General features: G+C 42.3%; 1 protein-coding gene across 4 annotated transcripts; it reads right to left on the reverse strand.

Moving 5' to 3' along the window:
• Window positions 1-1,871: 1,871 nt before the first annotated feature.
• On the reverse strand, window positions 1,872-135,042 carry CAST (calpastatin). Of its 4 annotated transcripts, XM_063453676.1 has the most exons (41): window positions 134,954-135,042; window positions 113,988-114,088; window positions 97,426-97,491; window positions 78,775-78,864; window positions 45,698-45,742; window positions 44,553-44,594; window positions 44,351-44,395; window positions 42,813-42,857; window positions 41,426-41,476; window positions 40,515-40,625; window positions 36,096-36,206; window positions 35,645-35,710; window positions 31,552-31,647; window positions 30,695-30,778; window positions 30,574-30,609; window positions 27,065-27,157; window positions 26,615-26,671; window positions 24,298-24,396; window positions 23,957-24,040; window positions 22,613-22,666; window positions 20,170-20,265; window positions 19,320-19,394; window positions 18,618-18,719; window positions 16,867-16,947; window positions 16,620-16,664; window positions 15,980-16,069; window positions 15,460-15,537; window positions 15,114-15,197; window positions 14,399-14,521; window positions 12,425-12,508; window positions 10,341-10,388; window positions 8,628-8,708; window positions 7,721-7,813; window positions 6,986-7,087; window positions 5,483-5,578; window positions 5,304-5,348; window positions 5,067-5,162; window positions 4,120-4,191; window positions 3,058-3,129; window positions 2,846-2,909; window positions 1,872-2,721 (listed from the first exon to the last, which is right to left on the reverse strand). In XM_063453676.1, exons 2-40 carry the CDS (start codon window positions 114,036-114,038, stop codon window positions 2,853-2,855), a joined length of 2,946 nt encoding a protein of 981 aa, XP_063309746.1. In that variant the 5' UTR covers window positions 114,039-114,088; window positions 134,954-135,042; the 3' UTR covers window positions 1,872-2,721; window positions 2,846-2,852. The 4 variants fall into 4 exon arrangements, with proteins under 4 accessions (XP_063309746.1, XP_063309747.1, XP_063309748.1 ...); XM_063453677.1 differs by lacking the exon at window positions 134,954-135,042 and having other exon boundaries at window positions 113,988-114,181; XM_063453678.1 differs by lacking the exons at window positions 113,988-114,088; window positions 134,954-135,042 and adding an exon at window positions 113,215-113,333.
• Window positions 135,043-288,358: the final 153,316 nt, after the last annotated feature.

Here is a 288,358-nt window from a genome sequence, read left to right on the forward strand (position 1 = left end):
CAGTATGGCTCCCCAATATCTTATTTTCTTTCCTATTCTGTTTTTCTATGATGTCATTTTCCAACGTAATATGAAAAACATGCATAAAAGAGTTTGCATAAAAGAATGTGTGAATTCTCTGGGATTCATTTTAGAATCTCACAAGCTGCACATTTATTTCCAGCCTCTTCTGGGTGGAGCCCATTATGCAAGCTTTATTGAGATTTATGTAAATTCAACCAGTCATCCAATGAAAATGTGTTTTTGTATTGGGTTGTCCACAAGTACTTTTGATACCCCTAGTTTTGTGGGGATTGAGGAACAGAATACCACGGTTCAGTGTATCCCTTTTAAAGCAGCACTGTCACGCCATACTTATCTTTATCCAGTCGCTTCTCTTCCTCTTTCCTACTAGTTTTATTTATTCAATTTTTCATCTATTTCCAACTTAAAACGTAGAGACTACTTTGTCTTATGTATTTTTCCTACACTAGGAGGAGCTACAATGTCTATCAGGACAGCGGTCACCAGTGAAAGCATCAGGGAATTGGCTCGATCTATGGACGATCCAGCAGTCTTGCGGGGTCCTCTATATACCTCAATGCTGTACTCTCGTGTGTGCAGCAATGATGTCGACACCTGGTGCTGAAGCACTAGGAGCTGAAGAGGACTTGCAGGAGGAAGATGGTGGTGCCGCAAGGCTAGGTTCAGGTAAAACATACCCACCCCCTGACCACCAGATCCTCAGCAGCAATGTCACAGTTGGGGGTCTTTGTGAATTCTGGAAAGTCCCTACACCAAGCATGTCAAACTCGCAGCCCCCAAGGACAGTCTTTGTGGTCCGCCGAGCCGCAAGTACATGCTGGTGTTCTAGCAGAGTAGGCACCTGGTTTCCCCATATTGCAGGTGCCTACTCGGCTAACACTTACCCGGCCGGGGAGGAAGCAGGACGCTGGCGGCCAGCGAGGGAGTTCATTGTACCTGCTCCTCACTGCTCCCTTGCACGCACCGTCTGAAGTGAAGCCAGGCGCCGGAATATGACGTCATATTCCGGCACCACTAATCAACGCAAGGGAGCAGCGAGCAGGAAGGACCCCAGGGAGATGCCCCACATCAGCTCCATAAGGTAAGGAACTTTAAAATAAATAAATAATGTATGTGTGTCTGTCAGTGAGTATGTGTGTGTGTATGTGTGTCAGTGAGTGTGTGTGTGTCTCTGAGTGTGTCTGTGTGTAACGGTCAGTGAGTGTGTGTCTGTCAGTGAATATGTGTGTGTGTCAGCGGGAGGATCAGATTTGGCACAGGGTGGTAGAGGGGGGGTGCTGTGGTTTAGTAGGGAGGGCTGGGATTTAGTAGAGGGGGATGCGGGGTGGGGGGGAAGTCTACACTGTACTTTTTAAAATAAACCTACGTTTCTATGAAAATGTAAGTTTGTTTTTTTGTGGCCCACATAAACTTAAACCTTGTTTATGTGGCCCGATCCAGACTTTGAGTTTGACATGCTTGCCCTACACTGACAGTATCCTGAAATCTCATCTACAGGACTGGATGTGACCAATACCATGAAACAGTGACCTGTTAATAGAGCTAGAGGACTAGAGTAGTGTTATTTATTCAATACGGACTGGTCAGGACAAGTGTCCTTTTTGGAGATTCAATAACCATACCTACGCAGTTTCAAGGTTAGCAATAGAGGGTCTACCAAACTACAGAACCTCCAGGCAGGAAAGGGAAGCATTATATATCAGGTACTTTGCACATGTTACATGTGGTCCTGTCCCTGTGCATTATATTGCCCCCTTAGCAACAGGATCTGGCCAATAAGACTTATTCAAATTTATAAAAAATAAAATAAATATAAACCGTAAACACGAAAGAATTACACTGCAACGTAACATTCTGAAAAGATTTATTTTCAATAGTGTTCCAAAGTTTGCATTTCAAAGCCAAGTAGCCCTTTTATAATTTGAATAAACTTTGCGTCAGAACTGTGTTTTCGACACATCCAGTACTTTTGTTATAGGCCTTAATAGCTTTTAAATTCCTCATCCAACCTAGTCTCCCGTGTGAAAATAATCATAAGAATCAGTGCAACTCTATAGGATTAAACTTGCTTTAAATAAGCAATGTCATAGGCACGTCCAGCAGGAAACTACCAGATTGTATTCTTGTAGACAGTATATTAGGAAATATGGTTTGAGCAAAATTAGGGAACAGATCACTTAGCAAAAAAGGCACTGTTCATGTAAACATTTTGTATGGAGTCTGGTATACAAAGTTTCTATTGAATACTTAATGCTTAATATTTGCAGTGGACTCTCGCACGCATTCATTTCACCATTTATTCCCCGTACTCAGAAAGATAAATTGGATCCCAAGAAATGACCTCATCCCATAAAGTAAGCTTTACACAGATCTTAGAAAGCTTTCAGAGTTACACAATCATGACTATACAATGACAATGTGCAGCGATTCCAGACTTTATTCTCTCCTCGACATGACAAGTTCAAAGTGATATATATATATATATTTTAATTACAAATATAAAAGCTTTACCCTCTTATAGAACTGAAGAAAACCGAAAAAAACAAAAAGAAACAAAACACTTCCAAAAACGTGCCAGGGACTTTAGAATGGTGGCTATAGTGAGAGCCAAGTCATAGCCATGGGCTTGCGTTAGTTAGCCTTTGTTCTTCCCAAGCCATCCTTGAACAAGTGCAACGAAAAACTATATACATAGACCTAAAATAGAAACAGAGAAAGACTGAATGGAGAACGTAAACATACATCATCAGATTTAGTTTCTTCAACTTTGCGTGATGTAAGATTTTAAGGGACACCGTGTTCCTCAGAATGATCTCCTTACCAATCATCTAGCTTCTACTGGTCTTCTGGGTGCTAGGTTTCGCAGGGGAGGTCTCATTCGCAGACTACAAAAAGAAAGAAGCAATTCCTTTATAAATCTTATTTTATACACAAATAAAACACTTCTTGTTGTCTCCTGTGGCTACCTACAAATCAAGCAACTTAACATTTTCTACACACTTTCAATAAACACAACAAATGATTGTTTTTTACCTTTGGTGGGTCAGAAGCCTTTCCTGAAGACTGTGAAACGGTTGTGCTAGAAGAGCTCTTATCTGTCTTTTCCTAGAACAGCACAGCAATAAACAAATTAACAAATCCAACAAAATGCACAGTGAATATTTTCCACGAATATCAATATTAGTGATACCAGAATTGTTCTTTAGATTTCATTAGATCAGGATTTGCTGTGAAATTTAATTTATTTATTTTTCATGAATGAATCTACTTGTGGCTGATGTGTAAACCTATTTAGCTGTGAGGCAGCCCATAGGTATCGCAGTGCACCATTACTTCTGAAGTGATTTGCAGCCTCACGCTATGCAGGGTCATGGTGTACATTTCATATGAATAGGACAAAGGGTGACAGAAGAAGGAACATTCTTCCACCATAACCTAATCCATGAGAATCAGATGTGGTTATGGTGCTGGTCCATTAAAGCTAAACGTAAAATTGTTTTGCAGTCCGAGAGCTGTAATGAACATCTTTGCAGATACATGGTTTTCAATGGATTAGAAATGTGTGAAGAATTTCTAGTCAGCCTGCATTAGACAGACATTCACTATTTTACACCTACGTTGCATGGTTTCAATCTGTATCCAGACCTTATTATATGGGAATGAATTTAATGGTTTCTCACTTATGGCAGGAATGCTCTAGTTAATTTACCGACAATAGGAACATACAACTGGTTAAAATATACCACTGGGCTATCTGCAGTGATAATGTATCGCTAGTCATTCAAATTGTTCCAACATGTCTCCATGACAGCAGGGCCAGCCCTACAGATGTCCTAGTGGGTCCATTAGATCCAAGAAGGGTTTGGGGAAGAGGCGTTTTGACAGCCTGCATGGGGTTTTAATCCTTTGCCAGTGCTGTCCCCCCCATGTGATTCTGGTAGTATGGATAGAATCTCTCTGGTTGCTAGCGCATTGGGCACCAACTATACATAGGTTTCTAAACCTTATTGCCCAGGCCATATCATCTCCAGGATGAGAATGGACATTTGTGGATGTGCACGCTCTATAATATATCTAGAAGAAGTTTAGTGTTACCTTCACAGGATCCAGAGTCTTTCCTGAAGACTGGGAAACTGTTGAGCAAGAAGAGGTCTTCTCAGTCTTGTCCTAGAATTAAAACACATGTAGAATGTAAGGTTTTGTAATACAATAAATCAGTTACACTAGTACCATCAAAGTTCTTTATTTAAAGAATTCTTAGCCATATGAAGGGTTACAATATTCTTAAATCCAATATTGAAGAATTTTCAGAATGTGTGTTATAGCTCCACACCTGGCCTTTAACCAATGTCTGTTGGATATGCACAGGTCACCTGCAGGGTTCCCACAATCCCCTGTGCACGCCTCTCTTTTAATAAAAACCAACAACTGCCCGCTTGATGCATCTCATTCATTGATAATTTATGAAAAGAAGAATGAAAGCCTCTGGACGTTTAATCGGTCATTGGGTTCTATAATGACTAGCGAATAATAAGTGCGTGTCAAGTCAGATATGCACTGATGCTCATTAATTCTGTGATACAAAGTTACTGGAGGCAAGGAGCTGGCTGGAAAAACACTGCCAGATCCTGGTTTTATCCAAAATCAGAGTGAAGAAAGCAGATTTCAAAGAAAAAGGAAGAAAAAAAAAAGTGTCTTCAAAAATTTCAAAAATATTTTTAAACTTTTCACTGGGGAAAAAAAAAATACTTGATTCACTGTTTTTATACGAACTAACGATAGATCATTTTCCTTTGTGTAGAAAGTCCTAAAATTCTGAACTTTTATGAAAGATAAGAAAGATGAATATATAAAAATTTAAAACCCCAGCATTCCTTGCACGTACACTTCAAAGATGCGGCAGCCTTTCACGAAGTTCATCAGTAACATGGTGAAAAGTGCAAGACATTTAACAATATCTACATTTCAGGTATCAAAGTTCTTCCTCTCTACGCGTCAATGACAAGAAGGGTAAAAATTAAGATAAAAAAATAACGTATTACCTTTGAAGTCTGCTGAACCTTTTCTGTTGACTTGGTATCACAAGACGCAAAGCCACTTGAAAGAGCATCTATAGCCGAATCGTCATCTATCGACTTCTAAATCATACACGAGAAGACAAACTATTTCACAATGTAATCGCACCAGGAAAAGCACTGGATTTATGTTACAAAATACAAATCATCATAGATCATCACATATACACACGCCACTCTCACTCATATAGGTGAAATGAATACCTCAGACTTCATTTCTTCCTTGGAGGGGGGCTTTATAGGCTGTCCCTGTAATTGGAAGCAAGTTAAGATGTAAATATACAGATTAATATAGATTATAAGCATATATAGATAATAAACAGGTAGATTGTGCAGTTTAATCCTGTTAGTATAGTGGCAGACAGCTATCACTATATAGATACCTTCTCATCTTTACCATCCAGCAGATGTCGATATTCTGGAGGAATTGTGCTATCTCGGTCACCAAGCCTCTCAATGTGTTCAGACGTGGCCTTTTCCTGAAAAACAAAAACGAGAAAAATTGGGTCAAATGCTATGAACTGGAGACATCAGATATCTTAATATATAGACATTTGGAAGAACAAAAATATTATTTGCAATATTAAGTGACAGAGAGAATAGAAAAATATAAGGCCATAAAAAACATTTTTTCCTCAATTATATTTTACTGAACTTTTTAGTAACTTTAGTAATTTTAGTAACTTTTAGTAATTTTAAGTTATCGATGGGTATTAATGCAAATCATAAGTACCGCTTAAACAACTGATAAGAAAATGTGACTATCATCTATAAAAAATTGTACCCTACTCTGATATATAAAGGAAAACACTATCTGTGATCAGTATCCACAATATTTTGTGAGGTATAGAAAGACAATTAAAGAGCTTATTGATTATGTAATACAGTTTTATTGACAATTCTGCACCCATGGTGGAAAAGATCACAGATGTGAGTGAAGGAACACTAGTTTTCTACCCCTACCCTTACCTTTTGTGTCACTACACCCCACTCCCTCTAGCATATAAGCTCATTGAGCAGAACCCTCAATCCCTTTGTGTCCAACTAGTCTGGTTTCAATTACGTGTCTGTTAGTCCACCCATTGTACAGCGCTGCGGAATCTGTTATCGCTTTATAAATAATAATAATCTTAAGATACATCCTTTCACACCCACCACCTACAGCATGTGCTCCCCCATCTGTCACTCACAGCAATGGGCCTAGGTCTTTAATTAATGTTTAGAGCATCTCACTGGTCACAGTTTACCCCTTTGGTTTTGTTAACCATGTTTATTCCTCCAAATTCACATTTTACACATTTTGCCTTTTTCATTCTGTCCACTGCGGCCATTGGTCTAACTGCACCCAGGAGCCATGGGGAGCAAGGATGTTCTGCGTTTCCACCTTAAACGTTGACAGAGCAGCAAGTGGGAAATGCACGGGAAGCAATCCAGAAAGGACAAATCGGATAACTTGGATATTTGTGCACATTACTAACTTATCGCACACGGAGGGAATGTTTATTTCTTCCTGACCATATCTTGCTGCATTGTACACAGATAACAGCAATGCTCTAAAGACCTCTATGTCAAAGAAGGTGAAAAGTCCTCAATAATAAAAATAATGATCAATTAAATCGTGGACGGATTTTATGTTACTTCCTCTGTTATTCTGTTCTCTAGCGGACCCAAAGAGCAAACTGCTTGTAGCGGGAGGCAGCAGATGGCTCCGGAAAGATACACTATATCACACAGTTTGATCACTACAGGCTTTAACATGGTTAGAAATCAGAGTTCCACTTTTAAGATTCTAGAATGAGTGTAGTAAAATCAGTGTTCCCGAGGCTGTGTGTTTATAGAGTAAAAGTTGGAGATTACTATGCATGGTTGGTAGTTGCCTCACTCACCTTTACTTTATCCACTATAGGTTTGTTTTCATTGGGATCCGGTTCTCTAGAACCCAGGGTACCTGACAGCAGATCCAATGCATCATCTGAGATCGGTGTACCCTGCAATCGTAAATCCAGTTAAAGGCAGTCTAGCTTGAAATAACACATACATGTTAATCAGTGCAAATGTCTAGTTTCCACCTCTTCATCTTGAATTAGAGGCAACATTCAAGTAATACAGGTGGCATGGACTACAAATCCAATAATGCTAAGGGTCACAGTCTGCCTACGCAGCAAGAACATTATCATAAGTTCACAGCCTTAGAGGACAACGGTTTGCCCATTTCCGATCTATGACAGATTATAAACGGACTGATCACCCATTTTGTTAGTTGGAAATTCTGCAAAGCATCCCAGAGAAGTAACACTATAACTATCTTTAACACTTAGTGGTGACAATTTAAACTATAAAAAAATATATATATAAAAAGGAACATTCTAAACGATATTAATCTAAATGGCGATAATAATTAACAGAGGGGGTGGAATACAATATTGTACTCTCTGCAGAAGATCTAAGGGAGATTTTTAAAAAAGATGAAAATATAATTCACGTTTTATTTTTTCCATTTTTTGTTTTTATTTGTTTTTGAATTTCGCTGCACAAACGCACATGCGCACACACACACACACACAAACACAGAACTTAGTGTGTATAATATTAGATAAAAGATGCATTTTCCTAAGACTCACAGGTTCAGCCGGACGGGGAGCTCCAGCCTTCACAGCAGGTGCTTTTGCGCAGGACACAACTTCTCCAGATCCAGACATGCTTTTAGGTTCTTTCTATAAATAAAATAAAAGCCAATATATTCATTCTTAAGAATTATTACATACTCACACATGTTAATATGTATAAAAATATGTTATGGTAAAACAAGCATAAAGAAGGATCTTATAAAATATCAAGACTCTATAATCCTATGGTACTTAAAACAAAATAAATCTGAAAGCAAGCTATAGAAAAACCGTGCAGCTTGCATTGTCACACTGGCACTAGCGATGGCTGTGGGAAACGGGCATCTTCTTGCACAAAATGTTGTTTTACGTAGGACCTCCACATAATCCATGGACCTGCACAGTGACCACTCAGAGCAGGAGATCCTAATTCACCTTATGCTAGCCCCAGCCCAAGCCACATCAATACACATATACACTAAAACTCCATCCAAATACACACAGAATACATTCCTACCTACACGGTCACTGTGGAACTCTGAGTGAATAACAGAGTGCACAGTATGTGCATTTTTGAGGATTATTTTTACATAGAGCTCTGAAATTAAATAAACTTCAGTTCCCCTCCCACGATTCGCCCTCTGTAAATACACCCACACATATTCCCTCAGAAAAAAAACAAATAACTCCAAAGTGACTAATCCCAAACCTGATAATTACAGTTTACAATCCTAATTTAGAAAGCCTTTTTTCCAACTTTAGAATCATTTTGTTGTTTTTTTCCCCCGAGTCAGGCTATTTTTACTTTAATTGTAAAAGCGTTAAACATTCCAGAAGTGGAGGGGTAAATAAGGCAATGAAATGTATTTGCAATTCAAGCCTGGCCACAAACATTGTTACAGAGTGACTGAAGGAAACTCACCCCTGAACACTGTAAAGGTGCCGTTTGTGAGGTTTCAAAGCCTGCGCTGAAGGCATCCAACAATTCATCTTCGCTAAGCTCCTGCATGTTAGAAAGAAGAATTAGTCCGAATGTTAAGACTGAACGCCTGCACAGAGGAAGGGGCTAGAAATGAAGGGCTTTTTGTTGCTGTAGTTGAAATGTGACACCGCCATAAAAAATACAAGGATTGTGTTGGCCTAATTGAAATGGGATACTGTTGTAAAGAATACAAGTGAAACTCTATCATGTGCCCATCGCCAGACAGAGGACACAATAGGATTCTGCCTAGCAACACTATATAAACAACAGCACATAATCGCAGACTCTAGCAAAGCCAGGAAATATAGAAATACCCGTTTCATTTATATTCTCAATAAACAATTTACTGAATATGGAGGGATTTTATTGTAAAAGAGTTATTACAGTGAGGCAGTTCTGCTTGTGCAATTTGCTTAGAACTGAAACGAAAAATGAAGATTCTATTAATTGTTTAACTGGACAGTGCAATTCTGTTGCTAGTTCAGCAGAAATCCCAAAAGATATATATAAAAAAATAGAAATAATGGAATTGGGAAAACACTGCAAAAAATGCATGTTCCAATACTGTTATCGAAAGTGTGTCCTCTTTCTTCAGAAAAAGTAAATTCATCTATTTTTCAAATATCTTATTTATCAATGTTTCATTGGTACTACACTCCAATTTAAAAATAACAAAAAAAATATCTCCCAGTGATGTAAGTATGTGTACATTATGCATTTCGCAGTAACTATACAGTTGATGTGTACCATGATATCATATTGCACAGATATACTTATCCCCTTTTAAAATATCTAGAGAATTATCTCAGACTGCCCCATCTTCAGACACAATAACATGGAATTTACACATAAACACTGCCCAGTGCAAATTATTTCAGCCTGGAGGAAATGACAAAAGGTCAAGAGTGTTGGGCTGAAAATGGATCGATAAAACTAGAACTGGGAAATCACCATAACCACTACACAGAGCTGCGCTGCTTAGAGAGCGTTTGGGGCATGAAATAAAAGGTGCATTTTAAATTCTTAAACCAATGTCCAGACACACTGCTGGTTTATACTGTTGGAAGTCAGCACAGCACTGCCTTAGATTATAGATGAAAATCTTCAAATCATAATAAACATTAAGATTGTGATATGGAAAAATACCATCACTCCACTGATTTATGTAATATCTGCAATATAACGTCTGCATATTGTAATATAAATAAAATATCTACCTTACACAGAACTATTCTCAATTGTCAGAAGTTCCAGAATGCAGAGGAAAGGATTTCCAAATATTTTTTAATAGGCTTATTTGGCAATGGCCTGTGAGGTTAAATGCCGCATTCCGTGAATGTTGTAATTCTGTGCAATTATTAAAATAAAACTTTTTACGAGACATTTTATTTGCTTTATCTCACGAAGAAGTTAAATGTCAGTATATTTCAGAATGACAGCTCTATTTTGTGATAAAAGCCATAGGGATCCCTAGCCTGTGTGACTGTTGGCACAGATATAAAACCGGGCAGGTTTAAAGGGACACCCCAAGCACACTCCCATTAGATCTTGCCGGTGCCGCTGTGGTTCATGATTTCGGATTATTTTTTGGTGAAGGAGCAGGAGACAGGTAAACGCTCTTATTTATCACGGATAATGTAAATAAATCCTTACCTTGGGCTTATCTTCAGGTTTTGGTAAAATAGGTTTTCCATCTTTATCCTATAATATAAATTGCTGAATGTTGATAATCATTTAAATAATATTATATTTGTGAGAATCAGTCTGAGTTTTGTTCTAATTAATATCAACGGTTTATGCTCAATGAAGACATATCAAAGCCTACATTACACCTGGCGTTAAGGGATGGATCCCTGGTATGTCCTGCATAAGTAATGTGTTTCTGTTCCATTATCAAACATGGAAACTCTGCCCATGAACCAAGAAGCTCAGAGTAGAAGATCAATGTGAGAAGACTAGGGCCTATGTAGGTTCTTTAACACATTCACCATTTCTAGGGTTGCAGACAGTAATCATATAAAGGAACATTAGGCTTTATTCTGCATAATGTGTGATCATGTATGACACCTGGCTCAGTCCTAATCGAAGGAAACTGGGCATTGGAAAAAACAAAAACTCAAAGGTGTAATTAAAACCAACTTCTTTATTGTAATTGAAAGGTTACTTCAGGCTTGTTGCTAAACAATGCTAATCTTGATCCTATATGTAATCATCTAACAAGACACTTACTACACTATCACCTGTTTTTTTTCCTCAAGCTATACAAAAAGCCAAAAACGTACTAAGAATTCAGTGCAGGGCCAACCTGCCCGTGAGGCGATCCTCTCCTATTTTGTTGTCACCCCACATAATATCTTTCTAGCCCTATGTCCATTCAAATGCTTCTCCTAGAGAAGCATTGTTCAAACTAGGGCACATGCAAGGCAAGCACCACTGACCACCAATGAGCTAATGCAGGTAGGAGAAGCATTGAATGCAATGCTTCTAGAGAAGTAGTGAACGCTACACTGAGCATTCTTGAGCAGCGACAGGAGTTGAGTAACAGATCATCTCGCTGGTTAAGCCCACTCACCTCCCAATCCTGAAGTTGCTGAGGAGGGAAAGAACAGAGGGATGCAGAGAGGAAGGGATTAGTCTTTTAGCAGAGGAAGTAATGTGTGTGTATGTGAGACAGGTTGTATAGGGAGGTGCAGTGGGAGCAATGTGTGTAGGAGGGGCAGTGTGTGTTTGTGTGAAGGGTGTAGTGTGTGCATGGGAGTGCAGTGTATATATGGGATGCAGTGGGAACACTGTATGTATGGGGCCAGTGTGTGTATGAGGGTGTAGTGGGGTGCAGTTTGGGTAGTGTGTGTATGGGGGTATAGTAGGGGTAGTGTGTGTGTATAGGGGTGCAGTGGGGCAGTGTGTGTGTAGTTGGGGGAGGGGACTGATTAAAACAAATATGCTTTTTATCCCCCCTCCCTTCTTACCTTTTTCCAAGAAGGGGGGATATGAAGCATTATTTTTTTTTAATTTAAAAATAACAACACTTATTTGTTTTAATCAGGAATTGCTCTTATAAATAGTATCCCCCCTCTCCCTTCTTACCTTTGCCCAGGGAGGGGGGAATATCGATTTTAAAGCCCTGGTGGTCCACATGGTGAATCCCTGGTGGTTCTAGTGGGGAGTAAACTCTAGCCTGCTCCTCCTGGGCTAGAGTTCACTCTTGCGAGAACGGAGCATTACCATGGTAACCGCGGCAACGCTCCGTGCTCACGAGAGGAGACCGGGTGGATCTGCTAGCTACAGCTCCCGGGTTTCATCTCCCTCCCTCCCTCCCGTGCCGGCCGACCAGCAATGTGCCAGCGAACTGGTGAGGGAAAGCTCCGATCTCCCCTCTAGTCCATGAAGGCACACAGCAGGGCCGGCGATTGGATATCACCGGCCCTGCAGGGGGGAGCATCGCCCCCCCTGGATCCGCCACTGGTCAGCATTCACTACACACTGGCGACAGACATAATTTTGTATTTGTTTTTTTTTGCAAAGAAATAAAAATTAGGCAATCCAGAGCAGAGTTTCAGTCTGCCCATGTCACGTGTGCTGGAGGTGTAAATACACCCTGGCACAAAATCACAGGTTACTCTGTATAGAAAGCATTGCAAGCTAAAAAACGTACATACATATTCCTTGCTCAATAATTGAAAAGCAGAAGTGGTCATGGTAGTTGGAGTCACCCTTTAAAGGCATTTCTGGATTACCTTTACTTCCTTTAATCTGTAATCTGGAGGTATTGTTTCTTCGTCTTCACCTAGTTTGTCCTGTTTTTTCTGATCAGTTTTCTCCTGTAAGAACCAGAAATAAAAACTCTGATTAGGTTTTGTCTACACGTGTAAAACTGTATGTGTACACAGAAAGGCTCCAAATTGTTTTCAATATTTTGAGCATGGCCCTCTTCTTGCCGCTGCACATCCATACTGTCTACATTACATGGAGAGTCTGTGCAAAAAAGAGGTCATAGTCTTTCCCTACACATCATCTTATTCCCTCAATGAATATCAGCTTTCCTCTTGTGATGTTGCTAGAAGAAGCAAGTCAGTGATCCTTTGTGAGAAGTGTTACTTCTGCCTGTGTTAATTCTAGGAGACTCTGAATGGAAGCAATGGAAGGATATGCATTTTGAAACAGAGTCTCGAATGCAAAAATAACAGAAATCATTGCTCAAACAGGGTGTGCGCAATCCACTATTTGCAATCTATGTTGCATTAACTTTGTTCCACGGACAAATGTACATTTTTGTGCAAGATGTCCTGGCTGGTCTAAATTAAGAGTCCATATGTTTGTATTAAAATAAAAGACATAATATGTGGATACAGGAAAAAAAAAAGTATTTACCATAAGAACATTAGAAATCTATAGAATGATAGAGGAAGGTTTGGTAAGTATACAGTTGTCTCTTAAAAATCCAACCAATAAAGAAAGTATAAAATCATATTGTGAAGATCAAACCCAGACAACTCAACCTTGTCCGCAGGCAACACTCGTGCAAGAGAAGAGAAACATCCAACCAAAGAGAAAAAAAGGAAAAATGTCAAACATCTAACAATAAGAAAACTGGGAAAATAATGACATTGAGGAGATGTCATAATAAATAACAAGATCAAGAAGTTGGGTAGTTTATAAGTGTTTGGGAAGAACAGGGGTTAATATTTATTGTACTGGAGGGGTTAAAGTTTAGTTGTAGTGTAGAGTAGGGGTTAATATTTGTTGTATGTAGAGATAAGTGTTAGTGACAGTGTAGAGTAGGGGTTAATATTTGTTGTATGTAGAGATAAGTGTTAGTGACAGTGTAGAGTAGGGGTTAATATTTGTTGTATGTAGAGATAAGTGTTAGTGACAGTGTAGAGTAGGGGTTAATATTTGTTGTATGTAGAGATAAGTGTTAGTGACAGTGTAGAGTAGGGGTTAATATTTGTTGTATGTAGAGATAAGTGTTAGTGACAGTGTAGAGTGGGGGTTAATATTTATTGTATGTAGAGATAAGTTAGTGACAGTGTAGAGTAGGGGTTAATATTTGTTGTATGTAGAGATAAGTGTTAGTGACAGTGTAGAGTAGGGGTTAATATTTGTTGTATGTAGAGATAAGTGTTAGTGACAGTGTAGAGTAGGGGTTAATATTAATTGTATGTAGAGATAAGTGTTAGGGACAGTGTAGAGTAGGGGTTAGTATTTATTGTACTGGAGGGGTTGATGTTAAGTTGTAGTGTAGAGTAGGGATTCATGTGAATTGACAGTTTAGGCATTACATGTATATTCTAGTGTAGAAGTTAATGTAGAATGTTAGGTTAGTGGGTAGTTAAGGGGAGGACTTTACTTAGTGGGAGTTACAGTCCCAGGACACAGGGATTTCAACTACCACTGCTTAAAATGACAGAAGTGTAACTCCCACTAATCTTGGGTAAACTGGGACAAGCATGGAGGTGAATTTGAAGATATATCACAGATCAGAACAATAATGGCAGCCTGTGGTTTGCTTTAAAATGCAGACTTAAAGGAGCAAAACAAAAACTATGCCCGGAAAATAACTTCACTGTACAAAAAAAAAAAAAAAAAAAAAGACTCCTGATGTACACCTAATAAAACCGACTTCTTTTCAGAGAAAAAAAACAACAAAGTAAACCGTGACTATTTTTCAAGGTCTGCATTAGCCTGTCATGCTATAGTAACTGTCCCACCTTTACTGAATCAACAGCAGGCTTCTTGTCTTTATGGTCTTCTACTTGTCGGACCTCCAAAGTACCAGCCAGTGCATCCAGTGGATCGGCTTTAGGGGCAGAGCCTTTCAGTACCGGGGGTTTCTAGAACAGCAAGACACAGAGGCAGATTTACATAATTTGTTGGATTAAAACGTGACCCTTTTGTATATAAAAATAAATCAAATGAAACATAATTAAATCAACGGGATTATAAAATGGTATTTAAAAAAAGCTGCAATGTTTAAGATGATGTGTCCATTTATAAGATGTAGGTAAATTAAACCTAGCTGTTTTTCTTTAGAACGATGTTAGTACATATATAATGCAGAGTAACTACAGCTACTTCACAGACAGGAGACAATGTCTGCAGACATCCAATTAGTGCAAGTAAAACACCCCTCGTCCCCTCCCCTCCATAAAACGGGTAAATAATACATGAAAGGACAGCAGGTGGATCTTCACACACAATTGTGTAGAGAGTCAACTAAAAAGTGGGTTTTCGCAAATGGAAGATGTTCTTCACATTTTAAATGACATATAAAATACACAAATTTGGCACTGGAGTAAAACACCATCTCTCTTGTTTTTGTATGCACCTTATATTTTAAAGACATTTATTGAAGGGCAAAATAGTGACAAAATAAAATGACATTAAGCAGATGTTTGAGGACAGTAATCGCTGTGGGTAACTTACAGAGGAGACAGGAGCAGACTGAACTGCAGACGAACTGCTCGAGGAAACTACTACATCTGATTCAGGCTTTTTTGCAGAAGAATCCTTAATAAACACAAAGAAAACAAAAACATTTTTTTTATATATTTTCTGCTCTCTTAAGGAGTGTCTAACACAAATGTATCTAGTAGATAGTAATTAAACCCAGCTTAAGAGCATGGATACATGTTCTACAAGAAATATATATTTTTATTTAAATTGAGGGATTACAAAATGAAATATAAATTCTGCATTGCCACAATAAACAGCAGAAATTGGCATAAAGATTAAATTAGGGAAGAATCATTTGAGGGAAACGTCAACCTACTTTTGGTTTGATGGGGGGAGTTTGCAAGACAGCAGCGGGTTGGGGAGAAGCAATGTCCAATGTAGCCGCATCCTGAGGCTAAAAAAAATGATTTAATTTTTTTAAATGCTTTATCGTTAGTCATTTCTAATGCAAATTATTTTTAAGCAAATAATAAATCTGGGCCAGTCAAGTGTCACAAAACAGAACATAATCCAAAATTGAGCCCCTGTTGGATGGGACGTATTTTTAAAGATTGTTTTATACAAAAAAGGGGCTTTACCCATAGCCTACAACAGTGATTATGGTGCTTGGATTGTCCCTTTAATTAAACTTAAGAACATGTTACAATAAATTAAAATGTGTAATAAAATTATGTGCCACCAAGAGTATATCTTACACAGAAATTGCTAGATATATTTCTAGTTAAAATAGAGAAATTACAAAGCAATATATACATTCAGCATTACCACAGTTAAAAGGAGAAATTGGCGTAGAGATTAAATCAGGGCAAAATAATTTGAGGGAGACATCAACCTACTTTTGGTTTGATGGGGGGAGTTTGCAAGACAGCAGCGGGCTGGGGAGAAGCAAAGTCCAATGCAGCTGCAAGTTCATCGTCATCCATAGGCTGAAAAAAATGCTTCATCATTAGTCATTTACAGCGCATATTCATTTTAAACACATCCTACACCTAGCAATAGTCAGAGCCTGCAGAAAATATAACATTATCCAAAACCGAGTCCCCGTTGGATGGGACATATTTTTGGACATTGTTTTACACAAAAAAAGGTTTTCACTCATAACAGGGTAATGGTGCTCAGAGTGTCCCTTTAAATTAAAGCTATAGAACAGGGCACGCTTAATTAAATTTGTAATTAAAGTATTGGCCAGCAAGAGTAGATCTTAAACTGAAATTGATCAGACAACGCACCATCCAAAAAAAAACAACAACAACAAACAGGCAGTACAGACAAGTGCAGTAGCATCCAATCATTATTACAAGGGGAGACACACAGTGCTTCTACACATGATGTTGTGCAAACATGCAAGCTCAGTCATTCTTACATACAATTCTATGAGAAAGCAGTAACTTCAATGGCTGCATGGTTCAACCGAATGAAATTCTGGATAATATGGGATGTTTTATATATATATATATAGATAGTCAGAAATTGTACCTTTTCTTCAGGTGGCGGAGGTACCACGTTTCCATCTACTTTTCCCTAGATGATAAAGATACAATGGAGTTATGGATAAAGAATAATTCTGGGACAAAGTTCTAAAACTGGAACAATCAGCAGAAACATGTCATTAACTTTCATGGGGTCTGTCCAACTAGAGTTATGTGTAATTGTTCTTTATCAGTAATCCCCACGTTTTGAAGCCAATATTTGTATTATTTAATGACTCCATTGAGATCCTTACATCCAGTAAGTGTCTGTACTCGGGTGGAATTGTACTGTCTCGTTCACCCAGTCCCTCAATATACGTCGCGGTGCTGGTTTCCTGAAATGAGAAGAAAATTGGTCATTTCCAGTGTTTAGTGCATTATATGAAGGATATAGTACATATAGAATACAACGTTAAGATAATCATACTATGCTTAAAGAGACACTCCACTCCCCAAATAAAAAATCAATCAATCAATCAATGTTTCATAAAAATAACCCCAACATGCATTTAATTATGAATTTTTATTTGGGTTATTTGGAAAAACAGATTGCAAAAGCTGCTGATCTCTTGTCTGCAGTCTTTGCTGGCCCTCCCAGTACAGCTGGGGTGCCACGTTATCACCCATGATCTGAGCTGGTGTAGGTACAGCTGGGGTGCCACGTTATCACCCATGATCTGAGCTGGTGTAGGTACAGCTGGGGTGCCACGTTATCACCCATGATCTGAGCTGGTGTAGGTACAGCTGGGGTGCCACGTTATCACCCATGATCTGAGCTGGTGTAGGTACAGCTGGGGTGCCACGTTATCACCCATGATCTGAGCTGGTGTAGGTACAGCTGGGGTGCCACGTTATCACCCATGATCTGAGCTGGTGTAGGTACAGCTGGGGTGCCACGTTATCACCCATGATCTGAGCTGGTGTAGGTACAGCTGGGGTGCCACGTGATCACCCATGATCTGAGCTGGTGTAGGTACAGCTGGGGTGCCACGTTATCACCCATGATCTGAGCTGGTGTAGGTACAGCTGGGGTGCCACGTTATCACCCATGATCTGAGCTGGTGTAGGTACAGCTGGGGTGCCACGTTATCACCCATGATCTGAGCTGGTGTAGGTACAGCTGGGGTGCCACGTTATCACCCATGATCTGAGCTGGTGTAGGTACAGCTGGGGTGCCACGTGATCACCCATGATCTGAGCTGGTGTAGGTACAGCTGGGGTGCCACGTGATCACCCATGATCTGAGCTGGTGTAGGTACAGCTGGGGTGCCACGTTATCACCCATGATCTGAGCTGGTGTAGGTACAGCTGGGGTGCCACGTGATCACCCATGATCTGAGCTGGTGTAGGTTTTAGATGCATTCGCTAGAAAGTACAGTCATTTCAGACCATGTACTCTGCCTTGATATAATGTAATTAAACCACGGCATTGGATTGGTGTGGATATTACACAGCAAGTTAGGTGCCAGTCTAGATCGTAGTTTAACACATAACGTCATCTATCGGACTTCTCTACAGGAAGACATTTTATTTAAAGCAGTGTTAATCTCCTCTTTATTGTAAAGAAAGAGGCAAATCCACAGTATTCCACAGAAAATATACAATTGCAGGTTCTCAAACTATAAACTCTAAGCTTGTTGCCCTGGTTTTGGATCAGTCACACCGCTCCATTGGCCAGTGGACCAACTAAATATAGATCTATTCATCATCCGCATCACAGATTCGGCTACCAGAAATGTCAGCCTAGGGTAGATCCAGTGAGTACAATGGACAGCAGTAATCAGCAGCAGTCTGAGGTCTGAGTCTGTATAATAAGTGCAATAGGAAAGAAGCAGACCTATATAGTATTATTATCATTACTACACTTCTAATTGATTCCCAAGTAACAAATATTAAAAGTGCAAGAAGAGTACAGAGGTAGAATTGAATTTTAGAACAACTGAAATGGTTGTTATTATTAAAATAGAATTTCATTAAGAGTAACTGAAAATAAATGTAGATTTACCGTCACTTCTGGTCCAGTGAATATTGGAGATTCAGGCACAGCAAACTCAGGTCCGTCTAGTGTTCTCATTAGTTCGTCTAAAGCACTACTGTCTACATCGCCCTAGATTAATAAAATTAGAGCACATACAGATGACTTAAAGAGAATTATTTCAGCCGTACATCAAGCCTCTTTAATGACTGCACGTTCTGACACAAACTCCCTACATTGGCTAAAGTACTGTAACGAGGTAACTCACGTTTCCTTTTTGGCATTAGTCAGGCTACATGAGGAGAGGGGAACCCCAACCCATCTCAAACAAAATAAGTAAATAAGAATATTTGTTTAGTATAGACTGCATGAGCATCCAACACCCCAACGAGGCCCTCAAGATTCTATTTGAAATAAAACTTATGTTTAAAATGGATTTACACCAAAATGAAAACATATTGTGGTGCATGACAAAATAGCTACATGTCCGACTCCTGTACCATTCCCACTACGTCACCTTTCTTCACATCAGGAGCAGCATGTACACTAGTTCTCAATTCTATAATCAATAGCGTCTTTTCATTAATAAAAAATAAAACGCTATTTTTTCCAGCTCCGATAAGCTTTTACCTTTTTTACTCACTCACTGAACGCAAAATGATTACTCTTCATTGCAAGGAAAGCACATGTTTGGTAGTTGAATGTTTGACTGACATTTTAGCACATACATACCGAAGGTTTGGCAGCAGATTGAGAGGATGATGCAGATAAAGCAACAACTTGATCAGGCGTTTGTGGCTTGCCATCCTTAAAAAGAAATCGAGAAGTCCAATAAGGATGACAGAGCAAAGTATGGGGCAAATAATAATCGTATACATAGGCTCCACCTCAATCTACAGCTATATCATTTTACAGGAAATGCACGATTTCAGATACATTAAGGAAAACTAGAATTGTACAATGGATGTGAATGGTAGGCACCTTCCAAGGGTTGGAGACAAAGAAAAAAAAAAGCAAATGAACAATCAAAAAGTGTAATTTATGCCTACCACGACAGCACCCATAAACAATTCACTGTTTTTGTATATTTTTTAGGTGCAAAACATAAAAAAAAATCTAAACAAAGATAACACGTTCTCTTCTTAAATGGTGAGCGAATTAGAAGACAAGAAAATATGCACAGATAGAATTAACTCTAAAAAAATCTAGAAAGCAGAATGCTTCCACATATTGCAATTGTCAGATTTATTGCAAAAAAAAAAGACCAAAACATAAATAAAAAAAATAAAAAAAACTCCGGCCTGTGCAACTATGGTCGGCAGTGGAATTCTGTTGATTTCTGGTAGCCCAGTGTGTACATGCATACCTTGCCAACATATTCCGCATCGCTGTACAATAGTTAAACAAGACAAACATTTAATCGTAACATAAAACGTATGACATTCAGCAACATTAGGTGAAGAGGCCCAAATGAACTTAACATGTAAAGGGAAAAGTAAATCCACCAATTTTATAGTTGTATTTTGTTACAAAACGTACATAAGACATATAAAATATGAATGTAAAAAAATTATTCACATACTGTGAGTTTGGTAGAGCTTGATGGTGGCACAGTAGGGGATGATGAAAAATCAAAATCCTTTGAGAATTCATCTGCAAGTTCAGCATCAGTCAAGGACTGTAAGATACAATATGGCAATTTTATTTGTAAAACCAATTTATCAGGGACCATTTTACAGAGATTCATTCATTTATTTCCGCTACATCCTGGTGAACATGTAGGACAAATAGCATACACTAACACAATCACAATATAGAGATGTATTGATTAGTAGTGCCACATGATGGGCACTTATCAGCACCCTGTACCTTGGTGACAGTTTTGGTATTTGGACAGAACTATATTAGAATGCCATGTTTAGATTAAGGAGATACTCCCTTAGAACAATGAAAATAGTGTTGTTGGAGACATGGTTAATGTTGGTCTGGGCAATTAACCATCCTTTTATAGCAGTACACATAGAGAGGATTTAAGAGATTTTTCTTTTAAATACAAAATGTGTTTCCAGTAGTGGCTGGGGTAGGTAGGTACAGCTGATATTGCATAAGATATACAGAAACAGAGCTGAGAACCTACTGTAACCTTGCATATGTATTGCAGACTTAACAGTACTATTACAGTAAATTAGGGATACACATATCAGATTTACGCAGAGTTAACTTAAAGGGAACCTATAGTCCCGAGAAGAGAGAAGCATTGGGGACGAGTAGCGAATGGCCCACAAGTTCCAAGTTCAGTCAAATACGTCACATGGGAAATCATGGGTTCAATGCTTTCATAAAATCAGCTTTTGATGCCGAATGCCACATAGCCAAGTCAAACTGTCAATGCAGCAGAAGTGCCCTCTAGTGGCTGTCAGGAAGAGGTCAATTTAGCCCTGCAATGAAAACATTGCCAGCTCTCAAAAAAACAGCAATATTTGACATTGCAGGAGTAAAACATCAGGGCCATTGCACCCAAACCACTTAATAGACATGATTTGGTCTGGGGGCATATAGTAGTCATTTACTTTGGCCCCTCAGCTACTGCTGGACTGCAACTCCCATAGCTCTGTGCCTGTCTGAGGCTGGAGTGCAAATACTGTGGAGTATGAAAATGATAGCGGGATATTAAGTGCAGGGCTGATTTCTGTGTGCTTATTTTTGCTTTGTATTACGCCATCATCCTACAGTGTTGCCTCCACACTGTGTATTCTATTAAAGGAACACTATCGTGTTAGGAATATAACACTGTACTCCTGTAACACTACAGTGTCCCTCTGCCTTCACGGCCCTCCCCCGACAATGAGAGTGTTAAATAGCTTTAGAACACCTGATTCCTTCAACGTCAAGGCGATCCAGCAGCCTAATGCACATGGGTGCCAAGTGCTGCACATGCATTAGCCCTTAAGCATAGGAAAGAATTGACTCAATGATTTTATTTGGGGTTTTGCAAGACGCTGGACATCTTCATGCAAAGCCTGAGGACATCCAGAGTCATTTCACCTTGTTACACTCAATGAAACAGCAGGAAGCACCTCATGTCTTAGACAGCCACTAGAGGCAGTCTTAAAGGATCACTATAGTGTCAGGAAAACAAAGTGGGTTTCCTGACACTATAGTGCCCTGAGGGTGCCTCCACCCTCAGGGTCCCCCTCCGGTGGTGCTGAAGGGGTTAAAACCCCTTCAGCAGCTTACCTGATTCCAGCGCCTCTGCGCTGGTGACCTCTCCCCCCCGCGACGTCAGCTCCCTCTGCTTTCCTATGGACGCTCTGCGCGATGGAGGCATAATATGGCTCTGAAACTGCTATGTTTGCATCTGCAGGGTTAAAACCTGAGGGACATTGCACCCAGACCACTTCATTGAGCTGAAGTGGTTTGGGTGACTATAGTGTCCCTTTAACGTTTCTCTAAAGCTGTACAGTTAAGAGGGGCAGTGCACCCATACTACTTCAATTAGAGGAAGTTATCCGAGTGCCTTTAGTGTCCCTTTAAAAGTTAATGATGGTTTAGGGGTTTATAAAAATACCCCTCTCCGTCTCAGAGATTTTGCCTTTTAGCTGAAAACAGCAAGGTGAATTGCTAACGTAGGACTCACCTAAGAGACTTGCCTTGATGGGGCAGGTGTGCCTTAATACCAGATAATGGGCGTAATGGCTAGTGCAGTGGTACTTAAACCTCTGTTATTTAAATATGCTCAGGGATTTTGGACAGTGTGCAGGTAAGACTGCATTGTCACCTGACAGAACAGTTCGCTAGACAAGAGATGTTGGCTAGTTAAAAGATTTTGGTTCTGGAGAATATGTACAAATGAACTTGATAAGTGGCCAGAAATCACAAAGAAAATTCAAGAACATATATTAATAAAAAACACAAGTAGAAATGGCAAACAAGCCGAATCGGAAATTATTTGAAAATAGTGTGTGAAGTATCAAGGCAGCATCAATATCACAAACAGCAATAGATCCTCTGTGGCTTTACTGCACCTTGGGCTCGTCAGATGGTACTGGAGGTGGAACTTCTTTACCGTGGTCTTTTCCCTAAAAGATTAATTGCATGTTTCAGCAAAGCAAAATATTGTATACATTAAATGCCCTATAGAGGAGATTGTATTTAATTGTGCTACACATCATGTTTATGGATTGGATGACTTCTGGTTCAAATATTTGTATGGTTTTAAGATCATATACCATTCCCATGCTGCAAGTGGAAAATTAAAAGGCCCAGTAAGGAGACTCCAGCCTAGGTTTATGTCCCACGTGGTTAATTATCTGGGCCATGCGCTCTTTTCATCAGGTATGGGTCAGTGAAGCGACTACTAAGCACATCCTGGCAAGAATACTACAGCTACAGGAAATGGGAGACCATTTCGCATGGATAAACCTGTACTGGACAGATGATCAAGCCATTGAGCATGAGGGGAGGTGGAGTGAGAACCTGCTATTATCACTTTTTCACTCTCTGAAATATAAAATGATTAAATGTCAATCTTGAAGAAAAGGACAGTATTCCACTCTCTTTTCACTGGAAGATGTTTCATATTAAAGATCGGCACAGGGAAGATCTGGAGCCACGGATCCCAAATGCCAAAAAGAGCCAACAGCCATAAACGAGTAGAACTAACAGGAACATTAATTCCATGGGACTGGGAGAGCATTTATAGGTAAATTAAAAAGCCAGTAGCAAGGTAGAAATAAATTAGAGTCTAACCAAAATAGCGAGATTGTTTATTACCCTGACTGAAGCTGTGCTTAGAACATGCTCCTACATTAGGACGCATCATTGCGGGACAAAGAGGTGACCCAAAAAAGTGGGCAATGCCATGATGTGGGATGAGGACATGTCCACCCATATAGAGGGGTGTCAGCCTCTCCGCTGCAGCACTTTGAGGATGAGCTCAATGCCCTGTCATGCTACTCTTGGTGAAAACAATTTCCCGATATCCACAGGTGTTGGACGGATAGGAGCCCTAAAACAGGACTGTCCTGCAAGGTCCGGGACTTACGTGTCATGATATACTGAACCACCATTTTAGCAAATGGAAGCAAGGGTTAAATAATTAAAGGATATATATATTTATTTGCAAAACATAGAATTAAATAAAGAAATAGGTTTTGTTTTTAAAGAAAGATAGTCACCCTCAACATTTCTTCTGTGACTGAAGCATTTTAAGACTGTAATGTATCTACAAATAAAACCGCGTTTGTGATCATCATCCCCCCACCACCACCCCCCCCCCAAACTATTGTGTGTCAGTTTCCATTATTCCGGCAAATACACCCAACACTATTACAATATTACAAAATAAACACACGGAAGTGTACGCTTACATCCAACAGGTGCCTGTATTTTGGAGGGATAGTGCTCTCCTTTTTCCCAAGTTCTTCTAAGTATGATGACGTAATAGCAGTTTCCTGTTAAATATAACAAAATCCATGAGCTGTAAATTGGTTTAATCATCCCTGGTGGTGCTTGTATTTATAATTGCACATGTTGCATACTATGTCATAATGTGAAACATTTCATGACTAGAGAAAGGACTTGGCCAACTAACATACTTTGTTATAAAATTCAGTTTGTAGAACTATTCAATATGTATACATTCTAATTACACTATTATTACAGAATGTTTACATAGCCAAGAACAGTTTAGTAAAAAAAAAATGTGTACCGTTATTATCGGGCCAGTAAATTGTGGGGATTCTGGCACATTGACAGGCGGCCCTTCCAGGGTACCCAGTAATTCGTCTAATGCATCTTGAGGCACTGTCTGAAAGAAAAAACAAAACAAACCAAAACATTAAGTAACGCTTCATTATTACTGCAGCAATGTCTGCTAATCTACAAACCAGACCACACACCCAGGAAATGGAAACTAAAAAGGAACTGCGGCAGAGGTTAGTGGTGCAGCCTTCATTGAATTTTGATTTTTAAACCTTCTCTAAATCAGTAAAATAACCAGGAGTGGATTCTTGCAAGTCATTAGTGTAAACCCACAACTGATGCACAAAATGTCCTTGGCAAAGATGTATTTATAAATCAAAGAAAAAAGTGATGTATTTTTTATTAATACATGCTATAGTGGCCATGGACATTTACTCTATAAATATTCTAGATCTAAATGTCTGGGTCAATGGCATCAATCTGACACGTCATCGCCAACACGCAGGGCATAAACCAGGATCGCCAAAAAGGAAACTTCACAATCTCTCCATTCGGGGCTGCCCCGGCTTTTTCTCTTGTGGACACTGAGACCTGTACCCCCACACCCCTCTGGACCAGGGGGTTATCCCGGCCCCCACTGGCTTACTACCTGAAACATTGCTGTGGCAGCACCAGACAAGCACCTTATGCAGCACACCTCAACAAGATGGCGACTGTACTCACTACTGGAATCTCTGAGCCTGCGCAGCCTGAAGGGGACATTGAAAGTGCAGTGGATTGATTCCTGGAGAGGTTAGATAACCACTCTGAACACTTCTGGAAAGACCTGGAGGTACATGTGTCAATCTCAGCACCTCAAATCCAAGCGGAGAACCGGAGGGATGCAGACAGAGGGAGGAGTGGGCTCCCAACGAGCACTCCTTTCCCTACTCACATTTATCCATCTACCAGCGCGTCCAGGGTAAGGACCACTACAGGTGGGATCCCAGGGCAGTGACGGTAAACGGGAATGAAGATGCAGGTCTATGACCCAGCATGGCACAAGAGGGACTCCCCACATCACCCTTTGGGGCATCGCAAGGACCCCACGATAACCTGCCATGTGCTTCCCCGTCTTGGGCATAGGTTGATAGTCTGCTTACATTACAGGGCAGTTCCTCCACGTATATTCTGGAACTTAGCTGCATGTGGTTATAGCTATCAAGTTATCAGCCTAGCAACAACCCTTCCACATCAGTTACCTCTGTTTGTTGTACCTGCCATTTTGCATTGTTTTGCTATCGTACATAGCTAGACGCAGCCACACTACACTGACCCACACGTCCAATTAACGTTTTCCTAATGTTTCACGATATCTAGCCTAGACATGCCTGACATATGACAGCTTGTATTATATACTCATTACGTGTTCCTTGTTATAATACTTCACCACAATGCATGTAGCCTGCATATCCCAGAACAGAACATTTAGTTAACCTGCATTGTGTATGTTTCAATCTTATTTTTAACTATTTTTCTCACATACTTGTGTCTTATCAGCATGTTTCATAACCATTTACATGTCTGGATAGTTCACGCTGACTACATGATTTGTTTCTCTACATACTTCGGACATGTTTGACTTGCCTGTCCATTTGCTACTTGCCTAACCATGTGTGCAGTAATCATATATGCCCCGTATTTGTTCAAATATGTATCTTACAATCCTTGCTATTGCTGTTGGGGCATTTCAAGAATGTGTGTTAAATACTTGCACCATAAAAAAAAAAAAAAGGAAAACTTCAGAATAGAGTTGGTCCCTATTTTCTAAAGCACTTGTGGCTTCAGTCAACTTTCAGACTACAGTTTATTCTAGTATCAGAGTAAGTAAGCTACCAAATGGGGTCGCTTGATTTTTAGCTTCAATAGGTTATTCATTTGTCATAAGATTTCACATGAAACTGTAGTTCTGAGTAGTAATCTGCTGACTGTGTGGATACTGTGTGCCAAACAGGAATCGCTGCAGGATCCACAATAAAAAGATTAGCTTGAACCAAGTGTCACCCTGGTCCTTTTCCTACTATTCGAATAAAATGGAAAATAATTATGTTGAGCAGCTGTTAAACGCATAGTAAGGAATGAATTTGATCACACCACATGCCCTGGGATTCCTGCAGTATTATCGGATAGTGTGAGATGGTGGCAATCTCAGAGAGGTGAGAGTTGAACATACATATCTAGAAAAGCACGATGTGTAAAGTAGAAGAAAAGCTGCCAAAATTAACACCCCAGCCCAGTGTATGTAAGGATGGCTTTTGTGTCGCACTTTTAAAATAGGCTTTTACCTCTGTTCCCGGTTTTGAAGATACAGCTGCAGCAGATGTTGGCTTTATGGCAATACACTGTTAATCAAAGACATTTTTGGTAAATGTTTGGAGTTCTGACACAAAAGTAAGAATAAAGGAGCAGACGTATTCTAGAATGCTAAATTTACAAGTCTAGAACACAAACAGACTAAAGAAAATGCATACAATCTAATTGCTGAAGTTCTACACACAGCAATATTTCTAAATGGCACACTGGGAGAAATTTACGAAATGTCAAACAGATAAATTTCTCAAAGAGTGAAAAGTAAGGTAAACAACAAGGAAAACTACAATGGACCTGCTCATGACTATATGGATGGTACTACGATATAACCCTGCAGTCCTACGGTAACACCTCCGGTGTCGTCATATGAGGGGAACAGACAACACATCACATGACATTTGAAGAAAGCAAAAGTGTGATTATACCTCCTCTAACTTTGGTTTCTTTCCTTCTGGAGGAGCCGGGCAGCTGACAAAATCAGACGACAGGGCTTCAAGAAGTTCGTCATCACCAAAGCTCTTAGCACACAAAATAAACAAAACAAATATCAACAAACAGTCACACACAGAGCACATGCATGTCACAAAAGATAGCGCATGCAAACATCAGATAATAGAGCCACAAACTGAGCAGGAGATAGCTCGGTAGGCTACAGGAAAAAAAATATTTAACTGAACAGCAAGGAAGGCAGTAATTGTTCAACTTATGAACCAAAACAAAATCTAGAATTTGTGCTACAGGTCTGTTCCACCATAATTTAAAGGGACACTAAAAAGGCACCAGGGCCGAACGGAGAAAAACATTTGGTCCAGGCACATGCAATACATGGCTGTATTGCATGTGCAGTACACAAACAGCTTGCATGAAAATAACATTTCTCTTTTAAAGTTTCACAAAACATCACTGGAATTTGTCTTATAGCATACCATTGTTACAATGACTGTATGGAAAATAAAACAGCACTCATACAAAGTCGTTTTTTTTTTTTATTCTTTATTTTTCTACTCGACAGGAGTAACAGGTGTACAGTAACATTTTGCTTGCGCAGAAGCCAACATTGGTATTACAATAGAATACAGAACATGTTTCAGAAGAACCTTATGATACCTTTTCTTTACAACTTTGATGCTTGTCTCCCATCGAGGATTTTATATTTATCAGGCAATTCGGACATAACTATAGGAGTCCTATTGTAATATCTATCCATGTAGCTCTAGATCTCATTGTTCCTTCATTATTTTGACCATGCCTGAGGAGATTTAAGTAAAATTGAAAAAACAAAACAAAACAATAGTATAAGTAAGAGAGGTATCCTTCCAAAAAAGAGATCAGAACAGAAGAAAGCAGAATAGATAGTGAGAGAGAGAAGAGAGATAGATGGGGTGCAAGGTCCGGGAGGCGAGGAGCAAAGGCCGGGGGGCAGAGGGAGACCCAGTATGACGGCGGACGGCCAGGGACCCTTTGTGCAAACTGTTAGTTCACCTTTGGTTTTATCTGTCTTCGTTGGATCCCACTATACTATTATCCCATGGCTCCCAGAGTTTCAGAAACGTTGCTATCGTCCCCTTCACCCTCGCTGTCAGGTCCTCCATTATCCTGCAGTCTCGGATCCTGGATATCACTCCCGGAAACTCCGGACCTTCTGGCGAGAGCCATGCAGTTGCTATTGCTCGTCGCGCACTTAGAGTTATTTTATGGACCAGTTTCTGTTCTCTCTTGGTCCAACCGTCGAGAGACCTATTCAATAAATATATCCATGGATCTAGTACTAGGGGCTTGTTAAAGGTCTGTTTCAGTAAATCCTCAACTGCCTTCCAAAATTTTCGGGCATTCCCACCACATGTGGAGGTATGTTCCCCGGGCTCCACAACCCCTCCAACAGTCATCTGAGTCCAGTTTGTGCATTGTATACAGTTTTATGGGAGTGGTATACCATCTGAACATGGTTTTCCACGTCTGTTCTTGTAGCGTGACACAGATAGAAGCATTTTTATTCGCTTCCCAAATTTCTTGCCATTCCACTCCTAAAACTTCCCCCAGATCCGTCTCCCACTGGTCAGTGTAAGTCAACTGCCCCCATTCTTTCTTTTATGTGCCAAGGTGGGCACACATGAGTGTTATCATGCCCCTGGGGACCACTCCGTCTAGGCATAATTTCTCATAGAAAGTCAGCCTTTCCTGAGCTGCTGCCTTTATGTGTGGTTTCCCAGTGAAATCCCGGATCTGAAGATATCTAAAGATATCTAAAGATATCTAAAGATATCTAAAGAAATCCGTTGGGGTTAAGTGGATACCAATTGGATGAGGTTCCCATTGTGATACAATTGGTGGATCCGTTGTAGTCCTGTTCTTTCTAAGTTCCGAAAACCTCTAGGAGCCATTCCAGGTTGAAATTCACTGTTTCTAAGAATTGGAGTCAGGGGGAGGGGAAGGCTGCCAATCCATATTTGATTTTGTTCGCGTCCCATATTTGAAGTGAGTTTAGTATGGACGGGCAAGTCACTCGTATCATAGGTCTCGAGACCCACATAGTGAATTGGGGGACGTCCCATCCCACCATCATGGATTCTATTTCAACCCATCTTCTCTCCTCCGGTGGGGAGTGCCACATAGCCACCTGCGTCAGTTGGGCCGCAAGGTAATAGAAGAATAAGTTTGGCAGGCCCAATCCCCCTCTGTCTTTACATCTGTAGAGAACCTGTCTAGATATTCTGTGCCTCTTGTTCTGCCAAATGAAGTCTCCTATCGATCTTTGTAGCAGTGTCAATTGTGTTTTAGTAACGCGGATAGGCAATGCTTGGATTAAGAATAGGATACGTGGGAGGATATTCATTTTAACAGAGTTAATCCGTCCTATCCAAGAGATGGGTTTGTCAGTCCACTTTTCTAAGTCTCCTGTCAAGTCCTAATTAAGGGACTATAGTTAGCGGAGTACAGGCGTACAGGATCAGCTGTTAGATGAATACCCAAGTACTTCAAGGTGTTTCTTTCCATCCTAAGACAGTAGGTCTCCCGTATGCGACTTGTTTCAGCCTCTTGCAGGCAGATTGGCATAGCACTGGACTTTTGCATGTTAGCTTTATATCCAGATGCTTCTCCATATTCCTTTATCACTTCCTGCAGTGCCGCCATAGAGTCCATGGGGCTCGTAATGGTCAGGAGGACGTCATCTGCGTATCCCGAAATGGTGAACTCACGGTCTCCTACTCGTACTCCTCTAATTCCTGGATGTTGTCTTATCGCTTGCATCAAGGTTTCCAATGCTAGTACAAACAGGAGGGGAGAGAGTGGGCACCCCTGCCTGGTACAAATATATATAATTTTGATCCACATCTGATCAATTGGAGGTGTGCAATGGCTGCAAAAGGGTGTTCTTTTAACAGAGTCTGTCTTACAGTTTCTTAATGTTTCTGCACGGACCTCCTTTATCTAGAATACATGCACGGACCCTGTGCTGTGCTTTGAGAGTACAAATGCTAGTGAGACTATGCTAGAATCTTTTTTTTTTTTTTTTTACTGGTGAACACGAGTGAACACCCTGTCATAACCCTGTCAATGTAGGGTAAGGATAAATCTGACTGCCTTTCTGGGGTCAAGAAGGAATTTTTTTCCTAGCTTGTTGCAAAATTGGAAGTGCTTCAAACTGGGTTTTTTTGCCTTCTTTTGGATCAACAGCAAAAAAACATATGTGAGGAAGGCTGAACTTGATGGACGCAAGTCTCTTTTCAGCTATGTAACTATGTAACTATGTAACTGGACATTGTAAAAAGGCAATGGCATCTTTAAAATTACAATTAAATGTTTTTAAAGTAAAGTTTTTACGCAATTATGTTTTTCCTTTCCTATATGAAACACTGTCATTTTGATACAACCAGAACATTTAAAGTCAAACTAAAATGTAATATTGATTTAACTCATTAAATTCCAATTTTACCTCTTCCACCTGTTCGGCAGGTTTTTCTCCTTTACCCTGAAATAAACAATGGAATTTCTGGTTATTCCAATTCTACCGAATCTCAAAATAATAAGATATGCCTCCATAAATCAAAGCTTACATCTAGCAGTTTTCTATACTCCGGTGGGATTGTACTTTCCCTTTTTCCAAGTTCTTCTAAATATTCAGATATCGCAGGGTCTTCCTGTGATTTAAAAGACGTGATAAATTATATGCAGTAATATATAGTTTTCTAGATTTGTAAAAAGGTATTGAAAAAAATAAAATTAAAGAAACGGAAAAAAAAAGTCATAGTTCCTGGGTTTTACGGTCAGAACAAAACTGGAAACCAAAATAGCCTATAAGAGAATTCTCCCAATTTGACTATTCTAGTATAAGATTTGCAACTTTCAATTCTGCACTATTATTGGTTTAGTGAATGACCCCGTATATTCCTCAATTGCATGTACTCCGAACGCCGTGCTCGGCTTGCCAAGACATAACTCGACCAACACACCGCCAACAACACAGAAGCCGCTGAAACCACGATAAGTGGCTGCCTCCTAATACCTACCCCACCCAGCAGGCTACCTGCACTAAGGAAATGCACCACATAGCTGAAAATACCTACTGTACAACCTACAATGCATACTATGTACATCCGTAGTTTACAACAAAACTGTATACTTTACTGACTTGTCCAATGATGCTATGTGACCTGCTATGTATGCCATTGTATTGATGTTTAATGCTTATTATATGACAACTATAAAAACCTTGAATAATAAAAAAAATAAAAAATAAAAAACTGCCCCCAATAAAATTAGTTGATAGAAGGTAAAAAAAAATATATATATATATATATATATATGTTTTGCATGCAAATTACATCAGCAAGGTGTGAAGTCAAAAACAGTACTTTATTATTTAACACTGCTAGATCTCATGTTTAAAATTGATGTCAAATAACCTACTCACCTTTATCTCTGGACCAGTGAACTTCGGAGACTCTGGAAAAGGGTCAGGTCCACTCAAAGTGTTAACTAATTCATCCAAGGCATCATCAATATCAGACTAAGGAAAGAGAAAGATTATGAAAATCTTATGGTGGATAAACTTGATGGGTGCAATCTTTTAGTTTTTTTGTCAAAGCCAAGCAGTTTAACTCTTAATTCTTACACAAACATTTCCACATTCAGGAACGATCACCCGACAAAATGTTAAACTGCTGATCCAGGATTTATAAATTACTAGCCGATTTCATACCCTGCCTTTCCGCTCTTTAGGCACTGAGTGAAACGACTAGGCTGGCTACACGAAGCCTGGTTTAAAGGCTGTTATCGAGCATATTTCAGACACACCTGACAGGAATGCACAACACCATACCTCGGCATGTATTCACTCATATACTTCTATTTTCTTCCATTTATACACGATGTCCCGAGCAGAACTGACTTGAGAAACCTGACTTATTCAGTGTACGCTAAACATGAGTTAACGGGCTTTTAGGACCTGCGTGTCCAATCTAAATATTGCACTTCACTGCATCACACATAATGTTATTTACTTTACTCAATAAAAAGCTTTGAAACCTTACACAAACATTTCTATAGTGAAGGTGTTTTGTTGGTCATTTTTTGTATATTATATATTTTATTCTACTGAAAGGGCGAATAAATAAATTCAAAATGTTACAGGTCACACAGAAAAGAAGAGAATAATATGCTTTTGCAGTCAATCATTCTCAGACAGATCTATTCAGATATTGTGCAAACATGCAATTACAGCATGTTCCCACCTCCTCGCTAGGCGTCTTACTGCCATAGCAGTCTCTGCAAAGCCTGCCAAATATTAAAATAGTACTGCAGATACCCACACAACTGGAATTAAACGGACTACAGAATATACATACATACATACATACATACATACACACACACAACTGGAAATAAACCAACAGACTACAGAATATATGTATAGATACACACACACACACACACACACACACACAACTATAATTAAACGAACTACAGAATATAGCCCATAAAGTGGGCTACTGGAACAACTCATTCCTGGACATAGAGCTAGAACCTAGACCTGCATGAATGCTACTACAACTGTAGACCCAATGAGAGAGGCTACATGAAACGTATGTGGGAGCTATGGATGAATAACAGACCATCATCTACCCTAACACCAAAACAGCTGGTTAAACGTCTTTAAGAGACATCTACTGTCACAACTGGTCATAAATGGACTACAGGAGAAACCAACCATACACCATGAGGAAGAAATATCCACACCCACATTCTTACCTGCAGAGCATTGTCAATCTGAATCCATACCCAAGATGGCATAACAAAACTATAAAGGACATGCTCCTAGAAAAACTAGCAGTCGTTGAACAGTGGACAAGACTACCGAAGATCACTAGAAAACAACCACCAGACAGCAGTTAATAAAGCATTGTCCACAATCCCATCCTGCACCATCACAGAGACGAACAGGCTCATATATGTCACAGCATCAGTGGTCCTCCAGCTACTTGACTACAAGATCAGGCTCAAAGAGAAGCAATGCCCACCATGGAGACTACGACTGGAAGCCAAGATAAAGACAACACGGAAGGAAGGTTAGTAAGCTGGATCAACTTAACAGAGGTGGAAATATCAAAGATAGATCATGGCTGCTGCGGAAGTACAAGGATATGCCCATACCAGAGGCGCTGGAAACAACTAAGCAAAAACTCACAGCACTAACAACCAGACTGACCAGATGCACCAGAGAAGTAGTGGCTAAGATAATCAATGCCCTCTTTACCAAAGAACCATCCGTGTATGCACAGCTACAGGTTAACCACCACATCTCCTCGCAAGACCCACCCAGAGCTGAGACTGAACAGTACTGGAAGAATATCTGTGAGAAAGAAGCATCTCATAACACAGAGGCCCAGTGGCCACTAGACCTGAAAGCAGATCACTGCATGCTGTCAGAACAGGAACCATTCATCTTCACAGTCAAAGATATCGAACAGAGAGCAGGAAACATGAAAAGCTGGTCAGCCCCAAGACCTGACATGATCTACAACTACTGGATTAAGAAGTTAACAGCTCTGCATGAACGCCTAGCAGCACAAATGAACCAACTACTACCAACAGACCAAGCAGTCACAAGGGATTCTAAGATCAGACAGACCAATCTGTGCACGATCTGGATTGACTACAAGAAAGCCTATGACACAATGCCGCACACATGGATACTGGAATGCTTGGCTCTCTATAAGTTCAGCAAGACAATAAGAGCCTTCATCAAGGACTCGATGGGCAAGTGGAAAACAACTCTAGAAGCCAATTCCAGGACAATAACGCAAGTGAACATCAAATGTGGCATATACCAAGGTGATGCGGTATCCCTAATGCTGTTCTGCATAGGCCTCAACCCTCTTAGCCAGATTATCAAGAAGAGTGGATACGGATACAGGTTCAAGAGTGGAGCCACCATCAGCCACCTACTCTACATGGATGACATTAAGCTGTATGCCAAGAATGAGCGAGACATTGACTCACTGATCCACCTAACTAGGCTATACAGCAAGGACATCGGAATGTCATTCGGACTAGAGAAGTGCGGGCGGATGATCGCAAAAAAAAGAGGGAAGATGATCAGGACAGAAGGAATTTAAGTTCCAGAAGGCCAAATAGAAGATGTAGAGAACCGCTACAAGTATCTGGGGGTACCACAAACACATGGCAACTATGAGGAAGAGGCAAGGAATATAGCAACATCCAAGTACCTCCAAAGAGTCAGACAGGTCCTGAAGTCCCAGCTCAATGGCAAGAACAAGATCCAAGCCATTACCGGTCATCAGGTACCCAGCTGGATAATAACCTGGCCAAGAGAAGAACTGGTCACCATGGATATCAAGACCAGGAAACTACTCACTATGAATGGAGGATTCCACCAGAAATCCAGCACCCAGAGAATGTACACCAGCTGGAAGGATAGAGGTCGAGGCCTGATGAGTGTCAAGGCCAGTCCTGGATGAAGCACAGAGCATCCACAAGTACATCACGAAGATGGATCCCAAAGATGAACTGCTAATGGAATGCCTGATAATTCAACAGATAGAGGATGCAGAAAGAGAGGAGGTCCCTTGGAAAGACAAACCTCTCCATGGGGTGCACCACCGGCAGATAGTGGATGTGGCTCACATGACAAAATCCTACCAGTGGTTGGAAAAGGCAGGACTGAAAGACAGTCCTGAGGCACTCATCCTAGCAGCACAGGAACAGGCACTCCGCACCAGATCAATAGAAGCTGGAGTCTACCACACCAGGCAAGACCCAAGGTGCAGACTGTGCAAAGAGGCCACTGAGACCAGAGGTAGCTCTCTAATTAGGTGGTTTAGGCGGCCAACCAAAGGCCTCGCGCTGGCTGGGGCCTAGCGCCAGCCTAAACCACCTGTAGGCAGACTGTGTCGGGTCCTCGGTCAGTGAGGGGGGGTGACGCTGAGGGTGGTGAGAGGGGGTATAAATAATGCACAAATAATGCATTTGAGCATAAACCCCACCAACACAATGAATAGTTAGATTGTCTTTTTTTTTTTTTTACTTGGAAAAAAAAAAAAAACTTTACCAAAAAAAACAACTAACGGGGATTTGAAAAGTCGAACAGCTCTGATCACTATATTGTCAAGTGATATCAAGCTCTCCTCATCACATCAAAATGCAGCAATAAAGTTTCTCTCTTTTAAACCTTTTCTACAATGTGGTAGGAGTGGGGTGGCTGACATTTTGCAGCCCATTTGCAATGATTCAAATGCTCAGAATGGACCCTTGGCTGAGAAATGTGTTTGCCTCCAAGTTGCAAGTCATGTAGAAAAAAAGAAAAGTATTGTTCAACGCTTCATCGTTTGCTGTAAAAGACTTTCCTATGTCTGTGCTTTTCCTGCAATTGTACAATGTATTGGTTGTATTGCACACAAGACAAAGATGGCCTGACTCATGCTCATTATGTCAATTAATCCTGCAATCTATCATTTCTGCATCATAAAATGTCTCCAAGATCTTACCTTGGCAGGAGCAGCTGCAGCAGCAGAAACTTTATCAGCACTGACTGCTTTCTTCTCCTCTTTAACCTAAAAACAGGTTTAAAACATCAGAAAACATCACGGTAAAATAAACTGCTGATTCTCAGATGACTGCCTGCCCATAGCAACAAAACCTACTTCCCAATCTAACGCATGAAACGTGGAAGGGATTTACAGCATGCCACATATTGGGAGGATTTTACCAGATTTACAGAGCAGATACAATATTCCACATATTGCATCAGACATTCAGTGTCTTATTATTATTATGTATAAGATGCCAACAAACTCTGCAGCGCTGTACAATGGGTTAGGAATACATAAAATTTATAAAATAGGGAGAGCAGCAAGGACAGTAAGGACTGCCTATGTTGACATATTTCCAGCAGAGTCTTGAGTACATTAGGTTAAGATGCATTGTGGGGCTACTTACCTCATCCTTTTGTTTAACAGCTGCAGCAGATGCAGCTCCAACAGCAGCAGCCGCAACTACAGTCCCGGCAGCAGCTGTAGCCGCTACTTTACCAACAGTTCCTGACGAAACCTGCATCACAGAAAAAACACAAAAACATATCAATTCAATACTATCCTCTCCGTCGTCATTTCTTCTAATAGGGCACATTGAATAGTTTGCCTTTTGCTTTAAACGTTCTAAAGCCCACCTGTAAATTTGTGGCCCACAGTGCTAATGGTAAAATCATGGGAATCTGACCCTGAGCAGAACCAACGTGAAGTTGGCCCAGGAGGGGGATGCAAAAACTGCCCTACGCTTTGAGGGATTTGCAAGGCAAGTGACTACTCTGTCCAAATATGGTAGTTGAGAGTAAAAGTTTATGGGTGTCGAGTGGGCTTTGTACTTACTATGCACCTCTTGCACAGATGCCCTGAAGTGTGCCGGCAGTCTGGATGTGACGTCCCCTCTACAATCGGGAATCATTACAAGGCATGCATGGAAACTGCACAGTATGAGCACAGTAATCCCAGCAGCAAACACTGGACCCCAGAGAGAGGACCCACTCCAGCTCTCGCAGGCACAGGTAGGGAGTCTGGGTCAGTGGCGGATCCAAGGGGGGGGGGGCAACGGGGCAATTGCCCCCCCCGAGATTCTCCCCTGCCGGCTAATGCAGGGCTGACATTGCCCAAGTGCCAGCCCTGCATTGTGCCTGCAGACCGGGGAGGGAGATCAGTGATCTCCCTCCCCGGTCTGCAGGCACATTACTGACAGCCGACCGGCAGGGGAGGGAGAGAGGACCCGGGAGCTGTTACCAGCAGCTCCTCCGGGTCCTCCTCTCGCGAGATTTGGAGCGTTGCCGCGGTTACCACAGCAACGCTCCAAATCTCGCGAGAGTGAACTCTAGCCCTGGAGCGTGGGCTAGAGTTCACTCCTACCACTGGGACCACCAGGGAATCCCCACTGGGACCACCAGGGAAAGAAAGATGTCCCCCCTCCTCCCAGTAAAGGTAAGAAGGGAGGGGGGACATAAATTATATATTAATTTTAATTAAATGTAAAAAAAAAAACCACACACACATTAAAAAAAAAAAAAGCCCCCCCCCTATCCTTCTTCTACACACACATTGCCCCTGCCCCCCATACACACACACACATTGCCCCTGCCCCCCATACACACACACACACACATTGCCCCTGCCCCCCATACACACACACACACACACATTGCCCCTGCCCCCCATACACACACACACACACACACATTGCCCCTGCCCCCCATACACACACACACACATTGCCCCTGCCCCCCATACACACACACACACATTGGCCCTGCCCCCCATACACACACACACATTGCCCCTGCCCCCCATACACACACACACACACACACACATTGCCCCTGCCCCCCATACACACACACACACACATTGCCCCTGCCCCCCATACACACACACACACATTGCCCCTGCCCCCCATACACACACACACATTGCCCCTGCCCCCCATACACACACACACACACATTACCCCTACCCCCCATACACACACACACACACATTGCCCCTGCCCCCCATACACACACACACACACACACACACACACTGCCCCTGCCCCCCATACACACACACATTGCCCCTGCCCCCATACACACACACATTTCCCCTGCCCCCGATATACACACACATTGCCCCTGCCCCCCATACACACACATTGCCCCTGCCCCCCATACACACACATTGCCCCTGCCCCCCATACACACACATTGCCCCTGCCCCCCATACACACACATTGCCCCTGCCCCCATACACACACATTGCCCCTGCCCCCCATACACACACATTGCCCCTGCCCCCCATACACACACACACACACATTGCCCCTGCCCCCCATATACACACACATTGCCCCTGCCCCCCATATACACACACATTGCCCCTGCCCCCCATATACACACACATTGCCCCTGCCCCCCATACACACACATTGCCCCTGCCCCCATACACACACATTGCCCCTGCCCCCCATACACACACACACACACACACATTGCCTCTGCCCCCCATACACACACACACACACACACTGCCCCTGCCCCCATACACACACACACACACACACACATTGCCCCTGCCCCCATACACACACACACACATTGCCCCTGCCCCCATACACACACACACATTGCCCCTGCCCCCATACACACACACACATTGCCCCTGCCCCCCATATACACACACATTGCCCCTGCCCCCCATATACACACACATTGCCCCTGCCCCCCATATACACACACATTGCCCCTGCCCCCCATATACACACACATTGCCCCTGCCCCCCATATACACTCACATTGCCCCTGCCCCCCATACACACACATACACACACATTGCCCCTGCCCCCCATACACACACATACACACACATTGCCCCTGCCCCCCATACACACACACACATTGCCCCTGCCCCCATACACACACACACACACACACACATTGCCTCTGCCCCCCATACACACACACACACACACACACACACATTGCCCCTGCCCCCATACACACACACATTGCCCCTGCCCCCATACACACACACACACATTGCCCCTGCCTCCCATATACACACACATTGCCCCTGCCCCCCATATACACACACATTGCCCCTGCCCCCCATATACACACACATTGCCCCTGCCCCCCATATACACACACATTGCCCCTGCCCCCCATATACACACATTGCCCCTGCCCCCCATATACACACATTGCCCCTGCCCCCCATACACACACATTGCCCCTGCCCCCCATAAACACATTGCCCCCACATACACACACTGCCCCCACACACATACATTGCCCCACACACACACTGTAACTGTCACACACACATACTGACCCACACACACACTGCACCCCTGACATATACTGCCGCCCTCACGTACACACTGCAACCTTCACACACACACACTGCTAATACACTGTCCCCCTCACACACACACACACACACACACACACACTGCACCCCTCACACATTGCACCACTCACACATACCACTGCTCCTCTGCCCTACTACAGCCCCATTCCCCAGAGGACCTCAGGTAAGTTGTCAAACAGTTCTTAAACAGTTTGACTACTTACTCTGGGAGGGGGTCTTGGCATTATTGGCACTATAACCACTAAACTGAGCTGTAGTGGTTATTGTGTCTGGATTATTTATTTAAATAATCTACAAGTGCCCCTCCCGAGATCAGGCTCTGGATCCGCCACTGGTCTGGGTGGACCCCTTAAATAAATATCATGTGTCTATGGGAATGTGTTTGTATGGGTCAGTGATTGTGTGTGTGTGTGTGAGCTTGTGTATGTAAATTAACATGAGAATGTGTGTGTTTAATAACATAGCTCCCTGATTTGTTATCCTTAAATATGGCAATTCCACATAATACCAAATTAGGGAGCCATCTGTTATCTTTTTTTTTTTTTAGCTGTATAGATGAAGGCGGCTCTCCATCCATTTCCAGACATATCATACGGCCCTCATGCGGAACATCTAAGCTGACCCCTGCCAGAACGTAGGAGATAACAATGCTGCCATTATTCCACTGGCTGTTAAATACAACAGTAAGGAGTTTTGTTTTTGATTGATTGTTTAAAGTATTGTATTTAAGTAAAAAAACACATAACACCTTCAGCTAGTGTCATATTACGTGGTGAGGTGTAATCAATGGTTAAAGATAGGTGGCAATAACACCTGGAAAATAGCATACAGCTGTACAGCTCTTGGTGCACTAAAAATGCCCAGGAAGAAGACACACCAGGCACCGACCTGTTACATGTAATATGTAGGTTAGAATTTATACACAGTCATCCTGGGTGTTATTTGTTTTTGTTAATGAGCTTTAGTGGTTATTTATTTATTTATTTTTTTAAATGAAATTAGTTTCTATAAGCTCACCCTTCCAACTCCTTTGACTCAATCTGAAAAGTTTACCTTTAAATTTACTGCTGCACATATGACTGAGGTTGCGAAGAGTTGAAGAAATATGTAAATCCAACTACAACTCTCAGAAACACTTGCTGTGTACATAATGCATTGATAGAATCAGCAGTGCTTAGTGTCTGCCGAATCTGCAAAGCCTAAGGATTTACAGCCAGGGCAGGAACTGCAGGCCTTTTTATATCATTATTTTTAATGTATCGTTTTTGCTTATTTTAATTATCTTTATAGTTTGATGAAAATAATAGTCACCCTCAGTCTGGAGTAGCCCTTTATTAAGTTTAACTAGAGTGGAATCTGACAGCTGGTGGTAAGGTAAGACCTTTTCTAGTTAAATGCAGGTAAAAAGATAAACAACTGAGTTAAGAATAAATAAATTAAATCTAAAAGAATACATTGTGAACCTTACTTTGCTGCCTGTTTTTTCCTTCCCAGGATCTGGCTTTGAGTCTTGTTTGGAAGCTGGCTTTGTGATACTTTGCTTTGATGTTGCTGATGTAGTGGTGGTCGTACTTTTTGGCTACACAAAATAAAAATAATCATAGAACATAGTGCAATGTAAGTATTGAAAGTTAAAACGTAACCCCTTCGAAATAAACAGTTAGGCAAATCCTATCATCAATCACACAGGTTTTAAAAGGCAATTTAGCTCACCTTGGGTCACCTTGAAGGCTATAACTGAGCACCATCCTGAGGAATTCACAGATTGCTGAACAATGAAAAACAATCCTCAACTTAAATTGTGTTGAAAATCATTTAAGCTAGTGTGATGAAGATCCAATCCTCAAAACAATTATTCACTGATCCTCCAAATTTGTAAATGACAGAAAATGTTGGGATTGGCGAAGACGGTTTAGACACATGCCTGTTGGCAATAAGCTGCACAACCGTAGGATTTTAAATTTTTTATTGATTCCAAAAGAGGGGTCTGGTCTGGTGGTTTTTATCCATGTTAAGTACTAATCTGACCCAATGGACAGACAATGGGTCATCATATTGTGCTAAGTGCCACCAGAATCTTCATCATGCTCACCACATATCTGTAAAGAGTTTCACTTGTTCTCTCGCTATTGGCAAAAACTTACACTTTATACTGGAGACAAAACGTAAATAAAATAAATATATAAAATAAAGAATGCGCTGGACACTCCCGTTTGTGGTGCCAAGTAACTTTTAGGTTTGGCTAATAGATAAAAACCTGATAGATAGATATGTATTCTATTAGCCAAATGTAAAAGTTACTTGACACACCCATGAGATATATAAATACAAATAAAGCCAGGAAGGCCTGACCAGAAAGCATCTGCTGACTAATCTCACCTTTGTCGATTGCACGGGCTTGGCCGGTTCTGGTTTTGATGTTTGTCGAGCCTAAAAGGATAGATTAAAATAAATAAAGTTAACCTTTATAATATCCAATAAACAAATAATGACTAGTTTGTATATGATCCAAGTTACATGAAGCCTTAGTACTGTTTGTGAATAACCCTTCACTGCTCTCTAAGAGAACACACAGGGCCAGGGAAACTGGGAGGTTAGCTTTAATGTGGAAGCTGCTCAGGTGGTACCCCACTGGCTGCAATGAAGACACCATTCTGAAGTCCAACTCCAGGCACATACTTGACTTCAATAACCTTGAGATGACCAAAGGGCACCCCAAGCAACATAACTTGTTTTCCTTGCATTGGTAATTGTGCAAAGAGCCTCACTGTCATTATGTCCCAGCACATTGAGCTCTGTAACTGCAGTGCCCTCACTAAGAGTACTTCTCCCTGATTTTCCAAGCACATGTACAGTGTGTGTGCTCTATACAGGTCACTACTTGCTCTGCTAGATTCCTTTCCAGGAAGCTGCCAAGGAGCCCGAGCCATGAAAATATATGGGTAAGATCTATAGCCCAATCCATGAGCCTTGAGCTAATGGTACTCCCCAGGCAAACAGACTTCAGCTGCCGTCACAGTATTGATCTAGTACTAAACAGCCTGGAGTGTACGTAAGCTTGTTTAGTGATCTTTCTGCTATCCAAAGCCCATGAGAACATTCTTTATGTAAAACCGTGTTCATGGCATCCAAAATAAAAACATTTTTTTAAAAATGAATAGGATTGATATGCAGTTATTCTGCTGCCCTTTGTAAATATTCACCTTACATATATACTAAAAGAAGAACGGGGCATGTAAGCTGCTAAGTGAATGAAAATACAAACCTAGTTTGGTTTTCTTGCATTATATAGTAATGCACCAAGCTATTGCAATTAAAAAATAAAAATCAATTTCAAAATAAAAGTGGACTAACATTTGAAAGGACTTCTTTTCTTGCACACACTCAGAATTTGCAGCATCTGTAGTGAGCGCTCACAGCACAAGGAAGTGACCGAAACATTGCAGCCAATCCTGTATTTTTCAAAGAGAGTGTTGTACATATCCCAACTGCCTTTAGTTCCATTCATTTAATATATGAACTAAGTATTTTTGTAAAGCAACAGACGTTTTTATTGCATACTTTTGAGTCAATAGGAATATGCTGCTAAATGGGAGGGATAGGAAGATGTGGAGCAGAAATATGGAAAAAAAAAAAAACAGACAAACAGTGAACTAAAAGCTATAAACAGCACATAACTTGTATGCGTACATTAGACCTTAAATGGTCTAATTTACTAGTTTTACTAGGGGAACGGGTCTTTTTAATGGCATATATGGTAAGTTACCTTGGGATCTGATGGTTTTGCAGTCTTTTCTTCTGACGGCGGAGCCTATAAACAAAACAGATACAAATTAGATTTTGGGTCACTCCAATTCTATAACACTGAAAAATACAAAAGGTGTACTACCTAGGGTGCACCACTAAAAAAAGAGCCTCCAATAAAAATAGAACACGAGCATTATTGAACCATTATTGAGACGTAAAACACACAGTAAAAATGTAAAAACAATGTGAATGTGCAAAGTGACAAACAAAGTGTTTTAAAAAGTGGTTGTGTGAGGGTCAAATAAGGCCGTATAGAAGTAAAAAGGGAAATAAGTCGGTTGAGGTGTGCCGGAACCGACAACGTGGTAGGCCTGTTATAAAAGAGGGCCCACCCATGAGGTGTAATGAAAGTATAAATAGAGGGAGTGGAGGGTGGGGACATGCGAGTCGCTAAGAAAATGTACGGAACGGAGGAAGGTGAGTAGGGGGGTTTATATAGGTACTATGCCCCTCCCACAACTGCAGGCCAAGCCCTTTACATTTATAAGTAGGGGTAATCTGACTCGGCAGCGGCAGTTTGTTAGAGTGGGCACTAATAGATATCTGTGTGGATCCCCTTAAGTCAAATAGATGAATATATATAGGACTTGATGCATCTATAAAGTTTCTATATATACACAATTGTATCCTATTAAAGGGAATCTCCATTGCCAGGAAAACAATCCCTCTCCCTCCCACCCCCCAATACCCGGTTACTGAAGGGGTGAAAATCCCTTCAGTCACTTACCTCAGGCAGCGACATGTCCCACGTCGCTGCCTGCTCCTCCCCCGCCGCTCCACCTTCTTCCTCCGTCGGCCGGTGGGCGAGACTGATCCCGCCCACCGGCCGAGGAGTCCCAATGCGCATGCGTGGCAATGCCGCGCATGCGCATTGGCGCACCCCATAGGAAAGCATAGGTGCATTGGCGCACCCCATAGGAAAGCATTGAAAATGAATTTCAATGCTTCCCTATGGGGAATAGAGTGACGCTGGAGGTCCTCACACAGCATGAGGACGTCCAGCGACGCTCTAGCACAGATAATCTGTGCTATGCAGGAAGTGACCTCTAGTGGCTGTCTAGTAGACAGCCACTAGGGAAGGACTTAACCCTGCAAGGTAATTATTACAGTTTATAAAAAACTGCAATAATTACAGTTGCACGGTTAAGGGTAGTGGGAGTTGGCACCCAGACTCCAATGAGCAGAAGTGGTCTGGGTGCCTGGAGTGTCCCTTTAACTAGTAGAACAGTAGAAAGCAGCAAAAGATAACAATAGCGAAATAGAGCTCACAGGATATTCACATAGCCAATTTAACTTGAACACATTATATTAAACTAATAGCTACAAATGTACTTTAGAGAAGTAATCTGATTCTTGCAGTCACAGAATAGCATTAAGTACGGTACTTACATCTAAAGCAAGCCGTGAAATTAACACATTCTATCCACCATTTTTATTATTTAACAATGCATTGAGTTGATTAGGGTGATGGGCCCAATAAATGTCATCTTATGGTACCTTTGGATCTGCTGGTTTTGTGGCCTTTTCTTGTGATGACTGTGCCTGAAAAACAAATATCTCAGTAAACAGGACTGAAAATATAAAGCCAGACAGAACCCACTATGGCGTACACAACTGCATGTGCCTGTAGTGTCTGTTAAAGGGTCTAATGTAATACATTTACTAGAGGAACTATTCCTCTAAATGGCATGCAGCGTACATGATCTGATGGTCTTGTCGACTTTTCTTGGGAAGGTATAGCCTGCAAACAAACAGAAAAATATACATTGTAGGTACAGTGACATAAAATTGCACAATATAATTTGCCAAGTAGATTCATTCATGTTAGAAAGAATTGTCACTACTGCACATGCTCTCTCATTGAAAATCACTAAAGGGTGAACCTGAAAAAACATTGCATTGTAGCTTTACTGATGTGTTTTCGAGAACACAACAATTGACACTAACGCACAAGCTCTTTCCTAGAAAGCATTACAATAGAAGAGACCAGCGGTTCTCAAACAAGTCCTCAGGGCCCACCAACAGTCCAGGATTTATGCATTTCCCTGTTTTATTCCAATGGAGATACTAACAAAACCTGGACTGCTGGTGGGTCTTGAGGACTGGTTTGAGAACCACTGGAATAGACCACAGACGTTACCATGGCTTCCTACCTAGAATATTACATGTGTGAGAATATAACTGCAGCAATTTTGGCAAATCACTGCAGTGATAATGAATAGGGCCAGGTAGCTTCTAGCATCGTAAGATATAAAAGTCTTAGGTTGCTAAGTTCTCATAATAGAATTTAAACAGGTGTGAAAAAGGGGAGAATAAACATTTTCAAATGACCTATTAAGACCACCTCCTTATTAATTAGCACAAACACCAATAGAAGAATATAATAGGGAGATCAACCATTATTTTTTTATTTATGTTATTGTATTATTACAGAAAACATTCCCCTTAGGCTGTTCCTGCAAACAAACAGTTACAGATTTGAAAAATAACAAAAAGGATTAAAATCAATAAAATGCATTTCTCCAGATGTGAAAGTACTTGGTGACCAAGGTTCAACGTATATTTTAAAGAGAATTCCTGAATATGGTGCACATGTTATGGAATAAAGTGTGTGTCTGTATAACTACCTATGGGCTACAGTCTTCGTTCCTACACATTCTATTATTCGAGGACAGAATCCAGGAAGCCTCATTGATACTAGAACCTTGGCAGATACTTATTGTTGAAAGCATATAATATGTTTTTCCAGAGATACAGTATTATATATCATTTCTTCTGAAGTCTGGCAACATAACATATTAATGTATTATTGACAGTTTTAAGAACCAATGGTGCTGATGTTACCTTTTGATCTGCTGGTTTCATGGTCCTATCTTGTGATGGCTGTGCCTGCAGAGAACATAGAAATATTACATGTCGTTACAGATATACAGCTTGTAATGCAAGTCTCTCTCTGTTTGTCTTATTTATGCATTAACATACAATCTGTTGCGGGTCATCTCACAGGGGTCTATTCAATAATCATCAAACTGGAATACAACTGCAACATTTAGGATAAAAGTTTTGGAAACATTCTCCACCTCCGTTATACTGACAGTTTGCCCGTTTTAACCTCAATTTTGCAATTGTCTACAATTCAGTAATTAGCGAGTAATACAAGCACTACTAAAATGGTAAAGAAAAAAACAAAAAAACTACACGTCTGGTATCTAGTGATATTGCTGGGAGATATCTGTGGAGGTTTATTCAATAACCACAGAAATGTCTGGAATTAAGAACAGAACTACAGAACTGCTCAATTTTTCCCAAAATAACCACACTGTGACTCAAGGACTAGCTGGAGGTTTTTTTTCCAATTCAGTTTTTAACTATTAAGAGAATAAACCTACTCATGCAGTTGGAGAAGGGGAAACACAGAGACAAAGCAATCTAAATTTAGACAGTCTTGTTCCAAAACATGATCCCTGTAGGGCAATTCTACACCCCTCCGTCTGCACGATTACTGTATTTTTGTTTATTTGGTACCTGTGACGTGGGCAATGTTTATTTCCTTGCTGGGCGTTAACCGAAGCACAGGTCATTGTAAATAAGGCGTTTTAAAATTATTTTAAAAAAATGTACCCTCTTGTGAAGTTTTGGAAGTAATGCTTTAGTTGTGTTACACATTATGTTTAACCCGTTCAATACCCTGTGTTTTATGTAGACTTACACTAGAACAGAAATGTTGTTTTTGTCGAGCATACCATAAAAATATGCCAGAGGAACCAACTGGAGTCCCAGCAAGAAAACGGTCACACAATCATTAAATAAACAAAAAGTACATTAATGTGTCTGTAATTTATCTTCTTATGCACATATATTAAGACCCTCTTTTCTTCCCGTAAAAGCCACCAGTATAAAGAGCCCTTCAGTGAAACACAAGCAAGCGCACACACTTAACCATCGCACACACATAATCTGCCGACATATAATGGGGTCTCTTTATGGGACTGATTGAGGAAATCTCTGCAGATTCCATAGTGAAAGAGTTTGCCCTTATAACTTTTATATGGGACTGAGAAAACCCAGGAGAAAAACTCTCAAGACAGGTTAAATTCTGCAAATGAGAATGAAAAGTTATATGAAGTGGGCTTTATAGGTTAAAGAGTTGGACTGTATTATATTGGAGACACTAATGTGTAATGTCTATATGTATTATTAGGCTGTTATGGTGTTTTATTAATGATGGAGGGATTCTATTTTTTTTTTTGGTAGTATAGCATTAAGAAAGGACTGCTAAGTTTTACAATATAAATTCTTATTTATAGTAGATTTTATTAATTGCTACTGTATTTCTGCTTAGCTAACTGTATATCATTGTCCTTGTATGTACACTGCACAGTAATACAGTTGAATTTGAATATTGGGGGAAAAAAATATTCAACTGGCTTTCACAGAGAAGAGGGATTATTGTTTAAAATGCACTTTCCACCACAAATATACGAGTTAAAGTTGATTTAAGTTGCATTCTCAACCACTTTAACTGAACGCCTGTGTAGAATTGTGATCAATGAAAATATCATGCTGTCTATGCCGCAGCAAGACTTCCTAAATAGCAATAGTTAATTAAATGGATGTACTAGAGCTCAAGGCTTTATTAACAATATAACTAATCATTTTTATTTTGCATGAATTGTGAATTGTGTAAATTGGAGTGTACTACTTAAAGGAACACTATTGGGTCAGGAACACAAACCTGTATCTAGATCCCCTGCCTTCCCTCCCCCTTCCACAACTCTCCCCCTAAATATAGTAAAATCTTACTTTTATTCAAGTCTGCACCTGCTGGCTCTGCCTCTGATCTGCCTCTGATCTGCGTGCTTGGCTGACGTCACCAGAAGTGATTCTCTGAGCCAATCACAATGCTTTCCCATAGGATTGGTTGAGACGGTCAATGAGGAAGATCAGGGGCAGAGCCAGCACAAGTCAAACACAGCCCTGGCCAATCAGCATCTACTCCTAGAGATTAATTGAATCAATGCATCTCTATGAGGAAAGTTCAGCGTCGCCATTGCAGAGGGTGAAGACATTGAATGGAAGTGCTGCACATTATATAGCACTGCCCCAGGAAGCACCTCTAGTAGCCAGTGGCCAGTGGAGGTATCCTTAGGCTGTAATGTAAACACAGCATTTTTCTTGAAAAAAACATATTTACTGCAAAACGACTGAAGGGATTGATTATACTCACCAGAACAAATATAAGCTGTAGTTGTTCTGGTGACTATAGTGTCCCTTTAAGATACATGTGGTTTTACACTCTGAGCCACTCACAACTGATTGAAATGATGGCAAAAGTGCTCTCACGTCAGCCAATCAGCCAAGATTGCGAAACTTTCAATTACAGATTCAATAGGCAGAGGGTTACCTAGTTAGGGGTAGCTGCAGCTCCCATAAGATAAACCTGAATTCTTCAGTTGAAAAATCTTACCCCTTCAATCCAAACAACACAACACATGGGTAACAGAGCTATGTATCCACACTGCAAACTGTGAAATACAGGTTTACAACCAAAGGAATAACTTAAAAATAATCAAATCACTATATTTGTGTTTAACAAAAACACAATGAAAACCAGATTCAGCAAGTCATTTATTTGCCAAAAAAAAAAAATAACCGATACGTTTTCAGGTTTATTCACTAAAAGTGAGAACTTTCATGTTTATTCAAAGTTAATTACATATTTAAGGACAAATAGCTGAATTAGACAAATTATCAAAGCCCATTCTGTGTTCAGTTTGGCTGTGTGGGTGTTAGATTTAACATCCACTCTGATTTCCCAGCAATTCTCTGTCAAAGTGACAGATTGGCCATTTTAGTGTGCATTTTGCATTTAGTTTTTAATTTACTACTTAGTGAATAAACCCCCTTTGTACACAACAGGCAAACAGCTGACTGCGGTAAAGAAATTCTGGCAAACACACAGAGCGTTCTGGAAGAGGGAAAACCCTTATTTTCTGTGTGCCTTAGCTAGATTGTGGCCTCAATTAAGAAGTTTTTTTTTTTTTTTTTTTTTAAAGGGAATTAAAAAGGCATTAAGTTAAACTGATAAGGTGTAATAAATATTCAGCATGCATTTCAAAAAGGTTATAAAACAAAACCAAAACACACACAAACAAGTTTATTTCTTTCTTTCCAAGCTGTTCCATAAATTGTACAATAGTTCTGAAAAAAATGTGTATGAAATGTAAACTTTCTATACTTGTTCAGACATTCCCGCAAACCATTTATGGAAGGCAACCTGAGCGAGTTTGGGCATCGCAGGCACTTTAAATATCTGTGGTATGGGTTAACCCCTCCTCTTCCAAACAATAAAACAGTACAGACTTCCATCAGTGTGCAACCCTTACATAATTCTATTAAAGTGGAAAGGTGACAAAATCTGGGTCACAAATTATGCCCAAGGCCTGACAGGATACCTACAAAACTACAGCTGAAGAGGCTTATGGGAATCTCTTGGTCATACAATTGTGGATGAAATCCATGTTCTCCACCCGGTGTGCCATAGCAATAGCCGGTAAAGGGGCATGGGAGCTTTAAATGGTTACTCCAAACACCATGACCACATGAGTGATTTGAAGTAGTCCTGGTGCCTGGAGTCTGTACGTGCAGCATTTAACTCCTTTGCTGCCAGAGGTGTAACTCCAGCGGCAGAATTATTGGGATTTCATTAGCCGGCCCTGAACTTGAGTTACAGGCTGGATAATGTCTAACTTTCATTGCACAGCATTGCATTCATTGGCGGAGAGCTGTCAGAGATGCTTCCAGCCAATGAATGGCGACGGCCGTGGCTCTTCATCGAAGACCAGCAGGTACCCATGCACAGTACCTACGTGCTGCAATGCACCTACGAACCCCAAGTCTATTCTATAAGGGGAAGTGGATTGGCCCGTCAACCTATAGGCGACGCAGCGCCGAGGTAGATTTGGCGAGCAAATCGTTGCTAAATGGTGCGCTCCATTATCGGGGAACCGGGCCAGAGTACTCCTTACATAACCATTTCAGCAAGCTGTTGTGGTGATGGTGATTGGAGTAACCCTTTGAGAGTACAGATAGAAATGCATATCCAGCATGTTTTCCTGAACACATAAATACTGATTTGCAGCTCGATAGAAGAATAAAGATTGAGGAATGAATGAGTCATTGAGGAACCCTCTGTACATGAATGCTGCATACTGCAGGGCAGCATTCTTCATGTGCTGCTTTTAATATGTATATAGGATGTTTGTCCAGGAAAACATTGAGGAACTGGCAAACCTAATCGTGAGGAGAGTTCTAAACACATGCTGAGTGTGTTCAATAAAACAAGCACTGTATAGAAAGGAAATCAGCCTGGAACTGCAGAAATGTTTCCAATTCTGGTGTGTTGCCCTAAAATACACAATTTCCTGGTAAATTCTCATTAGATCCCACTTAAGTAAATATCACCCAACTATGGGATTTATTCACTGAAAAGCATTTAGGTAAAAACAGCAGAGATGAAGAAGACTTTTTCAGAATCAGCTATTTTGGTCTAAATATTGCAATTTGGTTTCTAACTATCTACATTCTACACACATATATATATATATATCTGTGAAACTGACAGGTTTATTTACTAAAGTGAGAATTCAAAGTGAATTTCAAATTTAAGGCCAAAATAGCCGAAATGGAAAATATATCTAAGTCAGCTATGCCTTCAGTTAGTCTACTCTGGCCTTAAATTTGAAATTAATTCACTTAAATGAGTTTAATTATTATTCCCTTATCAAGTGGAGCCTGCGCTGCAGAATTTGTTGGAGATATACAAGTAATTGGTATTCACAGCAACAATGAGAGTTACACCAAAAAAACTCATATTTACAAACAGCAACAAAAAGTAAGAGTAGATGAAAGGCTGGATTCAGACATTGCTGTGCTGGTTATTTCGCAAAACACAAAATATTACATGGTTGCCTAACAACAGGCACAGAAGCTGTGTGACTCATGGCTTTCACAGTGCATGGGAGGGGGCCTAGCAGTGCAGGCACACCCAGGCCTGACAGAGGCGCTCTGCTCTGCATGTTTGTTTTTTGGAAGTTTAAACATGTTCCACTCATCTGCCATCATGTAACACACAACCCCACCGTACACGGTGACGTTGACACAAGTACTTGATGCTGACACTATAACAGGGGGAGCTGCTCTCCTATAATTAAAAACAGTCAGTCTGTTTCGTATTTCTTTTTACATCACATATCCCCATTAGTCACCCTGCTCTGCGGCTGCTGCAATGCGATCATAGCCCTACCTTTAAGGGTAGGTGCTCGCTCACACACTCAATATGAATGATTTTCCTGTTGCTCTGTTGAGTAATGCTGAGTTATGATATAATCACGCTATGCTGTGTATGCACCCTTTATAACAAAACTGTTTGCTCTGCACTGTTACAGACACACTCTAAGCACCATAACCACGTAGACACTGTATTTGCTATGAAACCAGGAATCCCTTGGCATCACAAACACTACTTCTGGTCTTCTTTGATATTGCTGAGGCGATAGTTCCCTTTTCATTTTACTTAGATAATTTTTCCCCTACTAAGGATAAATTAATTTGCTTAGCGTACTTCCCAGTTCTCATATCGTAACATATAGTGACGTCACAACTGCATGCACAGTGCTTCAATGCACCTACGAACCCCAAGTCTATCCTATAAGGGGAAGTGGATTGGCCCGTCAACCTATAGGCGACGCAGCGCCGAGGTAGATTTGGCGTTGGGAAAAAGGCGAGTTATTCGATTTAATTCATTTTTTTATTTTCACACAAAGGTGGAATGACATAACAAGGGGCATCAGAACTGTAGCGTTAGGAGTACAGATATGTAAATACACTAATAGGGTTAAGCGATAAACATGGCATATTGAAATGGTGATTTACTGAAAAGGTGTTAATTGTTGGGACTAACTCATGAATTTAAAATTTTAGGCCAAATTAGCTCGACTGAAAACAACGATGAGTTGAGGAACATTCACTTCAGCAATTTTGATCTAGAATTAGAAATTCACTATAATTTGCAATTTAGCGAATAACCTTCTGAGTGAGACATTTTAAGAACCACTCCATAAAATTGTTAGCAGGATGCAGCGTATAAACACAGCAGCTTGTTTATTAAAGGGACACTATAGTCACCTGAACAACTTTAGCTTAATGAAGCAGTTTTGGTGTATAGAACATGCCCCTGCAGCCTCACTGCTCAATCCTCTGCCATTTAGGAGTTAAATCCCTTTGTTTATGAACCCTAGTCACACCTCCCTGCATGTGACTTGCACAGCCATCCATAAACAGAAACAAAGTGATTTAACTCTTAAATGACAGTGAATTGAGCAGTGAAATTGCAGGGGAATGATCTATACACTAAAACTGCTTTATTTAGCTAAAGTAATTTAGGTGACAATAGTGTTCCTTTAATGATGGAGGAGGTATGGCTGCAAGTTTGCTATTTTTATACAGAACGCTTATGCCAGCATGCCACAGGGCATCCTTTGGGGAGATCTCATTATCTGGGTGCCGCCATTTTGTTCCCGACTGCTCATGATGTCGGCTGTTTGTTTTTATATGGGATTCATTTTACTGGTGGATTGTGGGTAAATTAGATTTGTAACTAATAAGGAACCTTGATTTAAGCTCCACCCATTGCCAAATCTTGTTACATTGACCTACTTTTCCTTAAGTACTGTATAAATCTAGGACATTTATAGGGGTGAAATAAATAAATTCAGACACAGGGAGCTATATAGAAGTGTTTGCATTCTGCCACCGCAATCTATTATTCATTAGATTGAGTCTTCAAAGTGAAATCAAAGTCAATTTCAAATTTAAAGTCAAAACAGCAAAAATAAAAACATAGCGGACTTGGGAGAATTTACCCAATTCCACGAGTTTATCTAAAAAAAAATTGTCTCAAACATTAAGATGAGATAAAAGGCAACGGTACAAAGTCTCCACAATGCGACAAGTCAGAAATGCATTAAAACGGGTCATCAAAAAAAAATAACAGCAAATTTAAAACATCTTCCACTTGAAGGAAAGTATCATTTGTTACCATTTAGAACTTTGCTTCATTATCATCACCATCATTATTATTACAATTATTTATATAGTGCCAACTTATTCCACAGTGCAGTACAACAATACTAACAAACAAGTAGTTGCAACAAGACAAGTTGGACTGTGTGGAGGTGCTTCATGCAAAATACCTTTTAAACTACATGGCTATTCTAAACATACGAGCAGCACAGGAAAAAACTGGAAGAAGAATGGCTCGAATGTCTGAGCCGAGTTACTTTCATCAAGGCGCTGTCATACAATGGCACCCCACCAGGACGACCGCCCATTAAACTTCTGCCCTGTGAGGGCTATCCTGTCCACCACGCCATGTGTAAATGTTTACAAGCAGCAACAACTTAGCTGTTAAGTGGTATGCCACACAGGCTCACAGAACAGGACTAAAGAAGGGACTTCTGAATATATATATATATATAGATTTATTTTTTGCAGGGTACTTATGCATTCTGCCCGGCAGGGTTTGAAAATGGCATCCTGGTAGTATTTAAAATTGACCTGCTCCAAGAATGAAATCCGTTAAATAATCCTTGTGTGTAGCATCCAGACTCGGATTACCTAAATAACATCACACCAGAAGCACATGCATTTACACATTACACTAAATAATTATTTCATCCGGCAAAATTAATAAAAGTATGAAAACAATAAAATAAGATACATTTCTTGCATGGGTAAAAATTATGCTATGCCAATTTTAGCATTGAATTCATCTAATGAAGTCCATAGGGAAAACTCTTATTCACTTAATAGTGATTAGCATCTCCCTCGTCACAGAATCCGGCCCCAGGCATTGGAAAGAAGGTGCTAAATGCTATTCTCCCATTTACTAAATTAACTGAGACACTGAGGGCTGAAAGCGAGCAGTGCCCCATACTGAGATCCTCTGATATCCATCCTGGGATGTCACAGGTATGTAATCCCCTCGCAGCATAGTCTTTGTAAATGAACATGTCCCAAGGTATAGATTTGCTTTACTTTATGGTAAAAAACACATTCTTATCAAAATTAAACTGCTTGACAGATCTATTAGACCTCATTTTACCTTCATAAATAAACATCTTACAGACAAGATTTCACATGTTCTCTTATTGATGTAGTTCTGAAAGAACATTCAAGGACCATAACCACTACGATTAGACTTCTTAACTGGGGTCCGACAGGCGCTGTCCCTTGCCTCCATTAAGTGAGAAGATGACATTTAATTCCGCTCGCTCTCCCGACCCAAGGCCTTTAATGTATGGCTAGCTCATTGGCTCAGAGCATCAACCAGAGTCACAAAACAACAGGGGCTTCAGCCCAAAAGCAAACAACAATGACCTTACAAAACCTCAAGGCGACACACCTATACCTATACGCACACGCATACCAAAACAGCAACAATGTCATCAATATGCATCAGTCTGTACAATCAGTTGTTAAAAATAAAAACAAGTTTAGTGTGGTGTGTGTGTGAGTGTTATGAGAGTTGGTGTTTACAACTATACAATCACAATATTCCACAACAATAAAACCCAGAAAAAACACATTACTACAATTGTTAAATCTTGCTATATAAATTAAAATTTCCCATTATATTTAGCCAGTCTTAGCATTTCTCAGTTCAAGAAAAAAACACAATGACATATTTTAAAGGTGACTTCTCAAGTTGCCCTGGGCAGTGCCGTGGGATGATATTATATATCCATATATTCAGTAATGATATTAGTCTGCATTAATTACTATTTATTTTATATACACTCTCTCACAGACCATGCTGCTTCCTGAAGATGACTCCAAGCTCATTCCTTCCCTCTCCTTCCTTCTCCTCCCTGTAACTAGGCAACAGAGGACTGGACCACAGCCACTGGCTTGGAGTCAGAGCCATGCTGTCAATCACTCCAGCCCAGGCACTCTAACTCTGGCCAGATCTTGACAATAAGATGTCCAAAATCTTAACCCCTTAAGGACCAAGGCCCTTTTGCCAAGCGTTCATTCTATCACAATTTCCCCCTTTCCACATAAAGTGACACTATGGGCATGCAGACTACTTTATCTCATTGAAGTGGTGTAGGTGCGCTGTCCTAACCCTGGAAGGGGTTTCCATAGTTTCCATTGAACATTTGTATCCCTAATAAAGTGAATGACAGATTTTTGCATCATTAAATACACAGGGAGAGATTAATTATGGGGCACAAGGAGAATTATCCCAGGCCCACGTTGTGATCATTTCCCATCTTTTATGTTATTATTTTTAGTTTGCTAGGACCCTCTGTATGTGGGGCACACATAGTTCTACAGGTGGCCTGAACACCACTAACAGTCCTGATAATGGCTTTGGTTTTCAATAGGTGAAAAGAGCCTCACTGAATCAGCAGTAGTCGTGAGCTCTGGAAGGAATATTCTGAAATTTGAAATTTCCCCAGCGGCATTTACCTACCCCAGACCCTCAATGAGAACATATGGGGAATAGAATAGGAGAGAGAAAAGGAGAATATCCCTCAGCAAAGAGACGAAAAATAAATGTCTGTGTGGTTATTATGCCCTAGCCTAGAGCCATATCTGTTCCTTATCCACCCATGAAAATATATAAAAATAACATACAAAGAAATTAATCATATCGCCCCAGGGAAAGGAAGGTAGCCAGTCAGGGGCCTAAAGAAGGCTTAGCTGGAACTCTAGTACCTCACTACCCCCTGTTTTGTATGGGGTTTCTTTTTTTATTTTATTTTTATAAGAATTAAAAGTTAAGCTGTTTTTATTTAACTACACATCTTCAATTAAAGCCAACGCCTGCCATCCAAACAATGTTAATCAATAAGGAATGAATGCTGTGTGGATTAGCAAAATTCAGTTAAACTGACCAAATCTCAACCAAACGTGTGACTTTTCGATTTGATAAGGGTAAGCAAGGTTGAAATTCTGTTATTTCGACAGAACGAGTGCCTCTCATTCAGTAATATGCAGCGTCCGCTTTTCAATCAGTCATTCTCACAAGCAAATCTGGACAGGCTAAACTCCAATCTGTACTGTCTGTAAATCAGAGCCTGTATTACAAAATCTGGAAAATGGTCAATCTTGAGACCAATGTCTGAATTTTGCAGTCTAAATGCCCACAGATGGTCCCAGGTTATTTCTGCTGGACCAGGGGCATTCGGACTTGAATGAATTCCAATGTTTTGTCCCTCTGGGTGAGCCGTACGATTGTCAAACTGGTATGCTACTCATATGTCCCACCAGGTGGGACATACGATCGGAATGGTTTAACATACCTGCTAACCAGGGTTTTGCTTTTTTTTTTTTTTTTACTATTTTTCCAGAACACACAATAGTTCTTCATCCAGTCTGGCAGGGCTTCAAAATACTGCCTAGCAAAAAGTCACACTTCCCAAGTGTCCCTATTTAGCAGGGACAGTCCCTCTTTTGGACCCAAATCCATCCTGTCCCACTTTGCTTTCCTAATCACTAAAAAGTGCATGGACCATCAAAGACTTAAACTTAAAAGGGCACTTTAAGCACCATGACCAGTACAGCTCAATCTAAAGGTTATGCCTTAAAGACTTGGGCAGTTTGGCAAAAAGAGAATTCAGGCCCTTTAAAAAAATATATGTAATCATTTTTACTGTAAGTCCTATATGTTAACAGAACAGTTAATAGCAAAACAGAGGCAAAAATAGCTAAGTTGTGCCTACGGCTGAGTTTTTTTTCTTCCAAATAAGCTACATTAAACTCGTTTTTCCAATTTGGATTTAACTTAATTTAATTCTGAGTTTTGTAAGGGAATCCAGTAGAGTTAATAAGCAAATTGCTGATGCTGACTGAACAATATCCACTGCCCAACCTCACTCTGTGCTGGTAGAGGGGAAGTATACATTCACTCCAACAATTACAAGATAGTAAACAGCATGTATGTGCAGTAAATCACCAATGTAACTTTTCCTTTGAATGAAGGTGCTTCGCAAGTTAAGAGTAGTTTAATTTATGTATTTTATCAGTGAAACTACTTGTAGCTTGTTCTACGGTGTGCTTTACAGCTTTTAAAACAAACAATAATAATTATATATAATTTTAATAAAAATATATATCCCCCCCCCCCAAAAAAAAATAGAACTGAACTATATATTTAATAAATATTTACTTCGTAGAGATCTATAGACTGTAAGCTCTTTTGAGCAGGGTAAGTTTTCTTGGAATTGTCCTATTTATAGTTAAATCTCCCCCCTCATAAGTGCTACGGAGTCTGTTGGCGCTATATAAATGGTGATGATGATATTAATAATAATAATAATAATAATAATCTATTGGATACACTTCCTGGTCTCTGCATGTATGTTTGTAGATACCTGGGATTTGCAAGAAACAATGGTTCCCCCAGGCTGTGTCTAGAATTATAACACAATGAGCAGGGCTTGGCAGACTGGTAGCAATGGTGTATTTGAACCATTATCATAATTTCTTTATATATAGCCAATCAACTCAGTATCAGTGGCCTAGTGTCCCTTTACCCCCACTCCACATAGAATGTAGGCTGGTTAGAGCAGGGCCCTCAGCATCTTCTGTTCCTGAACATCTAACTTGTCTTCCTGCTAATATTTTTTGTTAGTCCACCTATTGTACAGAGCTCCAGAATTTGTTGGCGTTTTCTAAATAATAATAATTACAGGGTCCGATTATACTGCTCTTAAACATACAGTGTTAAAAGGAAAAGGCAGCGGAGACACCAAGGGGTTTAATCACTAAACCGTCAACTGTAGTGAAATTAAAGTAGCACTTATACAGTGGTTATGGTGCCTAAGGCTTGACTCCTAGCTAAATGTGGATGAAATGTATATGCTTAATGTGGAAATGAAACCTTTGCACTAGCAGTTCTACTGAGTGAGGTCTGGGGAGGCTTGACCTAGAACGAGGGCCTAATAGAACCATAAACGAATACAATGGCGTGGGCAGTTCATAGGTGACAAGGAAGATTTGACATTTAAATTATTAGAACATCTATTTTTTTCTAACATCACAAAGGCCTAAAATAAATGTCAGGAAACCTATAGATTTTGCACTAGACGCTTGAGATTTTTTCATGAATTAGTAACGGTCATGGAGGGTTAAAACTGCTAAACCAAGCGGCCGCAACAATCCGGAGCTCCGAGACAAAAGCGTAGAAAACAAGAAAATACCCTCACAAACTACCCATAAACTGCGACAGAGACCCCCAACACCCTCCCTAATACGATGGGACGCAAAACGAAAAAACCAAACATGGAAAAAAACAACCCGGGACTCACCATAGGAGACATGTGGAGACAGGCCCGAGGAGCAAGCGAACACAACATGGTGGCGCTCCATGGAGGCTGCTCTGATTTCTCAGACGACCTCTCAGGAGAAGATTACTTACCGGCCCCCAGGGCAGGAAAGCCCTCACATCCGACCAACGTCGATACAGACTCCACACCAGTGACAGTGTCGATCCTCAAACAAATACTCGCGGACCACCATAACGACCTCCATAAAGATATCACTGCACTGCGAGGCGATCTCAAAGGAGTGACAACCCGACTAAATACAATGGAGGGCCGCATGGAAACTAACGCAAGGGACATAGGAGAACTCAAACGCACCGTGCAAGAGCTGCAACTACAGCAACGCTCACATGAAAGCTGCATGGCCGAGCACGAAGACGCCAGACGGCGTAACAACCTGAAAGTCAGGGGACTCCCGGAAGATCTCTCTGAAGCAGAACTACCGACGGTTGTTCAACGCCTGCTCACACTGATTCTGCCACCAGCACAAGCAGACCGCATACACCCCGACTACCTGTTCAGAGTCCCCAAATCGCCAAAAGCACCTACCGGGGCCACCAGGGACATCATAATTGCGTTCCGAAACAGAACGGACAAAACGGCTGTACTGGACGCCCTGCAAGGCAAGACACCCCTACAATTTGATAACAGGGCGCTGAGCTTTTATGCCGACCTTTCCAGCGGCACCCTGGCTTGGAGACGTTCCCTCCAACCTCTAACCGCACTTCTCCGCCAACAAGGCCTCAGATACCGCTGGAGACCGGCCCACACCCTCACCATCCAGCAGGTATCGGTCACTCATCAGATACGGGACATTTGCGAGGCGGCACCGCTCCTGCAAGTACTGGGCCTACCTACGGACTCCCTCAAGCAAACAGGCCAGAAAAGCCCGACATCTCCGCGACACGATTGGGACCCGACTAGAACTGTCCCATTCGTGCCACAAGGACTCACACCCGACCCATACGTCGCTGTAACCACATGAACTAGGCCGGGGGCCATACCGTCCAACTAACAGGGCTCGGCAAGCTCTCTGGACTTAGAAATGGACTTTCCACTGTAACTACCAATATATAGTAGTCTGAATGTAAGTGACCCACAATTAGCACGACACTTGATGGCATATAGCATGACGACCCCCTGGACTACCACGCATGGCCCAAGGGATCCACATCCCTTATAATCCCAGTCCAGCCTGGCCCAATAGCACAAAATGTCGCACAATAGCGACTTAGAATTAGTTCTCTCACATATAGGAGGGCACTCACCTCCATTGCCAAAAATGTGTTGGTTTTTTTTTTTGTTGTTTTTTTGTTTTTTTTTGTTTTAGTAATAGTATACTTTACTTAGATGTCTTAAACTGTTATCCCTACTCCTCTACCCTCGGGCGACCCCCCACCAGGTCCTGCTGTCAGCAGAAAAAGGGGGCCCGGGGGTAGAGGTCTGTCAGTTTTCTGACGGGACTTACCGCTTATTGTATTGCATTATTGCATTTTATTTTACCTCTCACTTTACTTGATGTTTCTCTCTGCTTAGACCGTATTTAATTAATTTTACCTTTATGTTTGCTTAACTATTGCATACGGTAGCCCACTGTGTACTAGGGCCTAGATAGTCTGGATGTACAGGCACCCCACTCTTTTTAAATTCCGCAATGTATAGCCCGTATTTAGTGTAACACTACCAGTATATTATGTCACTTCTTGAATTTTTCGGACCACAACCTAGCCCACAACTTTCAGGCGGACAAGCACTCTCATGGAACCTCGTGGTCGCTGTTTAAGTTGTTTTCGCAGTTGATCTAAATCTAGCATGTCACACTATTAAGCACCTTCATCAAGCAAGTCATTGTATGCCTGTTTCATAGGGGTCAGTTCAATAGAACACCTAGAGCATACCTAAAACGACTAAAGCTAGCTAGCGACTGTATATATTTTTCATTGGTGTCTCCGGCCTCATGGCATTGTTTGGCCCGGTATGTTGGTAGACGATGGTTTATGCTTCACATAACCCTGCTTACACACCATGCCACAATATACGGCAACACAAGCCGCATTACAAACCTAACTTGTAAACATATAGCAGCTCTATTAGAAACTACTGAAATGTTCCAGGTGGTATGTAACCTTATATAAAGGGATAGCTGTATAACAACGACCAATTTAGCATTGTTAAGCTCCAGAACCCGATTGTTTTTATTGTTAACTACCTCCACTACTTCGACTTAGATATTATAAATGTTTAGTTAAGCTGGAAAAAAAAAACACAGAAAAATGTGCAAATGCATTTCTAATAGTCTACTAGACCAATTATAAATCTACCAAGCTTAGCGTGTTTAAACCAACCTATTACTGTTATAAAGCCTGATATCTCTATGTTTTTACACAAAATGTATATTGATGTATCAACGTTACATTAATTAAGCTGGATAACCGAGACATACATTATAACCCACCTGTTTGAATAACTCAATGTTATAAGCTTGTTTAAAAAATATAAAATGAGGCTGATAATTCTAGGAGATTCTGTAACTTTTTATGATGATATTAGCCTGTATAACCCCTGCAAGTCTCCCTCTCTTTATTCTGTACCACCATAACCCTATGCCTCAATAAAAGAAAGATTGACAAAAAAAAAAAAAAAAAAAACTGCTACACTCTGATCTGCAAGCAGCAATGATTCCGGTTATATTTTCTATTTAAGAAGAAAGTAATTTTTTCATTGAAATTGGTTTTGAATTTATTTATGTAAAGGAAGTGTCAGGTTAGGGAACCTTTTTTTGGTTAACACCCACATTTTGACATTAAATCAGGTGCATCATAGCATCTCCACCCTGTAATGTAACAGGCTAAATAAGGCCTCTTATACCTTCGTCATGTGAATTTCATAACGACACAACATGTTCAGAGGGCACTCCTACAGAGTAACGTGACGCCCACAGCTCCTGCTTTTGATAACAGGACTCTGGGCACTGACCCAGTATAACATCAAACTGATACAGAAGTGTTTTGAAAAACAAACGAGTGCTTCCCACGATACACGCTGGCCATCCTCGTCAGCCACATTTAATGATATGGAACATAAACTTCCGTGGAAGTATTGCTAAGTATTCCCTGCATATGTAAAGTAGTGACAAAACAAAAAAACTCACTTTAATTTCACTGTGGTTACTTTTCAAACTGAAAGACGCGATTAATACTATAGAACAGATAATTGTTCTATCTTCCATAAAGAACTTGTAATTATGGATGCTAGATGTGGTGAGATATTTTCTGGTGACTATGTAGAATATCATACATGCGCCATTAATGTGGTAGGGTATGTTATTATGGGTCGTGGAACATCATAGGTTGCCGTGGTGCCTGCGAACACCGTGGTTAGGCTGTGCAAGTCAAAATACAGGGAGCTTACTTAAGAAAGTGAAGTTATGGGGCCAAGATGCAAAAGTGGTGCAGTCACCATGGAAACAAGCAAAATATTTCTGCTGACTCTTTAAATAACCCCACCGCCTCCTCCACGACCAGTTAAGCATTTCTTTATTTCCCCTCTATGTTAAAGAAATTGAATAGTATATGTATGAAAACACAAACATTTGGTGAAAATGTGCCGTTATTATATACAAAGCAATGCCCTTTTTTTTTTTTTTTAAGTATAGGATTTATGTAAAATATGGAGTCTAAAATGCTGATTTTTAAAAATAATTTGTTATGGCTATGAACACCTTGGTAGCGCTTTAACGAGAAATATCAAGCAGAGATCATAGATGTGACGTCCGTTAGTTGTGCATAAGGTGACAATCCCATCGCTAAATTAAGACCTGCTGAAATCTTGAAATTCCGTCGCCAAGTAATGTGCCACCAATTTAGTTTTCCAACACAGAGTTAAAATATGATGCAGTTGCTAAAACATGATGCTTTTGCTCGATTGTTTGTTGAATTTTGTTATTCTGGTTTGTCGACCTGTTCGTTTTCATTTTTAAAGCAAACACGGGGGATGGTTCAGCGCTGAACAACTGAACAATAGAATAGAAGAGGCAGCACACCTAAACAAAGGGGATTCCCTCTAAAACCCTAAGAGGTAACTTAGCAGGTAAAACAGAGGACAGGTTGCGCCAAAGAGGACCAACAAAATAAGAGCTCTAAAAAGTCTCTAAAAACACAATGACAAATGGTCTTTAGTACAGTCCTAAGATGAACTTTTTGAAGATACTTTTTTACCTTCGGACTGTACTAAAGACTTTGTCATTGTGTTTTTAGATCTCTTATATTGTTGGTCCTCTTTGGTGCAACCTGTCCTCTGTTGTACTTGCTAGATTTCATTGTTGCTGTAATATTTGTTTTGCTAATTCAGCCATGATGCCAAACAACAACAAAAAAAAAAAAAATCAGGTGCACAAGGCACAAAGAGATGGATGATAGAGCAGGACCTAGGGGTTAAGGGGTTCAATACTGGACTGATGGAAAGGAGTTGGGGGAGTGATAATGGTTCACATGTTAGGGGGCTCAATACTGGTCTTGCCCCGGTTGCTGGTATCCCACGCTATGCCACTGGTAGGTGGTGCAGTCCAACAGCTAGAGAGCCATGTCTAGACTGCGCACCCCGACATATATCTATCTTGTACAACAAAACACATTAACGCAATGTCACAAGGAGCAGCGTTTGGAACTGTGCATGAATATTTAGTCAAAATATTGAGTGTATGTGTGTAAAACTAGCCACCATAAACAAAATTCCTATATCACTAGAAATCTTACACAAACGTCTAGTTCCCATTGCAACAATCTGTGCCGGCTGTAAAAATGATTTTGTAGCCTCTGAGAGAGGGGGAGACTGAATTGCTAGTTGACTATAGAAAGCTACAGCTTGGATTGCAATCAAAACATTAGGGTGGTCCACAGGATCTGCGCTGGAGTACTCCTTTAAGAAAATAAATTTAAGGGAGGAGTTTTAGCGAGGCAAAAACAGGTGCTATACTGGGGCAAATAAAAGGGTAATCACCAAAAGACTGTCCCACAATATTTAGCACTTTGCACCCAAAATAGTACCTACTCCGTCTTGATAAATCTTCCCTAAGGAGTGCCACAAAGTTGTTTTTTTCAACATATCTGTGCCCTGTTTTCGTAGCATGACAACGCATAAGAATTGATCTAGAGAAGCCTTGAGACTGATAAACTGGGAATACATTAAGTAATCATTCTAGTGAATGATCCAGCCATGTAGCTGTAGGAAGGATTATGTTTCTAACATTACAGTTTGTTATAAAAGTTGCTTCCATCAATTTAAACTAAAATATCAGCTGTAAATATAATCTTAAAACAAAACACAAAATAAACAACAAAAACACATTCACAATGTGTGTGAATGGTCAGGAATTTGTTAATTTCAACATTTTAGACCCCAAAAGCTGAATTTGAAAACTTTACAAAGTCAACTGTATATTCATTCCAGCTATTTTAGCCTTAAATATGAAATTCACTTGGAATACCGTGTACACATCAGTGAAAAGCCCTGATAATTTATTAAACAGACATCAACAAATGCGATTAGTGGGCATTGTCAGCCTTAAAGGGGAACATTCCCAACAAATCAACTACATAACTAAAAAATTGCTAAAGATTTTACTTTTTTTTTTTAAACAAAACTTTATTTTATTGTTTTTAACATCATATGCATATTTTTTAACATCATATGCATATCTGGCACAGACTGGCATATGATGCAAATAACCTTAAAATCGGCATGAAGCAGTACATTGAGGCCCTGGATGGGACCACAAGGAATACCCAGCATGCATCTGCTTGTACAGTACATTAGCAGTAGATGGTGGGCTCTATCAGCATCACAAGGAGTGTACACAGAAGTGCCTGTGAAGGTAAGTTATATATTTACCTCTCGTGCACTCCTGACCCCAGTAAATGCTGCAATCACTTTACCGGGCGAGGAGTTGAGGAACAGCGTCCGTCTCCGCTTAAGGCTGCACCATTACTACTTCTGCCTTTCGGCCATCACTACATGAAGGTCAGTTCCATTGCAAGTTTCACATAGTCCTCACAGAAAAAGAAGAGCTGCTAGCTGCTTAGCAGGTAAAGATACAAACACCCATGGTCCAAAAAATAGCTTCTTATAATACATCACTGCTCTATTTCTGAGCCCTTACTAAGTGGTAACTTCTACAGATATGAAGGATGACTGACATGCCATGAACCGTCTAACATTCTATTTACATTTCAACAGCAAATATTCAACAAGATCTATTTACTAAACAGTGAAATGAAATCCAAATAGCAACATTTTAGATTAAAATTATGTCTATAACTACCACTACAATTCGAGATTTAGTGATTTTACCCTGGTTATTCTTCTACAGCTCCATACGAAGTTCCTCTGCCATAACTTGTGTTACTTTTTAGCCCATTTGGTGAAAGTTACAGCTAATATATATTACAAAACGCCAAATTAAAAAGGTACAATACAATCTCTGTAAAGCTCACAACGCCACACCCTGTAAAACACCACAGACTTGCTGCTACTAACTTTATATTTCAGAATTTCCTTAAATATTAACAGTCACGGCTTAATGCAGATCGTTTGAATATCTGCCAACATTGGTTGCATGGGTTTTTTTAACCCATTCATAGCAAGGGTTACAAGTCCCATTATATCGAGACATACATAGTATATCATTGGTCATTAAGGGGTTATCCTATGACACCAAAAGACTGACCTTGGAAGGGTTAAACAGCTTACAAACTAGAAGTTTAAGGACACCTCTTCCCCCTGTTTCAGGTAGCTAATGTTCTGGATCACAGGAGAAGGCACAGGGTCAGCGTTGCTCAGTGTAAACACATAACTGCCACAGTTTGTGAACACATAGTGCCCCCATATACCCGTTTAATTATGGTAGAAATGCTATGAGGACATACCTTTTGGTTTTAAGAATAAACAGCCCTTGGCCCTGTGGTCTTGCAAATTCTCCTTCGCTACTAGCTAACCACAACATTAACGTCTTCCTCTGTGACTGTTTCAGCTTGTCAAACGCCTCTCTACTTGCTACGTAATTAAGCCTTCCCAAATCTTAGAGTCACACATGACATGACACAGCCATTCCAAATTGCATCTGTAACAAAGTAGATCTCCACCCAAGAGATTTAATAACCCCACCTCCCTTTACAATATGTGGATCCTGATTCATGCTGTTAACATTATATAAACATTTTATTGTCTTTTTTTTTTTCTATATCACTGTCACATACAGTATAGAAGTTGACGGTTAAATTCTAAAATTTGGGGATTATTCACTTAACAGTGATCTGTGCTGAGTGGACATACTGCCAAGTTAGTGAAGAAATAATTGTGTTATTGATCCATGCCTGCCACAAACTCGCAAATTCAGCTGCCAATTCACCACATTTTACGAAATAGCATTATTCACCAAAGTTCGAATGTAACTTAGCCAAAATAAGGTGTTTGGAAAAATCATTAACCTCTGATCTAGACAGCTCCCGATCAGATATTAATCTACAGCATTTTGTGGCCTTTCCGAATGTGGTAATTCTAAACCAAATTCCTCCTAAATATTAGGGTGTGTGAGGAAAGACATTTCTCAATTTTTTTCTCTCTCTTTTATCATTATTTGCCTACTGGATGCTGAACAGCCTGTGGCTAAATACTGTAGATATCACAAAGCTTAAAAACATATTTTGCAAAAGTGTCCAAGACTATATCAGACTGGAGAAAATTTGGCAGTTTTATTTTTTAATAAATTTCTGACTTCTATACTTCGGTCAAAAAAAAAAAAAGACTCGTCAGAGAATGACAGCAAACAGACACAAATTTGACGTGATTAAAGGAACACTATAGTCACCTAAATTACTTTAGCTAAATAAAGCAGTTTTAGTGTATAGATCATTCCCCTGCAATTTCACTGCCATTTAGGAGTTAAATCACTTTGTTTCTGTTTATGCAGCCCTAGCCACACCTCCCCTGGCTATGATTGACAGAGCCTGCATGAAAAAAAAAACTGGTTTCACTTTCAAACAGATGTAATTTACCTTAAATAATTGTATCTCAATCTCTAAATTGAACTTTAATCACATACAGGAGGCTCTTGCGGGGTCTAGCAAGCTATTAACATAGCAGGGGATAAGAAAATCTTAATCAAACAGAACTTGCAATAAAGAAAGCCTAAATAGGGCTCTCTTTACAGGAAGTGTTTATGGAAGGCTGTGCAAGTCACATGCAGGGAGGTGTGACTAGGGTTCATAAACAAAGGGATTTAACTCCTAAATGGCAGAGGATTGAGCAGTGAGGCTACAGGGGCATGTTCTATACACCAAAACTGCTTTATTAAGCTAAAGTTGTTCAGGTGACTATAGTGTCCCTTTAACTGATATACCCTGGAACTGCCTGCAGAAAATGTCCAAGTAAAATCTGGTGGGTTTCACTGAATTTTCCATTCTGGCGTTTATCTAGTGCAGTGGTTCCCAACCCAGTCCTCAAGTTCCCCCTAATAGTTCAGGGCTTAGGGATTACTCAGTTGTGTCTAAGTTTTTTTTAGAAAAGGGGAAAAAAAAATATTTTTAGACAACAGGGTAATAATCAGGGCCAGACTGGGAATAAAAAGCAGCCCTGGAAAAATGTTATACCAGCCCCATCATTAATTGTGCCAGCTGTGACAGATATACAGTTCCAATTATTTAACCAACAAGAAGGAGCACACTCACAGAACTTAAAATAAACAAAAGAGCTGTTTTATTCTAATCAGATGTGCAACATCTTACTTCAACATTTCATCCTTATAATTTTGAAAGGTCCAGTAATGGGAATGAAACATTGACTGAATGCTGCTGCACGTCTGATTTAAATTAAATCTTATTTTGTTTAGTCCTCATTCCTATGAGTGCACTCTTCGTTGTATGTAGTTTGATACCAGGGAATGAAAGACTGAGAGAAAGGCAGGGTGTTATCCACTAAACTAATATTTTTGTGAATGAAAATGTAAATTGCTAAATTTAGGCTACAATAGTCAAGCTGTCACTATACCCAAGTTAAAATTTTGTTTCAAATCCGCTATTTTGGTTTAAATTATGAAATTTAGATTTTCACTTTTTAAAATTATAAATATTAGTAATAACCCTTTGGCTAATGTCAAAAGTATGTGTGTGTGTGATTTATCTATGCAGAATACCTTCACAAATAACATAGATAAAGCAAAGCTATATTTCATTTTTTTAATTCAACATGTCATTAAAAAAAAAAAAAAAAAAAACATATATAAGCATAAACACCGATTTTTGATTAATGGATACTCACTGGCACGTACTGATGCCCACACACTCACATACACTGGCGCACAATGATCCACACTGACACTAACACAGTAATCCATACTGATACATACATTGATCCACACTGACACTCACACACAATAATCCATACTTTGATCCATACTGACACATACATTGATCCACACTGACACTCACACACAGTAATCCATACTGACACTCACATAATATCTACACACTCAAATATACACACACCCTAAGAATCCTGGAAATGAACATAAAATACCTGGGTGCCACAGCTCACTGAGCCCACCTTGCTCCTTGATCTGTGCTTGCTCGGCTCCTGGCTGAGAAGCAGCCTGCCTGCAGCTCTGTCTGGCCCCCTGCTCACTCCTCTCCCTGCAGCTCTGTCTGGCCCCCTGCTCACTCCTCTCCCTGCCTGCAGCTCTGTCTGGCCCCCTGCTCACTCCTCTCCCTGCCTGCAGCTCTGTCTGGCCCCCTGCTCACTCCTCTCCCTGCCTGCAGCTCTGTCTGGCCCCCTGCTCACTCCTCTCCCTGCCTACAGCTCTGTCTGACCCCCTGCTCACTCCTCTCCCTGCCTGCAGCTCTGCCTGGCCCCCTGCTCACTCCTCTCCCTGCCTGCAGCTCTGCCTGGCCCCCTGCTCACTCCTCTCCCTGCCTGCAGCTCTGCCTGGCCCCCTGCTCACTCCTCTCCCTGCCTGCAGCTCTGCCTGGCCCCCTGCTCACTCCTCTCCCTGCCTGCAGCTCTGTCTGGCCCCCTGCTCACTCCTCTCCCTGCCTGCAGCTCTGCCTGACCCCCTGCTCACTCCTCTCCCTGCCTGCAGCTCTGCCTGGCCCCCTGCTCACTCCTCTCCCTGCCTGCAGCTCTGTCTGGCCCCCTGCTCACTCCTCTCCCTGCCTGCAGCTCTGTCTGGCCCCCTGCTCACTCCTCTCCCTGCCTGCAGCTCTGTCTGGCCCCCTGCTCACTCCTCTCCCTGCCTGCAGCTCTGTCTGGCCCCCTGCTCATTCCTCTCCCTGCCTGCAGCTCTGTCTGGCCCCCTGCTCATTCCTCTCCCTGCCTGCAGCTCTGTCTGGCCCCCTGCTCACTCCTCTCCCTGCAGCTCTGCCTGGCCCCCTGCTCACTCCTCTCCCTGCCTTCAGCTCTGTCTGGCCCCCTGCTCACTCCTCTCCCTGCCTGCAGCTCTGTCTGGCCCCCTGCTCACTCCTCTCCCTGCCTGCAGCTCTGTCTGGCCCCCTGCTCACTCCTCTCCCTGCCTGCAGCTCTGCCTGGCCCCCTGCTCACTCCTCTCCCTGCCTGCAGCTCTGCCTGGCCCCCTGCTCACTCCTCTCCCTGCCTGCAGCTCTGCCTGGCCCCCTGCTCACTCCTCTCCCTGCCTGCAGCTCTGTCTGGCCCCCTGCTCACTCCTCTCCCTGCCTGCAGCTGTCTGGCCCCCTGCTCACTCCTCTCCCTGCCTGCAGCTCTGCCTGACCCCCTGCTCACTCCTCTCCCTGCCTGCAGCTCTGCCTGGCCCCCTGCTCACTCCTCTCCCTGCCTGCAGCTCTGTCTGGCCCCCTGCTCACTCCTCTCCCTGCCTGCAGCTCTGTCTGGCCCCCTGCTCACTCCTCTCCCTGCCTGCAGCTCTGTCTGGCCCCCTGCTCACTCCTCTCCCTGCCTGCAGCTCTGTCTGGCCCCCTGCTCACTCCTCTCCCTGCCTGCAGCTCTGTCTGGCCCCCTGCTCATTCCTCTCCCTGCCTGCAGCTCTGTCTGGCCCCCTGCTCATTCCTCTCCCTGCCTGCAGCTCTGTCTGGCCCCCTGCTCACTCCTCTCCCTGCAGCTCTGCCTGGCCCCCTGCTCACTCCTCTCCCTGCCTTCAGCTCTGTCTGGCCCCCTGCTCACTCCTCTCCCTGCCTGCAGCTCTGTCTGGCCCCCTGATCACTCCTCTCCCTGCCTTCAGCTCTGTCTGGCCCCCTGCTCACTCCTCTCCCTGCCTGCAGCTCTGTCTGGCCCCCTGCTCACTCCTCTCCCTGCCTGCAGCTCTGTCTGGCCCCCTGCTCACTCCTCTCCCTGCCTGCAGCTCTGCCTGGCCCCCTGCTCACTCCTCTCCCTGCCTGCAGCTCTGCCTGGCCCCCTGCTCACTCCTCTCCCTGCCTGCAGCTCTGTCTGGCCCCCTGCTCACTCCTCTCCCTGCCTGCAGCTCTGTCTGGCCCCCTGCTCACTCCTCTCCCTGCCTGCAGCTCTGTCTGGCCCCCTGCTCACTCCTCTCCCTGCCTGCAGCTCTGTCTGGCCCCCTGCTCACTCCTCTCCCTGCCTGCAGCTCTGTCTGGCCCCCTGCTCACTCCTCTCCCTGCCTGCCTGCAGCTCTGTCTGGCCCCTGCTCACTCCTCTCCCTGCCTGCAGCTCTGTCTGGCCCCCTGCTCACTCCTCTCCCTGCCTGCAGCTCTGCCTGGCCCCCTGCTCACTCCTCTCCCTGCCTGCAGCTCTGCCTGGCCCCCTGCTCACTCCTCTCCCTGCAGCTCTGTCTGGCCCCCTGCTCACTCCTCTCCCTGCCTGCACCTCTGTCTGGCCCCCTGCTCACTCCTCTCCCTGCCTGCACCTCTGTCTGGCCCCCTGCTCACTCCTCTCCCTGCCTGCACCTCTGTCTGGCCCCCTGCTCACTCCTCTCCCTGCCTGCACCTCTGTCTGGCCCCCTGCTCACTCCTCTCCCTGCCTGCAGCTCTGTCTAGCCCCCTGCTCACTCCTCTCCCTGCCTGCAGCTCTGTCTGGCCCCCTGCTCACTCCTCTCCCTGCCTGCAGCTCTGTCTGGCCCCCTGCTCACTCCTCTCCCTGCCTGCAGCTCTGTCTGGCCCCCTGCTCACTCCTCTCCCTGCCTGCCAGCACTTTACACACAGGAAGCAAAACGGCAGAGGACCCGCGTGGGCTGCCCTGCTCTGCCTGATTACCGGGTCACATGCTTCCTGTGTGTGAAGGCTTTCAGGCAGGCACGGGACTATCTCCCTCCTAATCCCTTAATTCTGGACTGGCAGGGGGTACTTGAGGACTGGGGTTGGGGTCCCCTGAATTAGACTCTGGAGTATTTACTAAACTGTGAATTGTTGGGTATTCAAAGTGAATTTCAGATTTTAGAATATAACCAATTAGGAAAGAAAGTGAAAACTCATTTTGGAGACCATTTACATGGCTTCACTCCGCTGAAGTTGTTCTAGTACCGGGGGTCCCCCAAGGCTGCAATCTAGGGCCTATTCACTAAACACTGAATTGTACTGAATTGAAAGCTCTATTGCAAAATGTATCCTAAAACCTCTGCACTGTGACTAAAATGGGATGGGAGAGGTTTTCTAAATTGGCTAATTTGGTCTCGAATTTCTCATTCAGTTTTCAATGTAGTATTTAGTGATTAATTGAATAAACCTTGTGCAATCCTTTATTTTTAATGATCACGTGCCATGAAATTGGGCCCTGCCCTAAAATAAATCTTGAACAACCAGTCCGTATACAAGTCATATAATACTTTTCTCCTTATTCACTAATTTCTTCATGGATCAACATATTGATTGGTTCTATGTAGCAGATATACAGATTTTGCTTAAAGTGAAACTACCCCCTTTCCTGCAAAGTGAGTATTTGATAAAGATAAAATCTCATATTGACTGTGCTGGAATTTCACTGAAATTCCAACCCAGTTGAAAGATATTCTGCATTTTATACTTCTAGACACTGGGCAGAGCTAGCGCTGTCAAGAAGTGTCAACGGTGCATGGAACTGGATGTCTAAGGAGGATCCCCCTGAATTGCAGGTTAGACCTTAAAGGGACTCTCCAGTGCCAGGAAAACAAACCATTTTCCTGGCACTGCAGGTCCCCTCTCCCTCCCACCCCCCATCCCATGTTAAAACCCCTTCAGTGACTTACCTGTATCCAGCGTCGATGTCCCTCTGCGCTGGTTCAGGGTCTGCCCACACTCCTCCCCCGCCGACGTCATCTGGCAGGGGAGACCTATTGAGCATGTACGGCCGCCAGCAGGGGGGAGACCTAATGCATGTGCAGCAATGCCGCCCATGCACATTGGACCTCCCCATAGGAAAGCATTGAAAAATGCTTTCCTACGGGGTTTCAGCGACGCTGGAGGTCCTCACATAGCGTGAGGACGTCCAGCGACAATATAGCACACTTTTCATGTGCTATAAACACGGAAGTGCCCTCTAGTGGCTGTCTAGCAGACAGCCACTAGAGTAGGAGTTAACCCTGCAAGGTAAATATTGCAGTTTATGAAAGCTGCAATAATTACACTTGCAGGGTTAAGGGTAGTGGGAATTGGCACCCAGACCACTCCAATGGGCAGAAGTGGTCTGGGTGCCTGGAGGGTCCCTCTAATGCTGTATTCTTGCACATGCGCACGATTACAGCAGTGACATCAGACCCCAACCAACCACCAGAGCATCAGTGACAGTTTTACCGTCAGAGATCATTGCAAATTCTGTAACGTCCCCAAACGGTGACAGTGCCACTTACAATGCCTTTATACCAAAAAAAAAAAAAAAAATCGAATTGTGATGGCCGTTCAGGTATACTGTATCTATTACATTATCACCAGGATCTTATAAGGATGGCTAGCCAAGTGTCATGTGAGTTGTGTCTAGTCATTGCAAAGCACTTCACAGTATCCTGGAGTTTAACAGCTAACTAGTTTAAAGGAACACAAACATCTAGCTCCCACATTGCCCTCCCTACATATAGTAAACTTTTACCTTCACTCCAGTCTGCTGCTGATTGCTCTGCCCCTGGTCTCCCTGCTTGGCATCAGGAAAGCATTGGATTGGCTGAGACTGTCAAGGAGGCAGATCTTGGGCAGAGCAAGCACAAGCCAAACACAGCTCTGGCCAATCTGCATCTCCTCATTGAGATGCACTGAATCAATGGATCTCTATGAGGAAAGTTCAGTGTCTCCATGCAGAGGGGGGAGACACTGAATGGCAGTCACAGTGTGCAGCCAGAAAGCCCTTCGCAGTCGTCTAAGGAGTGGCCAGTGGAGGTATCCCTAGGCTGTAAAGTAAACACCGCATTATCTCTGAAAAGTACTGCAAAAAGCCTGCAGGGAATGATTATACTCACCAGAACAAATACATTTAGCTGTAGTTGTTCTGGTGACTTTAGTGTCCCTTTAATAACTTCTCAGTGTATGCTACTGAAACATTTACTGGGGTAAACAGTGCTGGGGAGTAAAGTGCAATAACAAAAAAACATGCTCCCCACAATGGCACTTCAATTTTCTCATGTTCCCTGGAATCTAAACAAAAATTGTGTACAAACGTGGTCAGAGAGTAATTATCCTGTATGAATTGCAGGGTTTAACGCAAACTACTCACAATTTCTGTAAACTATAAGCACAGTCCATGAGTAACTCAATTCCATTTATAAACCTTTAACATTATACCAGCACAGCTAGCTTTGGTAGTTGCTATTTGCCTCTGTTGTGCTTTAATCCACCCCTCTCCTTTAAAGGGACACTCCAGGCACCCAGACCACTTCTGCCCATTGGAGTCTGGGTGCCAACTCCCACTACCCTTAACCCTGCAGGTGTAATTATTGCAGTTTTTTTTATAAACTGCAATAATTACCTTGCAGGGTTAACTCCTCCTCTAGTGGCTGTCTACTAGACAGCCACTAGAGGGCACGTCCTGGTCTATAGCACAGGTTTTCTGTGATATAGTGTCGCTGGACGTCCTCACGCTGTGTGAGGACCTCCAGCGTCACTAAAATCCCCATAGGAAAGCATTTCCTATGGGGAGGTATAATGCATTAGGTCTCATCCCGCCTGCGGCCGCGCAATCGGTCTCCCCCGCTGACGTCAGCAGGAGGAGCGTGGGTGGACCCTAAACCACGGCCGAGGGACATCAGCGGTGGTCTCAGGTAAGTCACTTAAGGGGTTTTCACCCCTTCAGCAACATGGGATGGGGGGTGGGAGGGAGAGGGGACCTGCAGTGCCAGGAAAACTATTTGTTTTCCTGGCACTGGAGTGTCCCTTTAACTAATCTGTCAAGAAAGTAGCTGGGGAGAGAGGGCTGCAGTGTCTATTCCACACCCCTTGCTGAAACCTTCAAGCTATATTGGCAGCCAGACAGCTCAGAACTATCTAAACAACAAGAGGGAGTGTTCTGCCTGTAGCTTATTTCAAAAATATGAACTGTAGATATAGATAGATAGATAGACACACCAAACTGATTTTGGCTTCCTGGTTTGCATGTGGTTTGGTGTGTTTATGGTAAATGTTTACAAGCTATTAAACCCATAACCCATTCAGATATAAATAAAGCATATACCATGGCATGGGGAAGACATATCTGACAACAAAGTATTTCCCCACCTTTGCACGGCATCCCCAGCTTTAAGGGAAACTCCTAACACCTAAAAACCTACCTATCGGTAGTTGCAGAACTGGTCTCTGTAGCTAATGAAGATCCACCCCTTTCTGCTCAGCACTTACTTCCTCCTTAGTGTTGGGCATTGTCCAATCAAATGCGTTCCACAGAGAAGCATTGGTCAAATCTCCAAAGCAAAGATGTATATTTTAACTTGCAACAGCCTTAGCCAGAATCTTGCTGAGCATGGTCGGAGTTGTAGTCCAGAAGGGACAGTCAATGTATTACACTCAACTTGATGGGACACAATAAGCCAACAGAGTGTTTTGGATTTTTTTCCCCTCTTACCTCTGCACCTAGGAACGGCAGAGGTAAAAAAAAAAAAAAAAAACAGAACATAGCAGTTAAATATTTAGAGCTATTCACTAAGGTGTGAATTGTTTAGAATTAAAAAGGTTCATGAAAATTCTATATTACAACTATAGCTAAACTGAACCTCCCCTCTCTCCTCCCTCCCCCTCCCCCCCATATAATTAAATGCAGCGGGAACAGGGTCTTTGCACAGTAACCACTTCTGTAAGCTAAAGTTGTTGTGTTGCTTATAGTGTCCATTTATAAATGAAATGCTCTGTTAGCCATTGAGGTGTGCACCCTCTTGTGGTATATTCAGCGATTACAATTTCCATGTTATTTTGTATTCTTTAAAGTCCATTTGTTCTTTAGATGTTTACTACTCTAAGCACCATAACTACTACAGCACACTTTAGTACCCTGGTGCCCCCTCTAAGCCCTGCACCGATGGGTCTAGCTCAGGCAGAGAGCTTTCTAAAGGAGACCGGAACAATTGGACACACATTGGTAAATGAACCCTGAGACAAAGCTTGTAGGAACAAGAAAATTACCCAATAAGCTGTGACTGCCTCAGTTTGCCTGCGCAACAACATAAAGTCATGGCAACTGGTCAGTATTCGTTTCTGTAGTAAAATGTAAAAATTCTAGCCAATGAAGAAAAAAAAATAAACTATTCAAGTTGTCTGTAACAACTATTGTGCAATGCAAAAATGTTCGCTCATCTGTAGAGAATTGTATTTCTTTGGTTAACAAGTAAGCCTGTGGCACTCACATAAAAGGATACCAAAGAGAAAGGTTACTTGCACACTATTCCAGATCACTCTGCACATTTACCTACCTGGAGGTTTTTAGTGCCACTCCTCCTGCCACCAAGCCAAAACCTCTTATGTGAGTCCTGCACTAACAATTCACCTACTGCTTTCAGCTAAAAGGTAAAATCTCTAATGAGATAGAGAGGGGTATTTTTCTAGACCCCTACACAAGTATTAACCTTTCATAGGGAACACATGGGGTGGGTGACAGCACTGTAACACGGCTGTGAAATATAAATGCAAACACAAACATACAAAATTAAAGCCTGTGCTCAAACTCCCACTACTCCTGGGCGGCAGCAATGACTATAGTACACATCAGCCCCAATACATACAATAAAACCACAGGAAAAAAAAGTTACTTGTGCACTATCCCAATTCGCTATGCATATTTAAATTAGTGGAGGTTTTTTTAGTATCACTGCAACTAAGAGGTTTTGGCTTCACGTGGCAGGTGAGGTTACATTTCAGTGGCTATCGGAGTGGTAATAATAAACCTTCAGTTATTGACATAAGATACGCAGTACTACTTCAGGTACACACGGCTCATGACCTAAAGCAAAATCTTTATCGGATGTACTCATTTTTGATTGCAGGAAAAGTGAGGAGAGTTCTGTATACATGCTAAATTCTAAATGTAGACTAATCAGCAGAAACGTCTTCCTTCAGCTCTGCACTGAAAGGGTTAAATGTTGAAAGAGCAATGTTTTACATTATAATATATTGAAAAATAATCTAAAGTAGAAGTTCATGTTGTATTAGCATACCAAATTTCAAAGTTATTCACGGATTGAGAGAGTCAGCTTTAGCAGCCCAACACAGCATTAGTGGTTATGGTGCTCAGTGTACCCAACAAATTCACGCACACTGCATCCACTACACACACACACACACACACACACACATTGCATCCACTATACACACACACACACACACACACACACACACACACATTGCATCCACTATACACACACACACACTGCATCCACTATACACACACACTTCCTTCCTTACACACACACACACACACACACACACACTTCTTCCCTTACCTACACACTGCATACACTCTACACACACAGTTCCACCCTTTCACATATACACATTGCATACACAAACACGCACACAATGCATCCAATATACACACAGGTCAGTTCCTCATTCAAACACATACACTGTATTCCCTACACACACTGAATTCCATATACACAAACACATACTACATTCCACACAAACAATAAAATGCATTGAATTGAATAGTTTTCTACGACAAGCATTAACAGTGTCCAGCAGCAAAAACATGCCTTTTAAAAAAAAAAAAGAGACATGTTTTGTGTACCAAAACCACCTAATTAAGATGGTGCTTAAAGTGCCCTTATAATGATTTTATCTCATGCTTGCCTAGATATATATATATTTTTTTGTAGGGATAAGACTTTAGATGTAAAAACAAAATCTGCTACCTTTTAGAACCAAATAGCTGTTAGGAAAAATCTAATTATTGAACATGTTTTGCTAGAGTAATTTTCACAGAATTATTTATTTTCACAGATTAATCATTCAACTACAGTCACAAAAGGGCTGTTCTTGGCCGATATACTCTCTTTTCTATTGATCGATAATATTTAGTTGCCCTTTGTGAACCTAGAAATTAACAAAATGTCCATAAATCTCTATTAACAGCTTTTAAGGCAAAGATCCTGCACAAAGTTCTGCTACAAACATCAGCTATTAGATATGTCCCAGCCCTCTGTGAAATGAACACAGAGCTCTCACAGCAAAGTGTAACATTCTACGGAATCTTATTAAAGCGGCACTGTCATGGCCGAACCTAGTTTGTTTTTTAACCCTCCTCCCGCCTCCACTACATCTAAGCCCCCCATATTACCAATTTTTAAATCTTCATTTTGTGCCAGGACCTAGGTCCTGGGAGCCGCCATCTTTGTGTGGGCAGATAAAGTCCCTGTGATACATGTCATCTGCCCACACTAGATAGCGCTGTGAAATTCCCGCCCATGCCCATTTAAACACTTGGGCATTCGCTATTGTCCGAAATTCGGACGGGAATTTTGTATATTCATTCATTCGTCAGATTTACGAAGGAATTAATAGAAACTTAAGACGAACAAACAAACACCATCTGTGTTAGTTTGTTTGTACAGTTTATTACAAGGAGGGAGCTACCAGCACGCCCGCCACTTCATAGCCCTTCATGTCTTCCCTCACTCCATGGGGGTCAATATGACCCACATATTAGCATAAGAAAGATTGAAATCTCCCAAATGCCCCTACTCGCTATGCTGTGAGTAGGGGCATTTCTACTAAACAGTAAGCAGCCTGTTGGTGTGGCATCTATTAACAAGCAGGTGGTCATAGGGTCCCCCCCCCCTAGCCCTCACCCATGCCTCGCGAGTGGGGGCTATGCAACTAAACGGGGGACATAAGGTGCCCCTTGGCCCCCACCCATGAGCGGCGGGTGGGGGCCCTAAAATACAATAGGGGGGACCAATTGTCCTCCCCCCGGCCACCACCCATGAGTGGCGGGTGGGGGCCCTAAAAGACAATAGGTCCCTCCCCCCCTATTGTCTTTTAGGGCCCCCACCTGCCGCTCATGGTTGGGGGCCGGGGGGGGGGAGGACAATAGGTTCCCTCCCCCATTTTCATTTAGGGCCTCTAGCCGACGCTTATGGGTGGAGGCCGGGGTGGACACTAATTAAGAGATGCCCCACCATGGGGCCATTTATTGGGGGGGTTGCTCACTGTTTACTAGACATGCCCCTACTCGTGATATAGCGAGTAGGGGCAGATTCATTACTTATACTAAGTAATCTTTACCTAGTATTGGTAAAGTTGGCTAAAAGACCAATCTTGGTCGTTTTCAGCCTTTTGATAGATAGCTCCCTGATACCGTGGAAGATGCAGCCGCAGCACGGATCGGAATTTCATTCATTCGAATTAAATTTCGAACCGACCTAAAAGTATTGAATGTCGTCCTAACATGAATGAACAAACTGTTCTCATTCTGTTAGGATGAAAATCGGTAGTTTCGCGAACAGTCTGTCTAAATGACAGGATGTTCAGGAAAAATTAAAGGGGGCTTCGCGAGATCATGGAGGAAAGGTGAGGAAATTGTGGGAAAATTTCTCTGACCACAGGAAATGGAGCACACTTCGCTGGTCATAACTGGTCAGGCGTAGGAAATATACACAAGACAAAATAATCCCTACTTTGTCTTATGTTTTAAAGAAAACTAGAGCAGACAGGAAGAAATGAAGAGCAGATCCTTTAGAGAGGAAGAGATTAGGGAAAGGTAAGTTTGGCATGACAGTGCCGCTTTAACAAAGTCCTTCACATTATGCATTCAGTAACAAGCGCTGTACAGCAACAGTTTCCGACATACTCCTCAAGTTAGGTTCCCAACTTACTCCTCAAGTTAGGTTCCCAACTTACTCCTCAAGTTAGGTTCCCAACTTACTCCTCAAGTTAGGTTCCCAACTTACTCCTCAAGTTAGGTTCCCAACTTACTCCTCAAGTTAGGTTCCCAACTTACTCCTCAAGTTAGGTTCCCAACTTACTCCTCATGGTCCAGGTTTTGTCAGTATCTCCATTGGACCAGAATTTGGTTATAAATAAATCCTGGACTGGTGAATCGCTTTGAGGACTAGGTGGGATCCACTATTATACAGGATGTTGATGGTGTGTTACCCTAACGTACAACGCATTTTACCTTGCTTGCTCCAGTTGCTCCTCTCGCCCCACTGGCCCCGCTTGGTTGGGCCCTCGCAGATTGACTGACACTAGAAGCGCTGGGCTTTTTCTGTAAAAAAATAAATGAATAATATTAATAATGTGGATCTAATGCTAAATGGCCGATGTATGGAGCTGAAAAGGGTAAAATGCACATTAAACTGCAATCAGATCTACAGTGCTTGCAGTAAAAGTGAATATATATAAATAATGTTTTTGGCAAATCAAGTTACCAAGATTACTAAATACACGTTAGTATATATATATTAACTAAATACACGTTAATCTGACAAACGTGTTTCATGCATTTATTACTTAAAAAAATGATATAGAAAACAGTGTGCTGCAAACAAGGTAGGAGAAGGTAGGTAGTAAGTAAGTCAACAAACATCAAACAAGTTTTGTGTTAAAATTAAATATTGCTATTATTTTGTTTATTTATAAAGCAACATATTCTACGTATAAAAGTAGTTCAGTTTTCATTAATATGAACATGAAGCCTATATGCATACACTACATGTGCGAGGAAAGATCAGAGGATATGTGCTTAAAAGGACCACTATAGGCACCCAGACCACTTCAGCTTAATGAAGTGGTCTGGGTGCCTGGTCCCTCTAGGGTTAACCCTTTTTTCTATAAACATAGCAGTTTCAGAGAAACTGCTATGTTTATATTTGGGTTAATCCAGCCTCTCACTGACAGCCGCTAGAGGCGCTTGCGTGCTTCTCACTGTAAAAAAAAAAATCACAGTGAGAAGACACCAGCATCCATAGGAAAGCATTGTAAATGATTTCCTAGGAGACTGGCTGAATGCGCGCGCAGATCTTGCCGCGCATGCGCATTCAGCCGAAGAGGAGGAGAGGAGGCGGAGAGGAGGAGGAGAGCTCCCCGCCCGGCGCTGGAGAAAGAGGTAAGTTTAACCCCTTCCTCTTCATCCAGCCCGGCGGGAGGGGAATCCTGAGGGTGGGGGCACCCTCAGGGCCCTATAGTGCCAGGAAAGTGAGTATGTTTTCCTGGCACTATAGTGGTCCTTTAAAGGGACACTATAGGCACCCAGGTCACTTATTCTCAATGTCCCCCAGTTTTAACCCTGCAAGTAGAAACACTGAATAAAGAAGACCATGTTTTCATTGCAGGGTTTATATGCCTCCAGTGCAGTGGTTCCCAACCCTGTCCTCAAGTATCCCCTAACAGTCCAGGATTTATGGATTACCCAGTTGTGTCTAAGGTGTTTTTAGAAAGTAAAAAAAAAAAAAAAAAAGACTCAACAGGGTAATCCCTAAATCCTGGACTGGTAGGGGGTACTTGAGGATTGGGTTGTGAACCTCTGCTTTAGTGGCTCACACTCGGACAGCTGAGCATTTCCTCTGTAGTTATACACTGCTATTTCAATTAGATGGTTTCATAGACACCATTTGATTGGCACAGGGCAGCATTTTGCTGCGCACGTGCACTAGCCTCGATGATCTCAGCCAAGTAGGCAGAAGGGCAGTGCGGAGACCAGCACTGTGAGTGGTAAAGGGTAAGTAAATGTACTCCCTACTGGTGAGGGCCGAGATCCTACCCACCAGGGCACTATAGGGTTAGGAATACACATTTGTATTCCTAATGCTATAGTGTTTTTTTTAAATATACTGAATCAGAAAAATATGTAAAATCTCACATTATAGGCCAAAGCAGTATTGAAACGTGATAGAAATCTTCAACTCGTTGGTTGTTCAAGCTTGATTTGAATTCCTTTGCCAATTCTCCATAGTTACATTAGTAAACATACCACATTCATGTTTGCTGGTAAAAGGAATATTTTAAAAATGTATAGACAGGCAATGAGTGATCTGTGACTTATCTCGAACCATATTCAATAACATTCCTAAAGGATTTACTACCCGTCTGCCACCCTGAAAGCGATATTACTGGTGCGACATCGCTTTGTTTTTCTTTTTTCAGTAATCTGTCCTGTTTTGACACAGTGTTTATCTTTCAGATGACAAATCCTTTGTCATATTATTGTTTTTAGCATAAGGTTTCAACATGACGTCACCGAACAAGCGTGAGCCTGCTGATCACGATCCCTGTATGTTACGGAATCGTTCCGATCACATCTGGCTAAAGCATGAGCTGACGCGAAAGAGGAAGGACGTGACACACTGCACAGATTTCATAATAAAAATATTTGTTACATTTAACCTACAGTACCAGTTGCTCGACAAACAGGACTGACATGCAATGATGTAAACAGATTTATAGCAATTACTCAGACCTAGGAATGCATATTTTTAGAAATATGTTTAACTCTCCCCAGTTCTTTTCAAGCAGAGATTTGGGGCTCTGTGGGTTAGATGGTGCCATCTACCTATCACTGCCACACAAAATTGTAAGGAATAATGTACATTATCCGAGCTGGTGGATATGTCTCCCTCAGACGATTGAGGCGTAGTCTTTATGGTGCCTAGAGTACCCTATTAAAGGAACACTATAGCATTAGAAATACACACATTTATTCCTAACACTAGAGTGTTATACTAGCAATTATGATTATTGATTAAAGATACCAGAAATAATTTTTAAAAACTGTTTAACCTTACTTAACCTTTATTTCCCTGGCATGCTGGTCTTGCTGTGGTGCCATTCCTCGGCAACTGAGATCATTGCTGGGGCGAGGGAAGCATTAAGGGATAAAATGCAGACATAGCCGTCTGCTTTCATACATTATCTTTTCTTCTTAGTTAAAGGGAAACCGAAGTGGTCTGGGTGCCTATAGTGTCCCTTTAAAGTACACTCTTATTTGGGTTAAAATAGGTGGCACACATTGTATCAGACTGCCCTCTAGTGGCAACCAAGAGTGTTCTGTAAGCAGGACAAAAAATAAGCATTTACAAAAAAACAGGCAACTAAAGTGACAGAAATTTAAAATAAATTCCAGATTTAGGGCCAAAATATCCAAACTCTAAAACAAAACTGACTTGGAGAATCTTTCCACTTTGCCTACATTGTCCTGGATTCAGAAATCCACTTTGAATTCCCAGCAATTCTCACTTCAGTGAAAAACCATGAGGGATATACAGATCGATGTTAACAGAACAGGCGGGAGCATTGCTTGGTAGATGTATGTGTAATGTACACATGCAGCATTAGAATATATGAATATGCATTGACGTTGTCGCAGGCTAATGCAATGTACGATAATATACTTAGGTGTTAGGTGTTTTTAAAAACAAATACATTTTGACAAACTTAAATGTTGCTCTTTGGTGAATGCCCCAGATCTTAGCAACCAAGAGGTGTGATAGATTTTCTGTATGCACAACCAACAGTTTTGGGGTATTGGTACCCAAAACGTATTGCAGCATCCCTGCTAATCCCAATGCAATAGATACACTTTTCACACACAAAAGGAAGAATATATTTTATTTTACTACCGTAAATGTAATAAGGAGCCTCCTACCTAGTGTACATATGAAGAATGGGATGTTGAGGTTAATGCAACACATTAAGCAATCTGAGTCCCTGTTAAAGAAGATTATGAATCATTGGTCTATATCCCAGCCTGCAGTCTACAGGACACAAGTTATTAACAGAGAGCACCATCTACAGAGCTAGAGAGATTCATAAAAAAAAAATACTTTGCTTTTTTTTTTTTTTTAAATGACTTATCTTAAACACTATATTGAGAATCTTGCTTATCTACACTATTCTAACAGAATAACAATATATTTATGCATTGCAATCTAATTAGGCATTAAAAAAACAACTTACAAATACTAAAAATAAAAAAGTTATTACATTTAAAGGAACACTATAGGGTCAGAAACACAAACGTATTCCTGACCCTATAGTGTTAAAACCACCATCTAGTCCCCTGGCCCCCTTGCCTCCCTAAATATAGTAACATCTTACTTGTATTCAAGTCTGCAGTTGCTTGTTCTGCCCCTATGCTCCTCTGACCTGCCTGCTGACATCATCAGAAGTGGTGGTCTGAGCCAATCACAATGCTTCCCCTTAGGATTGGCTTGAGACTGTTAAGGAGGCAGACCAGGGGAAAAGCCAGCACAAGTCAAACACAGCCCTGGCCAATCAGCATCTCCGCCTAGAGATGAATTGAATCAATTCACCTCGATGAGGAAAGTTCACTGTCTGCATGCAGAGGATGGAGACAATGAATGGCAGTGCTGCTCACTGTGCAGCACTGCCCCAGGCAGCACCTCCAGCAGCCATCTGAGGAGTGGCCAGTATAATGTAATGTAAACACTGCATTTTCTATAAAAAAAAAAAAAAGACAGTGTTTACAGCAAAAAGCCTAAAGAAAATGATTCTACTCATCAGAACAAATACAATAAGCTGTAGTTGTTCTGGTGACAACAGTGTCCCCATAAAGAGACATCGTAAGAATCCAGTACAGCTTAATTTTTATGATGATAATATCTCTACAGTCTGAAAAATGTGTGTTTGTGAGAAACAGCAATGCTTACATTTGTCAGTCAGTGTGCCTCTAGTGGCTATCATTTAACCAGTTAACCAGAGAGACACTACATGCACTTCCTAGTGAGCACAAAAAAATATATAAAAAAAAAAAATTCATGTTGGATGTCAAGACTACACTGAACGAAGTCGGGTCTCCTCATAGAGATGCATTGAGAACCCGATTTGTACAATCCTGCGCATGCACAATACACTCCTAAGTCCTTTTCTAAACAGAAGCTTTTGACTGCGAGAGATTACCCATCTGGATGATTTCACATGAAGGTGTAGCATAATCTGTGACACTTGTGGATGAAAGGGGAGTATACCTTTATTCTCTAAGTTCTACACGACCTGGGACACTAATAGTATCAGGGTTATGTATCTGTCAGGATCGGGTCAGGGATCCAACACGCAGAGTACAAAGAGTAGCTGATACGTATACCGGTCCTTAGAATGGCCGGACTAACGTAGAACTACAATAGAATGGTCAGAGACAAGCCGAGGTCGAGGATAACAGAGGACAGGTAAGCGAGAGACAAGCCGGGTCAAGGATAACAGAAAGGCAGGAGAGTAAACAACAAAGCCGGGTCAGAACCAAAAGACAAGTGAATCACAAAGCACTGTGTGACTAGGCGGACTAGAACCACGACAGGGCAATGAGTGAATGAGAGAACCACCGTTAAGTATCCTGGCTAGGGAGAGGGGACACGCCTCCGGCGAGTCCTGATTCGTCTCCCGAGATTTGAGTGGCAGGATGTTTCGGGTTAGCGTCATGACGTCTACCTCCGGTCCTTCTGTTATAAAAGGAAGTGACTCCCTCGCGGCCGGCGTTAGCAAGACCGAGTGAACCGCGGGAGACCGAGGAGACATGGCGTCCGGACGGATAACCTTCTAAGTCTCTACCTCTCTCAAAGGTAGAGACTCCAGGTACCCTGACAGTACCCCCCCCCTCAGATACGCCCACCGGGCGGAAGGAGCCGGGGCGAGATGGAAAGCGGGAGTGAAATGCCCTGCGAAGACGAGGAGCATGAACATCCTCTTGTGGTACCCAACTCCTCTCCTCAGGACCATATCCCTTCCAGTCAACTAAATACTGTACTCGTCCCCGGGAGACACGAGAATCAATAATGGAGTTAACCTCATACTCCTCCTGACCCTCCACCTGAACAGGGCGCGGAGGGGCGATTGTGGAGGAGAATCTGTTACAGATTAGAGGTTTCAACAATGACACGTGAAAGGAGTTCGGGATGCGTAAAGTAGCTGGAAGAGCTAGACGATATGCCACTGGGTTAATTCGAGTCAAGATCCTGTAGGGACCAATATAACGAGGAGCGAATTTCATGGAAGGAACTTTAAGACGAATATTCCTAGTGCTCAACCACACTCTATCGCCTGGAACAAAATTCGGAGCCGCCCTTCTACGTTTGTCAGCATGTTTCTTTACCAGTACAGAATTGTGTAGAAGAATCTGTCGAGTCTGATCCCACAACTTCCTCAAGTTGGCCACATGGACATCAACCGACGGCACTCCTTGGGAAGGAGAAACCGGGGGAAGAATGGATGGATGAAAGCCATAGTTCATGAAGAAGGGACTTGAATGCGTGGAGTCACAAACAAGATTGTTGTGCGCAAACTCTGCCCAAGGAATCAAACCGACCCAATCGTCCTGGTGTTCGGAAACAAAACAACGTAAGTATTGCTCAATCTTCTGGTTAGTTCGTTCAGCAGCTCCGTTAGACTGAGGATGATAGGCGGACGAAAAATTCAATTTGATGCCTAATTGAGAACAGAACGACCTCCAAAAACGTGAAACAAATTGGGAGCCTCTATCAGAAGTGATCTCAGAAGGAATCCCATGTAAACGAAAAATCTCTTTAGCAAAGACCTCCGCCAATTCAGGAGAAGTCGGGAGTTTAGGCAAAGGTACGAAATGTGCCATCTTAGTAAACCTATCGACTACGGTGAGGATAACAGTGTGTTTCTTAGAAACCGGCAGATCCACAATAAAGTCCATTGCCACACAGGACCAAGGTTTGTCAGGAATTTCCAGCGGTTGTAGAAGGCCACAAGGAAGCGTATGCGGTAGTTTGGTTTTAGTACAGACCACACAAACCCCGATAAAATCCTTAATATCCTTCCGTAACGACGGCCACCAGAAATCCTTGGAGATCAAAGAATACGTCTTGCGGACACCCGGATGACCAGCCACCTTACTCTCGTGAAGACACTGTAAGAGCTCCAATTGAAGTTCAGGAGGAACGAAAAGTCTGGAAACCGGAGTCAGTCTAGGTGCCAGATGCTGCAAGTTCCTTATCTGATCGAGTAGCGGGGAATGAACTTTGAGAGTAGTGTTAGCGATAATGTTACACTTGGGTACTATAGAGGACAAAACCGGCTCAGATACGGCAGCAGGTTCATATTGGCGAGATAAGGCGTCGGCTTTAGAATTCTTAGAACCTGGCCTATATGTGAGTACGTAGTTGAAGTGAGTGAGAAATATGGACCAACGAACCTGTCTAGATGATAGTCGTTTAGCCTCCCCAATATAGGATAAGTTTTTATGATCCGTCAAAATAGTAACAGGATGCAAAGTACCCTCCAATAAATGTCTCCACTCCTTCAAGGCCATTATAACCGCTAGTAGTTCCCTGTCACCAATGTCATATCTGCTTTCAGTACCGGACAATTTTTTGGAAAAGTATCCACAAGGATGTAATGGTTTATCTACACCCAACCTTTGGGACAGAACAGCACCTATACCTGTCTCAGAAGCGTCTACTTCGAGTAGGAAAGGTAGAGTAGTATCAGGGTGAACTAAAATTGGTGCGGAAGCAAACAGCTCTTTGAGTGTCTCAAAAGCCCGAAGAGCTTCAGTAGACCAATTCTTAGTCTCAGCCCCTTGTTTGGTCATGTTAGTGATGGGAGCAATGATAGAGGAGTATCCCTTAATGAAACGTCTGTAGTAATTAGAGAAACCAATGAATCTCTGGATAGCCTTGAGACCCTGAGGTAAAGGCCAGTCTAGTATGGATTGGAGCTTCTCCGGATCCATTTCAAACCCTTCCCCAGAAATCACATAACCAAGAAACGTAGTTTGGGATTGGTCAAAGCTGCATTTCTCTAGTTTGCAGTACAAGCCATGCTGAAGAAGTTTGTGTAAAACCCTCCTGACTTGCCTGTGGTGAGTCTCAATATCCCTGGAATGTATAAGAATATCATCAAGGTATACAATTACACAGTCATCTTGAAACTCCCTAAGAACCTCATTAATAAGGTCCTGAAATACTGCCGGAGCATTGCAGAGACCAAAAGGCATTACAGTATACTCATAGTGCCCATATCGAGTATTGAATGCAGTTTTCCACTCGTCACCGTCGTGGATTCTCACCAAATTATAAGCACCTCTAAGGTCTAACTTAGTGAAAATTTTAGAACTTTTTAATCGGTCAAAAAGCTCGGTGATCAAGGGAATCGGATAAACATTTCTGATGGTTATCTTGTTAAGACCTCGGTAGTCAATGCAAGGTCTTAAAGAACCATCCTTCTTTTTAACAAAAAAGAATCCAGCCCCAGCAGGAGAGGAGGATCTTCTAATGAACCCCTTGTCTAGGTTTTCACGAATATACTCTTCTAGAACTAAGTTTTCATTCGTGGACAAAGGATATACATGACCCCTGGGGGGCATGGTACCAGAAAGTAAATTAATTTTGCAATCAAAAGGCCTATGTGGTGGTAAGGTATCAGCCTTTCTTTTGTCAAATACTGCCTTTAAATCTTGATACAAGGGCGGTATCTGTACTTTGGTAGAGTCAGTAGCGTTATTAAGTGGGTTGACACTACAAAGAGGTGACACTTTCTTTAAACAACTCTCTTGACAATTCTGGCCCCAAGAAACTATTTCCCCTGATCTCCAATCTATAACGGGGTTATGTTTCTTAAGCCAGGAGTATCCCAGGACTATGGGAACAGAAGGGGATGAAATGAGTAGTAGGGATATTTCCTCCTTGTGTAGAATACCAATAGTTAAGTAAAGAGGTGTGGTCTCCCGGGAAATCACAGGCTCAACTAAAGGTCTACCATCAATGGCTTCAACAGCCAAGGGTGTCTTCCTTAACTGGGATGGGATAGTGTGTTTGGCGAGAAACTTTTGGTCGATAAAACTCTCAGCAGCGCCGGAGTCTATCAATGCCATAGTTTCTAAAGTTCCCTTCTCCCAAGTTAAAGAGACCGGTAATAGGAGTCTATGTTCTTTGTAGTTATGAGTAGAGGACAAAATCGAAACACCCAAGGTCTGTCCTCTAGAGAAACTTAGGTGCGAGCGTTTCCCGGACGGCTGGGACAGCTCAAACGTACATGACCTCTGAACCCACAATACATACACAGTCCCTCTCTTCTCCTGTACTGTCTCTCCTCCTCTGAGAGACGAGTAAGGCCTAACTGCATAGGTTCTGAAACCTGTGGATCTTTGGTTTCAGCAACTTGAAATGATGGTACTAGTCTAGAGAAAGATTTAGCGGTTCTATCTCGAGTATTCTGTCTCTCCCTTAGGCGTTCGTCAATACGGGAGATAAAGGAAATTAAGTCCTCCAGATTCTCGGGAAGTTCTCTTGTAGCTACCTCATCAAGTATTACATCAGATAATCCATTTAAGAATACGTCTATATAGGCCTGTTCATTCCATTTTACCTCTGCCGCCAAAGACCTGAACTCTAGTGCATAATCCACAAGTGTTTGGTTGTCTTGTCTAAGGCGCAACAGTAATCTGGCTGCATTGGCCTTCCTGCCAGGAGGGTCAAAAGTTCTTTTAAAAGCAGCTACAAAGGAATTATAGTTATAGACTAATGGATTATCATTCTCCCACAACGGATTCGCCCATCTCAGAGCTCTCTCAATGAGTAAGGTAATAATAAATCCCACCTTTGCCCTATCAGTAGGGTATGAACGGGGCTGTAGCTCGAAATGAATACTGATCTGGTTCAAAAAGCCACGACACCTCTCAGGGGAACCAGCATAACGTACAGGTGGGGTAACTCGGGAAGAAGCACCTACAGTAGCTACCTCTAACCCTGAACCCACAGAAGAAGCAGAAGTGTTACGCCTCTCCTCAGGTGGATTAGTAGGGCGAGACAGCAGCGCCTGTAGTGCCAGAGCCATCTGATCCATCCTATGATCCATGGCGTCAAACCTAGGATCAGGAGAACCAAGCTGACAATTTGTACCTGCAGGATCCATGGCCCTGTCGTAATGTCAGGATCGGGTCAGGGATCCAACACGCAGAGTACAAAGAGTAGCTGATACGTATACCGGTCCTTAGAATGGCCGGACTAACGTAGAACTACAATAGAATGGTCAGAGACAAGCCGAGGTCGAGGATAACAGAGGACAGGTAAGCGAGAGACAAGCCGGGTCAAGGATAACAGAAAGGCAGGAGAGTAAACAACAAAGCCGGGTCAGAACCAAAAGACAAGTGAATCACAAAGCACTGTGTGACTAGGCGGACTAGAACCACGACAGGGCAATGAGTGAATGAGAGAACCACCGTTAAGTATCCTGGCTAGGGAGAGGGGACACGCCTCCGGCGAGTCCTGATTCGTCTCCCGAGATTTGAGTGGCAGGATGTTTCGGGTTAGCGTCATGACGTCTACCTCCGGTCCTTCTGTTATAAAAGGAAGTGACTCCCTCGCGGCCGGCGTTAGCAAGACCGAGTGAACCGCGGGAGACCGAGGAGACATGGCGTCCGGACGGATAACCTTCTAAGTCTCTACCTCTCTCAAAGGTAGAGACTCCAGGTACCCTGACAGTATCAAAGTGAGAATACAAACTGAATTTCAACTTTGAAGAGACACCCGGATCCTTAAAGCACGTTCGTTTTCTGAAAGGCTTTATGTGTGAAGAATGTGCCTCTTTTTTTCAATTTACAAAAAGTGCATATTTGTTAAACACCCTAGCTTTCAATCAGACAACCGGTCTTATTACTTCCTGGATCAAGCATGTCAAACATGCGGCCCATGGCCGGACTGGCCTACTGGGATACCGGTTAATTTTCCCAGTACGCCGCCTGCCCTGGGGCTGCTTTGTGCATCATATGGGGTTGTATCCAGTGGAGGTGCTACAGTTCACAGAGAGGCTGGCTGCGTGCAGAGCATGCCAGCCACTCCCCCTTCCCTGCTGCTCGCAGTGCCAGAGGAGATCATGCAGGGCTGGACTGAAAGACGGCTTAAGATAGGATAAAAGGTGGTTACAGGAAGTAAGTAGTGTATTACATTAAGGAGGTAAGAAGGGGGGAAGGTAGTGCATTAAATTGGGGGGAGGGGGGCGGGGGCAGACCGCAGAGCTGAACGGCAGCAACCCTCAACAGCTCCTGCGACCAGCTTTGGCAAAAACGGCATAAAGCCACTAAAAAGGCAACAAAAACTAGAGCCACGGAGCGAAGGGGGAAGTCAGGGCAGACAAAATGATACCTCATAAGAGACACCCGACCCGATCTACAGCCGACGCACAGATGAGGGCTACTAGCATGGTGGGCGCGGGAGAGGCGGCCGCTCTCTTGCTGCCTAAAACAAAGGGAAAGAAGACACAGAGCCCTCATTCCCCCCCCCCTTTGGACCGGCGGGGGATATCCCGGTCCTCCCTCACACGAGCAGCCGAACAAACCATACCCAAGTGATGGGACCACGAAGTTCGGAGGCTACAAGCGGAGTACACAAAATGGCGGACGGCCTCCACACCACTACTCTGGCAAAGATCAGGAGAGAAACGGAGCTCCGATACGACCACTTATTCAGGGCGGTCTGGAAGAAGCTGGAAGCCCTACTGCAGTCCCCACGACCGGAACCCTCATCTGGCGGTAAGCAGCCACTCTCACAACAAACACCCACCAGAAGGGGTTCGACACACCAGCGCCCAACCGGAACCGCCATGCGACCAAACATAGCCTGCACACCACCCATCAAGCTAAAGGGACTCCTGGGATACGGCTTCACAGACGGCCCTCCCGAAAAGCAGCGACCCAGCGCGGAATCGAGAAGGGCAAAAGCCACCCAGGTAGCCCAAGCAGGTGGCGAATGGTAAAACCTTACCCAGCCGGGATCGCTACACCAACACCTCGAACCGGCAGCAGCCGGCGACCACTCCAACCCGCACAAATCTTAGCCGGAAAACTACACTACGCACCAGGTGCACCTGGCATGGAAGCATTCCTCTACTGCACACCCAGACCGCAGAGCACGAGACTAACCCACCGCCCCAAGTATGCAGACAAGACCTCCAGAACAGGCATCGGCTGAAACAGTCTGGACTGATTCAAGGCAAGGCACGCAGCCAGTGACCCGGCTCCGTACTCAAGCTGCCCAGTTATAATTTCCACGATGACCAATGTGTACCTATAGACTATTGACCTTAACAGTTTTTGTTTAATTACATGTATGATAGATTTGACACGCTATAGAACCCCTAAACACCTAACCTTCCCACACTTAACGTAACTCAACACACTAATAGCGGATGGCAAAGTAGTGCTAGCTATCTGGAAGGGCTTTCTCAGAAACATAACCCACCACTATACGCATGATTCCCAGCATAGCCCACAGCTCACAGTGTGTTGCCTTTCTGAGGCCTTTGCAGTTTGTTATAACACAATCTAACTACCAAGCTATGAGCCAAAGATAAAATTGTTTATTCTTACAATAGTTAACGCCTGATTATCAGCCTTTAAACAAAAAATGTGCAAGTTATATCAATGTCCCAAAGGTGATTGTATGCTTTGTAAACTCTCCTGCTTTTGGGGCGGGATGAGCATGTATGTAACTACGCACAATAAAAATAAAGAATTCAAAAAAAAAAATAATAATAAATTGGGGGGAGGCAGGTGGAGAAGTGTATTAGAGTGGTGGGAGTGGGGGCAGTGTATTAAATTGAGGGGAGGGAGGGGAGAGGGGCAGTGTATTAACTTGGGGGGCAGATTATTAGGGGCAGTGTATTAGAGTGGAAGGGGGGCTGCGGTAGGCTGTGTATTAGATTGGGGGGCATAGTAAGTAACTTGAAGTGAAACTTGACTTTGCATGAGAATGATACAAGTAATTTTAATTTGTGTTGGTCTAGGTCAAAATCTTTTTTTTTTTTTTTTTTTTGTGGCCCACATAAACTTAAACTTTGTTTATTTGGCCTGTGTTAGCCTTTGAGTTTGACATGCTTGTCCTGTATTGTTTAGCTCAGTGGAACTAAACTCAAGAAGCAGCAATTGCTCCGAGCACCTGCCTTGTAAAGTCTTCTCACTGAGCTGCATTGGGAAGTCTGTGATTGGACAGCCACGGAAAGTCTGGGCGGGGTTAGAAGGGGAGGGCTTGCAAAGGCTGCAGACAAGATATCTGCATCTATTGCAAGCGGTTTTTAGATATACCTCAAATGAAAAATGCATAATTAAATGCATGCATATTTTCATTGGGCTTATATCTACTAAACAGTAATTATTTTGTGGAGTGTCCCTTTAAGGCCAGAGTAGCTAACCTGCAAGCAGAGCCGACTTAAATATTTTTTTTTCCAATTCAGTTACTTTGACCTTAAATTTGAAATAACACTTGAATTTTCACTTCAGAGAATAACCCTGTAAAAAACCAATGAGTATTTATAACGTTAGCGTGTTCATTTAACATTTGATTGCTGGACCTTTTCATTGCCTGTTTATCTTCAGTTTTTTTTATTTTTTATGTAACAATGCAAGTGAATCCATTCAGAAGCAATAAGCATATCCTTCATTCTGTCTATACTGGTTCTGGTCACAGCATTTCTAATCAGCATCTGCCTGAATGTTTAGAAGGTGCCAGTTTTCTCAAGTCTGGGTGTGCCCTGTTCATGTTCTGTACAAGTCTCGAAAAAGTATTTCTTCACAAATCTGTGAAATGGAATGAAGGCTTTCAACATTCCATGACGCTACTCCTAACAACCAAGAATCTCTTTGTTAAAAGAAAAATAAAACACACGCAGGGATCGCTATCTATGCACATCCTTACACTGTATGATTTCAAAGAAGAAAAAGAAAATTAAACATATGTATATATATTTGTACACACAATCACCTCTGCTACAAATGTGCCATTGCCTGCTGAGTTCACGGCAAATGAAGATTTACACAGGTTACTCACTAAACTGTGAATTTTCATACAATTCCATATAAATTCAAACTGAAATGTAAATGTTAGACCAAAATAATGGCACTGAAAATATAGCTGACTTGGATTTATTTTCCATTGTCTGATTTTAAGAAAAAAAAATTCATTCACTTTGAATTCTTGAAAACTTAAACTTTAGTTAACATGCCAGTAAATAGGAGACATGAAAACTTTGCGAAGACCCCAGACAGTGACTGCTGCGCTGGTATTGCGGTAGCCGTAGGGTGAAGGGGAGTTATTCTAACCCAAACCAGTTGTCAGGGTACCTGAGGTCTCTACCTCCGAAAGAGGTAGAGACTTAGTAGTTTGTCCTTCCGGCAGGGCTGCTTCTCCCATCCCTCGCGGCTCTCCTAGTCACTCACACGCCGGCCGCGAGGGATCCGTCCCCTTTTATAACGTCACGCACAGTGCTCGACGTCATGACGTCAGTCCGGACCGACCTGTCACTCAATTGACTGGAAGCCAGTCAGGACTCGTCGGAGGCGGGTCTACTCACTGATCCAGGGTATTTAACGCTGTTTCTCCCATTCACTCATTGCCCTGTCGTGGTTCTAGTCAGCCTAGTCACACAGTGCTCTTGTATTCTCGTCTTTTGGTTCTGACCCGGCTTTGTTATTACTTACCTGTCTTTCTGTTATCCTTGACCCGGCTTGTCTCTCGCTTACCTGTCTTCTCGTTCCCTCGACCTCGGCTTGTCCCTGACCATTCTATACGTAGTATTACGTTAAGTCCGGCCATTCTAAGGTCCGGTATACGTATCCGCTACTCTTTGTACTCTGCGTGTTGGATCCCTGACCCGATCCTGACACCAGTCCCTCGCGGACACGGCTTTCTTTTTCTTGACAGTCCTCTTCAGTTCCTGGTGCTTCAACTACCAGGTGGCGATGTTAGAGTTGCACTATCATGCATGCGCGAGAGTACAGCCCTGACGACCCAGCGAAATCGCGGATTCATCTATAGATCCTTTAACGCCGCCACTAGTGACGGCTGACGGCTTAACAAAAGTCAATCACAGAATTTAAAAAAAATAAAAATAAAGATAAAGATAAAGTAGTCTCCACTCTGTTTTATATAATTTAAATCGGTTGCAATTTCAATGAAATTCCAGTTCAATCAATATAAATATATCATAAACAATAACGAAATATAGATAAAATCGGCGCAACCAAAAATAATTAAAACAGAATGATAGAAATGTTTTGTGATATGCAGCACCCACTGTAAACCTTGGTAATGAGGTACAAAAAGATAAAAGTGTAAAGTGCTGGTGCGCAAAAGATATTTATAAAACCTTAAGTGTTAATTGATATCTTAAATTGCTTACATAAGTGGAGTGGGTGTTATCCCGTATAACAACCACCTATACCAGGGATAGGCAACCTTCGGCTCTCCAGATGTTGTGGACTACATCCCCCATAATGCTCTCACACACATAATGCTGGCAAAGCATCATGGGAGGTGTAGTCCAAAACATCTGGAGAGCCAAAGGTTGCCTATCCCTGACCTATACCAATCATCATGATTGGTGATGGGTATAGGTGGTTGTCCTATTTTACTAGGGGCTGAAGGTTTTACAGTCCTAAACATGGGGCTGTTTAACCCCTATTTGCCACTGGGACCATCAGCTGTAGGGTAGATATATCTGAGCTCCCTGCCCTCCTCTCCACTGAAAGCTCTGCACCTGGTTGACACAATGAAGGGACTGATCAACAAGAGAGCTTAAAGAAGTTGCATCACAGGGTCATTAATTATTTTGGGCTCAAGCACTAGCAATTGTGTAACCCCCTTTCTTCACTATAACATACCTGGTATTACAACGTACAAATCTAAAAGGAAACTTTATTTTCCTGGTTTCTTCATTTATTATGTTTACTTATCCCCTATATTTAGCACATATCAGTTCCGAGTTCTAGAATTGCACACCTTTGTATTTACTTCAAGCTGTATCTGGGCATCTCCGTCTTCGATTCTAATTCTTGTTGCCTTTTTCTGCCTTCCGACATACTTGGAAGAACAATTTAAAGAGAAACATTGTGTCTGTGTTCATGATGTTGTGCCTTAACTGACCTGGATTTCAACAATACTTGCGGAGTCTTTTAATATACATTTACATGAGAACAATGCCGATTTCCAACATATCCCAGCGAGAGATATCCCAGCTTTTTTTCTCCTACATTTTGCAGGGTCTGCGGTAATGCCCCATTAATGATTAAATCAGAGCTTTTCACTAAACTGACAAATGCTGAGAGTTTCCACAGGAATTATAGGTCAAAATAATCAAACTTGAAAAATTCTCCAGCTCGCCAGTTTTTTCCAAATCAATTATTCTACCCTAGACTGAGCACTTGCCAAATTAATTCTATTAACAATGCAGTATGATTGTGATATACATGGTATACATGGTAGCTGCTAGGACACCCTAATGTGTCACTGACAGCAACAAATGTGGTCATGCTGCGTGGTGTCATCATATCAACAGCCTAAAACAGTGACAATTGAGCAGGCCAATAACAAACTAAAATAGCATCGTAATTAAATTAATTGGTTCGAACGTCACACAGCTTTGGGACATATCTAGGATTAGTCAGTCACTGTTTTAGGTGACCTGTTTTACTTGAAATGTTCGCGACAGCGTTGTACATTATGGAGACAGAGATCAATCAAACATTTTAACATTCTTTTATTAAATACATCTAATCACTGAGCAGAAAGAGCTGAATATATTTTGATAGAATGGTTTGTTGGCACTCGACACTTTAACCTCTGATACATTAATAACTAATAATTCTAAATGTAATTATAACAAAATGCATGATTTCCAAAGCAACCAACTGAATATAAACATTATATAAACACTCCAAGTACCAGAACCACCATATGCAAGCTGTAGTGGTTCTGGTACTTGGAGTGTTTATATAATGTTTGTATTCAGTCGGTTGCTTTTAAAATCATGCATTTGTTATAATTATATTTAGAATTATAAGTATTGAGTGATATAGTGTCAGGATTACCCTGGTGTTCACCCCAGTGTAAGTGGTAAAACCATTTTGGAACGGTTTGACCTCTTACCTTGTGTCTGGCATGTGTCCGCTCCCTGCCTCCCCTATCACAGCCAAGCTCAGCTCCAACAGAGAGATCTTGTCTCATTGTCTGATGTAATGGAGGAAGGAATGGGATCCAGTGGGTTACAGGTAACAGGTCAATAATTACATGGGGTAGGGATTGTGTCAGGGAACACTTGTACTATAACCACTACATTGTGCTGCCTGTGTTGGTTATGGTGCACAGAGTGTTCCTTTAAAGGGACACTCTAAACAATATAACCACTAAAGCTTAATACACTGGTTTGATGCCAAAAGTCTATACACTCTTCCCCACATTTTGTTTTGTCAAACAGTTGGGAGCGGTTTGATAAAAACTAAACTGAATTGATAACACAATATTTATACTTCTAAGGGTGGAGAGTTAGCCTAGCCTTCTCCAAAACTACTGCAGTAAGGCTTTATTGCAATACTGGTAAAAACAACAACATAAAGCCAAGCTGTGTATATGTTTTTCCTTTTAGAAAAGTCAAAACAGGAGATGACTAAACTATTTAAATATAGGAAGGGTTTCCTTTAAGAATGCAAACAAAAGAATGATTGCTCTATTTATGTTTATTTCTCCCCAAGTAACAGATATTTGTCTTATATTATGTTTGGCATGTAACCATACAGAGAAAGTGTGTATCATATAGAGAACGTGTACCATACAGAGAAAGTGTGTACCATATAGAGGAAGTGCATAGCATACCATGAAAGTGCGTACCATACAAAAAAAGTGTGCGTCTCACAAGTTAATATGGCAATGTAGAGTCTAATGACATCTTTTAAACTATTCATTTTACCTAAAAGATAAAAAAAAAAAACTTATGTGTTCTGCACAGTCTTACTGAAGTCTTGCTAAAATCTCATAATTCCCTAGGTGTGAAGAATAAGAGTACAAAGAATCTGGGGGAAAAGATAGGTGACGGTCATGCGCTGATTAGGAACTAAAGAAATATGGTTTTTGGGACATAATTGGAAAAAAAACTGAATTAAATGAGTTTGTATTTACGTCCATCTGGCTTCAGTAGTATTCAGTAATGTAAGGTAAAATGGATCATCAGCAATAGAAAGGAGACTGATTCATATTCTTAAATTACTTCAAACTGATTTGGCCTTTAAGGTGTCTAAATTTACTTGGAAGTTAATTATAAGGCCGCTTGGGATATCCCATAGCAGATTTGTAATCTTACCCAGCATCCACGAAAGACTTTACATTCTCCTATTCTATATAGTCTACGTCCTGCAAATAATTATAGAATTCTTATTCTGAACCTGCTCACTATATAACATCACAGTGCATCAATTCTATACAACGAGAATAAAAATGTGAGCGATTACGTGAATGTGTGCCTAGAAAACAATACACAGGCACATTGTTATATATTGTTATATACTGCCCTGCTTATTACAGTAAAGTATAACCTCTTTATAATTGAGTCACCCAGGTGTGTGTTTTTAATACATCTGGTATGCTGGTAGCCATGCATTTAATTTTGGAGCTGTGCTGTGTCCCAATGTGATGATTCATCGACCATTATTGCAACTGAATAAAAACCCTTCTGTAGTTTAGCCGTGACCCAATGTACGTATGCATTTGACCGTAGAGTTGTGAGTAATATGAGAATGCAATATTCAGATTGCAGAGATGTGTGTGTGATAACCCACAGATTTCATCTTTTTTTAGTGTTTGAGAGCTTATTTGCATTTAAAGTCATACAACTGCCCATTTATTTACCCACAGAAAGCCATGAAAGGGTCAGGATCGGCTGAGCGATCACAGCCACTGCCTGGCTGTTGTCATTAGTTCTGAAGAAGTGATTATTTAAAAATTTTCCTCTTTTTTTCCCTTTATGTTTTGCAGATTTTGGTGCATTATTTACACATTGCATTTAAAACAGGAACATTCTTTTAATTTACCTCCGTTGATTCAGGTGTTTTTTTATCTGTAGGCTTCGATGCCCCAGCCGTTTTCTTATCTCCTTGCTGAAATGAAAAAATATAATTGTTATCTAAAATTCACAGGTTACGCCTTGAAACACAACTTACTTATTGCATCAGTAAAATCCCAGCATGTCTGGAGGCAGGAGCACAATAAGCGCCCTGTTTTAGCAGAAATTAAAGGTTGTTCAAGAATAACAAAGGTTTTATGCTTGTTATAAAAAAGGTTTTATTTTTAATGTTTTTTATTTCCAACTGTTTAGCCTTTGAAAGTTCAAACCAAGCACAACACATTCTACAGCTGATCTCTTTGTCACATCTGCAACATTGGAAAGGTGAACCGAGATTCAGTAGATCCAAATGTTAACTGTGCAAAACATTTGGTAAAATATTGATTAAGCAAATCTGCCCCATATGACATCCTACATGGGAGGAGTTGGGGTCGGGATGCCAGAATTCTCAGTTTTGTTTTAATGTTTGTCAAACTGATTGGTAATGGTTTGACAAACATCAGAGAATGCACTCAGAGACTCCTACCATCACAAGCACTGTATCGTAAGCTGCGCAATAATAATCTGTAGTGGTTATGGTACATTGAGGTTTTGGATTGTTCCTTTAATTGTCTAAACGTATTCATAGTTTAGTAAGTATTCCTCTGTAGGCTGGCTGAGCATCTAAGGGAACTATAGTTCTCTAACAACTGGAGGGTAAGATTAGCCATTATAACACAATGTAAGACCCTTTTACATCAGGGGTGCCCAAAAGGTAGATTCCCCAGATGTTGCAGAACTACAACTCCCATGATGCTTTGCATGATTTTGTATGTTTTTAGAATGACAAAGCATCATAGGAGATGTAATTTTAAAACATCTGGGGATCTACGTTTTGGGCACCCCTGTTTCACCCCTTGCGAGAACTACAGATCTGACTTTAGCAGGTCTGATATTGGGCACGGGAAGGCGGCATAACTGGGCCATAAAAGAGACACGTCATCCAGTGCACATGTGCTCCAAGATGGCAGGCTGCAGCGTGAGCACAGTTAATAATGCGCTTGTGATGCACTTTCCCTCCGTCCTGTTGACGCTGGATTAACCCCTTAAGGACCAAACTTCTGGAATAAAAGGGAATCATGACATGTCACACATGTCATGTGTCCTTAAGGGGTTAAAGAGCCAGTCTATCGGGAGACAGAAGGAGGACTGTGGTAAAAATCAAGTGACACACTGAGGGACCACAGTCCATGGAACTAGGCAGTAAATCTCTGCAGTTATAAATTACTGTGTGCAGGGACACAGTGACATAGGATCTTCTTCCACCATAATCACAGAAGGAGCACGATTGGTAATGGTGTTTAATGTGTCCCTTGTAACCTCATTGTTTGGTGTTAGAGCTGCAAGTGTGACAGTAATGACATTCCCTGAAATGCTGTGTTTATAAAGTGTTTAATTTTACAACTTTTAAATAGATTTCATTATTTTTGGGAGTGACCTTAGTACCTTGGAGAAGTGACTTTTTTCAACTTTAACAACAGTGTGAATGAAATTACGATCATACCAGGGCAGGTCCAGTTTCATAGATAATTAAGTAATTTTGTAAACTTCCACTTAAAGAATTAATGACACACAGTGAAGCAAAGTCTTTATATCGTCATTATTATCATTATTATTATTATTATTAGCATGGGCGCCAACAGTTCTAGAAAACAAAGTCATGATGGGTGTTACACTTATTAATGGTCTCTACAGCCAACACCTAGCATCAGTGGCCTTAACGGAACAGCCCACCTACCCAAATACAAAATAAATAAAAGTCACTGTTTAGTAGACATACCCCAGAAAACTTGCTTTTATTTAGTTATGCAATTTTCTATTGGGGTGTATCTAAAAACAGCTTGTTAAAGCTGCAGTTCTCGTTTGCTGCCTTTGCAAGCCCTCCCCTTCTAACCCCGCCCAAACTTTCTGTGGCTGTCCAATCACGGACTTCCCAATGTAGCTAAATGAGAAATCTTTGCAAGGCAGGTGCTGTGGGCAGTTGCTGCCTCTTAAGTTTAGCTCCACTGAGCTAAACAAACCAGGAAGTGAAAAGACAAGTTGTCTGATCAACTGCCTGGGGGGTGTAACCAGGCTAATTTAGAAAAGTGTGAATTTCTATTGAAATATGTACTTTTTTTTCAAAATGAAAAAAAAAAAAAGCAGACACTTCACACATAAAGCTTTTCAGCAAGCTAGTGTGCTTTAAGGATCTGGAGTGACCCTCTAATATATATGTATATGTGTGAATATTGATTTCAGAATTGCTAAATATAATTGAACATCCCTCCTAATGATACAGATAATATCTGTTCTATGTAAATGTATGCATTTACTGGTAGGGCTGTCCACAGGGATTGGGTGACCCTCAAACTACCCCGAAATATACCCCATAGGGCTTGGGTGCCCCTTGGGCTTGCCGGACATAAAGTGTGTATTTTTTGTATGGGATCTTTTATCTTAAAATGTTTCAGAGAAAGTCAGACGTAAAAACATATTTTTGCCACCTACAACAAATGTAAGAAAATAGATAAACAAAAATGTTCACTCCACTTATGGTATTTGATAAATACAGCTTTCCAAAAATGTACCCAGCATGTACAAATATTACACCAGTACTTGACATCATTCATGAAAGTGCTGTTTAAAAAGCTGGTATACCAACACAGAAAGCTGGCTAAGACCAGGCATCTGTACTAGAATGGAATTGCAGCCTTCAGATACGAACTATGGTGAACCCCGAGCCCCGCTCCCTCCTCCTAACTCACTGATTGCTAGAAAGCAAACACTGTAATTTGAGGCATATATGCTCTTGTTCAATGGTGACAGCTTTTACAATTTCTGTGCACCAAAAATATAAAAAATAAAGCTATGGAAGTTGGATGTTCACTTACCCTATCTCAATATTCCCCCTCCCCCCAATTATAATTTCCCTTTAAATATGTTAAGTTCACACAAATGCACACCAACGGAGAGTACATTGTTTTCTAATGCTAGGTTTTGGAAGTAAAATGTAAGTGTTCCATAGTTCACATTATCCACAGATATAATAAAATGTAGCTTATTCTATAGCTACTTACAACTGATTCCAACAGACATTATTTGAAAAAATAAATTACTCAAAACAAGTCTGACGCGTTTCACAATTTTAATATTTAATTAAAGTCTCAAATGTAAGACACGGAGATACACTTAGCTTTTTTTTATTTTGATAATCTACTTTTATAATTCACACACAGTGGCATTTAGACAGGTTCATTCATGACCCATTGCCTAATGCAGGATATGTGCACAGATTCACAGATGCATTACTTTGTTACGCAAGAGGTGATAGTAAGTAGGTAAGGGAAACTGGAACTTGGAAGGAATTTAATGTTTCTTTGATTTGAGTAAAGATGTCAAAATGCTGTGTTTTTTGTGTTAACAAACACAGGCTCTTTGGCTTTGATTAGCCTACTACTCCCATGGGTCTCAGGAAGACAGTTTCTGTATTTTTGTCTGTGAGAGGTTTATGGGAAATGTAGTCTGGTACCAGTTGGATGTCCACTTCGACTGTTGTTCCTTCCTTGAGTGACAGCGAAAGCCAATACAGAACCATGTGGACAATACCATAAGACCTTTCCCAGGGCCTAACTAAGAGCCCTCAATTACGTATGGAGGCTCAGTACAGAAGGAATACCTAAGTAGATGGTTTTCTGCTAAATCATGATATTAAATTACTATTTTGTATTTACATTTCTCAACTAGTGTAAAATAAAATCCATCCCTGTTTTGGGGTAATATTCAAAGGAAATGTAATTGTGTGGGCTGACTCCCTTAAAGCAGAACTGCCACTTGTGCGATGGGTTCTTATTTTTTTAACATATACTAGCTTTTATTTTCTAATTTACATAGTTACATAGTTACGTAGGCTGAAAAGAGACTTACATCCATCAAACATTAGTTTTTTTACTGTTGATCCAAAAGAAGGTAAAAAAAAAAAAAACAGTTTGAAGCGCTTCCAATTTTGCAACAACTTAGGGAAAAAATTCCTTCTTGACCCCAGAATGGCAGTCAGATTTATCCTTGGATCAAGCAGTTATTACCCTACACTGAAAGATTATATCCTTGAATATTCTGTTTTTGCAAGTATGCATCTAGTAGCTGTTTGAACATCTGTACGGACTCTGATAAAACCACTTCTTCAGGCTGAGAATTTCACATCCTTATTGTTCTTACGGTAAACGTAAGTACTAAGCCTGCCAGACTATCCAGGCATATTTTACCTTTTAGCAGAAAGCGGCAAGGTGAATTGTTAGTGTAGGACTCGCTTAAAAAAGTTTTGCCTTGACGTGGAAGGTGAGCTTACACTCAAATGGCCATTGGAGTGACACTAAAAACCTACAGTGATTTAAACGTGCATAGGGATTTGAGTAACTTTTTGTTGTTGTTTTGTTCGTGTTTGTTTGTATTTGATCTGATGAATACTAAAGCCATTGCTGCTGCTCATAAATACATTTGCTACAATTAATACAATAATACATACGAAAGCAGTACGTTTTACATATACCCCTAGGACTTTTTAAAAAAAATTCTATATGGATTTATTTAAATAATATTTATTTAATATAAAGGCTTATTTTAATTTCTCAGGTTTACTGTACAGAGTTCAAGTTTAAGTACGTATATGTATTGTTGTTTTACCATAATTTATAGCTAGTATTTACAATAAACATTGTTAGGGAGGCGAAGGGAGAGCCTGGGAAGTTTTACATTGCTGTAACTGCAGCCTGACTGATCTCAGATAAGCAATGCTGAACTTCCTAACAAGGACTGCATTAGAAAAGAAGATAAGGAACTCATTGCCTCAACCCCCAAACCGTGTTCGGATTTCTTTAGTATTAGAGCACGATCAGTGGAACGGTACCCATTCTTTTTGTACTATTAGTTATATCTATTGCAAGGCTGCTTCACGTATCATCCACCCTTCCTGTATGGAGCGTTCAGGATTTCAAAGGAGAACACTAATTTCCAGGAGGTTTTTTTTACATTTTGTTTTGATTTAAAAAAAAAAAAAAATAAATAAATAAATTTTGCTAAAATATCCTTTGTTTCTGCTCTCAATAAGCATGTTTCTATTTTTTTGTACTATGTGAGATTTATTATCAAAGTGTCACCATTTTACATATGTATTTTTATTGCAATTTTTTAAAAACTGTTGGGTTTTCTCATCTGTTGCGCCCTTATACAACATTTTTTCGTCAGCAAAACAGATTTAGAATTATTTTCACTTCTCTTTTTTTTTTCTGACTCTGAATTTGGTGTTCTTCCTTCTATGTCTGGATTCTAGTATGGTTACGGAGTGTGTAAAAGTTTCTGCACCTGTTGGGCCAGATCAGTCACCTGGTTTTTGGTGGTGTGCAGTTTGTTCTCTCTGGTTTGCGCTCGGGTTTCCACCTCTGCGATTTTCCAGCAGAAGACCCCTATTTCCGATTGTGCCTCTCAGAGATCTGACTTCCAGACCTGCCTGATGCCTTGGAGGAGGTGCTTTATGTCACCTTTAGTGACTGGTGCAGAGTCTTTGTCTGTATCGGAGTCTGAACGTTTCTCCCAGCCCAGGTGATTGGCATGCGTCCCCGTTGTCTAGGGAGGCCTCAGAGGCCTCTTCCTCACGGAGTACAGTAGGCGCCATTTTGGAGGGAGCAGCGGTCCAGGCCTCTCAATAGAGATCCTGATGTTTGGTTGCCGGGCGGGGGGTCTCTGGAGAGTGAAACCTCTTATTCTTGTGCCCCATGTTAGTCTCTGTTGGGGGGGGGAGGTTAAAAATGCAGCCCGTGGAACTTCGTAAGTATGAAAATTGTCTATTTTTGTGTTTCAGGCCCGGTGCTCTGTGGACATGTGTTTACTCTGTCTCACAACTACCACGCCCCCAAATAATCCCTTTTTTTTATCACTTTTAGAACACTAAGATAAATATGATTAAAATAATTATGGAATTTAGCCATCACTTTTCAGAACACCTTGATAAATATCCCCCATAACGTGGTGTTTTGGGGAGTAGGGTGCAACCGTGAATCATATGCTCATTTAGCTTGAGGTGTAAAAACAACCCTGCATAAGGCTTCTGAGGACGCTCCATACACACACTGCTGCTCTGGAGACATACCTCACTTAAACCTGCTGGTATGTGTCAGCTTATACTGCACAGCTCTGAACTATGCTAATTTATTGTTCCTATTAAAGAGACATTCCACACACTGTAATTACTAGTAAGACAATGGGGGAATATTTTAGCACTGTGCTAGTGATTAGCAAATATGGAAAAAAGGCGATTCTCCCCCCTCCCCCCCTTTACATTTTCTCATCTCATAACCTCCAGGCTGGTAAGCCCCCTATCTGAGAGGGTCTGCCCTTTTTTGAACTATGTGACTACTGCCCCCACCTCCACAGACTCCTTCTTGCATACCTCATATGTTGAGAGGAGGATGCTTTAATTTGGGGAGAAACTACATGGTTTGGTGATTGAATAAAAAACTCCCATCTGCCATGCTATTCCCACAAAAGCAGAGCGTCTGCTTCTAGTATTAATGGGATAATAGAGAAATGCATAGACAATATAAACACGACAGAACCATATTAAATATAAAAGGCTCCCCTGGAAATGATAGAACATAGCCCAGTGTCACATTAAATTTTAATCATTAACTACAAGTGTAGTTTTATCTACTGCTCCACATCAACCAACGCCTCATTCCATATAAGTTTAAACACACATGAGGTATAATTATCTTATAATGAATCTTGACATTTCTTTATATACATAGTCATGTGTCATTATGGTTTCCTGCCCATTTGCTTGCCACTTAAATTTTGCTGGGAAAGTTTATAAATGTGTGAATGGTACATAAGTCATTGTGTTCTAGAAGCCTAAACACCTAACGGAGGTCTGAAAGCCCCCGGCAAACTCAATGACCCTTTATATTGGCAGAAATTCACGCACCTCTAGCAAGCTTTAACTTCTTAACGACGTTCGAGCAGGTCATTACATCTCAACTATAACAAGCTTTAATGCATTTAGGACATAATGACACGTCCTGCAGATATGACGTTAGCAGGGTTAAATCCGTGCTCAAACCAGGGAGTCCTAGGTATCGATGAACTGGTAATTCCCTCTGTGTGATGGGACCATTTTTTAGGGGCCCCAGACTTTTAGATGAGCTGTTTGAAGGCACTGAATGTCAGCACAGCAAACAGTTCTTTAAACAGGCATCCTAAATTCCTATTAATTTGACCACGGTGTGAGCAGGGTTTAATCCTTGCCAACACTGGGGAGTCCCAGGTATAAATGGGTCAAACGAGTTTGCTGCGGCCAATATAAGTGGCCCCAGACTTTTTCATGAGCTGCTTGCAGTGCCGAAAGCCAGAGCTGCAAGCAGTGTTTACATATGCGTGTAAATTCCTTCAAAGAGATTGCAGTGTGAGGAGGATTAAATCCCAGTTCACACCACTAACCCCAGGTGTCAATGGATAAATGGGGATCCTGTTAGTCAGCTGGGGCGATACAGACTGACCAATGAGCTCTGTGCAGTGCTGGAAGTCGGCCTTTAACGTATTCAGAATTTGTGGGGTGCGGGCAGCTTTGTGGAGACCCTCCAGACTCTGAATTGACCCTGGTAGGGTAGCCCAACCTGTATCGACTGGAGCAGGGCTTTGCCAGTTTCCTAGCATCAATTTCTGCATATTTGGCTAGGAACCAGACCAGATTGATATTAGCAATGGGTTAGTTTAGGGTTAGGATTGGGATTAGTGTTGGAGTTAGGGATAGGGCAAGAGTAGGGTAGGATTAGTGTTTGGTTAGCTTTAGAGTTAGTGTAGGGCTAAGGTAAGGTAAAGGTTAATGCTGGGAGTGGGTTAATGCTGTTTTAAGGTAAAGATAGTGTAGAGTTGAAGTTAGGGATAAGGTTTGTGTAGGCATACGGTTAGAATTAGTGTAACTGTTGGGTAAGGCTTATGGTTGGTATAGTGTTAGTGTGGGGGTTGGTATAGGGTTAGCGTAAATATTAATTTATATCCTAAACATTTTAGGCATTTAACAATCAGGACTGATATATGAATCTATTCTGAGTTCTTTTTAATTAGTTGCACTGACTGTATAGAAATTATTATTAAAAAAAAAAAATGTGAAAAACTTGTTATTTTTGTTTTTAAAAAAAAATCAAATTTTTAACATTTTATTTACACATAAGAAGCTTTATGCTTCGAGTGACCCTTTAAGTTTAAACAATATAGACACATCTACCATAAATGATTATGACTTCTTTGGAATACCACACAGCTGCCCATGCATGCAGTGAAGATTTAAAGATTTAGCGGAGATAGGAAGAGGCATATGAAGATAACAAAATAATATTTGCAGAACATAAACTCTCTGGCAGTAAATGATTAGCTCGCAGTATAAGAATTTAGAATGGTAGTATTTAAAGTGTAGGAATCCTGCAAAATTGGAATAATAAAAATACAACATAAAACATTTCTAGACGTTGTGATAGCACACTAAATTGCCAAATATATAGATTATATGGAATTTGTAATTTTAGTTTTAAATTGTATGTAAAATGGGGTGTTTATATTTCAGGTAAAACGAATAATTAATCTTGATTTTGTCATTTGATCTATTCTAGTTTTCAATGTTTCTATTATATTGTACTTGGAATAAATTTTCTTTTGAAATAGCATATTTGGATAAAAGTAATACTACTGTATTATTGTACCAAATTTAGTGCACTCTGTTCTCAAGGAAAGTATGAAACAAAACACATTTGTGTTGTTTGTGTGAGCGTTCATGCGCATCGAACACATACAATGCAATGTAAAAAATACACTCAAAGTTAAAAACTATGTTCATTATTCAATTTCAAAAACCATAACTTGTATTTAAATGGCTTTAAAAAAAATGGGACTGACTGACTGACCTTGCTAACTTAAAGGAACACTATTGTCACCTAAATTACTTTAGCTAAATAAAGCAGGTTTAGTGTATAGATCATTCCCCTGCAATTTCACTGCTCAATTCACTGTCATTTAGGAGTTAACCCCTTAACGCCGTTACGACGTTCTATGCCGTCGCGCTTTAAGTGGGCTTTAAAGCCGTTGCGACGGCATAGAACGCCGTAACGGCTTTGAGCCCTGGAGCGCCCGGTATACTTACCTTACCGGCGCTCCGCTTCGGGAGGACTGCCTCACAGCACAGGCAGCCCCCCCACGGCAAATCAGGCCCCCCGGGGGGCCATGTGATCGCTCTCAAAGAGCGATCACATGGCCCCCTATAGCTGGCTGTGGATCTGCCAGCAGGGGGACTGTCTAAAATATCAGACAGTCCCCCTGCTGGTGGGATCTGTAAAAAAAAAATATTAGACATGTGTAAAAATAAAATAAATATATTTATATTATATATATGTATATATATATATTATATATATGTATATTATATATTTTTAACGTCATACATAGTGTATTTTAATACTAATATAAGTACATATATTAGTATTAAAATACACTTAGAATGACGTTACATATATATAATATACATATATTATATATATAATAGATATATACACATATTATATATATATATATATATATATATATAAATACGTATAATTACAATAATAAATAAATAAAATAATAAAATTAATAAATAAAATATTGAAACAAAATTTTATATAAATTATATATACATATGTAATTTCATTCTAACTGTATTTTGTTATTAATATATATTGGTAACAAAATACACTTAGAATGACATTCTATATCTATCTATATATAAAATGCAAATAACCGCAAATATATATATATATAGATAAATACATATAATTACATAAAAGATTACATTAGTATACACGTAGAATTTAAATACCTATAAATGCATATATATTAAAATTCTACGTGTATATTTAAGTAATCTTTTAACATAATTAGGTGATTTGATTAATTAAAATTTGATTGACATATCTGACAACACAGGAAGAAAGTGCAGAGAATTTAATTTGACCCTGTAACTCTCCAAGACAACATAAAACCTGTACATGGGGGGTACTGTTTTACTCGGGAGACTTCGCTGAACTCAAATATTAGTGTTTCAAATTGGTAAATTGTGTTACAACGATGATATTTTAAGTAAAAGTGACGTTTTTTGCATTTTTTACAAACGAACGGCACTTTTATGGACTATATTATTGTTGTAATATGTTTTACTGTTTTAAAACACTAATATTTGTGTTTAGTGAAGTCTCCCGAGAATAACAGTACCCCCCATGTACAGATTTCATGGTGTTTTGGAAAGTTAGAGAGTCACATATAAGGCTTGCATTTCATTTTTTTGACATTGAAATTTGCCAGATTGGTTATGTTGCCTTTGAGAGCGTATGGTAGCCCAGGAATGAGAATTACCCCCTTGATGGCATACCATTTGCAAAAGAAGACAACCCAAGGTATTGCAAGTGGGGTATGTCCAGTCCTTCTTAGTAGCCACTTAGTCACAAACACTGGCCATATATTCGTTTTTTGCTTTTTTAACACAAAAACAAATATGAACGCTAACTTTGGCCAGTGTTTGTGACTAAGTGGCTACTAAAAAAGACTAAACATTCCCCACTTTCAATACCTTTGGTTGTCTACTTTTTCAAATGGTATGCCATTATGGGGGTAATTCTCATTGCTGGGCTACCACACCGTCTCAAAGGTAACATTATCAATCTGGCAAATTTATATTTGAAAATGGAACGTTCTATATTTGACCCTGTAACTTTCCAAAACACCATAAAACCTGTTAATGCGGGGTGCTGTTGTACTCGTGAGACATCGCTGATTACAAATATGTGCATTTTTGTGCAGTAAAACCTTTTATGACATTCACAGCTAAAATGTCAGACGGAAATACAAATTTTAAAAAAAAATCTTATTTTCTCACATTTTTTTTAAATTTTATTCATAATGAATTATGTTCCATATATGAATAGTTAATGATAAATTAAAGCCCTGTTTCTCCTGAACAAAATTATATATAATAAGTGTTGGTGCATATAATATGAAAAAGGGGAACTATGGGTGAACAGACATATAGCGCAAATTTCAGTTTTTGTTTACGTTTTGTTTTGATCAGAAGGTGCACTATTGACTCCGTCCTGCAGGGGTTAAATCACTTTGTTTCTGTTCATGCAGCCCTAGTCACACCTCCCCTGGCTATGATTGACAGAGCCTGCATGAAAAAACAAAAACTGTTTTCACTTTCAAACTGATTTAATTTACCTTAAATAATTGTATCTCAATCTCTAAATTGAACTTTAATCACATACAGGAGGCTCTTGCAGGGTCTAGCAAGCTATTAATATAGCAGGGGATAAGAAAATCTTAATTATACAGAACTTGCAATAAAGAAAGCATAAATAGGGCTCTCTTTACAGGAAGTAATTATGGAAGGCTGTGCAAGTCACATGCAGGGAGGTGTGACTAGGGTTCATAAACAAAGGGATTTAACTCCTAAATGGCAGAGGGTTGAGCAGTGAGGCTGCAGGGGCATGTTCTATACACCAAAACTGCTTCATTAAGCTAAAGTTGTTCAGGTGACTATAGTGTCCCTTTAAACCCCGCTCTTCAGAGAAAGCAGGTAATGACTGTCAGAGAGACACCAATAGAGATAAAGCAATGACAACTTATGTCTACTGTAAAATGCAGTCTTCCTGGAAGAGTGAAAAAATAAAGAAATAAAAACTAGCATGTTTGTTGCATGTTATATAACTTTTAAAGATTTATTTTCTTATATGTACTGAAACACGCAGAGATATAGGACACTGTATAGATTTTTAAGGATTTATTTCAGGTTCACGACGTACATAACAAATGTGGACTATCTTCTAAAAACTGAAAAAGCAGTAAAGCAATAATAATAATGTGTTAAAACATTGCAAATTCTTTCAGGGCCCAATCATGCAGTCTCTTCTGGCAAAACAAGGTTACTGGAAGATCAGGTTTTAAATGTTTTCTTTGGGAATTGGAATGGTGGGATGGTGCGTCACTTTACTAAAAACACGTTACGGTGGGAGGCAGACTTTATCAGTAATTGGGATGTTTTGGGGGAAGCTTCAAGAGTCTAACTAGGTTTTTTAACCAACGCGTGAATTGTCAGGGATTCAAAGTGAATTAATCAGGGATTTAACATTTTTTGGCCAGGACTGGGAATATTCTCCAGGACACCTAGCGGTGTTTTCAATTTGGCTATGTTGGCCAAAAATGTAAAATTTGCTTTGAATTCACTCTGACTTAAAGGGACATTAATCTAAGCACCAGACCCACTACAACATAATACCGTATAGTGGTTCTGGGGCAAAGGAACTGTCCCTGCAGTCTCAGCAATGCAAACACGGCCTTTTTCACTAGGAGGCTTTCTGGTGTGGTCCTGTAATCTTGTTTTGATTGTATTCCTAAAGTAAGCGTGCTCCTTTAAGTGAATTACTCTAAAAGGCAGTAGTCTCTAAAACAGGGGTCAGTAACCTATGGCACCCATGCCTTTGCATGGGACGCAAGGCTGCAGGGCCAAAACAGGCCAGTTATAGAGTGTCAGTCAATGAGGTCTGCACTTTCAGCAGGTGCAGACACTACAGGGGACTCACCCTTGAGATCTGGGACTTCCAGATTCAGAGCTCTGCTGTGGGATAAAATGGCAACGCACCACAATGGAGACAGAAAAGGTCTGAACCCATGGAAGGTGCAAATAGCAAGTTCCACCACCGGACCACGAGGAATATTGTGGATTTTTGCCCTACCCCCACCCATTCCCCTGACCAAAGGTATGCAATAGAGAGGGGGCAATAATACAATTATACAATTTTTTATTCATAATTATAAACTTTATTTTAGTAATGAGCCCCCCAAAATTTGCAATGAACAAACACTAGAAACAGCCTACACATACACCACCCCCACAAACTACCCCTGCACATGACAAATCGGCAGCCCCCATACAACCCCACAGACAGCCCCCACCACACAAACAAATCACCAGCCCCCACCACACAAACAAGGAGCCCACGTGCACATCCGTAACATCACATATAGCCCACATAGACACACAATACCACAATTAGCCCACATACATCATCACACACACACACACAAATACTATAAGCAGCCCACAAACCCACTAATATCCAAGTGGATTGAGATGTTTCCTCTTCATGTGAAGTCCAGTTTCAGTTCTATATAAATCATGCAATTTCCTCTGCATTTTTATATCCTGTTGTGTCTTCGAGCAGATTAGACTGTCATAGAAGGAAGTCACAAGTGATGCAGCTGTGAGTGAGCCTTGCTATTGGGCTGGGGTTACAGTGCCCAACAGTTCAGGGTTTCCTAGTGTGAAGGAACAAGGGGACCATTGCCTGATCTCTGGCCAGTCTCATTGTAAAAGTAAAAACAGATGCTGGATGTAGCCTCATACTAAAGATCTATGTGCCATCTCCCTGCCAGGTGCAGAACGTGGCTCTCCTAGTTCACCATTATCATAGTCCTAGAATGCTGGTTTAAGACATAATAAACATAATATCGGTTATAAACCCCTGAGCTGCCGTGCAATTACTGGCTGGATGTAACCTTATCAGGATTATTTACTAAAGACTTCAAAGAGAATTTAAAGAGAATTTCACGTTTAAGGCAAGAGTAGTTGAACTAAGTATAGCTGCCAAGATAATTTATCCAGTTCAGGTTTTTTTGGCCTTAAATGTAAAGAGCACATTGAATTCTCATTTTAGTCTCTGCTCCTAACCGCGGCCATGGAACAATGGATCACTATGGAACCCAGACATCAATATCATCTCCTGGCAACCTCAGAATCTTAGATTTATCATGAAATGGTGAGATTTTTCAGGATCCTGTATTTCCCCCTCCCCCCCACCCCTCTCCAAAGCACCGTGCACACTTACAACAAATTAGAGTTTATACATTTTATATGGATTAATAAAAAATTTTTAAAAAAGCTTTTTTTACTGAAAAGTAATTGAAGTGTCAATCGTAATGTTGAAATGAGCTTCTGTCAGGCCCATGCTCGTCCAATAAAGCTATTTTTTTTTTTTTTTAAACCTTTACCTACAAACATGCTTTTTGCTGGCTTTGAATTATTATATATATATATATATATATATATATATATATATATATATATATATATGCGTAATGAACCACGTACATAAAATTAATTAATTAAACGGCATCTATATTTTCACAAATTCACTAAATATTTTATGGCTTACCTTTTGTAACCACACCTGCCCCGTAAGGTTTGATCCTTACATACTCTGGCAAATCAGTAGAAACTAGTAGACTGTTGAAATACAGTTTCCAAAGCTTGGAGGGATATTAATATTACTCACTGACAAGCCACAGTGTGCAGACAAACCGATCGCAATCACAACTCCCATCATAACTGAGCATGGTGGGAGTGATGGTTTAGAGAAAGGGGTTTTGCTTACATCTAACAGCAGTAATGATTTAAAGATTGACACACATGTAATCACTCATCATAAACCTCAGATATACACATTTGGGAGGAAAATAGGACAGAAGATAAAAGTCCAGAAATCTTGAAAAAAATCTATTTTTGAGAACATATTCTGTCCTGGTTATAATTAAACATTTAGCACTCCACATTTAACTACTAAGGACCTTGCATGACCCTCAGCCAGCCAATCAGCTGCTTAAACATACTGGAAGTTTTAGTGCCAGGCAAAGGACTGTCAAATAGTACCTGCCTTTGTTCTATGCTGCTTATAACCACAAAGGATTCTTAGTCTGTTTGAAATTGGGTTACCTTCTCACAGAAGGTAAATCTATCTATCCCTAGAGACCAAAACAATAAATAAAATCTACTCTTGACCTGAATTGATCTAGTTTGCTTTGATTGTAAGTTCTAAAACAGAACGTTCCATAGTGATTACAAGAGTACTAAATTTAAGATGATATAGTTTTAGCAGCTGGATTAGAGACATCTCTCACAACAACATGCATAAATAAGTACACACATTTACTGTGCATATTGATCATGAACAATACTATGTTCTTTACTGCATTAGTGACTGAAACATTAGATAGCTAGCTCTTCTACAAGAAAAACTCCCATGATGCTGGGCCAGCCTCGATTCATAATGTACAGAATCAGATACTGGATATTAGAAGTGAATAAAATATAGGTTTTGGTTAATAATGCCATTTGCAATGCCCTGGAAGTGGAGGGATCGCTTTTACTATAATCTAACAATTTCAAAACAATACAATTTATTTTGCAATTTTTTCCATTACTACTATTTAAAACAAGGCATTCCAATCCAGATATTTGGAGGACAACTTTCATATTGATCTGAAGAGCATGTTAAAATCTATTGATATAATTCTATTCAGAACAAAGTATCTTATCTCAGCTAGTGCACCATGGATGGGAAGGACCAGCCCTGAGTAAAGTTCAAATATGTGAAGAATTCAGTGTCCGGTCCCATCCCAGCACAATAGGCTCATGTCTGTCAGCAGCTCCATTCTGTCTCCTGCAGCCCAGAACCTCTAAACTTCTTTAAACATGTGCCCAGTCATTGTTGGGGTACAACTCCCATCATCAGCAACCAGAAACAGGATGGTGGGAGTTGTGATAAAAAAAACCCACAAACTGCCTTAAAAGTAGAAACTATAAAGTAAAAATATATAAAGGGCTCCACATTACCGTGGCATACCACCAACTTGCAAAGGCCATGGCTAGTGTGTCCTGTGGCTACTGATCCAGAGTGTGCTGGTCTCCTCCCCATGAACTATTGCAGACTCCCAGCAGTGCTGAGCATCCACCTCTGCCTGCTGGAAGGAGGGAGGGAGGGCACTGGGCTGGTCTCCTCCTCCACGACACGGGGAGGGCCATGTTTTTGGGGTTTGATACATAGTGTATTAAGAACTCAGACACCCTACCACGCCCTGTGTGGAGATTCCCCGGGTCACCCAGCAGGGTTAGCTCAGCTAGGAAGGGTGGATCAGATGATGCCACTTCATATTTAGGTCAATAACTGTTAATATGTGTTGGGTTTACAGCCATCCGTTAATTAAGCACAAGTAACAGCTGCAGCAGTTGTGCAACAAAGTTACTGCTTCATCTGGGAAGGTGATGGAGAGGGGGGGCTTTCTAAAGCCCATTTAATAAGCATCTTTTATTTGGGATATCCAGACTTCTCCCCCAAGGGCTGCTTAATACCTTCAGAAATAGCTCCTGTCTCACCCAAAGCTGCCACCTCCCTGGTTATCTGTGTGCCAGGCTGCAGTGACTCACCTCTAAAAACTCTCATGTAATAACTACCTTCCTGTCCCATAACTGGATACAACTCACCGCCTGCCATCATTATTGCGGTTATAAGGTTATCCCCAAACTGGCACCAGGCTGGCACGCACCCTGATCTGTGCAGATACTTTGTTGGCACTGGGGTGGGTATCAAATTACCAGCTCACACTTACCTCTTTGGAGCCCTTGCCTCCCCCTGTGTGTTTTCTCCCTTTACCAGGCATGGTTTCACCAGTGGCAGTCCCTGCGTGGAGTGGGTTCTCAGCTTCTCAGACTGCAGCAACAATGTGAGAGAAAGAATAACAGAAAGTTACAATGTGACTTCCTACTGTATGAGACAGCTTTTCCAATCTAGCTGAGCCCAGTCACTGGCCCCTCCTTGCTGCTGTCTGCCTGCCAGGAGAGCTCTGACTCTGGCTCAGCAACCAGTCTCTGCCTCCCTCCTATTCCTTCCCATGTATGTGTTTGTGTTGTTAGTGATTGGGGGGGGGGGGGGGGACAGATCTGTGCATTCTAGCCCAGGCACATAGCTTGGCTACAAGGCATGGGTGGGGTGGTTGTACCTGGGCTGAACAAAGTAGAGATGTTTGCCAACTGTGCAAATGATCAACAGGTTTAGCATATTGTGCTGCATTCTTCAGGCCCTACTGCCTAAGACACACCCTCAATGTGTCACTCCTAAAGGGCCTGGCTGGCATTTCTGCTACAAAATCTCTGCTTTTGTTATTTTACAGATATATGTGTCCTGGTACTGATTGACAGGCCTCTGTTACTCTCTAACACATCCTAATACCAGCAAGTTCCTGCTATCCACTAAACAGTGACTGGTGGAATGCTGAAAAAACAAACAAACAACTTAAAAAGATAAATTATATATTTGGAGTAAATTCGCACTTGGTTTCTAAATTTTTACAGCACTGCTTTCTAGACTTATGCATTGTTATAATTATTATAAATATATATATTTTTAATGTCAAAGGTTAGTGCTCTGCAATACATTATTTAGTAACTATACATATATATATATGAAAGGGCCACTCCAAGTTCTCTATTAATAGGTACAATCCAAGCACAAACTATTGCTCGGTGCAAAGCTTATGTCAAAAGAAGGCCCCCTCTCTCCCGCTCTCATTGCACGTAATTGCAGTAATTTGCAATACTTGATGGAGTGTTTGTGTGTATAGTACCATTTATAAAACATGGACGATGTTATTACTAAGCTGAAAATAGCCGACTGCTGCTATCAGCTTTATTACATTTGTACAGCGCTACGGAATCTGATGGCGCTATATAAATAATAATAATTAGAAGCTCTCTATATGTTGCATGAGTAACTGTTTATGGGAGAATAGGTCGGTTAGAACTGGTCAGCATATTTCAGTGATGACTGAATTGATCATGGAGTATAATAATATAGTAATATACGGGCACTGTGCCCAGCACATTGCTATAAAAAGTCGAAGGGTTAATGTCATCCAGTATCGCATGTTGCTTAAATTCTTATTTTTTTTTTAAAATAAGTTATTTATATAATGTAATAAAGTGTAAATACACTGCTCTATTAAAAAAATAAATAAAAAAAAAACATACCAAAACGTTAGCAAATGTATAGATTTTGAGAAATTTATATTTGAAAATATTAAATGTCAATCAATTCTCAGCACAGGTCTCTACGTTGGAGACAGGAGTGATAGATGAGGAGAGCAGGAGAACCCTCCTACAGGTTCACATTGCTATTCTGCCACCAAGCACATCTGGCGCATGCTGGAGAGATATAGGAATGGAACCTCTGATGTCACCCCCTTCTGATGACCATAAGCTTGCAGTGAAGACAGTATGCTGGCGTCCTTAAAGAGGATTGATTTGCTTGAGGTAGTTTCCCTACGCAGAGCCAATCCCTTTAAAGATGGGGGAAGTAAGGTGGAACCGGCAGGTGGATGTTACAAGGGTTAATAGCAGAATCTTATGGTGGTTAATTGGCTTCCTCAACTTTTAGGTGGGTGCCTGGGTGATAGGGGATTTATTTGGGTAGATATTAGTTTAATGACTACGTCTTGTATTTATGTAAGGCCGAAACACACCATATATAGCTGATAATATTATATATATTTTTTTATTTCAATAAACAGGCAAACGTGCTTTGCATGCAAGGACTTTTTCCAATGGTGAATTATTTGGATGCTATAGTAGTGTGAGATGCAAGGACCGCTTAGAATGCTAATGTTGGAATGCTGGAGAGGGGATAAGTTACACTATAATTACTGCTTAAGAAAATACATATATCATTTACCTTTATGATAAATGGATACACATATTGCTATAGCAGCTGTTATAGCTGAAGTTGGACCTGGCATGACAGCTTCATTTTAAATAATTGGGGCCCGATTAAGCCTGGCATGCCATTTAAAGCAATGTGACTGTCATTTGTCATTGCATTTCCTTTATAACAAGGTTGCCGTGGAGTGCAGAGTTCAACCATACTCGCAGGAAATAGAAAGCACTTATTGGTAAATATGAGAAGTTACTTATTACGTTGCTAGAATAAACAGAGGTTAGATCCATACATGCGCACAGTCACAGAAAATTAACATTTTATTACAGACGGTCTGTCAGCTGCACGGCATTGATAATCTTTAAGTTTATGACTGAGAGAACACGATATAATGTGTAATAATGCTTTGTAACGTACTGTGTAAAACCTTTAACCTATAACGCTTCAGACAATTCTACATAATGATTTAGAATGTATCTTTATACAGAATGTAAAGGGGCTAATACTGTACTAATAATGTGCAAAAAATCTAGACGTTAGCAATTAACTACTTTTTGCATTTAGTTTCTACTGCAATAGTAAGTTGTGAATTTTAGAACTGCTTATATACATGTTCAAACTGAAAATATAATGTGAAGTATGGAATTTGGGGCGAAGATTTTTAAAAAAATTTTTTTATACATCTTTATAATTTTTTTGGCACAAGTTATTTATTGGCGCAAGCTTTTTTGAGCCATTGGCCATTTTAAATGCCCTACTCCTGGCACGGTTAAAGGGAAATAGTCATATAAATGCCTGATACAAATCATGTGCTAACTGCCCTCGCTGTGACTGAGTGGCAGAACAAAGATCAAAAGATAAGCAATTAAAACCAATTAAAACATACTTGGCCCTTGACAGCCTCAGCTATTTGTAGCCAAACCTCTTTTACCTGTGTGCTAAATAAAAAAGTTTTTTTTTATATTTTAAAATTTTCCATAAAAATGCAAATAGTCTCCATAAAAAAATAAAAAAACACCAGGGATTCAAAGGGACCCCCCAAAACTGAAGATGCCTCAACAAAATAGCCCAGACTCCCATTTACCCGTTTAAGGCCTTGAGGGGACCTTGGATGATGCATTCTGCAAACAAACTATGAAATGCAGATACTGATTTATTCTTTGAGCTATCCTACAAGGACCCATTTTATGCCCCATCATGGCATTTGGGGTTACTAAAGAAATAGAATACATTAAGTACCAGCCTACTGTGATAATGACCTACAGATGTAGCCAGAATCCTATCATTCCATGACAAGAAAACAACATCACGTTTAACCCCTTAAGGACACATGACATGTGTGAAATGTCATGATTCCCTTTTATTCCAGAAGTTTGGTCCTTAAGGGGTTAAAGGAACACAATGTATTACTGTATTACTAATATTATAGTGTTTCTATGGGTCTTCTACATAACGTGACTGTGTGTTTTACTCGGTCTGTGCCATGGAAGAGCCTCAAGTGGCTGTTAGTATGATGTCACTAGAGGAGGAGTTAACCCTACAATGTAAACAATGCAGTTTCTCAAAAACTGCAATAGTTTACAGTGCAGGGTTAAAAGGACATGGTCACTGCACCCATACACTGAGATGGCGTGGTCTGGGTGACTATCCTTTAAGTCAAGAGAAGATAGAATTAGATTGCTAGATAGCTGGATGATTGGACAGAAGGACAGAACTATTCAGCTGATTTTTAGATGTATTGTTAAGAATATTAACGCAGAGGAACTTTTTGAAGAAAAGCTGCAAAATGAAGATCTACTGGGAAAAGATGGCAAATGAAGAGATACATTGAAACATTCGTATGTACGTGTGGATTTAACATAGATAGTGTCGCAAGATAGTATCGGTCAGCTCCCAGTACTCAGACTGGAAAGTAGTACGAACACGGACTGATTGACAGTAATGGCTGAATTGATTAATGTGTCATATTATGTAGTAGTATATTTAAACCTTTCAATGCCAGTGGTGTGCCAAGTGATGAGTTAAAGGGTTAATGTCTGGTTATGGTATCACTCAGTAATTGATGTTTTGGAAACATTGGTTGGTTATTCAGCTGTTGATAACGTATCCAAGAACACTGGCATTCGCCATCTCCTTCCAGTCCCACAGCCCCCCAGAGAGGCCAGTTCAGATACTGTGCAGAGCTTGATAAAGACTCGGTGTAGTGTTACAAGGTAGAAAGTCCTTTACACCACCGCCAAGAGCCTGGCCCTATATTATTCATTTACTGGGACAACAAATGACAAGAGAGAACGCCCAAGCAGCCCATGTCTAAATAACTGACAGTGTTGCTTTAACACCCTTTGCATACAGCTCTGCTAGTGGCTAGGAGCTGGGTTTGTAGTAATATCGTTCAGAAATTATTTAAAAGCTCTCTTTCTATGTGTGGAATTCCATTGGCATGTTATATGTCACCTTTACAAGTTGATTTACTGCAATCCTTTATTTATATGGAGCGAGGGAACATTGCTGAGTTATACGGGTATTTGTGTCAGATCACACACATTGTATATATTGCAAAACTTTGTGTGTGGAGAGAGAGAGAGAGAGAGAGAGAGAGAGAGAGAGAGAGAGAGAGAGAGAGAGAGAGAGAGAGAGAGAGAGAGAGAGAGAGAGAGAGAGAGAGAGAGAGAGAGAGAGAGAGAGAGAGAGAGAGAGAGAGAGAGAGAGAGAGAGAGAGAGAGAGAGAGAGAATATGTAACAGTGAGCCACGTATTAGGGGAAAATAATGACATTGAAGGTCCATAGAGAGATCATAGCAAACCACAAAATGAAAAGATGAGCACAAGGGTGACCTAAGGGGCGTTTGAATGGCACAGTACACCCAGACACCTTAAAAGTGGATTATATATTCTGTCTTCACTTTTTACAGTCCCCCATTTGGCTACCTATTTACAGTATGTGTAACTCCAACGTTAACCCACACAGACTCTAACCTATTACCAAGGCTCTTACCAAGCCAAGCCTCATTCAGTTACATCCACCGGTCCTGCACCTTGCCATACCTGGGTCACTGGTGGTTCTGCCTGGAAAGGGGGAGGGTCTTCCAAAGAAAGCCTGTTTCAAGTTGGTGTGAATGCATGGCGGTCTATCAGACAGCCTCCCTGGCAGACTGTTTTGAGCGCTGCTGAAGCTCTCTGTGCAGGGTCCTGGTGCCCAGACACCATGAGCAAGGCAGTGTCATGTGCTTGTGTTGCACTTATTGGAGTTGGACGGACATGAGTCTAAGATCAATATGGTCCTACCATGATCTGGGACTGTTGGTAGGTAAGCACAAGCGTACATGCATTATGTATAGGTCCTCACACATGCTAAACATAGGGGCACTTACACACATCACATATGCAGTCAGTCGCAGACATTTGCACAAAATTAAGTCTAGGATGTTGGGGATGGCAAGAGTGTTCCACTAACATCTGGATTCATCGTTACTAGACACCTCATTCCCCTGAAGACTGGGTTTCCATTGCTATGATGCCATTTATTGTGAAAGTGTTTAAATTTGTCAGAGAAAATGGGATTCTACAAGATGAAATGGTTTTGGTGCTTAGAGTGTCCCTTTAAATGTCACTGATTTGAAGGCATGGCTTAGGGCTACAATTCATTTTGAAATTCATCTTTTAGCGGAGATTTTAGTGTATGCAGTGACATCCATCCTGAACTGAATGTGACTGCGCTATTTAGATCTTTCTCACTATCCACACTGGAGCAGGAGTTTATGGGATATATATTTAAGCTTTTATCTGCAATCCCATCATATATCTCATATCTGCCCCATTAATAAAATCAGCTTTACTGCCAACTCCATTCACACTTTTCTGAGGGGCGTTGTCAGACACTGTCATCCAGTCATACATGAGGGCAACGGCAGCTAGGGAATCTATGTAGGAACCTGACAGGGCATGTGGGGGTTTATATAGTGTGTGTACATGCACAAATATTATTCAGGGTAGAGAAGGAACAATAGCCTTCTCCCTTGACATGAGGTACTGATGGGGCAAGCTAAAGTGATTTTTGTTATTTGCTGCAATTATAAGAGAGGCGGGGAAGGGGAGGGAATAAAAGTGGACCTACTTACACTGGAACCTTCCAAATTTGTGGGCTGGAAACTGGCACTATGAACTGTTACTCAACTGTGTTACTATGTAACACTAAACAAATATATACTTATTAAAATATTTTAGATTAGATTCAACTGTATTATCATTGTACAGTGTACATACAAAGACTAATAAAACATATTTGGTTTCTGATCAGAAATAAAGTTAGCGGTTAATAAAAATCCGATAAAATAGAGAGTGTAACTCAGTAAAGCGTATAACAGTCCACATAGTACCATAATACATCTAATATCTAAAACTATAATCCCACACTCATTACTAGAACAGTCAGTGATACGTATAGACATTACATAATAGTACCCCCAATACAATATGCAGCCTATGTATATATATTGAGAGTATTCAATAGATATTTTTATTAAAAGATATATATATTTATAGATGGAAAAGATATATTGTTATTTGTCTGTAGTTACTCTGTGAATTGTATCGATTGACATCCAGTTTGTGCCCAGCGATTATTGATTGTGTGTCTTTGTGTACAGTGCATCGTTTCTCTGTTCGATGGTTACACATGGATGATTTTGATGTTTACAAGGACAGATAAAGTCTAGTGTCATTAATATAAGCACTAGAAATATATTTATTAATTAATTTTTTATTTTTAGCTGAGGGCAGGACATGGGCCTATGCTGAAGACAGACGCTAAGCATGTACATAATTGACATTAGAAAGCTCAGAACCTTTGTTCCAGCCTGGCTAATGAGGCCCCAGCGACGCTGCCGGAGGTGGAGTTACATCTACGGCAACAGAAGCAAAACTCTGTATGTGCAGCATTCCATAGTGAAACACAGAACATACAGACGCATGGCACCATAACCACTTCAAATCAATGAAACGATCAAGGTACTAGGAGTAATCCATTACGGTCAAAATAGCTGAATTCGAAAAATTCTTTAAGTCACTTCACCTATTCTGGCCTTAAGTTTAAAATGTATCCTCACTTGTGTAACCCTCCACCACCAAAAAAAAGAATGTTTCTACACTGCTTGTGTATATAATGTTCCAGTGCTCAGGGATCTAATAAAGTGTGACAGGTGACATTTGACATACAAACACAGGTAACTATGTCAAAAGCACACAATGTGACATTAGAGCCATAGGCTATATATTTTTATTTTATTTTAGGAAAACTGCTTTTGATACATAGAGCAGCTGTCCCCCAGAGGTGGTAGAGTTGAGCCTAATACAGTGGAAGTGTTCAAGATCGCTTGAGAAACCCACTTCTGTTAAGAATAAATCTGGTTTTGAGCCTGTGTTTTCTTAGACGGACTGAGCCTGTGTGCCTTTATCTGCCTACCTGTACCTCATTTTGACTTGCTGATGCACATCCTGACTGTGGACTAGCTGTGGCCTGTATTATTAGGGTGAGTGCATTACTCACTATGCTGAATCAGTCTCTTGTCTGATGTTGGCAAAATATTAAAGAGGCACCCTAGGTATCATAATAATTATTATTATCATTTATATAGTTCCAATATATTCCGAATCGCTTTACTAATTATAGAATGGGGATATTTGACAAGTAATTTACATACAGAATAGAACAGAGACCAGAGGTAAAGAAGGACCTGCTCAAATGAGCTTACAATCTGAGGAAGGGGTAAAGACACTCAAAAGAAATACCAGGATGTCAGAGGGTTGGAGGGATTGGGGTGGATAAGATGCCTATGACGCAATAAGCTGGTAAAAGTGGTGTGTGGAAGAACCGAGGGGTGTCAGGATAGAGAGAGAGTGAGCCGCTATGGGTGCGAGGGAAGTGATTAGTGCAGTTAAATGACAGAATCGTCACCCAGGAAGATGGTAAGCTTTCCTAAAGAGGAGTGTTTTAGTGACTTATTAAAGCCTTGCAGACCAGAGGAGACTCTGAAGGCCAGGGTAGGGAATTCTAAATGAACGGGGCAGCTCTCAACATCCTGCCGGGGCCGACGTGTCCATAATGAGGCCGCCTTAGGGTGTCAGAGCAGGGGAGCCTCTGGCTGGTTACTTTTTCAAGGCACCTGTCTCCCTGCAGCCAGCACAGAGCAGCCATGGAAGTCAGCTGGCCTCTCCTAATGACTTCAGGAGGAGAGGGCGTGACTTCCATTGCTCTTCTCCCAGACTCCCCAGTGGAGTGCGGGAGAAGTGCAATGGGAAGTCAAGCCCCCTCCTCCTGACACCATCAGATGAGGCTGGCCGACTGACTTCCCTGGCTGCAGGCCACAGCCCCTGCCCCCTACTACAGCCGCTGTGCCCCCTCTACAGCCCTTGTGTCCCCCTTCTTCAGCCCCTGTTGCAAACCTCTACATCCTTTGTCCCCCCCCACGTCAGCCCCTGTGTCCTCCCTGTACAACCCCTGTGTCTCCCCCCGCAACAGCCCCTGTTCCCCCTTCTACTGACCCTGTTGCAAACTTCTACATCCTGTCCCCCCACCTCTACAATTCCTGTGCCCCACTTCTACTGCCCCAGTGTCCCCCCTTCTACAGCCCCTGTCCCCCTTTCTACCTCCCTTGCCCCCCCTTTTACAGTCTCGGTCCCCCCCCCACATCTCCTGTCCCCCCCTCTACATATCCTGTCCCCTCACATCAACCCCTGGCCCCCTTCTACAGCCCATGACCACAAGGAATAAGGTGGTCTCAACCCCCTCTTAGCCCCTGTTCCCCCCCTTCGACATACCCTTGGACCCTACAGTCCCTAACTCCCCTGATACATATCCCTCCAACTGCAGCCTCTATCTGCCCACATGCAGCCCTTATCCTCTACTACAGACCCTAATAGTGTCTGTATGTCTCCGTGTTTGGCTGTATGGCTGGAAAAAAGAACGAGAAACAAACAAAGAGGCTGGGGGAATTAAGAAATTCACAAGGGGGTAAGAGACACACAATGGGGTGTAAGAAACACTAAAGGGGGTTATGAGATACACAGGTGAAGATGCATTTTTTGAGGGGTGGAGTGGGAGGTAGCAAAATGCATCTTTGCCTGTGTAGCCAAAAATTTTTGCACCAGCCCTGAATCCTGCAGATGAGAGTTGGCAATTCAGGAACAAGCAGAAGTTAGAAGAAGGTCATTTGCAGAGCGCCTATTTCCAGCATCACGTCTGGCAGCGATGTGTCTCTAACACTGTACTCACCCTCAAGCAATGGTGAGCCACTTGATGAGCAAGAAAGTGAACATGAAATAACCAGCAGCTGCAATCTTAGAAACACGGCACCGTGAAAAAAAGACCAGGCTGGACCAGCAAAACAATGGAAAAGGTAAGTTGCACTGGTCCCAGGGCCTAAAAGGGTTGTGATGGGCAACTGGGAGGAATCCCTGTATGGGTGGCTGGGCAACAAATTACTGACAGAGCCCTTTTTACTGAGTATCCTCTGCTGTACTGTGTAATTTTCATTCAGCTGTCACTTGCAAAGACTACAGCATTGCACTTGTTTTAGAATATCTATGGAGGTTCCTGAAGCAGCTTAAATTGATTTTTCTAGGTAAGTCTATCTCCTGTCCCTGTAGTCACTACACATGAGGACATGATAGCTGGGGATGTCTTTCCCAAAAGTACCGAGTTCCTACAAGAGACAATGCAGCCTTGACGGTGTCTACATGTGTACTATATTACATATAGCGCTACGGAATTTGCTGGCACTATATAAATAATATTAATAATAATGTTTTTCCCTTTTCTTGTGCGCCTTGTTGAGAGTAATAAAAGCAGAACTACATGTCGGCCTTAGTATCGATTATGAGGAACTCTGGCAATGGAAGATCAGATATTACACTTATTTAACCACTTTATGTCATGCTCAGTTACTTACTAACCACAAGCAGGGGTTTGCTTTTTATTGTTATTTATCGTCATGCTTAGAAGTGAAACTATCTGTATAGATAACCTGTTTATATTCAGGTAGATATATAAAATCTATAACATATGCTGGCAAAAAGGCCAGCAAGTATATAAATGAAAAGCCATTTATCATGATATTTACATTGCGTAGACTTCATCCAAACACAGCCTCCATTTTTCTACACGATACGATTTGCCACCCAGAGTGGTCAGCGTTGTGAAATGTGTCTTTGTCACTTCTAAGTGGTATATATAGACAATCTGTACGCATGTCGTTGGCATAGCAATAAAGTCCAGGAAGGTCATACTTCATTAATTTAAGGAGAACTCCTTATTTTACTATTTATATGCATAGATGACATTGTATGTTGTAGTCAAGACAGCTGCACTTTAATCCCTTGGGAAGTGACCTGGCTAGATTATTAATCCAGAAAGGATCCTGCTATCCCTTTCAGTAATATAATCTCCTCTAATCTCCTCAGTTTATCTATGGAACAGATTCAGTGATATCGAGGGGTATTTGGCACATCGAGGAGTTTAGCTCTTTTCTTTTTTTTTGTTTTAATTTTGAAATCATTTCTGACTAAATTCTTATATTATGAGTTTTATATTGGAAAAACATTGGACATACAGAATCTTTATGAAATACAAATTTTGCCTGAGCTGGATTTTTACTGAAATTCGAACACAGTCAAGAGATATACAGAGATAAGGTAGAAAGTACATTGTCTCGGTTTTTCTCCTCTGCCTGACTTTCTTAGACTCACGGCGGAGTCTAAGTGCCAATCCCGACAGCTGTCACCAGTGATGGCTCAAGGGAACTGGCTGTGTCTACAGAGTGTCCTGCGATCTCGCAGGATCCTCCATAGACTTCAATGCTGTAGAGCAGTGACGTTGGTTCCGAAGAGGACAATGCCGGATCAAGATGACCACACCCACAAGGGACAGGTTCAGTTAATCTCACCCTTATCTGCCCTCACAGCCATTGGACCCCCAATGGCGATGTCACTGTAGGGGGTCTTTGCGAATTCTGCAAGGTCCCCAGATGGTGACAGTGCCGCTTTAACGTAAACAACAACTATCTAGGAATGGGGGACAGGTCTCTCTGGTTCTCATGTTCCCAAAATCTTTTGTGGTGGGGAGAGGAAGGGGGGAGGGGGGGCGTTGCTGAACCAGCAATACTATTATTAAACAGCCCATGATAAGTCGGTTGTCATGTACCAGGTCCTCTCAGCTTGCATTGTCAGCTAAATTGTAACAGTTTTCAATACGTTCCCCTTTACTACCCTCCATCTGGATCAGTCAGAATAAGGGGCAGGCTGCAGCCAAGACGAATTGCTTTGTAGTGGTTACCTTTGCCATAGACAAGGCTTCAGACATTTTCTAACCAGTGGGCACCAAGAATACTAGGTTCCTGGTCAAATATGTTGCAGTAACTTACTTTGCAAATTAGTGATATACGCACCACATCTGCATGACTATACTACATATTCTAAGATATTAATAAACCGTCACAATCATTCCTATGCCGTCACTGTCTGTAATGCTCTCTCAGCAATGTTGAACAATTATGAGTTTAAAATAAGACAGTCAGGATAGTCAGGACTGTCAGGACTATCTACATGCTATTGTGGAGCAAAAGGGGCACCCTCCTAGTCCAACTCACTGGTAAACAGGAGACAAACTTTTGCTCAACTTGATGGAAAAGGATAAAAATGTGACCTTATACACAGTTCCCAAGTCTCTTTGGGTACACAAGATACTGCAAACAAACTATTGGCCAGGTGATGCCACTCTCCAAGTGGCCTACACCCGAGGGTCATCGCTCGCCCGAGGGTTAAAGAACCCATCTTATTTATGGTTAAATTGCACTCTCATATGAGTGTCATGTATAAATAGGGGCATAAATTCTCGAGATGAAAATATAATTTTGCCTCTTTATAAATCGCTGGTAAGACCGCACCTTGAATATGCTGTGCAATTTTGGGCACCTGTTCTAAAGAAGGATATCATGGCACTAGAAAAAGTGCAGAGACGAGCTACAAAATTGATAAAAGGAATGGAGCATTTTAGTTATGAAGAAAGGTTAAAACATTTAAATCTCTTCAGTTTGGAAAAACGGCGCCTTAGAGGGGATATGATAACATTATACAAATATATTCGGGGCCAGTACAAACCATTATCTGGAAATCTATTCATAAACAGGGCTATACATAGGACACAAGGTCACACATTTAGGCTGGAAGAAAGGAGATTTCATCTAAGGCAAAGAAAATGTTTTTTTACAGTAAGAGCAATAAGGATATGGAATTCATTGCCGGAAGAGGTGGTTTTGTCAGAGTCTATACAGATGTTTATATTGCAATTGGATAAATACTTGCAAAAACATAACATACAGGGATACAATTTCTAATTAGTGGGGTAATAGCTGCTTGATCCAAGGAGACATCTGACTGCTATTTTGGGGTCAAGAAGGAATTTTTTCCTAGTTTGTTGCAAAATTGGAAGCGCTTCAGACTGGGTTTTTTGCCTTCTTTTGGATCAACAGCAAAAGCATATGTGAGGAAGGCTGAACTTGATGGACGCAAGTCTCTTTTCAGCTATGTAACAATGTAACTATGTAACCACGTTCTGCACAGAACAAAAACTCTTAACACTTGATGCTACCACATCACATATTTTTTTCTTAACTGAAGTGCTTAACAATTTGGCCATATTACTTTTATGTGTCCTAAACAATTGAGAGATTGAGCCTGACCTGTATGAGAACATTAGCTATGTTAGAACTCTCCATTATTTCACAAAGGAAGGAGACCCACTGCAGACATCTGGACAAAGTGGATACAGTATACTAACTCCACAGATTTCAGACTGCTAATGGGCTAATCTTAGCAGCCACTGGGAACAGCTAGTGTCAATGATGCTCCTACCCCTTGAGGGGGCAGGGGATTGTTTTCGTGCTCACCTGTTTCCTGCATTTACTTCCTTCCAGACTTGTGAATGATATAAAAATTAACTTCGCCCTAATCAAATTGTACGGGTTTTTTTTTTTATTAATATATTTTTAAAATAATCAGGAAAACAATTTGAACAAACTAAAAAGGGCAGGAAGATGTGCCATCCGTGTCCCAGGCAAATTCTAAATATAATGGAAAATATTTTGCACATTTTTGCAGCATTTGGTTCACAGATTAAGTAAGGAAAAGTAACCCAATAGAGGGAAAAATAAGAGGAGTAATAAAAAAATTCTATATTTAAATATTGTACATTATATATCTATTAATTCCGCCAAGGACAAAAATTAGAATATTAAAACAAAGGAGCATGCTCGTTCATTGTCTGTTCGTGATACTTTAAAACAGCGCGTCTGGGTTATGGTATATGGACGACCCACCGATTGCTCAGAGTTTGAATGAATCCCTGTTCACTTATTTATAACTAATAACATACTGATTTCTGTTGTCTATTGTCACCTCTCTGCCTTCTCCTCCTAACATCCTCTCTACATTATTTCTCCTTTAACCCCTTCTCTTGTTACCCAGAAAAGGATTAAGGTCCTTTAGGGCCCTAGGCAAGTTACCGATTTGCCCCCGCCTGTCATTCTTTACATAAGGATAGTGAATGGGGCCTTAAGTAGTCACCTGAGTCAATCTATGGTTCCAGGGCCTTAGGTAGTCACCTGAGTCAATCTATGGTTCCAGGGCCTTAAGTAGTCACCTCAGTCAATCTATGGTTAATCCTGCTCTGCCGTGCCACCCTGGACATTAAGTGAGAAACTGTTACAAATTCGAGGGTCCTTTCACTTTTGGGATTGCACTATAGTTATACGTATTTCATTGTCACTGGAGCCACATCTGCAGCTGTATACAAACACACCTTATCGATACGCAGTTACAAACATATCTGTATGTTTGTCTTTTTTTTTTCTCAAATTTGTCATTTATTTAGATTTTTCCTCCAAAACTCTATATATGAAATCTAATTACTACACTGTGAGAATTGGTTTAATTTAAAAATGCTTAAAGGAACACTATGGTCACCAGAACAACTACAGCTTATTGTATTTGTTCTGGTTAGTATAGCCTGTCACTGCAGACTATTTTTATGTAAACACTGCCTTTTTAGCGGTACTCGAAAAAGGTGAGTAAATCACCTTTATAACTGGAGGTAAAGGGGGCCGGGGGCTGACACAGCTATTTAGACATATAGTGTCAGGAATTCACATTTGTATACCTGACACTACAGTGCTCCTTTATGGTAAATATTAGAAGTATATTTAATATGTGCTAAAACGGTTCTAAAACCGCTCTAATTTGTGGATGTGTTCTGATTAATAAACTACAGCCATTGTTAAAGCAAGAATAGTAATTATGTGTATCTTTTCCTGTGTCTGTATTGGAGCATCTCAACTAAAAACCCCATATTAGTGTTAGTTTAAAACTGCTGCAGACCTCTCAACATATAAATGGACAAAAAGGGACACATTAAGAGTTAAGGCCTGGGGCTGGGCTGTCATGAGAAATGTTCGGTGACTTACTAATAATTTATGCAACAAAAATTTAATTAAAAAGAAGAACAATGTAACCTATTTACAAAGGCTGATTTCTACCTACATTTATTGCAGTTTAAAGACACATTTCTGTGAGTATTATTGCTGTAGAGCTCTGGTATACACCCAGACACATTACTGGGAGTATTATTGCTGTAGAGCTCTGGTATACACTCAGACACATTACTGGGAGTATTATTGCTGTGGAGCTCTTTATACACCCAGACACATTACTGGGAGTATTATTGCTGTAGAGCTCTGGTATACACTCAGACACATTACTGGGAGTATTATTGCTGTGGAGCTCTTTATACACCCAGACACATTACTGGGAGTATTATTGCTGTAGAGCTCTGGTATACACCCAGACACATTACTGGGAGTATTATTGCTGTGGGGCTCTGTTAGACACTCAGACACATTACTGGGAGTATTATTGCTGTAGAGCTCTGTTATACACTCAGACACATTACTGGGAGTATTATTGCTGTGGGGCTCTGTTATACACTCAGACACATTACTGGGAGTATTATTGCTGTAGAGCTCTGTTATACACTCAGACACATTACTGGGAGTATTATTGCTGCGGAGCTCTGTCATACACTCATATTTGGGCCCAAAATAAGGACTGTCCGTCCTAAGTAGGGACAGTTGGGAGGTATGTGTGCAGTAAATGTGTTTAGCAATGAGTCTGTATTAAACACATTTCTGTTCCTCTCCCAAACAACTTCTCCAATTGCATAAACATTATCAGTAGTTCAAGAGGTCAGCTAAAAATGTATACTAATGCACCACCCTATGACTAATGACTCCATCCACGGCCCCAATAACAAACATACAATGCATCCTAGCATGCACAGTGGGCACGGTTCAACCATCACCCCCTAAACCTTGTTAGTACGTGTTCTAGGATGGGAACCCCTTTTTATGATGTCTTAAAGGGACACACTAAGCACCATAACAATATATGCTAAAGGCATAGGTTATCCATGTCTCCCTGTACATTGTTACTTACAGTTACAGTGAGCTTTCCCTCCCCACACCCTGATTCCTTTCCTGTAACTGTTAGAAATAACCTACTAAGCCCTCAGTGAATACTTTTCTAGCAACCTACTTTTTTTACCCTTACCTTTTGTGTCACTATACCCCCCTCCCTCTAGCATGTAAGCTCATTGAGCAGGACTCTCAATCCCTCTGTTCCTGTGCGTCAAACTTTAGTATCTTGCACTAAAATATAATAAAATATAAAAGATACATAATGTTTTATTGAGGAAAATAATGCCATCTCTAGGTTCTGAAGCCATTCATAAACCCATTGTCCAGCACTGCGGAATTTGTTGGCACTTTCTATATAATAATAATAATAAATACACCAACCTTCAGTATTTATTATGATGTCACCAGAAACCTCTGATAGCGTTATTTTCTCATAATACACAGATTATTTGTGTGTATCCTATATCTATGCTCACACTGCAAAATACACAATACAGCAAATATTTCCCAGCTAATAAAAATAAAATACTAGACGATGTCAGTGGCTTCTTGAATTGATAGTATGTTACTGCCACCTGCTGGTAAAAATAGTTTTAGCAGACGTTCATATGTTTGGAGAAGGTATACTTGCAGCTCAATTCCAGCTAGTCTAGAATTCTGACCAACAGGGGTGTTGAAGGTGGGGGGCTGACCCAGGCTAAAGCCCAAAGTGAGCACGGATAAAGTCCCAGCCTAGAGCCCTCAGTGAGCCCTCAAAAAGCCCAAGGTCTAAAAATTTTAATGAATTATTATTAGCAGCGAGTCCCTAGTCGTGGGGCTGGCCAGGGACTCGGCGTCTATGTGCACACTATGCTAATATTTATCACTAAAGCTATAGCACTCCGCAGTCATGTCCTGTGCCAGACCTTCAGTGCTTGCATGGCGCAGCAGGAGTGAGGAGTCTGAGAGGACATGACGGCATGGGCAGCCGGATTAGGTTCCCTTCAGACCTTGGCAATCGTTGTTATCCCCCCCTTGCAACACTGTGGCTGCTCGGAGTAAGTAAACTTACTGTCACAGTGAGCAGTACAGCTACGGTCTTCCCTGCAGCACTGGGTTTTACATTTAAAATTAGTGATTGTTTTAGGAATTTACTTTTTATTTAAATAGTGTTTTTTGCAAGTCGTGGTTCAGCTCATCAAAATTGTATCAGCAAAAAAAAAAAAAAAGGTAAAATAAATCAGCCAAACATATAATTATTTATATTTATATATAACGTATATTTTTTACAGTACAGATCAAGGGAGAAAAAGTAACCAAAAGAGGAAAAAAAGAGAAAAAAACAAAAACAAATTTTAAATATAATTTTTTACTTCTCCTTTTCTTCCACTCTGTTAGTCACAGTGGCAGATCCAGGGGGGGCGCAACGGGGCAATCCCCCCCCCCCCCAAGAAAAAACTGACGGTCTCCCTCTCCCCTGCCAGCACATGCAGGCGCTAGCCCTGCAATGTGCCTGCGGACCGGAAGGGGAGATCAGAGATCTCCCTCCCCGTCTGCAGGCACTATGCTGGCAGCCGACAGGGGAGGGAGGGACAGAGAGAGGACCCGGGAGCTCTTACCTGCAGCTCCTCTGGGTCCTCCTCTCGCGAGCTTGGAGCATTGCCACGGTTACCACGACAACGCTCCAAATCTCACGAGAGTGAACTCTAGCCCTGGACCGCGGGCTAGAGTTCACTCCTACCACTGGAACCACCAGGGAATCCCCACCGGACCACCAGGGAAATGTCCCCCCTCCTCCCGGTAAAGGTAAGAAGGGAGGGGGGGGGGCATAATTAATATTTACACACACATTGACCCTCCCCCTCACACACATATACTGCCCCCCATACACACACACACTGCCCCCCCACATACACTGCCCCCCATACACACATAAACTGCAACTGTCACACACACATACTGACCCACACATACACTGCACCCCTCACTCACACACTGCAACCTTCACACACTGTCCCCCTCACACATTGCACCACTCACACACACCACTGCTCTGCCCTATGACAGCCCCATTTCCCAGCAGACCTCAGGTAAGTTGATAAACTGTTCTTAAACGGTTTGACTACTTACTCTGGGAGTGGGTCCCGGCACTTTTGTCACGATAACCACTACACTGAGCTGTAGTGGTTATTGTGTCTGGATTATTTATTTAAATAATCTACAAGTGCCCCTCCCGAGATCAGGCTCTGGATCCGCCACTAGTTAGTCACTTACTTGATCTGTGAATAAAGCCAACATTTAGTGACTGTCCACTAGCCATCAATCATTTATTTCCCACCTATCAAGTCTTTTGTGCCACAGACAGAACTCTGAATCATAAAACAAGCGAACATGCTCGTCTATTGGGCGACTCGTTTGTTTCGAGATTAGTCTCAAATCACACTTCTGTGAGAGTTATGAATACATATATGTACCTGTATGTTTGTACAGGTATGTGTGGCTACGTGTGTGCCTACGTATGTCTATGTTTGTGTGCCTATGTTTGTGCCCATGTGTGTGTCTACGTCTGTCTATGTTTGTGCCTGTGTGGGTATCAGGACCCTGACTACCTCTCAGGCAAAATATAGTGATTTGGCTAAATAGCAAATCCAAGCTCTACTTTAAAGCCCTTTCCGTTAAAGAACTGAGAGTTACAGTTATACCTCACCAAAGTTAGACCAGAAATGCTATTCACTAACTGGTGTAACTTTGCTACAATGACTGTTAGTAAAAGGTTCCAGCGGCAGCGATTTACAGGAAACCTGAGACACCTTGTTAACATTTACTCTTCACTAAACGCGGTTGTATTATCTTGGCTAAATTGAACTGGATTATGATGTTAGTTGCTAAATCTTTAATATGAATTTGAAAGAATATAGACTCTCTCATAAAAAATGTTAACTCAAGTTGTAGATGTAGGTTATCCAATGGTGTCATTTCTAGAGAAGTGATGGTTCACTTTAAGGAATCTTGATGAGGACATTCCTTGCATGCATAGATTTAACTTGTAGTGACCTTTCATATACACAGGGCCGGATTTACCCTCCTTGCTGCTTCGAGGCCAGTTTCTTTAATACACCCTTCAATTACACATGTATATTAAAGGAACATTATGTGGGCCAGGAATACAAACGTGTATTCGTGACACTATAGTGTTAAACATGCAGTTTAGGACCCTGATGCTTACCCCATTAAATATCGTTAAAACGCACTTTTATTCCAACTCTACGCAGGTCTGCTTAGGGACCTATGTAAATACAGCATTTTCTCTGAAAATAAAGACAGCGTTTACAACAAAAACCTGCAGGAAATAGCTATATTCGCCAGAACAACTACATTAAGCTGGTGTCCCTTCAAAGCATGTGTGTTTTAATAATTTTATATTCTGCTAATAATATATATTACATATAAATAGTAATATTTATTTATTTATAAAAAAAATTACCAGGGTGGATACATTGAGATTTCTCTCGTTTTCAAGTATGTCCTGGGTATAATATAATACACATATACTAATATACATGCCTACATATGTACATATACACACAGTATAGTTTCCCACAACTTGTAAGTAGTGATTTGTTAATGAAAAGTTTGGCCTTTGTGAGGATCCATACACACACCCCCACACACACACCCCCACACTTACTGACCCATGCAGACACACTGACACGGACCCATGCAAACACATACACACACACACACACACACATTTACTGACCCATGCAAACACACACACACACACACACACACACACACTGACCCATGCAAACACGCATACACACTCACTGACCCATGCAAACACGCACACACACTTACTGACCCATGCAGACACACTGACCTTGGTGGGCACAGGTGGCTGGCCCCTGGGTTGGGAAAGGCAGACTACTGGCAGGGCAGGGTAGTGTAAGGAGGGGAGGCCTACATTGTCCTCTTTTGGACCTCACTCCCTCCTTTACAAGCAAAATGCTAAGACCTGTTTCTATTAACTCTTGATATGCTACAGATATGTAACAAGATGGCAATTTACGATATTGCTATGTGTCCACACTTTGTGAACCTCTCTCCCCTTCCCGGTTTTATTGACATTCCTTCACTGTTAAGACGTAGCGGCAGCTGGTGAGATTTAAAGATGGAATGCCGCGTTAGTCTCTGCTGCCTGACTTGTTGAGCTCTGACCACTTAACTTTATATATACTCAACTCCTGACCCAATGAGACATCATGCTCTGTTTATCCCTGTAAACCAATAGATAAATCTATTCTATGGAAAAGGTCTGACACCACCAACAAGTGCTGCCTTAGAGGACAGGACAATAGGCAGTCCTGTCTTTTATTGTGCCCAACAACTGATGGCCAAATGCAAAGTCAATGAGTGACATCAGAAATCTTGTTAAGCATGTTTCAGGGATCTATACCCAGAGAAGGGGGTGTTTGTCCAAACTTCCCCCAAATCTAGACATGATAGTCTCTCAGTAGCATTTCCAGCTGGCAATAAAGTCAGGTGAAAAAACTGCAGAACTAATCACAGTAGACAATTTATTTTTTTATTTTTAACACAGTTATCATTAGTATTTACCACAACAATAGATTTAATTTTGAATACTTTGAGGGGACGGCTGCCACACCTGCTGCTGTGGTTCTGTCTCCACTGCTAAGAAACTGCATATAGTCTCCCTGAATATTGCACGGATTGAATACTCTGCAATGTGACCTCTAATCGTTACATTTAGCGCCGATTAAACAGCCTCTCTCTTTAACCGATTAAGGACACATGACATGTCATGATTCCCTTTTATTCCAGTAGTTTGGTCCTTAAGGGGTTAAGGGGTTAAGCAAGTTATAGGATTTAATTCTCTGAGAGGAATTCGGGATTCACTTGGCCAGGCAGCTGTGTCATGCTGCTCTGATATCAAAATTCCCGGCCACTGAGGCAACTCGTAAAAATAAAAGGCTTTACCGTCCCTTTAATTGCAAAGATCTGAGAAATCATTTTCTACTTGACAAACTGAAAACTATAATTCCCAGCACGCTCATGTTATTTAAAAATGTATAGATTCGAGTAATGCTTGCTGCCATCTGTAAAGTCATCTTACTGACCGAATGAAAAATACAATGAACAAAAAAGTGGTTTACCCCCAAATATGAAACGTTTTAAAATGGCCATATATGGTAATTCTTCATTCAATATTGAGTTATCGAATATGCAACAATTAGAAACAAGACACAATATAAAGTAACAATATTTTACATTCTAAGGCACATACAACACAGCATAACAACAAATAAAAATAAAATATGAACAATACAGCATACATCACACACACATACCTTGTTTTTATGATCAACTGTTTGGAATGTTCTGCTCTAACAACAACCTTGTAACTGCAGTGTCTTTGCATTGGGTAAGTCGTGTAATTGTCGAATATGGGAGGGGAATGCCCAAGGGAAGAAGTTTCAAGTAACATAGCTTTAGCCAAGAAATACTCTTAAAGAGGTAGTAACTATATATACATAGAATACAGAGTAAGCAAATATTTTATTTAAATTGCATTCATTTTTTAAATACCATTTTCTTATTTTTCCACTGCACCTTAAAGGAGCTATTTTAAACTGGAACCAACATTTTTTATTGTTTTTTTGTTTTTTTATTAATACAGTACCAGCTATAAAATCTGAAGTACTTAGTGTGTATACCAAGTATCTCAAACACATTGAAACTTGCAAAAACACAACTTCTGCTAGGAAAAATTAGAAGATAGGCACAACATAGTGCTTAAATGTGTTGTTTAACAATTAATATTCAACATAATTGGCCACTTACACTTTGTATGCCAAATTCAAGCCTTCGTTATAAAATTGATGGAATTAATGGATTCTCCTGTTGCTATGTATCCTCAATTTACTCAGTTTTATTAAAACCATAGGTGTCAGAAAAAGAAAGTGCAAAGAATAAAGTGCAAATTCCATTAAAGTGCAAAAAAGTAGTTTTAATCACTTACATATCAGTTAAAAACAGCATGTGTGGTAATAAAATACCAGTCCACCAGTCCTATGCATTTCGTCCCGGCAAGGGACTTCCTCAGGAACAAGGAGCTGTGCGCACCAACAAAAATGCATTTTTACCGGGACGAAACGCATAGGACTGGTATTTTATTACCACACATGCTATTTTTAATAGATATGCAAGTGATCAAAACTACATTTTTGCACTTTAACCCCTTAAGGACAGATGACATGTCATGATTCCCTTTTATTCCAGAAGTTTGGTCCTTAAGGGGTTAATGGAATCTGCACTTTATTCTTTGAACTTTCTTTTTCTGACATCTATAGTCCAATAAAACTGAGGATACATAGCAACAGGAGAATCCATAGATTCCATCAATCATATAACGAAGGCTTGAATTTGGCATACAAAGTGTGAGTGGCCAATTATATTGAATATTAATTGTTAAAAAAAACACGTGCCTTTCTTATTTTTCCTAGCAGAACCACTCCTATTGTGTTTTTTTTGTATACTGTAAGATTTAGGAAGTCTTCGGGGTAGAGTTTTTCTGCACTAGGAAAGCTTGATTTCAATTTATATCTGTTTCACAGTTTAAGGGGTGTGATTGTCATATTGTATACCTTTACATTCCTACATTGATACTTGAGCGAAGTATCTTACGCACATGTTTACAAGCTAGATTAGAGGTGATCAAAAAGGGATGAAACGACAACCTCCACAATGCATTAAGGCTAGCAAGCACCACTGAAGTTATAGTTATACAGTAGGTTAGGGGGCGACTATTCCATTCCCTCAATCTAGAGAAAGTGTCATGAACAGTGTGTATGCTTTTATAAACTGGGTGAATGTAAAACTGCTTTACACTGATTGGCTTAGAGAATAAACACAGGGCCGGATTAACATAGGGGCTGATGGAGCTGCAGCTCCAGGCCCAGGCCCATGGAATAGGCCCATTTAAAAAAAAAAAAAAAAAAAAAAATTTTTTTTTTTTTTTAAAACACACACTACTCTTAGGTTTGCCACCTGACTGGTATTTTACTGGTTTGCCACCTGACTGGTATTTGAGGCTGCCTGGCTGTGCCAGTATTGCAGTAAATACCGGCTATACAAATGCAGGTATTTTTCTCAGAATAAATGGAGATTACTCTGCAATACCAGCACCGGCCAGTAGGGGTCACTGTGTGTGCAGAGGGGCAGGGATAGGAAGTTACAGCATATCCCTGCCACTCTCTACTACTTACTGATCCGTGGGGGAGCAGCAACACAGCACAGAGTCCAGACAGCAGCTCTACAGCTCAGGTAAGAGAGGGATGGGGGGAAAGGCAGCAGGGGCACATGGGGACACTGAGACACTAGGGGACACATGGGGACACAGACACTAGGGGACACTGAGACACTAGGGGACATATGGGGACACTGAGACACTAGGGGACACAGACACTAGGGGACAAATGGGGACACAGACACTAGGGGACACAGACACTAGGACACATGTGGACACAGACACTGGGAGACCTGGAAACACCGAGACACTTAGGGACACTGGAAAACATGGGGACACTGAGACACTAGGGGACACTGAGACACATGGGGATGCTGAGACACATGGGGATGCTGTGAGACATAGGGACATTGGGAGACAATGAGACATTGGGACACGGAGACACTATGTCCCCATTTCTCCCAGTGTCCCCATGTCCCCATCCAGTGTTGCTAGTGTCTCAGTGTCCCCAAGTCTCCCAGTGTCTGTGGCCCATGTCTCTCAGTGTGCCTAGTGTCCCCATGTGTCCCAGTGTCCTTATATGTCCCAGTGTCCCCATGTCTATGTCCACAACTGTCCCCATGTCTCCCAGTGTCCCCAAGTGTCTGTCTCCCAGCCAGTGTCCCCTAGTCTCCCAGTGTCCCATAGTCTCCCAGTGTCCCCATGTCTGTGTCCCTAGTGTCTTAGTGTCCCCAAATGTTTCAGTGTTCCCATGTCTCCCAGTGTCTGTGTTCCTAGTGTCCCCATGTCTCCCTATATGTCCCAGTGTCCCCATGTCTATGTCCACAACTGTCCCCATGTCTCCCAGTGTCCCAAAGTGTCTGTCTCCCAGCCAGTGTCCCCAGTGTCCCCTAGTCTCCCAGTGTCCCCTAGTCTACCAGTGTCTGTGTTCCCATGTCTCTGTGTCCCTAGTGTCTTAGTGTCCCCAAATGTTTCAGTGTCCCCATATCTCCCAGTGTCTGTGTCCCTAGTGTCTCAGTGTCCCCATTTCTCCAAGTTTCCCTAAATATTTCAGTATCCCGATGTCTCCCAGTGTCCCCATGTCTCTGTGCCCCCGGTCTCTCAGTGTCCCTGGGTCTCTCAGTGTCCCCATGTCTCACTGTGTCCCCAGTATCCTAGTGACATGGGGACACACTGAGACATTGGGACACTGGGAGAAATGGGGACACTGAGACACTGGGAGACTAGGGGACTGGGCGACATGGGGACACTGACACTGTGATACATAGGGACACTTAGACACTGGGTGACTTGCGAGACTGAGACACTGGGAGCAATCCATCTATACAGCAGAATCAAACTGTGAGTAGTTTGTTGGTGATTTTACAGAACTTTCTCTGATGTCACTCCTTGTGATTATACAAATGATTAAGGCTGGTATTTTTTTTCCAAGAAAGGTGGCAACCCTAACTACTCTTCACATACTCTTGCTTAAAGGAGCACTATAGGGTCAGGAACAAAATCATGTATTTCTGACCCTATTATGTTAAAACCACCACCCTGGCCCCTTCTTGCCTCCCTAAGCAGGGCCGGCCTTAGGGGTGTGCGAGCTGTGCGGCCGCACAGGGCGCCATGGAGCAGGGGGCGCCGTGCGGCCGCACAGCCGATTTAAAAAAAAAAAAAAAAAAAAAAATTTTTTTTTTTTTTTTTTAAATTTGCAGCGGGGGCGGAGCTTACCGTGCGGCGGGGGCGGAGCTAAAAGCGCCGGAAAACTGCTGCAGGGGAAGCAGGAAGGAGTCCCTGCTTCCCCACCAGTCACCAGGAGCTGCACTGCCTCCACAATTAACTCCACAGGTAACTGTGTGATTGTCATGTGAGTGTGACTCTCTGCCTGTGTGTATGACTGTCTGCCTCTGTGTGTGTGTGTGTGTGTGTTACTGTCTGTGTGTGTGTGTTACTGTCTGTGTGTGTGTGTGTATGACTGTCTGCCTCTGTGTGTGTGTGTGTGTTACTGTCTGTGTGTGTGTGTGTATGACTGTCTGCCTCTGTGTGTGTGTGTGTATGACTGTCTGCCTCTGTGTGTCTGTGTGTATGACTGTCTGCCTCTGTGTGTGTGTCTGTATGTATGACTGTCTGCCTCTGTGTGTATGACTATCTGCCTGTGTGTGTCTGTGTGTGTGTGTGTGTGTGTGTGTGTATGACTGTCTGCCTCTGTGTGTCTGTGTGTATTACTGTCTGCCTCTGTGTGTGTGACTGTGTATGACTGCCTCTGTGTGTATGACTGCCTCTGTGTGTATGACTGTCTGCCTCTGTGTGTATGACTGTCTGCCTGTGTGTGTCTGTGTGTGTCTGTGTGTATGACTGTCTGCGTGTGTGTCTGTGTGTATGACTGTCTGCGTGTGTGTGTGTGTGTATGACTGTCTGCGTGTGTGTGTGTGTATGACTGTCTGCCTGTGTGTGTGTGTATGACTGTCTGCTTGTGCGTGTGTGGATGTCTTCCTGTGTGTGTATGGCCGTCTGACTCTGTGTGTGTGTGTGTGTCACATACAACCAATACACGCATATCACACACTGTTAATATACCCATTACAAATATCACACATAGCATACATATCACACACAGTCATCACACGTACTATTACATACACAGACAACACAAACATAACAGCATACATGGATGACGGGGGGGGGGGGGGGGGCGCTGTGAAGATTTTTCGCACAGGGCGTCTAAATGCCTAAGGCCGGCCCTGTCCCTAAGTATAGTAAAATATAACTTGTATTCAAGTCTGCAGCTGCTGGCTCTGCCGCTGAACTGACTGTCTGCTGACATCATCAGAAGTGGTGGTCTAAGCAAATTACAATACTTCCCCATAGGATTGACTGTCAACTAGGCAGATCAGGGGCAGAGCCAGCACAAGCCCTGGCCAATCAGCATCTCCTCATAAAGATAAATTGAATCAATGCATCTGTATGAGGAAAGTTCAGTGTCTGCATGCAGAGGGTGGAGACACTGAATGACAGTGCTGCACACTAGGCAGTACTGTCCCAGGAAGCACCTCTAGCAGCCATCTAAGGAGTGGCCAGTGGAGTTATTTTCTCTGAAAAGACAGTGTTTACTGCAAAAGGCCTGAATGGAATGATTCTACTTACCAGAACAAATACAATAAGCTGTAGTTGTTATGGTGACTATAGTGTCCCTTTAACTTGTGTGGACTGGCTGACAATAAAATGAGTTTAGGTAATGCAGACGCTTGTCTCTTTTAACACTGTGGCATGTCCCCTTTCTTCTACACTCACTACATACACCTTTTCTCTGTCCCACTCTATATTAGGAACTTCTGCCTGCTAGTAAGAAAGTAAGGAGACAAGTGGACATGTGAGTTCTAGGGGGCAGTCCTTAGAAAGCATGGAGTGAACGCATCATTAGACACATTTATGTCAAGCTCAGGGTGCTGCCTGCATAGTATGAGTTTCCTATGAGTTTCCCTTCAGCACCATCTCCATCAGATACATGACGCTTGGGAGGTATGACTGTTTTAGTGTTTTTGGTCAATAAGATTCCGTAATTAGGCCTATCATAATTGTCAGCACCAGGCCCAGTGTGCTCTTAATCCGGCCCTGAATAAACATCAGATATAATGGTACCTCGCGGGAAAAGCAAGTGTTGTAGAATCCTCACAGTGATGTCATTTCGTTCCTTGATAGATTATTACAGACTGATGAATCAAGTACATCTTAATTCTGCCTGCTTTAGGTTTGTACCCCTAACACTATAGTTATTAAAGTTATGTCTATACTATCCCTCTGCGCCCCACCCAGCCCCCCCAAGGTGGCAAATAAAGCGGTAAAAAAAAACCTTTTTACACTTACCTAATTCCAGCGCCAAAGTCCCTTGGTGCAGAGTCAAGGTTACTCCTCTGACGCTAATTGGGGGACCTAATGCGCTTTTCAAGACGAGAGATTACATCAGCATTAAGCCTTTCAACAAGCTGGATGTCCTCATGCACTGCGTGAGGACGTCCAATGTCATTTCACAGTGTCAAACTCCATGAAACTGCAGGAAGCGCCTCTAGTGGCTGTCTGGCAGAGAGCTACTAGAGGCAGTATTAACACAGGGTTAAGGGACGGAGACACTGCACCCAGACCCCTTAAATAAGATGAAGTGGTCTGGGTGCTGGTAGTTAAAATTGCCATATCCACCGTATTTCATCATGTTGATTGGCATGAAACCGCTGCCCTGTGCTATGGATCATGTATATGTACAAAGTGTATACTTTATCACCTAATTTACTACCTGCAGCATTCGACTTCTACATACTGCAGGGCAGCACTTTCTGTATGTTACCCATCAATTTGTATAAATGACGTGTGTCATGTAAAACATGGTGGTTATGGTATCTCTGCCTATAATGTCCCTTTAAAAGGCATGTCAAGCACTAATGCAACTTTAATGCATTTGATTTTTGAGGTTTTGGCATCATTAATATGCTATATTTTTTGAATGCTCATATTGTTTTTGCATTAAATAAATTGTTTTGCAGGACGCTGCACTACAAGCCTGCCTCTTTAGCCACGCCCCCTCATTCCAGAAAAATACTTCCTTATCAAAAGGTATGTACACAGCTCAGCCACTAACAGCACTGAGTGATCTGAACTACAAAACAACCTACATTAGAAGGAGAGGAGACCCACGACATGTAGTCAGGGCCGGATTAAGAGCACACTGGGCCTGGTGCTGACAATTATGATGGGCCTAATTACGGAATCTTATCGACCAAAAACACTAAAACAGTCATACCTCCCAAGCGTCATGTATCTGATGCAGCTATAAGAAAACACATACTCTATGCTAATCTCTCTCTAATTTATGCTTTCATCTTTCAAGTAAATCCATACCAACTAACAGCAGTGTCTAGTGAAGCAGGAAGTCAATGGGCAGGGTAAAAGGGTGGGCCACTGGTGCGAATCACGTGACCAGACCTGCCAAAAGGGGAGAACATGCCCAAAAAGGGGGCATGTCTGTCCAAAGAATTTGAAGGACAGCCTGGCATGAATGCATGTCAGGCTGCCTGCCAATCATGCAGGCTGTCCAACTAAGGGCAAACTATGCAGGCAACACCCTGACCTTCACATAAATGCGTCTAATGATGCGCTCACTCCATCTTTTCTAAGGACTGTCCCCTAGCACTCACTGGTCCACTTGTCTCCTTACCTTCTTACTAGCAGGCAGAAGTTCCTGGTATATAGTCTGAGACAGATAAAGGGTGTATGTAGTGAGTGTAGAAGAATGGGGACATGCCACAGTGTTAGAGAGACCAACGTCTGCATTACCTAAACTAATTTTATTGTAAGTCAGTCTACACAAGGTTTGTTCCCATACATCCCTCTTAAGCTTCCAAACTTAAAGGGACACTATAGTCACCAGAACAACTACAGACTATTTTATTTGTTCTGGTAAGTAGAATCATTCCATTCAGGGCTTTTGCAGTAAACACTGTCTTTTCAGAGAAAATAACTCCACTGGCCACTCCTTAGATGGCTGCTAGAGGTGCTTCCTGGGGCAGTACTGCCTAGTGTGCAGCACTTCCATTCAGTATCTCCACCCTCGGCATGCAGACACTGAACTTTCCTCATAGAGATACATTGATTCAATTTATCTTTATGAGGAGATGCTGATTGGCCAGGGCTATGACTTGTGCTGGCTCTGCCCCTGATCTGCCTAGTTGACAGTCTCAGCCAATCCTATGGGGAAGTATTGTAATTTGCTCAGACCAACACTTCTGATGATGTTAGCAGACAGTCAGTTCAGAGGCAGAGCCAGCAGCTGCAGACTTGAATACAAATTATATTTTACTAGAAGGGGCCAGGGTGGTGGTTTTAACATAATAGGGTCAGAAATACATGATTGTGTTCCTGACCCTATAGTGCTACTTTAAGCAAGAGTATGTGAAGAGTAGTTAGTTTCTTGGAAAAAAATATCAGCCTTAATCATTTGTATAATCACAAGGAGTGGCATCAGAGAAAATTCTGTAAAATCACCAACAAACTACTCACAGTTTGATTCTGCTGTATAGATGGATTGCTCCCAGTGTCTCAGTGTCCCTATGTATCACAGTGTCTCAGTGTGTCCCCATGTCACTAGGATACTGGGGACACTGAGAGACATGGGGACACTGAGAGACATGGGGACACTGAGAGACATGGGGACACTGAGAGACATGGGGACACATGGGGACACTGGGAGACATGGGGACACTGGGAGACATGGGGACACTGTGTCCCCATTTCATCCCAGTTTCCCTAAATGTCTCAGTGTCCCCATGTCTCCCAGTGTCTGTGTCCCTAGTGTCTCCCAGTGTCCCTATATGTCCCAGTGTCCCCATGTCTATGTCCACAACTGTCCCCATGTCTCCCAGTGTCCCCAAGTGTCTGTCTACCAGCCAGTATCCCTAGTGTCCCCTAGTCTCCCAGTGTCTGTGTTCCCATGTCTCTGTGTCCCTAGTGTCTTAGTGTCCCCAAATGTTTCAATGTCCCCATGTCTCCCAGTGTCTGTGTCCCTAGTGTCTGTGTCCCCATTTCATCCCAGTTTCCCTAAATGTCTCAGACACTAGGGACACAGACACTGGGAGACATGGGGACATTGAAACATTTGGGGACACTAAGACACTAGGGACACAGAGACATGGGAACACAGACACTGGGAGACTAGGGGACACTAGGGATACTGGCTGGTAGACAGACACTTGGGGACACTGGGAGACATGGGGACAGTTGTGGACATAGACATGGGGACACTGGGATATATAGGGCCACTGGGAGACACTAGGGACACAGACACTGGGAGACATGGGGACACTGAAACATTTGGGGACACTAAGACACTAGGGACACAGAGACATGGGAACACAGACACTGGGAGACTAGGGGACACAGAGACTAGGGGACACTGGCTGGGAGACAGACACTTGGGGACACTGGGAGACATGGGGACAGTTGTGGACATAGACATGGGGACACGGACATATAGGGACACGGGGACACTAGGCACAGTGAGAGACATGGGACACAGACACTGGGAGACTTGGGGAAACTGATACACTAGCAACACTGGATGGGGGACATGGGGACACTCGGAGAAACAGCGTCCCCATGTGTCCCAGCGTCCCCAGGTCTCCCAGTGTCTGTGTCCCCATGTGTCCCCTAGTGTCTCAGTGTCCACATGTGTCTCAGTGTCCCTATGTGTCCCTGCTGCCTTTCCCCCCATCCCTCACTTACCTGAGCTGTAGAGCTGCTGTCTGGACTCTGTGCTGTGTTGCTGCTCCCCACGGATTAGTGAGTAGTAGAGAGAGGAAGGGATATGCATAGACATATAATACCTAGACGCCGCATTGACCGCTACTTCCTATTGGCGCTGATGAGCTGCGGGGCCGCCATCTTGGATCAGTCACAGTGTGATCTGCAGCATAGACATATATAGAACATATATGTCTATGATCTGCAGAGCAAGGTCCTCAAAGTAAACATGGTTAGTCTTAAAATCCACCAGGAGGGTGTATAGATCCAGTAGCATGATGTTTAATCCTGGGATATTAAATAAAATTAACTGACATTTGCTGCTTTAAGACCTCTGTGGTTATTTACGTTATCAACTAAGTTCACTCAATACATTGAAATTATTTGAATTTCCAGATTGAAACTATGCGTTGCATTTGGATTTAGGTTTGCTAAAATTAAAAGTTTAGTGAACTAACCCCACAATCTATCATCTTAATATACATGTTTTAAAATGGGACTGGATCTTTGCCTGATTTGTAATGTATTTACTTTTCACCTATTTTTTACTAATATGGATTTTGGAACTGTGCAAAATAAAATGTAAATATCTACAACTCTTTATTATTGTGAGCTCTGTCTTTTGCACTTTGAAGTCCGCATAGAGATAGCATAAAGAGAATAGGAGAAATCAAACAATCACATCACTATTTACTAAAGTGAGATTTGTCACTAAGTCGAAGTAAATTAAAAAAATTAGGGACAGAAGTCCTAATATATAGACATATAATACCACACCGGGTGACCGGCCCAAAATGGCGCCCGCATTTCATGGCCCCCCGAGGTCAATACGGCGTCTAGGTATTATATGTCTATGGGGATATGCTGTAACTTCCTATCCCTGCCTCTCTCCACACACAGTGACCCCTACTGGCCGGTGCTGGTATTGCAGAGTAATCTCCACTTATTCTGAGAAAAATACCTGCATTTGTATTGCCGTTATTACTGCAATACCGGCACGGCCAGGCAGCCTCAAATACCGGCTGTGTCAGTAAAATACCAGTCAGGTGGCAAACCTAAGAGTAGTGTGTGTGTAAAAAAAAAAATAAAATAATTTTTTTCTTTTTTTAAATGGGCCTATGCCATGGGCCTGGGCCTGGGCCTGGAGCTGCAGCTCCATCAGCCCCTATGTTAATCCGGCCCTGCATGTAGTAAGAATATCACTACCTGTTTGCAGTTTCTCTGACTGTCTGCAGCCAGGTGCGGTTAGAGGCTGAGCTTTGTGTATAATTTGAATAGGAATTGTTTCTGACACAAGGGAGTGTGGCTGAGGAGCCAGGCTTATGGTGCAGCATTCTGCAAATCATTTATATTTTTATGGAAAAAACCATAAAGATTTGAGCATGCAAAGAGTACAACATATTAAAGGAACACTTTAACATTAGAAATACCAATATGTATACCTAACTCTGTAGTGTTCTAGTCCCTAGTTAGATTCAGGGTCCCCCTGCTAACCTTAAAAAAAAATAAAAAAATACAAAATTAGGTTATACTTCCCTTTCTTACAATGTCAAGAATCACCAGGACCTGGTGCTGCCACCACTACTTCCTGGAGACATTGCTTGAGGAGCATTGTGGACGAGTTGCGCATGCACAGAGAGCACCACAAGCACTTCAAAAAGGGAAATATTAAATCCATTGATTCGTTATGAGCTGCATATGATGACGTTGAACATCTCATTACTGAGGGAAACGTTGCAGAGGAAGACAGCCACTAGATGTTGTCTGGGAGACTTAGTGGTCCTTTAAAGGCATTTCAGCTCATCAAAGTGGTCTGGTTGCAGTGTCCCTTTATCACCCAGTGCTGCAATGTAAACCATTGCAGTTTTAGAGAAACTGCAATGTCTACATTGCAGCCCTTGGTCTGCCTTCAGTGGCGTTTGGGGGATGTCAAAGGGGGGGGCAGGTGGGGGCAATAATAATAAAATATATATGAAACAGCCTCTAGAGGCTGGATTAAGACTCAGTGAAACATAGCATTTCTCTGAAACTACTATGTTTACAGCGGCAGGGTTAAAACTAGAGGGACATGGCACCTACACCACTTCATTGAGCTGAAGTGGTCTGGGTGCCTATAGTGGTCCTTTAAACACATATTAGTGCCAGGAGTATTCCTTGAAGAGATCATGCTTACAAGTAAGAGGCATAATGATTTATTTCTGCAGGAATTATGCATTGTGAATGGTGGTTTATAAATAAAAAAAAAATGCATCGACTGCTGTACTCTGCAGTGGGATATTCTCTCACTATACAATGAGTTGTAATATGTTCGTAAACTAATTTCAATAATGGAGATTTTTTTAGCTTCATTACTTAAACATTTTTTTGAAAGTTGTTAGTCGTATTAGCACAAGTTACAATCTAAGTTATAGAGTCTCTTTATTTTATTGGTTTTAATCTGATTTATATTATAACCTCACCATCATGCACAGCACTCGGAACGTGTTGGTACTTTATAAACTGTAGACAGCAATTATAAAAACTATAAGAGAGAAAGGTAGTAGTATAAGGGATGTTTGGAAATGTTTTGTGAGCTATGTGTAGAACAAAAAAAGACTCTAAATATCACTATTTTAAACAGTGACATCTAAAGGAGATTGCACAAAGTGAAAAACAATAATAGCAATATGGCTGTAAGCTGTGTGCGTTGTCCCTTTTAAAAACAAAGATTGCTGTATCACTAAGTGTGAAAAAAAACAAGAGCAAAATACAACCAACCAAACAAAAAATATTTAGGAGCGATATGTCGCATAAAGTGAAATGCTATTTACAACTGAAATATTCTCATCTGGACAATAGGAGTATAAATAGGAGGGCCCCCACCCTCAGTGGTCCCCCCCTTCAGTCACTTACCTTAACCCGGGCTCCCTGGCGCTGGTGACCTCTCCTTCCCTGCCGACGTCAGCTCTCGAGTGGAGCAGAATGCGCATGCGCGACAAGAGCCGCACGCACATTCAAACTGTCTATAGGAAAGAATTTCTCAATGCTTTCCTATGGACGTTCTGCACTCCGAATTTGCATCCAGTGTCGCAGATGCACCTATAGCGGCTGTCAGGAAGACAGCCACTAGAGGTTGGATAAACCCCTAATGTAAACATAGCAGTTTCTCTGAAACCTGAGGACCTGGCACCCAGACCACTTCATTGAGCTGAAATGGTCTGGGTGACTATAGTGTCCCTTTACCCACTTGTCATTTCCTAGGATTAGAGTAAAATAAAAAAAACTACGACAGTGTAGTAATTAAATACATAGCTAGATATCCTTTCCATCTACTGCATTGGGTAGAAGTCAGGGGTCATATCTACTGGTCTAATTGGGAAGGATGCAAATCATGTAGAATGTATCAAATAGACCTGTGTAAAGTCTGATTGTACAGTATGAACACACAAAATGAACATGTTGCTACAGCACATACCAAACACCTCTCACCATACGTACAAACTGGATAGTCCGTAAAGTGCACAGAAAATAGCAGTCTGTTATAGAAATGGCTTCAGGGCAGATTTTGTCAAGGTGTGTTATTATATGTCAAAGGTACACAGTGCAATATATATATATATATATAGTTACATAGTTACATAGCTGAAAAGAGACTTGAGTCCATCAAGTTCAGCCTTCCTCACATTTGTTTTTTACTGTTGATCCAAAAGAAGGCAAAAAAAAAAAGTTTATAGCACTTCCAATTTTGCAACAAGCTAGGAGATATATATATATGTGTATGTATGTATGTATGTATGTATGTAATACTACAGTTTCTCATACTTTGCCGTGCCTTTAAAAGTGTTCTATTACTGCAAATGATTTGTACACAGGCATTTATCAGTGAGGTGTGTTTTGATCTTTAACCAAGAGGTTAACTGGGAATGGAATGAGTACACAGTGTATTACAGCCACATTACTTATTTTAAAAGTTATAAAATATTTGTATCAATGGCAAAGTTCTCAGGGAGATACATTAGTTGCAGGAAATGTTGCTTGCCTATGTTGTGGCAACTATAAATTGTAAAGGCCATAGCGGTATATATATTAAAATATATTATGGTTATGGTCCCTGTTAAAGGGACAGTCCACTGCCTAAATAAAAAAAAAATACAAATATACATAGCTGTTTAGTAGATATACCCCCAATGAAAACCTGCATTTCCTTTGATTATGCATTTTTTTTGCATGTACACAGGACCGGTGCAAAGATTTTTAGCTACAGAGGGCATTTTGCTGCCCCCCCCCCCCCAAAATAAAACAGCAGGGGCTGAGACCACCTCATTCCTGGTGGAAAGGAGCTGTATATGGGGACACAGGGGCTCTAGAATGGGGTCAGGGGCTGTGGTGGGGGATAGGGTATGTGCAAGGAGGGACAAGGTTGTAGGGGGAGGGATAAGGTCAGGGGGTGGGGGCTGCAGAGGGACACAATCACAGGAGCTGTATAAGGGGGGAGGACACGGGGCTGTATATAGGGGGGGACACAGGCTGTAGAGAGGGGGGAGGCATGGGCTAAGAAAAAAACATCCTCCCACCCTTGAGTCTTACCGGAGCCTGGAGTCTGCAGCCAGCACAGAGCAGCCAGGGGAGTCGGCCATCATATTCTGATGATGTCAGGAGGAGGGGGCGTGACTTCCACTGCTCTTCTCCCAGACTCCCCAGCGGATTGCAGATTGCGGATTGCTGGGGAGTCTGTAGAAGAGCAGTGGAAGTCACACCCCTCCTCCTGACATTATCAGGAGAGGCCGACTGACTTCCTGCCTGCTGTATGATAGCTGCAGGGAGAGTGACGTAATGTGGAAAATCTGAGCCCCCAGCTACAGGCAGCGGATTCGGATTTTTGCGACCCCCCTGCTCTGGCACCCTAAGGCGGCCTCCTTATGGACACCCCAGCCCTGCATGTATATCTAAAAACGGCTTGCTAAAGCTGCAGACCTCTTGTGTGCAGCCTTTGCAAGACTCAAATCACAGACTTCCCAGGCAGCTAAATGTTTGCCTCTTAATGGGTTACCGTCACCTTCTTAAAGAAACCTACAGTGTTAAAACCACCATCAAGCCCCCCTCCCCCTTAAATATAGTAAAATATTACTTACTTGTATTCAAGTCTGCAGCTACTACCTCTGCCCCTGATGTGCCTGCTTTTTATGACATCATCATAAGTGGTGGTCTGAGCCAATCACAATGCTTCCCCATAGGATTGGCTGAGATTGTCAATGAGGCAGATCAGGGGCAGAGCCAGCACAAGTCAACCACAAACCTACCTGTAATCCATTGCTGGGCACAGTTCCAGGCAGACCTGTCTTACGTAAACAGGGGGCGTTGCACAATCCAATCATAGGCCTCTCATAGAGGCTGGGTGGATGTCTTAATTACAAGATGTGTGGGGTATGAATGTCATTTTTGTGTGTGTATGCTAGCAATTATGTGTGTATGTGATGGTGTGTCTGTGATTGTATGTGTGTAGGTCTGTGATCGTTTTTTGTATGTATTTGATTGTGTGTATGTGTGTAGGTCTGTGATTGTGTGTGTATATCTGTGGTTATGTGTATATGTATACACATGTGTATGTGTTTAGTAGATAGCTCCTAGCTTGGTATTCTTAAATATGGCAATCCAGATAACAAATAAGGGAGTTATCTACTAAACAAATGAAATATCAAAATTAAGAAAAGTGCTTTTGAAGTTTTATTATATAAATTAATTATATTATATATTTTATGTGCGGCCCAAGACAATTCATCTTCGCTTAATATGGCAAAAGGTTGACACCTGTGCCATAAACCAGTTTATCCAGGTGTTTATCCTCCCTGGATAGCTCCACGCAGCCCCAAAACAAACACCTAATATTCTATAATCTATAATATACTATATAGACACACATAATAAAACAAAATGTTTTACCCCATAGATGTCAGTGTCAAATGGAAACTAAAAAATGAATATTATCCAATATCGGAGCAGTTGATATGCTTGGTAAAGCTGGGGCATCGTGTTGTCTGTCTAGGCCAGAACAGCTGACTTAATCGTATTTGCGTGTTCACATTGACCTAGATCCATGTGCGCGCGTGGGAGGTAATTACGCAATATTTCACTTTTACTTAAAGGGATGCCAGGCTGGGATTGACACAATTATTTTATAATGCGTTATATGTTTAATGTATTAAAATCCACTAATAAAAAATTAACATTATAAAAGAAGAAAAAAGATTCTTCCAAAACATCATATCAATAGCTTTCAATGGAGTCTGAAACTTCTGACACGTTTAAAGGAACACGCAAAACGATATTTACAAATATTAAAAATATACAACAACAAAAAACCCAGAAAGATTCAACTAAAGATAATGCATATACATGAGATTTTAGTGACAGTTTTAATTTCCGCACGGTTTGGTAATAAATGAACTGTGACATTCTACAAAACCTATTGGTGACATTGCTGTAGTCTGACATAAAAAAACAGCTGTAGCAATACATAAGATGTCTTTCTACATGCAAGCAAGATCGCAAGAGTGTAAACTGCAAGCAGTCACATTTAATAATAGAAAGCAGACCATCTTGTAATTCCAGCTGGACAGGTAAACGAGAAAACTTTAATATGTCAGAGCAAAGATTGAACGAAGACAAATAAGCTATTGTCACGTGTTCAAGTGATCGCTCCAGGGCCAGGCTATAGCATGTTTGTCAGGTGTCATGTCTTAGAATTCCGGTATTTTTAAACTAATATTTAGAGTGGCGCAATCCATCTGTAGGGTATTAAAGAGACAATCCAATGCCCACATATAAATCACTGTTTAGTAGATGTACCCCCAAATAAAACATGCATGCATTTAATAATGCGCTTTTTCTTTAAATAAAAATAAAAAAGGGCAGACCCTTGATATATTAGTTGATATATTAGTATAGTGCTCCTTTTAAGCATTTTGTAATTTTTGGCCTAAACAATCATCTGTATTTTTGTTGCATACCTAATTTTGTATAGTTTTTGCAAAAAAAAATGTTTTGCATCATTCTTCTTCATACACTTGCCTCCTTTATTCCATCCCCTCTATTCTAAAATCCATCCTTGCTGGTTCCTGTACATGTGCACAAATCCTTTTTTTGTACCTCTCTCCTAACCTGCAGTGTCTAATGACAACATTTTAGGTCTACTTTCAGATTCCTACTTGTGACATGTACAAATCAGAGACATCATTGTGGTGAATAGATAGCTCTGATTTGTGATTAGCAACTTCGCCCCACGCGTTTATTCGTGCTGTATTCGGTTAGACCTCTAAATGTCAGATGCCTCTTCATAAATAAAGTTTTAAAAAAATAAAGATAATGCACTTTATCCTCTCACTGAAAGAAGGTGAATATAAAACTAGGTGAATATGAATGTAGGTTAATATGCAGTCAACCCAAAGAGCACTTGAGCAAACTAAAGTGCTGACGGGTCTGGAGTGTTGCTTTAACTTACAAAATGTGTGACCAGTTTATAATGTTCCCTTCCTTTAAAAAGCTGCTATTTGAGTGATCTGTTGTCAGAAGCAGTGCTTACCCAACCCAAGATCACTGTGTTCTGTCCGGCTTGCTGGGAATTCGCATTGACATGAGAATTTTACAGTCTCAGTGGAGCTGGCTGAGGTCATTGTGATCTGAAGACACACAAACTTGGCCAGCAAAGTTATCTTCCAACCAAGCCTTGCTGAAAACTATGACAGCGTGAAGGAAGGGATTGAGGGACTTAAGGTTGTTTCAGGAAAAAAAAAATACAGAAATAATATTATTAGAAAAAAATATTAAAATTTTACTGACTGTTTCCCTTTAATACGCTTTGTTTTAAAGTGCTAACATGTTTGACAACTCTGAAGATTCTCCCTTACTAGGCTTATGTCAGTGCATTGTAATTTACTTTTGCCTTAAGGTATAAATGTCAGTCAGGATAGGACCGCTGGACTTTCCCAATCACACCCACAGATTAACGTGCTGTCTATCTCAGGCATTTGCGAGTTTGGCTTAAAAAAACCCTTATAAATGGTATATTCCCTGGTGTACGATATTAAAGGTAGCTCATGCAGAGTCTCCCTTCACTTGGCACAGCTTTTCCCCTGGTAGCATCTCCCACTCTGTGTCGCTTTAAAAAGGGAACCCCAAACACACTTGTAGACTTTGTGTTCTCTTCTGTGAATCCAAACCCAGACAGCCAGCTAAAACAGTTCAGCTATGGGATTACCGTTATCTAAAGTTCAGGATATGTAATTTAATTTCATTGTGATTTATTTATATAGCCCCAATACATTTCACAATGCTTGATAAATTGAGAGGGCAGTTTACTACCAACCTAGTACTATAAGCTAACAGCTGTAATGGAGAGAAACTGAAACCCCCTCAATCAGGACCAAATAACCCAGGAACTAATCCTAGAACAATTTCTGTATGAATGCATAAATAAATGTGGGGCTGGGTGACCTACTATATGCACACATCAATCTTTCACTCTCAAACCCGGAATCAGATTTTGATTAGCTACCACTGTGGTACGGGGTGACCGAGTGGTCTGTCACAACATGCAGGAGGCTCCTGCAGGGTCAAGCAAGCTATTAACAGAGCAGGAGATAAGAAATTCTAAATTAAACAGAATGTGCAATAAAGGAAGTGTAAACATTAGATGACTCTTCACAGGAAGTGTTTAGAAAGGCTCTGTAAGTCACATGCAAGGATGTGTGCCTAGGACTGCATAAATAAAGTGATTTAACTCCAGAAATGATCAGTGCGACTGCAGAGACATGATCTATACAACAAAACTGCTTCATTAAGCTAAAGTTTTGGTAACTATAGTGCCCCTTTGAGGACAAAACACTGTTATGGAATGGTTCGAACTAATACTAATTGTTTTCTGCAATTTGAGTTTCCTGCTGGCACCAGTGTTTCTCTGTCTCTGTGATGGCTCCTGGAGGAATTTCCTCATAATTAATGCCGTGTAGTAACTGGGATTATCTTTGAATAGCCACAATAAAGGGCCGTAGTTTCCCAAGGCTTGAACACTTTATATATTTTCAGCTACCTTATGCTATAAATTTTACTTGTGATTCATTCTCGCCTCTTCTACATATGAGAATTAATTTGACCCAGACTCCTAGAATACTTTTTTCCCTTTAGATATCATCTTGTAAATGGTGAACGCCTGTAACAAACCATAATTACAATAAACTGAAAACAATAAACTGAAAAAAGGATTATGGTGCAAAAACACCTGATAACTGCATTTGCATTTTTTGAAAAACCCACCAAATTTTGTCTGCTTCAGGAAGTTTTATGCAAAAGGATATTGAGGTGGCATGTAATGCCACGAAGACTATACCGTATCTACCCCTCCTCCTCATATCTTGGCTTCTGAAAATGTATAGCCATTAGGATATAGGAACACGTGTGTTGAGCGTGCCCCATAATCAGAAAGTCTTGGTCAATCACATTTAGGTTGATTTGTTTTCATCCTGACACTCAACTCCAGTACTTAAAGGGACACTAAGAGCCACATAAGGTGTGGCTATAGCCGCATGACCAAAAACAAAGTGATTTAACTCCTAAATGGCAGAGAATTGAGCAGTAAGACTGCAGGGCCATGATCTATACACCAAAACTGCTTCATTAAGTTGAAGTTATTTTGGTGTCTATAGGGTCCCTTTAATTCAAGAACCAGCCTCTTAGCTCATTATGTCTAGCGTTTCAGCTGAGGTTTATATTAAATACCGGCATAGCTACACAATCTGTTATAGGTAGTCTTAAAAAAAATCACTCTACTGCCCTTTATTGCTGTGAAATAAAAAGACAGTGTCACCATCTTAGCTGTTCCCTCTTTTGTAAGATGCCCCGTGCACCCGTGACATGCATATTTCCATACTCTGGGTATAAATACTTTTTTTCCTACATCCTTTGCTTTGATTACTCTCAGTTTTCAGTACTTGATTTTGTCTCAGTCTATTAACCATGTGAGACATTGCACTGTCTCAGTAGTGACACTCACTACAGATTATGCAATTCTTCTAGTTTGGTTTTCTTCACCATAGATCTTGCATTTTTTTTTGCGTCACGATGCCCCAATACCGATGGCTCCTAATCTAACTATAACAAGAAAGACAAACATGCAAGCTGCAGATTAATTGCATAACCCTATAAGGACCAAATGTTTCACTTTGCCGTCTTCACATTCTGATTCTAAAGACCGTATGCCACCATGTAATGCCCTGCTTTGGCAGCTCTATACAACGCTGTGGTCATATGTTGGGTCCATTATTGAATTTTAGAACATGTTACTAAGATGCTGTAGAGTAGACCATCACTGGTCCTTAAACAGTTAAACAGCTTCAAGAAGCTATCTTCAGATGTATACTTTCATATAACCATGACTAATAGGGCACCTGTGAGTTAAGGTTGAGGTTCTCAACCCAGAAAAGCCGGTCGGAGCTCCAAAGATTCATATATACAGTGCAGGTTTGATAACTCTTGGACTGGGGTTTGTACCAAAAATTTACTATTTCTCTGTATGAAACTCATAGATCTCTGTAGAACAGGCAATTCACATGGATATATATTAATATATGGAGGCCGATGGAGATGTTAGGTTGATACCTTATATTCATGCAAGTAACTATGCAGTGTGAAAGAGCATTCACAGCTATTTATGTATGCCTAAGAGACCAAGAGTGTTATTTACTAACGTGAGAATTCAAAGTAAATTTCTCATTTAAGTTAGCTATACTTTCAGTTTGGCTACCCTGGCCTTAAATTTGAAATTCACGTTGAATTCACATTTTAGTGAATAACTCTGACAGTTTCCTGTGATTCCATTGTCCCCAAACGCTACAGGCATGTGTTATGAAGCCCTGTCTCATCACCGGGGACATCATACCGACTGGTCATATTCTCGCCGCTGGACCAGCTCCAGATACTGCAGTATTCACACTGTGAAGCCTTATCTCTGCAGTACTCTGCCAAAAGACATCCCAATGCATCTCCTGATGTTTTAATTAGCAAAAGAATGGCGTGCGGTTGTATGCTAGTGGCCCAGGGGGCAAATGCTCCCTGACTCCGTGGATATCACCAAGAATATTAAAATGTTCCAATATTAAATTAAATAACATAAATAATGTATTAAAAGGTATATGCAAAAATAAATTACAATTATGATTAAAAATATTAAAATTTTATGTTCCTTTCCTCCACTTGCTGCAGAACCTCATTCTATGCAGGATGTGCAATGAGCTGTCCCCAAATCAGGAAGTGACTGAACTCACTTAATGGGACACTGTAGGCACTCCTCTCCTACCCCCCAAAATCCTGTAGTACGCTAATTGGAGGGATTGGTAGCACCGCTTCAAGCCACGCCTCCAAACCCTCTGGGTATGAGAGCTGGGAATCTTAATTTCCGGTTCTCGTACCGTAACATCACGTGCACATGCACAATGCCGTCATGGTCGGCCATAGAGAGTCATTGTATTCAATAATTCTGTATGGCAGAATCTTAGGCAAATCGCAGTGAGCACCTAAGGTGCCCAATACCCTCCTACGAGGAGCATTGGGTTAGTCGTCATCCTGGAGGCACGTCTCCAGGATGACATCATTCGAGGAGGAACCAAGGGAGAATTGGCACTGGAGAAAAGGTAAGTAATTCGTTTTTATTTTAATTTTTTTTTTTTTTTTTTACTTTTATACATGGGGGGGGGGGGGGGAGGTAAATGACAGGGGGAATCAGAGCTGTACCATTAGGAATACAGATTTGTATTCCTTTAAAAGGACACTCTAAGACCATAGGGATCAAAGCTTATTGTAGTGATGCTGGTGTAAGACCCTGTCCTTCACCTTTTTTAAAGAGAAGTAATTTTTTCATATAACAGAAAATATTCAGTGCTGCAGCTCCACCCCATGGTGAATGTGAATTATACAGACTGCAAGCAAACGCTTGTCATTCATGAAGATATTATAAGGAAAAGCACGCTGAATCTGGCAAGCCTAGTGATTGCTGATAATAGTCTGCATTATCTAGTAACAGTACGTCTGCAGTGTCGGGGTCTGCAGTAAAACATGCTTAAAATAAGTGCAAATTAAAGCATTACATTTTTAAAAAGAAATCAATGCAGGCTGTGCTTGTTATGATTTACTTTCTAATGTGAAGTGTTAAAGTCCATTTAATCAGCTGTGCTGTGTTTTCCTTACCTTTCGCTCCAGCTGCTAAGCCTGGGATAGCGTTGTTCCTCAGGCTGCCTTGTCGGAGTGAATCGCTGTGTTAAGACTGCTGTGTAATGCAATCCACAGAGTAATGAGGCAGTCATTCATTATGCATTGTTTTTGTAAAAGCCCTTTATAGGGACAGGCTTTATTTTTAGTCCGTAAAACACAAAGTGCAGACGGGATGTGAAAGCAGACTGGGATTTATCGGTCACTTAAAGGGACACTCCAAGCACCATAACAACCTGCGCTGGTTGCAGATGCTTGATGCAGTGCTGCCCCCGTCACTGCGGCACTGCACATAATTGCCTATAATTGGAGCAATTCGTGAAAAGAAAGTGGAGATGCAATCACTGCTGTAACTACTTTCATAACCCAGTGCGGCTGTTATTTTATCTGAAGGAACGGCTACCAAACACCGAAATTGCGTGTCTCCTGGGCCGGAGTTAATGGGATGTGTCTGTTTCCTTTTGAAAACAACTGGAACTTCAGGATTGACTGAACCAGTTCTTGGTTTGGTGAGGGTATATATATGCAACCTGCCTATACAGTGCCGACAGTAATCGTGGCGATGCACAAAGCATGACAAGTGAGATGACGTGTAACACAAGCTCATGTTTAAACATCTTGTGCTGCACTATGCTCATCGTGGCATTTCTGACCATAGGAAGGTACATATCCAGAACTGACCAGAAAGCAATGAGCACAAATCAGCTACTTGATTTCCTTAGTGTATCTGCATCAATACTCCAACATCAATTGAGACAATCTGTGTTTGGTCTTGTACCGGATGTATCTCTGGCCAGTCCTGTACCATTCCCTTCATTCTGGGCGATAATTTGGAAGTCAGCTAGACCTGTGCACAGCAAACAAATTTGGTTCCAGTTGGAATCAATCAGTTTAACCCCTTAAGGACCAAACTTCTGGAATAAAAGGGAATCATGACATGTCACACATGTCATGTGTCCTTAAGGGGTTAAAAAAAAAGAATGTTGCTTCCAGTTCAGAAGAATTTCAAACCCATGCGATCATTTTGGGGAAAAACTATTTAGACAATTCAAAATGCTGCAATGCAAACACGGCTAAAACATTGCCTAGTCCAGGGGTAGGAAAGCTTCGGCACTCCAGATTTTGTGGAATAAATCTCCCATAATACTCTTACAACCATGATGCTGGCAAAGCATGATGGGTGGGGGAGTCCAAAACATCTTGAGTGCCTAAAGGTGCCTAGCCTAATGCCTATGCTAAATCATGTATTTTTGTAATATGGCTGGTGAGCTGACACAATTTTATTATATCTGTATTACAAAAATATTAAGTGACGTGGCTTTAACTTGATGACCCGGTCTCCCCACCCATCCCAAAAATGTAATAAGGCTTTCCAAAACATCAAGTCTGTAGCATGAGTGACTGTCCTTCATTGTGAAACTAAACTGTGCCCTATCAGCTTATACCAACTGGCAAGTGAATGAAATAAATCAGTGCAGATAAACACTGCCTGCCCCCCCCCAAAAAAAGTTTAACTAAGCAAATAGGTAAGAGCCTCCTATTGGATAGTTACTGCGTGGGCGATTATCTTTCAGCTGGCCACAAGTTATTTACCCCAAACTGATGCAATGAGTAGCTTCTCATTTCTAAAACAACCATGTCGAAAGACATGTCCCGTGGTCGTGGAAAAGATGTTAGTCTGTTTGAGAACGGTCCAATCATTGGCATACACCAAGCAGAGAAAACATCTAAGGAGATTGCAGAAACTACTAAAATTGGGTTAAGAACTGCCCAACGCATTATTAAATACGGGAAGGATAGTGGGGAACCATCGTCTTCGAGGAAGAAATATGGTCGGAAAAAGATCCTGATTGATCGTGATCAGCGATGACTTAAACGTTTGGTGAAATCAAATTGTAGAAAAACAACAGTAGAACTCAGGGCTATGTTTAATAGGAAAGTAAGAGCATTTACACACACACAATGCGAAGGGAACTCAAGGGATTGGGACTGAACAGCTATGTAGCCTTAAGAAAAACACTAATCAGTGAGGCTAATCGGAAAAAAAGGCTTCAATTTGCTAGGGAGCATAAAGATTGGACTCTGGAGCAATGGAAGTGGTCTGATGAGTCCAGATTTACCCTGTTCCAGCATGATGGGCGCATCAGGGTAAGAAGAGAGGCAGATGAAGAGATCCACCCATCATGCCTAGTGTCTACTGTACAAGCCTGTAGGGGCAGTGCTATGATCTGGGGTTGCTGCAGTTGGTCAGGTCTAGGTTCAGCAACATTATGTGCCCAAAGAATGAGGTTAGCTGACTACCTGAATATTCTGAATGACCAGGTTGGTCAATGGATTTTTTCTTCCCTGATGGCACGGGTATATTCCAAGATGACAATGCCAGGATTCATCAGGCTCAAATTGTGAAAGAATGGTTCAGGTAGGATGAGACATCATTTTCACACATGGATTGGCCACCACAGAGTTCAGACCTTAACCCCATTGAGAATCTTTGGGATGTGCTGGAGAAGGCTTTGTGCAGTGGTCCGACTCTCCCATCATCAATACAAGATCTTGGTGAAAAATTAATGCAACACTAGACGGAAATAAATCTTGTGACATTGCAGAAGCTTATCAAAACAATGCCACAGCTAATGCATGCCGTAATCAAAACTAAAGGTGGTCCAACAAAATATTAGAGTCTGTGACATATTTTTTTTGGTGGCGACTTTTATTTTGGCCAGGCAGTGCATATTGAATTACGATGATCACACAAATACAAATAAATACAAACAGTGCAAAATAATAGCTAATTTCTAATAAACTTTGCTGCTATAATGTCTCAGTCCTGTGTAGTTTCTGTAGCACCACAACCACAGTCTGTATGTGCTCAGCATACAACCCCACCCATCAATGGCTTTGGTACCATACATCTCCTCCACCTCTCCCCAGCCCCTCCATATGCCACATTCATGCCCCTCAGCCCCTCCATGTGTCTTATACACGCCCCACAGTGTTAGTGAGGCATAGTTGGGGGGATGAGTATGGCAGAATTGGAGCGGTTAATGAGATCGGGTGAGTGTGACAGAGTGATGGAGAATGAGTGTAACAGGATTGTGGGGGTGAGTGGGACAGTGCTAGAGAAGGTAAGTGTAATAGGATGAATATGGCAGAGTGATGGGTGGTGAGTATGGCATTGGTATTGGCATTGTGTGTCAGTACAGGGAACGTAGCGTGTATATAGGGCAGTAGAGTGTGTGTAGTATGTGCATGAGTGCAAGGGTTGTAGTGTGTATATAGGGGTATAGAGTGCATGTAGTGTGTTTGTGTGTGTAAGTGCAGTAGATGTAGAGTGTATAAATAGGGGTATAGAGTGTGTGTAGTGTGTTTGTGTGTGTAAGTGCAGTAGATGTAGTGTGTATATATAGGGGTATAGAGTGCGTGTAGTGTGTTTGTGTGTGTAAGTGCAGTAGATGTAGTGTGTATATATAGGGGTATAGAGTGTGTGTAGTGTGTTTGTGTGTGTAAGCGCAGTATATATAGTGTGTATATATAGGAGTATAGAGTGTGTGTAGTTTGTTTGTGTGTGTAAGTGCAGTAAATGTAGTGTGTATATAGGGGTATAAAGTCTGTGTAGTGTGTTTGTGTGTGTAAGTGCAGTGGATGTAATGTGTATATATAGGGGTATAGAGTGTGTGTAGTTTGTTTGTGTGTGTAAGTGCAGTAAATGTAGTGTGTATATAGGGGTATAGAGTGTGTGTAGTGCAGTGGATGTAGTGTGTATATATAGGGGTATAGAGTGTGTGTAGTGTGTTTGTGTGTGTAAGTGCAGTAGATGTAATGTGTATATAGGGGTATAGAGTGCGTGTAGTGTGTTTGTGTGTGTAAGTGCAGTAGATGTAGATTGTATATATAGGGGTATAGAGTGTGTGTAGTGTGTTTGTGTGTGTAAGTGCAGTAAATGTAGTGTGTATATAGGGGTATAGAGTGTGTGTAGTGCAGTGGATGTAGTGTATATATATAGGGGTATAAAGTGTGTGTAGTGTGTTTGTGTGTGTAAGTGCAGTAGATGTAATGTGTATATAGGGGTATAGAGTGCGTGTAGTGTGTTTGTGTGTGTAAGTGCAGTAGATGTAGATTGTATATATAGGGGTATAGAGTGTGTTTGTGTGTGTAAGTGCAGTATATATCGTGTGTATATATAGGAGTATAGAGTGTGTGTAGTTTGTTTGTGTGTGTAAGTGCAGTACATGTAGTGTGTATATAGGGGTATAGAGTGTGTGTAGTGTGTTTGTGTGTGTAAGTGCAGTGGATGTAGTGTATATATATAGGGGTATAGAGTGTGTGTAGTTTGTGTATGTAAGTGCAGTAAATGTAGTGTGTATATAGGGGTATAGAGTGTGTGTAGTGTGTTTGTGTGTGTGTAAGTGCAGTGGATGTAGTGTGTATATAAAGGGGTATAGCGTGTGTGTAGTATGTTTGTGTGTGTAAGTGCAGTGGATGTAGTGTATATATATAGGGGTATAGAGTGTGTGTAGTGTGTTTGTGTGTGTAAGTGCAGTGGATGTAGTGTATATATAGGGGTATAGAGTGTGTGTAGTGTGTGTGAGTGCAGTAGATGTAGTGTGTATATAAAGGGGTATAGAGTGTGTGTAGTGTGTTTGTGTGTGTGAGTGCAGTAGATGTAGTGTGTATATAAAGGGGTATAGAGTGTGTGTAGTGTGTTTGTGTGTGTGAGTGCACTGGATGTAGTGTATATGTAGGGCTATAGAGTGTGTGTAGTGTGTTTGTGTGTGTGAGTGCAGTAGATGTAGTGTATATATAGGGGTATAGAGTGTGTGTAGTGTGTTTGTGTGTGTAAGCGCAGTGGATGTAGTGTATATATATAGGGGTATAGAGTGTGTGTAGTGTGTTTGTGTGTGTGTAAGTGCAGTGGATGTAGTGTGTATATAAAGGGGTATAGAGTGTGTGTAGTGTGTTTGTGTGTGTAAGTGCACTGGATGTAGTGTATATATATAGGGGTATGGAGTGTGTGTAATGTGTTTGTGTGTGTGAGTGCAGTAGATGTAGTGTGTATATAAAGGGGTATAGAGTGTGTGTAGTGTGTGTGTAAGTGCAGTGGATGTAGTGTATATATATAGGGGTATAGAGTGTGTGTAGTTTGTTTGTGTGTGTAAGTGCAGTAAATGTAGTGTGTATATAGGGGTATAGAGTGTGTGTAGTTTGTTTGTGTGTGTGTAAGTGCAGTGGATGTAGTGTGTATATAAAGGGGTATAGCATGTGTGTAGTATGTTTGTGTGTGTAAGTGCAGTAAATGTAGTGTGTATATAGGGGTATAGAGTGTGTGTAGTGTGTTTGTGTGTGTAAGTGCAGTGGATGTAGTGTATATATAGGGGTATAGAGTGTGTGTAGTGTGTGTAGTGTGTGTGAGTGCAGTAGATGTAGTGTATATATAGGGGTATAGCGTGTGTGTAGTGTGTTTGTGTGTGTAAGTGCACTGGATGTAGTGTATATATATAGGGGTATAGAGTGTGTGTAGTGTGTTTGTGTGTGTGAGTGCAGTAGATGTAGTGTGTATATATAGGGGTATAGAGTGTGTGTAGTGTGTTTGTGTGTGTAAGTGCAGTGGATGTAGTGTATATATAGGGGTATAGAGTGTGTGTAGTGTGTGTAGTGTGTGTGAGTGCAGTAGATGTAGTGTGTATATAGGGGTATAGAGTGTGTGTAGTGTGTTTGTGTGTGTAAGTGCACTGGATGTAGTGTATATATATAGGGGTATAGAGTGTGTGTAGTGTGTTTGTGTGTGTGAGTGCAGTAGATGTAGTGTGTATATATAGGGGTATAGAGTGTGTGTATTGTGTTTGTGTGTGTAAGTGCAGTGGATGTAGTGTATATATAGGGGTATAGAGTGTGTGTAGTGTGTTTGTGTGTGTGAGTGCAGTAGATGTAGTGTGTATATAAAGGGGTATAGTGTGTGTGTAGTGTGTTTGTGTGTGTAAGCGCAGTGGATGTAGTGTATATATATAGGGGTATGGAGTGTGTGTAGTGTGTTTGTGTGTGTAAGTGCAGTGGATGTAGTGTATATATATAGGGGTATAGCGTGTGTGTAGTGTGTTTGTGTGTGTAAGCGCAGTGGATGTAGTGTATATATATAGGGGTATGGAGTGTGTGTAGTGTGTTTGTGTGTGTAAGTGCAGTGGATGTAGTGTATATATATAGGGGTATGGAGTGTGTGTAGTGTGTTTGTGTGTGTAAGTGCAGTGGATGTAGTGTATATATATAGGGGTATAGCGTGTGTGTAGTGTGTTTGTGTGTGTAAGCGCAGTGGATGTAGTGTATATATATAGGGGTATAGAGTGTGTGTAGTGTGTTTGTGTGTGTGAGTTCAGTAGATGTAGTGTGTATATAAAGGGGTATAGCGTGTGTGTAGTGTGTTTGTGTGTGTAAGCGCAGTGGATGTAGTGTATATATATAGGGGTATGGGGTGTGTGTAGTGTGTTTGTGTGTGTAAGTGCAGTGGATGTAGTGTATATATATAGGGGTATAGCGTGTGTGTAGTGTGTTTGTGTGTGTAAGCGCAGTGGATGTAGTGTATATATATAGGGGTATGGAGTGTGTGTAGTGTGTTTGTGTGTGTAAGTGCAGTGGATGTAGTGTATATATAGGGGTATAGAGTGTGTGTAGTGTGTTTGTGTGTGTGAGTGCAGTAGATGTAGTGTGTATATAAAGGGGTATAGTGTGTGTGTAGTGTGTTTGTGTGTGTAAGCGCAGTGGATGTAGTGTATATATATAGGGGTATGGAGTGTGTGTAGTGTGTTTGTGTGTGTGTAAGTGCAGTGGATGTAGTGTATATATATAGGGGTATAGCGTGTGTGTAGTGTGTTTGTGTGTGTAAGCGCAGTGGATGTAGTGTATATATATAGGGGTATGGAGTGTGTGTAGTGTGTTTGTGTGTGTAAGTGCAGTGGATGTAGTGTATATATATAGGGGTATGGAGTGTGTGTAGTGTGTTTGTGTGTGTAAGTGCAGTGGATGTAGTGTATATATATAGGGGTATAGCGTGTGTGTAGTGTGTTTGTGTGTGTAAGCGCAGTGGATGTAGTGTATATATATAGGGGTATAGAGTGTGTGTAGTGTGTTTGTGTGTGTGAGTTCAGTAGATGTAGTGTGTATATAAAGGGGTATAGCGTGTGTGTAGTGTGTTTGTGTGTGTAAGCGCAGTGGATGTAGTGTATATATATAGGGGTATGGGGTGTGTGTAGTGTGTTTGTGTGTGTAAGTGCAGTGGATGTAGTGTATATATATAGGGGTATAGCGTGTGTGTAGTGTGTTTGTGTGTGTAAGCGCAGTGGATGTAGTGTATATATATAGGGGTATGGAGTGTGTGTAGTGTGTTTGTGTGTGTAAGTGCAGTGGATGTAGTGTATATATATAGGGGTATGGAGTGTGTGTAGTGTGTTTGTGTGTGTAAGTGCAGTGGATGTAGTGTATGTATATAGGGGTATAGCGTGTGTGTAGTGTGTTTGTGTGTGTAAGCGCAGTGGATGTAGTGTATATATATAGGGGTATAGAGTGTGTGTAGTGTGTTTGTGTGTGTGAGTGCAGTAGATGTAGTGTGTATATAAAGGGGTATAGCGTGTGTGTAGTGTGCTTGTGAGTGTGAGTGCACTGGATGTAGTGTATATATAGGGCTATAGAGTGTGTGTAGTGTGTTTGTGTGTGTGAGTGCAGTAGATGTAGTGTATATATATAGGGGTATAGAGTGTGTGTAGTGTGTTTGTGTGTGTAAGCGCAGTGGATGTAGTGTATATATATAGGGGTATGGAGTGTGTGTAGTGTGTTTGTGTGTGTAAGTGCAGTGGATGTAGTGTATATATATAGGGGTATAGCGTGTGTGTAGTGTGTTTGTGTGTGTAAGCGCAGTGGATGTAGTGTATATATATAGGGGTATGGAGTGTGTGTAGTGTGTTTGTGTGTGTAAGTGCAGTGGATGTAGTGTATATATATAGGGGTATGGAGTGTGTGTAGTGTGTTTGTGTGTGTAAGTGCAGTGGATGTAGTGTATATATATAGGGGTATAGCGTGTGTGTAGTGTGTTTGTGTGTGTAAGCGCAGTGGATGTAGTGTATATATATAGGGGTATAGAGTGTGTGTAGTGTGTTTGTGTGTGTGAGTTCAGTAGATGTAGTGTGTATATAAAGGGGTATAGCGTGTGTGTAGTGTGTTTGTGTGTGTAAGCGCAGTGGATGTAGTGTATATATATAGGGGTATGGGGTGTGTGTAGTGTGTTTGTGTGTGTAAGTGCAGTGGATGTAGTGTATATATATAGGGGTATAGCGTGTGTGTAGTGTGTTTGTGTGTGTAAGCGCAGTGGATGTAGTGTATATATATAGGGGTATGGAGTGTGTGTAGTGTGTTTGTGTGTGTAAGTGCAGTGGATGTAGTGTATATATATAGGGGTATGGAGTGTGTGTAGTGTGTTTGTGTGTGTAAGCGCAGTGGATGTAGTGTATATATATAGGGGTATGGGGTGTGTGTAGTGTGTTTGTGTGTGTAAGTGCAGTGGATGTAGTGTATATATATAGGGGTATAGCGTGTGTGTAGTGTGTTTGTGTGTGTAAGCGCAGTGGATGTAGTGTATATATATAGGGGTATGGAGTGTGTGTAGTGTGTTTGTGTGTGTAAGTGCAGTGGATGTAGTGTATATATAGGGGTATAGAGTGTGTGTAGTGTGTTTGTGTGTGTGAGTGCAGTAGATGTAGTGTGTATATAAAGGGGTATAGTGTGTGTGTAGTGTGTTTGTGTGTGTAAGCGCAGTGGATGTAGTGTATATATATAGGGGTATGGAGTGTGTGTAGTGTGTTTGTGTGTGTGTAAGTGCAGTGGATGTAGTGTATATATATAGGGGTATAGCGTGTGTGTAGTGTGTTTGTGTGTGTAAGCGCAGTGGATGTAGTGTATATATATAGGGGTATGGAGTGTGTGTAGTGTGTTTGTGTGTGTAAGTGCAGTGGATGTAGTGTATATATATAGGGGTATGGAGTGTGTGTAGTGTGTTTGTGTGTGTAAGTGCAGTGGATGTAGTGTATATATATAGGGGTATAGCGTGTGTGTAGTGTGTTTGTGTGTGTAAGCGCAGTGGATGTAGTGTATATATATAGGGGTATAGAGTGTGTGTAGTGTGTTTGTGTGTGTGAGTTCAGTAGATGTAGTGTGTATATAAAGGGGTATAGCGTGTGTGTAGTGTGTTTGTGTGTGTAAGCGCAGTGGATGTAGTGTATATATATAGGGGTATGGGGTGTGTGTAGTGTGTTTGTGTGTGTAAGTGCAGTGGATGTAGTGTATATATATAGGGGTATAGCGTGTGTGTAGTGTGTTTGTGTGTGTAAGCGCAGTGGATGTAGTGTATATATATAGGGGTATGGAGTGTGTGTAGTGTGTTTGTGTGTGTAAGTGCAGTGGATGTAGTGTATATATATAGGGGTATGGAGTGTGTGTAGTGTGTTTGTGTGTGTAAGTGCAGTGGATGTAGTGTATGTATATAGGGGTATAGCGTGTGTGTAGTGTGTTTGTGTGTGTAAGCGCAGTGGATGTAGTGTATATATATAGGGGTATAGAGTGTGTGTAGTGTGTTTGTGTGTGTGAGTGCAGTAGATGTAGTGTGTATATAAAGGGGTATAGCGTGTGTGTAGTGTGTTTGTGAGTGTGAGTGCACTGGATGTAGTGTATATATAGGGCTATAGAGTGTGTGTAGTGTGTTTGTGTGTGTGAGTGCAGTAGATGTAGTGTATATATATAGGGGTATAGAGTGTGTGTAGTGTGTTTGTGTGTGTAAGCGCAGTGGATGTAGTGTATATATATAGGGGTATAGAGTGTGTGTAGTGTGTTTGTAAATAACTGCAGGGAATGCAGTGTGCAAGGGGATGGATAGGGGCTTAAATAATAGATGCAATTATTTAATGATTTTTTAATAATTAAAAAAACCAACACATCTGCTCCCCCCTCCCTCTTATTACATTGTAGGCGGTGAGGGGGCATAATGATCCCTGGTTTGATGATCCAGTAGACTGGTTATTTGGACCATGTCTCTCCCTCTTGCAAACACTCGCGTTTCAGAGCGTTGCCGTGGGTTATCATGGCAACGCTCTGATAATATTGGGAGAGACGGAGACTCCTTGGCTCACTTCCCTGGTGATCTAATCTCCCCTCTGGCCAATGAAGAGACAGAGATCCTCCTTAGGGCCGGTGCTGCTCTGCATGGACTTGCAATGGAGATCTTCCCTGCTAGCTTCGGCCCATGGCCTTAGCAGCCCACTGGGCTTTTGCCTAGTTTGCCCGATGGCCAGTCTGGGTCTAGTCATAGCCCTCCAGCACTCATACACTAATCACGGGCCCTGCCACAGCAACCCATAAGTTCAACATAGCCAATACATGTTTGTGTTTCAGACTCTATAGTGTCCCTTTAACTAACAACTGTATTATAAAATTAGCTATTTTGTAACTTTTGCAATTTGCTTAACTAACTAAGAATTTCAAAATATAGTAATTTGAGAACTAGTAATAGGGGGAATAAAATGTGCAAATTACTTTAGGGGGGTTGAGAGTGTAAGAAGAAAGCAGGTTCCGTATGATAACTGAATACAGGGAATACTATGATGGAAATACATAGCAAATATACCAATATGAAATAGTCTCTATACGAAGGACAGAAAGGAAAGGGGATTACAAAGTTTACTTTTATATTGATTGTAAAGACTCCTTTTACATGTTTATCAAAGCCCCCTTTTTTTTTTATTAAAACAAATAACCTTCACCCCAGGAGCTGTGATCCTTAGCAGGTAAATCATAATAGGTGATGTCATACTGTGATGTCAGAAACATAATTGCTGCTGTAACTGCTTGAACATTCTATTTCTTCCCAGTTATAACTGAGACCCTGACAGAGCTTCACCTATATTCATGGTTCTCATACCTTCTCAATGGCTACGAGATCTCTGCCTCACTTGGATGTGTCTGAAGACTTGGAGCTTGACTGCCCTCAATCTAATCTTAGCAATGGAGGTTCTAGCAGGGGCGTTATATTCTGTGCAGCTACTCGTATACCCATTATTAAATATCGGTGCTTCATCAAGGGGGGTTTTAGGCATTGCGCATGCTGCGTTGGGCGGATTGCAAATAGGGCAGGGAGGGGATTACTTAATGAGCAACTTTTTTCCAGGTATCGGTATGTATCAATCTCTGTTTAATCTGATTTAGTAATCTGTCTGTATCTATCTATCTATCTATTTATCTATCTATCCATCTATTTATCTATCTGTCTATCTATCTGTCTTTTTATCTATCTGTCTGTCTGTCTATATCATCTACATCTTTTGAATTCCCTGTATTTGCCTCTTAATGCCCAGAGGGAAGGGCAGTCCTTCCAGCCATGGTTCCCCAGAGGTTTCCTCCGCAGGAGGTTTTTCCTTTCCTGAGTGCTGAAGGATGACTCTTTGTGAGTCCAGAGGTCGCCCACATCTTGGCTGTTACCTGGCCAAATTTTTATTAATATTCAAGATTCCAAGAAAGATCTTGACCCCCAAGTCCTCTATTTCACTTTAGAGACTACAACATTATATTAATACTGTTAAATATAACTAATAAATGTAACATTAACTCATATTTACGTCTCATGTTGATTTGTTTAAATTAATAATTAGTAAATTAATTGTTTTGATCTGGAGGAGTGAAATGGCTTCCGATATGAGTATAGAACAGCCACCTTGAAGAGTTGTTATGGTGTTTTTAATTAAAATTGGAGAGTATATGTGGTTTTATATTGATGCTGTACACCAGGCATGTCAAACTCGCTGCCCACAAGGACCATCTTTGCGGCCCGGCGAGCCGCGAGTACATGCTGGTGTTATAGCAGAGTAGCACCTGCAATGTGGGGAAAGCAGGTGCCTACTCTGCTAAAACTTACTTGGAGGAAGAGACGGTGGTTTGTGCCGTCTGTAGTGATGCCGGGCACCGGAATATGATGTCATATTCTGGCACCACTAAACCGAGAGAGCAGTAAGGAGCAGGAAGGAGATCTCCAGACAGAAGGGGGCCCACGCCAGCTCTCAAAGGTAGGGAACAATAAATTAAATAAAGTCAGTGCAAGAATGTGTGTGTGTATGTCAGTGTGTGTGTTTGTGTCAGTGTGGATGTGTCTGTCAGTGAGTATGTGTGTGTGTGTGTCTGTCTGTGAGTGTGTGTGTGTCTGTCAGTGAGTATGTGTGTGTGTGTGTGTCTGTCTGTGAGTGTGTGTGTGTCTGTCAGTGAGTATGTGTGTGTGTCTGTCAGTTAGTATGTGTGTCTGTCTGTCTGTCAGTGTGTGTGTGTGTCTGTCAGTGTGTGTGTGTGTCTGTCAGTGTGTGTGTGTATCTGTCCGTGTCAGTGTGTATGTGTCTGTCAGTGAGTATGTGTGTGTGTCAGTGAGTGTGTGTCTGTATGTCAGTGAGTATGTGTGTCTGTCTGTCAGTGAGTATGTGTGTCTGTCTGTCAGTGAGTATGTGTGTCTGTCTGTCAGTGAGTATGTGTGTCTGTCTGTCAGTGTGTGTGTCTGTCAGTGTGTCTGTATGAGTGTGTCTGTGTCAGTGAGTGAGTGTGTGTGTCTGTCAGTGAGTGAGTGTGTGTGTCTGTCAGTGAGTGAGTGTGTGTGTGTTGGTCAGTGTTGCATTGGCTGTGACTGGACAGTGGAGTACCTGGAGGTGCATGGAGGCACGCAATGCCACATGACATTAATGTGCTCCACCTTCACAGGGTTTCAAGAAGTAGCGGGAGGATCACATTTGGCACAGGGTGGTAGAGGTGGGTGCTGTGGTTTAGTAGAGGGGGGGGGCGACTGGGATTTAGTAAAAGGGGGTGTTGTGGTTTAGTAGAGGGGGATGCTGAGGATTTTTTAATACTTTTTAAAATAAACCTACGTTTCTGTGAAAATGTAAGGTTGTTTTTTATTACGTCCCACATAAACTTAAACTTTGTTTATGTGGCCCGTGCCAGACTTTGAGTTTGACCTGCTTGCTGTACACAATATGAAGAAGGTTATACACAGTGGCGTACATACCAGGGTCGCAGGGGTCGCGGCTGCGACCGGGCCCGGCCCACCAGGGGGCCCGGCCGCCCCTGCGACCCTGTATGTAGCCACTGGGCCAGCCTCTTCTCCTGGGGGGCCCTAGAGCCGGCCACCTCAGGGCCCCCCGAGGCTGGCCCTGCTGTCACCCCACGGCCGGTCCTGTGGGCGCGCGAGGGAGCACTCTCCCCTGAGTGCTTCCTCTTCAGCTCCCTCGCGCACCGCACTGATACCGGAGCCGGAAGATGACGTCATCTTCCGGCGCCGGCATCCCTACGCGGCGCGCGAGGGAGCTGAAGAGGAAGCACTCAGGGGAGAGTGCTCCCTCGCGCGCCCGCCTGCCTGCCCGCCCACCCAGTGACCGGCCGCCCAGGAGCCCAGCAGCAGCACTGGACCCCAGGGAATCCCAAAAGGTAAGGAGGCTGGGGGATTAAAAAAAACGTGTGTGTGTGTGTTAGTGTGAGTGTTAGTGTGAGTGTGTGTGTTAGAGTGTTTGTGTCTGCTAGTGAGTGTCAGTGAGTGAGTGTGTCTGTTGAGTGTGTCTGCTAGTGAGTGTCACTGAGTGTGTTACTGTGTGTGTCTGTTACTGAGTGTGTTTGTGTGTGTGTTAGTGTGAGTGTTAGTGTGTGTTAGTGTGAGTGTTAGTGTGAGTGTTAGTGTGTGTCTGTTACTGAGTGTGTTTGTGTGTGTGTTAGTGTGAGTGTTAGTGTGTGTTAGTGTGAGTGTTAGTGTGAGTGTTAGTGTGAGTGTTAGTGTGTGTCTGTTACTGAGTGTTTGTGTGTGTGTTAGTGTGAGTGTTAGTGTGTGTTAGTGTGAGTGTTAGTGTGTGTGTTAGAGGGTGTGTGTCTGCTAGTGTCAGTGAGCGTGTCTGTTAGTGAGTGTCAGTGAGTGTTACTGTGTGTGTCTGTTACTGAGTGTGTGTGTGTTAGTGTGTGTGTTAGTGTGTGTGTTAGTGTGTGTGTTAGTGTGAGTGTTAGTGTGAGTGTCTGTTACTGAGTGTGTTTGTGTGTGTGTTAGTGTGAGTGTTAGTGTGTGTTAGTGTGAGTGTTAGTGTGTGTGTTAGAGGGTGTGTGTCTGCTAGTGTCAGTGAGTGAGCGTGTCTGTTAGTGAGTGTCAGTGAGTGTGTTACTGTGTGTGTCTGTTACTGAGTGTGTTTGTGTGTGTGTTAGTGAGTCTGTTTGATGTCTGTTAGTGAGTGTGTGTTTGTCAGTGAGAGTGTATGTTTTGTAAGTGAGTGTGTATGTATGTCTGCCGCTGAGTGTGTCTCTGTCAGTAAATGTGTGTGTCTGTTAGCTAGTGTGTATGCGTCTGTTCATGAGAGTGTGTGTGTCTTCAGCACTTACCTTTCTCCAGCGCCGGACTCCCTTGGCGCAGGGGATCCCTCCGCCTCTCAGCTCCGAATGCGCATGCGCGGCAAGAGCCGCACATGCATTCAAACCGCCCATAGGAAAGCATTACTCAATGCTTTTCTATGGACGTTCAGTGTCTTAGAATCGCTGAAGCGCCTCTAGCGGCTGTCAGTGAGACAGCCACTAGAGGCTGGATTAACCCTCAGTGAAACATAGCAGTTTCTCTGAAACTGCTATGTTTTCAGCTGCAGGGTTAAAACTAGAGGGACCTGACACCCAGACCACTTCATTGAGCTGATGTGATCTGGGTGTCTGTAGTGGTCCTTTAAGTGTGTGTGCATCTGTATGCACTGGCGTACATACCGCGGTCGCAGGGTTCGCAGCCCTGCAACCCCTGCGACCAGGTGCCCGCCGCAATGTGTTGCGGCCCCGGCCCGCCAGAGTAAGGGGGGGGGGCCCACGGATCAATTTTCGCACCGGGGCCCCATGGGTCATGTGTACGCCACTGGTTATACATTTACAATCTTAACAAGCAAATAATCATTGTTCTATCGTGATTGACTTATGAAAGTTAGTGAAAAACGAGGAAGCTATACAACATTCTCAGCAGATCCAATTTAGGGAGTTGTGATTAACAGTTAATACATTTTAAAAAAAGAGACAGAAAACATTGGTTACACGTGAAAAGATGAAAAACAATGATTAGACTCTGCTGCCAATAAAGGCAAACCTCCTACTGCTGGTCCTTCTACCAGAACTGGGTTTTACGGAGAAAATGTTTGTTGCTCTCCGGTTCAGTGAAACATAGGGACATTGATATAGTTCTCCATGTGCCACGCTTCTTTTATTTCCATGGAAGTATATTTTGCCGTGTTAATTTGTGTAAAAATAGACATTTTGTCAGACAGCTAGTATGGTGTGATTGGTGAATTAAGCACTTTATGACTTATAACATGCTTTTATATCGAAGGGTTACTATAGGGAGAGTAACTTTAATTCACATTTATGTCTCATGTTGATTTGAATAATTTTATCATTGGTAAATTAATTGTTTCAATCTGGAGGATTGAAATAACTTCTGCTATGAATAGAGAGAATCTATCTTGAAATGTTGTTATGGTGTTTTAATTAAAGAGGCAGAGCATATGTTGTTAAATATCCAGTACCAGAATTTTATTTTAGTCCACCTCAATACAAAATAAAGGGTCTCGATCCTCATTTTCCTACAGAGCACCGCAGTTATGGAATAACGTCACGGGCACGATCACATTTTCCTCCAGTCCAGAACCCGTTAAATGATCCCTGTCAATATATCTCAATACAGAATGCACCTGTAATCGTGGCTGTCGGCTGATTAGATTTCTTGCCTGTTCTGTGTTATATTGATGTATGTGTATTTTAATATTGTATTTGTGTAATTTTATTATATATTGTACCCTGTTGTAACAATGGATTGTTTGTGGGCCCTAAGACATACTTGAAATGAGATACATCTCAATGTATCCTTCCTGGTAAAATATGTTATAAATAAATGAATTAATTAATATACCTAATACATGTAGCATTAATTCCTATTTACATCAGAAAAAGCACTGCGAGGTCAGAGGCAGATCTGCAGCCAATCTGAATAATACGTTATAAGACAGGGACTCCTAAAAAAATAAAGAGACCTATAGTAGGGAGAATAGTACGTAATACAAGAAAAGCCTCACTTTTATTTAAATTAAGGTCATATTATAAAATGGTATTGCATTGAATAAATCAGGGGAAACAAAAACGTAGATCCCCAGATCTTTGAAAACCACAGCTTCCATGGTGCTTGGTCATTCTAAAGGCATGCAAAGCATTATAGGAGTTGTAGTCCTACATCATCTAGGGATCTACCTATTGTGCACCCCCGAAATAAATTATAAAGCAAAAGGATCCCTACAGATCACAACGGTAGTTAGCCCCATTTTATGGTGGAAAAAACAAACACCAGGGTTGCATTCTGACATTTTGGGGACCCTGACACACAGTGGCGTACACATGACCCATGGGGCCCCGGTGCGAAAATTGATCCGTGAGTCCCCGTTCTCCCCCCCCCACACCGCGCTTACTCTGCGCGGGCCGGGGCCGCAACACATGGATGCGGGCACCTGGTCACAGGGGTTGCAGGGCTGCGACCCCTGCCGACCGCAGTATGTACACCAGTGCATGCAAATACACACACACTTAAAGGACCACAACAAACACCCAGATCACATCAGCTTAATGAAGTGGTCTGGGTGCCAGGTCCCTCTAGTTTTAACCCTGTAGCTGAAAACATAGCAGTTTCAGAGAAACTGCTATGTTTCACTGAGGGTTAATTCAGCCTCTAGTGGCAGCCGCTAGAGGCGCTTCCGCGATTCTCACTGTGAAAATCACAGTGAGAAGATACTGAACGTTCATAGGAGAGCATTGAGTAATGAAGTAATGCTTTCCTATGGGCGGTTTGAATGCACGCGGTGCTCTTGCCGCGCATGCGCATTCGAAGCTGAGAGGCGGAGGGATCACCAGCGCCAAGGGAGTCCGGCGCTGGAGAGAGGTAAGTGCTGAAGACACACACACTGTGACGAACAGATGCGTACACACTAGCTAACAGACACACACATTTACTGACAGAGACACACTCAGCGACATACATACACACTCACTTACAAAACATACACTCTCACTGACAAACACACACTCACTAACAGACACAAACAAACACACTCAGTAACAGACACACACAGTAACACACTCACTGACACTCACTAGCAGACACACTCAATAACAGACGCACTCACTGACACTCACTAGCAGACACACACTCTAACACACACACTAACACACACACTAACTCACACACACACACACACTAACACACACACACACACACACACAAACACACACTAACACTAACACTAACACTAACACACACTAACACACACTAGCACTAACACGCACACACACTAACACTAACACACCCACACACTAACACACACTAACACTAACACACACATACATGTTTTTTTTCAAAATGTAATCCCCCCAGCCTCCTTACCTTTGGGAGTGCTGAGGGGATTCCCTAGGGTCCAGTGGGGCTGCCCGACGGCCGGTCCTGCGGGCGGGCTGGCTGGCCGGCTGGCGGGTGCGCGAGGGAGCACTCTCCCCTGAGTGCTTCCTCTTCAGCTCCCTCGCGTGACGCGTACTGATGCCGGAGCTGGAAGATGACGTCATCTTCCGGCTCGGGTATCAGTACGCGTCACGCGAGGGAGCTGAAGAGGGAGCACACAGGGGAGAGTGCTCCCTCGCGCGCGCCCGGTGACACCACCAGGGCCAGGCTCGGGGGGGGGGGGGGGGGTGGGGGCTTGAGGTGGCCAGCCCCTGGGCCCCCTGGTGGGCTGGGCCTGGTCGCAGCCACAACCCCTGTGACCCCGGTATGTACGCCACTGCTGACACAGCTCAGGGTCTGGGCCCCAGAGTCCATCCATAGTTCCCGCCCACAAACATGCAGTGTGTTTGTGTAGCGGATGCAGTGTATGTGTTCAGGGCCGCCATCAGGGGGTGACAACCATAACAGTTGTCACGGGCCCGGCGGCCCTGGGGGGCCCGGCGGCCCTGGGGGGCCCGGCCGCCCGGGCCCCACGTGTGGGGCCCATCGGGTGGCCCACACACTTAGGGCCACCCGATGAGCCCCCTCCTTCAGCGGCCCGGTCAGCGCTGTGGCCGTTGTATAGCGCGACCGGGCCCCTTAAAAAAAAAAAAAAAAGCAGCCGCAAGTGCTGCTGGGAGGAAGTGCTCACTTCCTCCCAGCTCACTCCGCGCGGGAGGAGCGCGCTGCCCGCCCGCCCAGCCGTGAAGAGGGAGAGCCCGGCAATGAAGAGGGAGCAGTGCCGACTCCCATCATCCCCAGCCACCCTCCTGCAAAGAAAAGGTAAGAGACAGGAGGGTGGCTGGAAAATGAGCTGTGTGTGTGCATGTATGTATGTATGTATGTATGTATGTGTCTGTATGTGTGTATGTATGTCTGTCTGTCTGTATGTCTGTGTGTCTGTGTGTCTGTATGCATGTATGTGTATGTATGTATGTCTGTGTGTCTGTATGCATGCATGTATGTGTGTGTCTGTATGCATGTCTGTCTGTATGTATGTGTGTATGTATGTCTGTCTGTCTGTATGTCTGTATGCATGTATGTGTATGTATGTATGTCTGTGTGTCTGTATGCATGTATGTGTATGTCTGTCTGTATGCATGCATGTATGTGTGTGTCTGTATGCATGTCTGTCTGTATGTATGTGTATGCATGTATGTCTGTCTGTCTGTCTGTATGTGTATGCCTGTATGCATGTATGTCTATGTATGTATGTCGGTCTGTATGTCTATGTCTGTCTGTCTGTATGCGTGTATGTCTGTCTGTATGCGTGTATGTCTGTCTGTATGCATGTATGTCTGTGTGTCTGAATGCATATGTATGTCTGTCTGTGTATGTATGCTCTATCTATATTTGTGTTTGTCTGTATGTATGTCTGTGTGTATGTCTATGTATGTATGTATGTATGTATGTCTGTGTGTATGTCTATGTATGTATGTATGTCTGGATGCATGTCTGTGTGTATGTCTGTCTGTGTTTGTATGTCTATGTCTGTCTGACTGCATGCATGTCTACGTATGTATGTCTGTCTATATATGTTTGTGTATGTCTGTATGCATACATGTATGCCTGTATGCATGTATGTCTGTCTATGTATGTCTGTATGTCTGCATATTATTATGAACGTAGGTCTGTGTGTATGTGTGTATGGATGTCTGTATGCATGTATGTCAGTCTGTATGTCTGTATGCCATTATGAATGTATGTGTGTATGGATGTCAGTGTCTGTATGTATGAATGTGTGTGTGTGTATGGATGTCGGTGTCTGTATGTATGTGTGTCTGTATGTATGTTATTATGTGTCTGTCTGTCACTATGTATGCCTGTGTGTATGTCTCAGTATGTGTGTGTCAGTATGTATGCGTGTATGTCTGTTTCAGTATGTGTGTCTGTTAGTATGTATCTGTGTCCTTTTGTATCAGTGTGTGCGTTTGTGTCTGTGTGTGGACCCAGTGGGCGGGATTTGGAGGCGGGCCCCAGGGGGCCCGGACCCTGAGCTGAGTTAGGGGCCCCAAAATTTCTGGTGGCGGCCCTGTATGTGTTTGTGTAGAGGATGCAGGGTGTGTAAAGTGATTGCAGCGTGTGTGTGTGTGTGTGTGTGTGTGTGTAGTAGATGCAGTGTGTGTAATGGATGCAGTGTGTGTGTGTGTAGTGGATGCATCTTCACCCAGCGAGCGCTCTGCTCAGACTTAGCTCCGCGGGGCAGGGAAAGGCTTATAAAGCCTTCTAATGCCCTGCAGTTTGACTCAGTGCGCTTTGATTGGTTTGCTTAAGCCAACCAATAAGAGTGCTCTGACAGGTAAATCTTGAGCCTTATCTGATTGGTAACCTGCAAGGCTCAATATTTACCTGTGTGTCATCAAGGAGAGGAAGGTTTGCTGGCCAGTTGGAACACTCTATAAATCTATGGTGAAGTGCAGTCACTGACTTACAGCCTTATTTAGCTCCTCTTTCAATACTAGCATGCATTAGCCTGCTGTTTTGACAACAAGGAAGAGGTGTTGAGACATTGAGAGGCCATGGCACTACTGCTAATGATATGACCTCTACCATCCCCAAGTTTCCTCCACGGATTAGGGCATACCATTGATCATGGTTCTGTTTTTGTTAGTAATATCAATGACTATATGAATGTGTATTGGGTAAACTAACAAATAGATGTCTGTGTTGAATAACGGGTTGCTGCTTAGTGATTTTACTACTGCTGTAATGTTATTGTGGTTGATTTTAAGATTAAACACTATGCTGCACACAGTGTACTGCACAGTGCTCGCACACTTTCATAGAACACAGTTAAAGAAAAAAAAAGATTTTAAAACAAATTCTTTAGTGATGCTGTACCTTGCCTGCGACACCACTATTGCTGCTGCAGCAGACCAGACTGAACAGATAAATAAAAGGGAATTTGCTTCCAAAAAGAGTCGAAAAAATAGACCAACAATGTACAAACAGTGGCACTGAAGCACAGTGCAACCTCAAATCAAATCTATTTGTGTCTCCCTGTCTCTCACAACAAATAAAAAAGGATTTTATCTCTACCCTGACTGCAGCACTACTATTGCTGCTGCAGCACACTGACTGAACACTCAGAAAAAAAATAGTTTTTAGAATGAAAAGAAGAGTTAAATAAAACCTCAAGTGCATGCAGAGTTCACTTGTGCAGTAAACTGCCACATACTGTATTGACATTTGAAAAGTACAAGCAATGACACTGAAGCACTGTGAAAATCAAATAATCTGTCTCTCAGATAAATACCAAAAAATAAAAATAATTCAAAATCAGAGGTGGTGTAAATGGCAGTGGCTAGTCACAGCAGTAACCGTACTAGTCTCGGACTAAGATCAATGACACAGGCTATCTACCCTATATGCACAGTAATGATAAAACACACACTCACTGTTGGCCTGTCTAACTCAATAGCTGCAGTCTAAGTGTTTGGAAGAATATTTTTAAGGATTATAGACAGAAACTCCTGTTCCGCGCGGAACAGGAGTTTCTGTTTCCTGTACCCGGCCGGACTGACAGGAAGTGCACACTCAGTGTGCACCTTCCCATCACTCCGGCCGGGACCGCGGACCGGAGTGCAGCTCGGCCACCTACAGGGGAGGGGAGGGAGGGAAAAGCAGCTGCAGCCGTCTGAGCGCTCTTTACAGAGCGCTCGGCGGCTGCAGCATTTAAAGGGCCGGCCCGCCGCGGCCGGTCCTAAAATAATTTTGGGGCGGCCTGGGGGGCAATTGCCCCCCTGCCCCCCGGCCCAGCCCGCCCCTGATTGTGGATATGCATTTTTATGTTAATGTGATGTATGGTTTTAGAGTTAGGAAAGTTGTGTAAAAGTATATTTTAAACTGTATGCATAATGGGATTATGTGTCACACTAAGGGGAGGGGATGTGTGGGAGGTAACATCTATGTCATTGGTTCTTTTATGCCTCCCCCTGGGTGTGGCCTGTATGTGTGAGTTGGAAATAAAAGCCAGGCTGGATGAGCCAGTCCTCAGTTCCTGTTTAACTCTCAAAATGAAGTGTCGTCTCGTTCTTGGGGGGAATTGGATTGTAAGCTGACTGCCAGGAGTGTAAGCGGATTGTATGCTTTTCTTGTTCAGCTGTTCCAGTTCGGAGTGTTATCTTGTATCCAGTTCAGGAGTTTGGTGTTCACAGGAGTTTCTGTTTCCTGTACCCGGACGGACTGACAGGAAGTGCACACTGAGCACCTTCCTATCACTCCGGCCGGGACCGCGGACCGGAGTGCAGCTCGGCCACCTACAGGGGAGGGGGTAAGAAGGAGGGGAGGGGGTAAGAAGAAGGGGAGGGGGTAAGAAGAAGGGGAGGGGAGGGGAGGGGGTAAGAAGAAGGGGAGGGGAGGGGGTAAGAAGAAGGGGAGGGGAGGGGGTAAGAAGAAGGGGGGGAGGGGGTAAGAAGAAGGGGGGGGTAAGAAGAAGGGGGGGGAGGGGGTAAGAAGAAGGGGGGGGGGAGGGGGTAAGAAGAAGGGGGGAGGGGGTAAGAAGAAGGGGGGGAGGGGGTAAGAAGAAGGGGGAGGGGGTAAGAAGAAGGGGGGAGGGGGTAAGAAGAAGGGGGGGAGGGGGTAAGAAGAAGGGGGAGGGGGTAAGAAGAAGGGGGGAGGGGGTAAGAAGAAGGGGGGGAGGGGGTAAGAAGAAGGGGGAGGGGGTAAGAAGAAGGGGGGGAGGGGGTAAGAAGAAGGGGGGGAGGGGGTAAGAAGAAGGGGGGAGGGGGTAAGAAGAAGGGGGGGAGGGGGTAAGAAGAAGGGGGGGTAAGAAGAAGGGGGGGTAAGAAGAAGGGGGGGGAGGGGGTAAGAAGAAGGGGGGGGGGAGGGGGTAAGAAGAAGGGGGGAGGGGGTAAGAAGAAGGGGGGGAGGGGGTAAGAAGAAGGGGGGGGAGGGGGTAAGAAGAAGGGGGGGAGGGGGTAAGAAGAAGGGGGGGGAGTAAGAAGAAGGGGGGGGAAGTAAGAAGAAGGGGGGGAAGTAAGAAGAAGGGGGGAAGTAAGAAGAAGGGGGGGGAGTAAGAAGAAGGGGGGAAGTAAGAAGAAGGGGGGGAAGTAAGAAGAAGGGGGGGGAAGTAAGAAGAAGGGGGGGAGTAAGAAGAAGGGGGGGAAGTAAGAAGAAGGGGGGAAGTAAGAAGAAGGGGGGGAAGTAAGAAGAAGGGGGGGGAAGTAAGAAGGGGGGGAGTAAGAAGAAGGGGGGGGAAGAGGGGAGGGGGGGAGTAAGAAGAGGGGAGGGGGGAAGTAAGAAGAGGGGAGGGGGGAGAGTAAAAAGAGGGGAGGGGGGAAAGAGGGGGGGAGTAAAAAGAGGTGAGGGGGGAGTAAAAAGAGGGGAGAGGGGGAGAGTAAGAAGAGGGGAGGGAGGGGAGGGGGGGGAGTAAGAAGAGGGGAGGGGGGGAGAGTAAGAAGAGGGGAGGGGGAGAGTAAGAAGAGGGGAGGGGGGAGAGTAAGAAGAGGGGAGGGGGGAGTAAAAAGAGGGGAGGGGGGAGTAAAAAGAGGGGAGGGGGAGAGTAAGAAGAAGGGGAGGGGGGAGTAAGAAGAAGGGGAGGGGGGAGTAAGAAGAGGGGAGGGGGGAGTAAGAAGAGGGGAGGGGGGAGTAAGAAGAGGGGGGAGTAAGAAGAGGGAAGAGAGGGAGTAAGAAGAGGGGAGGGGGGATAATAAGAGGGGGGAGTAAGAAGAAGGGGGAAGTAAGAAGGAGGGGAGATAAGAAAAAGAGGGGGGTACGAAGAAGAAGGGGGGAGTAAGAACAAAAGTGGGGAGTAATTAGAAGAAGGGGGGTAAGAAGAAGAGGGGGGTAAGAAGAAGGGGGAGGAAGAAGAGGGGGGAGTAAGAAGAAAAAGGGGGAGTAAGAAGAAAAAGGGGGTAAGAAGAAGGGGGGTAAGAAGAAGAAGGAAGGGGTAAGAAGAAGAAGGAAGGGGTAAGAAGAAGAAGGAGGGGGTAAGAAGAAGAAGAGGGGGTAAGAAGAAGTAGGAGGGTTAAGAAGAAGAAGGGGGGAGTAATAAGAAGAAGGGGAAAGAAGAACAAGGGGGGGAGTAAGAAGAACACAAGGAGAAGGGGGGTAAGAAGAACACAGGGGGGGTGAGAACACACAGAGGGAGGAGTGAGAAGAACACAGGGAGGGTGGAGGGGGGTGAGAAGAGCACAGGGAGGGTGGGGGAGAGGAGAGACCACTAAGGGGCAGGGGAGAGCTCTAAGGGACAGAAGGGACAGCTCTATAGGACAGGGGGCAAGACAGGGAGCTCTTTAACACTACGCGCACACACACACACACACACACACACAATGCATCCCTATACATACACAGAAACACACAATGCACCCCTATACATACACAGAAACACACAATGCACCCCTATACATACACAGAAACAGAACATGCTTCCCTTACACACAGAGAAACACACGATGCATCCATTACACACACACACAATGCAACCCTTACACACAAAGACAATGCATCATTTGCACACATACACAGAAACATACAATGCAAACCCTTACACACACATGCAAACACACACACTGTTTTTCTTACATACACACAGAAACACAATGCATCTCTTACACTCAATGCACACACATACAGACACACACCTTGCATCCCTTATGCATACAAACACAGATTCACACAATGCATCCCTCACACACAACCAGAAACACATAATACATCCCTTATACACAAATACACACTGCTTCCACTACACACAAACACACTGCATCACCTGCACAAACTGGTATCCCTATACACTACATACCATAACCACACATATTAGATAACACATAACACATCCCCTACACACTCCACTCCCTGTGAGCGAGCTCATGGGTGGGTGGAACATATAAGTGGACTTATGAGTGGGCCTTATGGGCATACCCACCGTCAGGCCCTGGGGCCCAGACCTTGAGCTGTGTAAGAGGCCCCCAAAAAATGGAGCTGCTTCCAATTCTCCCAGAACGTTGAATTTTGTGACCACAGTTGCAAACAGCCTCCAGAGGTCCTGTTCTACACCAGACCAGTGGAGCCAAACTGCAGCCCATCATCATCCTCATCTAATTGTAAGTAAGCAATCTAGTATATTATTAGTGACACTAATCTATAATTTACCTCACATTAAAGGGACACTATAGCTTAATGAAGTGGTTCTGGTGTCTATAGCTGGTCCCTGCAGGCTTTTTAATGTAAACACACACTGTGTGCAGCACTGGCGTTAGTTCATATGGCAGATCATATGGGTGGGGCATTGTGATGTCACATGGGGGGGGGGGGGAATTTATATTTTGTCTAGGGCGGCAAAAATCCTTGCACCGGCTCTGATCCTGGGCAGGTGCACCAGTCTACTGGTGACCCACAGGAGGGGAGTGCACTGATTGCACTGCACTCTCCTCCTGCCCAGACCCGTCTTGACCGCAGTGCAAGTGCCCTCTGCCCCTAATTTACAGTGGCTCACACTCACAACAAGCAGTGCCTGGAGCCCTTTGCAGAGACGGAAACAAAGAGGTTCTGCGGCAGCTGGCCGTCCTGCAAGCATTACATTAAACAGCTGTTCCCCATGCAGCCACAGGTGGCGTTGTGCTGGGAGACTGTGATTACTCTTCACTTCCTCCCAGCCTACGGAGCAGCGCATGGGGGAGAGAGGAGGAGGCATGATTTAATCTTGAATAAATCCTCTAAGCAAACCTTTATAAATTTGGGGGGATCAGCTCTGTTTCCACAGTTTATTGGTGTTTACTCTCATCTCTGTATTAATATTGAGGGATGTCTAAGTAGTAACATCAGTGTGTGTCAGCAGGGCCAGCCGTTGGGGTGGGCAAGCTGTGCGGTCACGCAGGGTGCCATGACAACAGAGGCGCCCGGCGGCCAACACAGCTCACAAGTTGGGTACACCAGCATATTTAATTTAAACGATTCGCTGGTGGTCCACTGGTGCGCACCAGCAGTAGGTGCAGTCAGATCATATCCTCTCCCCTCCTGTTTCCGGCGCTCAGTTAGTGAGTCAGCATAGGCTCAGAGATTCTCAGCCTGTGCTCTGACAACATTGAAAGTCAGAGCCGTGAAGGAGCTACTGATTAGCATAACATCAATATCCGTTATAAAACCAGGAAAAGGTGGGCATGGATGGTGAACTGATTTGGTGGCGCAATGGGCCACTTGACTGGTTTTGCCCCCCAGGCCTAAGGCTGCCAGCCCTCCCCTGTCCACAATCAATCCATTCAGGGGAACAACATATTAAAAATGGCATGGATCAGACCAGGGGTTCTATAGTTAGTAAAGTATCTTTTAAAACCCCTAGCTTTCCAGCTCAGACTGTTTTTTACAGAGCCTTCTCTGTGCTGGAGAAGTAATACAATTATCTCCAGCATAGAGACAGACTCCATTAACCACATGGTTACAGAAAGACATAAAACACTTTAAAATACAGAAAGTTACTTTTTATCCATAACACACAGACATTTCACATATCCCCAGATAGCTGGGATCTGAGCGCACAAAACTACCGAATAGCGCGCAGATCCTATTCACACAGTACAATTGCCATGGAGCTAAAGTCTTTCCCATAGTCTTTCATTATATGAATAGGCTCCAGGGTATAGCTATCTGGGTTAACACATTCACATAAAGTCTGGTCCATAGTCCAAAGGCAAGAGGCGGGCAAGCAGCCCCCTCCAAGGACACGTGGCGAGGTCGGTTTCGCCACACTTCTCCCCTTTTCCAAATAGACTAACAGGGTATCTGACCTCCTGCCGGTCAGTGCCCTGGTTAGTCCAGCAGCCCACCCACAAAACAGAAACAGCAGTACAGCCCACCCACAATAAACGGTTACTACACCTGGGTAAGGGAGAATCTGGTCCATGTCCAGGTGTCTTACCACGGCTGTGTGGGGGACTGGTAGGCTGCCTTGGTGGGTTGCTGAGGGGGCAGAGACCAGCGGTACTCTGTCCTGGTGCCAGCACTACCACAGGAGTAGTCTGGTTGGAGCCTGGTTGCTGGAGACTGACTGTCTCCCCTTTAGGTGCACAGCTCGGCTGTTGCCGGAGGGAGAGACCGACTGTCTCCCCTTTGGATACACCGCTCTGTGGCTGGGGGACAGGACCGACCGTCCCTACCCCTTGTGCTGTAAGTGCAGAGACTACGGTCCCATCTGCACAGTTGTGGGGCTGAACATCTCCCCTTGGTGGGTTAGGCTGCCGTTGGAGAGAGGGTGTAACAAGCTCCTCTCTCTGGACGGTGAACTGCCGCTGGGGAGAGGGGTTAGCAGGCTCCTCTCCCTTCCACTCTCTCTGCTGGTGGAAAGGGAGACCAGCTGTCTCCCCTTTCATTCTCTTGTCCTGCTGCTGGGGTGCGAGACTGACTGTCTCTGCTCCCTGCAGGACACACTGCCGCTGGGGAGGATGGACGACACCATCAGCTCCCTGGGGTACACACTGCCACTGGGGAGGAAGGACGGCACCTTCTGCTCCCTGGGACACACACTGCCGCTGGGGAGGATGGACGACACCATCAGCTCCCTGGGGTATACACTGCCGCTGGGGAGGAAGGACTGCACCTTCTGCTCCCTGGGACACATACTGCCGCTGGGGAGGATGGACGACACCATCAGCTCCCTGGGGTACACACTGCCGCTGGGGAGGAAGGACTGCACCTTCTGCTCCCTGGGACACACACTGCCGCTGGGGATGTGGGCCGACTGCCCAGCATCCCTGTAGGGCCGGTAGAGAGACCTCGGTCCCATCTCCACCTGCCTGCTGGGGGCCTTTCCAGTACCACTCCATGCAGTCCTCTACTTTGGGTTTCTCTGGTTTGTGTTGGAGGAGGATATCGGCTACCTCATCTCCTTGACCATGTCTCACCATGACCAGGATGAAATCGTGCTCGAGATCACGTGACCTCTGGTTCTCTTGAAGAAGTTGCTGCACAGCTGCATCATCAATCTCCTTCCGGGGATTCGGGCCATATTTGGCTATTCTCCTCAGTACCTCAGTATCAAAATCTACGCCTTCATATCGATAGAACATGACTGCTGGTGGGGACGCTGTACGGGTACTGGCGTTGCCCTCACTTTGTAAATCCAGGGGATGGTGTTACCTGTAGCTGTCCTTCTGGTTGTAGGAACGATCCCGCCGCTTGCCACCAATTGTAACGGATCCACTGGCACCCCGACTGGGTACCTCCGTTGAAAGATGCTCCTAGCGCTTCCAGAGGACTCCAAGCACTCCACCAGACACCATAAGCACCGCAGGCTGCAGCTATCTCCCTTCAGAACGAAGCAGGAACAAGCTCTTACAAGAGCTCAGTGATTATAGCAAGGGAATATGCCTAGCATAGCAATCCCTTGTAGCAGATTGCCCCAATAAGAGACAGGACTCAAGTTGAGGGTAAAAATAGAACTCTCTGGCTGCTAGCTTGCAGCCCTTTTTATTAGGTGCTCCCATGAAGGGGAGGGACACACACAGTAACGTACATTAACCAATCACACAATAGTTACATCCCACACATAGCCCTCCCCTCTACCTGTAAACTAATTATCTGTACACACAGGGAAATACAATTATCATAGGTAGGGAAAATACAGTTTTTACACAACATTCATAACTCCCAAAATATACATCCCATTCGCATAAAAATACATATTCACAATCAATCCATTCGGGGGAACAATATACTCAAAAATCATACGAATTGGACCAGGGGTTAAAAAGTTAGTACAAATGTGCATTTCACCTTCTGGAAGCATGGTTTTTACAGCTCAAACTAGTTCCCCAGAATCCTCTATCCTGGAGACAATGGAGAAGCTGATTTAATTATATCCAGGGACAAACACAGACTCCATTAAGCACATGTTACCAGCAACCACCAAAAGACATAAAAATACATAACTCCTGTTATACTAAACAGAACCCCCACATTCAGCCCATCCCCAGATGGCTTGGATCTGAGCGCTCAACATATCCAAACAGCGCTCAGATGCCACAAACACAGTTCAAACGCCATGGGGTTTAAGTTTCGTATGGGCTGATGAGAGGGCCCATAATCCTGGGGCAGCCCAATAACCCACAGTATGCCCAAATACCGTGCATAAAGGGCCAAATCGCCCAGGGACCGTAGTCACAGGGTAAGAGGCGGGCAAGCAGCCCCCTCCAAAACACAGTGGCGAAGTGGCTTTCGCTACATCTGCCTTTTGGAAATAGTTTGTATAACTGTATATATATATATATATATATATTCACTGTATCTAATGTTTGAACTGTCAGGAATTTAATAAGAATCTCAAATTTTAGCTAAAAATTGGCAAATTGAGAAAATAGCCGATATGAAAATCAGGTGTGAATATTGTGGTCTAAAAAAATTCAAATTATTTTGGAACCTCCAGATCCTTCGCTGTTTGGTGACTCTCCATGATAATTTTCTTTAACATGATAAGAGCTTTCTGATCCAGATTAATACATTAATACAGTGTCACAGGATTTGCCTAACCGTCTTCAAGAAGGAGTTAATAAATAAATGATAATTTATAGGTTATATTGCAAAGCATACATTGATTTGCCTAATTTACATAGATCTGTATAAGCAGAATGCGTCCTTGTTTTGAGATACCTGGGGATCGATAATGTCCACTAAGTGGTTTTCATATAAATGTACCTTCCCAGAAGTAAGAGAGGTCTCCATAATCAAAGGAGTGTTCACAATCTTCTTCTAATTAGAGGCAATCATTGTAGATAATTCCAGTGTACATTTTACATACTAGTCTGAATTCTTTGCTTATAACCCACCCGGTTCTCCTTCAGACATTAGAGGTAAAATCCAAAACCCAGATTAAAAGTAAAGTGTGTCACTGTGCTCATTTCTCAGCTCGAAAGGAGACATTGTCCTCTAAATTTAACATCATAGATTGCTACTGTCCCACCCTTCTACTGAGAAGCTCAAATTAAGTATCCTTTCCACAATCAGGACTTGGCTTTATTTGGAAGCTTGACTTCTAATCAATAAAACAACTTTAGTTTATTGAAGCAGTTTTGGTGTATAGATCATGCCCCAGCATTCTCACTTCTCAACTCTCTGCTATTTAGGAGTTAAATCACTTTGTTTACACAGCCCTGGCTACACCAACCCTGGTAGTGACGCAGCCTCCCTACACACTTCCTGAAACAGAGTCGAAATTTTTTAGCTTCCATATTGCACAGTGTATTGATAGGGACACTATAGTCACCAGAACAACTACAGCATAATGCAGCTATTCTGGTGTCTATAGACTGATCCTGCAAGCTTTTTAATGTAAACACTGCCTTTTACATTACAGCAGAGGAACACCTCTAGTGGCCACTCATCAGACGGCTACTAGAGGTGCTTCCTGGGTCAGTGCTGCACTCGACGTTCTGCATGAAAACGCTGAACTTTCCTCATAAAGATGCATTGATTTCCTATGGGAAAGCGTTGTGATTGGCTGAGATCAAGAATTCTGATGATGACTGCCAAGGTGGAGCCAGACCCTGAGGAGCCCCATGCAGCGCTGGAAAAAGCTGAGCAAATCACCTTTCTAACCCGAGGTAAGAGGGGGGTGGTGGGGCTGACCACCAACAAAGTGGTTTTAGAATCATAGTGTCAGGAATACATGTTTGTGTTCCTGACACAATAGTGCCCATTTAATTTCGAATTTGTTCATCCTTTGCCTGTTAGAGCGCATAGAAACATCCTGTGTCTGAGCCAATGCCAATTAAACAGCAAGAGATATAGTGTCAGAGTTGAGAAGTTATTGGTGGTTTAATAAGGGGTTTTAAGGTGCCAACACACCTTTGTACATGGTTTAAATCTTTATATTGTTGTTATGCATGCAATAAGAAGAGGATTTCTCAACATGTGACAGCAGTAGGAGCAGGTCAGTTTGACACAGAATGGCTTGTTGGTCTAGGAGCATGATTCTTGCTTTGGGTGTGAGAGGTTCTGGATTCAAATCCTGTCTAAGCCCTCATTAAGATAGCAGAGGCAGGTACTTTATGCAATTGCTACCTCCTGAGCTTAGCTCCACTGAGCAAAACAACAAGAAAGTAACAGGACAGGTTGTCTGATTGACAGCCATGGGGGGTGTAACAAGGTTAATTTATAAAATTGTCAATTTCTAATAAAATCTGCATTTTTGAGTCTCTTTAAACAGAGAGGTATTATTCTTGTGGTGTGAGAAGCCCCCAGTTCAGATCCTCGGTGAGTTGCTGAAATGTTGTAGTTTGTATAATAAGGGTTTTTAACCCCTTAAGGACACATGACATGTGTGACATGTCAAGATTCCCTTTTATTCCAGAAGTTTGGTCCTTAAGGGGTTAAGGTGCTTTGTCTAGGTGCAGGGGTCCTTAAACTGTGGCCCTCCAGATGTTGCTGAACTATAACTCCCATGATTCTTCGAATTACATAGATAGCCAGTGAATCATAGGAGTGGTGGTTCAGCAACATCTTGGGGGCCGGAGTTTGAGGACCCCTGGTCTAGGGGGCTAACTCTTTATATAGTTGTGCATGTCATAAGACAAACAATATAGAGAATCTGAGAATGGGCAAAAACTCAGAGATAGTAGCTTCCTCTTTGGTGATTCCACGCTTTGGTCTCAAACATTTTAGCTCACGTGTGCCATTACCAATCCAGTTTGCCAACATCCTATCACTCTGAACCACGCATCCAACCTTTCTGAGCCACGCCATGATGAAATACACACACCTCCTCCCTTCATACCATCATCCTCACTCACACTTCACATTTACTACCGAACACAAATTCACAGTAAGCTTAGAGCCCAGTATCTACTTTGATATACTTGTTTTTACTTTTGTACTTCCAATCTGACTAAAGTGAAAATGCAAAGTGATTTTGTTCTTGAATTTTAATTTCACTTTAAATTCTCACTTTGGGGAAAAGCCTTGTAAGAGTTTTTAGGTTTCTCAGATCAGCGCAGGTGTAACATTGTATTTTGGTTACTGTATAATCCCAACAATCAAGATCCATGCAAGTTTAGGTTTCATTTCCGTCCCTCTACATTATCTCACTTATAACATGTGCTCTCTATTCTGCACACAATCTCAGGTTCGATATTTTGTCTTTCCAGCCTACATCCCAATTTCCCCCTTTGGTAACTGGTGTGTGTGGGCAAGGATGAGGGCTGTGACAAGGAGACTGGGCCGCCTGATATCATACTTACCCTTTCCGGAGCATACGCTCTGTGTGCACATCTATTTGTATGAAGTCGGGCCGTCGTTTTAACGGCGCGATTTAAAGAGCCAAACCAATGTGTTCGCACAAAATGAAACTCCTGAATTCGGCTGTCGGTTGAATTCCGGTGTTTAGGCGCTCTACTATGATGCAGAAGAATGGGCCAGGGACTTTCAGTTACAAGTCGCCCTGTTGTGGTTCTTGTTGACCCAAGAGTGAGCTTTATATTATTATTGGATTTCTTGTTACTGACTGTGACGAGACCAATCTCGCCACTGTGCATTGGAGGAGCCTGGTTGCCTGCCTGCTGCCTTTTGACTATGGACCGGCATTTAAATACTTTATTTTCCTATGCAGAAAGGTCTATTCATGTATTTCTGCCCTGGCGTTCGGTAGATTTTCGGATTTACTGAATGAACTCATTTAACCCAGATAGCTATGCCATGGAGCCTATTCGTGTAATAAAAGACTTTGGCTCCATGGCAATTGAACTGTATGTGTGTCATCTGAGCGCCATTCAGTAATAAGGTGCGCTCAGACCTAAGCTATCTGGGGATATGTTGCATGTCTGTATTTTATGTAATAAATGTAACCTTGTGTATTTTATTGTATTTTACTGCCATGTGTTCAATGGAGTTTTGCCTCTGTCCTTGGAGATAATTGGATTACTTCCCAATTATCTCCAGGATAGAAGACTCCGTGGAACTGGTTTTGGGCAGAAAAGCCGTGCTTCCTTTGGTCACAAAGGACTTCGATCTATCTTTTGAACCAATGGACCAATGTGGATGATTTTGACATATGTTCGTATTTGGAGTATGCTGATTCTGAAAATGTGATGCATACTTTTAAAGTTATGAATAATGTGGAAAAACTGTATTTCTCTGCCTGTTATAATTACATTACCCATTGTGTAAGGTAATTGTATCACAGGCAGAGGGGAGGATTTTGTGTGGGAGTGTCTAAATGTATTGTACGTGTTTATTGGTTGTTTTCCAAAGCACTGTGGGTGGTACTAATGTGTATATAAGAACAATAAACCCACAGCTCTGGCTGTTCACTGCTTGACCCTCAACACGGAGCTTTGTCTCGTTCTTGGGGGGATTTACTGTATGCTGTTCCAGTTTGACTGCTAGGAGTGTAAACCTATTCGTATGGTTTTTCCTATTCGGCTGTTTACAGCATTCATATGTTTGAGAGCATTCATATGCTTCTCCGGTCCGGTGTATGGTGTCTACAGTAGCTGTGCCTGTGTCTCTGAAAGGGAAGATCTACTCAACGGCTTTTAACCCCCTTTTATGCCTGGGAGTGCCATTACACCGACTTTGGCTTGCTTATTGTTTCTCCACTTTCTGTGTTCCTGACTTTGGCTTGTCTTACCGTTTATGCTGTTCTCACCTACGTTTGACCTTGGCTTTCTTCCTGACTACTCTTTAAGTTAAATCTGGCCATTCTAAGGCCCTGTAATATGTTATACCTCTCCTTTAGCAGATTAGGGTATGTGTGTTTGGGGTTCTCCTACTTTAGTTGTGAAACCTAGGCGGTCACCTGGCTTTACCCACGTGAGCGGTTATTACAATTGTGTGATAAATTACTCTGAAAGAGATCAAGGGCCCTCCTGGCACCATAACCACTACAGCAGGCTGAATGCAGTGTTGCTTTAAAATTTTGCTCACTGTATTAATTTGATAAAAAGCTCAAAATTGTTCTTTGTCACATAAGTGGTAATTTGGGTATAATGTTATAACCTTAAATGCATTCAGGACAATGAATGTGAATATATGGTCTCCAGAGCCATCAAGTGTTAGTACCAAGTATTGCACAATACACTTTGTGGACATAGCATGCATGCACCTGCACGTTAAGGTCAAGAATAGACAAGTATCAGTTGACCTCTATTTTTGTTTTATTATTGGACTTTTACAGGGTTAATCACTAAAGTTATTCAATAAAGTCTGAATTCAGACTGCAAAATATGGATATTGTTAATGGGATTCATCAATGTCTGGATATTGTAAATCAGGCCACAAACAAGCCTGAAATTGGTCTGGATTTCAGCCGTTTGGCAGGGTTTAATCGAAATTAATTCGATCTGGGCTCAGATCACAGTGCATCTTAGTTTGCTGCAACTGGGGCTGTGTACTCATAGATCGGTCAGAGTGCCCATGATGACCCTTGTCTACCATCTAGAGCGTCCTCAGTGGGGACATAAGCATCAGAAATGAACCATGGAGCAATAGAAGAAGGTTACCTGCTCTAATGAATCATGTCTTTTGTAGATTAGTTGGATGGTCGGCTGCATGTGCGTTGTTTGATCTTGGGAAGAGATGGCAGTATGATGCACAATTGGAAGAAAACAGGCTGGTGGAGACAGTGTTATGCTCTGGTCAATGTTCTGCAGGAAAACCTTGGGTCCTGGCATTCATGTGGATGATCCTTTCACATGTACCACCTACCTAGGGATTGTTGCAGGCCTCGTACACTCCTTCATTGCAATGATGTGCCCTGATATCAGTGGCCTCTTTAAGTAGGATAATGTACCCTGCCACACTGCAAAAATTGTTCAAGAATGGTTTGAGTCACATGACAAAGTGTTCAAGGTATTGACGTGGCCTCCAAATTCCCCAGATCCCAATCTGATTGACTATCTGTGGGATGTGCTGAAACAACAAATCTGATCCATTGCGCGGCCCCACTTTGTCACTTTCAGGACTTTCAGTATCTGTGTTAATGTTTTAGTACCAGATATCGAAGGACACGTTCAGAGATCTTGTGTAGTCCATGCCTCGATGAGTCAAAGGGGAGCCTTTGGGTATGGTTTTCATATTATGGCTGCTCACTGTATTTTATATAGGACTTGTGTAAAAATTACTTACTGTTTTTGAAGCAGACACTAGATGGCACCTAATGTGATTTGCCGATGTGATTAACATAACCAAATGTTTTACTTTTAGTATATATGAGAATTGCAAATTTGGTTGCAATTTGATATTTCTAACCACATTTTGCTGATCAAATTCATATGGACTTCCCGACCAGTAGGAAAATAGATTGGTTAATTCTGCAATCTTTGGTAATTGGTAAGCGAGAAACTTCTCGTTTGTCATCTGTGCATGGGTGATTTAACCTGGTGTGTGGATGTGCATAAACAATATCCTTGTTACTAACCCTAGTTCAATAATTCCTGGCAGAAGTAATTAATTTATTGTCACATGAAAACTGATGCGTTGATTTCTATTTTTAAGCTCATGTTACAAATTGATTTTTTTTCAGAACTTTTTTGTACATGATTGAAGAATGGTTAGAAAAGATTATTTGCAGCATATAATGTATTCTCTATTGAAGAACAGTGTCTTTATCTTTCATTACTATTTCAAGTTAAATTGTTTTCCACGTTTTGTTTCTCTCTGTTGTACAATGTTGGTATTTTTTATGAGTTAATGATAAAAATCTTAATAATTAGAAAAATATTTAATTTAATAACAGAGTTTGAAGACTAGATGTAGAGAGGCATATATGTTCCATAAAATACAATGAGATGTATTAATTAAACTGGGAATTGTGGAGAACTAAGAACAGCAAGCTTTAAAGGGATACTATAGGCATCAAAACACCTTTAGCTTAATGAAGCAGTTTTGGTGTATAGATCATGCCTCTGCAGTCTCACTACTTAATTCTCTGCTATTTAGGAGTTGAATCACTTTTGTTTCTGTTTATGCAGCCCCAGTCACACCTCCCCTGGCTGTGACTCACGCAACCTGCATGAAAAAAAAAATGTTTCACTTTAATCAGATGTTAACTTGCTTTAGAAGTTTTTCTCTCCTGCTCTTCAAATAAAACTTTAATCCCACTCAGGAGGCTTCTGCGGGGTTATTAACAGAGCAGGATACAAGAAATTCAAATGTACACAGACTGTGTAATAAAGGAAGTTTAAATAGTAGGTCTCTCTTTATAGGAAATGTTTAGGAAGGCTGTGTAAGTCACATGCAGGGAGGTGTGACGAGGGCTGCATAAACAAAGTTATTTAACTCCTAAATGGCAGAGAATTAAGCAGTGAGATTGGAGGAGCATGATCTATACACCAAAACAGCTTCATTAAGCTAAAGTTGATTTGGTGCCTATAGTGTCCCTTTAATATAAAATTAACTTGTCGAAACCCTGAATTTATGTGATTTGCATGCCTTTGGCAAAACAGAGGCAAAACATTAAGGAAATTAAGTTTTAAATACGATTGAGTTAGAGAATTTTTCCAGATCAGTTTTTTTTCCTGATTTTGTTTCCATTTGGATTTAATTAGCAAAAATGCATTGTTTAGTTAATAACCCTGTGTCCTATATCCGCAGGTTTAGTAAATAGCCTTCAATATGTAGTACAGCATTTACTACTGTACTACTTGCATAATGCTTTGCCATCCATAAAGGTATGATAGGAGCAGGGCTGCCATCAGAAAGTTTAGGGCCCTGTACAGTGCAAGGGTTGGGCCCCAAGGACTCACCCCAAAGTCCAGCCACAGAGCCCGTCCATGAATATGTCAACAATGCACACCTCTAAAACTGCCCACAAGAATGTAGTGTGTGTAGAATGGATGTTGAGTGTGCATAGTGAATGTAGTTTGTTTATGTAATCAGGGCTGGCCTGAGGCCATTAGGCACCCTGTGTGAAAAGTCTTCACGGCGCCCCTCCCCTCCCCCCCCACACACACACCAAGTTGCCTGTGTACAGTCACACACAGGCAGACAGTCACACAAACAGTTACAAGCAGACAGTCAGACACACACAGTTACAGGCAGACAGTCACACATGCTCAGTTCCAGGCAGACAGTCATACACACTCGATTACAGGCATGCAGACACTCACACACGCTGATAGGCACACTGTAATGATATTGATGTTACAAAGTTTTGGAGTCCAGTAGCCAGATCAGCAATGTTTTCTGCCAGAGGTAGCCACTCGTTACCCAGGTGGTTGAGCCCCTGAGCCTTGAGTGGCCTTCTGGTCTTAAGCAGAGATGGGAGACTGGAACAGAGAGATGATAATCGTAGTGAGGCAAGCCAAGGTCAGTGGGAAGGAGAAGCAGCAAGGTCAAAACGGTCCAAAATCAGCAACAGGTAGGAGAAACAGGAACAAGCTTGATTAGAGAGTACAGGAACCACAATAATCTGGCAAAGGTACAGAGACAGGAAGTGGCTTTTATAGGCCAAGAACCAGACACATGACCAGACACAGCTGAAGAGACTTGTCACTGATACCAATGATTGTAGAGTCAAGGTTACCAGATCTCAGGTACATTTGCAAAAGGCAGGCTGGTGTACTGGTAAGGAAGAGGTTTAGCAGCATGTAAACCAGGGTTCGAAACCTAGCAGAGTCAGTTCTTCACATTACTCCCACCTCTACAGGCGCAGCCTCTGGATGCCCTATTTCCTGGTTTAGCAGGGTACTGTGCATGGAAAGACTGAAGAAGATCAGGAGCATGAATATTCTCCACTGGTTCCCACGATCTATCCTCTTCACCATAGCCTTTCCAATGAACCAAATATTGAAGCTTGTTGCGGAATATCCTGGAGTCAAGAATTTTTTCCACCTCGTATTCATCTTCACCATCCACGAGGACTGGTGGTGGGGCAGGCAGGGCTTGACCAGGGAAAGTATTTTCATGAAAAGGTTTAAGCAGTGCAACGTGAAACACCGGATGTATTTTCATGGAATCTGGAAGTTGCAGACGGAAGGTGACAGCATTGATCTGAGCGATGATCTCAAAAGGTCCCATGAACTTTTGACACAATTTATGAGAAGGAATCCTAAGCTTAAAATTCTTTGTTGACAGCCAAACCTTGTCACCAACATGATAAACTGGGGCCTCCTTTCTATGCCTATCAGCAGCTCTTTTGTAACATTCCTGAGCTTCCGAAAGAGTCTTCTTCAACAGTTCTTGGGAATCTCGTAAGGCGGTTAGCCGGTCAGTGACTACAGGAATGGAAGTAGTAATTGGGAGACTCACTAGAAAGGTTGGATGGTAACCATAATTAGCAAAAAATGGGCTCAGAGAAGTGGAGCAGTGTTGGGCATTGTTATAGGCAAATTCCGCCGTGGGTAGAAAATCCAGCCAGTCATCCTGCAGGTAACTAATATAGCACCGCAAATATTGTTCTAAAGTCTGGTTGGTTCGCTCAGTCTGTCCATTACTTTGTGGATGAAAAGCTGACGACAGATTTACATTAATACCTAGAATAGAACAAAAATATTTCCAAAAATGAGATGTAAACTGCACTCCCCTGTCAGAAATTACTTCATCAGGCACTCCATGCAAGCGAAATATTTCCCGAATAACTAGGTCAGCAGCCTGTTTAGCTGAAGGGAGACCACGAGCTGGTATGAAATGACTCATCTTAGTTAACCGGTCCACAACAACAAGAATGGTAGTGTGTTCCTTAGAGGGAGGTAGTTCCACAATAAAGTCCATGGATATAGATCCCCAGGGACGATGAGGAATAGGAAGAGGCTGAAGCATGCCAACAGGGGATGAGCGAGGAGTCTTATGTCTGGCACATACATCACAAGAGGACACATACTTCTTAACATCCTCATAATATTTAGGCCACCAAAAGGATCGGGTAAGTAGTTCTTGTGTCTTTCGGATTCCTGGATGACCTGCTGGTTTTGAGTCATGGTAGAGACGTAAAACGTCCAGTCGCACTGATTCTGGAACAAACAGACGTTGTTGAAAAATCCAAAACCCATTAAGCATGGTCATATGAAGATCACGAAAAACTGGATCTTCAGCGTAGCCCTTTTTAATGCGAGACATTAGATCAGAAGGAAAGGTAACTCCTAAAAATCTACTCTCAGGCAAGATGGTGGCTTTGGTTACTGTAGTATGGAGGGGGTCAGCTATCCTAGACAAGGCATCTGCCTTGCCATTTCTGGAACCAGGGCGGTATGAAATCAAAAAATTAAACCTTGAGAAAAATAGGGACCAGCGTGCTTGTCTGGCTGACAGTCTCTTAGCTGATTGAATACATTCCAGATTTTTGTGATCTGTGAGGACAGTAATTGGATGGGTGGCTCCCTCCAAGAGATGTCTCCATTCGGCAAAGGCAGCTTTTATAGCCAAAAGTTCTTTATTCCCTATGTCATAATTTCTTTCTGCTGGTAACATCTGGCGGGAATAGAAGGCACATGGATGTAACAACATTTTAGGTCCAGTCCTTTGAGACAGTATAGCCCCAACAGCTGAATCAGAAGCATCTACCTCTACAGTAAATGGCAATTCTGGCTGAGGATGTACCAGGATAGGGGCAGATGTAAACAGAGTCTTTAATCTGGAAAATGCAGTGTCAGCCTTATTGGACCACTGGAAAGGAGTCCCTTTACGTGTAAGTTCATTGATCGGTGTAATAACGGCAGAGAAATTCTTAATGAAACACCTGTAAAAATTGGCAAACCCCACAAATCTCTGAATATCTTTTTCATTCTTGGGGATGGGCCAGTCCAGCACAGCTTTAATTTTACTTGCGTCCATACTTAAACCTTTAGGAGTTATTACATATCCCAGGAATTGAATTTCTGTTTGTTCAAACTCACATTTTTCCAGTTTAATGTATAGGTGGTGGGTACGAAGGCGCTCAAGAACAATGCAGACCTGTTTTCTGTGATTTTCAAGATTATCAGAAAATATCAGGATATCATCCAAATATGCCACAACAAACTGATCCAGGAGATCCCGTAGTACATCATTGATTAGATGCTGAAAAGTTGCAGGGGCATTACAAAGCCCAAATGGCAGTACTAGATATTCGTAATGTCCGTACCTGGTTCTGAAAGCTGTTTTCCATTCATCATTTGGTCTAATGCGAACCAGATTATATGCCCCCCGTAGATCAAGCTTCGTAAATATTTTAGCTGAGCGAAGTCTCTCCAGAAGTTCAGGAATGAGAGGCAAGGAATAGCAGTGATTTTATTAATGTTAATTAATTAATTTATTAACAGTGATTTTATTAATGTCCCTGTAATCGACACATGGCCGTAGACTGCCATCTTTCTTTTCTACAAACAATATAGGAGCTCCTGCTGGAGAAGTAGATGATCGAATAAAGCCTTTGGCAAGATTTTCTTGTATGTATTCACGAAGTGCTTTCAATTCAGGCTCAGAAAGGGGAGTATATACGGCCAAATGGGATAGCAGCTCCAGGTAGCAGCTCTATGGGGCAATCATAAGGCCTGTGAGGTGGAAGCTGATCAGCATTCTTCTTATCACAGACATCTGCAAAATCCCGATATTGTAGAGGAAGCTTAGTTAAGTTTGTATCAACCATTTCATTAATTGTTGTGGCAACAGGTGTTGCCTTAGAGGGTTGACAATTCATTAAGCAGTGTTCTGAAGGAAAGGACAAAGTTCTAGTCTTCCAATCAATCTGTGGGTTATGCAGAGCAAGCCAGGGTATACCCAAAATCACTGGAAACTGTGTTGAGGAAATTAGGTGGAAAGATATAGACTCATGGTGATTCACTTCCAGAATCAATTTTAAGGGCACAGTCTCATGTGTAACTGGGCCTGACATAAGTGGAGAACCGTCTACTGTTTCCATTAACACAGGTGAAGATTTAGGGATAGACTGAATTTTATTTCCTGCTGCAAATTTAATATCCATAAAGTTTCCGCCTGCTCCAGAATCTATCATAGCTGTAGTTGAAATTTTATTATCACCATATTGCAAAGTGATAGGCACCACCAAATGAGGATGTTGAGTCATCATACCCTCTTCACCCTGAGCCAGAGAAAACAAGAGTTGTGTGACAGAATCCAGTTGGTCTGAAATCTGGGATTGGTGTTGAATCTGTGCACCCTCAGCAGTCATAGCTATTGTTCTTTTAGATTTGCTAGGGCAATTGATGGCATAATGCCCTGCACTACCACAATACAGGCATAAATTGTGAGTACGTCGCCACTGTTTTTCTTCATTGGATAATGACCCTCTTATTAGATCTACCTGCATAGCCTCAGGTTCAGAGTCTGTAGGTGTTTGTGGGGTCGGAGTAGACATTTTTGAATAGAAAGTAGGAGTAGCACTTGGTTTAAAAGAGCCCTGTCTTTCCAATCTTCTTTCTGAAAGTCTCCGATCAATACGGATAGCCAACCGCACAAATGCATCAAACTCAACAGGAAGATCAACACGAGCTAGCTCATCTTTTATAGCTTCTGAGAGATCCCTTCTGAAGTGGAACCTCTGGGCTGATTGGTTCCAAGTAGTATCAGCAACCCACTGTCTGAATTCAGCAGCATATTCAGCCACAGAGCGCCTCCCTTGATGTAAATGAAGGAGAGTGGCTTCTGCTGTAGCACAGCGATTGGGGTCATCAGAAACTAGGCACATGGCCTCAAGAAAGTCTTTTAAATTTCCCAAGACTGGACTGTCCTGTTCCAGAAAAGGGGAGCCCCAAGCCAGGGCTTCATCTTTGAATAGGGAGAAAATAAATCCCACCTTCTCTCTTTCAGATGGAAATGCAAACGGCATTGATTTAGGAAACCCCTAAATTTTTTGCGGTCTCCTCCAAATTTTTCTGGTAGAGGCAAGCGGGCATCTTGTGCAGGAGTAACATTAGTAGCAGCAGCAGCCGCAACATCATGTGCCCTGTAGCTGGTAAGCTCACTATGCATTGATCGAACTTCATTTTGCAGTTCAGCTACCTGATCTTGCAGCACTTGAATGGTCTGTGCCTGGGTCTGCATAGTTCTTGCATTAAAAGCAACCTGCTGGGCCAATGCAGAATCTGATCCGACGGTCTCCATGAATGGGCCAGATTATTCTGTAATGATATTGATGTTACAAAGTTTTGGAGTCCAGTAGCCAGATCAGCAATGTTTTCTGCCAGAGGTAGCCACTTGTTACCCAGGTGGTTGAGCCCCTGAGCCTTGAGTGGCCTTCTGGTCTTAAGCAGAGATGGGAGACTGGAACAGAGAGATGATAATCGTAGTGAGGCAAGCCGAGGTCAGTGTGAAGGAGAAGCAGCAAGGTCAAAACGGTCCAAAATCAGCAACAGGTAGGAGAAACAGGAACAAGCTTGATTAGAGAGTACAGGAACCACAATAATCTGGCAAAGGTACAGAGACAGGAAGTGGCTTTTATAGGCCAAGAACCAGACACATGACCAGACACAGCTGAAGAGACTTGTCACTGATACCAATGATTGTAGAGTCAAGGTTACCAGATCTCAGGTACATTTGCAAAAGGCAGGCTGGTGTACTGGTAAGGAAGAGGTTTAGCAGCATGTAAACCAGGGTTTGAAACCCAGCAGAGTCAGTTCTTCACACACACACACTTAGTTAAAGGCAGATAGTTACAGCATACAGGCACACACAACAGCACAGCTACAGCAACACACACAATTGGAGTCACACATACAGGGAGTGCAGAATTATTAGGCAAGTTGTATTTTTGAGGATTAATTTTATTATTGAACAACAACCATGTTCTCAATGAACCCCAAAAACTCATTAATATCAAAGCTGAATATTTTTGGAAGTAGTTTTTAGTTTGTTTTTAGTTATAGCTATTTTAGGGGGATATCTGTGTGTGCAGGTGACTATTACTGTGCATAATTATTAGGCAACTTAACAAAAAACAAATATATACCCATTTCAATTATTTATTTTTACCAGTGAAACCAATATAACATCTCAACATTCACAAATATACATTTCTGACATTCAAAAACATAACAAAAACAAATCAGTGACCAATATAGCCACCTTTCTTTGCAAGGACACTCAAAAGCCTGCCATCCATGGATTCTGTCAGTGTTTTGATCTGTTCACCATCAACATTGCGTGCAGCAGCAACCACAGCCTCCCAGACACTGTTCAGAGAGGTGTACTGTTTTCCCTCCTTGTAAATCTCACATTTGATGATGGACCACAGGTTCTCAATGGGGTTCAGATCAGGTGAACAAGGAGGCCATGTCATTAGATTTTCTTCTTTTATACCCTTTCTTGCCAGCCACGCTGTGGAGTACTTGGACGCGTGTGATGGAGCATTGTCCTGCATGAAAATCATGTTTTTCTTTAAGGATGCAGACTTCTTCCTGTACCACTGCTTGAACAAGGTGTCTTCCAGAAACTGGCAGTAGGACTGGGAGTTGAGCTTGACTCCATCCTCAACCCGAAAAGGCCCCACAAGCTCATCTTTGATGATACCAGCCCAAACCAGTACTCCACCTCCACCTTGCTGGCGTCTGAGTCGGACTGGAGCTCTCTGCCCTTTACCAATCCATCCATCTGGCCCATCAAGACTCACTCTCATTTCATCAGTCCATAAAACCTTAGAAAAATCAGTCTTGAGATATTTCTTGGCCCAGTCTTGACGTTTCAGCTTGTGTGTCTTGTTCAGTGGTGGTCGTCTTTCAGCCTTTCTTACCTTGGCCATGTCTCTGAGTATTGCACACCTTGTGCTTTTGGGCACTCCAGTGATGTTGCAGCTCTGAAATATGGCCAAACTGGTGGCAAGTGGCATCTTGGCAGCTGCACGCTTAACTTTTCTCAGTTCATAGGCAGTTATTTTGCGCCTTGGTTTCTCCACACGCTTCTTGCGACCCTGTTGACTATTTTGAATGAAACGCTTGATTGTTCGATGTTTACGCTTCAGAAGCTTTGCAATTTTAAGAGTGCGGCATCCCTCTGCAAGATATCTCACTATTTTTGACTTTTCTGAGCCTGTCAAGTCCTTCTTTTGACCCATTTTGCCAAAGGAAAGGAAGTTGCCTAATAATTATGCACACCTGATATAGGGTGTTGATGTCATTAGACCACACCCCTTCTCATTACAGAGATGCACATCACCTAATATGCTTAATTGGTAGTAGGCTTTCGAGCCTATACAGCTTGGAGTAAGACAACATGCATAAAGAAGATGATGTGGTCAAAATACTCATTTGCCTAATAATTCTGCACTCCATGTAGTTACAGTCACACACAGGCAGACAGTCACATACATAGGCAGAAAGTCACACACACGCACACACACACACAGGCAGGCAGACAGACAGTCACACACACAGGCAGTCACACACACAGGCAGTCACACAGGCAGACAGTCACACAAGGCAGTCAGTCATACACACAGGCAGGCAGTCACACACACACACACACACACACACAGGCAGTCAGGACAGACAGTCACACACATACACACACAAACACACATATAGGCAGTCACACAGACAGACAGTCACACACAGGCAGTCAGTCATACACACAGGCAGGCGGGCAGTCACACACAAACAGGCAGGCAGTCAGACAGACAGTCACACACACACACAGGCAGGCAGTCACACACACACACACACACGCAGGCAGGCAGGCAGACAGACACACAGGCAGGCAGTCACACAAACAGGCAGTCACAGTCACACACACACACACACACACACACACACACACACACACACACAGACTTACCTCTTTCCAGTATGGCTGGAAGGGGGAGTGGAAGCAGTTGGTTGTTGGGGAAGCAGGGACTCCTTCCTTCTTCCCTCTTCCTGTGCAGCAGTTACCAGGGGTTTTGGGTAGGTATTTTATTTTTTATAGACCCAGGTGGAGAATAATGAAATCCTTCAATTGGGTACCTGCTTTAGCTCCCCTGCACTCCTGTTACCCGGTCATGTGCGAGCTGTGTTAGCCACATGGCGCCCCCTGGTCCATGGCGCCCTGTGTGGCCACACAGCTCGCACACCCCTAAGGCCGGCTCTGTGTGTAATGGATGTTTTTGTAGAGGATGCAGTGTTTGTAAAGTGGATGAGGTGTGTATGTAGTGCATGTGTAGTGGATACAGTGTGTTGAGTGGATGCAGTGAGTGTAGTGGATGATGTGTGCAGTGGATGTAGAGTGTGTAGGTATACATGTGCCGTAGGATAAGGGCTGCATTCTGTGGGAAACAGTTTTTTTTGTTCGTTTTTTAAATGTTATCATTAATTTGTACATTTTCTTCGCCAGGCCAGGCCCAGCAAGAGGAGGGGGAAATTACACTCCGTCCCTGTGACACAAACACCGACATTCAAATACACAGACACACAGATACACACACTGACAGATACAACACTGGCACCTACACACAGATACAGACACTGGCATACACACACACACACACACACACACACACAGATACAATGGCACATGCACACAGGTTGACACACAGATAGACATGCACACACATATATACATACACACACATTGGCACACAGATATACACACTGATGCATACACACAGCTTAACACAGATACACATACACACACTGACACACTCATAAATGTAATAATTTCAAAATTTGCAGCCACTCTCCTGTTAGCATACCATTTGTCTGCAAAAGGGTAGCTTGCTTGGGGTGCTGCTGGCTGAGTCTGATGTGTGTGAGCCTGGAGCATGTCACTCCTTTCTCTTCCCATGCTGCCTGTGCCTCCTCTACCTCCCGCGCGGTGCTTTTTCATTACAACTGGGATGAAGCGACCTGTCTCTCACTTCCTCCCAGCTGGCGATAACACAGGGACCCGGTCGTGATCTTAAAGTGCACCAGCGCCTGACCAAGCTCCTATTTAGCAGTATCCATCGGGTGGCCCTAAGTGAATGGGCCCCCCATTGGGCCCCCCAGCCTGAGGGCCCCGGTGCAGCAGCTGGTAGTTCTGCCACTGGGAATGCAAGGCCATATTGTTTGGGCCTCCATCACGGTTGTTGGGCCTTTATGGCAGTCTCTGGATGTGAGTTAGAATTCCTGGAAGAGTCTCCATTATTTTAAAGGGACACTCCATACCCATAGAGCACTTTAGCTTGCTGAAGGCTTTATATCTGAACAGTGTGTCCTCTTCTTTCCATTTTACAAAAAGTGCAGATTTCAATATAAATTGGCACTTATATAATCTAAAGGACAAAATGTCACCCCAACAATAGAGAAAAGAGGAGTTGTAGGTAGCAGTTCTAAGTAAGTTGCAAAACCAGGTAATCACTTAGATGGTATGCTGGATACAAAAATGAATAAAATAAAACGTCACTTTTAATCAAAAAGCTAAAAGCCCCTTACATACAGGGGCGATCAAAAAATACACACTGACACACAAACACTAAATAAAGAAAATAAAAGTGAATATCTTAAAATCTAAATTATATAGATTGTAATATCCAGAGATCGTCTTGTATGAAGATTTGTCAATATTGACTGCAGTTAAATACTGACAGGTATAGCTGGAATACAATTCTAAGTGGAAAATAAGCCACTGAGAGCAGGGCTGTATTGTGATAGTTGACTAGTTAACCACGCTATCTAAATATTTTGTGTGTAAGATACACGTTATTTCAAGTAAAGAAATCCTTTTAGTGAGGAACTGTGTTCAACAATTATAATTTTGATAGCGATCTACTACAATTACAGCAGAATAAAGTTTCGGCAAAATAGCCTAAATAACTGACAATTTGGTGTCCACATGGCTACCAAAATAATTACTGACATTAACAGTCATGGCATTTATGCACCGGCTTAATTATATTTTTCCTTAGGACAGTCTGACACTTTTATCACTCAAGATTAGTGATGTCCCGAACGGTTCGCAGGCGAATAGTTCCTGGCGAACATCGCTTGTTTGCGTTCGCCACGGATGGTGAACATATGCGATGTTCGGTCCGCCCCCTATTCATCATCATTGAGTAAACTTTGACCCTGTACCTCACAGTCAGCAGACACATTCCAGCCAATCAGCAGCAGACCCTCCCCCCTCCTAGACTGCATACATTTTAGATTAATTCTGAAGCTGTGTTCTTTTTTTTTTTTTTAGACAGAAGTGTGTTATATTTGAGCATGCTAGGCTGAACGTGCGTATATAATGGCTAGTTGCACTGAGGGTATGAGTATATAGCAGTACATTGTTGTGAAAGATGGCTGTCATGTTTAGGGTGTAGCTTGCACGTTATCAACTGTGTATTTATATCAGCAGCTCCACCACTAGTTATAAATCAAGTGTGAGTCGCACCATGAGATGAGACTAGTGAATAACATAATACATGAACGGTTAAGGTAAAGGCATGTAAGGAACTACGACAATAAACTCTTTAGGAGGTGAAATAATGACATGTTTAAACGCTTGCTACTTTACGATTAGTTAATGTGCAGAGAGCAGTTCATGTGATCAAAGGCATGGTGTGGAGGATCGGCTATAGTGGGACATGCTTGGCAGGCTGCTGTTTACTGCTTGTGCTCATCCGATCCCTTCTGGGTGCCAGGTGCAGACCCTGGGAGTCCCTCATACCTGGAACAACAAAGGCAAGTCTCTGGCTGAGTGCCGGGTTCGCGGCTTGAGGTGGTGGAAGCTTGTTTTGTCGGGTGGTCGGATCTGTCCCAGTGGTGCTTCACGTCCGGTGCGGGATTGTGGTGGCTTAAGGTGGAGGTGAGTGCTTGACGTGGGGCAGGCTCTGCATTTCTGTTTGTGCCTCCGGTCCCGTCTTCGACGCCTTTTGCGTTGGTGGATTTTAATGGGGACTCCTTCGCTTAGCTGTGGTGGAGCTTGTTGGGGCTGTGGTGGAGCTTGTTGGGGCTTCCTGCTTGTTATTTGCTTCCACCTTAGACTCAATATCCTGCCATACTTTGCTGGTACCAGGAGGACACGCGGCTGCCGCCATATTGGGAGAGTCGCAGATGAGTATGTCAGCCTGGGCAGCTGTGCTCTGTGCGTCCATTAGCTCCAGACAGCCTCTCAGGGGTGGACCGGGATAACCCCTACCGGTCCGAGGGGGGGGGGCGGTAACGGAGCTCCTGCCGGGAAGTAGCTGCTCCTGGGCATCCCAGGATCGGGAGATCGGCCGCCTCTCCCGCCCGGTGAGCACCAGGCCACACTTGCCACGTGGAGGTAAGTAAGACTCTGTCGAGTTGCTGACCGCTATTAAGCATAGCCGTTTTTAGGGCTAGAACATCAGTCTGCTTTTTTTCCCTGTGTAATCTAATTGCAGTTGCCTGCCTGCCAGCGTGTGTGTCAGGCTCACAGCGTATACTGTGCCCACTTGCCCAGTGCCACCACTCATATCTGGTGTCACCAGGGGCGTACCTGGAGTATTTGGCACCCGGGGCGGATCCTTTATTTGGCACCCCCACTTTGAAATGTAAAAAACAACTGCAATTTTTTTTAAATGTATTTGGCACTGAACACACACACAGACACACACACAGACACACACACAGACACACACACAGACACACACACACACACAGACACACACAGACACACACAGACACACACAGACACACACATACACACACACACACACAGACAGACACACACAGACAGACACACACAGACAGACACACACAGACAGACACAGACAGACACACAGACAGACAGACACACAGACAGACAGACACACAGACAGACACACAGACAGACAGACAGACACACACAGACAGACACACACAGACAGACACACACAGACAGACACACACAGACAGACACACACAGACAGACACACAGACAGACACACAGACAGACACACAGACAGACACACAGACAGACACACAGACAGACAGACACACAGACAGACAGACAGACACACACACAGACAGACACACACAGACATACAGATACACATGTATAAGTGTGTGTTTGCGTAGTGAATGCAGTGTGTTTGCATAGTGTATGCAGTGTGTGTATGCATTGTGTTTGTATGCAGTGTTTGTGTATAGTGTATGCAGTGTGTGTGTATGCAGTGTGTGTGTATGCAGTGTGTGTGTATGCAGTGTGTATGGTGTATGCAGTGTGTGTATGCAGTGTGTGTGTATAGTGTATGCAGTGTATAGTGTATGCAGTGTGTGTGTATAGTGTATGCAGTGTATAGTGTATGCAGTGTATAGTGTATGCAGTGTGTGTATATAGTGTATGCAGTGTATAGTGTATGCAATGTGTGTATAGTGTATGCAGTGTGTGTATAGTGTGTGCAGTGTGTGTATGCAGTGTGTGTGTATAGTGTGTGCAGTGTGTGTGTATAGTGTATGCAGTGTATAGTGTGTGCAGTGTGTATGTATGCAGTGTGGGTGTATGGTGTATGCAGTGTATAGTGTATGCAGTGTGTGTATAGTGTATGCAGTGTATAGTGTATGCAGTGTGTATAGTGTATACAGTGTGTGTGTGTATAGTGTATGCAGTGTGTGTGTATAGTGTATGCAGTGTGTAGTGTGTGCAGTGTGTGTGTATGCTGTATGCAGTATATAGTGCATGCAGTGTGTGTATAGTGTGTGCAGTGTATAGTGTATGCAGTGTGTGTGTATAGTGTATGCAGTGTATAGTGTATGTAGTGTGTGTGTATAGTGTATGCAGTGTATATGGTATGCAATGTGTGTGTATAGTGTGTGCAGTGTATAGTGTATGCAGTGTGTGTGTAGAGTGTATGCAGTGTAGAGTATATGCAGTGTGTGTATAGTGTATGCAGTGTATAGTGTGTGCAGTGTATAGTGTGTGCAGTGTGTGTATGCAGTGTGTGTGTATAGTGTGTGTGTATAGTGTAAGCAGTGTGTGTGTATAGTGTATGCAGTTTATAGTGTGTGCAGTGTGTGCAGTGTGTGTATAGTGTGTGCAGTGTATAGTGTATGCAGTGTGTGTATAGTGTGTGTGTGTGTATAGTGTATGCAGTGTATAGTGTATGCAGTGTGTGTGTATAGTGTGTGCAGTGTATAGTGTATGCAGTGTGTGTGTAGAGTGTATGCAGTGTAGAGTGAATGCAGTGTGTGTATAGTGTATGCAGTGTATAGTGTGTGCAGTGTATAGTGTGTGTATAGTGTGTGTGTATAGTGTAAGCAGTGTGTGTGTATAGTGTATGCAGTGTATAGTGTGTGCAGTGTGTGCAGTGTGTGTATAGTGTGTGCAGTGTGCATGTTGTGTGGAATAAGTGCTGCCACTTACCTGCCCGTCCTGTCCTCCTCGACTGGTGGTCTGGTGGCAGTGAAGAGGGGCCATGTACTTTGCATCCTCGTTACCCATCCAGACGCAGCAGCAGGGTCCTCTGTTCTCGCGGATCGCGAGAACAGGACCTACTGCTGCTTGATGGGAAATCGCGTTGATACACGAACTCGCGGCACACCAGTCCCTTTTCATAAGACACAGGGGTGGTGAAATGCCGCCCCTGTGAAAGTGCGCCCTGGGCACCCCCTTAGTGAGAGGTACCCGGGGCAAACCGCCCCCGCCGCCCCCCCCCCCCTTTAGTACGCCACTGGGTGTCACAATAGCTTGCATTAAAAAAAAAAACTTTTTTGACTGTAATATAATAGCAGTCAGTTTCCTTCACATGTGTGCGTTTCAGGGCCTGCCAGGGCACAGTGTCACACCAGTGCAACTCATATCTGGTGTAACAGTAGTGTACATAAAAAATAAAAAAAACTAGAAATTTGACTGTGAAATAATAGCATTCAGTTTCCTTCACACGTGTGCGTTTCAGGGCCTGCCAGGGCACAGTGTCACACCAGTGCAACTCATATCTGGTGTAACAGTAGTGTACATTTAAAAAAAAATACAGGGGGCTTGTTGTCACCTTTTAGGGACCCTTGGTGTTGTACGTGGCTGGGTGGAGGAAGAGACCTTCAATGACATCAGTGAGGACAAGGAACGGGACATGGCGAGCTTGGTATCCAACCTTGTGCAAATGGGGAGTTTGCGGTTGTGCAAATGGACTGTTTGCGGTTGTTTGCGGTGCGTTAAACGGGGAGTTTGGTCTGTCACTGTGAAGCGGGCGTGACCCTTACACTACCTGATCGATACAACATCATACCTGATGTTTTAAAGCACGTTATTCCAAACAATTTAGGAATGTTAGGTGATTTATGCCCTTTATGGCTTAAATCCAGACTCTGCATCAACTATGTAATTTTCCATGGATCCCCCTCCGGCATGCCACAGTCCAGGTGTTAGTCCCCTTGAAACAACTTTTCCATCACTATTGTGGCCAGAAAGAGTCCCTGTGGGTTTTAAAATTTGCCTGCCTATTGAAGTCTATGGCGGTTCGCTCGTTCGCGAACATTTGCGGAGGTTCGCGTTCGCGAACAGAAAATTTTATGTTTGCGACATCACTACTCAAGATGACTGTGTAGCAAGTACACCCGATAGATTTAAGATAAAAGTATCCACATGATTGCAACAAAATGCCACTTTGAAAAGCAACAGTAGCTAGCTGCTAAAAAATATATGCATCAGTGTAGAAATGTACAACCTCGGTTTAAAGTGTGGGAGGTGACAGACTGTAGAGCTCTCAGACTTTAAAGGGAAAACGAAAGTAAGATGAATATATATACCAGGAATCCCAAAAAGAAAAGAAGAGATCTGCAGAAAATTACTGCAGACGTGAATATAAGATTCTAATTTACTGAATGCTGGTGATAACCTTGGGGTTTCAAACTATATAGTTCCTACCTCCGACCAATTTTTAAAATGCTGTATGCAATATTCTGGTGTATAGTCTCACAGTGCTTGCCATGAATTAATCACTCATGAATATACTAAAACACTTTCCCTACCTGATAGATAACCTACAAAACCACCCCCTCCACTAGTGATATAGCAAAGGAAAAAGATAGAGTCAGCGGAAGGTAAGTGTAGATATAAGGATGAGTTGTAGCCGGTTGTAGGGTTTCCTTAACTGTAATACTAAATGTAACCTTAAAGGGACACTCCAGGCACCCAGACCACTTCTGCCCATTGGAGTGGTCTGGGTGCCAACTCCCACTACTCTTAACCCTGCAAGTGTAATTATTGCAGTTTTTTTTATAAACTGCAATAATTACCTTGCAGGGTTAACTCCACCTCTAGTGGCTGCCTAGTAGACAGCCACTAGAGGGAACTTCCTGACACATAGCACAGATTATCTGTGCTAGAGCGTCGCTGGACGTCCTCACGCTGTGTGAGGACCTCCAGCGTCGCTCATTTCCTCATAGGAAAGCATTGAAAATATTTTTCAATGCTTTTCTATGGGGAGCGCTAATGCGCATGCGCGGCTTTGCCACGCATGCGCATTAGGTCTCCCCGGCCGGTGGGCGGGATCAGTCTCGCCCACCGGCCGATGGAGACAGTATGAGGAGCGGCGCGGAGGAGGAGACAGCGATGAGGGACATCGCCGCTGCCACAGGTAAGTGACTGAAGGGTTTTCACCCCTTCAGAAACCGGGGATTGGGGGGTGGGAGGGAGAGGAAACCTCCAGTGCCAGGAAAACAGATTGTTTTCCTGGCACTGGAGTTTTCCTTTAAAGGAACACTACAGACCAATAAAGAACTTTTACATGCTGAAATGCTTTATGTGTGAAGAGCGTGTCCTCTTTTTTTATTAACTAAAATTGCACATTTCATTAGAAATTGGTACTTTTATAAATTAACCTTGTTGCATTCACTGACTGTTAATCAGACATCCGGTCCTGTTACTTCCTGGTTTGTTTAGCTCAGGGGAGCTAAACTCAAGAGGCAGCAATTGCCCAGAGCACCTGCCTTGCAAAGACTTCCCATTGACCTGCATTGGGAAGTATGTGATTGGACGGCCACAGAAAGTCTGGGCGGGGTTTGGAGGGGAAGGCTTGCAAAGGCTGCAGACAAGAGATCGGCAGCCTATGCAAGCTGATTTTAGACAGTACAAAAAATGCATGTATGTTTTCATTTGGGGTATATCTACTAATGAGTGATTTTTTTAAATGTATTTGGGCAGTGGAGTATCCATTTAACCCCTTAAGGACCAAACTTCTGGAATAAAAGGGAATCATGACATGTCACACATGTCATGTGTCCTTAAGGGGTTAAAGACAGTTAGACAGATCCACATTCTATATGTTATCTACCTAAATCTGCACATGATATGTATTCGTCACTTCTGCATGATTTAATGCATTGCTGGATAAAGCCAATTACATTGTATTCCACAGCTTCTCAATATATATATATATATATTTATTTAGAATAAAGGTAGAGGGAGACCAACACTACTGGTAAATGTATAAACGGGTGCAGGTTCTCGAGGTCCCCTTCTGTGGGGACCTGAAACACCAAAAATAACACAAAGAAATGTATTCCACCAGATCGGAGCTGGCAACGTCATTGCTTAATTAGAAGAATAGTCTGTGGTACGGTGAGAGCTTAGGCTTGACAAAGGACCTGTGATTTGGTCGAAAAGCAGCCAGCTCCAGTCAATCATTCTTATTTTTGGTATTGCAGATTCAGAATTTATTCTTTGAACATATAGATTTTTATTCTTATTGTAAGTATATATGTTTGGAGCCTTGAACATATTGTATGTTTACCTGATATTACTAGCTAACAAGAGATTGATGGTTTTAGTTAGAAAGATTAGCGGTTATATAAGGTTCTTTGCACAATAACATGTTGACAGGGAAGTAACACAGCGCTGCTATTTGTGCGCCAGCTGTAGAGAGTTTACAAAAGAACGAATCATAATTGAATTTAATGATTATGACTTCAGCACTATACATTTCCTGCAATGTACTATGATATACACAGAAACAATGAGCTAATGTTTTTACTGAACTCAGATAATGAAAAATAGCTCATTTGTATAGTACCTGCGGACTGGGTTTTTCTGCTAAATGAGAAACAATGTTTTTTTCATTTATAATCTTTAATTTCTTTAAAAAATGTTTAACAAAAGCATCACATACAAGACATCACACTAAAAAATAATAAAAAAAAAGAACCCCAAAGATTAAACCATTGTGACAAATCTTACATTATACAATCTATGAGTTGATCAAAATAACAAATCCATTCTATTTGGGGCCACTTACATCACCAGTACTTTATTTTTTATTTTTTTTGAATTCTTTATTTTTGTTGTGCAGGGTGTTACATGGTAGCGACATACGCCACATCAGCGTATTAAGAGATGTACTGGAGTTTGACAGTGGCATGAGGAATTGCACATTTTTTGTATTTTTAAGCATAGCTAAACGGTGAACTTAGCAATAGTAAAATAAAGTAAAGTAGGACGATCAACGCTTAACAGTTCTAGATTAATGTTAAACATTACATGGAAAAAACACAACATGTTTACGATGCCACAACAGCATGTAGAAATAAACGATATATCGTAATGTAACAAGAGTGAATAGCATTCAGAGAATTCTGCACATTTTTGTATATATCAGCGTAGCTTGACAGACTGATTATCTGGTTCAGCTCAGCTGAGTTGGAGAGGTACAAGATTAACTATAGAACAAGAAAAAATATAAATAACTTGGATAAACCGAAGAGTGGTTCTAGGTGATGGATGTGTGATTGATTTTGCTCAGTCTGACTATGTGGGCGCTGTCTGTGTAGCAGGTCAAGTAAGTTGGGGTCTTGCTAGTCAGGCACGGGATGGGGCTACGTAGGTTATATGCCTTTATAGCTGTATACCAAAAAGGGAAACGAAAAAATGTGTGCCCTGTTCTACTTTTCTGGGCATAGAGGTTACGCTGAGGTCTTGGGGTAAGCATTCTAATCCAGCATGCTAACTGTGCCGGTGGTTGACGGCCATATTCTATGTGGAGGCGTTATTAGGTCAAAGACGTAATGAGTAGTTGGGGGGGATAGCCCCGTGGCTAGTTGCTTGAGCGCTACGTATGCCCGGGAGAGATATGCTACCTCTGTATGCTGTGCCTCTCGCGTGTTACTGTGACTTAAAGTGTTAGCTTGGTGTCATGTAGTTTCTGAATGAGGGCATAAAACAAAGCAAATAATAATAACATAGCATAACACAAGGAAGAGCTTGGGTCTCTGAGCATGCAATCAGTGGTATCCCCGCAAGAACATCAGGTATCCCGGTCTGTGTCCAGGCCGGCTTCCGGGGTGTAGGCCAGTGTTGTCGTTTAACCGATGTTCTCGGTGTGCTTTATGGGGTAGTCTTCGATCTGGAAAGCGTTCGTGTTATACTTTACAGTCCAAGGGACCTCAACAAAGTGATAGGTGCAGATCTTTAAGTCCACCTACGGTGTCAACGCGAGCTCGCCGGTATTTCCGTTTGGGGAGAGTTTCTCGGGACAAATGTTCCGGATGTGGCCGGATTCCACGTATGGGAGTTGTTGGGCTTGGCAGGCTGCAGTATGGCATCTTGCGGGAGGCCCCAAGCCGCCAGGTGCTTTTTTGCCTCTGGTAGGTCGGTTATTAGATATGTGTCCGTCCCATGGAGCACTTGTATTTTGCGGGTTGGGCGCCACTGATATTGTATGTTATGTGCGCGGAGCAGGGTAGTGAGTGGCCTGAGGGTTGCACGCCATTGCATTGTTCCCCTAGATAGGTCCGTGTAAAACGAGAGGGACATATCTTCAAAGGCATAAGGTGTGTTTCCCCTGGTGGCTGCCATTATGGCCATTTTATCTTGGCGTTTTTGGAATTTAACTATAATGTCCCTGGGTGCTGTCGCTGGGGCCGTCGTGGGTTTGGGTATACGGAATGCACCGTCATTGCTAATTCCTTTGGCCTGTCTTGCGGGTAGAATCGTGCTTACCAGACGTCGAATGAGGTGAGGCACCTCAGCATCAGAGACAGAATCCGCTATACCTCGGATTTTGAGGTTTCGGGCCCGCCGCGTGTCCTCCAATGCCGCCATTTTGTGTTCCGTTTGTATGCATTGCAGTTGTAGGGTAGCGATATCTTTCTGTACAGTTGTAAGTTGCTGTGCGTGGCTCAAGGAGTCTCGCTCGATTGCATCCACCCGGTCCGACAGGCCTTGGATGTCTCTCTTCATTTCCGCCATGTCGGCCTGGATGCCCCGCCGGAGCTCTGCCAACAGCTCCCTCATCTCCATTTTCGTGACCGGTGCAGCATCCGTCTGTACCGCGGGTAGTGTCGGCGGTCTCAAAGCGGGTAAGGCCACTTCTTCTTGGTCTGAGAGTGGGTCGTCGGAGTTAGTGAAGTCGTCCACATAGCCTGTGTAATCCGCCATGTTAGGCTCCAGGGCTCCCTGTGCTCTCCGCCACAGGTCTCCAATACTGGCACCTGGACGCGTGCCGTCCGATTTTAGTTTTTTGCTCTTCTTCCCCATGCTGACTAGTTTGTTGGGGTGATCAGCTTGTTTTGTACGATTTTGGGGGGTGATATTTTGTAGTTTGTTGGAAAATACGCTTGTAAAATCACGGAGCTCGTCGGAGTTGCGACCACTCTGTTCGGCTGTTGGCTCCGCCCCCCAATTATCTGGAATTTATAACATTGAAAATCATTTACCGCTGACCACAGGTCTACAGGGTCCACGCGGTCTTCATGGTCCTACTTTGCTGTATGAAACTATTCGACTTCCACCAGTACTTTATTTATATATAAAAAGAAAATAGTAAAACAATATTTACAAAATTAAACACTACTCGATATGGACAGAGAGATTTAAAGGAGCATTATAGGGTTAGGAACACAAACATGTATTCCTGACCCTATAGGGTCAAAACCACCATCTAGCCACCCTGGTCCCCTCATGTCTCCCTAAGATAGTAAAATCTTACTTGTATTCAAGCCTGCACTTGCATGCAATGTCCCTGTTTCCTTTAGACCTGCTCACTGCCTGCTGACATCAGCAGAAGTGTTAGCCTGATCCAATCACAATGTTTTTCCATAGGATTGGCTGAGACTGACAAAGAGGCAGATCAGGGGCAGAGCCAGCATGATTCAAACACAGCCCTGGCCAATCAGCATCTCCTCATAGAGATGAATTGAATAAATTAATCTTTATGAGGAAAGTTCAGTGTCTGCATGCAGAGGGAGGAGATACGGAATGTTTGGATGCATTATAGGCAGCCATGACCCAGGAAGGATCTCTAACAGCCATCTGAGGAGTGGCCAGTGAAGTTATCACTAGGCTGTGATGTAAACACTGCATTTTCTCTAAAAAAGTCAATGTTTACAGCAAAAAGCCTGAAGGGAATGATTCTACTCACCAGAACAAATACAATAAGCTGTAGTTGTTCTGGTGACTATAGTGTCCCTTTAAGAGTAAAGTTTAGCTTGCCTTTAGAGGAAGTAATAATTAACATATACACATACAGGGGTGTTAGCAGAATTTCTGGATGAGACACAAAGAGGGAAATGTATGACATTTTGGCCCTGTTTTAATATTTTTTATATAAGCTCTTCAAATGATTTAATATTTTTGGATTAACTTTTACAATTATTTCATCAAAATATTAATATATCAGTGAGCAAGGAGAAAGAGGAATAAGAGTGGAGCAATGTGTTGAAAAGTGACAATTTAGGCAATCTCCCCCTGAATCTCTACAGGTGTAGAAAGGTTTAAGTAAAACAAAAAGCAATACTTACTCTCCAGGGAAGAGTCTTCCATACATAGATCTCTCAAAGCATGTAGGAAAAAACATAAAAATAGCAAATGATAGTGCAGATTGTATTGAATGTATTCCCAGATATTATACCCCAAACATAGAGGGCTAAGGAAATACCATAAGACAGAGATTCAGGGGGAGATTGCCTAAATTGTCACTTTTCAACAAATTGCTCAACTCTTATTCCTGTCTTTCCTTGTTCACTGCATTGTGTATGGTGTGTTTGAAGGGTACCACACCTAGAGTGTTTGAAGCAGTAATTTAAGTTATTAGCTCTAATTAGACTTTTTTCACCTACTATATAAGTGCTCCAAATATTACCATGTTATATTAATATATCAACAAATATATCATATATATCATATAAATCAATATATTTAAAAAAATCCAAATATTATAGCATTCAAATATTTTTCAAAATATAAATTCATTTTAAAAGTTTTTACGACTATATCAAATCATTAAAAAAAAAACCTTATCTAAAAATGGCAAAATGTTATGTTTAATTTTCAGCATATGTGATGCGATTTATCAAATATGTCATAATTTTCATCTGTTGCTTCTTTATGACAGCAGAAGGTTCAATGTCCATTTGGTGCATCACATATTTATACATTTAACCATTTAAATTCGTTGTTTCATTATTAAGGCTTCAAATCCTTAAATATTCCTGACAACCTTTTAGGAAATGGACAGGTATCACTAACACTTTATAGTATCAAATATTTATGGTAGTTGGGTGATTTTCGGTATCTTTCTCTCTCTCTCTATTAATATATATTTATGCTCGGGGCAACAAAGACGTATCTTGTACTTGATACCTTATACATGTAGAGGTATAATACATTTGGTTGTGGGGTGCCGAAACCGACGTGTTGGTAGACCTGTAAATAAAGTGGGCCCACCAAGGAAGGTAATTATAAAATAAATAAATAAGTAATATGAAAGGGGGAGTGGTAGGAGGGACACGGAATGGAGTGATACAGAGGAGGAATTTAGTGCCAATAGGGGAGTTCTTATATCAGCATTAGCCCCTTCCAAAACTCCAGGCTCCACCTTTACATTTGTGCTCGGGGCAACAAAACCGTATCTTGTACTTGATACTTTATTATACATGTAGAGGTATACAACATTCGGTTGTGGTGTGCCGAAACCAACGTATTGGTAGACCTGTAACTAAAGTGGGCAAAAAAGGATGTACGCCAAAATACTGTATTCAATCAACAATCATATTATTGCATACATAGTTAAATAGTTACATAGCTGAAAAGAGACTTTCGTCCATCAAGTTCAGCCTTCCTCACATTTGTTTTTTGCTGTTGATCTAAAAGAAGGCAAAAAAAAAAAAAACAGTCTGAAGCACAATTTTGCAACAAGCTAGGAAAAAAATTCCTTCTTGACCCCAGAATGGCAGTCAGATTTAGCCTTGGATCAAGCAGTTATTACCCTACATTGAAAGATTATATCCTTGAATATTCTGTTTTTGCAAGTATGCATTTAGTAGCTGTTTGAACATCTGTATGGACTCTGATAAAACCACTTCTTCAGGCAGAGAATTCCACATCCTGATTGTTTTTACAGTAAAAAAACCTTTCCTTTGCCTTAGACGAAATCTTCTTTCTTCCAGTCTAAACGCATGACCTCAGTCCTATGTAAAGTCTGGTTTGTGAATAGAAACATAGAATATCAAATGGTTAAATGGCTAAATGTAGGAAAGCATGTCTAACTTCCTTCTCTGGTTGAGGAATGTATCTACAGTAGGCTTTGGATTCCCAGCACCCCCATGACTTTATAATATGGGTAGGGATGTTCCTGTAGGAGGCTGCCGAGGCCTCACCTATCCTGAATGAGTGTCCGGAATAGTGTAAGGGGTTAAGACCTAGTCTCATTAATAGGATTCTAACGTACCTGTAAGGTAAGTAAAGGTTGATTTGGAGGCGATGGTAAGTTATATAGATATATATCTAGTGTCTTTGACTGGTCTTGGTATGTTGCAGAGAGAGTACGTAGTGGTCTTCCTGTTTGCTAATATGTGATATCTTGAGGCATGATCTTAATTCGAAAGTGTTGATGGTAGGGAACTCCCTGGGTCTAAGGAACCTGTAAAAAGCTAAGTACATAGCGACTTAAGGTTTGATTGGTCTTTGGTTCGAATGGTGACTTATCCAACAAGTCTGATAGAGACCGGAACAAGCTCCCATTGTTTGGTAATATCTACTGTGCTTGTGATGTACTGCACCTCCGGATTCCCTTTAACACGGTCTTAATTTGATAAGACGATAAGAAGATTTGTTTATTTAGATATCTTATCTGCCGTCACATTCTATGTTTCTATGTTTCTATGGAAATAGTGTAAGCATGTGGTGTTGTAACCCTGTGAGATAAAGTTTGATTGTTGTAGCGGAATGCAGTGAGCCTGTCCTGCAAAATGCCTGTGTGACTGTGTTTGTATATGTTTTCCCTATGTTGAAATTGCTATTCGTGTGTGTATTATGTGAATTGTATGGTATTCGGTAGTTTCCATCCGTACTATATACTTATGGAAACTACCGAACGGAGGGACCACCCCAGAGAGAAGTGTGCCGGCTATTAAAGTTCACATTCCTTCCAACCGCAAGTTAACCGGCTCATTAGCATTGTATCTGGGTGGCCGCCATTCGGCATGCGTACACGTGGCGGCGGCCATCTTACGCATGAAAATCCCAGCGGTGTTTGGTCGTCGAGTGCCTGGAACTCAAATCGGACACTCAAACAACCAAACACCGCTGAGACCTCCAGAGCTCCGTAACTGCCGAACGGAGAAACATAACGAATCCCCATTCGGTAGTAATAAAGTACCGAATGAGGGAATCACTATCTAGGTGAATGTAAATGTGGATGGCAATTATAAATGCCTGTTTTAACTGCCGAACGGAGACCGACCGCAGGGCCCATTCTCGTGGAACCCTTTTCGGATACCAACTCGTGTGCGGTCGGTCAAACTTCCCCTGCCTGTAACTACCGAACCCCTGGTCCGATCTGGGTGAATTTTGGATATTATATTCACCCAGATCAGGGCTACCTAGCGGTACCCTGATATTAAGGATATGTGATGGTTTAGGGGTACATCCAAGTTTGGGGTAAAGTACTGTACAACTTAAGGGGATTATGACTCACTCTGAGGGGAGGAGATGTGTGGGAGGTAACAAGAATGGTATTGGTTACTGTCATAATTACTGTAGTTCCCTCCCTTGCATGGGAGCAGGCTTTATAAGAAACCTTGGAATAAACGATTGTCAGTTCTACTCCTGAAACTGTGTGTCGTCCAGTTATTGGGAGTGCTGTGTGGATTTCGCTGAACCTTTTTACCTGCTGGAAACTCTGCTGTGGATTTACTAATGACTTGTTCCTGAGCCTCCCTTGGATCTAAAGTGGAGAATAGCTGCGAGAAATCAGCTCTCCGCTACATTGGTGGCAGCGGTGGGATCCAGACTCACAGAGGAACAAGGATTAATGGAGATTGACCTTTCTACGCTAAAAAGAACCACATTGAAAGACCTTCTGGAAGCGAAAGGTGTTTCTGCCAGCAGCAAATCCAAAGCAACGCTTATCACCGAAGTAATGGCAGAATACAGAGCAGAGGAGGTCCAGGCCACGGAACAAAGACCTGAAACAGAACAGGAGGAGTTCCAAAGGCAGTTACAATACAGACTGGCCTTTTATGGGGAAAACCCACCCACAGAGATCATCTCTAAAACCATGACAGAGGTGCAGGAGTTTGTGAAGAGAAATAGGAGACCACAAACACCAGAAAGAAGTACAGCAGGAGCTGTGGCACAAGAGGGTAAGCCCAAAATTCCCTATCAAGCTTTTAAAACGTATGTGGAAGCAGAGGAGGATATAGATGCCTTCCTCCAGGACTTTGAGAGACTGTGTACACTGCATAACATACCAAGGGAAGAGTGGGTACCCATATTAGCAGGACGGCTGTCAGGAAGGGCAGCGGAAGCCTACCGCACTGTACCAGATGTGGAAATTAGGAACTATAACCGGGTGAAAGAGATTATCCTGGCCCGGTATGCAATAACAGCAGAGGCATACCGGAGACGTTTCAGGGAATTGAAAAAGGTGGACAAAGATTCACATGCAGAGTGGGCTTGCCGACTAGAAAGGGCAGCTCTTGGGTGGATGCAGTCGAGTAAAGCGAGGTCCATGGAGGACTTGTTACAAATGCTGCTGTTGGAGCAGTTTTATGAGGGTATATCCTCAGAACTACAGGAATGGGTGAGGGATCGTAACCCCACCACCCTCACCGAGGCTGCCAAAAAGGCAGATGACTTTATGGATGCTCGCAGACAAACCAAGGCAGTGGGTACCAAACCGGCCATGCGGCCACTAGGGGTAAATTCATTTTCTCCTAACCCTCAACCCCCACCAAGACCCCTTCCTCCACCAGCACCAGCAGCAGCGCAGCAGAGATACCGCACACCTGCTTCTGTGCAATGCCACCGATGCCAGAGGTGGGGACATTACCAGCGAGATTGTCCGCAGTCCAGGGAACGCAACACCTGGATCCGACCAGGGCCTCCACCACCACCACCAAGAGCAGCAGCACATCATTACCAGGACGAGGTACCACTTCCCTACAGCTCTGCCGTTCCAGTCACGACTGTGGAACAGTGGGAAGTGCTGCATGAGGCCAACCCCTTACAGGCACATGCGGATAACCGCCAGCACCATAGGCAGACCGTATATCTGGAAGGGAAGCCTATGCAGGGGCTCCGAGACTCGGGAGCCACTATCACCCTGGTGCAAAGCCATTTGGTTTCGGACAAGGCCAAGCTGAATAAGACTGTGGCTGTCAGGGTTGCAGGGGGAGCCGTGTATCGGCTAGACACAGCCAGGGTACATTTGCATTGGGGTGCGGGGTTCGGGAATGTGGAAGTGGGACTAATGCCGCAATTACCTGCTGAGGTGGTCCTGGGGAATGATCTGGGCAAACTCACCTCCGCATTTGAACCACAAACTACTGAAGAAGCACACCCAGTAGTCACCAGGCAACAGGCCCGCACCCAACAAAACAACGCACTGCCGGAGGTCCAGGTAAGAAATTCCTCCCCTTCCCTAGACTGTATCCCTTGCGCCCCTCCGGACGAGTTTGTAGCCGAGGTAATCACTGACCCTACCTTACAGGTATACCGAGACAAGGTCACCTCTATCCAACCGGGGGCAGAGGGGGAAAGATTTGTATGGGACAGACAGCTATTGTACCGGGAAACAAGTAAACAGATAGATGGGTCAGACCCCATTGCTACAAGGCAGCTGGTGGTACCTCAGAGGTACCGAACCGAATTACTCCGGATAGCGCACGATATTCCGCTATCCGGACATTTGGGGGTCAGCCGTACCAGATATCGATTGACCCAAAGTTTCTTCTGGCCAGGGATTAGCCAGGAGGTACGCAGGTACTGTAATACCTGCGACACGTGCCAGAGGGTGGGAAAGAGGGGGGATAAGCGTAAGGCGAGGCTGCACCCCCTACCCATAATTGAAGAACCCTTTCATAGGGTTGCCGTAGATATTGTAGGCCCCTTCCGGAAACCTAGCCCCTCGGGCAAACGGTACATCCTGACCGTAGTGGACTATGCCACTCGCTACCCCGAGGCGGTAGCTTTAACGAATATACATGCAGAGACGGTGGCTGAGGCGCTGATGCAGATTTTCTCCCGGATGGGGTTACCCAGGGAGATCATCTCGGATCAGGGCACTCAGTTCACGGCAGAGGTTACCCAACAACTCTGGAAGTTCTGCAAAATTAAGCCTATAATTAGTGCTCCGTACCACCCCCAGACTAATGGGCTCTGCGAACGGTTCAATGGCACCTTAAAACAGATGCTCCGAACCTTCGCCGAGACTCACCGAGACTGGGAAAAATTCCTGCCGCACTTACTGTTTGCTTACAGGGAGGTGCCGCAGGAATCTACAGGATTTTCCCCCTTTGAACTGCTGTTTGGGAGGAGGGTAAGGGGACCCCTAGACTTGATTAGAGAGCACTGGGAGGGAGACCGTAGCGTGGACGGTACCCCTATTGTACCATATGTGTTGGCCCTCCGAGATCGCCTGGAAGCACTCACCAAGACGGTAAAGGAAAACCTACAGGCAGCTCAGACGCGTCAGCGCACCTGGTACGATAGGGGCGCCAGGGACCGCAGCTTTCAGGTCGGACAGAAAGTTTTAATTTTAAAACCTGTCCGACACGATAAGCTACAGGCCGCCTGGCAAGGCCCTTATAAAGTGGTAGAACAACGATGTGACACCACGTATATAATTGGCCACTGCGCAGGGAATGGGGGGCGACGCATGATCCATGTGAACATGCTGAAACCTTACCAGGAGCGTTCAGAGGAGGTGACAGCTATCTGCGCCCCCACCTCTGAAGAGAGCGACAGCCTACCCCTCCCCGATCTGTTAGAAGATGGACAGCTGGCTGGGGATTTAGGAGCAGTTGTATTGGGGGATCGGTTGAGCCCACAGGAGCGTATCGAGGTACAACAACTCCTGCAGGAAAAGCAGGAGACCTTTTCTAATGTACCTGGATACACCCCTCTGGCCACCCACCGAGTAGACACCCCCGGTCAACTTCCCATGCGCCAGACCCCATACCGCATCCCTGAAGCGGTCCGGGAGAATATGCGCAAAGAGATTGAGGAGATGATACAGTTAGGAGTGATTGAGCCCTCAGATAGTCCCTGGGCATCTCCAGTGGTCCTCGTACCAAAGCGGGACGGCACGACCCGCTTTTGCGTGGACTACAGGAGACTGAATGAGAAGACCGTATCCGACGCATACCCGATGCCTAGGATCGATGAATTACTAGACCGGATGGCCAGGGGACAATACCTTACCACGATTGATCTGTGCAAAGGGTATTGGCAGATTCCCTTAGCCCCGGAAGCCATCCCTAAGTCCGCCTTTGTCACCCCATTCGGCCTGTACCAATTTAAGGTCATGCCGTTTGGGATGAAAAACGCGCCGGCTACCTTCCAGCGGATGGTGGACCGCCTCCTAGATGGGTTCCAAGACTATACCTGCGCATATCTCGATGATATTGCCATATTTAGCGATACCTGGCAGGAACACTTGGCCCATATAGGAGCGGTTCTAGACAGGATCCGGGAGGCTGGTTTGACCCTAAAACCAGCTAAATGTAGTATTGGGATGGCCGAGGTACAGTACCTGGGCCACAGAGTGGGCTGTGGTAAGCAGAAGCCGGAACCCGCCAAAGTAGAGGCAGTATCACAGTGGCCTACCCCGACAACTAAAACCCAGGTGTTAGCCTTCCTAGGGACAGCAGGGTATTACCGGAAATTTGTCCCCAATTATAGTGCCCTGGCCAAACCCCTCACGGACCTGACACGTAAAAACCTTCCCCGCCAAGTAACCTGGACCCCGGAGTGTGAGCAGGCATTCCAACACTTGAAAGATGCACTTGTTAATGCCCCTGTCTTGGCCGCTCCCAATCCAACTAAACGTTTTCTTGTTCACACAGACGCTTCTATGTTTGGATTGGGGGCAGTATTGAGCCAAGTCGGGGCCGATGGCGGAGAACATCCCGTGGCTTACATCAGTCGCAAACTTTTACCCCGGGAAGTAAGCTACGCCGCCATCGAGAAGGAATGCCTGGCTGTGGTGTGGGCCTTGAAGAAATTGCAACCCTACTTGTACGGACAGGCTTTTTCGCTGCTCACGGATCACAACCCGTTAGTCTGGCTGAACCGGGTGGCTGGGGACAATGCCAGGCTGCTGCGCTGGAGTTTGGCGCTGCAGCCTTTTGACTTTAACATTCAATACCGCCCGGGTAAGCAAAATGGAAACGCCGACGGGTTGTCGCGACAAACTGATCTGGAGAAATGATCCGTGAGCACCCCGGTCATCCCCAAGCCGATCCGTGTGGGATCAGACTGTGTATGCCGGCTTGTGGGCAAGGGGGAGCAGTGTAGCGGAATGCAGTGAGCCTGTCCTGCAAAATGCCTGTGTGACTGTGTTTGTATATGTTTTCCCTATGTTGAAATTGCTATTCGTGTGTGTATTATGTGAATTGTATGGTATTCGGTAGTTTCCATCCGTACTATATACTTATGGAAACTACCGAACGGAGGGACCACCCCAGAGAGAAGTGTGCCGGCTATTAAAGTTCACATTCCTTCCAACCGCAAGTTAACCGGCTCATTAGCATTGTATCTGGGTGGCCGCCATTCGGCATGCGTACACGTGGCGGCAGCCATCTTACGCATGAAAATCCCAGCGGTGTTTGGTCGTCGAGTGCCTGGAACTCAAATCGGACACTCAAACAACCAAACACCGCTGAGACCTCCAGAGCTCCGTAACTGCCGAACGGAGAAACATAACGAATCCCCATTCGGTAGTAATAAAGTACCGAATGAGGGAATCACTATCTAGGTGAATGTAAATGTGGATGGCAATTATAAATGCCTGTTTTAACTGCCGAACGGAGACCGACCGCAGGGCCCATTCTCGTGGAACCCTTTTCGGATACCAACTCGTGTGCGGTCGGTCAAACTTCCCCTGCCTGTAACTACCGAACCCCTGGTCCGATCTGGGTGAATTTTGGATATTATATTTACCCAGATCAGGGCTACCTAGCGGTACCCTGATATTAAGGATATGTGATGGTTTAGGGGTACATCCAAGTTTGGGGTAAAGTACTGTACAACTTAAGGGGATTATGACTCACTCTGAGGGGAGGAGATGTGTGGGAGGTAACAAGAATGGTATTGGTTACTGTCATAATTACTGTAGTTCCCTCCCTTGCATGGGAGCAGGCTTTATAAGAAACCTTGGAATAAACGATTGTCAGTTCTACTCCTGAAACTGTGTGTCGTCCAGTTATTGGGAGTGCTGTGTGGATTTCGCTGAACCTTTTTACCTGCTGGAAACTCTGCTGTGGATTTACTAATGACTTGTTCCTGAGCCTCCCTTGGATCTAAAGTGGAGAATAGCTGCGAGAAATCAGCTCTCCGCTACAATTGTTTTGTAGGATAGATGTAAAGAAAAAAAATATAGAAAATATAGAAAGCACATAAAAAAGGAAGTAAAAGCAACAAGAAGGATATCCGCTGCAGATCGAATGCAAGGATTGCTTTCTACAATAATTAATCATTTCCCTAAGCACAGCTTGTATTGTTAAATTGGTTCTGTGTATGATTGAAGCTTATTATTAACAATTTGCTTCGACATACTGCAAACTCTGTGACCTGGAGTATCTGTGATTATCTGTGTATCATTGGCTGGAGTCTAATGTGCTGGGACATTCAGTCACGTGCAAGGATACAGAGATGCAGCATTCGTGTCACACACGCGAGTGTATTGGTGGACGCATTTCTTATAACATTTGCAGATACTGTTTGTAAGAACAGTGCTAGATCCATCTATCATTTCCTGTCTTCACCTACCACACTAATAATAATAATAATAATAATAATAATAATAATAATAAATAAAAACCCTAAGTGGATCAGTAATGGAGTTATTTTATCTCCATAAGCCCCCACTTGTCATGCCATGCCCTTCCCTTATTATTTCACAGCCCCATCTCCATCTGCTTCTGGGCAGCAATGGAAGTGTCAATGTCTTATTGACCCCCACAGGTTTTTTCTTTTTTAATATGGTTGCTGCCACGGGATTTTAACTAATTGCCTCTTGCCTGCAAAGTTTTCCAGCAGGCAAATAGTTTGGAATTTTTTTTAATGTGCAGCATGTGGTCTGGATTTCAGCCGTCCGACAGCATTCGATCTGGCTGAAATCCAGAACAAATTTGTGCCCAAATTACAAAATCCAGATGTAGCGGATGGTACTGGGCTGTCCTACAAAATTCAGGTGAATGACTGTATTCGTGTATATTGCCAGTTTCTATGTGTTGTAAAAGAAATGTATTCCTCTGGTTGTTCGGTAGAATCATTCGAATAAAGCAAGGGAATGAGACTACCGAACAACCAGACCTCCTTGCGTGAAGTGTGCCTTCAATTACCGTTTGCAACAATGTCTAATGTGCCCTATCTAATTAGTCATCCGTGCAGTGTGGTCTTTGTTCTCTGGGTGGCCGCCATTCGGGATACGAACACGTGGCGGCGGCCATCTTAGACTACCGAACAGCGGTGTTTTGCCGTTGAGTGTCTGGAACTAAAATCGGACACTTGACTAGGCAAACATCGCTGAGACCTCCAGACTTCCAGTACTTTGTGGGGAAACTACAGAACGGCCCGCTGTTCGGTAGAAAGAACCCCACGAACTGGGGGATTCATTCGAATCCTCCCCAGGCTTCTTAACACAAGCAATTCACATGTTTTTATTCCCTTGTCTGTGACCGACCGCAGGGCCAAAATGCATGGAACGGTTTTCGGATACTTTACCCATGCGGTCGGTCAAATCTGTACCTGTTCATAACTCCCGAACCCCTGGTCTGATCTGGGTGATTTTTGAGTATGTTGCTCACCCAGATCAGGGCTATCAGAGGATACCATTTTTAAAGGGGTATCCCTATGTTTAGGGGTACATCCAGAAACTGGGGGAATTTGGGTACAGTATAAGGGGATTATGATGTAAGTTGAGGGGAGGAGATGTGTGGGAGGTTAATAATACCCGATTGGATACTGTAATAATTGTTAGAAACTCCTCCCTTGCATGGGAGCATGCTTTATAAGGCACTGTGAAATAAAGCTTGTCAGTTCTGCTCCTGAAACTGTGTGTCATCCAGTTATTGGGATTGCTGTTGGGATACTGCTGTATTACTTTACCTGCTGGAAACCTTGCCTGTGGATTTATCATCACCTTGTTCCTGAGCCTCACTGGGATCTTTAGTGGAGAATAGCTGTGGGATATCAGCTCTCCGCTACATTGGTTGGCAGCGCTGGGGTCCAGACTCACAGAGGAACAAGCATAAATGGAGTACGGATGGAGATTGGTTTTACTACGCTAAAACGCTCCATGCTAAAGGACCTCCTAGAGGCAAGGGGTATACAAGCCAGCAGCAAGAAGAAAGCGGTACTCATTACTGAACTGATGGCAGAGTACCGAATGGAGGGCGATTCGGTTCCCGAACAGAGGGAGCTGGGAGAAACACAGGAACAGTTGGAATTCCAGAGGCAGGTTTGATTTAGGCTATCCCTTTATGGGGAAAACCCCTCAGAGGAAATTATTTCCAAGACGGTGACAGAGGTAAAAGAATTTATCCTGAGGAAACAGGCGACAACAGCTCCAGAACACAGCTCTGCAAGAAATGTACCACAAGAAGGTAAGCCTAAGATACCATACCAGGCTTTTAAAACGTATGTGGAGGCAGAGGAAGATATAGACACTTTTCTGCAAGATTTTGAGAGACTGTGTGCACTGCATAAAATCAGCGCAGAGGACTGGGTACCTATTTTGGCCGGAAAGTTAACTGGGAGGGCAGCAGAGGCATATCGGACTGTACCTAATGAGGAAATACGGAATTACAACAAAGTAAAAGAGATTATACTTGCCAGGTATGCTATAACACCAGAAGCATACCGGCGGAGATTCAGGGATTTAAAGAAGGTAGAGAAAGAGTCACACGCAGAGTGGGCATGCAGATTACAGAGGGTAGCACTCGGGTGGGTGCATCTAGCGGGGCACGGTCTATGGAGGACGTAATCCAGATGATGCTGATGGAGCAGTTCTATGAGGGAGTAACCAGTGATGTCCAGGAATGGGTAAGGGACAGAAACCCTACCTCCCTCACCGAAGCTGCCAGGAAGGCAGATGAGTATCTGGATGCACGCAGGCAACAAAAACCTGCAGCTCCAAAAGCCACTTTTAAAACCTTTGGGGGAACCACCTACACCCCAGCCCCACCGAGACAACTACCACCACCACCACCCGCTGCACAGCCACGGTTCCGCCAGCCCACTTCTGGCCCCTGTCATCACTGCCAGAAATGGGGACATTATAAAAGGGAATGCCCACAGCTGCGGGACCGTTCTACCTGGATCCGTCCAGGCCCACCACCACCAAGGGCAGCCTCAGCCCACCACTACCAGGATATAGTGGCCATCCCATATGGTTCAGCAGTTCCCATTACCACCGTGGAACAGTGGGAGGTACTGCATGAGGCGGATCCTGTCCAGGCCAATGTTGATAATCTACAACATCACAGACAGACCGTATACCTGGATGGTAAAGCAGTCCGAGGACTACGAGACTCGGGAGCCACTATCACCCTGGTACAGAGCCACCTGGTTTCGGATCAGGCAAAACTAAGCAAAACTGTGGCCGTCCGGGTAGCCGGGGGAGCAGTGTACCGGCTACCTACAGCACGGGTACATTTACATTGGGGAGCGGGGGCAGGGCACGTGTAGGTGGGGTTGATGCCGCAGTTACCGGCGGAGGTTTTATTGGGGAACGATCTGGGGAGGCTCACTTCTGCTTTTGAGCCCCAGACGCCCACCACAGGAGAAGCCAACCCTGTGGTCACCCGACAATAGGCCCGCACCCAGGACTACAACACACTGCCGGAGGTCCAGGTAAGCGATCCTACCCTTCCCCTAGAATGTGTCCCCTGGGCCCCACCTAATGAATTTGCAGCTGAAGTAGCAACAGACCCTACGCTTCAAGTTTATAGGGACAAGGTTGTCACGGGCTCACCCGGGGGGGAGAGATTTGTCTGGGATAAACTGCTTTTGTACAGGGAAACAGGCAAGCAGATTACGGGGTCAGACCCGATAGTGATGAGGCAGCTAGTGGTGCCGCAGCGGTACCGAGCTGAGTTACTCCGCATGATATTCCGCTATCCGGACATCTAGGGGTCAGTCGCACTAGGTACAGACTGACCCAAAGTTTCTTCTGGCCAGGGATTAGCCAGGAAGTACGCAGATATTGCACTACGTGCGATACCTGCCAGAGGGTAGGCAAAAGGGGAGACCGAAGGAAGGCGAAACTCCACCCCTTACCCATAATTGAGGAACCCTTTAGCCGAATAGCGGTAGATTTGATAGGTCCCCTCCAGAAAGCTAGCCCGTCAGGAAAAAGGTATATTTTAACAGTAGTAGATTATGCCACCAGGTATCCAGAGGCAGTGGCTCTGATCAACATCCACGCTGAAACGGTCGCGGATGCCCTCATGCGGACATTCTCCCAGATGGGATTACCCAGGTAGATTATCTCGGATCAGGGCACCCAATTTACCGCAGAGTTCACCCAACACCTCTGGAGGATCTGTGGCATTAAGCCTATTATCACTGCCCCTTACCACCCCCAGACGAACGGGCTCTGCGAACGGTTCAATGGTACCTTGAAGCAGATGCTCCGAACCTTCGCAGAGACCCACAAGGACTGGGAGCGATTCCTGCCGCATCTCCTGTTCGCATACCGGGAGGTGCCGCAGGAATCCACAGGGTTCTCCCCATTTGAACTGCTGTTTGGGAGGAGGGTCAGAGGTCCCTTAGATCTTATTCGAGAGCATTGGGAGGGAGACCGGAGCGCAGATGGCACTCCCATCATACCATATGTGCTGGCCTTTCGAGACCGCCTGGAAGCATTGACTAAGACGGTAAGGGAAAACCTTCAGTCAGCCCAGACCCGCCAGCGCACATGGTATGATCGGGGAGCCAGGGACCGTAGCTTTCAGGTCGGGCAGAAAGTACTGATTTTAAAACCTGTCCGACATGATAAGTTACAGGCCGCCTGGCAGGGACCATATAGGGTGGTGGAACAGAGATGTGACACCACCTATATCATAGTTCAGCGCTCTCCAGCAATCCGTGAGTTGGTGGTGGTGTAGGAGCTGTATCGTCCGCGCGTTTCTGTTGGGTGTCTGTTGAGCGGGGTTTGCTGAAGTGTCTTGGTGATGGAACGGTATGTACAAATCTCCACCTATGATCAATGTGCCCTCTGTGAATCTCATCAAGGTGGTTAGTGTCGCCCGGAGGAATCTGTATTGGTTAGCATTCGATACATAGATATTCGCGAAGGTGTATGTCTGGTCGTGTATGGCCCCCTTTGTAAAGATGTATCTGCCCTGAGGGCAGCGAAGTGTGTCTGATTCGATGAAAGGGATCTCCCTGGAGAACAGGATACCTACGCCCAGTGTGCGGCGCAGTGGGTTGTTGCTGAAGAATCCTTGTGGGTAGTTGCGGTCTCTTAGGGACGGTGTACGGTTCTCCTGAAAACGCGTCTCCTGTATGAATGCTACGGATGCGTGGTATCGTTTCAGATCTCGTAGGAGTCGGGAGCGTTTTTTTCGTATGTTGAGGCACTGGACATTGTATGAAATTACGTTCAGATCTTCCTTGACGTAGCGGGCAGCCCCTGGGGCTTGCGACCCCTGGGCGGCCATCTGGGGCACCCGTGGCGGATGGGGTGGGGGAGGGGCAAGGTGGGGGGGGGAGGACGAGGAGGGGCAGGCATTATTAGATCGGGTTAGTGGACTAATGTCCTGGTATTGGGGTCCACAGGCTCAGAGGATCTGAAGCCCGGGACCGCTCCTCATGGGTACTCTGCCTAAGTGGGAGTGCTGCTAGTTCGTACCCTGTGGGGGGTTCGGGTATCCCGCACCAGTCCCTGGTCGACGGGGGGTGACCTCCGTCGGCCTTAAACGGCGTCGGGTATAGGGTATATCCGTCTGTCCAGCCGTCCGTGACAATGACTAGTGTTTGACCAGTAATGTGTTGGTGTGGCTCGTGTGGGCCCTTTTACCTGTCAGGGTAAGCTACCCCTATGTGTGTGGGTCATGGGGCATGTTATGCGCTGTGCCGTCCGTATGTAGACCATTTTGTGAGGTCCATGTCTCCGGTCTTCTCTTGGTCGTATTCCATTGTGTGGATTGCGGAGTGTAGGTGCGAGTGTGAGTATCTCGTGAGTTGTAGTGAGGTTTGGTATGTGCCCCTTTGAGGGCGTGTTGCCAGAAAAAGGGGGGGGGGGCAGTGGATGGGACCCGGGTGGTCGTGTATGTGAATCAGTGCGTGTGTCGCGGTGGTGCGCTTCACAGCGTAGTGCTGCTAATTACATTCGGAACAGATGCCTGAACATTAAGCCCTAATTGATGGATGTATCTGCGCCCGTTCCGGTTATACTTTTTTCCACTTGTCTCACGTTTGATCTGGGGTACCTAGTCGCTTTGTGGTGTCTGCGTTTGTGTGCCTTCCCTTTGACCCTATCCCCTTCCTTTACATTTGTCCAATTTCTCAGCCTGCTGTGACAGAGCTGTCTATCCTTTCCCACCCTCTCGCCATTATGACCTTTGCGCCCCTCCTCCCTCCCTCTCCCCTTCCCCTCTTCCCTCCCTACTTTTTCCCCCCTCCTTCGTGTGTGTGGTACGCCTCGTGTGTTCCCCTCCCCTCTCCCCTCTTTTTCCTCCTTTCCTTTCTGTCACTTTTTTCTCCCCTTTTTCCCATGTCTTTTCCCTTCAAAAACAAAAAACAAAACCACTTTTTCCTCCCTCCTCCCCCTTCTGTTTTTTCTTTCTTTTGTCTGTTTTCCCTTTGTTTTTTTTCCTTTTCACCCCTCTCTCCCTGCCCCTTTACTTTTTTCCGTTCTTTATTTGTTTTGTTTTGTTTTTTGGTTTTTTTTTTCCCCCCTCTGCCCCCCCCAATCTTTATTGTTGTTTTATTTTTCATTTATTTTTTCTATTCCCCCCCCCCCTCTTTCCTCCCCCCTCTTTTTCCTTTTTGTCCCCCCCCCTCCTCATTTCATCTCCCCCCCTTCTCTCCTTTGGATGTGTTCCCCTCCCTACCCTCCCCCTTGTATCCGCCCGCCCTACTGGGTGCCGTGCTTCTGTGCAGTGAATAACAGTCCCTTTTCCCCCCTCCTCCCATCCTCCCGCCAAATTGTAGCAGTTAGGTCTTATACAATTGTGAACCGTCCTGGAGGTCCTTTGGTGCCTGTGAGCTCGTATTATCCAGGCCTCTTGCAGTGTCCGCTGTTTAGAAGGCCTGAAGTCTTTCCACCTGTAGTGGCGTTTGTGTCCCTGTGTTGAAGGCTTAAGTTTAGTCCCCATGTGCGACTGTGTCCTGGTCCCCCACGTGCCCCCCTCTCAAGGTGTATGCCATTTCCCACCCTGTGATGTAGCGTATGTATGGATAATGTCCCCAGTCAATGGAAAGTACTAACAAGTTCATGGAGTGATGGATGGTCACATTGGTGCTTCGTCTCCTGTTATCGTGGTAGGGCTTCCTGCTACGGAGTTTACTCTTCTGGCCCTGTTTGTTCCCGGTGCCATGGCCGGTCACGTTGGGGCCTATTCCTGCCCAGATCCCTGCCCGGTGGTGGCGGGGGAGGGTCTGTTGCTTGGCGTATAAATTGGTGGGCCAGCCAGTTCGGAACCTGTGTCTGCGGGAGCCCTAGGGAGCGCTGGAATCCAGGGATGTCCGTCGGGGATCGTATGACGTGGAGATCCGGTCCTCTGCGTGCGGATAGCGAGAAGGGGTATCCCCAGCTGTAGGAAATATCTGCCGCTTGGAGTGCCATGGTTATTGGTCTGAGAGCCTTTCTTGCCTGCAGGGTATAGCGGGAGAGGTCTTGGTAGATGGAAATATGCTGGTTATCAATGCGGATTGTGTTCATGTGGCGTGCGCCTCGCAGGATATCTTCCTTCATGGCAAAGTTGTCTAGGCAGCAGACAATATCTCGTGACTGTTCACCGGGTGCAGGAGGTGCGCGCAAAGCGTGGTGGGCTCTGACCAGGCCCAGCCTGTGGATTTGTTGTCCTCCCAGGGCATGGCTAAAGACTGTGCATAGGGTCGGGCCCCCCTTCCTCACCCCTCGCACTCTTAGATTGAGTCTGCGGCCCCTATTATTTAGATTGTCGACCCAGGTGGTTAGGTGGGCCAAGCTGGCTTCACAGCTATTAATGGAGGTGCGGGCGAGGTCTGCATCAGACCAGAGGGTGCTGGTATCTGTCTCTGTGACAGTAAGGCGTGCGTCCATTGAGGCTACATCTGCCCTTACCTGGGCCAGTTCATCCCTTATAACTCTGCTGAGGCGGTTAGAGAGGGCTTCCAGGTCTGCTTTGGTAAGCAGATTGGGCAGGAGGGCGCGCAGGTCCCCGTCCAGGGTTCCCCGCATCTTAGGTGAGGCTGATGAAGCCGGTGAAAATCCGGCGGGAGTCGCGGTCGCAATTGAGGCCTCCATTTCCGGCTGGGACGCGAAGTCCCGTGGAGTGGTGAGGAAGGAGCGGATAGAGGGTTCGGCCCCGGATCCCGTTGGTATCGGGGTACCCTGGGGCTCCGTCAGTTTCTTAGTGCGCCCCATGGTGCGGTCGGTGTGTGTGGGGTAAGCTCTTCTGTAGCGTTGTATGCTGGGGCCACGAGGAGCAGCTCTTTCACGCAGCCATCTTCGTCGGCCCTAATACGGGTCTATTTGGACTTTAGTTAGCTACCTGGAAAGTATAGAATTCAGAAGATTCACAATTGACAGACGGCGTAGCTTTGCATGTCAGCAGCGGCATGTCATTGATCCTTGGCAGATGGCTCGTGGATCCTGAGAGTCAAGAAAAGTCTAGGGTGTACAGGGTATGTGCATGATTAAACATAGGGATTTGGGAAGAGCACGGGTAACTTTTTTCTTTGGTTTCTACTCTATCTAGTGGGGCTAATGTGTACTATGGTCATTGCTTCCACCCAAGAGTAGTGGGAGTTTGAGCGCAGGACTTGTTTTTGCGTGATTATACTTGCATGCCCAAGGAAAGGAAGAAACTGTGATTTCTCACAGCCACCATCTTGGAAATGCTGGTGGCAGCGTCTTGAAAAAAGACTGTCTAATGGAAAAAAGGTCAGCTGCACAAGGACTTGCCAAAGACTTGGTAAACCAACCGACAACAAATTAACAAATTATTCAAAAATTAGCAAACATAAGAATGTACATCAACAACAACAACAACTGCATATACCTTGTCTTATTAATAAAGAGAAGAAAGGTTACACAAACTCTTCCTGATTAATTAAAGCATATAAAGTACAAATAGTACAGCAATTAAATACTGCTGCTCTAGTATATATTGTTACGCAACAAATACAAATGTGCACTGTACCCAAAATGTCTGCCTTGAACATGCTTAGAGGAACGTTAAAGCTTTAGGACACAACCATTTATTTCTAACGTTTTAGAGTCCCTACTTTTAAAGCCCCTCCCCTTTTAATAAATGTTGCCAAATAAAGATATTTACTTACCTTTTTCTGCTGGTCTATCCACCTCCCCCGTATTCATAGAGGAAGCATGGTCTCCGCCTTGATAGTCCATCCCAATGCTTCTCATTCAAGCTTCCCCATAGGAAAACATTGAGTCAATCTAATGGTTTCAAACCTTGCTAGTACAGGCTATAGTGAGAATTCAAAGTAAATTCAGAGGAAATTAAAAAATTAGGCAAATGTAGCTAAACTGGGAGGACAGGTGGCCTTAGAGACTTTTTCCAGTTCAGCTATTTTGCCTTGAATTTGAAATCCACTCTGCATTCACTTTGAATTGTCACTGTAGTGAATAACCATCAGGATTTTATATCCAGAAAATTTGGTATTTTTTCAACAACTTGTCAATTAGCTGATAAGCCTTCCGGTAGCACCCCCAGTCATCAATATGGTTGAGGCAGGGCCGGATAAACCTAGGGGTTGATGGAGCTGCAGCACAAGGCCCATGCCTATGGAATAGGCCCAATGATTGGGGACGGACGGACATTTTCTTCACATGCTCTTGCTTAACTATTGAAACTTAAGAGGGGTGTAGTGGAACAAAACTGGTGTGGACTGGCTGACAATGAAATTAATTAAGGCAAAGCTGTTTGCCCACTATGTGAATGCTCTTGCTGCTTCCGTCTCTCTAACTCTGTGGCATGTTCCCTTTCTTTTACACTCAATACATACACTTTTTCTCGGTCCCAGACTGTATCACAGGAGCTTCTGACTGCTAGTAATAAGGTTAGGAGAGATGTGGACCAGCAAGTGCTAGGGGATGGTCCTCAGAAAGCATAGAGCTAGCGCATTATCAAATGCAGTTATGTGAAGCTCAGAGTGCTGTCTGCAAAGTATGCCCTTGGTTGGTCATCCTACATTATTATTATTATTATTATTGCCATTTATATAGCGCCAACAGATTCCGTAGCGCTTTACAATATTTTGAGAGGGGGGGGATGTAACAATAAATAAGACAATTACAAGAAAACTTACAGGAATAATAGGTTGAAGAGGACCCTGCTCAAATGAGTTTACAGTCTATAGGAGGTGGGGTATTAGAAACATTAGGATAGGAAATATCAAGTAGGAGTGAAGCAGAGCTGGAGGAGAGAGCAAAGCACTATCCCATAGGAGAGCAAGAGACAGGTATGTAAGGGAGAGATTACTCTGGGAGGCCATACGCTTTCCTGAAGAGATGGGATTTAAGGCCCTTCTTAAATGATTGAAGACTAGGGGAGAGTCTGATGGCAGTAGGCAAGTTATTCCATAGGAGAGGAGCCGCCCGTGAGAGGTCCTGCAAGCGTGAGTTGGCCGTACGGGTGCGAGCAGCGGTCAGGAGGTGGTCGCGGGCAGAGCGGAGGGTACGAGGAGGGGCATACCTCTGGATCAGTGAAGAGATATAAGAGGGGCTGGAATTGTTCAGTGCTTTAAATGTATGGGTTAGCACTTTGAATTGACTCCTATAGGATACAGGGAGCCAATGTAAGGACTGGCAGAGGGGCGAGGTGTGAGAGGACCGACTGGATAGGAAAATCAGTCTAGCTGCAGCATTCATTATGGACTGTAGCGGGGCAGTACGGCTTTTGGGGAGACCAATCAGGAGAGGGTTACAGTAATCCATGCGGGAAATTACTAGAGCATGGACAAGCTCCTTGGTAGCATCTTGCGTAAGAAAGGGGCGGATGCGGGCTATGTTTTTGAGTTGGAACCTACAGGACTTGGCGACAAACTGGATGTGAGACTCAAAGGTGAGACCAGAGTCAAGTATGACGCCAAGACAGCGCGCTTGTAGGGATGGACTCATGTGGATATCACTGACTTGAAGGGAGAGTGAGAGAGGAGGATCAGTATTAGGAGGAGGAAAGACAAGGAGTTCAGTTTTAGAGAGGTTAAGTTTGAGAAAGCGTGACGACATCCAGTCAGAGATGGAAGAGAGGCAAGCAGTGACACGTTGTAGGACGGCCGGGGAGAGGTCCGGTGAGGAGAGGTATATCTGAGTGTCATCAGCGTACAGGTGGTAGTTGAATCCAAAAGAGGCAATAAGTTTTCCAAGAGAGGCAGTATAAAGAGAAAATAGAAGGGGACCAAGGACAGAGCCTTGGGGAACTCCAACCGAGACAGGGCGAGGGGAGGAGGTATCCTTGGAAAAGGAGACACTAAATGAGCGTTGGGAGAGATAGGAGGAAAACCAAGAGAGGACAGAGTCACAGAGACCGAGTGATTGAAGAGTTTGAAGGAGGAGAGCATGATCAACTGTGTCAAAGGCAGCAGAGAGGTCAAGGAGAATTAATATGGAGTAGTGACCTTTGGATTTAGCGGAGATTAGGTCATTAGTCACTTTGATAAGAGCGGTCTCAGTAGAGTGGAGAGGGCGGAAGCCAGACTGAAGAGGGTCAAGGAGAGAGTTGGAATTAAGGAAGTGAGACACACGGGTAAAGACAAGTCTTTCCAAAAGCTTTGATGAGTAAGGGAGCAGGGATATGGGACGATAGTTAGAGGGGGAGGACGGGTCAAGAGATGTTTTTTTCAGGATACATGATTGGCAGGCAGCCTGACGCACATTAACACCAGGCTGACTATCTAATTATTAGTGCAGACAGGCCCTGTTTTTGGTAAAAAGCAGGTAAAAGCGAGGGAGAGTGCAAGGGGTGGCCAGCTTCAGGACACCAGGTGCCAGTTATAGGGGCTTTCACGACAGATCCAGCTGTTGAATCAGGAGGTGACATTCCTGGAGTCCTGTCACAGACGTATGGACATCCGCCCACGAGGAGTACCTGAAAAGTTGGGCGGGAGGCACTTTTACAGTTTGCTCAGATGCTGATCATCTTATTGAGTCGTTGAAACCCTACAGATAATGTCTGCATTCCGGGTGCACAAATCTGCTGCAGCTCTTGCTGAGGCTCCCAAAGACACTATAGCAGTAACCAGATATGTGGCTTTGAGAACCGCAATCATGAGCTACTCCAGAGTGTTAGGGAACATAATGTAACGGATCGCCTGGCACCCCGACTGTGTACCTCCGTTAAAGGATGCTCCTAGCATTTCCTGAGGACTCCAAGCACTCTGGCAGACACCACAATCACCGAACCGAAGAAGCATATAAATCCTCTCAAGCATATGAATGCTGTAGACAGTTGAATAGGAAACCATTCGAAAAGGTTTACACTCCTAGCAGTCAAACTGGAACGGCATACAATAAATCCTCCCCCAAGAATGAGACGACACTTCACTTTGAGGGTTAAAACAGGAACTCTCTGTCCTGGCCCATACAGCCTCTTTTATTCCCAATCCCCAAACACAGTACAGCCCACAGGGTTTTACAGAACAACCAATCAATCTGTACAATACACACAGGCACTCCCACACAAAATCCTCCCCTCTGCCTGTGATATGATTACTGAACACAATGGTTAATCTCATTATCACAGGCAGAGGAATACAGTTTTTACACAGTATTTATAACTTCTAAAATATACATGTCACAAACATAAAACATACATTTTCATAATCAATCTATTCAGGGGAACAACATATAAAAAAATGGCACGAATCAGACCAGAGTTCAAAAGTCAGCAAAAGTGTTTTTAAAACCCACTGCCAGCATGGCTTTCCGGCCCAAACCAGTTTCACAAGAGTCTGGCAGTGTCCCTGGGACAACACCCTGCTGGAGAACAATAGATCCGGGGGAGGGGAAGAGCAAGTGTCCAAAAAGTTTCAGTATTTCCCTTCACTGTTGTTAAAAGGCCAGCACAGTACAATAAAGTACAATATGTCCAAACGCAGTTCTTTAAAGGGTCCCATCTTCCTGGGACCATAATCACTGGGCAGGAGGCGAGCAAGCAGTCCCCTCCAGGAAACTGGGGCAGACTCTGGTGCAGGATACAGTCCGCTACACATAATATTTAAAGGTTGTTCGGTAGCTCTCTTTGGCGATCTCCCATTTTCAGAGAGAAGACAGTTGACTCCTATTGCTAAGAGGCAACAGAATCATTCCGATAAATATCACTGGGGAGTAGAGGGTTCTCTTGTGGTACCCCATGGAGATACAATACCTACCTAGACCTCCTCTGGAGATTCAGGGCCACTCCTACAGAGACTGGGCATACCGACCTGCCTCCAGCGAAGGTTTTGGCTCAGAGGGAACTGACTCCAGAGAAAAGAGGCTCAGGAGAGTGCAGTCTACAGGCATTGGTCGACCTACCTGGGAACACAGACCATCAGCAGTAAATCCTGCCCTAGAAAGATGAAGACATCCATGTTAGTCATCACCATGCTGTCTCGCTCCCACTCATGGGTTGAGTTTTGTCTAAATTGCAGATGGGCTTGATATAGGTGCAGTTCTCATAATTTTTCTTCTTCCCATGTTATTGTGTTTGCTGCTTCATTCAGTGTATCATTCTTATAATTGTTGTATTTTTCTCACATAAAGAAAATGATGTATACTGTGTGTACAAACTAAAAGAATGCACTTAGATGCAGCACTATAAATCAGGTTCATTACCTTGCCTTGCTGTCAAAGCACTAATTTTTAGGGCTTATACAATATGTGTTAATGCATCAAATCTATCCAAACTAATCATCGTACATTTCCAAGTGACTGAATTGCTACCCTACTTTGTATTTATAGTTAAATTGATCTAGAGGATTGCATACCGAGTTCCAAGCCAAGCATTTCCTGATTTCTCTAATAAGCATTCCTTTCTGACTCATGCACTGACAGTTCTATTACATCTTAGGTCAGTTCTCAGCTAATCACAAGGGGTATTGTACCGATAAAGTATACCGTTTGTGTGATGTCAATAAGGGTCTGTTATTAGTATGATATTGTATACATTTTTGTTACGATGCTGTTATGTCAAGATTGCACTGCAAGCAGTTCTAGTCTGCCATGTGTATACTGATTCACGATGTGATTGTATTTCAGAATTATAATGCTTATTGTGCGTCTTCTTATGAGCTATTGAGTTTATCTCTACATTGTACTTACTCAGGTTATTAATAGTGTCTGATATATGGCCATGTTTTTTCGTCAATCTTAGTAAGCTCATTGGGAGAGAATGTATGTGTTCTTTTCTAAACTAGTAAAAAGTGGTAAAATTGGGGTAATTGCCCTGGAAACCATGGCAATCAGCAGGCGTATTGCATTGGTGACTTCTACCCTTTGACACTATTGTGTCATCACTTGTTAGAATAGCGAACTCATATATATCTCCTCCTGCTACCTGTTGAAGAGGAAGATCACGTACATTTTGTACCTTGGTTATCATTAACTTCAATAACAAATTAAAGTTTGGGTCTCTTTTTCAATTTTGTAATTTTTTACAAACTTTCAGAATGTAAATTAAAAGAGATAAGTACAGTTTCATCAGAGCTTGTTAAATAAATTAAATCTTATATCAATTTAAGGTGCACTTCGTAATAACACGAGCTGTACACATTGGCGTGTCTGGCAGGATGGATGTAATTTCTCCTATCAGAGCCCCTATTCATCTACAAAACAGTAGCCTTGGGAAGATGCTTTGCTGATTTACGTTCTGATCACCTTTGGCTAGCCAGATGCAGCTGTTGGGGATGGTTGTTGGTTATAAAGTTGAAGTCCAACAACGTGTCAATCACCGCAAAAATAACATTTTACATATGGCGATTCAGTTACCAGACATGATCATATTTTACTTCTTCATTTTAACCTATATTTGAAAGGTCCTACTCCGTCCTAAACCAATGACTGCTATTATGTTATTTATTTATTTATTACATAGGACATCTATCTTCTTAACGCCGTGCAAGGTTTATATAGGGTCCTGTAAAGAGGCCCTATGGTTGTTAAAGTCTCTAAATCTCTGAGACAACAGCTGGCTGCTGCAGGACATGGGACAGTCTTGCAAAATGCGTCACATGTAGCCATATAAATGTTGGTAACAAATTGGGGGGTGGCGCCTAAAACCACCACTGGAGATAAACATCTGTTATTTGTATCGGTCCTTTTATTTATTGTGTCTTGTATCCTATATTGTAGCTAAATATGTTAATTACAAGGACCAGTTTATCATTTCTATATTGATCTGGGCATGCCTGATGGACGCCTTGCATTATTTGCCTTTCCGGGCACAGCCTGCAACTAGACTTGTAGATTTGCTGCAAAGCATGATGAAGTGACATATAGCATATTGCGTATTGACATGTTACAGCACAACGTTTGGATAATAATCACAACACTCAATTAATCCATCATGCATCTCCTCTGCTCATATAGAGCTCACACAGGCTTTTTTTACTGCGCTTGAATAAAACACGAGAGATATATTCGATACAGATGTCAGATGTCTTAATATACGATGTCCAGATTAACAGATTGGTGGGTGGCTTTCAACAGCTTTTAATAGTGGTAAACCATATCAACATCTTTATTAGGAGATAAACAAATATTCGTTTAATGCAACATTCGGCAGTTTTATAGATTAAATAGGTGTTATGGCGTAATTATCGAGTTTCTCTGTGTTACTGCTCTGCCATCTGAATTGGTAGAAGTGTTCCTAGTATGGAATTGTAATAGTGCATATCTACAAGGAATTGTTATATGAAACCCATTCTATATAACATTCTATATTCTTTTCCTTTCTTTCTCTATTCTTTGGCCCAATCAAACAGGAACTGATAAAAACATGCGTATCCAGCTATAATAGATTGTTTTATTGCTGTAGCTATAAATGGCTGGTGGTAACCAGTTTTTGGTAACCAAATCTGTTCTGTTAGTATGGATTTTCTCCTTATGAACCCAACCATGACCTGCCTAATTAGATCTGTTATGTTACGTCAAGTCTTCAACTTCTGTAACCAATGCCTTTTTACATTCATATGCAATAAACACATAACAGACATGACAGTGAGGCTCTTGATGTTGTCTAGATCATCAGGATAAATGAGAACAGAAGTTATGATAACGGTGGTCCAAGTGTCTTCCTTAGGTGTCCCTCCGTCACCTTACCAGCATCATAAATGTCACATCATCTCACTTCTAATGCCACCTACCCCTGCCACTACATGATTTAGTAACAATCCTACTCAGTATCAGTACTGCAGTGCTCATTGGATTGTGCCCGTGACATGCAAGTTCATCCACACTTCCTAGGGAATCTACAATTGGAAAGGCTATACGCCCATATGAAGCAGTGTCTACATTACTCAGGTACATCGCCATGGTTTCTCATAACTCACCATTCCATTTCTGTGTTTTCTGATTTCTTTTACAGTTCCACATATTTCTTGACGTTTTTCTTGATCCGGCTACTTCTACTGTATTTACTAGCTTTTTTTTGGTGACCTTTTACTTTCACATCCTAAGTGGTAGTTCACTAACCCAAATGCTATGACTGACAATACATCTTACACTCCTTGTCCCTTCATCTCGTCCTTCCTTAAAGTTTCTAATCTGTTCTCCAAATAAATGGGTTTATTCATATTCCTGCCAGATGGATTACGTATAAAAGCAGTTTACTCGTTAAATTAAGGATTTCCTAGTAGGACACTGCAACACATCTTCACCGGAATATAACCCAATTTACCTTTAATAGACTTTCCAAGTAGTCAATAATATATACGTCAGTCTACAGAATTAGTTTCCATGGGAGATAATGTAATAGTTTCTAATCTCATCATGCAGTCAAGCAATATGCAATAAACTCCATACATAACTTATATATGAACATAGATACAAAGTACACGCGAATAGAAAACATTTCAAAACAAACGTGCGGTGCATTGGAAACTACTGATCTAGAACAATAAAATACATTTTAAGTGCAACACAAACAGACGGCAAAAATAATGGAATCTTGACCTCATGCAAAACGGATACAAAGAAAACCCAGCAAACAAGAACTAAAAAACATATTACAGAAAATCTCTCCGTTCTCGTCAGAACTTGTGTTTGTTTACAGATATACAGTATCTCACAAAAGTAATTACACCCCTCACATTTTTCTAAATTTTATTTTTATTTTTTTAAATTCTTTATTTTGGTTCACACTGCATGGGAAGTGTACAATGCATATCAAAAAACGACCATGTCAACAATGAGAAATACCCCTTAGGGCCGCATATCATCAGAGTACAAGCAACATGCACTGTGAGTATTTATATTTGAAAGAAAAACTGGTATAACATAGGTGTTACAGTAAGAAAATTTAAATTAAAACATAGGTCTGGGGTAACACTGTGAGCTAGGCAGGTTAATTGTTGTGGTCTTGTGGTTACATAACAGGCTAGATGCTACTGAGTCCTCACGACATATTAGAATAAAATATATAAATGTATGGTTGTAACATAGGTGGTAATCAGCGTGGATGTTAGTAAGCCAGTAGAGTGATACACTAGATACGAACGGCTTTCTGCAGGTTGGTTAGTGGGTAAGCCATGTTCGTGCCTGGGGTAACGATTTAGTCTAGGCAATGGGAGATTAACCGGCCAATCCCCCTAAATATGATATTATATCTTTTCATGTGACAACACTGAAGAAATGACACTCTGCTACAATGTAAAGTAATAAGTGTACAGCCTGTATAACAGTGTAAATTTGCTGTCCCCTTCAAAATAACTCAACACACAGCCATTAATGTCTAAACTGCTGGCAACAAAAGTGAGTACACCCCTAAGTGGAAATGTCCAAATTAGGTCCAATTAGCCTTTTTCCCTCTCCGGTGTTATGTGACTTGTTAGTGTTACAAGGTCTTAGGTGTGAATGGGGAGCAGGTGTGTTAAATTTGGAGTTATCACTCTTACACTCTCTCATACTGGTCACTGGAAGTTCAACATGGCACCTCATGGAAAAGAACTCTCTGAGGATCTGAAAAAAAGAATTGTTGCTCTACATAAAGATGGCCAAGGCTATAAGAAGATAGCCAACACCCTGAAACTGAGCAGCAGCACGGTAGGCAAGACCATACAGCGGTTTCACAGGACAGGTTTCACTCAGAACAGGCCTCACCATGGTCGACCAAAGAAGTTGAGTGCTCAGTGTGATGGACTGCCTGGCACCCCGACCTGATGGAAGACTACGGTACAAAGTTACAGACCAATGACAAAGTTGTTCAAGTACATGACACTCCCATAAATAATCAAATCATCCATGCTCTGTGTCTGGGAGATAATTGGATTAGGAACTGTACTAATCTAAACAAATTATCTCCAAGCACAGAAAAACATACTTTTTAACATTACCCCGAAAGTATCCCCAAAACCCATGGAAACACCACAAAAGTTATACCCTTGATAGCTCCGATCTCGAGGACCAACATATCCAAAGATCACCCAGATCGGAACAGGGGTTCAATATTTCCATGGAAGTCACATTTTGACACGAGGCTCCTGCCCAAAAGAATTCCATGAAATTAGTCTGTGTGGTCGGTCTATTTCGGGAATACATAAAACAGTCAAAATACCGAACAGAAGAGTTTGTATGGGCACTTATTCTGTCTATGTTTCTGGTTCGGGAGCTTGTTCCTACCGAACGCCGCTCTTCTCATATGAATCCAGATGAACTAAGAAAATATGGATGTCCCAGCGGACACACTGCTATATGTGTTCGCGGCTAAAGGTGGCTGCCACCACGTGTTCGCACATACGAAAGACGGCCACCCAGCTAACCACTTAGAACATTGCGGTTAAACATAAGTCAGGTTAATGGGCTGCACACTACTGTTCTGGGTGGTCTAACTGTTCAGTAAATGAACAGCATAAGTACAATCCATTTGGTAAGCCCCATATACGGAATCATAACAGGGAAAAGGCATGAACAAAGCCTTTCCACAGTCCTGAACCAAGGTATAATACATGGGCCAAAGTCCTGGGGCAAGAGTCTGGAAAGCAGGCCCCTCCAAGAACCAGTGGCAAGTTACTTTCGCCACACTCAGCGTCATATCCAGAGGTTGTCTTTGGGAAATAGACGTATGAGTGTTGCCAGCATTGCTGGAGAGGTTGAAGGGGTGGGGGGTCAGCCTGTCAGTGCTCAGACCATACGCCGCACACTGCATCAAATTGGTCTGCATGGCTGACATCCCAGAGGGAAGCCTCTTCTAAAGATGATGTACAAGAAAGCCCGCAATCAGTTTGCTGAAGACAAGCAGACTAAGGACATGGATTACTGGAACCATGTCCTGTGGTCCGATGAGACCAAGATAAACGTATTTGGTTCTGATGGTGTCAAGCGTGTGTGGTGACAACCAGGTGAGGTGTACAAAGACAAGTGTGTCTTGTCTACAGTCAAACATGGTGGTGGGAGTGTCATGGGCTGGACCTGCATGAGTACTGTAGGCATACAAATACAAAAAAAACAAGTCCTGTGCTCAAACTCCCATTACTCCTGGGCGGCAGCAATGACCATAGTATACATCAGCTCAAATACATACAGTAAAACCAAAGAAAAAAAAGTTACCTGTTACCCCAAACACACCTCCAAGATGACCACTGCCTTGCTAAAGAAGCTGATGGTAAAGGTGATGGACTGGCCAAGCATGTCTCCAGACCTAAACCCTATTGAGCATCTGTCGGGCATTCTCAAACGGAAGGTGGGAAGCGCAAGGTCTCTACTAGCTCTTTGATGCTGTCATGGAGGAGTGGAAGAGCACTCCAGTGGCAACCTGTGAAGTTCTGGTGAACTCCATGCCCATGAGGATTAAGGCAGAGCTGGAAAATAATGGTGGCCACACAAAATATTGACACTTTGGGTCCACTTAGGGGTGTACTTACTTTTGTTGCCAATGGTTTAGACATTAATGTCTGTGTGTTGAGTTATTTTGAGGGGACAGCAAATTTACACCATTATACAGGCTACTTTACATTGTAGCAGAGTGTCATTTCTTCAGTGTTGTCACATGAAAAGATATAATAAAATATTTACAAAAATGTGCGGGATGTACTCACTTTTGTGAGATACTGTATTTCTCACATGTGCCAGTGCACTTAACTTTATTAAGAACTGTATCATGGCTGTAAATGTAAGGCTGACTAATCTGCTATGTGATTCATCCATTTATGTTGTAGCCCTAAGGATGTCTTGTTACCAAGGATATAGCGGGGATGCAGCTTCACGTTATCTCTGTACAAAAGCATGATGTTTGAAGTAGTGGACTGTCTGTTTCTGCCTTCCAGTAACCATTCTATAAGGCATTATCTCTCCATTTAAAGGATTCGTATTGGCTGGGATCTGGGGAATGCCCCTTTTATCACAACCTGGTACCGATTATTGAGTGGGTGATTCATACGTTTGAACAAGAAGCAGTAAATACCAGTACTCAATTTCTACCGGTTTATTTTATTGATCCAAGACAAACACTGTGATCCCTTTGTGTTGTTTTTCTTAGTGGTATTTCTGTTTAGTTGCTACAGCTATTTATTCACAGACAAAATAAAAATATACATTATTTGTGTACGGGATTATGGAAGGGGCGCACATTAAACTGTGTGTAATTTTAATATATGAGAGTCGGTTGAGGTGTGCCGAAACCGACGTGAGGTTAGGCCTGCAAAAGAGGGCCCACCCAGGTATAATGATATATGAAGAGGGTGTGGTGGGAGGGAATTTCCGAAATCGTCGAAGACAGGTGAGTAAGGGGATTTGCTGGGTTTAAATAGTCACAAAATCCCTCCCACAACTTCAGGCATACGCCTTCTATATATTATCTAACCATGTGGAGTGACAGGCAACAGGGAGGTGCACAGAGCACCCCACTCCAATTGGACTGTGTATATGTTTGTGTGTGCATATAAATTTGTGTTTCGGTCTGAGTTTGTGTGTGTATGTGTGTGTGTTTGCGTATGAGTCTGTGTGTATGTGTAGCAATGTGTGTCTCTGCATCCTTGTGTGTATATGAATGTATGTATATCAATGTTGTGATTGTGAGTATATGCATTTATGGCCCTTCTTTAAGCAGATTGGATTACTGACGTCAGGTGATCATGGAAGAGGGACCCTGCCCCAGCTTAAAGAACTCTATAGTACCAGGAAAACAAAGGCATTATAGTAACCCCCTCCCCATTACCTCAGTCCAGCATTGATGTCCCTCGGCTTTGGCTCGGGTCCACGGGCAATGGCCTCGCTCGCTTTAGGATACCCCGCATAGGAAAGCATGTATAATTTAGGGTGACGCTGCTATAAAGCTACAAAATTGATAAAAGGAATGGAGCATTTTAGTTATGAAGAAAGGTTAAAAAAAATTAAATCTGTTTAGTTTGGAAAACGGCGCCTGAGAGGGGATATAAATAACATTATACAAATATAATTGGGGTCAGTACAAACCATTATCTGGAAATCTATTCATAAACAGGGCTATACATAGGACACAAGGTCCATTTAGGCTGGAAGAAAGGAGATTTCATCTAAGGCAAAGATAAGGTTTTTATACAGTAAGAGCAATAAGGAAATGGAATTCTCTGCCGGAAGAGGTGGTTTTGTCAGAGTCACTACAGATGTTTAAACTGCAATTGGATAAATACTTACAAAAACACAACATACAGGGATATAATTTCTAATTAGTGGGGTAACAGCTGCTTGATCCAAGGAGACATCTGACTGCTATTTTGGGGTCAAGAAGGAATTTTTTTCCTCGTTTGTGGCAAAATTGGAAGCGCTTCAGACTAGGTTTTTTGCCTTATTTTGGATCAACAGCAACAACATATGTGAGGAAGGCTGAACTTGATGGACGCAAGTCTCTTTTCAGCTATGTAACTATGTAACTATGTCCAGTATCAGTTTGGTGACCAAAAGTCGCTTAACAACCCCGGAAGTCCCTCTAGTGACTGACTAATAGACAGTCAATGGAGGTGGAGTTAACCCACCAATTTATTTATTGCAGTTTCTTAAATACAGGAAGACTGGAGCTGAATTAATACTGATTGAAGAAGCACTTTTGAGAAATCCATCTCGACACAGGGCAGAACTTATTCAGACTTTTAATTGCTGCTAATTATCTTTATTTTTTTTTTACATATGTTCATCTAAATAAAATAAATATTTAAAGTCAACAAGTCTGGATGGTATCTAATAGTGCTTTAGGATTTCAGGTTGACTATCTAAGGGAATGTTACCTTAACACTGAGTTAATATAAATACCGCTGAGCCAGGTATTTCCCTACGGCTCCGAACAATGTACCTCCATGATGAGCACATTCTCCAGAGGAAAGGTGGGTGCTGCACAACTGTGCATAAGATTTGAGTCACTCGTAGGCTCATTAACAAGTGAGTGTGCCATCTCAATATTATTTAAATTCACTACACATCACTAGAAGCTGCACTGTTATTTATTTTATTTTCATTTTATGTGTTCTCTGATAATTGTTCATTTCCATTAATTATAAGCTCTATAGGGTAAGAATCACAGGGGCACCATTATAAATATTTTGGGTGTAAAACGAAAATATATTTGCAACTTTTATAATGAAAATGTTATTCTTCATTCATATATGAAATATGTTGCACTTGTCATAGAATGCAGAATTCCTTTTTTTTTTTTTTTTTTAATATTTAATGGAATTCATTTGGCAATTATTGTAGATAACACGTTTTCTTTTATTTTCTAAAGGAAAAATAATCTTCTTGTTGACTGGTTTTCAGATGTTTTTCTCCGCTCTTGTTATATGTTTGGAAATGTTCTATCCAAAAGTAATTAATCATTTTGCGTTTCAATATCCTTTGGCGCAGTTGACCTTGTTAAATGTTCCCCTGCATTCTGTCAACCTTCTAAGACGCTTGTCGTGCTTCTTGTAAGTAAAGTCTTTCATTGTTTTCAAATTTGTCTGGAAATAATCTGAAACATGAGTCATGAGAGCTCAGGCGAAAGCCAATAATAGTAGAAAAAAAAAGAAAAAGAGTTGGCCAAACTAACACAGACCCTGGTTTCATGTCAATACATCACATTAAATAAGTATCGTCTGATTGCTTCTGGACTCACTCTGGTACAGGTAATACGGGCAATGTTCTGGTGCAGCAGAGTAACAACTATTGTACTGAATTTTGGATCAATGTTTTCCTGTAAAGCTGGTTACATATGATTGTGATGTACATGGGAGAGGAATTGCTAAAGGGGACGGTCTCTGTAATTGATTGTTGCTTTCACATTAACACCTGATTGCTGGTAATAGTCCTCTACGTAAGAAACAGACAATGTACCTCCATGTAGCAGATAAAATGGGTGTCATAAAGAATGTAATTGGAAAAGCCAGAAGCTACTTACAACAGCCAATAATTTACCTCTTGATGTCTCTTTTAGGCCATGTGCGCAGGTCCATCTACGTAGTTTGTGACTCTCTAGAGTATTGACCAAGCAGCCAAAATGAGACTATTAATGTCTCTGAAATGGTCAAAGTTTACTTGTCTGAACCGCATCTCTCTCATAAAAGTTGTTGCTAAATATGTAAAAGTTTTTTCAAATCTTGCGGTAAATACAAAAATGTCAAATGAACCTCTCAAATGGCATTGCAAAAATGGCTGATATTAAATAAATATGAGGCTAGGCAGTAATGTAACCATGCATGTCAGAACAGTCATTTTATCTGATCAATGAGTAGGATACAGAGCAAACGAGAGGGCTGGAAGCAGAAAACGAGAGGGTTGGAAGCAGAAAACGAGAGGGCTGTGAGCAGAAAACGAGAGGGCTGTGAGCAGAAAACGAGAGGGCTGTGAGCAGAAAATGTTCTAAATAAAGAAACAAAAATACAAAAAGTTAAAAAGACCAAGAAAGAGGCTGCTGAAAGTAATTGAATAAGTACTAAATAAAAAAAACAATTCACTTTTCAAGAGAAATCTGTTGCTTTCTGGATCACCATTATGCTCATTTATTGAGTGAATGTAATCTCCTGGCAGTATGCTAAAGGAACCTATAAATGCAAGACTGGGAGTCACTGACATTGTATTTAGAGCTGGGATTGTTATGTGTATATATTTTGGTGTATTCCCCAAGGCCTGTGCCAATTGGTGTCCAGTGTTTCTGGCACTAATAGTCCTTAAGCGTCAGTGCTTGGGTAGCACTCTTACTTGGCAGAGTTGGCACCTGCCTACCCACACTGTTGGACAGAGAGAGGATAGGGGGCACTCCCGAGACCTACTTTTGTATGAAAGGTGCTGCCGCTGTGACCAAAACTTTATGAATGAGAGAATAAATAGTTGCGGCGCACTCAGACTACAAAGAGAACAAAGAAGGCTACTAAATTGCCTATCTAAGTATAAATAGGGGGATTTGGTTCCACCATATGGCCATATGTTGTTAAGCCCACCATTACTTTCAAAGTAAAAATGCCTATCCACACAAGGTACCCTGAATATTCTTGATTAAGGAGGATATACATTTCTGGAAATTATGTTGGAGCCATCACACTCAAGGAATTCACGTAACCCTAATATGAAAGTAGATAGACTATGACGAGCACTGTGAAAAATAAGTAGACACATTTAAATCAATGCTTTAACTGAAAAAAAAAATACATTGGTTTTATGCTTTTGGGCAAATGTAAGCATTGCTGTTCTGTCTGTGAAAGTGCGCACCAAAACCACTACATTAAGATTTTGGTGCTTTGTGTATCTCTTTAACCCCTTAACGCCGTTACGGCGTTCTATGCCGTCGCGGCTTTAAAGGGCTTTAAAGCCATTGCGGCGGCATAGAACGCTGTAACGGCTTGCAGCCCCAGGAGGTACTGTGTACTCACCTCCGCCGCGATCCTCTTCTGGGGGGCTGCCTGAGAGCCCAGGCAGCCCCCCTCCGGCAAATGAGGCCCCCGGGGGCCATGTGATCACTCTCAAAGAGCGATCACATGGCCCCCTATAGCTGGCTATGGATCTGCCAGCAGGGGGACTGTCTAAAATATTAGACAGTCCCCCTGCTGGTAGGTAGTGTAAAAAAATAAATATTCAAATGTTATAAAATAAATTAAATGCCTTTTTATATATATATAATATGTATATATATTATATTATATAATATATATACACTGGCAATATTAGTTTTTTGCTTTTTTCACACAAAAACAAATATGAACGCTAACTTTGGCCAGTGTGTGTGACTAAGTGGCTACTAAAAAAGACTAAACATACCCCACGTTCAATACCTCGGGTTGTTTACTTTTTCAAATGGTATGCCATTATGGGGGTAATTCTCATTCCTGGGCTACCACACCGTCTCAAAGGTAACATTACTAATCTGTCAAATTTCAATTTGAAAATGGAACGTTCTATATTTGACCCTGTAACTTTCCAAAACACCATAAAACCTGTTAATGGGGGGTACTGTTGTACTCGTGAGACATCGCTGATTACAAATATGTGCATTTTGGGGCAGTAAAACCTAACAGTATTATGACATTTACAGCTAAAATGTGAGGCGGAACTACAAATTTAAAAAAAAAAAAAAGAAATTCTCAGTTTTTTTAAATTTTATTCATAATAAATTGTTTCATATACAAATATTTTATATGAAATGAAAGCCCTGTTTCTCCTGAACAAAATGATATATAATAAGTGTGGGTGCATTTAATATGAAAGAGGTGAATTACGGTTGAACAGACATATAGCGCAAATTCCAGTTTTTGTTTACGTTTTGTTTTGATCAGAACGTGTACTATTGACTCCGTCCTGAAGGGGTTAAATTAAAGGTGAAATTATTATTGTTATTAAAGGAACACAGTATGCATCCAGACCACTTTATATCAGTGAAGTGTTCTGGGTGCAGTGTCCCTGTCCTCCTAACCCTGTAATATAAAACTTTGCAACTTTTCAGATATGTTTACATTGCAAGATAAAACTTGGTCACATGATGTGGTAGCCCATAGGAAAGCACTTATTCAATGCTTTACTATGGGGAAGTTTGAGTGAATGCACAGCACTCACCACGCATGCGCATTAGGTCCCTGAGGCTGCTCGATGAGGAATATTAGATTGGATCATCAAGGAGGAGGCCATGCCTCTTCCGTGACATTACAGGAGGCGAAGGGGTGAGCAGTGCCAAAAGAGCCTTGGCTCTAGAAGAAAGGTAAGTAAAACTTAAAAAAAACAAAACTTTATTACACTGTGGGGGGACCTGAAAAAGCGCGAGGACACGATATCATTAGGAATACAGATTTGTATTCCCAACACAAAAGTATTCCTTTAAGCTAGGAGAATAATTTTTATATTAAACAAAAGCTGTGTCACTTACACTGCCTTTCTGGAAGCTAAAATAAATCGTACATTGCCCGTTTTGGAAGAAAATTTATTTTTTAATTCAAATATATTGTTTCTTCAAACTGAGTTTTGCTAATATATTACAAGTCTCTGTGTTACCCCCTTTATAGTTACATGCAACTATTCCCTTCAAAATCTGGGCATCAAAGAGTCAATAGTTAGAGCATTTTAGTAGCTACCCACCCATAACTAACCTTGGTGGAAATTTGCAGCAGAGGTTGTAGAATGATGTAGAATGATGTTCAGGAAACTGTCCTACAGCTAAAACAGAGCTTTACGTATCACGACCGTCACTGAACACACAGGTAGTTTGCTCATTAAAGTCTTTTACAGGGAATCTGACAATTACCGTAGCTATTGGATGACATGTGTAAACCCATTGAACTAAACTGGCATCTTGTACACAGCTCAGCTGTAGCAATTAAGGAAGACAGTTCATATAACCTTCTCTACTTTCCCTGTCATTTCATTTTTATATTGCATGAAATCATCCACTAAGAGATAGCAAGCGGAATATTTGACAAGTACCACCAACGTGTAGCTATTTTGGAAACATTATGGTCCAGCATTACACGGATCCTGTAATAAAACATTTTAGTTGGACAACTTTATCTTCATGGTCATTTGCTGATTACATTTAAATATACTTGGATATCAGTCGTTTTTTTTTTTTTTACAATTTATTTTGGATGCTCTACAAATGGACTTCACACAGTTATTCACTGATAACGTATAAAGTGGTGCCTAATAAAGTGTCTGGGCTTAACGTTTACACAGGAATTATACAAGACATATATGGGGGCTTCCAATCGATCTACACTAATGAGATTATAGCATTGTTCAATGGAACATTGCCTTGAACATTATGATGACAGTCTACACCAGGGTTCCCCAAAATCTGGTCCTCCAGTTTTTACTGAACAACAACTCCCATGATTCTTTGAATGAAATAGATAGCCAGAGAATCATGGGACTTGTAGTTAAGCCCCATCTGGAGGTCCGGAATTTGGAGAACCCTGGTCTACACCACTGTTTTTTTCAGGTGGTCAGTGGCACAAACGATTTATAATTGGGTCTATTTTTTCATGTATTCACTGGAGCATGGCTATGATTTCATTACTGGTGTATACCGGTATATTGCAATTCTAAGCACAATTATAGGCTAAAGTATCCAAAATGGAAGCATAGCTGACTTAGATGGACACTATAGTCACCAGAACAACTACAGCTTATTGAATTTGTTCTGGTGAGTAGAATCATTCATTTCAGGCTTTTTGCTGTAAACACTATCTTTCAGAGAAAAGGCAGTGTTTACATTGTAGGCTAGGGATACCTCCAGTGGCCACTCCTCAGATGGCTGCTAGAGGTGCTTCCTGGGGCAGTGTTGCACTGTGTGACTGCCATTCAGTTGCTCCGTCCCCTGCATGGAGACACTGAACTTTTGTTATAGAGATATATTGATTTAATGGATCTCTATGAGGAGATGCTAATTTTGCCAGGGCTGTGTTTGAATTGTGCTGGCTCTGACCCTGATCTGCCTCCTTGACAGTCTCAGCCAATCCTATGGGAAAGCATTGTTATTGGCTCACATAATCACTTCTGATGATGTCATCAAACAGCAGGCAGTCCAGGGCAGAGGCAGCAGCTGCAGACTTGAATACAAGTAATATTTTACTATACAGGTGGTCCTCCTTTAACGACCTACATGTTTTACGACGGCTCGTACTTATGACCAGGCATTAGTGTGACCGTCGTGGGGATACCCTGCTCTGGTGCGCATGTCTATGTTCAGGGAAACTTCCCCCAACATAGATGAACGCACGAGAGCAGGGAAATTTCCCAAAGCATAGATTAGAGGGATTCCCTGCTCTGGTGCATTCGTCTGTGTTTGGAAAAGTTTCCCTGAACATAGACGAACACACCAAAGCAGGGAATCCCTTAACTCCTCACTTACTGACCAATTTGTTTCTCAACTCATAGGAATGGAACCCGGTCGGTAAGTGAGGAGTGTCTGTATTTAGGAGGCAAGGGGGGCTAGATGGTGATAATAACACTATAGGGTCAGGAATACATGTTTGTGTTCCTGGCCCTATAGTGTTCCTTTAAAGGGACACTATAAGCACCCAGACTACTTCAGCTCACTGAAGTGGTCTGGGTGCAGTGTCCCTTTTGAACCTAGTGCTGCAATGTAAAACATTGTAGTTCCAAGGAAACTGCAGTGTTTACATTGAAGCTCTTAGTCTGCCTCCAGGGCTTTCTGGATCGAAATGGACCTGTGGTCCGGTATCTCACACTCTGCATTAGGACATCAAGGGTCAGATTTTTCCCCACAGGAAAGTGTTCATTCAATGCTTTTCTATGAAGAGGTCTAAATGCACATTAGCGCCCGCTCATTGCGGGAAGTCGAAATAACCCTTTATTTACCGATGAGAGAGGGACACGACGGAGGGGGTAGGCAGACAGAGCTATAGTGGTAGGAATACCTGGCACTATAGTATCCCTTTAAATAATGTTTTCAGTTTTTGCTATGGCCTTAAATTTGAAATTCGCTTTGAATTTTATTAGATGTTTTGACTTTATTAAATAACCCTGTTAGATTTTCTGGCTCCCTGCGCAAATCTAAAGAGTGACCCCCTCCCCCAACCAATGAGTATCTATAATTTAATATGAAAGAGAATTGTATCAATAAGCTTTAGTTATTAAAAGGTTCTTGGGCTGCATCAAGCTTTGAGAGGAGGCAGAAATTAGCTATTATATTTAAGATAAAAGCAGTAGAATAATCATGGTATTGATATAGATGATATAGATGTTAGATCATATGAAAATAGAATTTATAAAATTGTACGTTTGAAATACATTATTTTTGTCTAGGTATGTGAAGCTTTGCTACTATAAATAAAAACATTGTATATTATTACTTGTAAATCCTATCTAAATCACTTCTAATTAATGTAATGCATAAAGCTTTATTACATTCAATCTCTTTTTCTCATTCCGTGACTCGGTGTCAGTGACCTTGCTTAGCAAAGACCTCGATTCAATTTCCTTTCCACATGGTACATGAAAGTCGCTGATAAGGAGCTAATTAAGAAGTAAAAGGACGCACCGAGCAGAATAGAACCTTATTTCACTTCAAGAATCCTTCAATTTATGGAGGTTATAAACATAAGAAAATCAATAAATGGCCAGGGAAAAAAGTAACAGCCATTTGTAAAGCCGTCTTTCAATTTTTATCTCTCCATTTTTCTTAATCTACTTTTAAAATGTTCTAAATATTTAGTTTTTTTTTTCATTATATAGAAACATACCCACACACGGAATTAGAATATTGTAATGCATTTTTATTTGACTAACAGAATTTTGGAATTACAAGCTTATATATATATATATATCCAAAGCAGCAGGATGTACAGGTCTTGGTAATTCAGTTTATTCAAATAAGTGAATCAGATCTAAAATATATATGATCAACGTTACAACCCGCTCTTGAAAAAGGGAAGATTAGGTTGAAATGCTGTATATATTTTGGATGTGATTCAATTGAGTTACCTTCATGCTGAGTAGGAGCTCAATGGAAGGTTACCATTACAACACGTATATTACGTTACAGCTTGATTCTAAAGACCCAGCTCCAAGTCCTTTGAGGTGGACTAATTGATACGAAACGTGTGGATTGGCTACGTGACGGAGATAGGGTCACACAATCAGATTATGAATTCTGTGATGTGACATCTCTGCTCAAACGGACAGCAAGAAAGTCTGAGTATGATTGATGAGTCATCCCACCAAGTCCAGCGTATCCTCGCCAGTCCTAGAATATTCCGATTTTGGGCAACTGTAAATGAGCTGCCATGGAAATTGTATGTGACAGCTAGAGGTCTTTCTTCCACCATCTGACGGATGATGTAACCTCTTTGCTAATAGGTTGTGCATTATATATTTTTCATAGTTATATAGTTAAAAAGCTGAAAAGAGACTTGCGTCCATCAAGTTCAGCCTTCTCACGCTTGAATTTTGCTGTTGGTCCGAAAGAAGGCAAAAAATCCAGTCTGAAGCGCTATCAATTTTGCAACAAACTAGGAAAAAAATTCCTTCTTGACCCCAAAATAGCAATCAGATATCTCTTTGGATCAAGCAGCTGTTACCCCACTAATTAGAATTATATCCCTGTATGTTATGTTTTTGTAAGTATTCATTCATTTGCTGTGTAAACAATTGTTATCTTTGGATTCATGTTTTTGACTTATATGAATTTAACTATAAAAACTGTGCAATGAATAGGATATAACATGATCACATGTAGAAAACTCTTGAAGGGACTTTGCTTGTTTTTGTATATAGATTTGTATGAGAGCTGCGTTGTGATATTATTATTAATAAGTAAAGTAGATAGATAAAACAGTCTGACTGTAGCCATTAACCTATGGCCATCTGTAAGAAGATTTAAATATATCTGATCACCAGTAAACCAGAAGGACTTCTGAAAAATCTGCAATTAAAGGGTCACTCCATACCCTTAAACAACTTTAGCTTGCTGAAAAGCTTTATGTGTGAAGAGTGTCTCCTCTTTTCATTTTGCAAAAAGTGCAGATTTCAATAGAATTTATACTTGTATAAATTAACCTGGTTACACCCCCTTGGCTTTCAAGCAGAAAACAGATAATGTTACTTCCTGGTTTTGTTAGCTCAATGCAGCTGAACTCAAGAAGCAACAATTGCCCAGAGCACCCGACTGACAAAGACTTCTCTTTGAGCTGCATTGGGAAGTCTGTGATTGGACAGCCACAGAAAGTCTGAGCGGGGCTAGAAGGGGGAGCTTGCAAAGGCAGCAGACAAGAGAACTGCAGGTTTTGCAAGCTGATTTGAAAAAATACATATTTAAATGCGTGCGAGTTTTCATTTGAGGTATTTCTGCTTAACATTGAGTTTTATTAGGGATTGACCGAATATCGGTCTGGACGATATTATCGGCCGATATTCTGTATTTTCAGCAATATTGGTATTGGCTAATACAGATACCGATATTGCCGATAATGCAGACCAGGGCCTCTATCAGGGTCCTGGGGGGCCCGCGCCGGTCCTGTGGGGCCCAGCACACTCTTACTTACCTTCCCAGCAGCTCCCTTCCGCTGCCCTGTCTAACTCTCGCGAGTCCCGCGGCCGTCTGAGCGTTGCCACAGGTTACCAAGGCAACGCTCCACGCAGCACGCAGGCTGCAAGAGTTAGACAAACAGACACTATACACACACACTACACAAACACTCACACTCTGCATTGATTATATACACACTATACAAACACACACTGCATTCACTATATACAAATTACACAAAACACAGACACTGCATTCACTGTATACACATTACACAAACACACACTGCATCCACTATACACACACTACACAAACACACTCTGCATTCATTATATACACTCACTCAGTGGCGTACACACAATCCATGGGGCCCCGGTGCAAAATTGATCTGTGGGCTCCCCACTCCATCTTCCCTCCACCTCCCCGACAGACACACACACACACACATACATACACATAAAAAAATACATACATAGAGACACACATATACACATACAGACAGACAGATACATACAGACACATACATACACACACATATAGACAGACAGACACACACACACAAGACACACATACATACAAACAGGCACACATACAGACAGACACACATACATACAGACATACATATATACATACATACAAACAGACAGGCACACATACACACATACAGACAGACACACACACACACACACACACACACACACAGACACATACACACATACAAACAAACAAACACACACACACACACACAATGTTTGTGTTTACTACATTTTCCTACCTTTTAGGTCCAGGAGGGTGACTTTCCCTGGGGTCCAGTGGTGGCTCAGATTTATGGGAGTCAGAGTTCCCACTCTGACTTCCTCCCTCGCGGCTCTCTGATAGCTGGGAGGAGTGACCGGGGCAGTCACTTCCTTCCAACAGTGATGTCATCACAGGGGGCCCGGTCGCGCTGTTTAAGCGCCCAGCGCTGACTGGGCCACCTGACAATCCATCTCCATCGGGTGGCCCTAACAGCATGAGCCATTCGATGGACCCCTTGAAAGGTGGCCCTGGCAGTTTGCCGTGCGGGCCGGGGCCGCAAAAGATGGCGGCAGTTACCCCTGGAGTGACGGGTCCGGTCGCAGCTGCGACCCCTGCAATCGCGGTATGTACGCCAGTGCACTCACTACACAAACACACTCCATTCACTATATACACACACACACACACACACTGCATGACATGAACATACACTGTATCTACTACACAAACACACACACACTGCAATCACTAATCAAATGCTCTTACTGCATCCACTACACACACATATATTCTTGAAAACATGAACAATTCTGACTCTTACACTCTTTCAGTGTATCTGATTTAATTGGGGTTATCCCCCACTCTTTCAGTGTATCTGATTTGGCAAATTGGGGTTATCCCCCACTCTTTAAGTGTATCTGATTTGGCTCTATTCGTTCTTTCTTCTATTTAAATTCTGACTGGCATGTATATTTTGTGCATTTACCTTAATAAAAAAAGTTTTGCAAAAAAATAAACAAAATAATAAACATGTTCAGTTAACAGTAGATTCATGTAGAAATAGTTTATTATTTCAAAATGGTAAATGTACAGAATATTGGTATTGGTAAGTTATCGGCCTGAAAGTTCACAAATTATCGGTATCGGTATCGGTCGATCCCTAATTTTTATATATTTTCTATTTGTGCAGTAGAGTGTTCCTTTAATATTCTAGGTGGATGATAGAAGAATTATGTATGAACCAATAATGAAACCTAAACATTATTGTAGATTGTGTCAGATAAACATCAAAATGTCCTGAATGCGTGTTTCTACTCACACAGACATGGCACACACAGAAACCCTCACAGTGTATACACACTGAACTTGCGCATGAAAATGCATTCACATGAACTCACACAAGTATCGCACGCAGAGGATATGACACCAGTGCACACTGATACTGCACAAGTGGTGTACAATGTACAATGGGTGGACTAACAAACACGTATTTGTAACCAGACGAGTTGAACGCACAGGAACAGAGGGATTAAGAGCTCTGCTCAATGAACTTACATGCTAGAGGGAGTGGGATATATACCTGCACAAGCAGAATCACTCACTGATCTGACATTGTGGTGGGCTGTGTGTCATGGAACAATAATGTCATCAGGCAGTTCTCGAGATATCACAATAAACCTAGAGGTCATAGTGCTTTATAAATGGTTCCAAAACCCTCTAGTAGTTTTAGACTTGTTTACAGCGTCCGTTTGACCAAATAATTTTTCACAAAATTAACATTTTGTTCGGGACGTCTGGCTCTTGCTTGTTTTTGAGATGGTTTGGTTGGCCGAACATTGTTCATGAAAAACTATACAGGGAAACATTTGGACAAACCAAATCAGTGTACCGCAAAATATATACATATTACATAACCAAAAGAGGGAAAAAGAGGAGGGGCAGCAAAAATCTATATTTATATTTTATAATATTTATGAAATATATAATTTATCATTTATAAATGTTTTTTTTGGTCACTACTCACCTGTGAATAAAATCAACATTTATTGAGTGTCCCCTAGCTATCAATCTGCTTTTTTACCGTCATTCATCGCTTTTTTTTGGCAGCACCATTGGAACTCCGAATACTGAATGTTCGGTTCTTGCGCTAGTCGTTTGTTCAGATTTATGTTCATGTAGCCTTCTAGAGATTCGGGAATTCGGTCCAACAGCCGATCAACCCAAATTTGGCGGAATCCCTATTCACCCACATCTGAATGTGTATAATTTCCCAACACGTGCTTTTCACGTTAATTAACTTTTATCATATATATTCTATGTTTTTTGTGGTAGAGCTAAATGGATACTATAGTCCTAGGAATACAAACCTGTATTCTCAGCACTAATGTTCCCTCTGACACCCCTCCCCCCCTTTCCTTCATGCCCCTTTCCCAGCCCTGCAAGGGTTGAAAACCCTTGTAACATTTACTCCAGTCCCTTGGCGCTGGGTCAGTGCTCCACCTCCTCCGACGTCAACCGTCGTGGGGGCTAATGCACATGTGCGGCGAACCCTGCAAGCGCATCAAGCCCCCCGTCTAGGAAAGCATTGACTCAAAGCTTTCCTTAAGGACGTCCAGCATTAGTTTGGCGACCTAAAGTCCGGTAAGGTCTGGTAGACCGCCACTAGAGGCTGTCTTTCTCTAAAACTGCAATGATTTCCATTGCAGGACAAAGGGCGATAGGGACAGTGCACCCAGACCACTTCAATGAGCGGAAGTGGTGTGGGTACCTGTAGTGTCCCTTTAATGCATTTGCTTTATGTTAGAGCTTGGTTAGTGCTTGATTAGAGCTTGGATAGTACCATTTCCCTTTTTGTTAGGGTTGATTAGTACCATTTTTCATGGCTAGGGTAGTGTAGTAGTGTTAGGGTTAACCTTGCGTTTAGCCTCTAAAAGCTAGCTGAGCATCATGGGAAATGTAGTCCAGGAACAATTTATGGTGTCAAGGTTAGCCATCACTGTGTTAGGGTTAGTGTTAGGTTAGTGCCAGATTTAGGATTAGTGTTGGAACTAGGTTCCTTTCATTTTAAGGGTAACACTGGGACATACAGAGATTTCTGTGTGGTGGCAGTCAAAAAATGCATAACATCAATAAAAATATTTTAAATACATATACTACATAAATCCACATTCATATACACAATACGTATCTAATAAATATACATATAATACATAAAAACCTATAAGTCCGTCATAACTTTAAAATGACTCTCCACCGTAACCTTGTTAATGTATTTGTCGATTGCATCTACACCTACTGGAAAATCTACTGGTTGGATACAAACACATTATATAAGGGCAATAACATGTAATTAACCTTTTAGCTCAGATTCCCAGTAAAGATGTGCCTATATTAGCCAGCATTAATTATTTCCAATGTTGAATCAGTTTTATGGAAAATCTATGAAAAATATCAAATGATGCTTTTAGACTGAGAGAAGAAACCGTTAAACAGTGACTAAGCTTCAAAGTGTATGTGTAATTGTATATAATTGTGGAAATCTGTGAGCTATTTTAACTGAAATATGCCTCTTTTAGCTCCGCTCAGTGACAGCTGCTGGGGAAGCAGACTTGCTCATTGCGGGGGATCGGCGTAGTGTAAAGTGCTTGTTGAATCAAGTCATTTGCGCAACACTGCGGTAAACAAACGTAAAACAGAGCTGACAGAGCTTTTTTTTAAAAAAATTGGTTTGGCTATGTGCCACGTTGCTGGCAAACAGCTTTAACGTTACAAACTCTGACTCTCAGCACTCTCAGTCTGTTAACCGCAGCTAGAGATCCATTGAATTCTGAACTCTGAATTCTTGATAATTCACACGTTAGTGAATAACTGACAGGGTTATTCCAAACCAAACTCACAATTTTTGCAAATTAAATCTGAATGCAATTGGTACGGAGATCAAAGTAGTTTTTATGGAAAAAATTCTTTAAACCAGCCATTGTCACAGCTCGACTGGTTTTGCCTTAGTTTTTTTCGTTTTGGTTTTAATTTGCGAAAATTCAAGAGTTTAGTGCATAACTCTGCAAGCAGTCATTACAAGCACGGCCTATGAGACTTGCTTTGCTCGGTATCTCTACCTGTATTTTTGTTTTGATTTATTGTCATTGGGGTCGATTCACTAAACTGAGAATTATGACGCACTAACGAGGGAACAGCAAAATGTAGATAAAAATAGTTACTCGGGAAGAATAATCCTGCGAGTATATTTGCAAATTCCTTGTTAGTGTAGGAGTTGCTGTGAGAGGTATATTTATTTCTCGCACAGTGCACACACCTCTCAGTTTTTTGCCCAGAGTCAGAAACATATAAGAAACAAAGCTATCTTATAACACCTGAGTGGTAAGAAATTGATGTGTGGGCCTATCAGTGAACATGCAGTAGCAGAACTACATCTAGAGCAGCCATTGCAGCCACAACATGACCAGCAAGCTGCGGGGGGCATTAGGTGTCCCTCACACTTGGGGCCAAATGATGTGCATAACGGTTGTCATGGGCCCGGCGGTCCTGGGGGGCCCGGACTGCTCAGGTCGTCCCGGGCCCCACATTAGCTATGTGCACACATATATAGCGATTAACGCTATATATGTGTGCACTGCAGGGCCCCCGCTACCTGTATTCTGCAGGGGGCCCAGCACACTTGAAATATACTGCCCAGCTACTCTGCTCTGTTGAAGTCTCGTGAGTGACGCGATCGTCAGAGCGTTGCCACGGGTTACCATGGCAACGCTCCGCACGGCTCGCAAGATTTCTACAGAGCAGAGTAGCTGGGCAGTATATTTCAAGTGTGCTGGGCCCCCTGCAGAAAACAGGTAGCGGGGGGCTGCACCATGCCTCAGGACATCTGGCTCCAGGGCTCCAGCCAATGTGATCTCCCCCTCCATGGCCACAGGTGAGATACAGGGAGGGGGAAATAAAACATTACTATTAATGGATGGAAAAAAAAAACTGTAGGCTTTTCCCCCCACATTTTGCAGCCCCATACATTTACACACACTATTCACTAACATTTACACACACTATACACTAAAATTTACACACACTATGCACTAACATTTACACACACTATTCACTAACATTTACACACACTATTCACTAACATATACACACACTATACACTAACATTTACACACATTATTCACTAACATTTACACACACTATACACTAAAATTGACACACACTATTCACTAAAATTGACACACACTATTCACTAACATTTACACACACTATACACTAACATTTACACACACTATACACTAAAATTTACACACACTATGCACTAACATTTACACACACTATTCACTAACATCTACACACACTATTCACTAACATATACACACACTATACACTAAAATTTACACACACTATTCACTAACATTTACACACACTATACACTAAAATTGACACACACTATTCACTAACATTTACACACACTATTCACTAACATTTACACACACTATACACTAACATTTACACACACTATTCACTAACATATACACACATTATACACTAACATTTACACACACTATTCACTAACATTTACACACACTATACACAAAAATTTACACACTATTAACTAACATTTACACACACTATTCACTAACATTTACACACACTATACACTAAAATTGACACACACTATTCACTAACATTTACACACACTATTCACTAACATTTACACACACTATACACTAACATTTACACACACTATACACTAAAATTTACACACACTATGCACTAACATTTACACACACTATTCACTAACATCTACACACACTATTCACTAACATATACACACACTATACACTAACATTTACACACACTATTCACTAACATTTACACACACTATTCACTAACATTTACACACACTATACACTAAAATTGACACACACTATTCACTAACATGTACACACACTATTCACTAACATCTACACACACTATTCACTAACATATACACACACTATACACTAACATTTACACACACTATTCACTAACATTTACACACACTATACACTAAAATTGACACACACTATTCACTAACATTTACACACACTATTCACTAACATTTACACACACTATACACTAACATTTACACACACTATTCACTAACATATACACACACTATACACTAACATTTACACACACTATCACAAAAATGTACACACACTACATCCTTACACAAACACACACTCTGCATTCACTATACACATCGCATTTAATACACACAAACACTACATCCACTACACAAACACACTCTGTCTTCACTATAAACACACACTACATCGACTACACAAACACACACTCTGCATCTAATATACACCTCATACATTACACAAATGTACAATCTGCATCCACTATACACACCGCATCGGTTAAACACACACCGCATCCACTTAACACACAAACTCTGCATCCACTACACACATTCTACATCCACTATACACACACCAGAATCAATACACACTGCATCCCTGTGGGCTGACTCGGGGGGCCCAGAACTTGAGCTGTGTCAGGGGCCCCAAAATTTCTGATGGCAGCCCTGCATAAACTACATTCAAACACCAAAACTACACACAAATACTACTCCATACAAAACACTCCATACAAAATACTACTCCATACAAAACACTCCATACAAAATACTACTCCATACAAAAACACGCTTAAATTTAAACTCACAGACACTGCTCACAAATAAAGCCCTGCTAGGATGAGAAAATGGTAAATCCCCAGCAGGCAAAGCATTGCCGGAGTTATACGACAGTTGAGGATACTTTTAGCTGCCCTTGTGCTAAATGGGGCCCTAAAAATCCCTTGCAAGAGGGCCCTCTATTAGGTCCGCCACTCTGAATATGACACTGGCCCAATGTTACCAAGATCCCACCAAACCAAAAGTCACCCCTGCATGTCCCATACATCTTAAGGTCTTTTAGCAGACAAAGGCTGAGATTTGACAATCAATTAAACTCTACTTTTTATTTTATTCTAAAAAGCCAATTTACTGAACTTATTGATATGATATAATATAACCATAATTATAGTAGTACAATGTCAACTACAGACAATACTTTATTGAAACAAATATCTTTTAATTACTCATAAATTAATTAATCTCTTCCCTATGCTATAGCAAAGTCTGAACTAAAAAGAGAGAAATTGGAGACAAGACTATTTTTAAAATGCCTGTCAGTTTTTATCATGATTCTATGTCAGATTTCCCATTCTTTATCTTTAATGTACAGGTTTTCGAACTGCACCTGTTTTTGTTGAAGCGAGGTTAGCAGAGGAAGATGTGTCACTGGGAGAGCTATACGTAACAAAATGTTTGTTATTATTAATCGTCCAGAAAATGTAAACGCATTTCAAGGAACACAAAGCAAATGGAAAAACGTAACTCGCGGTGATATATGATAGCATGCAGTCAATGTCAATAAAGGTCATTGAAGGGATTAGATGTCCGTTCTCTAATACCAGTGAAATAATTATTTACTGCACATGTGCAAAGCATATTAGTTGCCGCTAACTATTTCCTGGGCACACTTCATGTATAATAATTTTTTATGTGCACAGTACCAGTAAATCAGAAAGAAATATAAACTATGTCCAAGCTTAACATGACCCCCATTTTTTTAATCAAACTTTTATTCGATTCCATTAACAATACAATTGAAAAAGAAATTACTTTACAATGTTAATGAAATTGTGTCTTATAATAAAAATAAGTAAGCAGAAATTACAAGAGAAGAAATAGATTCGTATTAATACCTAGATTGCGTTATATAACATACGCAAAATACAAAAATCACAGTCGGAGTTTGGATCCATGTATAAAAAGCACATCTCACTTGGATAATGTTTGGCATCATGTAATAAGCTTTTTTTTTTTTTTTAACTTTTTTTAAGTTTTTGAATTAACGTTTTAAAATAATTTCATATTTTGAAAAAAATATTTTAATGTTTTTGCTATACTGTTGTTGTTTTTTTTACATGTGATATAGCTTTTATATTTTAATATTTGGAAAAAATTATTGTAAAAGTTTAAACAAAAAATATAAAATTATTTGGAAAGCTGATCCAACAATATTTAATTGAGGCCATGGTGTGAGAATGTTTCCATAGGAAAGGGTTAATTACTTTGAGCATCTAGCCCTCTATTTAAACCCAGGTCTCAATTAACCAGCACTTGATTACTGAGTCTCAATGATACCTGTTGCACTTGTGGAAACGTAACTTATAAGTAACTGTAACTGCTAAGTAACTAGTTCACTGGTCCTCGATTTCATATTTTAAGGCCTCGTTTTTATATTTAAAAAATATATCAATAAAAAAATATTTCAATATTTTTCAAAATATTAAATCATTTTAAACATTTATGGGCACTGTAAAGGCTTTCTTTTCAGATAAACTACTGGCAATCACTCAGATGGTTACAAGAGATGCTTCCTCTCTCAGTGCTGCACAGTGTGCAGCACCTACGTTCAGCCTCTCCACACTCTGCATTCAATGCATCCCTATGACGAGATGCCGATTGGTGCAGTGCGGCTGATTGGTGCAGTGCGGGAGATAGCCTCCCAGTGCTTTCCTATGGGAAAGCATTGGTGTGACGATATGGCCCTGGTGTCTCTGTTACCAAAGGCGCAACAGTTCAGGGTAAATATAATCTGTGGGTACTTGCGTTAGCTTGTACAGCTGATCGTTATACTAAGTACTATGACTTGGACCTTGAGTCGCTTTATCCACTGGCAATGCAGGATATACTGCCCTGATATCTCCAGTTGCTACAGGATATTAGATCTATCTTTTCCTCTGGCAATACTCTAGGAGTAACTAGTCTATAGAGGACAATAAATAGCAATATACATATGAGACCTCAAGGAAGAGACAAAACAAGCAACTCACTTTATTTTACAGGAATCAGAGTTTTTAAACACTCAACGTACAACTATTTTATTTGTTAGAGTTCCCCTCCCCCTTTGTGCATGTCCACCCTGACAACAAATAGCTAACTAGATCAGCCAGGCAGCTATCTCAGCATGACAGTCTGTATCACAATCTATTTTTTGTCCCAGCTGAAGGGGAGAGATTCTGGCTCTTGTGCCATGTGACACATGAGAGTCCCTTTTGTCCCAATTGGATTGGCTGACATTATCATTGATCATAATCATGATTGATTATCTTAGCCATGGAGGTGAGAATGGCATGGAGTGGGAGAAAAGTTACGTCTAAAACCTTTAATCTTCACAGAGAGGAGGATCAGACACATAAACAGCAATTCCTGCACTAAGGTTAACACCTCTGCTGCCGGAATTGTAACTCCACCCCTGGCGGCGTCATTGGTGTCATTAGCCAGCTAGGGAGAACGTGGCCTTGGCTCGAGAACAGAGGTAAGTAGCTTCATTTATTTATATTTTTTAATTTGAGGGTTACCCTTCATAGAACGTTTAATAAACAATATAATTTTCCAAATGAAGTCTAATTACACAGTTTCAAATATATGATCAGCTGAAATAGCAAGTTGTTGTTGTGATTTAATATAGAGCATATGTCCTTATTTGGAATGAGATATATACTATACCTTACAATATGGGGTTTAATATATTTGGCCAACAGTTGGGCTGAGTTGTAGATTTAAATTATTCGGCCCAAAAAATGCACTTAACTTGTCATTTCTCTACAATTGAAGTGAATAACCAATCATTTAATGGCAACAGATACGGGGAAAATCATCACTTTTGAGAAATGCGGCACTCCTATCTATCACATCATTCTGTTCCTATTAATATTAACCAAATAACTAATATGATTCTACTCAGGTGACTGTATGCTACAGCACTGATAACGCACTATTTCTGGTCACATCGATGAGGTCATGATGAAAGAGTATAACGCTTGCTGGAAAACACAGAATGCTGGGAAATCGTTATTGATTGGGTGCATTTGTTTTGAATTAAACAATTATGGATCTCGCCCATTCCCCCGCCAGTTTTCATTTCTATCTTACTGAAGATTTATGGATTTTTGAATCTCTCTCTCTCTTTACTTGTAATGATGTTATACGGTTCATGCTCAGAATCAAAGGTATTTTTATAAAACAATTATAATAAGACACCTGATTTTTGTCACAAACTATTTCACCTTAGCAAGCATAACATGTTCATTAGAAATCATTCTATTTGTAACAGGACTCTGCTTAAAAACAGCTTAAATTATATAATTTCTTATTAAATTAATATTTTTTCAGATAAGCTTTCGTCACAACTCTAATTAACGAATCCTTGGTGTCTGGATACATACCCAAACTTTGGAAGACTGCGAGACTAGTGCCTATCCATACAAGTGGTGACACTACTTTGGTTTCTAACTATCGCCCTATATCATTGCTCCCGGGAATTGTCAAAAATCGTAGAAAAATGTGTCCATATGCAACTATGTGAGTATTACCAACAATCGAAGGGAGAAATCTGTCCTATGAAGTATATCACAATATACGCAGTATAAGAAAACAGTTAAAAGATAACCTTTATTAAATCAACAGAGTAATAATAGAGAAAACTTAACGAGAAAAGGTAGGGGGAAGTATGGTAAGACACACTAAAGTAAAAAAGAGGTTTGGGTTAGATACCTACCACTACCCGGTTTCGGGTCTGATACTTACCCGTTCCTCTAAGGTTACCGTTGTTCCTCGGACATTATTTTCTCTATCTTCCGGTTGACGAGTATTATTGACTCCGGTCGCATTATCATATAGCAACCTGGATGTTCTTCGAATTACACGGGACGATAGTTAGCTGTCTGAGTGAACAGGAACCTTGAACACTAATCAGGGTACTATTTGCAATCTCAAGGGAATCTCAATCTCAAGGGAACCCCCATACTAATCAGGGTATTTCCCATATCCTTATCTTGGCGTTCAGGACATACTGATTTTTACTTTACTATATTTAGAGTTATACCCTCCTTTCCTCCTCCTCTCCTGCCGCTTTACTATACCTGGTGCCCATGAAGGCACCATTCTACCTTTCCTGCACCACTTTTAGTCTATTATGCACACACCGACTAGGTGTAGGATTAGGACTTGACGGTTAGCACGAGAGGTATCTTACATTGAGTTACTGCCGCTGATTGCTCCACGGCAGTAACTATTACGAATAGGATTGGCTAGACTCTACATGGGAATTTACATTTGTATCCTGAGGGAGGTGTGCTTTAATCTGACGTTTTTCTAGTTGGATTACGGCTCCCCCTTTTTTCCCTTTATTATACCGCTACCTAGTATCACTTGTCTCTTCTATATAGCTCATTACTGGTTATTGCTCTCGGTTAGAGACTTACCTTTGGATACTTTTTTGATACTGTACGGCATCAACATTGTGGCTGCCACTATTGCTCTCCGAAAGAGACTTACTTTTGGATACCTTTTGATACTGTACGGCATCGGTATTTTTTATTTATTATTTTTTGCTGCCACTACGATACTACATCTACAATATTACTCTATATCGTTGCCTGCCATATTTGTTTCTCTGGAATTGTAGCATTTTCACTTGCCTACTAACAGTTGATTAGAAACTTTTTTGGCATTGGCAACTAGCACACATATACACCTCTGTAGGCGTATTGTACTGCCATTTAGGCGTCTGTAGGGCAGTAGTACTCTTATTATTTATTGAGTTTTGGTTTGATACACCTCTTTTTTACTTTAGTGTTTCTTACCATACTTCACCCTACCTTTTCTCGTTAAGTTTTCTCTATTATTACTCTGTTGATTTAATAAAGGTTATCTTTTAACTGTTTTCTTATACTGCATATATTGTGATATACTTCATAGGACAGATTTCTCCCTTCTTTTGTCTCAAACTCACCATTAGGGTTACCCCCTGCTCTGTCCTCCTTGATTGGTTCGGCCACCCTCGTTTTTTCTATTTATCTATTACCAACAATCAAACTATCTGACCCCAGATCAATCGGGATTTCGCCAGAATCACTCCACTACAACTGCCCTCTTAAAAGTTTCCAATGACATCCAAACTGGCATGGAACAAGGAGACCTAACTGGAGCTATTTTCCTTGATTTTGCTAAGGCCTTTGACACAGTAGACCATTACATTCTACTGCACAAACTCAAAAACTCAGGTATTGGTGATCATTCGCTAAACTGGTTTCGATCGTATGTATCAGATCGCTCGCATATGTGTCCATTTCTGACAGCGACTCCCTCCCTCTCCCAGTCACGTGTGGTGTTCCCCAAGGTTCCATTCTCGGCCCCCTACTATTTACATTATTTATAAATGATCGGCCTAATGTCTGCAAATGCTCAAATGTACACATGTACGCAGATGACACGGTAATCTATGCGAGCAATTCCGATCTACCGCAGCTTGAGGCTGTGCTCCAAGACCAGTTTACAGAGGTAGAAAAGTGGATAGCAAAAGACAAACTGTTCCTGAACACTGACAAAACTGTCACAATGATCTTTGGAACTGTACCTAAATTACACAAATTACACAATTCCCACCTATCCATCAAAACAAATTCAAATGGCACACTGACCGCAGTCCACTCTTTCAAATACTTGGGTATGATGTTAGACCACAATCTATCTTTTGGCCTGCACATAGAAAAGCTTGCATCTAAACTTTATCCAAAACTAGGTGCCCTGTACAGAAACAAATCCTGCCTAAGCCCTACAGTAAATGAAAAGATTGTACAGCAAATGCTGATGCCAATCATTGATTATGGGGATGTAGTATATGCATCTGCATCGCTATCCCACATTAATAAACTCAACACATTGTATAACTCGTTCTGTCGATTTGTGCTACAATGTAATTACAGGACCAACCATTGTGACATGCTAAAAGAACTAAACTGGCTGTCGCTGGAATCCAGACGCACCCTTCATCTTTCCAGCCTTGTGTTTAAGAGCTTTTCTGGGAAACTCCCACCCTACCTGAACACAATGCTTTCCCCGGCTGTTCCCACTTCCTATAACCTCCGATCCAGTACCAACACTTTACTTAGTCTACCCCAATACAAAAAGAAAGCAGCCCGATCCTGCCTAGGGCAGCACAAAACCAGGATACACCACTGGATCCCTCTCTACATACCTCAAAACAGAATGCACCTGTCATAGTTGATTATATATTTCCTACCTGTTCTATGTTAAATTTTGTATATATTGTATATTAATATTGTTTTTGTATTTTATTGTACACTAACTGTAACAATGCAATGATTTGTGGACCCAGGACATACTTGAAAACGAGAGAAATCTCAATGTATCTTTCCTGGTAACATATTTTATAAATAAATAAATGATTGGATATTTTTCTACAGAATCACTATCAAAGTTTATGAGAATATTTGTAGTTAATTCATTTGAAAGGTTTTTCTAGCAGATTGTGATCACTTTATACCAAAATATTAAATTGAGGTCATAGTCGCAATGTATTTTGAGTAATATATTCTGACACACAACAACTGTCTATGAAATTTCAATTAGAATAATCTTTGAAACAACTGTCGGGTACATGACAAGATTACTGCCTAATGGCCCTTTCCATTTAGATTATAACATGTGTGCAAGAGCAGTAAGCAATCATGATACATGACAATTATGACATGTGTATAAGAGCACAGGTAACTCAGAAATATATCTCTCTCATACCCTATCCATCCTTAAAGGAATACTCCAAGTACTATATCCACTAGAGCTGGCTTACCTTAACTACTGACCACGGAGAGACGGAAGCTCCCCAAGACATGAGCTTTCATTACCTATCCTGAGCTAAGCCATGCAATGCAGGACTAGCTGATTGGCTGAGAGTTAAGCCCTGAGTAACAATGTCTCACTTGCGTCCCGCTAGGCTTCAATAAGTGAAGCTCTGGAGCTCAGTTCCTGTAGCCAGCAGTAACTCCAAAACAATCTTCCACCACACGCGTTCCGCGTGAGCATCTTACACTTAATGCACAAAGATAAGTCCTGCGCTCACTCCCATCACTCCTGGGTGGCAGCAATGACTACAGTACACATCAGCCCCAATATATAGTAAAACCCAAAGAAAAACAAGTTACTACCTCTGCTTAATCCCTATGTATTTTTAAACAAATGGAGGTTTTTAGTTACCTCCAATGGCCATGAAAGGGTATGCCCACCTGCCACGCCAAGGCAGACCTCCTAGGTGGGTCCTTACTCTAACCATTCACCTTGCTTCCTTGAGCCTCTGGCAAAAATCTCTACTGAGACAGAAAGGGGTATTTTAATATACACCCCTATACATTATTAACCCTTAATAGGGAACACATGGGATGGGCGGCAGCATTGTAACAAAGCTGTGTGATACAAAAAGTTGATACAAATGCAGAAAGATAAGTCCTGCGCTCACTCCCATCACTCCTGGGCGGCAGCAATGACTACAGTACATATCAGTCACTCATCTTACACTTAATGATAGATGATCATCAGAAAGGGCTGTGAGACCTTGTTATATGCTTAAAACCTTGTGCACAATGACTATGAGCTTTCCCACAAATACAAGGCACCCCTTACAAATCACACTGTGATTAGGCAGAGTAGTGGTGGCAAGAATTATGGTATATTATCCTATAATAATACAATGCCTTGATGCCATATACCACAGAGGACCTCCAAGATATTAGGCAGGTGGTTTTAATGTTGTGGCTGATTAGTCTATGTCATTTAGATGTTTTAAAAAATGGGAAATACAATTTGATCTATACACTTAAAAATAGTTGTGGTACTCAATATGGTGCAGATAAAAGACTAGATAGGTTATTGTGTATACAAGCTGTATTACGATTATCCTGTTAAAGATAACTTATATACTGTGATAAAGCAAAACCTAAATAATATGATATGCATGGCAATAGTTTTCTTTTAATATGTTGTATACTCTTGAAGCAGAAAAATATATGTGTGTATATATATATATATATATATATATATATATCCATATCAACTAATAGAGTATAGTGAATTGTTTCAGTGTGTTAACGTGTATATTTTTCAGTAACGGAATTGATCTGGAGATTTTAGACCCTTCACCTAATTAGCATTTTGGTGACATGGCTTGCATACAGCCTGTGATTACAGACTCAGTGATTATAGCTTGCAGAGTTTGGCTAACACTTAGGAAATTGGATAATTATACTCCTGTAATTTAGTTTCTCTAGAATATTGGCTATAAAAAGCCAGGTTGCAAGCGATAGGGATTTAAAGAGGTTCTCAAACTATAATTGTTAATATTAGAATGGAAGGCAAACATATGCAATGACAATACATTAAATCAATACATACATATTTACATATACATCAATGGAAACATATTATTTTATTAACCCCATCAGGACGGAGGCAATTGTCCAAGTTCTGAACCAAAACAAATCCTGGATTTTGAGCTAATGTCTGTACAACCATAATTGACCTTTTTCGTATTAAAGAGAAACTCCAGTTCCAGGAAAACGATCAGTTTTCCTGGCACTGGAGGGTCCCTCTCCCTCCCACCCCCCAATCCCCGGTTACTGAAGGGGTGAAAACCCCTTCAGTCACCTACCTGAGGCAGCGGCGATGTCCCTCGCCGCTGTCTCCTCCTCCGCGACGCTCCTTCTGTCCATTGCGTCGGCCGGTGGGCGAGACTGATCCCGCCCAACGGCCGAGGAGACCTAATGCGCATGCGCGGCAATGCCGTGCATGCGCATTACGTCTCCCCATAGGAAAGCATTGAAAAATCATTTCAATGCATTCCTATGGGGTTTTGAGCGACGCTGGAGGTCCTCACACAGCGTGAGGACGTCCAGCGACGCTCTAGCACAGGTTTCCTGTGCTATGGACCAGGAAGTGACCTCTAGTGGCTGTCTAGTAGACAGTCACTAGAGGTGGAGTTAACCCTGCAAGGTAATTATTGCAGTTTATGAAAAACTGCAATAATTACACTTGCAGGGTTAAGAGTAGTGGGAGTTGGCACCCAGACCACTCCAATGAGCAGAAGTGGTCTGGGTGCCTGGATTGTCCCTTTAAGTGCACCCAGCTCTTAGGGCGCACTGGCCTGGGAGGAACAAGATGCGTTTGACTGGCAAAAAGACAGAGGGGGAAGGGGCAAAAAAGTAAGACGGGGATTTGTGGGGAGAGAGGGGCTTGGTGGACACAAAGAGACACAGAGGGGCTGGGAAAGGGGCAAAAGTAGCAGACAGGGGAAGGGGCAAAACAGACAAACAGGTACTTTGGGGGGATCGGGGGAGGGGGACACCCAGAAGGGCTGTGGAAGGGGCAAAAGTAGCAAACAGGAACTAAGGAAGGAGAACAAGTAGCAGACAGGGGAAGGGGCAAAACAGACAGACTTTGGTGGTGGGGTGGGGGGGACACCTCCCCTATATACAGTTCTTAGCTTCCTCCACATATACAACACTCAGCCTGTACACACACACACAGCACTCAGTCTCCCTGACACAAATACACAATTCAGCCACCACACACACCACTCATAGAACAGAGCAAAGGGTTCTAGGTGAGGTACCCAATCTGACATCCTGCCAGACCCTGGAAACCCGAATTCGGTTCTGTCTTTTGGGGTGCTCTTTTAGCTTTTAACTCATGATGTTTCGTTTTATTTTTAATATTAATTGGCAGTATAAAAAAATCATAGAAGACATTTGCTCATGGCTGTTGGGTTCACTAGTCTAATAAGCACAATAATTAAAGGAGGAAAAATCTACAATCGACAGATATCTCTGAAACAAATACTTTGTGAATTCAACAGTTAAATGGAAACCTCCAAATGGAAACAAAGTGCTCACTTACCTGTGAGAGATGTCTGGGAGATCTACATAAAAATATGTCATTCCTAAAGTCTATGCATCCAATAAACGTATTTGATAACTAGAATGTGTTATTTTGCGCATGCATATTCCCTTACATGTAGCATATAGAATATAAAAACGTAATATGCTTCATGTTTGCCAAATCATCACTGTATCACAATATAGGAAGGACCTGTTCTATCCTAACCGGATCGTTACTTTTATTAAATTAGCACACATAATATGACACATACTACGGGACTCTTCAACCCTCCTTTCAGGTGTTTTAATAAGGTCCTTGTGCCAGATAGATATATGCGCTAAAATTGGATTATTTTTTGTCAATGCTCCCAAATAATTTATGAAACAGAAGTCAACACGAATACAGGAGAATTATGCAAATATGAATGAATTCGAACATAAAGCTCCATATTTATCCTTTGTGGTGTTACACTGTAAACAATAAAATCTTCCCTGTGAAATAGTCTCTCTCTCATTATCGGGAATGAAGGTGCTGGTGGTAAATAATTCAATATCTCAGTAATTATACGTACTGCTAGAATTCTATAGGAGGCTGCCAAAAAGTTTTCATTATATTCCACACTATTTTGTGTTATGAAAAAAAAAAAAAGCTTTAAAGCGACAGTGCAGTGTAAACCGGATACATTGTTTTTAATGCATTGTATAGATCGGTGGTTTTCAACCATCTTTCTATGGCACTCTGGCGGGCCTCAGGCCAACTCAAAGTGTTCTGTAAAAAAGACTTCTGGACTGTAAGAGGTTAAAATCAGTGTTTTTTTTTTTTTTTTTATAAGTGTCGACATTCAAACTGGGATTGCCATTATTTAATTAATAAAAAAAAATAAAAAAAATGATTTGGCTGTAGGCATGTATATCTATTGGGTAAGGCGGAAAATGAACGCGGCATTTATAAGCTGCTGATGAAGGCAATAATTAGAAGAAAGTACGACTTGGAAAATGTTCTCTGATTGAAGTGTGACTTGATCCAAAAAGGGTTGAAACCACTAATAAAGCTAATGCTTTAAACAATATATGAAAAAAAGTCAATCCAAAATAATAAAATATAAAAAAGATACAAAGTTATAAAGTTTCTTCTTCATGTGCAAATTCCTACACATGGAATTTTCTGCTTTGCGCGTTTACTGCAGGAAGTAGCTTGACCAGTCAGGAAGTGAAGACATTCTGCGGAAATCTCAAATGTTGGACATTTTTAACCCAACATTGGAAGAGGCAAAGTCTAGGGTTGAAGAGGCTGACTAGCACAGCCCCGATTCTGATCACAGCAGCGATTTCTGAGACTCGAGATTCAGTTGTCGGTTTTATTCTCAAGTAAGCGGAGTTATTGGTAATGACAAGGGAAGAAAATAAGCTGTTTGCAGGTAGATAGGACACAAAGAAGGACGTATCATATAATGGATGGGGTGGAACACGGGAGAAAGATTTAAGATGCAAAATTCTACAAAACATGCATTAAAAAAAAGCGTATTCTGAAAGAGCTCCTTAACTACACTGCTATAAAGCGTATCCTGCCAGCTCATCAAGCTCATTTAGTGACCAAACTGGGGCACTACCAGATCCACAGACCCAATTATTATATGCAAGGTATATTGACGCAGCCTAATCTAACATGGTTTCTCTGATACAAATAGTAGCCTATTACCAACCCTACTTAGCATAACTCTTTTGACAGATATGCCACACATGTTTCTTGCTATACGCAGTGGTGTATTTTGGATTTGCGCTGCCCTAGGCACGACTAAATTCGGGCACCCCAAAATCAAATTTGCCCCCCTCCCCAATTCGTGCCAAGGCCACTTTTTTGACTGACAGACACATGCCCTCATTGATACATGCACTGATATACACTCACTGACAGATACATAGTCATTGGCACACACAGTTTAACCAACACACACGTTGACTGACTGACACTCACTCTCAGGTACACATAAAATTACATACACACACTGACACACACTCACAGTCACATCCATTCTCAATGAAAGACACACACTTTCACTCAGTCACAGACACACACTGACAGCTACACTCACTCACAGTAAGGTGGACAGCCCCAGAACAGAGGCAAACAATGCATTTGTCTGGGAGCTTGGGGTGGCGTTTTTTGGCGCTCCCCCCCCCCCCGAAAGTGCCGCCCTAGGCAAATGCCTTGTTTGCCTTGTGGTAAATACATCCCTGGCTATACGCATATACTTATGGCCCATTTACCTGTGCCTCCATTGTCACCACATTGCGTTCTTGTGCCCCCATACCCCCATGCTGATGTTACCACCAATCTTGTACTTCATAGGCTTTTATCACTACATGCTCTTTCAGTGATACCACCCTGGTTAAACCCACACAACCCAGTGGTTAATACCGCTTGTATTCTGTTCTTTTCTTAAGTTCAATTATGTATTGTTAAAACCTGTTAATACTAAATGTCCTACTATGCACACGTATTTAGCTAAATTTGTCCTGAATACAATTGGACATGGAAGTCTCACCTGCATGTCATGTTTAAATTTTTTTTTTTTTTTAAAGTGCACTTCCCCCAAAGCCACAACACTGTTTATTCTGTTTATTCTGTTTATTCTGTTGAGCTTGATTATGCTGCTGGGTCTCTGCAATGATCTATGTATTATCTTTATGCACTGAAAAAATAAAGATTTTTTTTAAAAAAAAGCGTATTCTTTATCTTTTATATTTAGCCATTATAATCAACACTGTTTTTTTGTTTGTTTATAAGTTATGCAATATATAAGCACATTTTTGAACAAAGCTGGACATTGAGTCACTGTTTCTCATTTTCAGTGATCATCAGATCTGTAGAAATTACACATCAAAACCAGTTTTATCGATGATCATATTCATCGTTGCAACGCTTCTATTTATATTAGTTGAATAAAGTCATCAAGGAAAGGTCAGATCCTTCGGGGACATAAGAGCTTTGCTCATGAATGGATTTTATTTGATGTGAAAGGTGACGCACTCAGCACAGCATACAACGTATTTTTTAACGTGATGTGAATGAGAGATTTTAGGTTCTGAACATGAGAAGAACTGTGTGTATCATACTGTGTCATCATACTTTTATTATTCGGCAAATTGACCTTCTTCTCCCCTCTATTACATTTCAGCCACTGTTGGCTGAATCCCTCACAATGAATGCTTTGTTTGGTCTTTATACTGATATTTAGAAAAGATGGCCTGCATTTCGACCAGGAAATGTCAGTTTGATAAAGCTTTGTATTCACTTGATGAATAAAACGGATAGGAGATGCAGATTGTTGTGTTACATTTAAGTAGTGTTTTTTCAGCTATTCGCATTGGTAAACAGAGTGAACAATAGACTTGTGCATGGTGGAATAATTCAGTACAGCTGATTCAATTTGTCCGGGAAAAATTTGTTTGGTTAACCGAATTACATCCATGTGCATGGTTGGCTCGTCCAAAATTCATCCATACAAATTGTTTGGAAAAATGATTCATAGGAAAAAAGAGCATTACGTCCATTTAGGAATCTTTTTTTAAAGATTAAAATGTGATCAAACAGCTCAAGTTTAGAAATAGTCATATTGAAGCCTTGGCTAGCTATACTTCTGGCTCTTAAAATACCATAATCATTTGGAATGTCTGTCTTAGAGAGGTTGTTGTTGGTTGAAACACCAGACTGCCTGTTTGTGTAGGTTTAAAGTTAAACAACCCTGTATGTAATCTACGTCCTGTCTTTGAATCCATCTGTGTAACTGTTATTTATATTGACTACAGTTCAAACATGAGTCTGACAGCCTCCATTAGTTTTTTGTTCAGTCTCTGAGTAATGGGGCCTAGGGCAGTGCTTGAGCCTTCAGTATATTCCCTTGAGAATGTTTTTCTTTATTTTTGTTAATAAAATAATCTTAATATAAAACAACTTAACATAATATTTTTTCTTCACATTTGTGATAACATGGATGTTCAGGACTTGGTTGCTTTTGTGTGTGTCACAAATACAATACATGTATATTTTTGAAATATGCAAGTTAGTAATATTGATAATGACATAATCAATCAGCAAGAGGTTACACACTAATAAAACTAACCCCACCGCTACCAAAAGTGTATGTTTGTGGTCTGGGATTTTTATTTATTTTTGCATGAATTTGCAATGGAAAACCAAATTAAATAAATACCCTTTTTACGTTCACCTCCCGTGGCCTTTCTCACCTGGCGGAGAAGGAAATGTCTCCCCTGTGTCTCCAAGCATTCCCTCTACCTGAAACAGAGAATTTGTAAATGGTGTCATTCCCTCGTTCCCTTTTTTTTCAGCAGCCAGTATGGCTCAGTCTATAAAGTGCAGCTGAATAGCAAACAAGACAAGTTGATGAGTTTGGAAGGACTGTAAGTGCACATCAGGGCTTTTATCTAAATTTCCCATTTTTTACATTTTCTTTTTAGCCATGTTATATGTACTGCCTGTGGCCATTATGAGTGCGTTTGGCTAATATGTCTATGTATAAATTGCCCGGAAACAGGTATAATATGAACCTTTACTTTTTTGGGATCTGGGTCTCCAAAATAACTCTAGGTTATCAGCGCTTAACGTTCTTCATCATGTTATTTGACCATATTCTATTTTGGAAGCTGAGCACATAACTAAAATGCAAGCTTCAGCAGGCTGAAATAAGCAGCTACCTGTCTGTGTTACTATCTGTATTAGCTTTATCCTTCCTTCCTGACTCGGATTTTCTGATGTTTGCCATTTGTTACGGCTTGATATCCTGTAGTAAGCACCTTCCGTGACTCTCAGTTAAATGGCCCATAGACTGTAAAGCAAATAAAGGCAGATTGGTTGCTAAGAGTGAGAGGGCTAAGCGTATTCTCTAACTGCTTCCTATTTGCACTCCTTGAAGGCGAGGGCTGTGTATGCTGTCATTAGATCTAGATTCATTTCCAGGTTTCTTTTAGGGGTGATGGGGGGGGGGAGCACATTCATACTTTATCCAGTAAAATGCTGCTAGTAACATTGTAAGCTGTACTGCATTGTAATTTGTGTTATTTACATGTTTGTGGTTTCTTATTTTTACCGTAGTATTGATGTCTATTTAGTGTTTTTTTAAATTCTGTCCGTCTGTCTGTCTATCATCCAACTCTATGTCTATCTCATATACAAATTATAATACAGACAATTTAATCTTTAATTAATGCATTTTATTAGAAATTAATGAACGGAAATAATAGCATTAACAGACCGGTGTTTCATTGATTAGATAAAATGTAATTAGGAGCTCAGCCCAGCCATACAGTACACAGCCCAGCCATACAGTACACAGCCCAGCAACACACAGCAACACAGAGCCCAGCCCAGCCATACAGAGCCCAGCAACACACAGCAACACAGAGCCCAGCCCAGCCATACAGAGCCCAGCCCAGCCATACAGAGCCCAGCAACACACAGCAACACAGAGCCCAGCCCAGCCATACAGAGCCCAGCCATACAGTACACAGCCCAGCAACACACAGCAACACAGAGCCCAGCCCAGCCTTACAGAGCCCAGCAACACAGAGCCCAGCCCAGCCATACAGAGCCCAGCCCAGCCATACAGTACACAGCCCAGCAACACACAGCAACACAGAGCCCAGCCCAGCCATACAGTACACAGCCCAGCAACACACAGCAACACAGAGCCCAGCCCAGCCATACAGATCCCAGCCATACAGAGCCCAGCCATACAGTACACAGCCCAGCAACACACAGCAACACAGAGCCCAGCCCAGCCATACAGATCCCAGCCATACAGAGCCCAGCCCAGCCATACAGTACACAGCCCAGCAACACAGAGCCCAGCCATACAGAGCCCAGCAACACACAGCAACACAGAGCCCAGCCCAGCTATACAGTACACAGCCCAACCATACAGTACACAGCCCAACCATACAGAGCCCAGCCATACAGTGCCCAGCCCAGCCATACAGTTCCCAGCCCAGCAATACAGAGCCCAGCCATACAGATCCCAGCCATACAGAGCCCAGCCATACAGTACACAGCCCAGCAACACACAGCAACACAGAGCCCAGCCCAGCCATACAGTACACAGCCCAGCAACACACTGCAACACAGAGCCCAGCCCAGCCATACAGAGCCCAGCAATACACAGCAACACAGAGCCCAGCCCAGCCATACAGAGCCCAGCCCAGCCATACAGAGCCCAGCAACACACAGCAACACAGAGCCCAGCCATACAGAGCCCAGCCATACAGTACACAGCCCAGCAACACACAGCAACACAGAGCCAAGCCCAGCCATACAGTACACAGCCCAGCAACACACAGCAACACAGAGCCCAGCCCAGCCATACAGAGCCCAGCCCAGCCCAGCAACACACAGCAACACAGAGTCCAGCCCAGCTATACAGTACACAGCCCAACCATACAGTACACAGCCCAACCATACAGAGCCCAGCCATACAGTGCCCAGCCCAGCCATACAGTTCCCAGCCCAGCCATACAGTTCCCAGCCCAGCAATACAGAGCCCAGCCATACAGTGCCCAGCCCAGCCATACAGTGCCCAGCCCAGTAATACAGAGCCCAGCCATACAGTGCCCAGCCAAGCCATACAGTTTCCAGCCCAGCAATACAGAGCCCAGCCATACAGTGCCCAGCCCAGCCATACAGTGCCCAGCCCAGTAATACAGAGCCCAGCCATACAGTGCCCAGCCCAGCAATACAGTGCCCAGCCCAGTAATACAGAGCCCAGCCATACAGTGCCCAGCCCAGCAATACAGAGCCCAGCCATACAGTGCCCAGCCCAGCAATACAGTGCCCAGCCCACCCATACAGTGCCAAGCCTAGCCATACAGAGCCTAGCCATACAGAGCCAAGCCTAGCCATACAGAGCCCAGCCTAGCCATACAGAGAAAGAGGGCTGTGCTGTGCATGGCATGTCTGGGCTGTGTATGGTGGGGGCTGTGCATTGTATGACTGTTCTGTGTATGACTGGGCTCTGTTTGGCTTGACTCTGTATGGCTAGGCTGTGCTCTGTATGGCTGGGCTATGCTCTGTTTGGCTGGGCTGTGCACTATATGGCTGGGCTCTGTATGGTGAGGCTGTGCTCTGTATGACTAAGCTCTGTATGATTGGGCTGTGTATGGCTGGGCTGAGCTCTGTATGATTGGGCTCTATATTGAGAGGCTGTGCTCTGTATGGCTGTACTCTGTATGGCTAGGCTGTGCTCTGTATGGCTGGGCTGTGCTCTGTATAGCTGGGCTGTGCACTGCTCTGTATGGCTGGGCTGGGCTCCATATGGCTGGGCTGGGCTCGGCTCTGTATATCTAGGCTGTGTACTGTATGGCTGGGCTGGGCTCTGTATGGCTTGGCTGGGCTCCATATGGCTGGGCTCTGCCCTGCATGGCTAGGCTAGGCGCTGTATGGCCAGACTTCGCACTGTATGGCTGGGCTGGGCTCTGTATTGCTGGGCTGGGCTGTGTTTTGTTGGGCTATGCTCTGTATGGCTGGTCTGGGCTCTGTGTGGCTGGGCTGGGCTCTGTATGGCTGGGCTCTGTATTGCTCAGCTTGGCTCTGGGTGACTGGGTTCTGTATTGCTGGGCTGGGCTCTGTGTTGCTGGGCTCTGTATGGCTGGGCTGGGCTCTGTATGGCTGGGCTAGGCTCTGTATGACTGGGCTCTGTATTGCTCGGCTTGGCTCTGTGTGGCTGGGTTCTGTATTGCTGGGCTGGGCTCTGTGTGGCTAGACTGTGCACTGTATGGCTGGGCTCTGTATTGCTGGGCTGGGCTCTGTATGCTGGGCTGGGCTCTGTATGCTGGGCTGGGCTGGGCTCTGTATTGCTGGGCTGGGCTCTGTGTTGCTGAGCTCTGTATCACTGTGTATTGTTTATATCAGCTTGCAGGGTGTGTGCTGTGTGGGTGATATTCCCTGTAGCTATACAATAAGCTGCTATGCAGAGTTAGCTGACCATTAACCCCCCTTCAATGGATAAGCTGTGCTCTCTGCTTTCAGCAGAGGATTTATGTAGCTGTCCAGTGCTCGGTGCTGAAACACAGTAATCCATATCCAGATCCTCCTCTCTGTCTGTCACTGCCTGCACCCACACAGGTCTTCATTACACACATTAACCAACATTCCACTATATATAGAAATTATGGTTATGGCTAGTTATGGTTAAGTAGAATAAAACACATTTTGACATACCCTTAGTCTGTCAGTGTGCTTAGTTTGTTCATCTGTGTGTCCTGTTTGCACATGCGCTCTGTGTGTCTATCTTCTGTCTGTTTGTGTGCTCAGTCTACCTGATGGTCTGCCTATGTGCTTTGTTTGTGTGCTCTATCTGTCTGTCTATATGCGCTGTATGCCTATCTGTGCGCTCTCTCAGTCTGTCTATGTGCTTTGTCTTTCTGTTTGGGTCCTTTGTCTGTCTGTCTGTCTATGTACTTTGTTTGTGTGCTTTGTCTGTCTGTCTGTGTGCTTTGTCTGTTTGTTTACTTTGTCTATCTGTCTATGTGCTTTGTCTGTCTGTTTGTACCGTTTGTCTGTCTGCCTATGTGCTTTGTCTGTTTGTTTGTTTGTTTGTTTGTGTGCTTTGTCTGTCTGCCTATGTGCTTTTTCTGTCTGGGTGCTCTGCATAGTTTCCATTATATGAGCTGCATCTATTTATTCAAAATATGCATTCATTCTTATTTATTTTTCCCTCAAAGCTGAGCCTACAAACATGCACTTCAGGAAAATAAATCGTATACTGGAAACATACACTAAAAATGAAGTCAGCTTGCTACTATCTATTAGTTACACTGCACAGTGAGTGCAGAGCAGTAATGATACAGTGTATTATTGAGTGTGCGCAGAGCAGTGATACAGTGTATTAGTGACACAGTGTGTGCAGAGCAGTGATAAAGTGTATTATGGAGTGTGTGCAGAGCAGTGACACAGTATATTATTGAGTGTGTACAGAACAGTAATGATACAGTGTATTAGTGATACAGAGTGTGTGCAGAGCAGTGATACAGTGTATTGGTGACACAGTGTGTGCAGAGCAGTAATGATACAGTATAATATTGTCACAGTGTGTGCAGAGCAGTAATGATACAGTATATTACTGTCACAGTGTGTGCAGAGCAGTGACACCGTATATTATTGAGTGTGTGCAGAGCAGTGATATGGTGTATTATTGAGTGTGTGCAGAGCAGTAATGATACAGTATATTATTGTCACAGTGTGTGCAGAGCAATGATACAGTGTATTAGTGACAGTGTGTGCAGAGCAGTGATACAGTGTATTATTGAGTGTGCGCAGAGCAGTAATGATACAGTATATTATTCGGTGTGTGCAGAGCAGTGAAACAGTGTATTATTGAGTGTGTGCAGAGCAGTAATGATACAGTGTATTAGTGACACAGTGTGTGCAGAGCAGTGATACAGTGTATTAGTGACACAGTGTGTGCAGAGCAGTGATACAGTGTATTAGTGACACAGTGTGTGCAGAGCAGTGATACAGTGTATTATTGACACAGTGTGTGCAGAGCAGTGATACAGTATATTAGTGACACAGTGTGTGCAGAGCAGTAATGATACAGTGTATTATTGACACAGTGTGTGCAGAGCAGTGATACAGTATATTATTGTCACAGTGTGTGCAGAGCAGTAATGATACAGTGTATTAATGACACAGTGTGTGCAGAGCAGTGATACGGTATATTATTGAGTGTGTGCAGAGCAGTGATACAGTGTATTATTGAGTGTGTGCAGAGCAGTAATGATACAGTGTATTAATGACACAGTGTGTGCAGAGCAGTGATACAGTGTATTATTGAGTGTGTGCAGAGCAGTAATGATACAGTGTATTAATGACACAGTGTGTGCAGAGCAGTGATACGGTATATTATTGAGTGTGTGCAGAGCAGTAATGATACAGTGTATTAATGACACAGTGTGTGCAGAGCAGTGATACAGTATATTATTGTCACAGTGTGTGCAGAGCAGTAATGATACAGTGTATTAGTGACACAGTGTGTGCAGAGCAGTGATACAGTATATTATTGTCACAGTGTGTGCACAGCAGTGATACAGTATATTATAGTCACAGTGTGTGCAGAGCAGTGATACAGTGTATTATTGACACCGTGTGTGCAGAGCAGTGATACAGTATATTATTGTCACAGTGTGTGCAAAGCAGTGATACAGTGTATTATTGAGTGTGTGCAGAGCAGTAATGATACAGTATATTATTGAGTGTGTGCAGGGCAGTGATACAGTGTATTATTGAGTGTGTGCAGAGCAGTAATGTTGCAGTGTATTAGTGACACAGTGTGTGCAGAGCAGTGATACAGTATATTATTGTCACAGTGTGTGCAGAGCAGTGATACAGTGTATTAGTGACACAGTGTGTGCAGAGCAGTGATACAGTGTATTATTGACACAGTGTGTGCATAGCAGTGATACAGTGTATTATTGAGTGTGTGCAGAGCAGTGATACAGTATATTATTGTCACAGTGTGTGCAGAGCAGTGATACAGTATATTATTGTCACAGTGTGTGCAGAGCAGTGATACAGTATATTATTGACACAGTGTGTGCACAGCAGTGATACAGTATATTATTGTCACAGTGTGTGCAGAGCAGTGATACAGTATATTATTGTCACAGTGTGTGCACAGCAGTGATACAGTATATTATAGTCACAGTGTGTGCAGAGCAGTGACACAGTGTATTATTGACACCGTGTGTGCAGAGCAGTGATACAGTATATTATTGTCACAGTGTGTGCAAAGCAGTGATACAGTGTATTATTGAGTGTGTGCAGAGCAGTAATGATACAGTATATTATTGAGTGTGTGCAGGGCAGTGATACAGTGTATTATTGAGTGTGTGCAGAGCAGTAATGTTGCAGTGTATTAGTGACACAGTGTGTGCAGAGCAGTGATACAGTATATTATTGTCACAGTGTGTGCAGAGCAGTGATACAGTGTATTAGTGACACAGTGTGTGCAGAGCAGTGATACAGTGTATTATTGACACAGTGTGTGCATAGCAGTGATACAGTGTATTATTGAGTGTGTGCAGAGCAGTGATACAGTATATTATTGTCACAGTGTGTGCAGAGCAGTGATACAGTATATTATTGTCACAGTGTGTGCAGAGCAGTGATACAGTATATTATTGACACAGTGTGTGCAGAGCAGTGATACAGTATATTATTGTCACAGTGTGTGCACAGCAGTGATACAGTATATTATAGTCACAGTGTGTGCAGAGCAGTGACACAGTGTATTATTGACACCGTGTGTGCAGAGCAGTGATACAGTATATTATTGTCACAGTGTGTGCAAAGCAGTGATACAGTGTATTATTGAGTGTGTGCAGAGCAGTAATGATACAGTATATTATTGAGTGTGTGCAGGGCAGTGATACAGTGTATTATTGAGTGTGTGCAGAGCAGTAATGTTGCAGTGTATTAGTGACACAGTGTGTGCAGAGCAGTGATACAGTATATTATTGTCACAGTGTGTGCAGAGCAGTGATACAGTGTATTAGTGACACAGTGTGTGCAGAGCAGCGATACAGTGTATTATTGACACAGTGTGTGCAGAGCAGTGATACAGTATATTATTGAGTGTGTGCAGAGCAGTGATACAGTATATTATTGTCACAGTGTGTGCAGAGCAGTGATACAGTATATTATTGTCACAGTGTGTGCAGAGCAGTGATACAGTATATTATTGACACAGTGTGTGCAGAGCAGTGATACAGTATATTATTGTCACAGTGTGTGCAGAGCAGTGATACAGTGTATTATTGTCACAGTGTGTGCAGAGCAGTGATACAGTGTATTATTGTCACAGTGTGTGCAGAGCAGTGATACAGTGTATTATTGACACAGTGTGTGCAGAGCAGTGATACAGTATATTATTGTCACATTGTGTGCAGAGCAGTAATGATACAGTGTATTAGTGACACAGTGTGTGCAGAGCAGTGATACAGTGTATTATTGAGTGTGTGCAGAGCAGTAATGATACAGTATATTATTGTCACAGTGTGTGCAGAGCAGTGATACAGTGTATTATTGAGTGTGTGCAGAGCAGTAATGATACAGTGTATTATTGACACAGTGTGTGCAGAGCAGTGATACAGTGTATTATTGACACAGTGTGTGCAGAGCAGTGATACAGTGTATTATTGAGTGTGTGCAGAGCAGTAATGATACAGTGTATTATTGACACAGTGTGTGCAGAGCAGTAATGATACAGTGTATTATTGACACAGTGTGTGCAGAGCAGTGATACAGTGTATTATTGACATGGTGTGTGCAGAGCAGTGATACAGTGTATTATTGAGTGTGTGCAGAGCAGTAATGATACAGTGTATTATTGACACAGTGTGTGCAGAGCAGTGATACAGTGTATTATTGACACAGTGTGTGCAGAGCAGTGATACAGTGTATTATTGAGTGTGTGCAGAGCAGTAATGATACAGTGTATTATTGACACAGTGTGTGCAGAGCAGTAATGATACAGTGTATTATTGAGTGTGTGCAGAGCAGTGATACAGTGTATTATTGTCACAGTGTGTGCAGAGCAGTGATACAGTGTATTATTGTCACAGTGTGTGCAGAGCAGTGATACAGTGTATTATTGACACAGTGTGTGCAGAGCAGTGATACAGTATATTATTGTCACATTGTGTGCAGAGCAGTAATGATACAGTGTATTAGTGACACAGTGTGTGCAGAGCAGTGATACAGTGTATTATTGAGTGTGTGCAGAGCAGTAATGATACAGTATATTATTGTCACAGTGTGTGCAGAGCAGTGATACAGTGTATTATTGAGTGTGTGCAGAGCAGTAATGATACAGTGTATTATTGACACAGTGTGTGCAGAGCAGTGATACAGTGTATTATTGACACAGTGTGTGCAGAGCAGTGATACAGTGTATTATTGAGTGTGTGCAGAGCAGTGATACAGTGTATTATTGACACAGTGTGTGCAGAGCAGTAATGATACAGTGTATTATTGACACAGTGTGTGCAGAGCAGTGATACAGTGTATTATTGACACAGTGTGTGCAGAGCAGTGATACAGTGTATTATTGAGTGTGTGCAGAGCAGTAATGATACAGTGTATTATTGACACAGTGCGTGCAGAGCAGTGATACAGTGTATTATTGACACAGTGTGTGCAGAGCAGTGATACAGTGTATTATTGAGTGTGTGCAGAGCAGTAATGATACAGTGTATTATTGACACAGTGTGTGCAGAGCAGTAATGATACAGTGTATTATTGAGTGTGTGCAGAGCAGTGATACAGTGTATTATTGAGTGTGTGCAGAGCAGTAATGATACAGTGTATTAGTGACACAGTGTGTGCAGAGCAGTGATACAGTGTATTATTTAGTGTGTACAGAGCAGTAATGATACAGTATATTATTGAGTGTGTGCAGAGCAGTGATACAGTGTATTATTGAGTGTGTGCAGAGCAGTAATGTTGCAGTGTATTAGTGACACAGTGTGTGCAGAGCAGTGATACAGTATATTATTGTCACAGTGTGTGCAGAGCAGTGATACAGTGAATTAGTGACACAGTGTGTGCAGAGCAGTGATACAGTGTATTATTGACACAGTGTGTGCAGAGCAGTAATGATACAGTATATTATTGAGTGTGTGCAGAGCAGTGATACAGTATATTATTGTCACAGTGTGTGCAGAGCAGTGATACAGTGTATTATTGTCACAGTGTGTGCAGAGCAGTGATACAGTGTATTATTGACACAGTGTGTGCAGAGCAATGATACAGTATATTAGTGACACAGTGTGTGCAGAGCAGTAATGATACAGTATATTATTGAGTGTGTGCAGAGCAGTGATACAGTATATTATTGTCACAGTGTGTGCAGAGCAGTGATACAGTGTATTATTGTCACAGTGTGTGCAGAGCAGTGATACAGTGTATTATTGACACAGTGTGTGCAGAGCAGTGATACAGTATATTATTGTCACATTGTGTGCAGAGCAGTAATGATACAGTGTATTAGTGACACAGTGTGTGCAGAGCAGTGATACAGTGTATTATTGACACAGTGTGTGCAGAGCAGTGATACAGTGTATTATTGAGTGTGTGCAGAGCAGTAATGATACAGTATATTATTGTCACAGTGTGTGCAGAGCAGTGATACAGTGTATTATTGAGTGTGTGCAGAGCAGTAATGATACAGTGTATTATTGACACAGTGTGTGCAGAGCAGTGATACAGTGTATTATTGACACAGTGTGTGCACAGCAGTGATACAGTGTATTAGTGACACAGTGTGTGCAGAGCAGTGATACAGTGTATTAGTGACACAGTGTGTGCAGAGCAGTGATACAGTGTATTATTGACACAGTGTGTGCAGAGCAGTGATACAGTATATTAGTGACACAGTGTGTGCAGAGCAGTAATGATACAGTGTAATATTGACACAGTGTGTGCAGAGCAGTGATACAGTGTATTATTAACACAGTGTGTGCAGAGCAGTAATGATACAGTGTATTAATGAGTGTGTGCAGAGCAGTGATACAGTGTATTAGTGACACAGTGTGTGCAGAGCAGTAATGATACAGTGTATTATTGACACAGTGTGTGCAGAGCAGTGATACAGTGTATTATTGACACAGTGTGTGCAGAGCAGTAATGATACAGTGTATTATTGAGTGTGTGCAGAGCAGTAATGATACAGTGTATTAGTGACACAGTGTGTGCAGAGCAGTGATACAGTGTATTATTGACACAGTGTGTGCAGAGCAGTGATACAGTGTATTAGTGACACAGTGTGTGCAGAGCAGTGATACAGTGTATTAGTGACACAGTGTGTGCAGAGCAGTGATACAGTGTATTATTGACACAGTGTGTGCAGAGCAGTGATACAGTATATTAGTGACACAGTGTGTGCAGAGCAGTAATGATACAGTGTAATATTGACACAGTGTGTGCAGAGCAGTGATACAGTGTATTATTAACACAGTGTGTGCAGAGCAGTAATGATACAGTGTATTAATGAGTGTGTGCAGAGCAGTGATACAGTGTATTAGTGACACAGTGTGTGCAGAGCAGTAATGATACAGTGTATTATTGACACAGTGTGTGCAGAGCAGTGATACAGTGTATTATTGACACAGTGTGTGCAGAGCAGTAATGATACAGTGTATTATTGAGTGTGTGCAGAGCAGTAATGATACAGTGTATTAGTGACACAGTGTGTGCAGAGCAGTGATACAGTGTATTATTGACACAGTGTGTGCAGAGCAGTGATACAGTATATTAGTGACACAGTGTGTGCAGAGCAGTAATGATACAGTGTATTATTGACACAGTGTGTGCAGAGCAGTGATACAGTGTATTATTGACACAGTGTGTGCAGAGCAGTAATGATACAGTGTATTAATGAGTGTGTGCAGAGCAGTGATACAGTGTATTAGTGACACAGTGTGTGCAGAGCAGTGATACAGTATATTAGTGACACAGTGTGTGCAGAGCAGTGATACAGTGTATTATTGACACAGTGTGTGCAGAGCAGTGATACAGTGTATTATTGAGTGTGTACAGAGCAGTGATATCGTCTATTATTGTCACAGTGTGTGCAGAGCAGTGATACAGTGTATTATTGAGTGTGTGCAGAGCAGTAATGATACAGTGTATTATTGACACAGTGTGTGCAGAGCAGTGATACAGTGTATTATTGACACAGTGTGTGCAGAGCAGTGATACAGTGTATTATTGAGTGTGTGCAGAGCAGTGATATCGTCTATTATTGACACAGTGTGTGCAGAGCAGTGATACAGTGTATTATTGAGTGTGTGCAGAGCAGTAATGATACAGTGTATTATTGACACAGTGTGTGCAGAGCAGTGATACAGTGTATTATTGACACAGTGTGTGCAGAGCAGTGATACAGTGTATTATTGACACAGTGTGTGCAGAGCAGTGATACAGTGTATTTTTGTCACAGTGTGTGCAGAGCAGTAATGATACAGTGTATTATTGAGTGTGTGCAGAGCAGTGATACAGTGTATTATTGTCACAGTGTGTGCAGAGCAGTAATGATACAGTGTATTATTGAGTGTGTGCAGAGCAGTAATGATACAGTGTATTATTGTCACAGTGTGTGCAGAGCAGTAATGATACAGTGTATTATTGAGTGTGTGCAGAGCAGTGATACAGTATATTATTGTCACAGTGTGTGCAGAGCAGTGATACAGTATATTATTGAGTGTGTGCAGAGCAGTAATGATACAGTGTATTAGTGACACAGTGTGTGCAGAGCAGTGATACAGTGTATTAATGAGTTTGTGCAGAGCAGTGATACAGTATATTATTGTCACAGTGTGTGCAGAGCAGTAATGATACAGTGTATTATTGAGTGTGTGCAGAGCAGTAACGATACAGTGTATTAGTGAGTGTGTGCAGAGCAGCAATGATACAGTGTATTATTGAGTGTGTGCAGAGCAGTGATACAGTGTATTATTGAGTGTGTGCAGAGCAGCAACGATACAGTGTATTATTGAGTGTGTGCAGAGCAGTGATACAGTGTATTATTGAGTGTGTGCAGAGCAGTAATGATACAGTGTATTAGTGAGTGTGTGCAGAGCAGTAATGATACAGTGTATTATTGAGTGTGTGCAGAGCAGTGATACAGTGTATTATTGAGTGTGTGCAGAGCAGCAATGATACAGTGTATTATTGAGTGTGTGCAGAGCAGTGATACAGTGTATTATTGAGTGTGTGCAGAGCAGTAATGATACAGTGTATTATTGACACAGTGTGTGCAGAGCAGTAATGATACAGTGTATTATTGAGTGTGTGCAGAGCAGTGATACAGTGTATTATTGAGTGTGTGCAGAGCAGCAATGATACAGTGTATTATTGAGTGTGTGCAGAGCAGTGATACAGTGTATTATTGTCACAGTGTGTGCAGAGCAGTAATGATACAGTGTATTATTGAGTGTGTACAGAGCAGTGATATCGTCTATTATTGACACAGTGTGTGCAGAGCAGTGATACAGTGTATTATTGAGTGTGTGCAGAGCAGTAATGATACAGTGTATTATT

The sequence above is a fragment of the Pelobates fuscus genome, chromosome 5 (genome assembly GCF_036172605.1).
Source record: "Pelobates fuscus isolate aPelFus1 chromosome 5, aPelFus1.pri, whole genome shotgun sequence".
In the NCBI taxonomy this organism is placed as follows: Eukaryota; Metazoa; Chordata; class Amphibia; order Anura; family Pelobatidae; genus Pelobates; species Pelobates fuscus.

What these genes read in the sequence shown, in the direction of transcription:
- CAST (XM_063453676.1), bottom strand. Translation starts at nt 114,038, where the DNA reads ATGCCTGGTAAAGGGAGAAAACACACAGGGGGAGGCAAGGGCTCCAAA. An exon ending in AGGAAAAAACAGGCAGCAAA is followed by an intron (nt 36,207 to 40,514) that starts GTAAGGTTCACA and finishes TCTGTGATGCAG; the next exon opens with GTTTCGTCAGGAACTGTTGG. An exon ending in CTCCCCCCATCAAACCAAAA is followed by an intron (nt 15,198 to 15,459) that starts GTAGGTTGACGT and finishes GTGTTTATTAAG; the next exon opens with GATTCTTCTGCAAAAAAGCC.